At 40.1% G+C, this 260,852-nt stretch overlaps 1 protein-coding gene across 1 annotated transcript; it reads left to right on the forward strand.

Moving 5' to 3' along the window:
* The first annotated feature begins 16,769 nt into the window (after positions 1-16,769).
* LOC307137564 (transmembrane protein 132C) lies at positions 16,770-229,588 on the forward strand. The gene is made up of 9 exons (XM_079835305.1): positions 16,770-17,108; positions 78,353-79,259; positions 136,405-136,548; positions 176,987-177,173; positions 205,380-205,523; positions 215,781-215,989; positions 222,111-222,378; positions 225,085-225,276; positions 226,700-229,588. Exons 1-9 carry the CDS (start codon positions 17,060-17,062, stop codon positions 227,813-227,815), a joined length of 3,216 nt encoding a protein of 1,071 aa, XP_079691431.1. The 5' UTR covers positions 16,770-17,059; the 3' UTR covers positions 227,816-229,588.
* The last annotated feature ends 31,264 nt before the right edge of the window (positions 229,589-260,852 follow it).

Here is a 260,852-nt window from a genome sequence, read left to right on the forward strand (position 1 = left end):
GGATATATAAAGACAGCATCTGTCTGTTTAACATGTATGAGCTGAAACTACCAATTCACAGTGGAGCCGCAGGCATGGATTAATTCACATTAACTCAATAGTTTGATAGGTCTGGATGATATAAACGAGTATACGGTTAGTGAAGAGGCGAGTTTCAATCCCATATGTATTCTTTGCTTGTTTTCATTAATTGTACATTCCACAAATTCATTAAAAATAAGATTCTTATTGATCAGGCCTTGTGATCCAGACAGTTTGAGGCCAAGCTTTACTTTGCATCTTTGTTAGAACTGGCCAAATTCATAGACTTCTAATCTTCATCCTTTCTAGCAATATTTCTTGAAGATTTAAACAACTTCTTAGGGGTAACTCACAATATTAATCATTTTGCGTTTAAAAACGTGAGACGCAGGGCAGTGGAATGAAAAAATGCAAGATAGAGACACGATTTAGTTAAAATACAAAGCTGTTATACAGGCTGATAGGTCTTTAACTCCATCTGCTCGCAATCACATAATTCTCTATAGGGCACAGGCAGCTGATTGGTTCCTGCTGTATCATTAGCCAATGAGCTTGCTGCTCAACTTTCAAATACTTAGTCAGCATTTGCAGCACGCTTTCAGAAACCCTCCACCTTTCCCAGCTCCACTGCTACGGCTAATTAATGTACAGTGATCAGGCATAACATTATGACAGGTGAAGTGAATAACAATGATTATCTCTTCATCACAGCACCTGTTCGTGGGTGGGATATATTATACAGCAAGTGAACATTTTGTACTCAAAGTTGATGTGTTAGAAGCAGGAAAAATGGGCAAGCATAAGGATTTGAGCGAGTTTGACAAGGGCCAAATTGTGATGGCTAGACGACTGGGTCAGAGCATCTCCAAAACTACAGCTCTTGTGGGGTGTTCCCGGTCTGCATGGTCAGACTCGGTATCTATCAAAAGTGGTTCAAAGAAGGAACAGTGGTGAATCGGCAACAGGGTGTTGCCTGCTGCACCCGTAGTACGGCAGCAAAGTTCTTTGATTATTACGCAGGAATGAGAGTATAGTTCCTAGCCATATCGGTCTAGAAAATCGCAACTTTTCATTTTCCGTCAGCCTTAGTAAATGATGTAACTATACACATCACAACATGTAAATAGGAAAATGTTGGCGTTATTTTGTCACCGTTTACTTTCAGTCTTTGTGCTAAGCTAGGCTAGCAGTGGGTGCGTCAGACAAAGTTATGGCCCGCATGGAGATGAGAATGGTATGTATGGACTCTGGGGGATATGGTGAATAAGCTAAAGTCCCAAAAAGTCGGCGTGTTCCTTTTAAACGTTGTCATATCCATTTCCATGCAAAACACTCAGAGAGTTGTCATGATAGAACTACTTTTAACTTGATTTCCATGTTTAATGGCGAGTCATGTGAGAGATACTGTAAAAGATGCGAGCCCAAAGACGTCCATCTAGTGCATTTTTAAAACCATTAGAAAAGCAGCGGAATGCAAAAGCGCTTTCTGTGTGAACAACCCCTACTGCACAACTTTTCCATTCGCATCACCAATGATGTGTTCTATAAATGCGTCACTCAAGTAAAAATAAGTTCAACTTTTAAAAACACGTCTGGAGACCGTTTTCCAATCCACTTACAGTGGGGGGAAACCCGTGAAAATGCAGCACAGTGGAATGGACAGAATACATTTTAGTCTTTAAAAACACAAGATGCAGGGCAGTGGAATGAAAAAACACAATGTCTAGAGTAACTTGAGCATCAAAGAGTGCAAGACACGAGTGCAGTGGTCAAACAGGTCTGTCATCTTTACATAGAAAAACAACTGAAATGCAAAAATGCATTTGTATGAACACTCCTTTACTCATACTTCAATAATAAGATGAGTTCCTCTGGAAAAGATCTCGTTCCGACACTACTGCGGACTGAGACGTTAGAATAAAATAAAAATGCTTAAAAGGGCAGGCTGATGTAAAAAGGAACTGATATTGAAACAGATATTTATTACACAATTTCCATTCTGAAGTGTGCATTACCATTTTCTCTAAGGCTTTTTCTTATCTTTCGGGAGAAGGGAATTAGAGCCTTAATTACATTCATTATGAAGCAAATAAATTATAGATACACTAAATCATGCATTGAATGGACAACTGCAGACATTTGAACAATAGGAGCGATTACCTCACCATTCTAATAGCGATAAGGACATTATTGTAAACATGATGCCAGATATGGCTGGTGTATATTGCTGGTGCGCACATGTCTTGCGTGATGAATTAACAGACATTAGCTGAAATAAAAACAAAATGATAAAATAACGATTAACTATAAATTAAAGCATTAATGTGAATGGCGACTGGGACAAAAAAGCACCATCGAAAAGTGGTCCAAGTCATCCTCCAATTTTTTCTGAAGCCATATGAAAAAAAAAAAATGAAACTAAACAAACCAATCCTGCAGCTCCATGCTGTAGCTCTCAAATCAAACATGGTGCCTTCGGACAGGACAAGGGGGGTGGGTGTTTGAGAAATTTGTGTTCTACAGATGTATTTTGGTATTTTAATCCTGTCGAATCTGCTAAATCTGTGTTTTTCTCACACAATGTCACACAGTGTTTTGGGTGTTGTTTCATGTTTTTGGTTTATCATGTTCACTGTCATGTTCTTAGTTTGCTATGTTCACTCTTTGTTTCTTAGGCCCTGTCCCAAATAGCACACTTCATTTGCACTTTCGGTCTTGTGGACTTACAATGGCCGCTGTATGCGTGTGTCCGTTAAGTCCACGAGACCACGAGATTTGTCATTTTAGGTCTCAGAAGGACACGCGCACGCAGCGGCCATTGTAAGTCCACAAGACCGAAAGTGCACATGAAGTGTGCCATTTGGGACAGGGCCTATGTTTGCTTTGTTCACGGCAATGCACTTCCCGGTCTTGTCATGTGATCCCATGCCCTCATTTGTTGTGTCATGTCATTGGTTCATTGTCTAATCAGTGTTCACAGGTGTCCCTTGTCTTGTCATTAGTCTCAGAGTATTTAAGCCCTCATGTTTGTCATGGTCTTTGTCTTGTATTAATATTGTTGTAACCTGCTGTTGGTGAGGGCCATGCCATGCCATGCCATGCCATGCCATGCCATGCCATGCCATGCCATGCCATGCCATGCCATGCCATGCCATGCCATGCCATGCCATGCCATGCCATGCCATGCCATGCCATGCCATGCCATGCCATGCCATGCCATGCCATGCCATGTTTTTGTTTTGACAAGCCATGTCTTTATTCCATGTTTTGAATTTTGATTTATGTTAAGATTTAAGTTAATAAAAACTGCAACTTGCTTACAGTGGACATTCATTACACACAACCTCTGTAAAAAATACCTACTGTATTTTGGCAATCTAATCCCGTCTGAAAGCAAATGTCTGTGATTTGCTGATGTTGTATTATCCTCATGTGTTTTTTGTTTTTTTTGCTTGTGCACCAATCTTCAGAATATTTTCCTTTTATTTCAATATGGATGGTATCCAACGAAAAAAATTACATTATAAAATTAATAAATTGAGCCAAATCTCTTAAACTGCAAACACCCATTTTAATATCAGTGTCAGGTTAGAGTAAGATGCTTGTCTAGATGTCGCAGCTCATTTATGCAAGTTTATTATAAACATCCACTGCTATAAACTCATGAAGTTTTCTTAAATAGGGTTTTTATATACGTCGGGCCAGAGGTCACTCTTCCGTCAGAACTAGACTAGTGGAAGCCAGTGATTAAAGTTTATAAAGTTATAAATATGGATATTTTACTTACAAAAACGCACCGGTTTGCATCAGAAGGCCTTTATTAACACGCCAGAGTCGTATTAATTACTTTTAGGATGGATGGATGGATGTGCTTTTTTTTTGGGGCTTCAAAATCTAAGGTACCATTCACTCCCATTATAAAGCTTGGAAGAGCCAGTATATATTTTTTAATATAACACTTGTGTTCGGCTAAAAGCCCTAGGATGGTTTGAGGGTGAGTAAATTATGGTATAATTTAACATTTTGGGTGAACTAAGCCTTTAATTTTTTTTTTTTTTTTTTATTATACCTTTCATTTTCATATTGTATACAGATATTTTATTGACTGATTGAATTTTGAAAGTTGCATTTAAAATCTACTAATGTGAGGAGGCATGTGGCATGAAGCTTCTGGAATCCCATATCAACTAAATCACCAGAATGGCACACCAGGGCACTTTGAGTAATCTATTAAACTTTGCTAAATTGTTTCTGAAAATGAGCAAGAAGATGCATTCTGTAATCAGGTAAATTGTGTTGCAGCAATGACTCTCAATAAACACTGTTGAAGAAACAGAGTAAAAAACGTGGTCTCTTGAAGACTTGAATGATGGTATTTTCTTGGTGAATTTGATTAGCCAGGCAGGAGTTTATTACCTTCTGTAAAACATTCAGCCGCTTAATGTGCAATAGACTTCCTTCTTTATGCTCCGCAGCAGTTTTCTCAGCTCATTATAAACATGCAAACCCTGCAATTCAACATCCATTGGGTTCCCTGCCATTCCCACAGCTCACAGGGGTTAAGCACTTTCATATTTCACACTGACAGTGGCCAGGACCAATGGGTAAACTCTTCATCTACAAAAAAGCTTCCTATTTAGGATGCATAGTTCTAATGAAGTTTATTGTGCAGTTTGTTTGTTGTGGTTTTCAAGGATGCATTGTTATTGAGAAAATAACAAAAGAACATGCCATCCCCGGGGGGAAGAAATTGGTAATTAGGACAATATCATGCTTTGAATTAAAAAAATCCCAATGAAAACAACATTCTAATACTGCTGAAACAATGTGAATGAATTAAGAATGGAATGGCTGGTGCATTTGTATTTATTATTCAGAATCAAACTAGTTTTAGCTTATCTTTGTCATGAGCATGCCCATACTCACACTCAAAACTACAATTTCCAATATTCCTCCTGCTCATCACCTGCACATACTCAAGTTCCTGTACTCAGTTCCCTCGTCTGTTCTCGAGCTCCAGTGTCCCTCCAGTGTTCCCGCTATCCTGGGAGGACCATTTGTTAATGGACCTATTTTGGAGTAGATTAGACAACCACATTTCTCTCTGGATACAAGAACATTTCACTGCAGCAGTATTGGCCTATCTCGGAACTCCTCCCAAGTCATTCACCATCATCACTCCTCACGCAAGCTCAAGAATCCCTTTCTGCCCAGGAGTCAGCTTCAGAGTTCCCATACCCAGGTCCAATAAGGCTTTTTTTGATCGCAAGTATGGGACTGATTTCGAAGTTGATAGACCCTTCAATAAAGTGTGGCTGGCAATGAGAAGTGCATTGTTTCTCTACCCTTGACAGCTCATGTCATGACCAGTGAGACTATACCTGATCCCCTCATACGGGCCAGTGAAGTCAGTCCCGTTTCACCCTCTCCAGAGCCCGCTCAAGCCCATGAGCTCAGCCCAGAATCCTCCACTTCCGTCACTTCGGGCGCCACATTGATCCCAACAATAAAAAGGAGGCAAAGGAGGAAGAAGGGGTCCTCTCCTACATCCCCCGATGTGATTTCAAATCTGTGTTCTCTTGCTTGTCTCCCAAATAATTTTTTTCTCTCCCTCATCACTGCCACAGAGGCCGATCATCCCTCATCACTGCCACAGTGATGGCTGAGATAAGAGAGCTATGATCGGCCTATAGCGCTCTTATCTCAGCCATCATTCTTGAGTCTCTGTTTGAATTTCACTAGGTCTGCTGGCACTCCAAATGCCCGCAAGTCAGCCAGTTCTCCAGACACCCGCCTCTCAGCCGGCCCTCCAGACGTTCGCAGTTCAGGTGGCATTCCTCAAAGTCTCAAGTGACCCAGCCAGGTATATAAAACCAGAGAAATCTTCTGCTGGATACTCTCTACCTGCCCTGTCCTGGTGGTCGCCTCTGCTACCTGCCCTGTCCTGCTCGCCACCTAATCAGGGGGTCTACCCTGGCTCTGGTGGTCTTCTGTTCCACCCAGGGAATCTTCAGCTCTGCCCTGATGTGGATTCCTCCTTTCACTCCCCCATCGAATATAGTGGACTTTTGGTTAGATTGGCTACGAGTGCACTGGTCCTCCCTCATTGCTGCACTCCCTCACTCAAACTCAAAACTACAATTCCCATTATTCCTCCTGCTCATTATTGCACGTTCTCGGTCTCGTCTATTCGCTTGTTAAGGCGTGACGTAGGAACGCTGTTTCTGGGTCAAAAGCCTCAACTCGTTTCACTTGAGAATGCCATCGACGGCCGTTTATGAGCGCTATTTATTCATATTAAACATTTTAAAAAGTTACACATTTGAAATACTTACAGTCTACACAGTCTCTGTGCTCACAGTGTCGCAGATATTAATATTTTAACGATTTATAAAAGATGAATCACTGTCTGGCCATCTGGAATTTTAGTATGGAGATAAAGGTTATGATTATATATATTTTTTTGTAGTATTACACCACATTGTGTGTGTATATTAGCACTGTTTGTTGTTTTTCTTGTGGTATGAGATAGAGCACTTGGACCCGGGAGCGCTGCTGCGTGACGTCAGACTTAACAACCAGATGACTTGGGATGTGTCTCATTCAGTTTCCTAGCTCCCGAGCTCGTGAATCAGTATATCGTGTACACGAGTTCGGGCACTGGTAAGGACAGTAAGGATATTATATATATATGCAGTGAGGAAAATAAGTATTTGAACACCCTGTTATTTTGCAAGCTCTCCCATATCATGGAGGGGTCTGAAATTGTCATCATAGGTGCATGTCCACTGTGAGAGACATAATCTAAAAAAAAAAAATCCAGAATTCACAATATATGATTTTTTAACTATTTATTTGTATGATACAGCTGCAAATAAGTATTTGAACACCTGTCTATCAGCTAGAATTCTGACCCTCAAAGACCTGTTAGCCTGCCTTTAAAATGTCCACCTCCACTCCATTTATTATCCTAAATTAGATGCACCTGTTTGAGGTTGTTAGCTGCATAAAGACACCTGTCCACCCCATACAATCAGTAAGAATACTAACATTGCCAAGACCAAAGAGCTGTCCAAAGACACTAGAGACAAAATTGTACACCTACACAAGGCTGGAAAGGGCTACGGGGAAATTGCCAAGCAGCTTGGTGAAAAAAGGTCCACTGTTGGAGCAATCATTAGAAAATGGAAGAAGCTAAACATGACTGTCAATCTCCCTCGGCCTGGGGCTCCATGCAAGATCTCACCTCGTGGGGTCTCAATGATCCTAAGAAAGGTGAGAAATCAGCCCAGAACTACACGGGAGGAGCTGGTCAATGACCTGAAAAGAGCTGGGACCACCGTTTCCAAGGTTACTGTTGGTAATACACTAAGACATCATGGTTTGAAATCATGCATGGCACGGAAGTTTCCCCTGCTTAAAGCAGCACATGTCCAGGCCCGTCTTAAGTTTGCCAATGACCATTTGGATGATCCAGAGGAGTCATGGGAGAAAGTCATGTGGTCAGATGAGACCAAAATAGAACTTTTTGGTCATAATTCCACGAAACGTGTTTGGAGGAAGAAGAATGATGAGTACCATCCCAAGAACACCATCCCTACTGTGAAGCATGGGGGTGGTAGCATCATGCTTTGGGGGTGTTTTTCTGCACATGTGACAGAGCGACTGCACTGTTTTAAGGAGAGGATGACCAGGGCCATGTATTGCGAGATTTTGGGGAACAACCTCCCCTCAGTTAGAGCATTGAAGATGGGTCGAGGCTGGGTCTTCCAACATGACAATGAACCGAAGCACACAGCCAGGATAACCAACGAGTGGCTCTTTAAGAAGCATATCAAGGTTCTGGCGTGGCCTAGCCAGTCTCCAGACCTAAACCCAATAGAGAATCTTTGGAGGGAGCTCAAACTCTGTGTTTCTCAGCGACAGGCCAGAAACCTGACTGATCTAGAGAAGATCTGTGTGGAGGAGTGGGCCAAAATCCCTCCTGCAGTGTGTGCAAACCTGGTGAAAAACTACAGGAAACGTTTGACCTCTGTAATTGCAAACAAAGGCTACTGTACCAAATATTAACATTGATTTTCTCAGGTGTTCAAATACTTTTTTGCAGCTGTATCATACAAATAAATAGTTAAAAAATCATACATTGTGATTTCTGGATTTTTTTTTTTAGATTATGTCTCTCACAGTGGACATGCACCTACGATGACAATTTCAGACCCCTCCATGATTTCTAAGTGGGAGAACTTGCAAAATAGCAGGGTGTTCAAATACTTATTTTCCTCACTGTATATTTATATTTAAAAAAAAAAACATTAAAAATGTATATCTTCAAACAAAATATCTCACATAGGTTCGACAGAATATTCATTTTGGGATGGGCTACCCATTTAAAGCTTCATATTGGCAAAATTACACAATGTCCTTAGATCATGCAACAGGGTTTTTTTTCATTTGGTTTTCCAATTCCACCCCTTTAAGCACCTGACTGACATGAACTGATATAGTTTCGCAGATGTCGGCTGTCTACCCTAAATGTCACTGATTAGGTTAGAGAGGAGAGATTTAAAATGTGGGCCAGGGCTACAAGGGGCACAATGCAATCTATTTATGTCCATCTTGGTTACTTTTGAGAAGGACTGTATACTTCACGGGTGAAAAGCTTTTGTGGCTCACAGTGCAAGTAGTTCAGATAGGAGAGCCGTAATCCACTCCCATACCTTTTTAACACGGCAATAAAAAGTAAGCACTGGTGCTAACTCTGCAGTTGAAGAGAAAGGGAGACCATATTCATTCTGTCGAATGCAATATTTCCCTTTCTAGTGCGATTTGTCAAATGGGTCAGTTAAAATGTGATTCATTTAATCACTAACTTTACATGCAGGGTCTAAAATGAAACAATTGACAATGTTCAGTGACAGAACTCAGAAAAACTGCACCTGAGAAGCTTGTTTGCACCCAAACACATTTGCCCCATTTTATTTTATAACATGTTTTCATATTTATGATCCTCAAGTAATACGTGCATGTTTTACCTGCATTGGATGTCTGCGTTGTTGACATACAGCGTAATAAACGGAGAACATAAACTCCCCTGAACTATTAATTATTATGGTACGTGTCTTGTAATTTGAGTCATAAACTGTTCCCAGAGGCATCACATTAATTGGCTTGTACAACTTCTGGGACAAAAACGGGACTTTAGGCGGGCATGTATTAAACCTTGAATAAATGACCACACTAATTAGCTTCTGTCATTAAGGTTATCTATTTTTACATGACACTAATAAAATAAACAGATTTAAGTCCTAGCCAACACAGAAAACTCAATTAAGGCTTCAAGCTTCGTTCAATCAAAATTAACAGAGACTCAAGGGAAATTTGAATGATGACTGTAGCCACTAAAAACTAAAGACAAAAACAACTGTTATAATAATTAATTATATTATGATGGTTGTTTCAATCATGCCAGGATTAATGGCCATGCATTCAATAATAAAAGCTGTCTGAAAACATTGTTTAACACAATTTATACATTGTATGGCATGCTCTGCAAACAGATAAACATTTATAAAATTATTAAAAGATAAAATAAAAAATACAAGCAGTATTATTAAACACAATACACTAAAAAAGTGAATTACTTCCTTATCTAAATTCTTTCTTTCATTTTTCTTTCTTCAGTAAAGCATTCAGTTTTGTTATAAATTAGTTCATTCATTTCGCTCTTGAAAATAAATGTTCTTTATTGGCATTGGTGATCAATGAAGAATCTTCAATGGAACCTTTCCATTGCAAAAGTTTCTTTATAGTGTAAAAAGGTTCTTTGGTTTATTCAAATGTTCTTAACACTAAGAAAAACATTTTTTTTTTTTAAAGAACTGATCACTGAAAGGTTGTCTGGGAACCAATATAGTTCTTATGGCATCGCTGCGAAAAACCCTTTTTGGAACCTTTATTTTTTTAAACGTGTATTCCTGTTCTTTGACCTCTAAGTGACACTTTTTCATGCTTTTGTCTAGAAAAACTAAAATAACAAGTAAAAATATGACATTATTGATCTATGTTTAAAACATGTTCACCACTTTAAAATCAATGTGAAATGGCATTTTACTGTAACGTGATAGCATTCAAAGGTTTGGGTCAGTAAGCTTTTTTATTTATTTTTAAAGAAATTAATACATTTATTCTGCAAGAATTCATTCAATTGATCAAAAGTGAAAAACAAATCTATTTCAATAAAATGCTGTGAACTTTCTATTCTTCAAAGAATCCTTTATCACGGTTTCAAACAAATATAAGCAGCACAACTCTTTTCAACATTGATAATAATAATAAGAAATGTCACTTGAGCACCAAATCAGCATACAAGTATTACAATGTATTCTAAAGGAGCATATTATTACATGATCATAATAAGAATTACAGTTGTTTTAAATTGTAATACTATTTCATAATTATTGATATTTCTATCAAACGCTGCAAGCAATGTTACGTTTAAAGGATGTCTAATAGCCGTCCAAACACTGATGTCTAGGCTAAAACAAGGCAACATTTGGGCTGTCAGTGAAAATGTAATAGATGTCTAACCATAGCCCAAGAATAAACTAGTCATCTAGAACATTAACATGTCAAAGAAATAAAACCAAACACCTTGTAATCACTGTTGACTTTGCTTACATGATGGAATATCATACATCTCGCAAGTTATTTCGGCAAAAACGACATGTAACCAAATTCAAGGTTATTTCTTAACGGCCCTAAACCTTTGAACAGTTGTGTATTTTCAAGACCAGGAACATGTATTAAGAAAGTAATGGGTGCCAAATGTATTTTCATGTTGCCTTTAGAATCACAATAGTTGTTCCCATAGCACTTCTGCACTAGATCAGTGCACAATGTTGTGTGAAGCTCTTATTAGAGCATAGAAGAAACATGCAGCTGGCTATATGAATAATAAATTACAGCAGGCATCACAGACTAAACCCATCACTGACATGTACTTTGTGTGAATGTGTTGAAACCAGTAATGAGAGAAATGTTGTCAAAGGACGCTAAAAGAGCAGGTCAGTTGAAACGTCTCCTCAGGAGAAAGGTCTTGCCCAGAGACTGATAAATGTTAATCACCTGACATTAGCTGCATGAGACAGGTCACGGCAATCAACCTGGTGAATACACTGAAATGACAGAGAAGACATGGCACTGAGCGCAAATGGAGAGAGTGTAAATGAGGTCAATATTCACTTAATTTCTTTGCAATGGTCCTCTATATGAATGTTTTGTTAGTTTTAGCGGTTTGGTATGCTATCTACTTCACAGTTTATTACAGGTGTCTCACTGCAGCCAATTACAAAAGCCTCTTTGTTAGTGTGGTTGGAAAACTTTCAATACCCTGCCCAGAATTTGGCACAGCAATTAATGTGTTTGCTAATTGGATGCCTGTGCATGTGGGTCTTCCTAAATGCCTCTTTCTTCCAGAATCAACACACATCTTCCCTCTGTGAACTGACAGTAATTGCTGACTTGAGCAGTAGGGGAGTCATCAGCTACTCTTTCTGTCGATATCTCTATTCAGCATGGTGTGAGTGAGAACAAGGTTAAAGCAGGACCCCCACAGAGTGGGACACATTATATTTCCAACCTGTAGGAAGAAAACTGTGTCTGGTGGACTATTCGGGTTACTCCAAGATGAGAATGATTTTAATACATTTTATTTATAAGGTGAATTTAAGGATAGCACCTATAGGGTGCCAAAAATAATAAGAAAGTCAGTGGCGATTCTGAAACCTTTATGTTGGAATATTTGAATGTTTAAACATGTTTTCAATGTTCAATTTTAGTGCTAGGGAATGTTTCATTCATTCTTTATTTAACCTTCTCTCTTCTCTCTCTAGAAATCTCTTTTACATGAGTGACCTGGTCAAGAAAGCAGCTACAATAACATACAGATCAAAACAGAAATACACAATCAAGTATCACAACAGAAATTTACCAATGGATAAAACACAAAGGGCCCTATTTTAACGATCTAAAGGCCTGTACACACCGGGACGAATATCGCGCGCGCTTATCGCCAGCGTTTTTCGTGCCGTTTTTCGGCGCGTCTTGAGTGTTCACACCCAAGCGATTTTCACTGGCGCTGCGCCGAGTGAACGTGCACATTCAGTCGATGCGCTCCCGGTACACAAGGTGGTGCTGCGGCACTTTAAGCTTCTGACACTCGCTTGTCACACAGAAGGAGAAGAGAGACAGTATTTACGTGCTTGCCAAAACCATAGACATATTATGTATATGGACAAAACCATTCACACACTTTTTGCTAACTGGCAAGCAGCATTAGCAGTTCATCTTCTTCTTTGTCTACTTACTACTTCTTCGTCGTATCAATGTGTGCTCGGCAAGACCGTTTTGTGCTTGAGCGCCACCAAGTCGTGTTTTACTGTCACTTCAGCAGCTCCAGGCACGTGAACAAAAGCGCCGATCTCATTGGTCTGACAGTTTTTTACGCGCCGCGTCAAAATAAAAAAACGAACCCGAGGCGTTTTTTAAAAAATGACGCTTTTACGCCTGGCGTTTTGCGCGTCGGTGTGAACACTCACATTGGCGCCCATTGTTTAGTCCCGAGGCGTTAAACGTCGGCGATAAACGCGTACGAAAATCGTCCCGGTGTGAACAGGCCTTAAGCATGGTCTGAAGTGCATGGCGCAGGTGCACTTAGGGCTTGTCCGAATCCACTTTTGCTAGTTTAACGATGGAAAATGGTCGGCGTCCAAAGGGGTTGTACCTAGTCTCTTAATGAGTCATGGGTTTTGGGCTTAACGTGCAATAAACCAATCAGAGTCTCATCTCCCATTCCCTTTAAAAAACAGTTGCTCTTGCACTATGGTGGATTCGCTATAGCGGAAAAACTGAACGCTTCTCCAGAGAGGAATCCTTTTATTTTTTATATTTAAAAATGTTTGTGTGCTGCTGCACGTTCCTGTGTGTGTAATAAGAAGACTGTACGCACGTTGTGCACCCGCCTATAGACGCATTATTAACGCACCCTTTAAATAACACTGTGGTATTTAGTTGCCTCAAAATAGCAACGCGCCAACAATGCGCCTGAACACACCTCGTTTTCAGACCAGCATGCCCATGGGCGAACAGATGGGTGCGAGTGCATTTACTATTTAAACAACGTGGTGCTGGTCGTGAAAATGATAACAGCGTCGGGCTGAAACTAGCAAAAACCACTTGCGTCACATTGCGCCGGGTGTATGGGGCCCATAATCTGTTAAAAGTAACTTAAACTCATTTAGAGATGGAAGCATAGTCAGCTCTAAGATGTTTTGTAAATGAATACCAGTATTAACCAGTAATAAAACGTAAAGCACTATAACAAGATAATGTACTCGGGCATTCATATAAAGCAGATCTCCGTAATCCAATAGTTGCAGATACCAAATATTTCCTTGCACTAAAAGAAAACAAAGATCTGTTACTGAAATAAAACCCCAATTTAAGCTTAAGTTTAGAAAGTAGTTTATCAATATTTGGCTTAAAAGTTAATTGACTATCAAATAAAATACCCAGGTACTTATAACTCGCAACAAATTCTATTTCTGTTCCCTGGGAAGATATAATATCAAGAAGATTCCTTGGTAGAGCTTTGGAATATTTGTTCTCACAAATATTATTTATATACAAGGAAAATAAAATGTGTCCCAGAACAGACCCCTGAGGGAAACTTTAAGAGACTGACAAAACAGATGAGGTACAATCTTTTACACTGTGTTCTCGCTGAAACGTAGTTGGCAAACCATTTGATAGCATTTTCTAGAAGAAGAAGAAGAAGAAGAAGAAGAAGAAGAAGAAGAAGAAGAAGAAGAAGTTTTATTTATATAGCGCCTTGCCATAGCTCAAGGTCGATTTACATTGTGCATTACAATACATTTGCAAACCCACATACACATTGCAAACACATAAGGCCACATTATCCAAAATACATAAATAGATATGTTTTAGCTGGGTCTTGAAGTTAGACAAAGATGATATTACGAAGTGTAAGGGGTAGCGAATTCCATAATTTAGGAGCATTCACACTAAATGACCTTCCACCTACAGTGGACAAGTAGGAGACAGTAGGAGTAAAGTAGATCAGACAGATATGGAGGTGCTAGACCATTTAAAGCCTTAAATGTTAGAAGTAATATCTTAAAGTGAATATGTGATGCCACGGGAAGCCAGTAAAGAGCTTGCAGTAGAGGAGTAAGAGACCTCTTGCTGCTGAGTTTTGAACATACTGTAATCTTGAAATTAGTTTTTTGGGCAGAGCAAGAAATAGAGCTGAGCAATAATCCAGACGTGATGTAATTAACGCATGAATTAAGAATTCATCATCAGCTAGAGTGAGAGAAGATCCAAAATGTGCAATATTACAAAGATGGAAAAAGTTGTTTTTAACAACAGAAGAAATATGAAAGGCAAAAGAAAGAGTTGAGTCAAATATGACACCAAGATTACAGACAGAGGAAGAAGGCTTAACGGGAACCCCATCAGTATCAAAGGACATGTCCATCCTTTTAACTGAGGTAGCAGAGCTTGAGAGACTCAAGTCTTCTGAGAGCAAGTCTTTTTAAAAAGATGTCATGATCAACTTTGTCAAAAGCCTTCGATAAATCAAGAAAAAGAGCTGAACAAATCTGTTTACAGTCTAAGCGGTATTAATGAAATCACAAAATAGTTTCATAGCAGCAGTGGCTTTCTAAAACCAGGCTGAAAAGAAGAGAGAATATTGTTTATTTCCAAGAAAGTTGTTAATTGTTCATTCACTAATTTCTCCAAAAGCTTAGATAAAGCACAGTTTAGACATTGGTCTATAATTGTCCAACTGCAATGAACACCCGCTCCCTTAAAAAGAGGAGGAAAAAAAGCAGACTTCCAAATCTTTGGAGATAACAACTAGTCCTTTTGTAAAAGACAACCAAGCACAAGCTGCCTCAATGCTTGCCTCATTAAACATTAATGAGCTTTTGCACAGATGCAGAAACTTTTAACCGTTTGGTCTCAGGTAGCCTATCCATCCTCTCATGACTGAGGGAAACAATAAAAAATCTCGGACAGCGACGACATACGAGTTGAGTGACGAATAGAAACTATTATTTTTGTTTTACGCACAACCATCTGTCGACATTTCCGTTACAACATTACAAGACAAATAGCTAAGTATTAAGTCGTGCCACTATATTGATAGGCTAATAAATAGTTACATTAAGTAGTGATTGGGGTAATATGGGTGCATGCGAATCTGAACTGAGTAGGCCTTATTATATGTAACGAGCAAGGTAAATTTCTCTAGAGACCAATAAATTATTATTAATAATAATAACAATTAACCCCTGCTTTTCCTTAAGACGATATACGTATTCACTTACCTTAAATGCAAAATATGACATTTACATCCCAGTCAACACTTTCACACCACACCACCCCAGTTATCTTGTAAAAAGAGAGCCGTTTGCAGCACGCTTTACGTTGCAACATCAGCATATGCCACCAAAGGCATTGGAACAACATTTTAGGGACACGAGTTTCACCACTAGAGGGCACTGTCATGCTTGTTGAAGCGTCCATGGTCCAATCACTTAGAAACTACATTACCACATGCATCAGAGATTCATCACTCTTATTATAATAGTGTCATAATAACTCACTGGAATGGTATAGAATCGTTTGTAAAATATACTTTAAAACCCTCTATCTTTAGGATCAAGGCTCCTCCAAATTGCGCCTAATCGATTAATCTACTCCAGATTAACCATTCACAACAGGTCCTTGTTTGCAATGCATCCTCCGCTAGCGAACTAGCTTCATAACAATTTGAATGGAGTTATTTTATTGCAGGCTACATTATTTTTGAATTAACAATGCTGGTAGCTTAAATTATTTTATATGTTTGTGTCACTGCTTTTATCGAGTATATTAATGCTTTAACAATAGCTATTTTATGTAAAGCAGCAATCATAAATAAACTACTTTGAAGTTCAATTAAAAATCTTATGCCGCCCTCCCAATTCAGCAGCATTTGCCAGTCACACAGAGAGAGAGAGAGAGAGAGAGAGAGAGAGAGAGAGAGAGAGAGAGAGAGAGAGAGAGAGAGAGAGAGAGAGAGAGAGAGAGAGAGAGTTTCATGACTCACTGTGCTTGTCGCTGCGGAACCCAAAGAGCAGACGAAAGCACAAGGAATATTCACTCTGGACTTCATGGATGAGAGAAAGGAACATTTTCACAGAACAAATAATTTTTTATTATATTTCTTTCCTCACATTGTTGAAGTTTATGACTTGTTTTTCGGCATCAAAACTGTGACGGGCGATTCATGCGCCGACAGCTGGACTACGGTTTCATTTTTCAAAGTGTATTAGCCTAATAACTGGAAGCTCGGAGTAGCCTATATTGCGTCTTCTTTTTCTAAATGAGGACTTGTTTATATAAACGCTCCTTGTTGTTTCTTAATAACTGATATTCTCTTTAAAAGTCACTTTATTTGTTTAAGCAAGGACACCTTGCGCCTGCTGGAAATAGTTTTTTTTTTTTTGTACTTCATATGAAGCGAGTCTCTCAAGCGATGTTCAACTTTCCTTTGAGATGCTTCACACATCTGTGTGTAGCCTACTGAGGCTTATTTAGACGGATCACACATCCGATCACAGGACTGCTTTTGACAACAGACACTTGTGGCACTACAAATTTAGTACTTTTCAAGGGATGGCATTTCTATATTTTTAACCTTTAAGGTGCTTCTCAGACACTCCAGAAGACATTTAAACCCCACGAAACCGACCATGGCTGTCAAGATGACAACATTTAGTAACTGCACCGCAGGAGAGACTCGTGTCGAGATGCTTGGAGGGGGAAACATCTAACCGATACTCTGTTTCTTGCTTATAACGAGATGAAGGCTGTGTGTATCGTCCTGTAGACCTTAAGGAAGATTGTCGGTGGGAAAACACTGACCCGTCCCCTTCTCCTTCCCCGACCAACTTCAGAGGAACTGAAGATGCTGCGTCTCAGCCTAGCTGGGCTTGTATTGTTCATGCTTTGCAGAGGTGAGTCTGTCAGAGCGCATCAGCAGTAACAGGTGAAGACCTGCATGCTGGATCCGTGTCTTTTACTTTCCAAGCTAATTCCTGTCATCACCATATCATATGTATATGGGAATAAATGCACCAGCTCAGATATTCATCACATGTAGCCTAGTAGCGTAAACGGTGCTACGTATGGTGTGTGAATCAATATGATTACAGATTGCCAGAGGTGCTCTTGACATGTTATTGATGACCGGTTGTAAAGCATTGAAGGTGCGGGTTCCAAATGAGCATGGTTAAATGTGCTGAATATACAATTACCATATGGATTTTAAACTAGAAGAGGTATGAACAACTAACGATACTGTTCAGAAATTAAGAATATGCTGCATAGAAGCGCTTTGATACCTATCCATTTGTTGAACATTACAGTTTGTCATTAAGTATTCCTCAGGGATTTGAGCGTTGGAAAAATCTTGAATCACCCTCACTTCGTCCCAAAAGTATATATTTTTTTAACGATACAATGTAAATCAGCTTTCCTCAGAATAACTTCAAAAGAAAGAAACTCATGGTTTGGAATGACTCAGGGGTGAGTAGCCTAAATGACCATTTTAAGTTTTGTGTGAATTATCCCTTTAAATGTGTTCTGTCATTGTAACTAGTTTGTTCTAACTAATGATTCTTCCTGAAACTGTTACATATGTTAACCTGTTCATATAATCCTTGAGTGTAATAGTTAGATTTGTCATACTCGCCAGTCGCCAGAACTACTTACTAATGAAGTTAGTTGTAAATGAACAGAAATGAATGCATTTGATATTCCAGAATAGTCATGATAGTGAGGTAAGCATCTGTTTACATACAGCATCATAGCTTCTCGTGAACCTTTATTTAGAACTCCATTACTCTTCTAGAAGAGATGATTCAGGTCAAAAGGGCAGGGAAATGTCACATATAATCACACATAAAAATAGTTTATTGCGTTCAGTGAGAGGAAACATTAATTTCTTTAGACATCATCGTTGCTTTTCTCAAAATTAAAAGGGTGAATCATTTTTTCTCAGAGAATGAATCACTTGAATTCTCTTGAGTGTGTATTTCCTGTGTCGTGTACGCTCTGCATTGGGTTTGATTAGTCTGGCACACCAAACTGGCTTAAGATAAACGCGGCGCTGACTATGCTAACGTCATTTAAATGCTCTTTAGGTTAGACGTTCAGGTCACAAAATAAAACAGAGAAGTATATAAAACAACAAGACATTAATGCTGAAAGAACAAGAGCGTTCACATCATTAATTTAGCAAACAGCACTTTGAGCTATCATGAGAAACTTTATGAGGATCATAACATGGAGATGGAGGCCATAAACATGGAATCCTGAGAAAGTTGAAGTACATTACAGTGATTGGTCCACTTTAGATCAATGCATTGCCATTAGATCCATTGCTGGGATTAAGCAATGGTATAGACAGAGGGGAAAAAAGCAAAACAATTTACATTAACATTATCTGGCTATAGGAACCTCACAGAGGCACCTGTTGTGGTGCCAGTGGAAGACAATGAGACGATGAAACAATAGTGAGTCCCCTGTGATCCCATGCTGAAGTGCCAGCATCATTACCACACACTCACACAAACAACAAGACTATTAAGAGTGATTACAAGAGCTGTCTTTCTCGGTCTCACTGATCTTTGGCTATGGAGAGAGCGAGAGAGGGGCTTTAATCACCTTCCTCATAATTCAGGGTGGCTGCCAGCAACCGTATGGCGCTTCCTGCTCGACATCAATAAAAATAAACGCAGGGACTGTTTTGTTGAACACGGTCCAAATAAATAAGTGTCAATCTGACAACCTGGCTCGGGGATGGCAATTTAGACCTCAAAAATGATTAGATGGAGTATTATAATCATTGCAGTGAATGTCTATGTTGATATATTGTTTTAGAAAAATCTTGACAGTCTTGACAACCTCTCATTTTGTTCCTTCGTATGTGGTTGTGTTGCATGTAAAATAAGACGTTGGTTCTATTCCAAAACCTGGTGAACTTTTTAAGGTATCATGAATTCGGAATAGCATACTCATTCTATAATAAGGCAGGACTCAACGCCCCGGTCAGGCCAGTGGCCCCACCAAAAAATTGTAATTAATTAATTAATTAAAATAGGTATTATTCTCGTTGTGTTTGACCTATGCTACCTTAATGAACCAAATTTCAGCTACAATTTAAGTGAAATTTCACAATTCTTGATTCCAAATTTCATACCACAGCAAAAACTACTAGCCTAACTAATATCATTTTCAGATATTATTAAAGACAACAGTCAGTAACATTTTTAAGTTGATTTGTCTATCAGTAGACATTTCTCTTCGTCCACCATTTAGGATGGATTTTTTTTTTCACTAAGCTTGTCATCATGCAACGAACAGATATGAGGCGTCATATGTGCATACAAGTGTACATCCTTTGTGTAGAAAGCAATCCCATAATGCATTGCGAGCTCATTTTGCCAAAAATGAAGCAAAAGAAAAGTCCAACCAATACGAATTGAAAAAATGTCAACTATAAATATAAAGACGCGGTCACTTTTAATGTAGCAGGGTTGCCAACTCTCACGCATTTGGCGTGATTCTCACGCTTTCAGGCTCTGTCTCACGCTCTCACGCTGCCCAACTTAAAGGGTTAGTTCACCCAAAAATGAAAATTCTGTCATTAATTACTTACCCTCATGTCGTTCGACACCCGTCAGACCTCCGTTCATCTTCGGAACAGAAATTAAGATATTTTAGTTGAAATCTGATGGCTCTGAAAGTCCTCCATTGGCTCAATGGCACGGTTCACTCTCAAGACCCTTAAAAGGTACTAAAGACGTCGTTACAAAGTCCATCTCACTACAGTGGTTCTAAAATTACTTTATGAATCGGCGACAATAGTTTTTGTGCGCAAAAAAACCCTAAATAACGACTTACATAGTGATGACGATTTCAAAACAAAGCATCATGAAGCTTCGAAGCGTTATGAATCACTGAGCCGAATGATGATTCGGATCGCGTGTCAAACCGCCAAACTGCTGAAATTTGGCGATTAAAAACCGCTGAATCGACTCAGTGATTCATAACGCTTCGAAGCTTCATGATGCTTTGTTTTGAAATCGTCATCACTATGTAAGTCGTTATTTAGGTTTTTTTTGCGCACAAAAACTATTGTCGCCGATTCATAAAGTTATTTTAGAACCACTGTAGTCCACTACACTATTGACAATAGACCTTTCATTAATGTGCCCGCACCTTTATTCGTTCTATTCATTCAAAAATATATAATTTAATCTATATATACTATTCTGCCCAATATTTGTGTGTGCTTTGTGTTTTTATGCTTATTAGAGTATTGGGACGTTAATCAACACTATTGAAATCAGTTCTGAATCAAGTCTGTACGTTTCACATGAGGAACGCTATTGGTATGGTACTTATAAGTATCCATTTTTCTTAGGATGCTGCATTAGAAGGCAACCATCTAGGTAGTGGGAAGCAAGGCAGTTCACTCTGCCCCAATGGGGGTTGCAAAAGAGAACTATGCACTGTAATGTTTGACAGTGAACCATTTTCCTTTCACGTTGCCGGTTGGTTTTTCCTGTGGCACTAAACAAGACATTTCTATTCTAATCTCTGGAGATACAACAACAACAGACTTCAGAACACAATTTACAGTTTGCATCATATTACATCAGAGCTTAGCCGTGGTCCAAACTTCCAAATTGTTCAGTCTGTCTAAGGAGAACATTTGTGGCAACCTTGAAAAAATACCCGCTTTCCCCCCCCCAAACTCTCATGCGAATGAACAAACGATGGCTTGCATCTGGCGGCGTATAGAAAGCAGCAGAAAAATGCATACATTATCATGAGAGCCAGAGCAGACTCCTGCCAGCTTGCTGTTACCGGTGGGAGTATCGCACGCGCCTCCCCAGAATAGGGCTGAGAGTGCTGGGCTCATGCAAGTGAGCACACATCGCTACTACAAGAGAATATCAGAGCCAGACAGACGGGTGCAACTCAGTGGGTGGTCTGGACACATTAGCTAACAGAGCATTAGTCAAACAACTCACCCGCTATCTCGCTCTTCCTCCAAACTCAGCAAGAAGGAGTAAGGGATCAGATCACACCTCTTTCTCCCCCTGACAGCTTCGTTCTCTTTCTCTTCTCGCATGATTCTCGCTTCTTTTTCCAAGTCTCTTGCATGAGGGTCTTGGCGATCGTCATGCTGTTGATGGGATGACAAACATCTCAGCAGCCTTAAAGGGGACATAATTACATAAGCTCCTAGCATAGGCATTTGGAAGGGATTGAATTGTTCCCCCAAATTATGCATTCTAAAAAAGACAGGGTTCCTGTTAGAGAAGTTACGAGCTATGCAAGCGACAATAAACTTTTAATGATTGCTCATCAATGCGCAAAAGATAGATAGATAGATAGATAGATAGATAGATAGATAGATAGATAGATAGATAGATAGATAGATAGATAGATAGATAGATAGATAGATAGATAGATAGATAGATAGATAGATAGATAGATCTAAGAAGAGCAAAGTGAGAAGTCAACATATCCAGTAATGGGTCATAGTTTGAAATGTTTTGGTAGATGCAAAAGCATGTAGTTTTCTTTTGGGAACTAAGCAAAGATGTTTTTAAAAGGCAGTTCTCATCCTCAGTAAGAGGCTTATCAAAAATCTCCCCAATCAGACGATACATTTCAAAAAGAAGAAACCGCTTTTAATGTTCTGCAGCAATTATATGTCTGGCCCCAGATGTCAAAAATATTGAATATGACTAGTGCAAAGATAATAGTAAAACCAATGTTCAAAGAAAAATCTGAAAAATTCAAACCATCTAAGTTTTCTCCGGGTTCTAAGCCATTTGCCAATTTTCAGCAACGCTGCCTCTGGGAAATGAATTGTGCCGAAGGCTTCTCCATTTTCAGCTGTAGAATTGAGATTTTTCTCTCTACAATCACGCAGATATATTTTAGAAGTCATTCACCCCCAAAATGGATAATGCTCTGCAAACTGAATTCAGGAACAAAATGTTTAGACCCTTTTAGAGACATCAGTTGCTGTCAACGGTGATCATTTTGCAGTCCATTTCATATGGTAATAGCAACAGGAGTTTACAAAGCAGATTGGACACTTCCAGCTGAATTCTCATGCAATTTGTACATCCATTCAAATTTTATAAAAATACTCAAGGTCAGAGCAATTTGTTTCAATTTTTTTAATTCCAGCCCACCTTTAATTTAAGATCATCTGTCATCTCAGTACTCTTTTCAACATCTGTGAAATATAATAACAAATAATTATATATTACATTGAATCCTGCTTAAAATGAATCATATTAAATAATTAAAGGTAGGTTGGCAATTTTTTTCATTAACACTTTTTGTTTTCTGGTTTAAACCCTCTTCACATCCATGTGAAGCAATCAATAATAGAAGTGGTCTTAATTTAAAAAAATGTACATCGTCTGTGGAAGTCTCAGGACCAAAACAATTTTAGTCCAGTCAGCCCTCATCAGTGCGCTCCGTAAGGTTACGCAGAGTTGTAGACAGACGGCTACAGAGCGCTGTAAACAAACAGCAGTCATCTTTTACAGTTCCTCCTGAACCAAAACAGTGATTATGCTAGGTTCACATCATGTCGTAATGGTAATTGCAAGATGGCAACCCGTGACGTTCTACCCACGGAGGCGTTCATGTGCTCAGACTCGGATTTATGCATTTCTATGTCAACAAAATGATTCTGCAGCTGTTGGGTGGAAAAAGTGAAAGCTATGCAAGTTGTTCACATTCATTATTATTGTAATGTTATGTGCTTTGAGGCCCTGTCCACACGAAGACGGTTATTTTCAAAACCGCAGCTTTTTCTACGCGGTTTGGCTGTTCGTCCACACGCAAGCGCAGTATCCGGTTACTGAAACCGCACTTTTTTGAAAACTCCTGCTAGGGTGAACATTTTTAGAAACTCCGGTTACAACGTTGTTGTGTAGATGTGAAACCGGATTGGCTTGTTAAGTCAAAGTGTGCGCCGTTCTTTCCCTTGTTTGTCGTCAGATTGTGCGCCGTTAACGCTTTTGTTTACATGAGTGGAGTCTATGCAATGGCGGACGTAGCTTTTAATAACTCTGCTAACAGCGCTTATCACATGTATACAGATACATGCGCAGTTATCTCATTGTATTGCAGAACAGAGGCGCCAGAATGCAATAATACAACATAGTAAGGCAAGTGTGTGAGGCTTCAGTCCACTTGGGCCCTGCCCCTGTGTACAGTTACCTGTCACTGAGTCCAAAGTAAACTTGTAGAAGGGTTTCACTGAGCCAGTGCATCGGTGCCGTGGATGGGACCATGTGGAAATCAGGCAGCCAATCATAGCGTGGTTTTACGTTTTCATGTGGACAGAGATTTTTTTAAACCGTGCATGTGTGGACGTGATTGTTTTTCAAAACGGAGGAAAAACTCTGGTTATAAAAATACCCGTGTACGTGTGGACTAGGCCAGAGATATGAGGTAATTTAACGCCTTCTCTTATGACGCTTTGCTGAATCTGCTCTGTCTGTGCGTGACCAGCGTGTTCATGTGTTTTGGAGGAGGCGTGGCTTTGGAGGTAGGGTGGGATCTAATGCTTTTAAAGCTAGCTTGCTATTGCTAGCCCCTCTGAAATTGCCTACTCTACCAAGCAGGGGTACAATTTTCCAAAAACATTGTTAGCCAACTATGGTCACAAGTTTTGTTGAATTGTGTTGGTAACGAGTGAACTTGCAACCACAGGAAGGGGGAGGGAGGGGGGTAATGTTGCTATCAGACTCCAATGTTGAATGGAAAAATAACCTTATACAATTCATACACTGTTGAGTACCTAGTGCATAAGTACATAGTGTATAGTGCCTCATTTGGGACACAACTAACGACTGTATTCAACAAACTCTGCATTTAAAAAAAAAAAATAATAATTTTTTTTATAGAGCTCAAGCTCTGAATTTATGATTTGACATGGATAAGCACAGTCCAGCAATTATCTTTACACCATTATCCTCTCTCTTCCACTGTTTCCATAGTAAAGTTAACACTTGTGCCAGCAGGGGGGCTGCACTCGTTGGGAAAACTTGCTGACCTCTGCTTCATTTACATTATTCTTTGCCAAAGCATGGTCTGCACTCCTCGATAAGATCATAGTAGCTTCCCTTCCTCTCGTCTACCATCCTACTCTGACCCTCCTTTTTGCCCTTCATCTCTCTCTCAGATTTAATTAACGGCACTAAGCAGAGTTCACTTGGGTTCAGGCAGCCTAAATCTAAATGGAAGCGAATTGCTTCTTTTCTTCTGTGCTTCCTCCACCGGCTACTCCTATATTACAGTCCACAGATAAAGTAACACCCTCCATGCTCATCTCACCAACTAGGCAATTACCTTTCCCAGCTGCTCCCCTCTGGTTCCTCCTGGTTAGTGTACCATGGTTCCTTTTTCAAAGTCAATCCGTACTCTGAAATAGCCACCAGATCTGAGTGTTACTCCAATACGACCAGGAATTTGTTTCAGTGTTGGGGAATCTATTTTAGCTTTTAGCTGTTATATTTTAGCTGCTCTGTTAAACTACAGTCATGTTACAAAAAAAAAAAAAGTAGCAAAATTGATTTAAGGGGCAAAATCATTGAAAATGTACAGCTATCAGATTATATAATATGTAAGACGACAGTATTTTGTCGTCTTAAAAATTTAATTTGGCTTTTTGAATTAAACAAAATTATTAGTTGAAACGTTTCACTATTTATACACTGTCAGAAAAAAAACATGCAAAATTTCACCTTTAGGGGTACAACAGCTTGTCACTGGGGCAGTACCCTAAAAAGGACATATTTGTACCCCTTTTTACCCCTAAAAGGTTCATAGTAGTACCTTAAGGTACGTATTGCTACTCTAAAGGACTAATATGCACCTTTTAGGGGTAAAAAAATGTACAAAGATGCCCTTTTAAGGGTACTGCCCCAGTGACAGGCCGAGACATTTTTTCTGAGAGTGTATGTATGTGTGCGCGTGTGTGTGTGTGTGTGTGTGTGTGTGTGTGTGTGTGCATATATAATTAAATGGGTATTTTAACGGAGCACCATCTCTGTATTCAAACCACCTCATTAAACCCTATACACTATCACTGGAGATCCTTCAGAACCATCACTAAGCATCGGGCTGGTGCTGCCACTGGTCTGCTTTAAAGTGTACAGATAAATCAGATTTTAAAAGGCCCACATGGGGAACCGGAGACCAGGCCAAAGCCTGCAGATTAAAATTGAGCTGTAAAATCACTTTGTTTCGCTGTGGGCTGCCATGGGTTTTGGCTCCATGCAGTACATTTGCTGTAGGTAATTGGGCTCTCTCCGCCACTGTATGTAATCTCCATAAACACAGTGCTTTTGCCCCTCAGGAGGAAGGCGGGTCTTTTTGTTGTTGCTGGAGGAGAGAAGGTGCTGTGTCTCTATGCAGGCTAACTGATGTGGAGGACAGCCTGCTTTGCTTGATTGCCTCTTGTCTTTGATTGTGTGGTATGAAGTGGCTTTTTGGCTTAATTGCTATACAGTTAGCTTGTTTTTTTCCTGCGTTGGAGTCAAATGCTTTAGACCTGAAAGGTAAAGAGAAACTACTACAACATTCTTGCACAACTCAGGCTCCTGCGCAGTTCCTTACACTCATTTGCTATGACTCGTACCTTATTGAGTAACACAATTGAAAGAATGATGAGATACATTTTAAGGGTCTCAAAAGACCTCTGCTAGTTAAAAAGAAAAGTAAAACTTGTTTCAGCTTTGATAAGTAGAGCATTTAGCAGAGAAGAAAAGGCTGAACTAAATGTAAGCTTCTATCCATTTTACTACCTTTGCAAGTGAGGAAAACAGTATAATTTCCATTTGAAATAAACAAAACTATGTTGTAACGGATTTAATTAGACTGCACATGTCTAAGAATCATTACCCTCCCTTCTACTTCTATTGTTGTAGATTTCTTATCAACTTTCACATGCTAATCTGATTAAGCTGCCTCAAGTTAAATTTGTCAAATTAAATTAGCATCTAGTGCAGATTGACCATCCATGTTAAGAGCCTCTTAATATACAAGATGAATGGGATGGCGACATCTAATAAGTTTATAAATTATGGTTTTGGCATGTTAATCAAAACAAGGAGTTGTGGTTATCCTTTAATGCTTGGTATTCTCCATTGGCATTTGTTTCTGTAATTTCAAGGTGGAAAAGTAGATTAGATATTTGACTACCAGCTAGAATTTTATGACAGGATATAAAGCTAACCTCAGGTGCTGTTTAGTAATCTTTTCCCTTATTAAAAATGTTTTACGCACAACAAAATTAATAATATTTCTGACAAATATGTTTAAAATGATAACCATTCACATGAGATCGAGACTCCTGGCAAATCATTGGTCTAGAAGCAGTTTCTTCTTGTTCCGTTTCTTCATGGGCTTCATGATGCAATCCTGACCAGCTGGCATGACCTTTTGCAATCATACTAATACATTTATGTTGTTTATTACAATCTATATAAAACATGTTCAATTAAACAATATACCAACAAAAAATCTACATATTAAAGACACACCAGATTAACCTTATAGAAGGAGCTGTTGAGTTTCCAGCACAATATGAGCACAGCAATGTTCACTGCATTTAAGAAATGTTTATTTCTGATCAATCATAAATCAAGGATGAATTTTCCATCTGAATATTAGTCTTGGAAAGAAAATAGCTAACAATTTCACGTAAAAATTTGTGTGGAAACTTTTTCTCAGAATTGCGAGATATAAACTCGCAATTGCAGGTTATAAAGTTTGATTTGCGTGATATAAACTCGCAATTGCAAGAAATAAAGTCTGAAATGCTAGAAATAAAGTCAGAATTGCATGATATAAACTCGCAATAGTGAGTTATAAAGTCAGATTTGTGGGATATAAAACTCACCATTCCAACTATTTTTCTCAGAATTGCGACTTTATAACTCACAATTGCGACTTTGGGCTAGATCAATTCTGAGAAAAAAGTCAGAATTGTGAGATAAAAAGATGCAATTACCTTTTTTATTCTGTGGCGGAAACAAGCTTCCATACATTTCAGAATGCTCTTAAGAAATATATGTTTTTTGACGTTTCCCTAACGTTATTTTGATGTTGCTCTAACGTTCCCAGAAAGTTTCCCAAACTTCTTTACTCCAATAACATTACCCTGCTGTATGGCAGTAATCTAGCCTGGATGCCCACAAAATTTGAGTTCGGGAAATTCAGTCTGGACTTGATCCGTTGTGGAGCAACAATGCCTGAACAGGAGCTGTTCGGACCAATGAAATTGTCAGGGCGGGCTTTATACAATGATGGACAGATGATAAACAGTAACGTAATCATCCACGTCACTAAAGAGCGCTTGGGTTGAATTCGTTTTAATCCTAAATGGAGAACTTGTTCGTATATGCATTCACCTTCACTATTTCTCTCAAAAATGATGATCGTGTTGGTAAGTACTCCGTGTATCCTTAAATTCTTATACAACACCGGCAAAGATCATTTGCACTCATCTGCCTCTTCTACTTCTTCCAGCGTGCGTGTAGTTGAGTTCTGTTGACAACTATGCGTTGCTCCGTTTCTCTGATTGGTTGTAGGTCTATCCAATTGAGGTCTTTCCTGGTTCGGTTGAAACACGCCTCATAATCACATCCCAAAGGAGCAATATCAGACTCATATTCTGACTAGAATTGAGTATGACGACGTCAGGCCAGCAGTAATCATCCAGCACACCTGCAACCCAGTATAGTGTATAAGCGGTATGGAAGATGGCTATAATCAGTATTATACAAACCATAGGCCTATCTTGTTTTTATTTATTGTTTAATTAATAGAAATAATCCAAGCACATCAACCATCATATGGAAGCCTAAATAAGATTAAATTTGTCCATTAGAATGTAAGATTTACTATCTTTCACGGGGTACCCAGATTTTACATTTTTTTAGCATCAAGTAACAATGACTTCAACACAATCTATGGTTTTAACATATGAAATTTATTAACATACATTAAAAAAAGTACTTAGAATATCAGTACATTTATTTCTTAAATTCTTACCACTGAATTGTACAGTTTAGCAGGACGTGCTTCTTTTGGTACAACAAAAACTTATTTTGGCAACAACTTCTCGTTTAACATCATGTTTTCTTCAATAAGGGTGTCAAATCTATCTGAAATCATATTTACTCTCGTATAATTATAAGTAATTATTCAATAAAGAGTAAAGTGGTAGAGTGGTTGCCAGTAAAACGAAATTAGATCTAATCTTTAAATCTTGCTAAGTTAAGTAAATGAAGATAGAAACAAACCCACAAATTTATGATTTTTGAGCTTTTCACTATGCTTAACCCTGGCTTAATATTTTAGTTATTAAGTTGGATTTATCTGATCCTTATAACGCATTTTGATTGATCTCATTTAAAAATACAGTAAATGCTGTGCTGCTCTGTATACTGTAGGTCATTACACTCTATTGGTCAACAACTGCAACGATTTAATTGGAAGGTTATTAAATAATAACCATGCAAGAGCTTCCGGGTCCAAACGCTCTATCTCATGCCACAAGAAAAACAACAAACGGTGCTAATATACACACACAATGTGGTGTAATACTACAAAAAAATTATAATCATAACCTTTATCTCCATACCAAAATTCCAGATGGTCAGACAGTGATTCATCTTTTATAAATCGTTAAAATATTAATGTCTGTGACGCTGTGAGCACAGAGACTGTTGTGTAGACTGTAAGTATTTAAAATGTTTAACTTTTTTAAATGTTTGATGTTTAATATGAATAAAAAGCGCTCATAAACGGCCGTCGATGGCATTCTCAAGTGAAACGAGTTGAGGCTTGGACCCAGAAACGGCGTTCCTTACATCACGACTTAACAAGCGAATAAACATGCCATTGAAGATTATAAAATAGTGTGCAGTGCCTGTTTGTGGAAGAACACAGTTGCTGCATAAGCTTCCTTCAGATTCCAATATTAGGAATGCGGTTGAACTTTATGTTTAATGAAGTTCCAGCTCACGTAGGTAAGACATTGCGCGTTTATTCGCTTCATTTCACCACAGATTCTTTTGTAAACAAGAGACTGGATTTGCAGACAGAATGAGATTAATAAAAAAAATTTTGTGCCTTCTATATTGGATCCAACAGGAATGGTGCAACACACTTATGTGAGTAAATTTTTTTTTTAATATGTAATAGTATTGCATTGTTACAGATCATTTGATATCTACTGATTATGTGTACGTGTCTAACTAAACATAATTAACAATAACTTACCATGTTGTCAAAGGCTGGAGGATCCTTTGTGTTTGAGGTGTTGTTGGTTCATGATCCTGCGATTCGGGATCAGACTCTGGGTCGAACATGCATGGGCCAGGGCCGTAGACTCTAAAAAAAGATCCTGCCAGTGTTAAAATATGGCGCTGACATCTTGGGTCTCGAGTCTGCACTGTAGCAACTTGGAGCCACACACAAACAAATATACATCTGATGGTCTAAAATCGCTTCAATGTTCAAACTGGCAGGCCTTAAAACATACAAATTGTTCTTGAATAGTGCATGTGGCGAGCAGCGAGGCTGAGGGACCAGGCCTGGTTGGTCCCAGTAGCTCATAAGCCCTGCACCTCCGTGGATTTTAATGGACGCGATATAAACTAAACAATCAAATTACACTTCATATAATATTTCCCCAAAGTTAGTTTCTGTCATTTCAGTCAGTTTTTATCACGATGATTTCATTTCAAGTGTTCGTTTTTTTAAATAAGTTTAGTTTTAGTTAGTTATTTGATGCTATAAAAATGGGGGTGTGATGTCATGATTGACAGCTTAGATTGACAGCTTCTCTGAGTGAAGTTGACACTGAGGCACCAACAGACTTTTTTCGGTATTTTCGGGAGGAGATTGGAACTTTAGCTTTAATTTCTACATTTCCATAACTGTTTATTTCACACCAACATAATGAATTGTTCTGCATCTGTGAGAGTGTCGGCGGGCTTTTGATATCGCGTCTCTACTTCCTGTCCTGTTCTCTACTGCACAGATTCCGGTCCCGAGATCACTACTGCGCAGACTCGGCCCCAAATCTGCGCAAGATGTCAGCGCCATGTTCAGACCTTCGGAGGCTTCAATTACTTAAGCGGAAGCCAATGAAGTTGCGCCATCCAAATTTTTTTGCGGTCTATGGTATCAGCGCATATAAGAACGGCGATTAACTTGCCCGTATAAACTGTGTAAAACATGCAATTACCATAGTAATTCTGAAAATTCTGAAAAAGATAACTGCTCCTGCATGGCTGCATCTTTCCGTGTGCCGCCAAACTGCACTTGATATGTGACTGACGGGGCGGAGTCACGTGACTAAAAGCGAAATATCTGACATGGGAAAATTACGTCGGTTAGAAGTTCTAAATTTTCGATTACTTTAGTAAAGTTTCTATTACTTTTCGATTAATCATCCAGCCCTAATGAATATACAAAAATAAACAAAACTTAGCTATGGGTAATGGTTGAAATCATGGTACCGTCTCTTGGGTGGCGTCGCTTTGCAGACAAGAGTACAATATACTAACCTGATAACATTTCCCTCAAAATATTTTCTCACAGCGTAAAACAATGTTATTTAACGCAATGCTTTTTAACAGAGAAAAAAAGCACTGGATTATGTGGATATTTATCTACAACCATTCGGAAAAACAACGTGCAAATGCGCCCTATCGCCAACGTTGAAAAAGGTCAAATTATTTCATCGCCAGCACGTGCACCTGTCCAACAACGTAACGTTCGGTAAATTTGACAACACTAGCATTATATGAAAACACTTAATGTACCATGGCATTACAATATGTTGTTTGGAGTACTATGTAAATTAATATGTGTTTAATAACCCCATATTTCGAAGTACTATAGTTAAATTTTTGAACTTTTGAATTACTAACTAACTAATTTATAGTAATGTCATAGCTATTTATTTTTGACAGTGGATTATACTTCTGAAATGTATAACATATATAATGTACACATTTATTCAGAAGATTTTGTAGTGTTTATGTGTTCCTTCCCAATGATTCCAGCTATGATTCCTATTCCATGCACTTTGTATATTTTCCCAGGATTCATGCTAATGTAGGTTTAAATTGCTTTCTATTTTCGCACTCATACATTTTTAGAATTTGCTTAATGGGCATGACTGGTATGAATTTAAAATGCTGCAGTGTTTCTTATAAAGAAAATATTGTGTTTCCCATAGGCCTACATTGATTTATTTGTGGCAACATTGACCGCTACAAATAGATCAGTGCTACCCATTCATTAATTAGACTGTGGCGACCCGTAAATATATTTAAATTTCTCATAATAACATAAAAGGTCTTTAATGTCGTGTTTGCTCCATTCTGTCAAACAAACTAAAATTGAAAGCATCTGTTCATGTACTGAGGGTACAACGTAGTGGGCATAGTTACGCATTATTTTCACATTTGCAAAGTTGACGATTACAGCTCTTCACTTAATGGGACACGTTTGTAAACTTGTTTCCCGGAAAAATAAAAGAATTTCCCGTCAAAATAAAAGCTCACAGGTTTATGTATAGACTATAGAAATGAGGACAAAACTAATTATGAAAGTTTAATTTATTTTGTCAGCGCATTGTTTTACAATATATGTTTATTACTCTCATAGAATAATATTATAACAGTATTATTATTATTAGTAGTATTATGTAGTGTAATGTAGACTGGGACACTATATCACTATATCATATACATGCCCCCAGATGCCCCTAGAGGTCCACACACCACAGTTTCACAAAATCAATATATCAAAAAATCAACAATCTCAATCAGGGCTGGATTATCCAATGGGCATTATGGGCCACTTAGGCCCAAGCGAGAGTGAGTCTATTTTGGAGTCTATTTACACTAATTCTTGTTGGCAAAGGAAAAAAGACGCGCACCACAAGTTGTTTGCAGTGGCGTAGGCCACAGGGAGTGTTGCGCCTGGAAGTAGCTTTTGACGCATTCAACCTGAGTTCCAATCTGCATTTTGCAGAACTCGCTCTTCTCCCTTTTCCTATCACATATCAGATCGGAAAGGAATTTATTTTCAATAAAAATTAAGAAAATATTTGAAAAGTGGAAATAAAGTGCCCTAACGATTGTTTAATAATAGTGTTTTTCGGTTAGGGTCAGGTAGGTGTAGGGAGGTCTTTATTGACCCAATTAGGCGGCATCCATTTAATACATTTAAGAAATATTGTAATTGACACTCTATGCTATTACTGCATCTTGTTAATGTACAACAATACTGAGGTCCAAATAGTATCTGCCACTGTTTATTAGTAAATAGTATCTAACAACTATTTGCACTTATTGCAAACAACTGGGGCCGTTTCAATAAGGAGGTTCAACCAACTCCGAGTTTAAAGTTGAACTCCCGAGTTGACTTACCCTCAGATGGGAAACTCTGAGTTTTGGGTTTCAGAACAGAAGAATTGAGTTGGTTCAATCAACTCTTGAGTAGACTGACTCTGAGTTAAGCACATGCACCCCAACTATGAAAAGCCACGATCAATGGAGCTCCGAAATTATGATTCACCATGGCAACAGCACCCGACAAAAAGACTTTCGCATACTAACGGGTCAATACGCAAGTTTAATTCTCAATTAGTTTAATTAAGTTTAATTTTCATGGTATCCTAAAGGCAAAAAAAGATTGTGGCAGCAGTTAAAACCGAAAAATAAAAACATAATTCAATCGGGTAAAGCTTTAAGCATAAAGATTCATGGGTGTAGGTTTAATGACTTTACAAACATTTAACATATTAAATATCATTTAGTGTCCAATGTGAAGGCTGACTACAAGACATCGTGCCCAGGGGCCTCTGAATTCTTAATCCGGGCCTGATCTCAATGGTTGATTGTTTGATACACTACAGATGAATTGACAGCTATGGATAGGAGCTAAACATTGAGTAAACCATGCAGCGTCCTCTAGATGATGAATGGTGATAGCTGGCATGCTGTTGACATTTAGAATCGGTGCTGACATTGAACGTGCATCTGTTTTGTTTTGTGAAGACATCTACACTGACTCTGTTAGCAGTGAAAAGGCCACCGAAGGCACTGAAATGGATGAGACAACCTGAGAGTGGAGGATGAGGAGGGAAGAAAAACTGAAAGGTAGTCCCAGAGGGAGCAGGGCCCATTGCAGTGGCCCCCACAGTGAGAGAAGGATTGGACGGATGCAGCTCAGCAAACTGTGACTCAAAGTGGGAGGAAATGCACCATGTGTGATTGCTGTCAGAATCAGGCAGTGAATTACAGATGCATGGAGCATAACTCTAAACACAACTCAATTTTACAGAGTCCAATAGTGTGGGACTGATGTTAATAAGGCCTTAGCAAATGATTGAGCATTATTATCATTGATTACAGTTTTCACACTCTTGGGTTGGTGAGTATCGAGGCCCGCCAGTAAGTTGTTAATGTGCCGAGCAGCGGCTGTCAACACAAGAGAAAGAACAGCTGTGAGACGCCATTAGAGGTTTCTGACATGGTGACGGAGAACATCTAGTTTCCTTATTGTTGCGCAGCTTGTGTGTGTTATTCGTGCCATCGATTTTTCCCACAGAGGATTTTGTGTCAAGCTTACAATTTTACTCTGCAAGAAAAATATAAAGTATTTTGTATACTGTGAACAACCCTGTCAGCATAGTATATGATTGTTAAGGGTTAGTTTAGTTAGTCATATTTTTGATTTACTACAACAAGGACGGTTGAAACAGATGGAATTTTATATCCAACATGTGAAAAATAAGCTTGTACTTATTTGTTGACCCTGAGATCGATTGGTACGAGGGCTTTTGCTAATATCTAAATGAAAAAAACAAGCAAGCGAACAAACCAAAAACAAACAGCAGAAACAATTAAACACAATTGTAGCCAAACAAAACACAGGCATTTTTTCATCTTGCTGTAATTATATTTCAATCATGCAAATGAGTCAGTTTTGGTAGTTAGGGGGTTGTTCGTGTGTGTAATTGAAAACGGGAATATTGTCTCGCATCAAAATCTCAGCAAATGCATTTTCTGGCTCCTAATCAGAGCAACCACCATGAGCAGCTTGGGCTCAATCGCAACTCAATCTTTGCTGAATTGAATCGTTTTATCTTAATTAACTGTGTAGAATCCATCCAGGTCTCAACCGTGCCAATTTCAGCCCCCTGCATACAGCAAATTGTACCCCCCCCACCTCTTTAATAAACATGTCTCAGCCTCTCTGGGATATCGACTCGAGGCAGTGATCGACTGATGGACAGCGGCACGGTCCAGTGTATAAGCTCTATCTAAAATACATTATCTTCTCCTGTCAGCTGAAGGGATGGAAACCACAGGGCTGTTTTCCTTTACTGCATCGTGTACCTTTCAGGGAGGGTGTACACTGAGATTCCTTTCAGGCAGAACACATCGCACTGCTTTTCACTCGAGATACGGGCCTATCCAACCTGCACAGGTGAACACCGGTTTGTTTTTCAAGAATATTTATTTTTCAAGTTCTTGGAATGAATAACCACTGCAGATGTAGACGTTACAGAAGTCAGAAAGATTTGAATAGATAGAATAACCCAGATATTTCTTTTCTCGTCCCTTATTATATGAGTCTTTGTGAAAATGACGAAATATATTTTGGACTTTTTAAACCTTGTTTTGTTTGCAACTTTCATGTTGTAACGGTTGGGTGAACCAGGAACAGGCTGAAGACTCAGAAGAGCAAAATACAAACTTAAACTTTTATAATGAAGCTCAGGAACAAACAGAAAGGCAGGGAAACATACTCTAACATAACAGTGACTAGACAAAGACTGAAGGTGAGGGTGCAACTTCTGCCCGATTTTCACACTGTTCACACTGCCCGATTTTAGCCCCGATTTTGACTCACCGACAGGTTTTGCGAAATCTTTGACAAATGCCCGAAATCATAGGCAAATCGGTGCTTGTGCAGGTGAGTGACAATCACACGGTGTGAATGATCAAATACGCGATCAGAGAGACTCGCCGATGAGTTGCCGATGCCCGTGACATATTTGGCATGCTAAATATCTCGACCTGTCGGCGATTCAAACTCCTGCTGTGAGAAAAACATGTTCTGACTGAAAAATACATTGGCGATGACCGACAGCCAATGAGAGAGTGAGATACAGGGCAGCGGGAGGTCTTCCTCTCGTACAGTCATGCAATGTGAAACCCCCTGTCGCCGATCCATCGTGCAGTGTGAACACAGCAGCAACTGAATGCTACCACAGTCATGCAGTGTGAATAGAGCAGTGATCCGAATAGTTTGAAAATCGTGCAGTCTGAACTCAGCATTAAAGGGATAGTTCACCCTGAAATGAAAATAAAGCCATATTTTACTCACCCTGCTGTTGTTCTAATGCCCTGTGTCCTTCCTATAATGGCAGTGGAAAGCAACCAGGCTAAAATATTACGAAAAATTAGGGCTGTGTTGAAAAAATCGATTCACCAATTCTGAATCGATTTTCATATTAATTTCTAAAGATCGATCCGTAACTCAGAGGATCGATTTAATAATAGGCCTACATTTTCCCCGTGAATTTTAATTTGCCAGTTTGTGAAAGCAGTTGTATCAACACTCTGGAAGGGGGATTGTTCTTTGCAACCATCAATACTCCATTGCAGTTGAATGTCTATAATAATAGTATCAATATGTTGCATAACTACAGTCCTGTAATTCAGGTAACAGCTGGAAAAAATGCTTTCTTAAAAAACACTTATCTAAATCTCGAAGATCGGATCGGATCAGATCAGATCGGATCGGATCGGATCGAATTGAATAATGATAATCGATTCAAGATCTTGAGAATCGGAATCGAATCGATTCTTGAAATTTGAATCGAAACCCAGCCCTACGAAAAATATACAAAAGTATCACGCAATGATACAGGGATATACAGGGAGTGCAGAATTATTAGGCACGTTGATTTTCTGATCATATTTTTTTTTCCAGGCACATTTGACCAATTCCAAACCACAGTAATCCTAATAACTACTATTGATTTAGTATTTAATCATGTATAAGTGATATATAATTGTTCATGAAGGCTGGAAATGAAAATTACCTTATATTCAGGTGTGCAGAATTATTAGGCATGTTTTCTTTTACAGATAAATTGAGCCAAAAAAGAGATTTAACTCAGACTGAAAAGTCAAAAAGTATTAAATGCCCATGAGAAGGATGCGATACTAATGCAATACTAGACATTGCAGTTAAGGCATGACCATTGGACAGTGAAATGCTCGTTGGGTCAGCAGGATCTGACAAAAACAGGTGGTGAAGAAAAGACACCTGTTAACTGCAAAAGAATTAAGAATTAAGGTGAAGAATTAAGGGTGAAACCATCAGGAACCCTTTAGTCTCCAGCGCCACCATTTTCCAGAGCTGAACCTTAACCTGGAGTCTCCAGAAGTGCAAGGTGTCAGGATCTCAGAGACTTCAGTTAGGTAAAGAATCCTAAAAAATGACCCCCACTAGATAAGAATCACAAGCTGAAGTGTTGTAAAATAAATGAAGAAGGTTTTTTTATAGGCTTTATGGACAGATAGGTTGAGAGTGACTCTTGAAGGACCAGCACCACATCCTCTAGTACCACTGTTTGAAGAATTCATCTTCCAGAATCTGGCAGTACGTTTTGGGAGTTCATTTTAGTCCATCCTGGAGTCCGTTTTGCAGAGATGGACTAAAAATGAACTCCCAAAACGTACTGCCAGATTCTGGAAGATGAATTCTTCAAACAGTGGTACTAGAGGATGTGGTGCTGGTCCTTCAAGAGTCACTCTCAACCTATCTGTCCATAAAGCCTATAAAAAAACCTTCTTCATTTATTTTACAACACTTCAGCTTGTGATTCTTATCTAGTGGGGGTCATTTTTTAGGATTCTTTACCTAACTGAAGTCTCTGAGATCCTGACACCTTGCACTTCTGGAGACTCCAGGTTAAGGTTCAGCTCTGGAAAATGGTGGCGCTGGAGACTAAAGGGTTCCTGATGGTTTCACCCTTAATTCTTCACCTTAATTCTTAATTCTTTTGCAGTTAACAGGTGTCTTTTCTTCACCACCTGTTTTTGTCAGATCCTGCTGACCCAACAAGCATTTCACTGTCCAATGGTCATGCCTTAACTGCAATGTCTAGTATTGCATTAGTATTGCATCCTTCTCATGGGCATTTAACCCATTTAATCCCACATTTTTCCCAGACACAAAAATATCCAAATCATGTGTCATTAGTATCCCTTTGAAACAATCAATCATCATTTTTTGAAATTTTCATGGAAAAGTGTGTGAAAAAGTGTGTTTTATGATCGGTCACAATTGTGACCGGTGGGATACTGTGTTGTATCAACCATTGTATTGATTTAATATACGGTAGGACTATTTGACCTGTGCAGTGTGTTTGTGTGTGTTTTTGTGTGTGTGTGTATGTTTTTTTTTTTTTTTTTGATTTTGTGTGTCTGTGTGTGTGTGGGTGGGTGTGTGTGTGGAGATCAGACATCAGAGGAGACGTGACCGTGTGTGTGTGTGAGTTTGTGTGTTTGTGTGTGTGTGTGTGTGTGTGCGTGTGTGTGTGTGTGTGTGTGTGTGTGTGTGTGAGTGTGTGTGAGTTTCTGTCTGTCTGTGTGAGTGTGTGTGTGTGTGTGTGTGTGTGTGGGGGGAGATCAGACATCAGAGGAGACGTGACCGTGTGTGTGTGTGTGTGTGTGTGTGTGTGTGTGTGTAAAATTAGGTAGAAAGTAAGGTAGAACAGTTAGCCTATATGTATTAGTATGTAGATACAATGGGTTATCCCACCGGTCACTATTGTTGCCGATGACATGTTTGTGAGTTCTATGACCACATTAAACAAATGCATATATCAATACTAGACGCCTTAAACAAGATGTGTACCAAAAATCTATGTCCTATCTTTATGTTAACATACTTTACCAGCCTTTTCTTTGGGAGCTTTCCTGCTGCCATCCTCTTCTCTTGGCACAAACAGGAAGTAAACAGCTCTGGTCATGTGACAATTTACAGTAAACATGCGACACTGCACATATTTCATTGAGACCCTTTATTATTTCAATATCTGCTGGAAATGCATTGATAGATCATTCAGTAACATTTTTATAGCCTTAGAAATGAAACATTTTTTTACGGTCACTATTGTGACCGGTGGGATTACTTTTTGACTTTTCAGTCTGAGTTAAATCTCTTTTTTGGCTCAATTTATCTGTAAAAGAAAACATGCCTAATAATTCTGCACACCTGAATATAAGGTGATTTTCATTTCCAGCCTTCATGAACAATTATATATCACTTACACATTATTAAATACTAAATCAATAGTAGTTATTAGGATTACTGTGGTTTGGAATTGGTCAAATGTGCCTGGAAAAAAAATATGATCAGAAAATCAACGTGCCTAATAATTCTGCACTCCCTGTATATATGGAATATGTGCCATAAATGGAAAGTGTTCAGGAGGCATACTATAAGGTTTTGCGAGAAAGAAACTGCATTATTTTACCAAAACACAAACAGAACTTTGACACATGTCCTTCTTTTTCATTCGCTCTCAGTACCATCTAAAATTGGAAACCTTTAGGCCTGGAAAATACTTGATTTTGTATGTTTCTGAATTTGAAATGTGCCAGACTACAATTCATAAGACAGTGCAAGGATATGTTGCATTCTCAGCATTGTCATTGTCAGTTCAACTACTGTTATGGCAGAGCAATAGTCTGAAGAGAATCTTGCTGAGCAAGTTAGCTAAAGTTTACAGAAACTTGAATAATAACTAGAAATGCACCGAAATACCAAAACCAATTCCAGCCCATATTTTCGGTTGCAGACATTTTGGTGCATCGCTAATAATAACAAATTCGATGTATTGGCAAATGTATCTGTTGAAGTAGATTGTTTGTTGGCCATGTGCTCATGTCTGTAATTGTGTACTAGTTTCTTACTTGTCTAACCAGTAGGACAAAAAGTTACAAAATCAGGCATGAGGAGCCAAATATGATGTAACAATAATTTAATTTCATTATATTTCCCTGCATCTAGTTTTACTCCCAAGTGCCTAGGATTATTTTCTTAATAATGAAGACCAATTATAATAATCGTGTTTCTATAATGTCTCTGGTTACATATGCATGCTTGCCTTATAATTACTATTTAATAACTGTTAGATTTGTACTGTTCGAATAGAACTGGTGGGAGCATTTGTATTCTACAGTTGCTTTATTTGTTCTGTGCATTAGTTAGTTCAATTATGTAACCATTTGTTTGTTGTTTATGCAGATAAGTGACCGTAAGATCAGCCAGTATCTGCCAGATTGCTGAAACAAAACAGCATTTGTGCATTGCATATACAGTATTTGTTTTTGTGAGGCGAGGGCTGGTAAATACTTTGGCTGGTAACTGAAAGGAGGCAGGTTAAAACCCTCTAAAGGTTCATTTTAATTATCGCCATTGTACCTGTTTTAAAAAAGAAAAGAGAGAAAAAAATACATTCCATATATGAAAACTAACGGGGTTTAGTTAGTTAGTTTATTTATTGATTGATTTTTATTTATTTGCATATTCATAGATCAAGCTGGTTTTATTAATCAAGTCGAGTCATCTTTATTTTTTAGCATTTTAGTATGGGGAACACATATTCACTATTAACTACGACTTTTGCCTCAATATTCTCCTTATCTACTGCTTAATATTAATAGTTAATAAGGTAGTTTTTGTAGCGTTTAAATTTAGTTATTGGGTAAGATTAAGGGATGTAGAATAAGGTAATGCAAGGTATTAATATGTGCTTTATAAGGACTAATAAACAGCCAATATCCTAGTAATATACATACTAATAAGCAACTAGTTAAATGGGTCATGAACTGGCTTTAAAAAAAATTATTATACTGTTGTCTGAGGTCAACTTATGACGTTCGTGTCAAGGAAAAGTTGATTTCTCAATTCATGACCCCTTTAATAGCAGGAACTGAACCCTAAAATAAAGTGTTACCTCTTTATTTATATAGCACTTTATGCAATACAGAATATTATTATTATTAATAGGTGGTCTTTTTATCTTAAATTGCGTTTAAGAGACTCAAAGTGTTAGTGATAGCGATGGCCTGTGTAAACCTCCCACACAAGCTTTAAGAGTTCCGTCTTTGAGCTGAAAAGCCTTCATCAGACATCTACTCCACAATCTCTTCTTGGCTGAACCTGCGAGTTTGGTAGCATCTGAGTTAGGTGTGCGTCTGTGAGCGTGTGACGATACTTTTGAGGATCTCTGACACAGGAATCATTTAGCCCAACCCCTCCTCACTGCTGCAGGCTAGAATCTCCAGTACAGCAGCATGCTCCTTTCATTTTTAATGTTCTCAGATCAGCCAACGAGCATATGAGGAAAAAGAACTTCAGAACATCTTATGAAGCAAAAGCTGCTGGCTCTAGAGGCTTGTGCATCTCTCGATTCTGGCAAAGTAACTTCGGTTATTGAAGCTCCGTTGGGCCGGCTGGATCCATTCCTGCACTTCAATCACCCCTAAATGAAAGACGATGTACGCAATTAGCCAAGCAGACGGTAGTTGCAAATGGTTGACTTTGGCTTCTGGCTCACTACTCTGGCATCCTGTAAATAATGACTGGAGGTGATTAGGGAAATGTGTCAGTGGCTGTGGATTTAGCTGGAGTGGTTCATGCAAGTGTGTATATGTGTGTTAAGGGTTGAGCTGTTCTGTTCTACACATCCATGTTCTACACATCCAGGTAGATAACATTATGATTTGATTTAGGCACAAACTGAAGCCTGGAAAACTTGGATGTGTAGATTCTTTGTACCCAGAGGAAGATTATGCTCAAAATGCTTAGTGAATTTCTCTATTGTGTTTCTTTTAAGTACTTGTTATCAAATGTTTATCCTAAAATTCCATGGCAAGATTCAACAATAACGATAACCGGCTGACCCAGGGCTAGAGTGCGAGAATTTCGGGCCAGATATTCACTTGCCATTTTGGGTGAGTGCTGCGTTGAATCTACATTTTGATGCAAATTCTGCTGATTTGTCATATAGATAATGTTATCTACCTGACTGACATAGGTTTTACAGATAGCATAAAATTGACTTGTGATAGTCAATTAAAAGCATCGTGAAAGCATGTTGAAAACTTCAAATCATTCATGTTTTGCAATGTATGCCCACTTTTTTTTTTTATTTTAAATGTACATTCTAGCTGTAATCTGGTTGCAATTTTTTTGTACAACCCCAAATCAGAAAAAGTTGGGACAGTATGGAAAACGCAAAAAAAAAAAAAAGAAGTGATTTCTAAATTTACTTTGACTTGTATTTCATTGCAGACAATATGAACACAAAATATTTCATGTTTTGTCTGGTCAACTTCATGTCATTTGTAAATATGTATCCTTTCCTGTCATTCAGACCTGTAAAGCATTTACCACTTTGTAATGTTGCCATTCCTTTTCACAACACTTAAAAGACGTTTAGGGACTGAAGACACCAAGTGATGAAGTGTTTCAGGTGTAATTTTGTCCCATTCTTCCTGCAAACAAGTCTTAAGGTGGGCAACAGTACGGGGTCTTCGTTGTCGCATTTTGCGCTTCAAAATGCGCCACACATTCTCTATTGGAGACAGGTCGGGACTGCAGGCAGGCCAGTCAAGTACCTGTACCCTCTTCCTCCGCAGCAAGGACTTTGTAATGTGTGCAGAATGTGGTTTTGCATTGTCTTGTTGAAATATGCATGGACGTCCCTGGAAAAGATGTCTTCTTGAAGGCAGCATATTATGCTCCAAAATCTCTATGTACTTTTCAGCATTAATGGTGCCTTCACAGAAGTGCAAGTTACCTTTGCCAAGGGCACTGACACAACCCCATACCATGACAGACCCTGGCTTTTGGACTTGTTGCTGGTAACAGTCTGGATGATCCTTTTCTTCTTTGGTCCGGAGCACACGGCGTCCATTCCTCCCAAAAAATACCTCAAATACTGATTCATCTGACCACAGTACACGTTTCCACTGTGTGATGGTCCATCCCAGATGCCTCCAAGCCCAGAGAAGTCGACGGCGCTTCTGGACACTGTTAACATAGGGCTTCCTTTTGGCACAGTACAGTTTTAACTGGCATTTGTGGATGTAACTACGTATTGTGGTACTTGACAAAGGTTTGCCAAAGTAGTCCTGAGCCCATGTGGTGATATCGCTTATAAATTAATGACGATTCTTGATGGAGTGCCGCCTGAGGGATCGGAGATCACGGTTGTTCAGCTTAGGCTTGCGCCCTTGTCCTTTATGCACTGAAATTCCTCCAGATTCCTTGAATCTTTTAATTATGTTATGCACTGTTGAATGTGAAATATCCAAATCTCTTCCTATCTTTCTTTGAGGAACATTGTTTTTAAACATTTCAATAATTTTCTCACGTATTTGTTGGCAAACTGGTGATCCTCGGCCCATCTTTGCTCCTAAAGGATTAGACCTTTCTTGGATGCTGCTTTTGTACCAAATCATAATTACAATCACCTGTTGACATCACCTGTTTCAAATCACATCATTATTTAACCATTTTACCTCATTACTAGCCCTAAATTGCTCCTGTCCCAACTTTTTTTGAAATGTGTTGCAGGTCTGAATGACAGGAAAGGATGCATATTTACAAATGACATGAAGTTGACCAGACAAAACATGAAATATTTTGTGTTCATATTGTCTGCAATGAAATACAAGTCAAAGTAAATTTAGAAATCACTTCTTTTTTTTTTTTTGCGTTTTCCATACTGTCCCAACTTTTTCTGATTTGGGGTTGTAAAAAGAAAAAAATAGTCATCAAAAATGTTTGCAAATACGCCTTAACATTTAGTGAGAATATAAATTTTTCTAGCAGTTCTGAAAATACATTATAAAGCAAGATTCTTTTGTGGTTGGGCCAGTGAAAATGTTGGTAGTGCAAAAAAATTTAAATTTGCTTTCATATTGAGATCTCTAAACTTTTGAGTTTAGAGTTTGGTATCTTTGCAAATCTGATCACAGTCTGATACATTGTGAGTATCTCTTTCAAAAGTTTAGAAGACATTTTTTTTCTCGGGAGAAACACCAGAAGTCTCTATTTAATCTCATTGCTAAAATCACATTTGTGATTTTTATTTATTTTTTCTTTCTTTTCTGATGGTACATATTTAGCACATAATACCGAGACTAGATGTAAGTATTTTCATAAGAAGCCACTAAAGGTAGTGCACTGGATATGAGCTGTTTCTGGTTGATGAGTGTTAGATGTGTGGCAGGCAGCAGTATCAGCAGTATATCAGCAGATCAGCATATATTTAAGAAGCAAGCATGTGACATGCAGCTTGAGGCTTGAGCAAGGCATCTAACCTCCAATCGCTCCCTGGGCGCCACAGCAAAAATGGCTGCCCACTGCTCTAGGTGTGTGTGACCACGGATTGCAATATGAGTGTGTTCACTACTCACTACTCCTAATGTGTGTGCACTAACTTGGATGCATATGGGTTACAATACATGGCCTTCACATTCAATTTATTTCTTGCACTGGAATTGTTTAAAATCCCTTGAATGAATTGGCAAGACAAACACGTGGAAATGATAAACATACACTCTACAATGGTTAAACTTTGCAATTAATCCGCAAATCATATGTGTGCGCCGATCCACTGGGCCTGGTCCATACGGACTGTGATCAGATTTGCAAAGATACCAAACTCTAAACTCCAACAGTTTAGAGATCTCAATATGAATGCAAAATTTTTTTTGCACTACCAACATTTCAATGGCCCAACCACAAAAGAATCTTGCTGTATAATGTATTTTCAGAACTGCTAGAAATATTTATATTCTCACTAAATGTGAAATGTGGTGTATTTGCAAACATTTTTGATGACTATTTTTTTCTTTTTACAAAAAAATTGCTGCTAGAATGTACTTTTAAAATTCATAAGCACACTTTTGCCTAAAAAAAAGTGGGCATACGTTGCCAGAAATTAATGATTTGAAGTTTTCAACATGCTTTCAAGAAGCTTTCAAGACTATCAGTCAATTTCTCACTTCTCACGTATCAACTACGATCTGTTACGCCCTCAATTGTAGTTGAAAAAATTTACCTATTACTGAAAAGGCTGCAATGTTTTGAGAAGACATGAAAAATTGCATTGGTGTCAATACTAACTCCCTAACACTGCATGCTGACTGCATACACTTACACTACACCATTATTTGGTTGTGTTATTGAGGGAGAACACCCCCAACATGTCCTTAGCATTAGAACTGGGATCAGTCAGAGCTGTCATCCTTGTGCCGGGGAGGCTGATGCAGATGCATCTGCTCCCAATCCTCTGTTTTACAGGCCCTGCAGCTCACACTAGTAGGGGAGGGTTTGCACGCAGATTTGCATGCTGCTCACACTGTGTTTGAGACAACAAACCCCAGCCACAGCAACACAACACAGTCTCCTTCAAACCTATTACATCCCTCCTGAAGCTGCTGGGTGGCGGAGAAGAGCGGAGATGACAAAGTCAGTTGTTGGAGGAGGGAAAGAGAGGACCCAGCAGTTGGCCAGGATGAACTGATGGAGCTTCTTGTGGAATGGCGTGAGTGGCCACCAAGCAGAGAACAAAGGAGAAAGGGAAACTAGAAGTCCGCTGTTTGTATGAAAGGTAGTGGAGTCTCGCTGAGTTTGGGATGCAACTGCCATCAAAGTACCAGAAACTTTTGGTGAATAGACTGTGCATCGACAAAACAAAATGAGCTAAATGTTGATGTTTGTTAACCTACCCTATCAAATCAAATGCTGTCTCTGGAGTTCAGGATGCTATAAAAACTATTATCTAGGATATAAAATATTTGACACTTTTGAATGGATTTGTTGCAGCAAAACCTCTTTTTGTCAGATCGATGTAAGCATAAACACAAAGAGGTTTTTGCAAGGTGTTATTTAGAACCGCTCATTAAACTGGAGTAGAGAGATTAATTGTGTGTTGTGTTTGGGTTGAGATGATAAGAGGCTTAGGTATTGATCCAATTCTTCAGACCTTTTAAAGGATGAGTTGAGCCCAACTCCCACGTGTTGGAGCCAGGGGAATAATGCAAACTGTCCACTGAAAGCCACTGGAAGACAACAAAATCAAAATGGCTCGATACTTTATTGTTGTTACCGTTTAGTCATTTACCACTGCTGCCTTTCAACATGCACTTTTATCCAAAGCAACCTACATTAGCTTATATTGTAGCCAAGTTGGTGTTAAAGTGTCACAACCCCCTCTGTTTTAGTCTGGTTGTTCACACCTCAGAGCTGAAAAGGTCTCTAGAAATGGGTGTGTAAAGCTGTGGAAAAGTGGGAGTGTAGAGGGGGTGGGGGTGAGGAGAGACAACAACCAGTAAAACACAGACCTACGACACACTCATTATAATTATATGAGCGGAGAGAGAAAAACACAGAGTTGATGGCACCTTGATGTGTTTTGAAAATGTAGACATGATTCAATATTTGCCTATACACAGTGCTGGTTCATGTAAGAAATATGTCCATAAAAACTTAAAACACGCTTGCTCCGTTCCGTATATAATCCGCGTTGCTTGCGAGAATTGTTAAACTCATCGCAGCGTTCCGCGCAGAAACCAATGTCATGCAGCATGTTGTTTAAATTCTCCGCTGTAATGCGATCTCATACGTAATACAACGCAGTGATTGGATTAAATGAGCTCTTTGTCATAAATGCAGAGAAGCGGTCAGAAACGGTTGACGTCAGCTTGATTGTCCAGCCCCTATTGGAGCCCTGCAGCCAATCACCACTTCAGATCTTGATGTCAGAATGCGTGGCGTTGCTCCGACTTTGCTTTTCCACTTATGAATAAACATGATGAGAACCTTTAGTGTTTTCAATGATGTGCAGTCTGTACATATCTGTTCACATCTAAAAAAAAAATGTGTCTTGGGGTTTCATGGCGCTTTAAGTGGATCACCCATTGCTGAATTTGAACCTGCAATCTTTTAGGGTGCTTTCACACTAGCAGTTTTGGTGCGCACCCGGGTTCGATTGACGTCAGAGTTAGGGTTAGGGTTAGAACGCGGTCTTCCGAACTCGGGTGCGCACTCGGGTTAAATAGGGTGGTGTGGGGTACGGTTCATGTGAACTCCGGTATGGTTCGCTGCTGATGTGAATGCAAACGTACTAAATCGCAGAAGTGAACCGCTATTAATGACGTATGATTTAATAAAAATGTGTTTGTGTGTGTTTCACTCATTTTCCTGGCAAGCGTGACTGACGTACAGCAAGCAGAGAGTTATAGATCTCATTTCTGTTCGTCTTCAGCGTTCTTTAGAGCATTTGCAGTACATTCGTGGCAGATAGACGCAAGTGCCATTACGTACTGAAACTTTAGAAACAAAACCAACGGTTCAAAAACAAAATATAAAAGTGAGGTGAGCAACGCTATGCATTTCACCGCCTTCATGCTCGCTGTCGTTACTAAGCAACTGGGTAAACAGCTGCTGCTTTGATGATGCAAACGCACCCCGGTTCGGACCCAAATAATATAATATGAACACAGTTCAGCGGGGGCAGGGCGAGGGGGGAGCAAAAATCGAAATCAAACCAAGTGTGAAAGCACTCTAAATTACCACCAACCCAGATTGTTTTTACTTTGCTTTGCCTTGCCTTTTTGTTTAATTTCTTTTTCAGCTGTTTCAGCCAAAAAGTATTTCTTTTATAAATAATCAATAAAAAAAACAGTAATAAATGTTTTTCTGTTTAATAAATATTTTATTTAATAAAGAATATTAATATTATTAATAAAAATATGAATCTTATTATTTGATTGATATATCCAAGGTCTATTTAGATTTTTACACACATCAGATGTTTTTGATCCTCCTGTGCATATTAACTGAATTCACAGAGCGTTCAAAAGCATGGGTATGATGTTTTTAATGAATTTTTTTTTTTTTTTTTTTTTTTACCAAATAATTATTTGGCATCCCTAGTCAAAACCAGATGTTGTCAGCTACAGGTGAAACCAATAGGTGCGTGATGCAGGCACTCTTTAGCTGGATGAAGAGCAGTAAGCTGATCATCTGTAGTGTCTTAAATATGTAGTGGCAATTGTGCTGCACAAAATGTGGCCAAAAATGTTGTGATTACATATCAAAGTAATTTTAAATTAATATTAATTATTATTTTGTTTTAGAATAGTGGAGAAATAACAAGAAAATACAGAGAGACAAAAGGGAATAGCACTAGGTCCCCAATAGCACAATAGCTCTATATGTTCCACAGCTCCGATACCAACCCAGATCTTTAACCACTTGGTTACACCACCACCTTGAAATACCTTGAAATAAGACTGTGGTTCTGTGTATCAGCTTTTTTGTTATTTGTCTTATAAAGTCTTTTGAAGGCAGATTGAAAGGTTTGCTACCCCCTAGATTCTCACCACCTGAGCTACACAGGACTCAGTACTGGGCCCGGTGCAATTTTCCATGATCAAATCACATGGTCTATCTCATCACCGCCGTGCCATCAACACCATATCTCATACCCACTTCCTGTCTCCTGCTCTGTTCTCGCCGAAATGATCTCAACTTGTCACTTGACATTTCAACTTGATGGCTACTCATCACCTCAGGCTCAACCTCAGCAAGACTAAATTCTTCCTCCCCTTTTCCAGGACCTCCCACAGTTAATATGCCTCCATTTCGGTTGAAGGTCAAGCAGTCATCACCTTCCTATGTGTGAAAAGCCTGGGAGTTTTCCCAGATGATTTTCACAGCTCACACCGTGGTCGCTACTTCATGCTACACAACATTACGATTGTTTCTTTGACCCCGACTCCATCCATTTTCAGGCTTTAGTTATCGCTTGAGTAGATTATGACAGTTCACTCCTCACTGGTCTGCATGCACATGCCATAAAATCTGTCTGGAACAGTCAAAATCCTGCTGGCTGATTAATGTGAAAATTCAGCATTCAGTGATCTAGTTGGGTCAATAACATATAAAAGTGTCCACGATAAAGAAAAATCTAGTTTAAAGCATGCCAAGTCCTTAGAAATGTACTCTTTGTATTCATATTGGTTTCATATGGGTTTGAAAATGTAAAAAAAAGTATAATGAATTATTTATTTTAATGCTCCTAAATATGTCTAAATTAATTTTATTACAGAAATGAAAAACATGCTTATCACAGAAGAGGTCTATTCAAACATTGTATGCATGAATGAAATTTTTAATGTACTTTTGGAATCATTTCATAGCGTCATGCCATTGACCCTGTTAACTTCACACCAGGGCTGTTCGATATGGCCAAAAAAATCACATCTCTGTATTTTTTGTAATTATATTAGCCTACATTTGATTACCTCATTATAATAGTCCCTTTCATAAAAAAAAAATACACTTACTTGTAAGTTTTAAAATTCTACATGTGGCAGATTTATTGTGCAACAACAAATATTTTAGCAATATGTATATTTTAGTACTATTCTTTTGCGCTCCTATTCCATTGTGCACCGTCTATTCGGCGCTCATTTACGGAAATCTTGTCCACTCCTCACAGCAAAATGGAAATGCATGATTTTCTAACATTTACAGATGGAGAATATACCTGTGAAATGTGATGCTTTCCTCAGTGCATAACAAACGCATTAAACAGCGCAAGAATGTACAGTGTCTGTCTTTAAACTGTATGTGTTAACTATATCTTACCAGTTATTTTGAAGCCCTTAATATAAAGCTTGACTCATGTTTAGGACAAATTGGATTATGCACATCCCTGCAGCAGCTCACGATATATCGATATAAACGGTATTGCCTCACTCCATATCGTTTATAATATTGATATATATCGTACAAACTCGATATAGGCCTACCGCCCAGCCCTACTTCACACTATGTCATGTCGGTATACACCCCCCCCCCCCCCCCCCCCCCCCCCCCCCAGGAATATTAAATGCAAGTTAGAGCACTTTGTAACTCCCGGTGGCCCATTTGACCATAAGTTACCATTCTGCTCTTGACTGGTTGTACTAACTGTGGTGTTCTTCCCCCGGTATTTGTTCATGGCTCTCCTCTTTAGTTCTGTGTGGGAGGTGGAGGGTTTTAGTTCTCATGTAGCCTCCCTTCTCTCTTCTCGTGACAGAAATGGAATAAAGGCAGCCTATTCTGGGTTGAGCTATTACCTGATAACAGGCTGTCATTTTAAAACCATTTTGAAGTCATTTGCCGCTCTTTGTAGTGCCATTGTAGTACAACTTGCGTTCCCACTCAGCCCTCCCTCGGTTTCCCCTGCTGCACACAATCCTTCCCTGCTCTTCCGCCAGAAGACAACCACTTATAACTGATTAAAAAAAGTACTCTATCACCGTCAATTAGAGGTGAAACTCCATCTAGTTTTTATTTTGATTATTTAAAAACCTACAAAGAAATGACATCTGTAGAGGCTTAATCATGCTGACTTGATGGCCAGCGAAATGAGCATTGTGGAAGGCCAGTCTTAAGATGACAAAAACTGGAACTGCACAGCCCATTCAGATATGTAGAGCCTGGTTTTCTGATGTTGTTAAGCACAAATCTGCATGACCTAATGGCTGTTGAGGTGTGGACAGTGAAGTTTAACTGGTCCTCAAATACTCGGTCCATATTCCTGGCTGATTTTATTTGAATGTGTGGGGTGTTGTTGGTGAAATTAGATTTCTTATGCGTAAATAAACGGTAGAACAAGTTTTTTCCCCTGCTGAAATACCCCGCAGTGTTGCTGACATATGACTCTGTGTTGGATCTATTTAAGTTAATGAAAAACAACTGTATTTGCCAAGAGATTTTTCTGTTTTTTAAACAAACATTTAAGGGTGTAAGTCAAACAAACAAATTTCACCCCCAAGCTTTTTCATGTGGATTTTAAGGGCTGCATTTGATGCTTTCGTAAGCCTCCGCTTTCATTAAACAGATATTTGTTTGACTGTGTATGCGTTTTATGAAAGCATCTCATTAAAATAGAAAACCGCATTTTAAGTCCAATTCTTGTTGGTACCAGAAGCCCATCAGGCTCTCTGTATGACAAATAAAACTCACTGTTAGTACACCATGATGTTTTCCTAATCTTTCCCTGAGGTAAACTTCCTTGTACCAAACAGATAAATCCTCCCATAATCCGTTGAAATTGCAGTGCGCATCAACACATTCTGACAATTCTATACACGAGTGACCACAAACAGTCTTTTTCTTCCTCACCAAATTGGAGCCCACGGTAGACTCTTTTGGTCAGTTAAAATGTGTCCCACTCCCCACCCCAATTCCACGAGCCATTCAGAAACGGCAGTCTTGGAGGGAAGCCATCATGGCTAATCTCTAGGGCAAATTTATCAGCCACTGATCAGCCCATTGACCTTCGCCACAGTACCCCGGTATTTCAAGGACTGATGTCCCATGAAAAACAGGTTTTTGAAGAATGCCACAGTGATATAGAGACATTTTATGATGCGGCCCCGTACTTTTATGGCTGGCAATAAAGAAAAGGGAAACTCTGCGGAAAGCTTTTTCTCAGCAAAAACCGGAGGCAGAGAGAGGTAATTATCTGGCTCAACTTTTTTGCTGTTACTTACAATGTCTTAGGGGGTCGGGAGAGCTGATAGATAGATATCGTTATACGCTGTGTTGAGTCAAAATGACGGGGGGACATTTTACTCGGGAACTAAGGGAGCCTCATTTCACTGTGGCTGAAAGGATAGTATGTGTCTGAACTTAGAGCCATGCACACTGGGACGTGGAGTTCATCTCATTTCGGCCTCGTATTCTCCTCTCTCCCCTTCTCTTTTCTTCTTAGTGCGTTTGCTGGGCTCCTGAGGACTACCGGCGCTGTGGCTGATTGTTTCGAGCCGTTTGTCTCCTCTCTGTCAGATGCATACTTCTCGTATATGTTTGTGATGATCAGCTCTTTAATGTTGGAGAGAAGTTATATATCACAGTAGTCACAGTGCTCTTGATGTGATTTAGCATGGGAGGCATTTTATCTTGCGCCTGTTAAAGAGGACTGCTGTTGTGCTGTTGTTGTTGCTGTGTTCAGATGTTCTCAACTTGATTTGAGCAGATGCACTTAGCCTGTAGCTTTTACGGCATTTTCATTTGAAATATATTTTCTACTTTAGAAAAAAAAATCTTAATCCATAACCACCTGTCATCTACTTAAACCAGGCACTATCTGCTATGATAAGTGTATTCCAATATTCAAACAAAGTCAGTAGCTATGTTTTACATCCAACTATTTTGCTGTACATTTTGGTATGTATTGCATTAAAAAACGCTGGATGGAAATGCTGGATGGAAATCACACTCTAATGCACATTCTGAGACTCAAGTCAATTGATGTAGGACAAAAGAGCCAAAGTGAATTCATGATTGCAGCTATATAATCTATTTATTAGATATTTTGTGCCATTTTTCTAGGTAGTGATGATTTTGTTCTTTTGAACACATGGGATGAAAATGCGGAAAATGTTTTATGTGATATTCCAATTTTTGTGCATAAGTTACATTTGCAACTTTGGATGGACACATGGCTATCGTCATGGCTTTAGTCAAATGGATTAAAAAAAAATATTGGTCTGTCATTTGTCTGACTAAACACTATGGTACTCCACTTGTGGGCATTGGAACTGTGGAAGTAGCCAGCTACAGGACTGCATACAGTATTTATTAATATAGATTTCCAATTGAACACCCATGCAATTCACTGCAATCCAACCCCTTCTTAGCGAACAAGTTCTTCTGCATCTTTTTTTAAATATACTTGACAAAAGTTTTTCTTCAAGCTAAATACGATGTTTCATGCTTGTGTATACAATTTGCAGCATTGTTTGGTTGCTGCTTGTGTAACCCAAGATTGTGACCGTTACGAAAAAGAAGTTTAATCAAGTGTGCTATTAATATACTTTGTTTAAACTAAAAAATTAGAAATTATACTTTCAGTCTACTTTTTATGTACTTCTCAGAAATATACTTTACGTACATCTCAGAAATATACTTAAAATTGCACTTAAGGATACTTGACTTAAACTGACAGAAAAGTCTAAGTATATTTGAACTATACATGTAGCCTACTAAATCTTTTGATCAAGATATACGAAAAAAGTAATTAAGTATACTTGGCTTGTATTTGTTCACAAGCATACTTGCAGTTTAAAACTACTAAACTAGTAGTTTACTGAGAGTATACTTCGAGGTGTACTTTCATAACTAAAAAAGTATTACTAGTATTAAAATAGTCAACTACTAGTGTACTTAAATTTCACTTGTAGTACAGATGTCGTAGAAATGAGAAGTGTAGTTGTGAACTAGTTGTGCACTTAAAGTTACACTTACAAGTTTACTAGTTCATTGATATTAGTATACTTGCTACATAAAGTATACTTAAAAATGTAGCTGGTTCTTGGAAAAGCAGCACTATTATGAAATCAATTGTGCTTTTGTCATGCTACTGAAAAGTGTAGTTACGTTTGTTTACATGTACTAGTTACAGCCAACACTGGATTAATTTAGTATGGATTGAACTTGGCTGTCATGCTGATCATGATTAAAGCATTTTGGTTTCTTCATTGAGATCAAAAAATGTTCAATGCAATTAAATGCCATCTTGCCATGAATAAATTCAAAGTTGTGGTTTTATTGGCGCTAAATATCCACAGTGCATTCTGAATGCATCCAAAGCCCTGTCATCAGTTAAAACAGCAACAGTGTCGTTTCAGAGATTCAGTCTCTCTGCCACATGCTCATGCCCACGAACTGGAGTCTGGCCAACATGGTGGCGAGCTTTCATTATAAAAGTGTTTTTATTTATTTATATATTTTGAATTGAACACCATGTCTGATTAATTCGTTTCCAGATTTCCGTGCAATGGCTTTTAGCTTTGAAACCTCATGAAATCTAAATTGGGGTTCTGTAGCTATTAGTCCATATGTGTTAGCTGTGAGGCCATCTCTATGTTAACGTACTCTAAATTGAAATTGGAAAATCTAAATTAGTAATATCTTTTCAAAAACATATCACATTATCGAAATATAATTTTTTAGTTAACACAAAATGTCTGGTTATCCTTTTGTAGCAGCGGTAAGATAGCAGTTTAATCAGTTAGCGATAATAACAGTGATATTTTATATTTTCAGTTGTCGTTTAATTTTTTTGTTTTAGTAATTTTGTGCTTTTGCTTTTTTTTGTGGCGGTTCCTGAAGTAGTTTTCTCCATAAATTTTTCCCATAGGATCTTCGTTAAAAAGTGATAAATTATGAAACAAACTAAACCGCTACGAGGTTCATCACAACATTACAAACATTAGCTGTGTTTGAAATGGCCCCCTATACCCTTAAATATGGCACTGTTTTTAAATATTGGCACACTTACAGTGGTGTCCGAAACCCTAGAGTATGTTATGCTCTGCAATAAAGAGAGTACAACCGATGTAGCGCAATGGCTAGAAAATACCCATAATGCACTGCAGGATTGTCTGACCAGAAGATGGCACATGCAGCTGAATCATCCATCCATCCATTCATCCATCAATCCATCCATCCATCCATCGTTTTTAAAAACCACTGGTCCAATGTGGGTAGAGCATAATATCATACAGGTATAATTTTTTTTTAAATTGATTATTAAATTGTTACATGGTATACATAGTTTCCATGACAGAGTTCAAGATAAGTCATCTTTTTCATCTTACTACTGGAGCTGCCAGTTTGCTATAAGTTTCAAATAATTAAACAGCAAACTATGCAAAAGTTGCAGCCCTTCCGGCACACTCAGGGCCCTATCTTGCACCCAGCGCAATTGACTTTGTACACCGACGCATGTGTCATTCCTATTTTGCACCCGCGCAAAGCGCGCTTTTCCCTCCACAGAAGCACGTCGCTAAACTAGTGAATGAACTTGCGCTACCTGGGCGGTTCAGCGCAAAAAAGGAGGCGTGTTCCGGCGCAAACAATCCCTGGTGCTATTTTGCTGTTCCATTAAATAATTGCGCCACTGACCAGAAAAAACCTAGTCTAAAGTCAGTGGCGCGTTGCGCGTTGTTCATTATGCTATTTTAAGGGCACTTGCTTGACCATAATGTACAGCGTGCACAACGCGCATACACTGTAATCTACACAGATGCAACAGTTATTTTTGCAAATCATAAATTGTTACACTAAAAAATATTAACACATGAGATGACGGAAATCATTGTGGTGTGCAACGAAGATGTGAAAAAATAGGCATAAATCTAGCTTACAAATTATTCAGGCTAATTGTAGTCTAATAATTAAGGAGACCTGTTTGCCCAATAGTGGCAACTTCTGGCAAGACATATATGTATATAAGGACATCTAAAAAATTGGTTTGTCCGTCAAGAACCAGGAAAAAAAATCGGTGAGGGTGGACGCAGCGATGTCCTCTGCTGGCGTCAGGTCCTGAGTAGAGGCAGATCCACCTCCCGTTACACGGCGTGCCCGATTGATGCTGGCAAGCTTGGACTTTCCCCGTCTTCTGATGTCATTGTAGCGCTTGCGGCACTGGTGCGACGTCCTGGGGATGCCAGCTGATGAAACAATTGTGGCTATTTCCTCCCACGCCTGTTTAACCGACGCTATTTTGGGTGGGTTTCTCCCATCCCCATACAACACAACTTCTCTGTCTTTCACTGCTCTTACAAGCACATCAGTCTCCTCGGCTGTGAACCGCTCCTGGCGTGCGCCTGGTAAATACGGCATAATAATAGCAATCCATAATGGAACTTGCGCACCTGCTTTTACAGGGAATGTTGGATGACGCTCTGATTGGTTTATTCACGTTACGCCCAAACCACACCTATGAATAATGAAGCTACTTCAGACCAACCCATTTTAGATTTGCGCCGGGCGCAAGAGCCATTTATCCCGCCGGGAAAATAGCAACAGCGCCGAGACCCGCCCTCAAAGTTACTTGCGCTTCGCGCTTTGACACTTGCGTTTCAGATCGTTAAAATAGGGTCCTCAGTGTCCGAATTCGCTCACTCATTTTCATTCACTCCCTTAAAGCAGCACTAGGTAGTTTTTGCTCTCGGGGTCCCCCTACAGTTGGGAAACAGTATTGTCCTCTACTACTGTCGTAAACTGTCATTCTACATCAGTGGATGCATCGCACGTGCATTTGTTGACATGACAACTATGATAGCCCTGAACACTGCAGGAGGAGTTCACATGCAGGTGTTCTGCTTGCGTCGCGTGTGAAATGTCTTCATCCCAGGTACAGTGGCATATGTTTCAGCATGTCATATGAATATATGAAAAATATTTTTTTTCAAACGCCAAATGATCGCGATGCTCACGTTTACAAGCCAGCGTCATTATAGTAGCCTAGTCTATTGGTTACCGTTTTACAGAATCTATATGATACTTCAGTTCAATGTTTGAGTGGTAGGTAATAACCATATATCGTCAATATTATAATATCAAGCTACCCTAGATGAATCTGCAAATTTGAAAAATCGATTTGCATTATAGCTTGAGGCAAGACAAATAAACCGATATCACTGACATGTTAGGTATCCTAAAATATGATTTTGTACGTGTTATGTATTTACTTGCAAGAATGTAGCCCCTCCTCCTCCAGCTCACGCCAACGAGCAAACGCTGGCCCAATGTTGATCCTCGTCCTGCCTTTAATCCGATTACTTTCTCGTTTCCTCTTTTTGCTTTCCTCCGACAAAAAATTTGCTTTTTTATTTTTCTGTGCTGCTTCGGCCATGACTATAACATCCGGCAAGTAAATGATAGTTTGGCTCACACGTCCGAATTTAAGGAAGTGGGGGTGGTGGTGGAATTGACGTATATGCCGTAAAGCAGTCGAATTTTGTAGTTTTTTTTTTTCTCGGGTTACTATCCGAAACACAAAGTTTAAAAGTACGATTAAAAACGATACAGACCCCGTCAGGCTATGGCAGACGTGTCATTCAACCTATTGTAAGTCGATGTATCATCACAAGAGGTTTGAAAATATATTATAAAGGTTGAAAAGTTACCTAGTGCTGCTTTAAGTGAACTATATTTGTGGACTAATGCAGGGAATAGTGAATGAGGGTATAGGGGGCGATTTCGGACACAGCTACCTATTTGAAGGCAACCTATTTGTTTTTGGACAAAAAGATGTACAAGAATGTGTACTTAATGGCTTTAAGAAAGGGGGAAAAAATACAATCCCATGACGCATTAGGAATGTCAATCAAATTAAAAATGACAGGTACATGTCAAATTTAGTCAAATAAATTATTTTGAGAAACTGACTGTATTATGTAATTTGCAGTGTTTCACGGGAGCGGGCAGGCTGAAGTTCTTTTGGCACAATTTGTTTGTTTCGATTCTCTGATTGGTGTAGATTTCTTTGCAGAATCATGGGTGAATTCAGGAATTCCAAAAAAAAGCCTTTTGATGGCTTCAGCAAAAGCATATACCATCAATTAACAACCTCAGAGATCTCAGTAGGTCTGTTTTTAATTGTTTATAAGTTATCATGAAATTAATGTTTACTTCCGAAACCCGACTATTGCACTCTGTAAGAATTTCTTTGGAGTCCAAAGGCGACAGAATTCTGCAGGAGACTGAATCTTGCATGACAGCTGCCTTTGAGATGAATGGGAATACTAACAAAGCGTTTTCTCCAGGTATTTTAGGTCGCCTTGTCACCTGCTATACTGATATCAAGTTTCAAATCATGATTTTGCTCTGCTGTAAACTAGACTAACAAGCTCTTCAATACATTCCACCCTCAATAAGAAATATGTCAGGAAGGAAAATAGCAGTCATCAAGCCATTTCAAAGGGTCTGTATCTTTTTGAACAGCTGTTCCCAGTTGGCACAAATAGTAAAATTTTCTCTAGTAAATATGCTTTTTTTTATAGCTAGGGCTGAATTGTATTGTGTTGGGAACTATATTTATATAGAGTTTACCACCTCTGCACTCATTCACACTTATTCATATATTTAAATCAAGTGATCGTATTTAGCCGCTCCCTTTAGTGTAGCTGCTTCAGTTCATAATGTTTGCTCTTGACTTCAGCCAAACAAAATAAAGCCTTGAAACGCCACCATAACACCAGTGCAGCCAGCCTATTGCCATTGGTCAAATTGGTCATATCAAGGGATTGTTTCCCTAACACCACCGTAGGGTGAATGATAGCCAAATATGCAAATATAAAAGGAGCTCATATATTTTCATGCTGGTTTGCGGTTGTCATTTTTTATTGTTGAAGCCTTTGGATTCTAATAATCTGAGCCATCACTCATATTTTCATTTGACTTCCTCCCACCAGCCTCTGTTCTCACTTATTTTTTCATTTGTCTAGGAGATGTGATCCCCGGAGGTATGACTCTAAATGAGAGCGTACCTGCATATCATTACATCATTCTCCAAGTTGTCCTGTATGACACAGGGCCTGCTTCCCTTTTAAGCACCCTCTCCCATAATTCATCGGTGCTAGGCTCAGCATCTGACTGAATCCGTTAGTCAAGGGCTACAGAATCAAGCTGAGATTGCAAACGCTAGTGATTGGGAGAGAGTTTGAATGTATAAAAATCTCACCAAACCAATCCTCAAAGCCTGTTACCTTGAAATAAAAAAAAAAGTCCAGCCCTCTGAGAGTGCAACAGCAGCCAATGTGGTTAGTATAACAGGTACTGTAAAGTGCTCAAATCAGCAGATTTTTCTCCTCCTTCCCTCCTGCCTTGGCCAAATCCAGTTAGCCATCAGACTTACAGAGTCAATTTACTTTTTCCAGCCCTCACTGCAGCACACTCTAGCTCAACGAGCAATAGATAGCAGTAATGTAGTCATAAAAAGCCCAATCTGGACTCAAACGTGTCTTGCGCTCTGTGCTTATGTTTTTGGCCTCTTAGGTTTGTTTAGATGTCTCATCGGGGGCACAAGTTCCCTGCAAGCCTTAGTGCGCAATTACTTATGTTTTGATAAAGTGACTTTGAACAGATTATGGAAGATATTTCTGCAACCAGGCATGATGAATGCAGATCAAGAGTTTCCTGCCATAAGTGGGTCTCTGAATTTTTTAAAATTATCATTATTGAAAATGGTAATGTTTAATGCATCATGTTTGAATTGGGAAAAGGGGGAAGATAGATTTATAGAATCTCCCAGAAAGCAATAGAGCTCTTCAGTTCCTACACTGAAAACAACAAGTAAAATGTACTTAATTTACTTTTTGCACGCATATTTTTATAGAAAATAAGAAAATAACTTATTTTAACTTGGCCAGTAAAAGGTTGAGTAATTTCTAGTTTCCTTTGAAATACTTTTTACTCAAACAATATAACTGAATTTCAGACAGGTCCACTTAAGTCAAAAACACCATATAGACAAACATTTAGTCAACTTTTTATTGCATATTTTGCAAAAATGTACATTTGGCGGTATGGCTCTGTTCTAAATTCCCCATCCTTTTCATGAGCTCCATAAAAAGCCAAGACAAGGAACGGTAGCAGATTCTGGGGACAACCTCCCATTTTAAACTGGGAGGGCAGAGCAAATCCCCCATTTAGAACAGAGTATGCATCAATGACAACAGAATGACATTGATTAGGTTAAACAGTTTAAGGAGGAGCTGGGGAGGAGGTGGGTTGCAAAGCAGCGTGCAGCAGAAGCGTTCAAGCAGGCAGATTGAAGTGAAGCTATGCTTAAGTAAGGCGCCCTGTTTGAGAGATGCCAATTGAGTCTATACACAAGTAAATAACACAATAGATATTGTGTAGACACCATATCTACGTTGTAATAGTAGTAATGTGGGCACCTGAACACAGAGACCTCAATACTTGGTACACAATACACAGTGACTGTAACATTCGATGGATTGTTTTTGAGTATGAATGTTATTTTGAGTAGAAAATGAACTCCAAATGTCACAAAATGGCAATTTACTAAACCTAACAACAAAAGCAATGACAAAACAGCTGGAAAACAGCGAAAAATCTATTAAAATCAATTAAATTTGAATGAATATCAGTTACGTATAGTTTTACTTAATTTTATAACGTTGATATTTACGTTTTAATTTCTACAAGCTTGAATTGAGTACTAATATAGAATTTACTTATTATGTTTAATTCTTGCCTGAACTAACTTTTTCATGTAGAAATTACATTAGTTTTTTTCTGTAGCATTTACTTCTCCACAGAATCATTTTAATTTAAGAATTTACCAGTGTAATACTTCAAACATTCAAACATTTATGAGTAAAATAAGATCTTCAGGAGACTCACATTTTCTACACTACCAGTGTTGGATTTGTAAGATTTTTTAAAGAAATTAATACTATTATTCAGCATAAAACTGATGCATAAAATGGACAAAAGTGTAAATATTTACATTGTTACAAAAAATTATATTCCTAATAAATGCTGTTTTTTCTATTCATCAAATAATCCTGAAGAAATATATCACAGTTTCCACAAAAAATTTAAAGGGTTAGTTCACCCAAAAATTCCAAAAATTCGTTTTTTTTTGCGGACGAAAAGTATTCTTGTTGCTTCATAACATTAAGGTTGAAACACTGTAGTCACATGGACTATTTTAACATTGTTTTTTCTACCTTTCTGGGCCTTGAAAGTGGTAATTAAATTGATGTCTATGGAGGGGTCAGAAAGCTCTCGGATTTCATCAAAAATATCTTAATTTGTGTTGCGAAGATGAACAAAGGTCTTACGGGTTTGGAATGACATGAGGGTGAGTAATTAATGACAGATTACGTCATTTTTGAGTGAACTAACCACTGCTTTAAACCTTAATAATACTAAATGTTACTTGAGCAACAAATAAGCATATTAAAATGATTTCTGAAGAAATGTGTGACTCAAAATAGTTAATTTTAAAGCATATTAAAATAGGAAACATATATCTTTGGTGAGAGACTTTTTGCAAAAACAACCCCAAAGTTTTTTCAACCCCTAAGTTAGTTTAAATCACTTAAACTGTACATTTTGAAATGGTTTTGTGGATTACAATTAATTATAATTTAATTATTAATAAAAGAATGTGAGTTTGTGTAATTTATTTTGTAGAACATGAAAGTATCTTCAAGTAATGTTAGACCTTGTTTTACTCATAAATTGAAAAAATCTAAAAACCTAAAAACCTAATTGAAATTCCCAATGGGAATGCTGACCCACAATGAATCAGCCTTCCAGACAGGCCTACTAACCAACGTCATGACTGCACAGATCTATTATTTTTGGAGCTAAATCGAGGCCGAACAAGGCTTGATCGCAGTTTGATCGCAACTAGCAGTAGCACTGATGTCAACAGAAAAATTAAGGGTTCATTTACTCTGTATCTAAAATGTCAAGTAGCTTTAAAATGGTCTGTGCAATTTTGCGTAGTTCTAAAATAAAATAAAAACATGATCTTGAACCTTAAGGATGACATGGAAAGATTCTCTATTTAAATATGTGACAGGCAAATTTTTTTGCTATATGTCTGTCAGTGGCATCCTCCGTAGGCTTAATTTTCCCCTCTACTTGTTTCACAACTCCCAACATTTGAAATCAGCTTAATTTTCTCTCCTTTGCTCGACTCGTCTCCGATAAGGCTTACATGCTGATATTTCGCTTCACAATACTGATGCAATCAGTACGTGTGCTCGATGCCCAGATAGCTGGTGCCTTTTCTGTCTTCCTCTCTGTCTCTGTCTTGTTCTATCTCTCAGCATGTAATTATGTGCAGTGTTGGTTTCTGAAATCTAATCTGGTAAAGACTACAAATTGCATGACTAAAATTGTTATATTTTAGACTAAAGCAATAATCCACCATTGGCAGTGCATTACAGTGGTTTTACCATGGTTAAGTGTTGTTCCTATGATAAAAAGCTATATGAGGAAAAACACTGATGTTCATCATCGATGACTGGCAAGTACGTTTTGCGTTTTTGATTTGCATCACCAGTATCACAATAGACAATAGCCCACCTGATTCTGTTCGTAGAGGAATATTTATGCTAATGAAGTGGAATTAAAAGTCAACTTAAAAATGCTATATGTCCAATAGTATAAAGCATTATACTGTATATGGTAACATTCATAGACATACAAAGCTATTACTGTATAACAATAACAATAACATTATTATAAATATCAAATACAGTTTTTTATCAAATACAAAACATACATACATAAAATTGCATTATTACATATCCATAGGAGAATGATTCATTAAATCTATTAACTATTCTACAAACATGTCATGTAAAAAATATCATAAGAAAAACGTCTCGGTTACGTATGTAACCCTCGTTCCCTGAGGAGGGAACGGAGACGTACGTTAGTGACTAACGAATGGGGGTTTCGCTTAGAAGCCAATCATCTTCATCGTGTTCAACAGCGCCCAATGGCAGTGCCAATGCCATGGGCATGCGGAATTTGCATGCGTAACTCCGCCCCACCTCGTGGGTATATAAGGAAGTACGCTGCGAACATCGCATTATGTTACTGCTGCAGGAGCCAAGACTGAACTCCGCGTTCCAGGCAGCACAGCTGACGTGGCTAAGGAAACGTACGTCTCCGTTCCCTCCTCAGGGAACGAGGGTTACATACGTAACCGAGACGTTCCCTTTCGTTCAGTCACTACGACGTACGTTAGTGACTAACGAATGGGGGATCCTATTCAACAACGCCACTCAGCTGTCATCCAGTGCCCTGCGTAAGTGTGAGATCCCGCCACTTAAGGCCCTAGGACTCCCACTTATCACAGGATTACCAAGGTACACTGGGAAGCATATCCCAGTGAGGGAATGCCAAGATGCCTACCGTAGGGAGGACTTAGAGAATACACATATGACCCGCTGAGGGTTGCATATGGAAGATCTCTAGGGTACCAGCCGAAGGTGGATTTTTAACCCTAGGGGTGGCAGGGACTTGCCAAGGGAAAGACACCTGCTCACTGAGGAGGCTTACGGTGGGAATACTCGTGTGGGGGTCGCCGGAGGGGAACCATGCACACGGAGCACCTGGCCGGACATGAGGGTCTGGGCTCGAAAGGGCAGACTGAACTGATGTCGGCATCGACAGTGCTGGAGGAGCTCAGGGCTCTCGGGGAGCTCACCTGAGGAAAATATCGCACGTATCCAGTCATGGGAGTGGAATGGCGAGCAAGCGAAGACACCTGAGCCTGGCCCATTACCGGCCACCCGTAGGGGCGAGTACATAGTCGGACACTGGCTCCACTCGGAGATTGTAGAATCTGGCGAATGTGTTGGGTGTCGCCCAGCCTGCAGCTCTGCAGATGTCTGTTAGCGAGGCGCCATGCGCTAGAGCCCAAGAGGAGGCCACACTCCGGGTGGAGTGTGCCCTCACACCAAGGGGACATGGTCGGCCTTGCTGCTGGTATGCCAAAACAATGGTGTCCACTATCCAGTGAGACAGCCTCTGCTTTGAGAGAGCGCTTCCCTTCCGCTCTCCACCATAACAGACAAAGAGCTGGTCTGAGGTCCTGAAACACTGCGTCATGTCTACGTAGGCGCGGAGAGCGCGTACTGGACAGAGCAATGCCAAAGCTGGGTCTGCCTCCTCCAAAGGCAGCGCTTGCAGGTTCACCACCTGATCTCGGAACGGAGTGGTAGGAACCTTGGGCACATATCCGGGCCGGGGTCTCAGGATCACGTGAGAGTTAGCCGGCCCGAACTCAAGGCACGCTTCGTCAACCGAAAATGCTTGCAGGTCCCCGACCCTCTTAAGCGAGGCCAATGCGGTCAGCAGAGCCGTCTTCATAGACAAGAACTTAATCTCGGCCGACCGCAAAGGCTCAAAGGGAGGCCTCTGCAGAGCACTTAAGACTACTGAGAGGTCCCAAGAGGGAACGAGAGGAGAGCGAGGAGGATTCAGTCTCCTCGCCCCCCTCAGGAACCTGATGATCAGGTCGTGCTGACTTACCTTTTTGTCTCCCAGGAGATCGTGGTAGGCAGATATTGCGGCCACGTACACTTTCAGGGTGGAGGGAGACAGCCTTCGCTCCACCCCCTCCTGGAGAAACGATAGCACGGACCCGATCGGGCATTTCCAGGGGTCTTCTTGGCGGGAAGAGCACCATGTGACGAAGAGGTTCCACTTCAACGCGTAGAGACGTCGTGTAGACTCAGCTCTAGCGGAAGTGATGGTAGCGACCACCGCAGGTGGAAGGCTACTCAAACCTGCCGTGTCCCGTCCAGAAGCCACACGTGGAGCTTCCAGAACGCTGGACGCGGGTGCCAAAAGGTGCCCCGTCTCTGAGTCAGGAGGTCTGGTCTCAGAGGGATAGGCCAGGGAGGGGCTGTCGCAAGGAGTAAGAGTTCTGGGAACCAGGTCTGGCCGTGCCAAAGCGGGGCGACCAAGACGACCTGCTCCTTGTCCTCCCTGATCTTGCACAGTACCCGTGCAAGAAGGCTCACTGGGGGAAACGCATACTTGCGTAGCCCGGACGGCCAGCTGTGCGCCAGTGCATCCGTGCCGAGGGTGCCCTCGGTCAGGGAATAAAACAGGGAGCAATGGGAAGAGTCCTGGGAGGCAAACAGATCTACCTGTGCGTCGCCGAACCGTTCCCATATCAGCTGGATCGTCTGGGGGTGGAGTCTCCACTCTCCGGGGAGAGGCTGAAACCGTGACAGCTCGTCGGCTGCACAGTTCAGGTCTCCAGGGATGTGGACAGCACGAAGGGACCTCAGGCGCTTCTGACTCCACAAAACGAGATGGCGGGCGAGTTGAGACATACGGTGGGAGCGTAGACCGCCCTGGTGGTTGATGTACGCTACTACGGCCGTGTTGTCTGTCCTGACTAGCACATGTTGACCCTTCAGCAACGCTCGGAAGCGGTGCAGGGCGAACCGTACAGCCAGTAACTCGAGGCAATTGACATGCAGAAGGCGCTGGGGTCCTGTCCAGGAGCCCGCGGCTGCTTGTCCATTGCACATGGCACCCCAGCCCGTGGATGATGCATCTGTTGTCACAACAACATGCCGGGAAGCTCGTTCTAAGGACACTCCGGTCCGTAGAAACTTGAGGTTCGACCACGGGGTGAGTGTCTGTAAGCAGGCCCGGGTCACTGGGACCCGGAGCGTGCCAGACCGCCATGCCCATCTCGGGACTCGATCGCGTAGCCAGTGCTGAAGCGGTCTCATATGAAGCAATCCGAGCGGCGTTACCGCGGCTGCAGATGCCATATGCCCCAGGAGCCTCTGAAAGTGTTTCAGTGGAACCGCACTCTTGCCCTCGAGTTGTCGAAGGGAAGTCAGCAGAGACTGCGCGCGCTCGCTCGAAAGCTGCGCGCACATGGCGACCGAGTCGATATCCATACCGAGAAAAGAGATCCTCTGCGTGGGGCAAAGTTTGCTCTTCTCCCAGTTGACCCGAAGGCCCAGACGGGCTAGGTGATGGAGCACCAGATCTCTGTGTCCGCAAACCTGCTCTCGAGAGGGACCCAGTATGAGCCAGTCGTCGAGGTAGTTCAGGATGCGGACCCCGTGCTGCCGAAGGGGCGCAAGGGCTGCCTCGGCAATCTTCGTAAAGACGCGAGGGGACAGAGATAGCCCGAATGGTAGAACTGCGTACTGATATGCCCGCCCCTCGAAAGCAAACCGTAGGAACGATCTGTGTCGAGGCAAAATGGAGACATGGAAGTAGGCGTCCTTCAGGTCGATCGCTGCAAACCAATCGTGTGGACGAACGCATTCGAAAAGGCATTTCGCTGTCAACATCTTGAACGGAAACCGGTGAAGGTAACGGTTCAAGACGCGCAGGTCCAGGATTGGCCGTAGCCCACCGGTCTTTTTGGGTACAATGAAGTACGGGCTGTAAAACCCGCAATTCATCTCGGCTGGAGGGACAGGTTCGATCGCACCCTTCGCCAGTAGGGTGGCAATCTCCGCTCGCATGACGGGGGCGTTGGCCCCGATCATGGTGGAACGGACTCCCCGGAAGCAGGGAGGAACCTGCGCGAACTGAATCGCGTAGCCGCGCCTGACGGTCCGCTCGACCCAGCGGGACAGCCCTGGAAGCTGAAGCCAGACATCCAGAAACTGCACCAGCGGGGTCATACGGTGTACAGACGTACCCGGTGTGGGCTTGCAGCGATGCAGCGTCACCGGCCCGGACATGGGAGGCTGTGGGGCGTCCCGGTGCGGGGGCACGGTTGACAGCTGCGTCCTGACAGAGGAGACCAGGGAAGGACCAGCGTTCCACTGGGGTCTGCTCTGCCAGGAGGCTGGCGACAGAGTGGGATGCGAGTGGCGGGACCCGTGGGTGGCGCGCACCGTCATCACCGGACTCTGTGGGCTCAGGGATGGGAGTGTTAATTCTTTCTTTGACCAACATAGGGTGCTGCTGACCCGGGGGCCAGCAGCTGAACAAAGGATTCTCCCCCGGCCCTCCACCGGGGGAAGGAGTGGTCCTGCTACCATCTCCTCGAAAGAATTTCCCATCCCTGAGCCGTCCGTCTCAGGAGCGCCGCTTGGCCTGGCGTTTAGCGGGGCGCGGAGCGGCCTGAGGGGACTTGGACGCCTTCCTACGGCTTCCTCCGCGACCCGGCCCGGGTGAAGGCTGCTGCTTGGACCGGGTGGGAGGGGCGGGAGCCTTAGGAGGGCGTCCTCGGCGTGGAGCAGACTGAGTTGACTGTGCCGGCGGCGGGGTGGAGGCAGCAGCTGGCCGCCGGGGCAGTACATGCTTGATAGCCTCAGTCTGCTTCTGGGCGATTGAGAACTGTTGGGCAAAGTCCTCAACCGCCCCGCCGAAGAGGCCGGCCTGGGATATGGGGGCATCGAGGAACCGGGTTCGCTCGGTGTCCCGCATATCGGCCAGGTTCAGCCACAGGTGACGCTCCTGGACCACATTTGTGGACATCACTTGACCCAGGGAGCGTGCGGTCACCTTCGTCGCCCGGAGAGCGAGGTCGGTGGCGGCACGCAGCTCATTTAAGAGCCCCGGATCAACTCCACCCTCGTGCATGTCCTTGAGGATCCTGGCCTGGTAGACCTGGAGGATCGCCATGGCATGCAGCGAAGCGGCAGCCTGCCCCGCGGCTCTGTGCGATTTCGACACCAAGGTTGATGTGAATCGACAGGCTTTGGAGGGGTGCTTAGGATCACCACGCCAGGTTGAAGCGCTCTGAGGACACAGTTGCATCGCAACAGAACGTTCAACTGGAGGGACCCCAGTGTACCCTTTAGCTGCCGCCCCATCGAGGACGGAGAAGGCGGAGGAAGTCAGTGAACGGTCACGGGAAGACAACGGGGACTTCCAGGACCGCGTGAGTTCCTCATGCAGCTCGGGAAAGAAAGGTATTGAGGGCAAGGACTGACGGGTGTCAGCGCGAGCCCCCAAAAACCAATCATCGAGCCTTGAGCGTTCGGGACAGGGTGGAGGGTTCCACTCGATCCCTAAACTCGCGGCTGCCCGAGACAACATGGCTGTCAGCTCTGGATTTGACTCGGGCAATGCTGGCACGCCCGAGGGCGGCAGCACAGCCGAGTCATCATCTCCAGAGGACTCGAGCCCACCTTGTGATGCGGTGATCGACATCGCATCCTCCTCCGGAGCGCCAAATGAGATGCGCGGGGGGGCCGGAGCCGGCCCCGCGATCTGCATCTGAACGCTCGCGGGTTGCAATGTGCAAGACGGGGGTGTGGCCCGAGGCATGAGCGTCGGGGCTTTGTTCCACACCGTAACCGTCAAGTCACCCTGACCACCAGCCGAAGTACTGGGCCTCTGGGACTCAGTAGATCGGGGTGTGGTAGAGGGGACTCTCACTTCAGAACGAAGGTCATGGAGTCTTGACCGCAACATTGCGATGGTCATGTTCCCGCAGTGAGAACATGACTCATCCGCGAACGCTGTCTGAGCATGCTGAAAGCCCAAACATACCAGACAGTGTTCGTGCCCATCAGAGGAGGAAAGCAACCGACCACACCCAGAAGTACACGGACGAGACATCCTGAAAAGGACGCGTCACGTGTAAGCTCTTTTATGAGAGGAAAGCCTCGCAGAGAACGCCGAAGCGCCCAGGGACCACACACCAGCTGTCTAGCGGACCACTGCGCAGATCAGCAGGCATGCAGTATGATGATCACTGGAACGCGCCGTAACACCAACGCCTCTGGAAAGCTGCTCGTCTCGAAAGCTGTCGATGACTCAGATCAGGCTTGTAGGAGTGAAGAGATCCTCTTGGCTCCAAAGCAGAAACATAATGCGATGTTCGCAGCGTACTTCCTTATATACCCACGAGGTGGGGCGGAGTTACGCATGCAAATTCCGCATGCCCATGGCATTGGCACTGCCATTGGGCGCTGTTGAACACGATGAAGATGATTGGCTTCTAAGCGAAACCCCCATTCGTTAGTCACTAACGTACGTCGTAGTGACTGAACGAAAGGGAACTATATTTAAAAAATACAAAAAAGCTGTACATGGGTTCTTAACAACTTCAACCTTCAGTGGACATTTATTACAATAATTTTTATCAACGTGATGTAATAGTCTTGTTTACAAATCAGGATTCCATAAAAAAGAATATTAAGAGATCACAGAAAACAACTAAGAACCCCCCCCCCCCCCCCAAAAAAAAAAAACCCAACGTAGAAACAATGACCAGCTTCTAAAAAAAATGGTGTGCAAAATGAGATTTTTGAACTTTCCTTCTCATGCTCAAGCTTTTTGTTATTTAAAATGTCGAATTCACTTGTTATTCTCAACTGATTTGAGTTTTTGGGGGTTTTATTTTTTGTTTATTTGAAAAAATGGTATAGAAATTTCATATCAGCTACTTGTTGTATTTTTTATGCCATAACATGAAAATCATTTTCAACTTAGGCCTACTGGTATTTGCCCAAATTTTAATTTCAATATTTTCACGTGTTCTCTTTAAGTTGTTTCTGCATATGGTCAAATGAGGAATGAGGTCGCTCCATACCCTTTCCAAACCCTTGGCATTGCTTGATCTTAGTTAGGGTTATAAATAGGGTTATGATTTTTTTTTCCTTTTTTCAATACTGTCACACTGTGATATTGTGTCTTGGGCATCCATAATTACCCAGTCATAACACCTCATTTTTCAAGTGGACTAAGATATGATTTGGCTTATTGATTGTCTTTCTATTAGGTGGCTACAATTGAAAGATGTGTGCAGTCGTCCTACTTGCCTTTAAGTGTTTAACCCCAGACAATGAACGCTACCTACTCATTTAATGTATGCAGTGTGGGCACTCTGAATAATTACCATTATTAACGTTATCTATCAGCTCAGCAGTTGGCCACTATCCTGTAAAACTCCTACTTCACTTACAGTAGGATTATACACGTTTTTTTCATTGGCAGCTGAGAAAATGGCCCGAGGGCAATTCAATTACGATGTCTCAAAACCTTACTATGTAAACTTTCTCTGAAGGCCAGAATCTGAAGTTGGGACGGTTTTCCATTCTAGAGCATATCCTAAATTAGTTAACAACTCCTGAATTGCCACTTACCATGCGCTTATGTCCCGGTGTCAGCATATATTTCAGTTACTTGTTCAGAGTCTCATCTAAGCCATCTAACTCTCACTAAATTGACAAGGAAAAATCTAGTAAGTGGCGTAGAGTGACTGTAAGAGTAGCCATAAAGAAATCGTGGGAAAAAAAGGTTTTCCGGTGTATATTTGAGTGTGACTCAGTTTTTGATTCTTGTATCTTCTGCTAACCAGAGTCTGCTTTATGAAGAATAATGTAACCATAAAATAAAACCCTGGGCCTTTTATAAAATTAGATACTAACTTAAATACACACATGAATTATTATGAACAGACAAAGTTATGAACCTTTTTCATGCTGTAATATATTTTCTGGTCTGTATTCTAATGAATTACTAGCACCATATTTTTAGTCAAAATATTTAATTATAGCGCTTAACTAGTTATCTTGCAATCAATCAAAATGTGCTTTGAATAGGAATGAAACAATTGTAAAGCTGTCTGAAACTGTTGTTCACTAAAGAATGGACAAGCTTGAGTGTCAGCCCCCCCCCCCCCCCCCCCCCCCCCTTTAATGCATGATTTCACTTCATATCCCTAAACTATCACAGTCTGGTCCTTTTTTGTGAACCTGGCTGCTCTACCAATTGTTTGAGATGGATTTCAGTCTATATTTGCCAATCCATGTGCTATATGCACCTTTAGGTAAATGCTTTTCAGTGAGAGAGCAGTCTTGACATCCCTTTGACAGTTTTAAATAAAAAGTCTGAGCTGTATCCAAATTGTACACACAAAATTTGATTTTAACCCGAGCAAATTATTTTTGCTCACCTGCTAATTAGGCCTTAGGATGAACATATGTTAATTTCAGAGAAAAAGAGGAGCGCTTTAACTGATCCAGCAGAGATGAAACAGTTTAACACGTTTTCTCTTTTATGACTCAGTCATGAATGGATTTACAAGTTATTTGAGTTATTTCTGCTTAGAGCACTGAGATATTAATTTCACCACACAAAATTATTTTTGTACTTAATTTGTGCATATGTATTAGAGCCCTGCGCGGGACTGTTTTCTTCATCCCGCTCCCGCCCGCACCCGCCGAATTTCTGACCATTACGGCCCGCTCCCGCCTATGTGTTACACTCCCGCCCGCTCCCGCAATATGCATGTCCACTCCCGCCCGCACCCGCAATATGTAGGCTATGTCCACTCCCGCCCGCACCCGCAATATGTAGGCTATGTCCACTCCCGCCCGCACCCGCAAAACTCTGAGAATTTATTCCCGCACAATAATAGAGATGCATTGATTTTGTGTCTTCTCCCGTCCCGCAGGAAAAAAAAAACACGTATTTGTATTGATATTATTAAAGAGATTCATGGGGTTGTTTGTTTCGTTTCCCTGGCCTGCATGTAAAAAAAAAAAGAAAAGACAAATACATTCAAATATAATTTCGTTTTTATCAAAAACTTTGCACATAAAAATAGACTGCTTTGCAAAACAGAAAACCAGATTCAGAAAAAAAAACAGATCCCAATTCGTCGGTCAGTTCCGACGTACGTCGAACTTGACCGACTGAAAGGAAACCTGAGAAAACATGCTTCAACAGAACGTAATGTGAACACAAAATAGCAAACGGACATTTAGAAACAATCCATTTCCACTCACCAAACTTCTATGTATTGTTTGTCAAAAACACCAAACAGTCAACTTGACCTGCAGGGAGTGCTGAGCGTTTTTGGTGAGGTATGATCAAGTAGCCCATCTATGTATTTGCCAGCTGCGCAATATGTGGACATATAACTTTATACCGCATGATTTTGCCTACCAAAACAATTGAGAAACTTCTCCAAATGTCAGACTTTCCTTGCTTAGTTTTTGTGCTGTAAATACCTCGTTTGAGGTTCTTTTCTACATCATCTATTGACATCTTCTCCATCATGTCGTTAGGCAACCTCCCTATCCCGCCGATTCCCGCTGTGTTTTTTTTAACCGCCCATTCCCGCCCGCAGCAAAATTCAAACCGCCCGCTCCCGCGAGATTTGCGTTGGGTCCCGCGGGACCTGGCGGGACTCAATCCCAATGCAGCCCTCTAATATGTATGCTTAGGTCTTGTATACTGAGGTGGGGTTGAGCAATATTGCTGTGAAGTGATTACATACTGTATGCCACTTCAAGCTTGCGCTCTCACTTGTAATTGGCTCTTAGGATAAGGGGGGCATGTATGTTCAGGCACTGACTACTTATGAAACGCTTGTGTGTCTTGTGTCTTGTTAGCTCTCTTCCGTTTGCTCTTGGATAAATCTATGATTTCTGTCTGTGAAGCTTTTCAATCTTTGATGTACAATTTATAGCTACCATATATTATAGTCCCTAATATCAGCCAATACAGATACAATATTTATATTAATATTTTATTAAATAAATACATTTATTTATATTTATTTTATATAATTGTATTACTGTAATAATATATTGAATATTTGAGGAGTTTATTCACCCTCATGCCGTTTTAAACCCTTAAGACTTTCGTTCTTATTCGGAACACAAATGAAGATAATTTTGATGAAATCTGAGTGATTTCTGTCCCTCCATGGAAAGCTATGCAACTACCACTTCAAAAAGTTCAGAAAGAGATCTTAAAACTAATCCATATGAATCGAGCAGTTTAGTCCAAATTTTCTGAAGAGACATGATAACTTTATATGATGAACAGATTGAATTTAGGCTTTTATTCACATATAAACATTGATCAGCTAACATAAACGTGACACACCAGAATTGGTTCTTGCTGAAGCTCAAATGTGCTGCGTAACACACAAGAAAGAACTTCATTGGTTCTTGCTGAAGCTCAAGTGTGCTGCGTAACACACAAGAATGAACTTCATTGGTTCTTGCTGATGCTTAAACGTGCTGCGTAACACACAAGAATGAACCTCATTGGTTCTTGCTGAAGCTCAAGCCTGCTGCGTAACACACAAGAATGAACCTCATTGGTTCTTGCTGAAGCTCAAGCGTGCTGCGTAACACGAGAATGAACCTCATTGGTTCTTGCGGAAGCTCAAACGTGCTGCGTAACACTAGAATGAACTTCATTGGTTCTTGCTGAAGCTCAAGCGTGCTGTGTAACACACAAGAATGAACTTCATTGGTTCTTGCTGAAGCTCAAGCATGTTGCGTAACACACGAGAATGAACCTCATTGTTTCTTGCTTAAGCTCAAACGTGCTGCGTAACACACAAGAATGAACCTCATTGGTTATTGCTGAAGTTCAAACGTGCTGCGTAAAACGAGAATGAACCTCATTGGTTCTTGCAGAAGCTCAAATGTGCTGCGTAACACAAGAATGAACCTCATTGGTTCTTGCTTAAGCTCAGACGTGCTGCGTAACACGAGAATTAACCTCATTGTTTCTTGCTTAAGCTCAAACGTGCTGCGTAACACACAAGAATGAACCTCATTGGTTCTTGCTGAAGCTCAAACGTGCTGCGTAACACCCAAGAATGAACCTCATTGGTTATTGCTGAAGCTCAAACGTGCTGCGTAACACACAAGAATTAACCTCATTGGTTCTTGCTTAAGCTCAAACGTGCTGCGTAACACACAAGAATGAACCTCATTGGTTCTTGCTGAAGCTCAAACGTGCTGCGTAACACACAAGAATGAGCCTCATTGGTTCTTGCTGAAGCTCAAGCGTGCTGCGTAACACACAAGAATGAACCTCATTGGTTCTTGCTGAAGCTCAAACGTGCTGCGTAAAACGAAAATGAACCTCATTGGTTCTTGCTGAAGCTCAAGCGTGCTGCGTAACACACAAGAATGAACCTCATTGGTTCTTGCTGAAGCTCAAGCGTGCTGCGTAACACACAAGAATGAACCTCATTGGTTCTTGCTTAAGCTCAGACGTGCTGTGTAACACGAGAATGAACCTCATTGGTTCTTGCTTAAGCTCAAACGTGCTGCGTAACACAAGAATGAACCTCATTGGTTCTTGCTTAAGCTCAAACGTGCTGCGTAACACGAGAATGAACCTCATTGGTTCTTGCGGAAGCTCAAATGTGCTGCGTAACACAAGAATGAACCTCATTGGTTCTTGCTGAAGGTCAAGCGTGCTGCGTAACACACAAGAATGAACCTCATTGGTTCTTGCTTAAGCTCAGACGTGCTGCGTAACACGAGAATGAACTTCATTGGTTCTTGCTGATGCTTAAACGTGCTGCGTAACACACAAGAATGAACCTCATTGGTTCTTGCTGAAGCTCAAGCCTGCTGCTTAACACACAAGAATGAACCTCATTGGTTCTTGCTGAAGCTCAAGCGTGCTGCGTAACACGAGAATGAACCTCATTGGTTCTTGCGGAAGCTCAAACGTGCTGCGTAACACTAGAATGAACTTCATTGGTTCTTGCTGAAGCTCAAGCGTGCTGTGTAACACACAAGAATGAACTTCATTGGTTCTTGCTGAAGCTCAAGCATGTTGCGTAACACACGAGAATGAACCTCATTGTTTCTTGCTTAAGCTCAAACGTGCTGCGTAACACACAAGAATGAACCTCATTGGTTATTGCTGAAGTTCAAACGTGCTGCGTAAAACGAGAATGAACCTCATTGGTTCTTGCAGAAGCTCAAATGTGCTGCGTAACACAAGAATGAACCTCATTGGTTCTTGCTTAAGCTCAGACGTGCTGCGTAACACGAGAATTAACCTCATTGTTTCTTGCTTAAGCTCAAACGTGCTGCGTAACACACAAGAATGAACCTCATTGGTTCTTGCTGAAGCTCAAACGTGCTGCGTAACACACAAGAATGAACCTCATTGGTTATTGCTGAAGCTCAAACGTGCTGCGTAACACACAAGAATTAACCTCATTGGTTCTTGCTTAAGCTCAAACGTGCTGCGTAACACACAAGAATGAACCTCATTGGTTCTTGCTGAAGCTCAAACGTGCTGCGTAACACACAAGAATGAGCCTCATTGGTTCTTGCTGAAGCTCAAGCGTGCTGCGTAACACACAAGAATGAACCTCATTGGTTCTTGCTGAAGCTCAAACGTGCTGCGTAAAACGAAAATGAACCTCATTGGTTCTTGCTGAAGCTCAAGCGTGCTGCGTAACACACAAGAATGAACCTCATTGGTTCTTGCTGAAGCTCAAGCGTGCTGCGTAACACACAAGAATGAACCTCATTGGTTCTTGCTTAAGCTCAGACGTGCTGTGTAACACGAGAATGAACCTCATTGGTTCTTGCTTAAGCTCAAACGTGCTGCGTAACACAAGAATGAACCTCATTGGTTCTTGCTTAAGCTCAAACGTGCTGCGTAACACGAGAATGAACCTCATTGGTTCTTGCGGAAGCTCAAATGTGCTGCGTAACACAAGAATGAACCTCATTGGTTCTTGCTGAAGCTCAAGCGTGCTGCGTAACACACAAGAATGAACCTCATTGGTTCTTGCTTAAGCTCAGACGTGCTGCGTAACACAAGAATTAACCTCATTGGTTCTTGCTGAAGCTCAAACGTGCTGCGTAACACACTAGAATGAACCTCATTGGTTCTTGCTGAAGCTCAAACGTGCTGCGTAACACACTAGAATGAACCTCATTGGTTCTTGTGGAAGCTCAAACGTGCTGCGTAACACACAAGAATGAACCTCATTGGTTCTTGCTTAAGCTCAGACGTGCTGCGTAACACGAGAATTAACCTCATTGGTTCTTGCTGAAGCTCAAACATGCTGCGTAACACACAAGAATGAACCTCATTGGTTCTTGCTTAAGCTCAAACGTGCTGCGTAACACACAAGAATGAACCTCATTGGTTCTTGCTGAAGCTCAAACGTGCTGCGTAACAAACTAGAATAAACCTCATTGGTTCTTGCGGAAGCTCAAACGTGCTGCGTAACACTAGAATGAACTTCATTGGTTCTTGCTGAAGCTCAAACGTGCTGCGTAACAAACTAGAATAAACCTCATTGGTTCTTGCTGAAGCTCAAACATGCTGCGTAACACACAAGAATGAACCTCATTGGTTCTTGCTGAAGCTCAAGCGTGCTGCGGAACACACAAGAATGAACCTCATTGGTTCTTGCTGAAGCTCAAACGTGCTGCGTAACACACAAGAATGAACCTCATTGGTTCTTGCTGAAGCTCAAGCGTGCTGCGGAACACACAAGAATGAACCTCATTGGTTCTTGCTGAAGCTCAAGCGTGCTGCGGAACACACAAGAATGAACCTCATTGGTTCTTGCTGAAGCTCAAACGTGCTGCGTAACACACAAGAATGAACCTCATTGGTTCTTGCTGAAGCTCAAGCGTGCTGCGTAACACACAAGAATGAACCTCATTGGTTCTTGCTTAAGCTCAGACGTGCTGCGTAACACGAGAATTAACCTCATTGGTTCTTGCTGAAGCTCAAACGTGCTGCGTAACCAAGCCTGTAGTGCTCCAGTCAGAAATTGAAGCTTTCGCGCCTCGATCGCCCCCCGGTGGCCGGTCCCAGTATAGCTCCTAAACCCCGCCTCTCCATGTATTTCAATGGGCGCGAGACACACTAAACTATTTAATTACACTTCAAATAATTGTTTCCTAAAGATGGTTTCTGTCATTTTAGGCAGTTTTTATTACAATAATTTCATTTCAAGTGTTCGTTTTTTAAATAAGTTTAGTTTTAGTGAGTTATTTGATGCTATAAAAACGGGGGTGTGACGTCATGATTGACAGCTGAGATTGACGGCTTCTCTGAGTGAAGTTGTCACTGAGGCACTAACGGACTTTTTTTCTGGATTTTTGTGAGGAGATTGGAGCTTTAGCTTTCATTTCTACACTTCCATAACTGTTTATTTCACACCAACATAATTAATTATTCTGCATCTGTGAGAGTGTGGGCGGGCTTTTGATAATCGCGCCTCTACTTCCTGTTCTCTACTGCGCAACTCCGGTCCCGAGATCGCTACTGCGCAGACTCGGTCCCAAGATGTCAGCGCCGTGAACGGGCCTATGAAAGCTTCAACTTTGGTCAGCGGAAGTCAATGGAGTCGCGTCGTCCATATTTTTTTACAGTCTATGTGCGTAACACACAAGAATGAACCTCATTGGTTCTTGCTGAAGCTCAAACGTGCTGCGTAACACACAAGAATGAACCTCATTGGTTCTTGCTGAAGCTCAAGCGTGCTGCGGAACACACAAGAATGAACCTCATTGGTTCTTGCTGAAGCTCAAACGTGCTGCGTAACACACAAGAATGAACCTCATTGGTTCTTGCTGAAGCTCAAGCGTGCTGCGGAACACACAAGAATGAACCTCATTGGTTCTTGCTTAAGCTCAAACGTGCTGCGTAACACACAAGAATGAACCTCATTGGTTCTTGCTGAAGCTCAAACGTGCTGCGTAACACACAAGAATGAACCTCATTGGTTCTTGCTGAAGCTCAAGCGTGCTGCGGAACACACAAGAATGAACCTCATTGGTTCTTGCTTAAGCTCAGACGTGCTGCGTAACACGAGAATTAACCTCATTGGTTCTTGCTGAAGCTCAAACGTGCTGCGTAACACACAAGAATGAACCTCATTGGTTCTTGCTGAAGCTCAAGCATGCTGCGTAACACACAAGAATGAACCTCATTGGTTCTTGCTTAAGCTCAAATGTGCTGCGTAACACACAAGAATGAACCTCATTGGTTCTTGCTGAAGCTCAAACGTGCTGCGTAACACGAGAATTAACCTCATCGTTTCTTGCTTAAAGGGTTAGTTCACCCAAAACTGAAAATTCTGTCATTAATTACTCACCCTCATGTCGTTCGACACCCGTAAGACCTCCGTTCATATTCGGAACACAAATGAAGATATTTTTGTTGAAAGCTGATGGCTGAGAAAGGCTTCAGATAGGCCTCCATTGGCATTCAGTACATTTACACTCACAAGACCCATAAAAGGCACTTAAAACGTCGTTACAAAGTCCATCTCACCACAGTGACTCTACAATAATTTTACGATGCGACGACAATAGTTTTTGTGCGCAAAAAAAAATCAAAATAACACCTTTATCCAACTTGTTCTTGTCTTCTGTGTGTGCCTCCACGACGCATGCGCGAGAATTTCATCAGAAAGATCTTCATTAGTGTTCCGAAGATGAACGGGTTTTGAACAACATGAGGTTGAGTAATTAATGACAGAATGTTTATTTTAGGGTGAACTAACCTTTTAATATGCTGTAAACATTTTAATTTCATGCCAGATTGTTATTTTATATGTACCATTCTTTATCTTAATGATCAAAATTTGTTTATTTTTATTTATTTGCCAAAATATTTAAGTAGTGTAAATTCGTCAATATATAAATAATAGAATGTATCTATTATCATTCATAACATGCCAATAATTATCATGGTTGGCCAAAATTATTATATTGTTGCTAATATCTACTATCTAATATCTTACTTTAATCTGCTTTAATCATTGGATAGCTTCAATTCATACTATTCTGTTTAGTTATTCTACAGAATACATTTGATTTTTAGTAAGTTTGATCAAAGGTTCACTAGAAGTTTCTCAGTACATTTCCTGTACAAATGGAGCATGTCATATTTTTGCTAAATGTTTTGTTTGACAGAGCGACTGAATTGACAGAATTGCTGGTTTACTGCCATTTTTCAGCGAACATGCCCATCTGATTCTTCCAAATGGCTAGATGTGATATTCTGCTTGTTTCCAAGAGAAAGACGCTGTGTTTGCAAATTAATGCATTTGTTGTTTTTTTAATTGTTTTTTTTAGGTAGCACTTTTGAAAATAAATTTTAGGATTTTAACTTGAGTTAATCAGTCTGATGTAGCACAGCGTTCTGTGAATCTTTTATGCTTTATTTCTATGTTTTTTTTCTCCTTCTCTGTCTGACTCTTTATCTTTCTCACTTTTGCTTTCTATCTCTCCTATTTTATTGCTGCCAAAAATAATAATGTTTTAGTCCCACAGGAAAATGGTCTTTGAGTAAACTTTTACTCCCACCTTTCTTTACTGACATTTTGCAATACTCTTTTCAATATCTGGTTCCCCTGAAACAAAACAAACTGATTCCACTTTATTAACTCAATATTCAGGAGATGATTTGATTTATTATAGGTGATTACATTAAAAGAAAAATAAAACGTTATCTTTCTGTATACAAATGCAGTAGAACAAATCCCCAAACTCAATCTATATTCACTGGCAAAACCTATAAATAAACCATGAAATACTTTGTTGCACAATGGTTTATAAGCATCTTCCTGCTTTGCTGTAATGTCTGCCTTAAGCACCAATAGCATTTGTCTGCCACCAGCTGTCACAAATCTCCAGCATCTCTTTCTCTCAGACTAGCGCTGTGACGCAAAATCAATGGAGCCTCTTGGGTCCGTCCATCACTCCAAATATCTGCAGTGAACTGCTGGTTGAAGGAATTCAATAAAAGAGTCCAGTTGCCTGGAGATGGGATTGCAGAATAGGGCGTGGAGACAAATGACTCTTGCTTTAGAGCATGTAAGAGCATGCAAGTAGCTAGGTCAGGTTTAGAGGTCTTACTGTCTGATAGATGGATGAGTGATGTCTTTTCTGTCTTCTCCATTATTTGGCAGTCATCAACAGTCGGCTGCTGATGGAAGGACTGCAGAGATTTGGTGCCATCCCAACGTATCTTCCGGTTCGATATCAGGTGTTAAACGCAGAGTCTGCCTTCTTCCTGAAAGAAGCCAACCAGGACATCATGAGGAACTCCAGCCTGCAGGTTCGTACAGAACTTTTCTTTATCCAACAAGCCAGAAAGATGCCGTCGGTCAATGCCAGTTACGGACCGCTGTATGTGGAACAGCCCGTGCCCATGGAGCTTCTGGGCCCGGGACTCTTTAACAACCCTACATCCACGTCCCCATCGTCCACTTCCTCTCCTCTCTTTAGTTTTAACTGGAAAGTGCAGACTTTCATTATCAGTGAGCGAATCCATCCCAGTTGGCCAAAGGTTCAGGTTCTCTTCTACTTAGTAGGCCGGGATTGGGACGACTACAGTGCCATGAACAAGTTGCCATGTGTCAGGATGTTTGCCTTCCATGAAACCCAAGAGGTACGAGGCACCTGTCGTTTGAAAGGGGAACTCGGACTGTGTGTGGCTGAACTGGAGCCATTGCCTAGCTGGTTCAGTCCTCCTAGTGTCATACCAGGTCGACAGAGATCTCCCGACCTAGTTGAAGGCACTCCCGTGGAGCTGTATTACATGCTACAAACCACTGACACTGGGGAATGCAGCTCGGAGGACTCCCGCAAGACCAATTCCATCCGCACTGGCCAACTGGGTCCGGCCGGTTACTTCTCAGGGCCCACACCCATGCGCAGGATCGGCAGTGTAAGGCTGTTCCAGCCACTCTCTGAGCTGCGGCTGGACAGTAACTTTGTGGTGATGGTTCCCTCAAGACCCATCAGGCAGAGGGAGACGGTGTCAGGCTTCCTCGCTGTCACCACGCTTTCATCAGTAGAGATCTTCACTTTAAGGTGAGTGACCCCGCTAGTAATACTTTTGAATATTTCTTTCTTTATTTACTTACTTACTAGACTTGACAGCCATTGATCACCATGTATTTCATGACGACCATTTTTTTGCCTTCAACCGTTAACCCCTCAAAATGATTTGTTGCACTGAGAATATTTTACCTGTAAAATTTTACCTGGGATTTAATTATCAAAAGTAAAAACTTTTGGCTTAAAAACCGTTTGAGTGGGCATGCTGCTTCTGAAGCAGGATGAATAAATTGACAATTTTATTTTCTGTGTGGCTCTTGAATTTTGATGATTTCATGCTCTCAAAATTCACTGTGGTTGGCACAAACCGTGTTTATCATCACTGCATGTTAATCCGTATGTTCCTAAAGTCCTGGAAATATCAAGTCATTTCAAAGGTGCTACTTCTCGGGCCTGGAAAATCCCACAAATTAATAAAGACTTGAAAGGTCATGGAAATTTCTATAGTCTACTTAAATTTTCTGTTCTCTATAAGATGATTTAAAAAAAAAAAAAAAAATTACCAGTCATCTTCACAAAGGACATAAAAAGGTTATGGAAATTCATTGGTTGCAAAGTATGGGAATCTAAATGTAGCCTGGATTGTATTTTCTTTTACTTTGTGTAGTTTAGTCCATGGTTTTCAATGATGATGGCATGTCATTTAATTAAAAATACCCTATAGTCAACAAAATATGTGGGAACTGGCAAGTGTTTTCTCCTTCCTTTGAAAAAGTTGATACGACTATTTATGTTGCCACATTTAGCTGAATTTAATTATTTGCATTTAGCATTGTTCTTTTTTCCTGATGTTGAAAGCATTGAAAGCCACTGACTCCACCATCTAGGATAAAATATGTAAAAGTTTAACTTGTGACATTTATTAAATGACACCTAGATAGCCCAAATGTAATTGAATAGATTACCCTTCCAAAACAAGTTCTGATTAACTCTCAATGAATAGATGTAATTCCTAATTAATTTAATTAAATGCAACTGAATACAAATTAATTAATCATGGAAGAGCTGTGTAAACTACACAACATGACCTGTTTGAAATTAATTTTCCTTACGACCAAGTGTGAAAAAGTTAGGAAATTCTTTATTGATTCATTGAGTGTTGAGCTCTAATTAGAACAAGCGGATTTGATGAAGCGACTAAAGACATTCTGTGCAAGTGAGTAAATGACCGTGAGAGAAATTAATGTTCGTTCCTGTTTGTATTCTCTCACGCCTGATATCTAAATCATGCTTTGAGTTATACGCTGACAGCCTTGGCAAATTTGTCAACCTCGGTTAGCTTTAGCTTACAGCCGGCCACTATCTCATGCGTGATTAATGAACTTTAAACATTCCAGTCTCAATACAAACCAGTTTGCAGCTATCTGATTCATTTGTGAATAGTGGGTGTTTACTAGATCAATGAATGAAGCTTAGCATGCAGGAATAAAAACCTCAGAAATTAATTGCCTTTGATGTAGACAGAAATGAAGAAGCTCCTGGCAGATGCGTTGTTTTCGGAAATGTTCTCCAAGGGTGCTCTAACATTAGAAACAGCAGTTTCTAGTAGAGTTATCAGGCCAGCTTTAATTAATGCAGAAAGAAGAAGTTTAGTCCTCAATAGCAAGGAAATTTGTGATGTCTGGGGTGATGTTGTGCTGTGGGAAACTGTTCAGTGATGGTGATTCCTCTGTAGTTCCTCCTGTGCTCATACAGGGTGGTGATAAGATCCTATATAAAAGGGTTTGTTTTTTCTTTTCTTTTCTTTTTTTTTGCCTTTCCTCTACTTGATGCCTACATGTCTTTGTGACGGCTCCAAGTTCCCTCAACCCCTGGAGATAGGCACAGCTCTGTTCTCAGCTTGGGCTGCTCTCTGAGTTCCAACCAAACAGTTTTTTTAAATAGTGACCAGCTGAGCGCTGCTGATATGGCTGTTTCTCTAGGGTCCCTGGCTGTTGAAGTGTTGGGTATGTGTGTAGGTGCTTGGGGGAGGTTACGATGAGTCGCTGGTGCTGTTGGAGCCAGATCTCCTCATCTTATCATCAGCCTAGGGATAAAAATGCTCCCTGATCAGCTTTTCCCTGCCTAACACAATCAGGTTAAAACAGAATAGCTCCTGAGAATCACATCTGACTGCCAGACTTTCTCCAGTACGGCCTGCAAATGAATACACAATGTACAATGAACTAGTGGATTGATATTTAAACCATTCTTGTTTTTTGCAGCATATATGGATGAAATTGTACTTTACATGTATGGGTGAACTGCTACTGCAAATCATTGGTAAATGAAAATCAATCAATCAATCAATCAATCAATCAATCAATCAATCAATCAATCAATCAATCAATCAATCAATCAATCAATCAATCAATCAATCAATCAATCAATCAATCAATCAATCAATCAATCAATCAATCAATCAATCAATCAATCAATTACATGAAACAAGTACATTTAGGTAAATCTAGATAAATGTTCAATAATATATGACATGTAAAATATATAAAATGATGTTCCCTTTCAAAAGCTACACTAAATGCTGCATAAGCTTATGCAAATGGGGATGTCTTTGACATAACCAGCTGTGAAAATAGTGTGAAAACACGTCAATGAAATTGACCCGGGAGGTATTTATAGCCTCGGCCGGTGACGTCATAGGCGCACCTGCTGCACGAGGCTATAAATAGATGAGCTTCAGCTGGAGCAAACCAGGTCTTTTTGTTTTCAGACCAACTCTGTGTTATGGTGTGTTACAAAGTCTCTGAGAAAAAACAAAACAAAAGAAAAATCTCTCTCTCTCTTTCAAGACTCAACTTGAGATCTTTGTTAGGAGTTAGTTTTCAACATGGCAGTGTGCAGATTTTTCTCTCTCTTTCTCATCTCTGTTACAAAGAAACATTAGTGGAAAGAGTTCTAGTTAAATCTAATCAGTTGGAAACGAGTCAGCAGAGTAAAACGCTTGTATATCCATGTTCTCTTTCAAATAGAACTGGATGCGCACGTTAATGGATGCTGGATGCGCACGCTGTGTGTGTTTGGGGAAGAGCATGCGGTTCGCTGCATTGAGTCAGATGAGTGCGAGCATTGCAAGCCTTTACGGTTAGAATGCTTTATGCTCGTCTTGGCTACTTTCAGTCCGCACCCGTGTTCGGAGCTCTCGAATGGGTTTGTTGACGAGCAAGAGACGGGTCCGTCCCTTTCGCTTGCTCGCTCACCAAATACATGTTTCCCCGCGTGATCCCGAAGCGCGCTCCGGCGTTTCTTCGGCTCGCGCGGGGAATGATGATAAATCTCTGGCTCGAGCAGCCGCCTGCGATCGTTCCTCACATGATAGTGAATCCATACGAGGAATTTATCGAGGTGGTTGTTCGCGCGGTGGCCAGGGCAGTTTGTCTGGTACCGTGAATGAGAGATCCCCGAACGCAGTGAGCTTGAGGTTTCTGTCTAGAAAACATTTACTTCACGTGTTTTTGTACCCTTGACTTTTTTTTTTGACATTTTCGACTATCATGGGTGCGAAATCGCGTGGATATGTGAAAATGCCCCAGGTGGGAGACGCTCACGAGCTATCTCTCGCCTGGGTCTGCATTTTCATTAAAGAGACATACCTCCCCACGAAGCCATGTAGAAAATAAACGTCGGCTGTCGTGGGCAAAGCTTATATATATGAATTATATATTGTATATTATTTTATATGGAATATATATATAATATATTATTTTATATGGAATATATATATTGTATATATTGTATATGATTTATATAAGAATAATAAATATAAAGGGACAGGCTGGTGCTGCGGTGCACACTATGGCTGTCTTGCAGGCATATCAGGCTGACCTTCTGAAGGATTTGAGTGGTTCATTTGGTGACTCAGTTAACTCTGTAGTGGCCAGATTTAAAGGAGTGGAAGAAACATGAATTGTTCACTCAGTTTCTTCCTCAATGCACTCAAGGGGAGGGGCTATCAGCCACACAACCTCTCTTCAGTCCTTCAAGATTTAGGGGGGTAATAAGCAGAGTGTGGCGAGTCGGGCTCTCCCTCGTAAAGACTCGAGACCGGCTCGTCATCCTCAACAACCTCCCAGGGCAGACCTCGGGACTGTCATCAATATAAGAAGTCCGGTGGTCTGGTGCCCAGTCTGCCCCCACGGGACAGGGCGTGTCAAACATTTGCTCGCCCCACCCCGTTATCCTCAAAACTACTCCATCCCCGCCGCCTCTGGTGATTCGGGGGGGGGGGGCAGTGGTTTCCAGTGAAATGTTAGATGTTCAGTGTTTAAATCCTGCTATCATCCAGGACATAGAACGTCTAACATCCCCTCAACAGGAAGTGTTAAAATTGTCACTCTCAGAGTCTCAGGCAGCGTGTGAACTTCTGCCAGGCGTTTCTGCATGGGTGTTAAGCACGGTAAAAATTGGTAAACTAATTTATTTGCCATCCTCCTTGTTTGAACGGCGTGGTCTCCACTTCCGTGAAGGCGGAGTTGGCATTCGTACTGTCACAAGTGACAGCAGTTACTTCCTGGTCCCCAGTAGGGTGGGGGTGTGTGTCCAATCTCAGATCTTCGAGTCTTAAACCGTGAAGCAGTTAAAGTACTCAAGGTCAAGATGTTACAGTGAAGGCGGTCGTGTCGCATATTCAACATTGTGATTGGATTCGGCACGATTGATCCGAAGGACGCATGTATTCGCATATAAAGTCTGCCACAACGCAGGAAGTTCCTGAGGTTCGCTCTTGGGGGCAAAAGCTTACCAATTTCGGGTCTTCCATTTGGCTAGCCTTGTAACCGCACGTATACGAAATGTATGGATGTATTACCGGCTCCATTGGGATTCCGGGGCATTCAAATTTTGAATTACAGAGGCGATTGCTAAAATTAGCACAATCACATGAGATGGTGCTTCAACACAGTGTGTTAGCTCATCTAGTTTCTCTAGGGTTGAGACTCAACACCAAGAAAAGTGTTCTTTCTCCTGCCCAGAAAACGACTTATCTAGGGTTTGTTCGGTTTTTGGTCACAAGGTGGGCACAACGGTTTCCCGCTTGAATCAAGACCATTCAGTATTCCCTGAGCAAAGTCAGGCTAGACCAAGATCTTACTGATCATCAGCACCAGAGTGTTAGGTCTAATGGCATCAGCATCCACGGGTTTCCCTTTGGGGTTGTTGCACATAAGACCGTTTCAGTTGTGGCTCAAAGCCAGAAGACTTAGGGCCAATCCTCAGGCAAATAAAGTGGCGCGCCATGTGGCTTCGTACACTAACTATGTGGTTCAGACCCCGGTTTTTGCCTTGGGTCCCACTCTAGGCGTACCTTGTCGTCGCAAGTTGCTAACGACGGACGCTTCCCTGACGGGCTGGGGTGCGGCCTTAAGTGGTCGTCCAGCCCAACGGGAATGGGAGGGTCATCAACTCAGTTGGCACATTAACTGCCTCGAGTTGACGGCTGTATTTCTGGCCCTGAAATACTTTCTCCCCCAATTGAGGGGCTGTCATGTCCTAGTGCGGGTGGACAGTACAGCTAAATATCTCATATATAATCACCAGGGGGGTCTGTGCTCACGCTATCAGAATAGCGAGACAGATTTTTCTCTGGGCTCAGAACAAGTTCCTTTCACTCGAGCAGTGTACATTCAAGGGCGGTTGAATGTGGAAGCAGATTTACTGTCCAGACAGAGTTACAGATGGGGGGGTGGAAACTCCACCCAGAAGTAGTCAAGCAGATCTGGATCAGATTTTACAGAGCTGACCACAGGGAGTGGACCTCTTCGCCTCTTCTCAGACAGCGCAATGTCCCTGCCTCTCTCTGTCACCCAGCCCCGCTGGGTCTGGATGTGATGGTTCATACATGGCCCAAAATGCGTCTGTATGCCCTCCTTCCAGTCGCTCTGCTCCTGGGAGTTCTAGCCAGGGTTCGCCAACAAGGGTCTTGCTTCTTATCGATAGCGCTGCGTTGGTCGAACAGGGTTTGGTTCTCGGAGATAGTGTCTCTCCTCAACGGCTCGCCTTGGGCGATTTCGGCGAGGAGGAACCTTCTGTCTCAGGCAGAGGGCACGATATTCCAGGCCCGACCTGTGGAACCTTCATGTTTGGCCCCTGAAGGGCACCAACTGAGGGACACGGGACTTTCGCCTGCAGTTATTGAGACCATCCTAAGTGCTAGAGCTTCCTCCACTCGGAAAGTTTATGCTAATAAATGAGGTGTCTTTGAAAGGTGGTGTACGACACAATGTAGATTCAGTCAACTGCCAGGTTACTTCAGTTCTGGATTTTCTGCAAGAAAAGTTGTCATCAGGCACCTGCCCCTCCACTCTCAGGGTTCATGTGGCCGCTCTTTCAGCTTGCCACGCCTTGGTGGATGGGGTGCCGCTCGGGAGACATCCTCTACTCGCTCGCTTCATTCGTGGGGTAGGCGGTTGAGGCCACCTGTTAGAACCAAGATCCCTTCATGGGACTTAGCTTTAGTCCTCGAGGGTCTGGTTGAGACCCCCTTTGAAACATTAGCTTGCCCCTCCACTCTCAGGGTTTATGTGGCTGCTCTTTTGGCTTGCCATGCCCTGGTGGATGGGGTGCCGCTTGGGAGGCATCTTCTGCCTGCTCACTTTGTTGTGCCAGGCAGTTGTGGCCTCCATTAAGAGCCAAGATCCCTTCATGGGACTTAGTTTTAGCCCTCGAGGGTCTGGTTGAGACCCCCTTTGAACCTCTAGAATCAGCGTCTGAAAAACTTCTGACTCTAAAGATGGTTTTTCTTATGGCTATAACTTCTCTGAAAAGAATTGGGGACATGCAGGCTCTGCCAATATCGCCATCCTGCTTAGACTTTGCCCCAGGTTTGGTGAAAGTGATTTTGCATCCCCACCCTGACTACCTGCCTAAGGTTCCTTTGTCGACTGTACATCCTGTTAGGGCTGCACGATAAGGGCCAAAATGATAATCACGATTATTTTGATCAATATTGAAATCACGATTAATTATCACGATTATTTGTTGATTTTAACCAAAACAATTTTTTATTGTCACACAAGCTAATTACATTTACTGCCTTCACATCCATATTGTGCAACATTCCTGCTAATGTACAGATATGTGCATCAAAATAAAATAGGTCCTCTTATTCACCAAAATTCAGTGAATCTCCTTAAAGAATAAATTAAAATAAATTAAAACAATAAAGAAAATGTAGCAAAACTTCAACAGGGCACTATTTTACATTTTACAATGTGTAAATATATTTTAGGAAGCAAAATATAAACTTAAGTTTTACCTGCATAATGGATGTGAATAAAACTAAAAATAAAATATACAATCAATAAGAAACAAATATTCCATAACAGAATGTAACCAAATAAGAACATTTCAAGGCAGAAGAACTATGGCGAAAAGAATATTGGCAAGATCACGCTCTTTCCCCTCTGCGTTTTCTGTACATCGCAGGTAGTGCCACCTTTGAAAAATAATTACGCGAGGGGATCACGTATCGTTTATCCAGAGTGTTGACCAAGAATTTGAAGCCTTCGTTTGTCACCGTGTTTATTGAGCACATGTCTTTAGCCAAATGAAATGCGACTGTATTTATTTCACTGTGTCTTTGAGAGGTGGATGGGTATGGTGATGCGCTAAAGAGGCTCGCTTCGATGGATGTCTGAGATGTTGTGGGATGATTAGTCTTTGCAACGCATTTCTTGGCCCTCATACATTCATCGTATTGAACTTTATGGTGTTTTTTTAAGTGGTTAAAGAGGTTCGTTGTGTTGCTTTGTGGTGCCAAAACAACTTTATGGCACTCTTTGCATATGACCTGTTCTTGTTTTGTGTCACTTGTAGGGTTGCCACCTTTGGTGTGGCAAAATAAGGGACACCCATTCACGACCCCCCCCCCCCCCCCCCAAAAAAAAAAAAAACACGTCATGAAATGATTATTTCTACATTGACAACTTTACAGCTCAATAATAAACCATAAGAAAACATGAGATCAAGTATGTGAACTTGCAACAGAACACATTTTATATTATTTTACATTTGATTATTTTATTTATTTCTAAAGAACTTTTTAGTAGCCTATTTGGTGCACTTTAAAGGGATATTTCACCCAAAATGAAAATTCTGTCATCATTTACTCACCCTCATGATGTTCCAGACCTGTATGAGTTTCTTTGTTCTGCTGAACACAAAAGAAGATATTTAGAAGAATGTTTGTAACCAGGCTTCTTTGGAGGCACCATTGACTTCCATAGTAATCTTCCTATGTGTTCAACATAACAAAGAAATGTATACATGTTTGGAACAACTTGAGGGTGAGTAAATGATGACAGAATTTTCATTTTTGGGTGAACTGTCCCTTTAAGCAGTCATTCTGAACCAGTAATCACTTTTTTGAATTTCAAAAATGTAATTTTTTTAAATTAATTTACTTAAATGATGACTATATTATCATGTAATTATTTGTCCCATTTTTATCAAATTTTTTTTTTAAATGTCATAAACTTTATATGACAGGATTATTGGTTATGTATGATTATAGCGTAGCTAAATTATAAATTAATAATTACATTTATTAGGCTATAATCTATTAATTAACCTGTCTAAAAAATAATAATTTTGTCTGCAAAGCTCTGATAATATTATATTAAGATATTATCCATTAAAAAAAACTATAGGCTACCTTTAGAAGCACAGATGTGTCTGTCACCGCTGTTGCTTTAAGTCAGTCAGTCTGAGACACTGAAATGCTTCTCACAAAGTGTGCAGTTGGCCTGAGGTTCATCCTGAGTTACTGGACAGACCCATTGATACCTTTTTGATATTCAGCTCTATATCTGGAGATCCTCTTGCGTTTAAACGGTGGACGCGACACGAGCTCAACATGTTTTTAAAAAACCGGCAAGTTTACAGGCACACTGCACACGGCACAGCGCATGTTCTCGAGACTCCGCAGCTATGGCAACAAAGCCGCTAAAACGCAATCACGCACAAATGAGCTCCTGTACTACTTATTGTGAAATTGATTTGTTTATATTTGCTATAAGTATTCTCCACACTGCAAAATGCTTGTGTGTTTATTGAACTACGTGTGGACCTATGTAAAATACGGAACAAATCGCGTCCCGTATTGGTTTGATACGGAACGCGTCATTTTGCTTGTAAATACGGGACGATTCCGTATTTTACGGGACGGGTGGCAACCCTCTGAAACCCAAAATGTTTCCACACAATGGATGACGATCTCGGCCGCTCCCTCTGCTACGTTAGACATTTTTTCTTTGTTAAGATAGATTATAGCCTGCTATCTGTTGTGGTATTTTCCTCACGCTACTCTGTCTTCTGTCTGTGACTGTCTACATCTGGAAACTGACTGAGCTGCTGCGCGGTGCAGGGAACAACTCTGATTGGTGCATGGACGCACGTGATCAGACAGCGGCTTTACAGCGCGCTAGACTGGCTTTGAAAAAAAAAAAAAAAAACTTTAATACAAAGCGTGAATGAATGACGCATTTTAAATATCGCTCGATCACGCGAATTTGATCGTGGGAAGGCAAAATCGTGATCGTGATTAAAATTCGATTAATTGTGCAGCCCTACATCCTGTCACTCTTGAAACCTTCTGCCCTCTGCTGTTCACAACGCCGGATCAGGAGAAACTTCATAGACTGTGTCCAGTCCATGCTCTTCAGGCCTACGTCCACCGCACTAGCCAGTGGCGTAAGTCAGAGCAACTGTTGGTTTGCCATGGGGGCCGTAACAGAGGTTCTGCCACCATCAAACAATGTTACATTGGGTCAGGGATGCTACTGCTCTTGCCTATGAGGTGCACGGTCAAGCTTCGCCTATAGGATTAAGGGCTCACTCCACCAGGGGAGTCGCCTCTTCTATTGCGTTAGCAAGGGGTGCTCCCTTACAAAGTGTTTGTGATGCGGCAGGTTAGTCCTCTCCGCACACATTCATAAGACTTTATAGCTTGGATGCTCATGCCACTCCGGGCTCTCATGTCCTTGAGTCGATATCACAGGCTAATGCCCGAGGCTTCTTGCGTTCTTGTGCACACCTACACAACCGTAAGGGGTCCAGGCACCATCAAGCACGGCGACGTGGGTATTCTCGTTCCCATTTGCATAAGCTTATGCAGCATTGAGTGTAGCTTTTGAAAGGGAACACTTGGGGTTACTTGACTGTAACCCTGTTCCCTGATAAAGCGGAACGAGATGCTGCATTGCTGGGCCGTGCTGATGATGCTTCAGGACTGGTCTTCAAACAAAGAAGATCTGGTTTGCTCCAGCTGAAGCTCATCTATTTATAGCCTCGTGCAGCAGGTGCGCCTATGACGTCACCGGCCGAGGCTATAAATACCTCCCGGGTCAATTTCATTGACGTGTTTTCACACTATTTTCACAGCTGGTTATGTCAAAGACATCCCCATTTGCATAAGCTTATGCAGCATCTCGTTCCGCTTTATCAGGGAACAGGGTTACAGTCAAGTAACCCCAAGTGATTATTATCGCCATTATAGAAATAAAAAATAATTAATAAAAATGATATTTATTAAAAGAAAAATTAGTTAAATATTTTGCAGTACCAGTTCGCCTTTTCATTCATGTTTTCCATTTCCCACTTCCCGCTCTTTGAAAACATATGCTCTGAAAAAAAAAAAACTGCTCCAGAACTATCATTTGATTGATATCAAGATTGAGGTTTCAGCTTACATGATACAGTCGTTCTTATCTTGAATTTTTCCCTGAAAATAGAACTCCTGATTGTAAGATTGTAATGCTTATTGGTGATGAACATGCTCTTAAATTCATGCGTTTTAATTCTCAGGCCAGTGTTTTGTATTTGGAGCTTGCACTTTCTTGTTTTTTGCCTCATTAGCGGTTTGGAGAGCAGTAACACGTTGAGATGGGATTTATACCTGATTCATAATGCAATTGGAAACACGCTTCCCTCACGAACAAATTAACAACCTCTCAAAAGATAAATAGCCCCTGCTGTATTGTAATTTTGACTAAACAATCTTACACGTTTCTGCATGTCCCTGTGGAATATATGCTAATACATGCAAATGAGTAATCGTTCCTTATGGACCATTTCTTATTTTGCCGTAGCAGAGGTATTTTTCCTCATCCAATTTTAATCCAATTGCATATACACAATTCTGATAAGTACAAATGACCAAAAGTTGATTGGCTCTGTCATTTGACATTTGTCTTGAATTTGAAGGTTTGTCAAATAAATGAATGACAGTGAATATAATTATTGCATTTCACCATAATAGCCTTCTGTAGATCCATTGTCCTCTGTTTAATAATCCAATCACCGTACCTTGGCTAACTGTGAAGAACAGAAGAATATATGTATGCCTATTTTAATCAATTTTTGATTTAACACTTTTATTCCTTAATAGACGAGTTTAAATATTCTGTCATCATTTGTTCATCCTTGGGTTGTTCAATCACTTTTATAAAAAAGGTTCAATGGGATTTTGGGTTCTTGACTCAATTTTAAAGAACTCTTTATTCCAAAAAGGTATGCTTATTAGCTATTTATTTAATAAAATGTAATTAATTATGTTTTAATTCATTATTAATTTTAATTTAGACTAAATCAATAAAATGACCCCATGATGGCAACCCTTAAAAAGGTTCTATATATGAAGCACCTGACAGAACCCTTTAAGGTTCTATATAGAACCTTTTCTTGAAGCCAATATGACTTTCTTTTTTGTATAGAACACCAAATGTCTTCAACATAAAATGACAAAGCATTGCACCAAAATAAAAATTCCATCCGATATAGATCAGACAATAATTATTTTCATGTTGTGATTAAAGGGTTAGTTCACCCAAAAATTAAAATTCTGTCATTAATTACTTACCCTCATGTCGTTCGAGACCCGTCAGACCTCCGTTCATCTTCGGAACAGAAATTAAGATATTTTAGTTGAAATCTGATTGCTCTGAAAGTCCTCCATTGGCACAATGGTACTCTACACTCTCAAGACCCTTAAAAGGTACTAAAGACGTCGTTACAAAGTCCATCTCACTACAGTGGTTCTAAAATAACTTTATGAATCGGCGACAATAGTTTTTGTGCGCAAAAAAACCCTAAATAACGACTTACATAGTGATGACGATTTCAAAACAAAGCATCATGAAGCTTCGAAGCGTTATGAATCACTGAGTCGATTCAGCGGTTTGAATCGCCAAATTTCAGCAGTTTGGCGGTTTGACACTCGATCCGAATCATCATTCGGCTCAGTGATTCATAACGCTTCGAAGCTTCATGGTTCTTTGTTTTGAAATCGTCATCACTATGTAAGACGTTATTTAGGGGTTTTTTGCGCACAAAAACTATTGTCGCCGATTCATAAAGTAATTTTAGAACCACTGTAGTGAGATGGACTTTGTAACGACGTCTTTAGTACCTTTTAAGGGTCTTGAGAGTGTAGAGTACCATTGTGCCAATGGAGGACTTTCAGAGCAATCAGATTTCAACTAAAATATCTTAATTTCTGTTCCGAAGATGAACGGAGGTCTGACAGGTGTCGAACGACATGAGGGTAAGTAATTAATGACAGAATTTTCATTTTTGGGTGAACTAACCCTTTAATATTCTATTCTATTTTGTCTAAATATATTAAAAATAACACACTAAAATTAAAATATGTTGTTTTTAAATTCTACAAGTGTATTTAGGGATTACACAATTATAATGTACATAATAATGGATTTTCGTTTTGAGATTTGCTAAAGATAACATTTTACAATAATTAAATAATTTGTGTTTTTAAAGTTGTTAGATGACTGCAAAGGTAATCTAACTGTAAAAATAGGGTAAACATTCAATATCGAACAATATATTAAATGAAAAAAATTATTATAATGTCACCCAATAACCAATATGGTCCAAATATATTGTGCATCCCTAGTTTAAGGTTGTTGTTTTTTTGTACAATGAAGCTGTCCTTGGTCCCCATTGTCTTTTATTTTATGAACAAAATACAAAATGTATGAATTCCTTCATGATGTTCCTGAAATGGTGTTTCTTTCGTCCACTGTTTGCCCCTCTCTCTCTCACACAAACACAGACACACACAGAGAGATTGTTCTATGCGTTTATTTTCAGTTTCCCCTTAGGAGAAAGGGCTATGAATTGGCCTTTTCGCCGATGTATTGGAGAGTGCAACAGCCACTGAACTTGATTAGTTGCCATCACAGTTTACAGAGCAATTCCTCCCAATTTCCTTCTGCCCCTCCAGGGTCGCTGGCACGTGTTTACTTTGAAGGCACTGACTCTCTTCATCTGGCCATTAATAAGTAATTAGTGATTTGTGCACAGGGGAAACTTATTCGCTCTCAAGCTCCATTTTGATTTGCTTGCCGCACAGGCTCCCTCCACAAAGCAATCAGCGGCTGCCCGCAGCGAATAATCCTAGTGCGCACATTTCTGGGTAATGATTTTTAATGCATCCCCACCCATGAATCTCTCAACCTGCTTTCAGCACGGTGGCTGTCATTATTTGACTGAAGGCACCGGATGATTCTTTTCCTTAATTATTATTCACTTCGCCTCATCACATGTTTTGCACAGATCCTGGGGGGTCCTGGTAGGAACGGGCGCTTTTGCCTCTCTCTGATGGGCTCGTTGTGTGGTAGTTTAAGCCAAACTCTGATCAGTATGACTAACATTGAGTGCTGTGGATGGTCAGCACTGTGCTCAGAGCCTCAGACGCTTCTCGCTTTTCCTCCCTGCAGTTCACAGCAGGCCGCCAATGTTGAGTAAAGCTGTTTGTTTTCTGACTGGAAGAACCAAACTTATTCCCAGAGAGAGAAATTGTTTCTATAATAGTGGTATTGGAAGTTTGCTAACCTAAACTAAACTTTATTCTGTTGTTTACAACAGTCATCTGAAAACTACAATCACTTAAAAAAAGTTTTCTTTTATTTCTATGTTTTGCCCTCTTAAATCCCTCTCGCTTAATCACAACATTGACAATGAAAAATTTTGATTTTAGTTTTTAATGCATTTTATTTATTGGACAAAATAATGTTTTTATTTTATTTTATGTTTTTGAAATAAGTTTCTTACCAAGGCTGCTCACCAAGCATGCCTTCATTTGATCAAAAATACAGTAAAAACAGTAATATTGTGAAATATTATTACAATTTAAATTAAATGTTTTTTATTTTAACACATTTAAAGGTGTAATTTTTTCCTGTGATGGCCAAGCTAAATTTTTAGCATCATTACTCCAGTCTTCATGTTCACATGATCCTTTATAAATCATTCTAATATGATGATTTGGTGCTCAAGAGACATTTCTTATTATTACCACAGTCGTGCTGCTTCATATTTTTGTGGAAGCTGTGATAATATATTTTCAGGATTCTTTAATGAATAGAAAGTTAAAAATAACAGCATTGAATAGAAAATATATTGTAAAGTTACTGTCTTTACTGTCACGTTTTCAACTGGGTTTTCAAAGTAAAAAACAGAGTGGGAAATATTTCTAATATTTCTTATACATCGGCTATTTATTGGTTATTTGCAGTAAAGACTCACTTACTGATATCGACCAGATTTATATGAATGCAATTTGACTGTATGAGTCAATATTGAATATATATATCAGTTGATATTGGATGTTTAATTATAAATATTAATTTCAGCTGGTTCCATAGATCTAAAATTACTCTGTTTTTAAATTTTCTTATTAGTATTAGTGTTAGATTTCTAAACTAATTTGTAGTTTATAAATATGGAAACATTATATTTATTATATTATATTATATTATATTATATTATATTATATTATATTATATTATATTATATTATATTATATTATATTATATTATATTATATTATATTATATTATATTATATTAATTATATTATAAAGTTTTAGATGCATGCCTGTGCCAAAAAATTAGTTACAATACGGCCTCCATTACTCTTCTTTTTGATCACTGCTTGATGGGGAGAACAATTGGAAGACTTTAATAGTGAAAGATGTTTCCCTAGATGGGTATTGGTGAAGTATGCTTCAAGGCTTGGGAATGACCTCATTCTGGCCATCAGCTCCACTGAGCCTGGTTGGGAGGTTTGGCCTTTATCTCTTGCTTTAAGCATGCGATTTGGAGCAAAGCCCTCAGAAGCTTCTGGAAGAGTGTGTAGTGGGTGGCTAAGCCTTGATCAGCTCATGGGGGGGATCTCTTGTCAGGTCCAGTAATCCCAGAATCATCAGATAACAGGACATGCATTGATGACCACATGATGGTTTAATCTCTGTGGTTGCAAAAGTGTTAAAAAGGGCTATTTATAAGGCCTAGATACAAAGCCATAACAGATTACAGTGAGCCCTACTCACGTCTGTAGACTTTTCAAAATGTAGAATGTAGAATGTGTTGAACAATGAGAAACCCCAAATTGTCTGTGACTTCTGATCTCTGTAACCTCCGCCAGAACTTATAATTCTCTGTGAAGAATAGCCAAGAACAAAACAAGGTGTTTCATGCGCAAAAACACACACTTCTGCTTCTCACGGTCCCTGGTTTTTTTTTCTTTCTTGTGAATGTCTCCTGGGATTCTTGCGCTGTCAGCTCTATTTACTAACAGGAACTGTCAGGATTTATGGTTTTCAGAATAAGACCGAAAAATGATCATTGATATACTTGGGGCAGAATCTCTTTGGGGAATTCACTAATATAATTTTTTATTTACACACTTTGTTTGGATTGTTTTAGCACCTGATTTTGTTTTAGCACCCGAGGAACTATGCAAATCAGATGACAGTACAAGCATGGCCAGAAACTTTTGTTGAATGTGATTTGCATGACATGGTTTCAGACCTTACAGGCTGGTTCTGAGCGCTTGGTTCTGGAGAATGCAGGAAACTATACTCTGATCTGGGATACTTTAATGAGATGCATCTCTCCACCACCGAAATCCAGACAACTAAATCAGCTCTTTAAAATGCATGACTACACCTTACATTTCCGTTCAAAAATTAGGAATTTAAGATGTTTCATGTTTTTGTAAGAAGTCTCTTACGCTCACCAAGCCTACAATAATACAAAAATACCATAAAAACAGCAATATTTTAATATATTCTTTTTCCTCTGATGGCAAAGCTGAAATTTCAGCAGTGATTACTTGTGTCATGTGTCACATGATCCTACAGAAATCACACTGATATGATGATTTGGTGCTCAAGAAACATATTTATCATCAATGTTGAAAACAGCTGCTTAATTTACATTTTTTTCAGGATTCATTGATAAATAGAAAGTTAAAAGAACAGCATTTATTTTAAATAGAAATCTATTGTAACTATAAATGTCTTTACTGTAACTTTTGCTCAATTTAATGTGTCCTTTCTGAATAAAAGTACCATATTAATTTCTTTAAAAAAAATCATAATTTGATGAAATACAATTGCTATGATCTAGAGCTGCACAATTCTGGATACAATGAGAATCAATTTTTTAGTTTCAAATAGAAATCATGATTCTGATTTATTGATTTGGATGAATTATATTAAAAAAATGGTTTGAATGAATGACTTGGTTCATTAATGGATGAATCAGCGTTTTTGAATATCTTGAAGGATTCAATGACATACTCTCTTGAGTAGGAACTTATTTTGATTAAGAAATAACTGCTAAAAAAGGTATGTTCTATATAGTAAGAATGTATGAATGTTATCCGAGTGTACTACATTCACCATGTTGTTATTATCATGTGACCTACCAGCATCAGTTATGTCGCTTCACTGCCATTCACAAATCCTCCCGTGGCCTCATGGGATGGTAAAGTGCTGGAAGAATTAGGTCACCTGGTTACTTTGTACCTAATATTTTATGAGTATTGTGAATTTGATCAACTCATTTTGTCACATACTGTTTTCGCCTACTATATAGTAGGGAAGCATACGATTTCGGATGCAGCATTTTTTTAACCGTCATTTCTCGCCCCCTACTGGCAGAACAGTGTAATTGATACTATCTTTATTTGAAGCGTCAACTTACTTTTAACAAGTGATTTACTCTATTTGGTTCGCTACTAGGGCTGCACAATATATCGAAATTATCGAAATATTGCAAATGTACATATCGCAATATGCATTTCGCAAGGGCACGCAATATCTGACTGATTTTAATAGGCTACTTCAATATTGTGAAAAGTGTACGTTTTAGGTCGATGCATATAGCAGAGAATAGACTGGGCCCTCGACTGTTACTGATGTGACTTGCTTGACGTTAAAAAGAGTTATCAAACACAATAATTTGTGAAAAACAACTCCTTGCAGTCTCGTGCTGTCTGCTGTCTGACACACACACCGAAACGTGCGCACAAGCCGTTCCTATTTGTGTCGTGTTTCACACTCGAACTGTCAAATACACACACAGTTATGTCAAAATGGCTGTCTCGATGAGTTTTCATGTAAACATAGTCGGTTATGCTTTAAGTCAAAGATATCAGTTGGGGAAAGAAATAGATTTTACACACTTTAAGCAATATCGTATCGCTTATGAAATATCGCATTATTTAACAAGGATATCGCATATTGCTTTCAATATCGCACAGCCCTATTCGCTACCATGGATGTTTTGTGTTTATATCCAAACTTCTGTGATCATTTGAATTATTGTAAGAGAAATAATGATACTGGTTGAAAAGAGTGTTTGTGAAGCTGTTTCATACCTATACATGACAACTGCTCTCTCTGGATCAGCGGCAGCACCAACGCAGATCTGAATGTTTTCTGTGATCGTCCTTGTCAAAGGTTTAATAGACAGTTACAGCCGAATCATTGTCATTTATGAATAAGATCGCGTGGGTGTTTGAAACGAGGTTGCAATTTTTTAAAATTAAACTATTAATCGTGCAGCTCTACTATGATCCATAGAAAATTAACACAAACATCTTTTTTGAATGCAAAATGCAACTGTGTTGAGTGTTGCAACTGTTGAGTGATTTTGCTCCTTTGCCTTTGTTAATTGTTTGCATCTCCTCTGAATGTAGATTTTGTATACGGTAACTTACAATACAGTAGCTTTCTTTATCGTAATATTTCAGATATTACAATGAGAGAAGCGGTATCAGTTAAAGCGGTAGTGCAAAAATGGCTTCTTGCCATGCTTTTCCAATTAGGACTCGTAATGAGCTCTAAAAAATACTTATATCCCAATAGCCTGACTCACTGACTCCGCATGGAGATATAGGTGGTTTCCTGGCCATAAAATGAGCTGCAGCCGACGTAATCCTGAACAAGTGCCGTCCATGTTTAAACATAGACCCTCTACGCCTCTTGTGCGGTCATGCGTAGCTCCAGTTCACAGCTTGGCGTTAATGAGAAAGATTAATCCTGCGTGTGTGGTGTGATTCATCATGCCTTTTTACCTACGGGCTACACATTAGACTCAACTGTTTTGGACCATTGGATGTGGTCCAATTGGACTCCACTGAAATAGTCTCACTGACAATAGCGAGTAGTAGAGTATGAAAAAGTAAGAGGAGCTCTGGTTTGATGTTTCATGTAAAAGCACTTCAATATTAAGGCACTACAGAGTAAGTCCAGAAAATGTTAAAAGAAGCCATAATACATCCATGGGCAATTTAATGCTATGTGAGTATTATGTGAGACAGAAGTATATTTACATATTCCTCTTAATGTATGAAAAAATGGCAGCCAGGGACAATTTTATACGCTGAAAAATAATTTGAATAATTTCATTTTAATTGACAGTTTGAACTGATTAATGGAAATGAATCGCACTTGCCAACTCTAATGCCATTTTTTGAATCACAGTTGCTATTATATATCTCTACTGTTTATTTAGTTTGTAGCGAGTTCATGAGAAAGTATATAGCACAAATCTTCATCATACCTATGAGCTACACCTCAGACTCGTAACTGATTTTGCACCATCAGATGTGGTTTCATTGATATATTCCCAAAGACAACAGCGTATATGAAAAACTAAGAGGAGCTCCGGTGTGATGTTTCATGAAAAAGCACTTTAATATCAAGGCACTTCAGAGCGAGTCTAAAGAAATATTAAAAGTAGTAGCACATCCATGGGCGATTTTAATGCTGTGTGAGTATTATAAGTGATACCAAAGTATTTTTTGATATATTGGAGGAGCTGTTTTACCCATGTGTTTTTTGATACCAAGGGCGTGAAGTTGGGCAGAGACCTCAGGATTACAGAAAAGCTGAAGTCTACAAATATACTTTCCCACATTGCCTGTCATGCCCGTGAGGAGTTTTCAATGGCCTCTGTAAATATGCAGTAGCGGAGGGGGAAATATGTCAAACATAAGCTGTGCTGAGAGCATTTCAGCTGCGAATAAGCAACACATGCTCAAATGAAGCCAGCTACCTTGTTAAAACCCACAGCTGCCCACGGCCCTTCGTCTAATGCCTTTCTCAGCAGAGAGGTCGGCCCCTGGGGAGAGAGATCAGCCAACTGTGACCCACCAGAGAGGTGCTGTCGTCCTCCAGCACTCGCAAGTAGATCCACATAGACACCGTTCGCAAAGTTGCTTCCACACCCATAACACATGCACACTTGTCTAATGTGATAATAGGACTTTATAGATGGTCACTGTGGGAATGAGTTGTCTGGAAACATTGACTTTTAGCAGAAGGTTGTTTAGATAGCAGTTCTAATGCTTATGCTTGCATCCATTGTGACCTCCAAACATGAATTTTTCACCTCAATATAACTTTGTTGTTTGACATAAATGGACCAGTTTCTTTACAATAAGGCAGTTTTTGCTATAGAGATGTTTTGTCATGGCGTCAATTTGTAGGCCAACCTAGAAGGCTGATTCGACTTTACACTTTCTTTTTTTAATTATTATCGACTTTCACATTTTGTTCTACAACATAAAATTACATACATCCATACCCTAAATGTGAGTTTTTTTAAACTGTTGTGTGCTTTAAAAATAGAAGTTGCTGACTAGGTACTGGATAAGGACCACATCCTTAACATTCATAGTTTTTTTAAAGTATTTTTAATTTTACATTTATTTTAATTTTGTTTGCAGAAGAACATAGAAATGCTCTTCAAGTCATGTTAACCAGACCTTTTACTAAATGGAAAACCGCTATACAAAGAACCCATTACTAATTATTTTCAGGGTTTTACAAAATGAACAGCTCAATTAAGAGATTATTTTAAGGACAACCTGCCTCATTTGCATGAATTATTAATGTGCATTAATATAATTTTTCCCACAAGATTCAAATAAGATTCGCCGAATGACAACCCAAGCCAGATATAAAGATATAAATTGGATAAACACTCCTGTTATAATTTATTAAGTGCATTTTTACTGAACATTATGCTTTCCAGTAAATATATATCCAGTAAATATATATATTCTTAGAGGATTGCATCTGAATCCTAATTGGTCTGAGATTTAGATACAACAGTTGATGTTCAAATAGCAAAAGTGCAATTCGTTTTTTTTCTTCATTAGTTTAAAAAAAAAAATGTAAGGACAATTTTAACCTCATTTCTGTAAGGTGCTGTACACAAATAATAACAGAATACAATGACACATTTTGGAAGGGAATGAGGTAATTATTTAGGAATAGACATGTTGAAAATGAATGCACTTTTATCTTGTTTTTCCATATAAAAGTTTGCCTGGCAAATCATCGAGAAATCTAAAAGCATCACAACAACTCCAGATAGCAAATCCCAAAGCAATCCTCAAAGAATTGCAAGCACGCAGAAAGAACAGCACATTTCAGAAAAGCAAATATTTTTTAAATGCAGTTTTCAAGCACTCTTTTACTCTTTTAGTGCTGAAAAGAACAGTGGAACAACCGCTATAGCTCTCTGCAGACCTTTTGCATTTTCTTCTAGAAAGGCAATTATTTGTGCAACACACACACACACACACACACACACACACACACACACACACACACACACACACACACACGCGCTGTTCTACCTGCCTGGGTTCCCTCCACTCTGCTCTGCACCTGCTGATGTGATTGTTCAGCACTGCCCATCAGTGCACATAATGAAGTGCAAATCAGGCTAATGTGCTCACTGATGCGCTGGCTTTTAAAGATCAGCTCAAATTGATTTAGTCCCAGCACCACTGAGCCATTAACAAATAATAAAATGGAATATAACAAATATATGCATCCAGGGATTTACAAAAAAACCATGCCCCTCCGCCATAAGCAGGATGCACAACCAACTGCTGTGTTTATTTCATCAGATCAAGGGGAAAGGACATTTTGGCCCTGCGCCATTTAGGAACATTTACCCAGAAATCCCTGTTGTTCTCCAAGTACAAATTATGTTTATATTATGCAGCTTGAAGAATTTTTAGCAAATTATGCTTTAAAAGATGGAGTGTGCTTTGGGTTTTATTAAGCTTCACAGGTATTCCAATATAGGGGGAATAGAAAGTTGTAGCCGTTAGCAGAAGGAAATTAAACTTGTAATTTAAGCGCATGAGAAAAAGAAAAAATAAACACACTCCAGGCATTTTAGTTAAGTTTAGAAGGCATTTATTTTGAGGGTATACTGAAGTGTTTTTGGCATTGCTCCATTGTCAGGGTATGTAAGAGAATCACCCAACACTGAAACAAATGTGTCTGTCAGTGTCTCTCTTCACCCATGGCAAATTGCGTAGGTGTTGAACAAATTATCTTAAAATACCAAGCAAATTATCGTTAACAAACAGTAATGACTTAAATTGGGCTGTCTGAAAACACCTTTTCATCTTAATTTTATGACTTTTCTGCAGAATTACGGCTGCTTCATTTTTTTCCTCAAGGCACATTTTTTCACATATTGTTAGCTTTGTGTTGTGTGCCTTGGATCACCGGGTTACTTTGGTTGGTGTGCAATTTCTATGTATATATATATATATATATATATATATATATATATATATATATATATATATATATATATATATATATATATATATATATATATATATATATATATATATATATATATATATATATATATATAATGAATATTGAGTTTCTGAGTACATATTACTTAACAAACAACATTTATTCCAGAAGTTTTTGCACTTTGACTTTTATTAATCCATGAATAAAGAATTCTGCTTTACTGTTTTCTCACCAGAAATAATATGTCAAAGGCTCATGCTTGTATATCTTTACAATTTATGATCTAATTAGAGAACATAATGAATAGTCAATGAGTTGTAACCAACCTTATTGAAATATTTTGATGATTGCGGAGACTAATTGTTGTGGTAATGACTTTAGATCAACGTTATTTGCATATTTCTGTCTGTTGATTTGTCATTTGCATCTTCTTAGCGCTGATGCTCTGTAAATTGGTCTCTGCTTTGAAACGCTCTTTTTCTTTATTTCTTTTTTTTTTTTTTTTTTACATTTCTTTCCTTTCTAAAGTACTGACTGAAGTCAAGGTTAAAGACTTATTCCAAATGAAATTTTGCATAAGCAGAACAAGTAAAATAATGGTAAATCAGATTTGCCATAATCTCCTGTAATGCTTTGCTGTTTGCTCTCTGAAATGCTGAAACACTCTACAACTAAACCATGTTTAATCCTCCGTCGCAAAGTTACGTCTTAAAAGCAGTCACAAACTTTTCTTCATAAAATGAGTGCTCCGTTGCCCTAGAATGAAGGCTATGGCACACAAATAGACATTCTGTAGGCTACTTAGCTGGTTTGTTCATCTCATTGGTCATTCTGTAATCTCTCCTGTAGCTGTTGGTGATTATCAACTCTCCAAAATCCATCTAAATATCGGATCTTTATGGGATGATCCACCTTAACCCAGAATCTCGTACATGAATTGTAATTTTTGATCAGCTTGGCATTAAACCCAGGTCAGGAAAGACTTACGTTAGCAAAGGTGGCCGATATAAAAAAGGATTGGCCTGAAGTGGCACTGATTAGAGTAGAACTCACACCACTCCCTGCCTGGTTGTGACCTCATTTCTGAAATTATTTACTGGGCAGCTGTCCCACAACTCCTGTAAGAGCATGGAAAGGCTGTATGTTTGCTATTCCCCTGCCAAGGAAACATATTAGTTTGTTTGTCCTACAAAAAAGACCAACACATAAAAAATAAAAAAAATGTGTATGCCTGTTTAGCTCATTCCCACACGATTTTCCTTCTTCATCTTCATGTAACATGGACATGGTCAGGACTTTAAGACAGTCCAGACCATTAATTTAGCCAGATTTACCAAACAGGGCAAATTAGCGTGAGAAGGCCAAACTAAAAAAGCAATCTACTGACGGTGCACAAATTAGTGAACACAGACGCATAATTTCCATAATGACCAACGCAATCTACCAAGAGCAGCGTAAATTAGCCTCTGGTTTAAGACATGCTTTTTTTGGACTGTAAATAATGTAACGGAGTAACGGAGGCCAGCTAGTAGTCGCTGTGCGAGGAAACCTCACTCCTCTGATCTCAATGGGCGCTCTAGAAACTGATGCTAGAGGTTGCAGCCTTTAGCCTCGTTGTTAGAGCTTCTGACTCTCACGCATGTGAACCCGGGTTCAAGTCCAGCTTAGAGCAGGCGGTTTGAACTGGAGGGGTTATACCAGAGCAAACCTTAGTAAATCATGATTCATTTAAATATTCTTCTCCTTTAAATTTTGTGTCTGAAGGGGAAACTCAAACAAATGCATATGCAATAAGGTCAGCCACAAAAGTAACCCTGTCCACGCCTTTTCAGCGCTAATTTATCACTGCGTGTCTTTAGTAAATCCTGACAGTATTTTTTTTTTTTTATGCCAAAAGAGGGTTTGCACTGACACAAGATGTTAGTAAATCTGACCCTCAGACTTTAGAGTTGGATATGTGCTTTCACCAACATTTTAGATTCAAATGATACCTAATATTGCACAAAATCATGTTTGAATGGACTACCTGCTGCTCCACATGATTATATTTTCAATAGTCATTGAGTTTTTACTCACATCTGATGTTCTGCAGCATGCAGGTTGCAGAGAATCTAAATTATTGCATCATGGGGGTCTCACAGGTAGGTTAGACACAGGCTTTTGACACTATTTTGCCATTGCGGCCTCTGTGCACTGGTTCAGTGGTTTGTGCCTTGAAAGGCTTTCAATTGTTATTTCTTAATCTTCGTCATTGTCGTCTTTTTAAATAATCAGTTTTTTTCTATCAGTGCATAACATGGCCCCGTTCCTCTCTCTTCCCACTCTCTTTGCACTGGTTCGGTTTAATTACAGGATGACCATGAAAAAACCTTCTATTTTAAAACTGTTTACATTTCCTGTCATTTCATTCCTCGGAATGGAGTAAAAAAGGTTAAAAATGACATAAAGATGAGGCAAGTTGCCTTGGCGCATATTTAGCAAAAGTCTGTGATTCATTTTGCACAGTAATTGAAAAATCTTTTGATAACATTTTTTTCTTCTTCTCCAGCGACATTTTATTACCTTTCCACACATCTCATGCCATTTTGGTAATAGCATGATTTCATATTTACCTGAGCAGATGCTGCCCTGGCCTTTGTTCTCTCTCTGTTTGGCTTCAATTGTGGTGATGACTTCATGGTTATCTCTCTAGCAAATCTTTGTTGTGTCATACTTAATTGCAAATTTCACATGTGATGCCCACATCTGTTGCCATAATGGAGGTTTCGTGACCTGGACCGAACAGACGTTGTCATGACGATATCTGTGACCTCTTTAGCAAGTGTCGCACATTCAACGTCTGTTTGATTTCTGCTTCTAGCACTGACTGCTCTAATGCACCATTAATAAGACCATCAGACGGTTTCAATCACAACGAATCAATAATCTCTTCAGCTAAAGTTTCTTTACAAAAACATCAGCGCGTGTGTTTGCCTGTAGGAATGTATTTTTCAGTCCCTCATCCGCACACTTGTCAGAGCTGCTGCTGACACCTGTCAGCAAAGTATGAGACAGGGTCAATACAAGACTTAGAGACGGTTTTCAGATGCCTACATTGTGTATCTGCTGTTGGGTTTATGTTATTTTTATAATACATGCTCGGTTTCAAAACCTAGCGAAGTGCTGTGCTGTCTACTGCATGCATACGCACACTAAGAAAGCAGCAAGCTAACTGAAATGAAACACTAACTGAAGTGACTGTAGAACACTCCACACAGGGAGCAGAATAGCCTAAAATGTTGATATATATACAATATATATATACTATATATATATATATATATATATATATATACTAATATATATATATATATATATATATAGTGCTATCAATCTATAATTAAAAAAAAAATAATTAATCAAAAAAAAAATTCCTGTAATTAATCGCAATTGAAAAACATTTGAGTTTTTAATATTTTATATTGTAATAATTTCACAGTCAAGGCCCTTTCACACCGGAATGCGTAATGAAAAAGCGAAGCGGAAAAACGAATATTTCGTGTACGAATAATTAGCGTCAAAAGAATTCACATCAGCCGCGACGTCTGTGACGTTTCAGAGCTCCAACATTCCAAAGCTGAGAAAACACGGACACTTCCTCATCCAGTGAAGACAAGCTTTTCGTTTTATTTTAAAGACCAAAAAGAAGGTATCTTAAAAGGTCTTAAAAGAACAAAGAGTCTGAAGGGGAGTATGCTAATCTTGTACATGAGCTAAAACTTTATCATGGCCGGTTCCGCAGTTACTTTCAAATATTCGTGGGACAATTTGAGGAGCTCCTCCAGAGACAGTAGCAATGCATCTGACGAGATAAACCATACACTCCAGGAACCAATCCATCCAGAACTGCTATGTTTCCAGTTGAGTCACAATGTAAACATTTAAGTGCCACAGTCGTACTGACGGAAACACATTCACTTTCTAGTCGCGGCCACAATTAGATTAGAAAAAAATCTACTAGTTTTAACTCAAAAGGTGATATCGTTGTCTGTAGCCTACAGTGAGCAAACACAGCTGCATCTGTACAGCTGTAAACACAACTACAGCTGTAATCTCGTGAGAAATGTGATACCTGGCAAAGGTTTGTTGATTGAATGGCTCGTGACATCAACTGGACATTTCGTGACCTTTGTTTCCTTGTATGTGATTGGTTTAAAGGGGTGGTAAAACACATTCTTTTGAAGGCTTGACTGTGTTTGTGGGGTGCACTGTAACATGTGTTCATGCTTCGTTTTAAAAAAAAATGCCTTATTTTTCATATATTTGACCTTTATTCTACACTGCTCTGTCCCTCCTTGTAAAACGGTCTGATGCTTTCCGGGTTGTATGAAGCCAGTCCCTCAAAAATACGCGATGGGCTCAGATTGGTTAGCTGGCCCAGTGTGTTGTGATTCGCTAAACGCCTAGTGCACGTATGTCGGAAACGTCACGCCCCTTACCGGAGGCTGTGCTTTGGTCAGTGTTAGAAACAACGGCGTCAATAAAACCACACCAATCTGAGCCCGAATCAGACCCAGAACATTTGAGGGAAGATGATCGAGCAGAACCTGTTCAGTCCTCAAGAGTAAAGACTGCGGATCTATAATGATCGCTACTGAATGGCACTTTAACTTTTGTATTTTTAGAACGATTATAGCCAAATATCTGTCGCAAGAACTAACCCAAAACAAACACTAAGCACTGGCTTTAACTAGTAAGTTAGCCAAATCACACACAGAACCATGTTTAGCATGCCTGTAGATAAACAATACATAAAAGCTCTCATCAAAGAATCATTTACACTAATGTCAGGTTCGCTGTTGAGATTTTAACGTTAGTGTTTGTAACGTTAGGTGTTCGTCGGATAACGTTAAGTATGAATGAGCATTTAACAGACTGGTTTGCAGAACAGCGTTGTCATCTGTTTACTTCCTTGCTACAACCTATTACAGGAAAACACATCGATGAAAAATAAATCAGACTTACAGGTTGTGGCCCGTGAACAGCTTCTGTTTGTAAATCCAGCTTTCAGGACAAGCCGTTGTGCATATCCTGTATTGAACTCGCGAAGTTTGTGGAAGTTTGTGTTGTCCTCCGTGAAATGTGCAGCGCGCGCGTCATGCATCCACGCACCGGCAGTGTTTTTTTCACGCAGCTGACGTTGTGCAAATCTGGCATTGAAATCGCGAAGACGGTGGATGTTTTCCTCTGTTAGATGTGCTGCAGGGAGCCCTGCGCGCGCCTGATTCCCCGCTGACTCAAACACACGTGCATATAACATGTTTTATGTTAAACGCTCTGCAACGCACCCCCGTCCCAAGGAAGGCTGAACAGAGCAAGTACCCCAGACCTGCAATCCGGATGAAAATAACAGCGTTTCCTCGGCATCGCGGCAACAACACTCCAGCCTACTATACCACAACAGCGCCGCGATACAAAATGGCCTCACCCCCCCTTATTTAATATTCTCGGAGGAGGGGTTTATGTAAATATTGAGCCTGTTGATGTCACCAACCCTGGAGGAATGTGTGTAGTCGCCTACTGGCCGTTTGCTGTAGTTCTTAGAAACTGATTTCTTTAAAAGCAAATATCTCCCTTTGCTTTAAACTTTGAACGTTGTAACTTTGCAGATGTTGTTTATGCTCAAGCAGCAACATTACACTTTAGCTAAAGTTAGAATAGTGAAATCGTGGTTTACCACCCCTTTAAGCCTTTTCTGTCGCTGCGAATGTTAAAAAAAATTGACATCGACACGAAAAAAATAAACATCGTTTTTTTCGCCGCAGCACATTTACGTTCGGTGTGGAAGCAGTCATTACACAAACAGCTGATCAAAAAATAAAACCATCGCGCGAATTATTCAAATTATTCAAAATCGCGTCCAGTGTGAAAGGACCTTTAGTCTCCAAATTAATGTAGAAACAACTTAAAGACAGCATTTTTTAAATATTTGTTGTAATGACATCTTTTTATGAATGAAAGCCAGTATCACTGATATTAATACTGCTACTGAGGTCTCTATGAAATTGATTTTTTTAAACAAATAATGATAGACATTAAACATTCATTAGGCTTAAAAAAAAACAGCTTTTAATTGAGTGAATTTAATTTTAATTAAGTGAATTTAAAACAATCTTCACATACAAACCCATTAAAATAAATTTCATATATTACCTGTGGCCTTCCTACCTGTCTAACAGGTCGGAAATAAAGTATACAGAAATGTAATAAAGTTATAAAACAGTCTGCACTACATAATAATACATTAAATATAGATGAATCCTTTTTAAAGCTACAATTTATCTGTTACCTTTGTTCTTTGAATACCATTAATGACAGACATCACAGCAACTGCACCCTTAAGAAAAATGGTTATAAACCGTACCAAATTGGGGTTCTTTGGCTTGTAACTAGTGCAGAATTTTTTTTGGTGCCAAATGGAACCATTTTTATAAGGTTCCATAAAGAACCGTCCTTTGAAAGTCTTATATAGGACCTTAATGGTGTTATAAATAACCTTTTTATGAATAGTTTATTTTCATTAATATTAGTATATTAGTATCTTTATTTTATTAACCCTCTATGGCATAGTGTTGCCCTCAGGCAACAAACCACCTTTTTGGACCTCACACCGCCCCTTTAACTTTTTTTAATATTTTTTTTAAATACATTATATCACCTGACATGTCTGTTCAATGAAATGAGGGGCTGAAGTGGGTGTGACTTTTTGTTTGGGGGTGGAGCAGTCCTTTCATGAAGCAAAGCCACATGGGACACAGTGCCATCAATTGCTTGGATAAATATCACTTTTTAACATGTTTAAATTGAAATACATTTATTAAAAAAAATATTTGCATGTGCATCAGCATGTAACAAAGTATGTTTGATTGTTTAAATATTTATTTTGTTTTTATTTATATACTAAAACTGTGTTTTTTTGTTTGTTGCCTCAGGGCAACACTATGCAGTTAGACCACTTTTGTTCAGGCAATATCATAGTGTTAGTACCATATGGTGCATTCAAGTCTTCCTGGGAAGTTTGTTTTTACACGTTCAGAAAACTCAAAGAATGTGCATTATGAGTATCATTTATGTTTTTTATTATTATTATTAACACCGATCAGGCATAACATTATGACCCTAATATCCCTAATATTGTGTTGGTCCCCCTTTTGCTGCCAAAACAGCCCTGAGCCATCGAGGCATGGACTCCACTAGACCCCTGAAGGTGTGCTGTGGTATCTGGCACCAAGATGTTAGCAGCAGATCCTTTAAGTCCTGTAAGTTGTGAGGTGGGGCCTCCATGGATCGGACTTGTTTGTTCAGCACATCCCACAGATGCTCGATTGGATTGAGATCTGGGAAATTTGGAGGCCAAGTCAACACCTCAAACTCGTTGTGCTCCTCAAACCATTCCTGAAGCATTTGTGCTTTGTGGAAGTGTGAAAGAGTTAAAGAGGCTACAGCCACCAGGGAACACTGTTTCCATGAAAGGGTGTACATGTACTGCAACAATGCTTAGGTAGGTGGTGCATATCAAATTTACATCCACATGGATGGAGGACCCAAGGTTTCCCAGCAAAACATTGCCCAAAGCATCACTGCCTCCGCCGCCACACCTTCTTCCCATAGTGCATCCTGGTGCCATGTGTTCCCCAGGTTAGCCACACACATGCACCCGGCCATCCACGTGATGTAAAAGAAAATGTGATTCATCAGACCAGGCCACCTTCTTCCATTGCTCCGTGGTCCAGTTCTGATGCTAACGTGCCACTGTTGGTGCTTTGGGCGGGGTCAGGGGTCAGCATGGGCACCCTGATGGGTCTCAATGAGCCTCGGCCGCCCATGACCCTGTGGCCGGTTCTCCACTGTTCCTTCCTTGGAGCACTTTTGATAGAGACTGACCACTGCAGACCGGGAACACCCCACAAGAGCTGCAATCTTGGAGATGCTCTGACCCAGTCGTCTAGCCATCACAATTTGAACCTTGTCAAACTCGCTCAAATCCTTACGCTTGCCCGTTTTTCCTGCTTCTAACACATCAACTTTGAGGACAAAATGTTCACTTGCTGCCCAATATATCCCACCCACTAACAGGAGCCGTGCCCACTAACAGGAGCCGTGATGAAGAGATCATCAGTGTTATTCACTTCACCTGTCAATGGTCATAATGTTATGCCTGATTGGTGTATGAATATAATACATGAGGTGTTAGTTGTAATTAGTAGTAGTGTTTTTGTATTGTTTGATGTTTTTCAAAATATAATTTTATCTAATGCACATATTGCTTGTTTTCCCTATTGAAAATCTATGTAGAAAACCTTGGAGTTTTAGTACCCTTATGGCACAGTGTTGCCCTGAGGCAACAAACCAAAATCTGGTTCAGGGGTGGGGGGGCGACACTTTTTATGATGGATATATTATCAGGGACCCCCAAGCTCCCAAAAAATGGGGTGAAATATTTTTTTCCCCAAAAAATAAAAAGTCATGCCATAGAGGGTTAATATCAGTATTATTATTATTATACATTTTTAATATTGTTTTACCCCTATCTTGTGGCCTGGTTATACATTAAAAAACAGCATATTGTGTCAATTAGGTACTTTTTATTGGCATGGGAAATTGTAGCAAAAATGGCAGTGCCCTTACAATAGTTGGTAAAATACACAAATAACAATTGACATTGAACATGATATAGATGTAATGAAGACCTAGTTCCAGTAAAATATCTTCACAATCCTATGTCCATCATTATGTGTATTTTGAATGGCAGTTTCTTTCTGCAGATGATGAGGTTGTGGGATCTGAAATACACAATTGAGTTTAGAGTTACAGTGTGTCTCTTTCATTTGTTTATGTAAAAACAATTATGTTTACAGAGGCCAAAATGAGCAAAAATAGACAGTATGTGAGCCCTTTACAAGTCATGGAATAGCTTTAATGTTTTTTTTTTTTGTGTGTGTGTGACTTGGTATGTTTATGCATATGTAATAATTAAAAAAATCGAACAATATGGATCATAATTTATATATCTCGGTTACTTACTAGTGGAGAATTAGCCTATCCTTAACTGAACAGAGCTGCTCACACTGTTCTGTTAAACAAAAATAGAGAGAAAGACATGATTAGAAAACCAGTTACAATTTGTAAGTAAAAATGTATAGATATTTTTAGAAGGAAATCATTTACCTGTTGAGAGTGTGTTGACAGTCTGTGTAGTCGTAGCTGAGCTCCAGAAAATCAGTAAAGTGGTTGCTGTGACAGTTACAGATTTGAAAAAAGAAAAAGGCGGGGGGAAAAGAACCCTAAACTCTAACACAAAGATCCATTTCAGCATATAAATATGGTTCTAAATAGAACTGTTACTACATGTAAAGAACCTTTTAAAGAACCGTCTTTTTTATTGTGTGGTTTATTAGGATGCTGTCACTTTAAGATCTGCTGCTGCCAAACATGATGCAGATCTCATTTTCTTCTAACAACTCTCAAGTTCATTTCAGACATTATTTAACTCATTTTAGTCTGCTCTTATGAGAGAATACTCAACAAAATTTTGGGTTTTGGTTCGTTCAAGCACGAATGAGAAGTCGATTCTGGTGCGCTGTCTGTGCGCATGATACTGGCACGCATCTTTCTGTGCGTCGTGTGTGTGTTAGGACATTGACAGACAGTGTGTTCTCTTTTGACTTGGATGGTTTAAAGCATTTGCATGAATAAGAGCAGGATCCTGTAATATAACGCTAACCAAAGAATGACAGAAAAAAAACAAATGCTGCGTTAATCTGAAAAAATTAATATACATATAAAGTACACCGATCAGGCATAACATTATGACCTTCTCCTAATATTGTGTTGGTCCCCCTTTTCCTGCCAAAACAGCCCTGACCCATCGAGGCATGGACTCCACTAGACCCCTGAAGGTGTGCTGTGGTATCTGGCACCAAAATGTTAGCGGCAGATCCGTTAAAGTGATAGTTCACCCAAAAATGAAAATTAGCCCATAATTTACTCACCCTCAAGTCATCCTAGGTGTATATGACATTCTTCTTTCAGACGAATGAAATCGGAGTTATATTACAAAAGTCCAAGGCTAATCCAAGCATTAGAATTGGATTCATAGTTGCTCTGTTTTTGAAGTCCATAAAAAGTGCATCTGCCCATCAAATAACATGCTCCACACGGCTCCGGGGTGTTAATAAAGGCCTTCTGAAGCGAATCAATGTGTTTGTGTTAGAAAAAAATATTTATATTTAAAACTTTATAAAGTCAACTTTCAGCCGACCGCCTTCCCTGTTCAATTAATGGAAAAATTGCGACTAACGTGACCAGGTAGGCTCGTCATGACGTCACGTACGCATCTTGAGTTTCACTTTCAACATTCAACACTTTTCCACGGAAGGCGGTCGGCCGAAAGTTTACTTGATAAAGTTTTAAATATGGATATTTTTCTTACACAAACGCGTCGATTCGCTTCAGAAGGCCTTTATTAACACCCCGGAGCCGCGTGGAGCACATTATTTGACGGACAGATGCACTTTTTATGGACTTCAAAAACAGAGCAACTATTAATCCAATTCTAATGCTTGGATTAGCCTGGATATTTGTAATATAACTCCAATTTTATTCGTCTGAAAGAAGAATGTCATATACACCTAGGATGACTTGAGGGTGAGTAAATCATGGGCTAATTTTCATTTTTGGGTGAACTATCCTTTTAAGTCTTGTAAGTTGCGAGGTGGGGCCTCCATGGATCTGACTTTGTTCAGCACATTCCACAGATGCTCGATTGGATTGAGATCTGGGGAATTTGGAGGCCAAGTCAACACCTTAACAGTTCGTTGTTGTGCTCCTCAAACCATTCCAGAACCATTTTTGCTTTGTGGCAGGACGCATTATCCTGCTGAAACAGGCCACAACCATCAGGGAATACCGTTTCCATGAAAGGGTGTCTTCAACAATGCTTAGGTAGGTGTTGCGTGTCAAAGTAACATCCACATGGATGGCAGGACCCAAGTTTTCCCAGCAGAACATTGCCCAAAGTCTACATATACATATGATAAAAAGCAACCCTTTTGGAACTGCCTTCACGTTGAGAACGCCTCTATGATGCCGTAAAATGCTGCTTGTGTAGGTTTTGGAACAGTCACTTTGTGAGCATCTCTGAGAGACATTGTCACCTTTAGTTCTATCTTACCGTAGAAAACACTGTAAGGACAACTCTAAAGACCCATAAGTGACGGACATGTCGTATTGTAGTCCTCTTCTTTAGTGCTGTGTGCACCCTGCTCCATCCACTCTACATTCAACCCGAGTGTGTCTGCAACGGCATCACATTGCCAGGCACGATTTTGTGTACTTGCAGCCACCCTCCCCCCCTTTCAACTGTTGATTATTTTACAGACAGAAAAATTGCAATTGAAAAGGCTGAATAGGTAGCCAAGATTACTTTTGTATTGAAAGGTTAATCGAAACTCATCTCCGAGGCCACTCTCTGTAAAACCGTTGGCTGGGTTTAGAATGAACTGTAAAGAGAGGATGAGGGAAATGAGTCAGCTGTGAAGGCCATGCCACCTGCATCGCCTCTCCTTCTCTCTGGTCTTGGAGTCACTGGCAGTCTGTTTCCAGCTGACTGTGATCTCAGTATGTAGATGGATCACATCCTCCTCTCATTTGAAATCTCCAACATTTTTTGCTCACTTGACATTGTGCTGTTTTTTCCCCATCTTTGTCTTGTCCCCTGAACTCTCTGTTTGTCAATGCTGAGACTCTCAGAGGGTTTGCAGGCTTTTTTAATATCTTCAAAAGGGAAGAAGGGAAAAAAGAGAGAGATGAAACGCTTGTTAACTTCTATTTCATTACCCTGTCAAATTGCATTGTTATTCCTCTTTAATTTCTTGGAACTGAATTTCCACTTATCATAAAGAAATATAAAGAAATATTTGTATGTATATTGGATGAATAATATGATGTAATGTACAATATATATTATATTGTAATCCTATATAATATAATATAATATAATGTATATATTTTACATTACATGCATATTTTACATACGTGTTTCTTTGAGCACAAGATGACAAGCGTGATCACTAGGACCTGTCGGGATAAGATTGTACAAATTCTTAAACTTCTCCTCTTGCGAAGATTACAGCATAGGTTCGGAATGACATTAGGGGGAATAAATAATTAGATTTTTTTTTTTTTTGCATCAACTGTTAAAAATTGGTTTGAATATGATCAATTTGATGCAGTTTGTACCAGACACATAAAGACAGCTCATATAATTGACTCATCCCATCTCTGATTAGGAAGAGGGCATACAATCTGTGCAAAGATGGATCTTGCATGCTCCTAAGAAATCGGGATTTAACACAAGACGCAGAATTTACAGGGCATTTTATAGTATCTCATTATCGGCCAGTAGTGCTGGTGTGCCAAGACTGCACTGATGACTTGTGGAGTTTTATATATAGTTATGTTAATCTGATTCTGCTCCATAAGGGCCATGCGGGTAAGGTTATGATCAGAGAAGAATCATTAAGCTGCCCGAGCCGAACATTCTTGAACTGTCATTGTCAGAGAAGATTTTAATCAGCACAAGGTTCAAAGTTATATGCTCATGTCCTTACAGCCACGTTCGTTTTACTGTGTGAGGCAATCGGACAGTCACAGAGCAGCGTTTCCAAGGAATAATACATAAGCGCTTAAAGAGGAAATTAGACGTGGCTGTGAAATAATTCATATGAGGTTAAAGTGAAAATTCAATTATTCCGTTTGATATTCGTAATTAGTGTGGAAGGAAGCTCCAGCTTGCTGTCCTCCAATGATATATGTAGTCCCCCCAACACACACACACACACACACACACACACACACACACACACACACACACACACACACACTCAATAAGAGCGTTTGGAACTCTATTCAAGTTGAGATGTTTCGTAACTCTTTAGATGTTGAGGACTTGTTGGAACTATCGATCAATTATACTCTTGATAAAGTGAAATGGCATTTTATCCTCTTTATTGCAAAACCCAGTATGTCCATAAAAAAAGTATAAATATATGCTGTACATTGTGTGCAGAAATGTTTGAAATTAAAAAATATATTTAATAGCAGCAAGATGGGTTACATTTTAAGTATTAATGATAATACAGTTAAACCCTAACGCTAGGTAGGATGTTCACAAATTGAATTTTTTTTTCTTGTAATTAATTTTTTTTTGTAATCCAATTAAAGTTATAAAAATTGCTTAATTTCCCTTCTGACCTAATCTGTGAGGCCCATGGAAACTAAACATTCTGCTCCCAACTACGTCCCACCTGCCCACAGCTGAACATTGTCTGGGCTGTTCCGGCCCTAAAGTACTCCCGCACCCGACAGCAAAATGGAATTATAGAATAAAGAAATTGTACAAGGCCAGGCAAATTGAAATAAAATGAACAATATCTGCCATTTGCCTTGTCGAGATCCAGAAAGTTGGAGGCAATCAGAGCTGTGATAAGTGTACTTGGAGAGATGCAAGGATAAGGAAGCTAATTTAATTAATGAGCCTAGTTCCCCTCTTTTCATTAACACCCTCGTTAAACGTATTGGGGCATGACAACATGGCAAATGGGAAATGAGATTAACGCTGTCAGATTCATAGCCCTCACCAGACTAAGCTAATCTCTACGCGGGCGTTTAGTGTTTCCTTGTCTTACACTCAAACACAATCTTGCATGGAACACACACATGTAGGTCCCTTACCCGTACCCTCTCTGTGCTGAAATAAGTGGTGATTAGCTGGGGTCTCTGCTGGGATAGAGGTGAGGCTGATATCTGGACCTGGAGCTCTGCTCTGCCCACACTTCTGTAAAGCTCTGATAGAGACACATGCTGGGCTCAAGCCAAGCACATCCACGTTATCAGCACACAGGCCCTCCCTGAAATACAACTAAATACTAATTGAGGCTGACTGACATCGTACATCAATAAAAAGGTTTAAAACAGGACAGAATGAAGAAATGTAATGGGTCTCATTCACTAATAATTGCGTACAAAGGCGGCTACAATAGAGTTTTACGCTAAATCACAGAGTGCTGTGAATCAGAGTGTCAGAAGGATGTATTCCCACTTTTTTCAAACTCCTTATGCGTGCAGAAATGGTTCTGATGCAAATTTCCACAGAGATTCACAACAGGTGTGCACGCACATAAATGACTTCTAACCGTCGTTCTAATATTGAATTCAGATCATTTGAAATGAGGGAGCTCATACCTGCAGATAGTAATTAGCCCAAACCAGGGTGGGAAATTAATTTTGGCCCTCCAGACAAAGTGAAGTTGTTCTGCTTGGCTTCCTTAATTTGAAAAAACTAAAACAAAATAAAGAGTCTCCAAAGAAAATGTATGAGAAAATAAGAACAAATGAATAATATGCTTAAGAATTACAATTTTTTCTTAAGAAATATTATTTTTCTATTTATATTTATTTCACAATGCAGACGTATTACAATGGGAATATATTTCTTTCTTATAGATGATAGTAGTAATAATAATAATAAATACTATTGTTTGGCTTCCTAAAACACTAGTGTGAATTTAATGTAGAGTGAGACATGTTCACATCTAAAAAAAGTAGTTTCACTCCACTTTAAAGTCCAAGTAACTTTAAACAATTTTCACTCTTTATATCTGCAGCCATGCGTGTATGCATGGTTAGTGAATGAGGCGAGCTTCGCCATTAATCCTTAAGAATGAGGAACAAGGTCCTTTTGAGTATTCAAAAGGAGCCTCTTAATTACTGAGCTTAAGCGTATCACGAGTATGGAGCCTTTGAAGCAGCAGGACGGATGAGTGTACAGCTGATCGTACTCATGAAATTCGGTCTTTATCAGGCATCATGCACTAATGCTGTAATGAATGCATTGCGATACAGAACCCTAATCCACAGGTAATAAGATTTGACCTCATATCGAATCGTTCTCGGGTACCCAGCTACAAGAACAGCAGTTTGATAGCTCACATTGCTGGGATTCCCATCCATTATTACCCCGATCATGTCGATACAGATCTTGGGAATTGTACCAGCGGTTCATTTTTGCTGCATCCTCTGGTCATCATTTGCTAGAAAAGTGGAGATGTCTATAAAATGGAGTGATTGAACAACTCCCTGGTGTGACTGCTATTAGTAACAGAAGCGCTGTCACCCGCCTCACCAAGCGCATCTGTGTTTACCATCAGACTAACTCAACCCCGCCATGCCTGGGGAGCCAAGCTAATGGAGCCCATTAATGAGTCTGATGCAGCAAAGCACGCCGCTTCTTCTAATCAATGAGAGGAAAGTGCACTAGTGTTTCTCAGATTTGTCACAGAGACAGGGAGAAGGAGAGGCTCTCTGAGCACCGCTGAAGACAGATGGCAGAGCGGGAATTGAGAATAAAGCCAAAAGTGCGTGAGGTGCAAGACGCCACCAAGAACTGTGAAGATCTAACCTGATCATCAAGATAATCGTAAATGATGATTGTTGGCTTTTATAGATATTTTCGAGATATTTTAACTAATTAATAAAATTCAAATTGATCATGAATATTTATATTGATAATATTCATTATTCATGTTTATTGATAAAGAATATTTATATTGTTTATAATATTTATTTTTGGCTATTAAACTTTACATTTAGGTTGAAAATTAACCACATTTTAAATTAATAAATTTTTTATGTAATTCAACCAAATCCTTTTACCTGTTAAAATGCAACAATTTATTTTATGTATTTAGTAGGGGTGTAACGGTACACGTATTCGTATTGAACCGTTTCGGTACAGGGCTTTCGGTTCGGTGCACGCGTGTACCGAACGGTTTCCGAATGCAATCTTTAACAGTTAACAGTTGGCTTGTTTTAAGCGCGGAACACACTTCAATCCGAGTTCCCACACGAATATATTAAGTATTCAGTCCATTTTATCATGATATTCAAATGATAAATGCCGTTTTGGCGCTCTTTAATGTGACGTGACTGTATAAGCGCTGTATAGACGCGTCAGTTCAACTTCAAGCGGCGGCGCGCGAGTGAACGCGATCATCTCTTCCTAAAGAATAAACTTAAAATAACATCTCTTAAGGTATGTTGAGGATACATTACAACTTACTGAAATGTATCATATGTCGTGTAATCGCTCAATCTGTGTTTCAACGGTGGAAAGACAATAAAACAGCTTGTAAACAATGTCACGTAGCATCACATTTACCTCAGGCAGTCATTCAGTGTCCACAGCTGTTAGTTCACTAGAGAGATTAACTCATTAGCTAAATATATGCACTATATTAGCCTATATATTCATTATATTCTACTTAACCTGTTAGTGATGTCTTGATTATTTAATGTATGTTTAAATAAATCTGTCATGAAAATGACAGCCACTCTGTATAAATTATTATATTTCAACAACGAATTGGAGAAAAATATATATAATTAGATTTAGAAGTTAATACAAAAACTGCCTTATGTGAAGCTTGAGTGTTGATTATTATACCTAAAAATAAAAAGCAACTGAATTTAGGCTTATAGTTTGGGCTCTGTTGTTAATCTTTAATAGCAATGTGTAAGTAAGGGCTCCCTATATAGTTTACAGCATTGTCTTTAAGAAACTTTTAGTTATATTTGAATTAATTTAAGGACAGACACAATTTTTTTCAGTAAATCACTGTTGAATAAAAATAAATAAAAATCAATTTTGTAAAACTGCTGTACCGAACTTGTACCGAACCGTGACTTCAAAACCGAGGTGCGTACCGAAGCATCAGTTTTGTGTACTGTTACACCCCTAGTATTTAGCTATATGAATGTAAATCTTTATCTATGAATTTAATCCCTCCTATTTATTTAACAAATAAAGGCAAAGTGGAGAAGCCACATGTGACAAACTAAGTACACCCCATGATTTAATTGCTTGTAGAACCACCTTTAGATGCAATAACTTGAAGTAATCATTTTCTGTATGACTTTATCAGTCTCTCACATCGTTATGGTGGAATTTTGGCCCAATATCCTTTACAACGTTGCTTCAGTTAATTGAGGTTTACGGGCATCTATGCACAGCTCTCTAAGGTCCTGCCACAGACTTTCAGTCGGGTTGAGGTCTGGCTTTTGACCGGGCCATTGCAACATCTTGATTTTTTTCTTTTTCAGACATTCTGTTGTAGATTTGCTGGTGTGCTTGGGATCATTGTCTTGTAGCATGACCCAATTTCGGCCAAGCTTTAGCTGTCGGATAGATGGCCTCACATTTGACTCTAGAATACTTTGGTATGCAGAGGAGTTCATGGTCGAGAAAATGACTGCAGAGTGCCCAGGTCCTGTGGCTGCAAAACAAGCCCATATAATCACCCCTCCACCAGCCTGCTTGACAGTTGGTATGAGGTGTTTGTGACGATATACTGTGTTTTTGTCAAATGTGGCGCTGTGCATTATGGCCTAACATCTCCACTTTGATCTCGTCTGTCCGAAGGAAATTGTTCCAGAAGTCTTGGGGTTTGTTCAGATGCATCTTTGCAAACTTAAGCCGTGCTGCCATGTTCGTTTTAGAGAGAAGATGCTTTTTCCTGGCAACCCTTCCAAACAAGCCAGACTTGTTCAGTCTTTTTTCAAATTGTACTGTCATTAACTTTAACATGTAACATGCTAACCGAGGCTTGTAGAGTCTGAAATGTAGCTCTTGGGTTTTTTGCAGTTTCTCTGAGCAGTGCACGGTCTGACTTTGGGGTGAATTTGCTGGGACGTCCACTCCTGGGAAGATTGGTAACTGTATTCAATGTTTTCCACTTGTGAATAATCTTCCTCACTGCAGGATGGTTGACTCCAAATAGTTTGGAAATAGCCCTGTAACCCTTGTAACAATTGGTTGTCTATGATCATTGCTGATCACCTGAATGCTCTAGATCCAACGTGATCTCATGAGAATACGTGTGTATTTTTACATAAAGTGTGATTCTCTACCAGTACCACATATACATTTACTTACGTTTTCGTACACAAAAAAACGTACAATACTGACGTACTGACAGCACTAAAATGTACAATATTGATGTATTGACAGCACTAAAATGTAAATTATTTACATATCCAAGTGTGAATGTGTACCAGCTCCCATGTATGAATATTAAAATCGTGACATTATTTTTTTGTTTCTATTGTATTCAAATGTCATATCAATACATGTTTCAGTCGCATTTATTAAATGCAGTTTACTCATCTACTTAATATAAAATAACATTTTGCTCTGTTCATGACTTCTGCTGCAAACTCATTTCGGATGATTAGATAATGTTTAAGAAGACTGCATTTTAAAACCTTAAAATGAATAACATTTCTGTAATTGTTTAACCATTTTGTATTATTTAGTTTGTTTGCCGTAAGACAAAAAGGCGTTTTCTCCTATTCAGCAACTGACCACCAAAACACAACATAAATTCACAAAACACATATATTTTATTCATTCGCTGTAATCCAAATCTTTAGAATCGATATGTTTGCGAGGAACAGATCCAAATTCAGCTTTTTATCCAGTGATCTTAATCTCCATTCTCAGCAGCGACCCTAAACGTCAAATCCCATTATGATGAACTCATGAATCATTACGACATGATTTACGACAGTAGTATCGAACGCTCATTGGCTCTCACCTGCTTTGTCACAGATTGTGACATGCCGTGTTTAAGTCGATGTACATTTGAAATGGGGAAACACACGCCTTAACGGAGTGAAGCTGGATTCATATTTTCATTGATTAATAACTTATATTCTGCTCTGTACCTCATACAAAACTATTATATACCACCAGAGAGGACTGCGACTGCAACACATCGTCATTTGAACTACTTTTGGTACCGCTTCTGACATTTTCGCAATAATAAATTATTGTGATTACACGTTAATACCTGGCAAGGTCAGGACCAGATAATTTTTTTTAGTATCTCCTGATACATAAAAACATAATTTTTTCATATAATTATTTTTTACATGACTGTATATATGTATATTTCTGTCATGACAACTTTGTGTGTTTGGCATGGTAATGGATATGACCATGTTGATATGTTTGGTCTTGGCGGAATAGATTTATTACGCTGCTGATGCTGTTGTTGGTTATTGCTGCTGCAGAGCAAGTACGGGACTTGCTACTGCCAATACATACATGACACGCTGCTGTGAGCAAATAAGACATGCTGCTGCGCAATATAGCATACATGAATTACCCATAGCAGATACATACCTTAATGTACATCACATTCACTAATCAAAACAGAACAACCAGTTTATCTTTGATGATCTATGGTGTGTGCACTACTAATTTGCATCTTCTTCTGGATTTTTAAGGGGAAAAGCCTTGCTCTTTATACGAGCGTCTTGCTTCCATCATAGTAAGGCTGGTGAGATGGTATCTCTTTCAAATACCTCTCTTAAAGGTCAGCTTTGTCCAGGAGCTGATTTGACACCCTTCATTTAATCAGATTGCTGTGAGGGTTTTAAAAATGGCACATTCATTTTCCCCTTCTTTCTCCCTCTTTTTTTTCTCCCAATAAATTTTATTTCCATTATTCACTGCTTTTTTTATGTTACTGTCATGTAGCCTATACGTCATGATTTTGTCAATGTAAATTAGTTGTACTGTTTTAGCTAGTTGTCTTTTGAAGTGCAGATTAATCTAAAGTGTAAAAGTGTTTGGCTTCATTTAGAAATAAAGGGATGTGGAAATATAAATTTAAAGTCTCTTTAACTGATAATGTTCCCGAGCAACAGTTTTCTATGTAGATATAAACTGTTTGTTTCAATAACATTTTAAATTAGCAATAAAATCTGGTATCATGAATGTTGTTTTTTCAGCTCAAATCACACCAGAGCAATTTTTCTTTTCAGGCTAGTAAACCTAATTTCTCCTCCCCTTACGCTGTCTGCATCTTTGAAATGTCAAAAGATACAAAAATGTAACGCACTGATCTTCATTGAACGAGTAGTAATTTTCTTCCCAAATATTGACATTTCCTGTCTCGTTTTAGAGCAGTCTTACTGTCTTTAGCTTGTTGTTTTTTTTATTGGATTGTAAACACTGACATGAACAACGTCAGAAGACACATTGTAGGGAAAAAGCCAGTTAACTCACTCTGAACCTCTTTCAAATGCAAGGCTTGACATTTCATTCCTCTGATATCATTCTTCCTTTGACATGCGCGGATGTCTCATCATAGCTCGGGAAGATCTAAGGCTGCAGCACCTGTTGGGATTGCGTATTGGCCTTTCTTGCAAAGTACACCTGGCTCACTGGCAGGTAATGGCTCAAAGCTTGAGTGGCAGGAACCCTTTGTAATCGAACCGATGTTACATATGTAGCTGCGGGGGAAAGCCTGGTACATTGTGCCTGGTCTGGCACACTGGGACATTAGCCAGTCCCCACTGGTATTGGCAAGCACACAAGAGCCTGTCTGTAAGTCTTTGACGGGAGCTCGAGATGTGACCTCCTTCCCCTCCTTTCCTTTCAGTCAGTCCATTCACCTGCTGTCTGCAATCAGGCTGGAGATCTTTATGTAGGCCTCTTTTTTTATTTTCTTCTCTGTTGCAAGCCATGTTAATGTTCTTATGTGTTATGTAAGTCCTCTACATCCTGTCATTAACATCTCAGCAAACCGCAAAACAAAAATTCTCAATTTGCTCGCTGGAAAGTGCAAGAATTTGATATGGAATAACAACAAACTTGGTTAAATGCAGTCAAAAGAAATTCAACAAACCTACACAACTATGTCTGTTTTTTTTTATTTACTCATTTATTTATTCATTTACAATGCTTTTGTGAACTGATTAGATATATTTCTCAAAATGAAGATACTGTCAAAACAATTAACAGCAATTAAAACGCATATTAGGATTAGAAGAACATTACAAACATAATAATCACTGCAGTAATGATCCCATCATAAACTCCTAGGCAAATTACAATTATAATTTTATATCCTTGTTACGTCAATTCTAATTGATTTGAAAATCAGGAATTGAATTTCCATTTAATGAATGTATTCAATTTTGAATGGCTCTCAACCCTGGTGACAGTGCAGTTGCCTTCTTTTATACCATCATTACATTCTTCTGTCAAATAACACCAGAGCATTTCTACTAATTTAATTTGAGTAATTATCCCATCTTCCTCTCCCCTCACCCCCATTTATTTCCCTCCCTCTCTCTCTCTCTCTCTCTCTCTCTCTCTCTCTCTCTCTCTCTCTCTCTCTCTCTCTCTCTCTCTCTCTCTCTCTCTCTCTCTCTCTCTCTCTCTCCAGGTCTTTTGTGAACTACTTAACACAATGTTTGCTAATATGGCCTTTTATAGCAATTAAATGCCGATTTGGTGGTGTTGGAGTAATCGTCACCCCAGGCTATCTGCGCTGGCTTGGAATAAATGTGTGTATGTTTGTGTAATGTATCATAAATTATTCCTCTCACACATAGGGGGGTTTATATGCAGCTCAGGGGGTGAAAAGACTCATGCAGGTGCTGAATTTGAGTCAATGTTTGGCATCGTCTCTCTTTTCACCTGTCTTCCTACTATAATGCATGTCTGCTATAACTCACTATATAGTCTGCTATAACTGCTATAACCTACTATAGCTCAGTCCAGTGAGACCCTAGCCTGGCTCCGCCCTCCTACGTACTTCCGCTCAATTTTCATTTTCCTTCGGTTTTCTCCGGTCAAATTTTACCCGGTCCAACAGAGGGAGTGCCTGAGAACGATGACGTTGATGTCATGCTTTAGTTTGAGATGACATGCGTCACGACCAAACATTGGCGATTGGTTATCGCAGATCCAGAGTGGCTCTGGGAAGATCCAATAGTTTTAAACTTCAACAGAGTACCCGCCTTCAAAGAAGTCAACGCTTGTCAATGGAGAGTGGTCAGACTCTCTGTACAAATGAAATGTACGAAAGTCTGGTAGGACCAGGCTAGTGAGACCCCTGCAGGATTAAATAAATCCTGATATACTGAAAAAATATATTATATAATTGTTGGGGAGTAACTAGTTACATGTAACTTGATTATGTAATTTAATTACAAGATAAATGTATCTGTAATCAGTTACAGTTACTGAGAAAAAATGTGTCATTAAATTACAGTTTCTTATGAAAATCTTAATGATTACAAAGGGGGTTACATTGAATATTTCCTGTAAAAACTATATTAAAGGGTCATGAAACCCTAAACCAAATTTTCTGAGATTTTAACAGAGTTATGTGTGTTGAGCATCATAGAAGTCAATGTTATCATACTTTCATTTTGATCGTAGGGGAAAACTAGTTAATTTTAAACATGTTTGCGCTATATTCAACTTCCGGGTTTAAATTCATCTTTGTATCAACGTCACAGAATATGACGCTTTACTATAGTACAGCGATGACTCATAGATGTCGCATAATTATTCACTAAGTCTGCGTGTCCTTATCCTATGAGAAGAGGCTTCACTTAATTATTCATGAGACTGCATGTCCTTATCCTATGAGAAGACGTCTTGCTTAATTATTCACAAGTCTGCGTGTCCTTATCCTATGAGAAGTGCCTCGCTTAACACAGCAGCACGCATTGATTGACAGGCATTTCAAACTGTGAGATCGCATTCAGTGAGTGAGAGACGCATTATTGGATCCAAAATGAGTGATTATTTTTGCTTTGTAAGAGTTTCTGCGTCCCATAAGTTCTCTTCAGTACATCCTGAGTCTTCGAAACAAACGTGATTCATCCACACTGTGAGTGTAACCGCTTTTTACGGCCCATTAACAAACGGCTCGTAAGTTATCAATGATGCAACAGCGTGTTCGTATATATTTTCTATGCAGAGAACATGCGGATTGCTGTGCATTTATTTGTGCAATAAATGATAGCTGTCGAAATGTACTTTATGTATTTGTGTTATTTAAGGTGAGCTTACACAACCATGTATATATTGTATGCTTTGATGCTTTTAACTCTGAATCAGAAGCCGTTGCTGTGTTGTTGTCAGTCAGTCTCCCCTCGTCCCCCTCCACTCCGCTGCTTAACCACGCCCACTTTTATAGCATTTTTCATAACTGTGGTGAGAACTGACGGCTGCTAAAACAGGGGGTTTCATGACCCTTTAATTTGTTGCTTTGCCTATTTTTGATGTGCACAATGTCTCCTGCCATTTAAAGGCTGTTTAGTAAAGCGATGCTATTCTGATGCTTTTGATTAGTTCTCTTGTTTGAATTTACAGCACACCACATCTGCCAATGACATCAATCCACATTGCCGCTGAAAACTTTATGCTACAACCTGAATGTTGCCACCATGGCGAGCAATAAAAAATGTGTCCCAGTGCTAAAAAATAGAAAAGTAATAAAAAATGTATCAAATGTAATCAGTTACATTACTTTAATAAAGTAAGGAAATAGTTACACTACTTATTACATTTTAAATAGGTTACAGATTACAAATTACCCTATTACATTTCCAAAGTAACCTTCCCAGCACTGATTACATTGCATTTCTGGAATACTTGATTCTGATTGGTGTGCGGGGTATTATGTGTGTAATATGTGATATTTCATATCTGCCCACATAATATCATAACGAACCAATCAAAATCAAATATATAAGACACTCTAATGGAAAAGTATGGAAGGAAGGAAGGAAAAACCCCAAAACATCCAAAAAGACCCTATTGTGTGTGGAACTACTCACTCTGTAGTTATTGGAGTAAGGAGGCAGCATGATTATTTTATTTTACATTACATTTATACAACAGTTAAAAAAAGGAAGTTAATATTGAGTCATTTGCATTTTATGAGTCTGATTTGAGTCTGTTTTTGCTCCAACAATGGAAATAATAATGGTTAGCCACATCAGAGCCATTGTGCATATTTGTGCAACACAGTTGTTGAGTTTAATGTGCTGAATGATTCAGTGTTTTTGGAAAAGAATCGTTTGAGTGAATTATTCAGTGAAGACATTCACTTTTTTGAACAAATTGGTTGAATGAATTACTCAATGACCCGCTCTCAATGTTAGTCACTTATTGTTTTTTTGCTAATGAATGAATCTGCATTTGTGAGCAAATCGGTTAAATGATTCAAATGACAAACATAAAGATACTTTGTGGTATTATTTTGTGGTGATGACAGACTGACTGTACATTTATCCCTTACTTACTGATCTCTCTCTCTACAATCAGATATTCCATCCCTAATATCAGTGGACAACATGGAAGAAGAAAAAATGACGCTTAAACCATTTTTAATGTTGATTTAGTCAGCCCAGTCAATAAAGATCACAGACATCTGCAGGGGTTCAGGCTGGCTGAATGCAGCCTGTACACAGGAGAAACACACAAAACTGTCACGGAACGTGATTTGTGACGAATACCGGAATCATCCGAGCATGTGCATCCTTCACTTTTATAATGTCAGAGAATCTGGGGAATTTACTCATATTATTTTGGCGAGCTGCCACAGGGTTGACGGACTGTCAGGATTTCGACAGATCTCCTCTATCTGATATTACAATCCATCTCCCTCTGCTCTCCGCTCTCCGCTCCCTGCCTCTCCAGCCATCTCGCGAGCGCTGACACTTCTATCACATCGGTAAATACTACTTTAATTGATACTCAGGTTGTTTTAGAATTAATGAGCTGGCACCCATGTGCTGATGTGAGGGGGAAGAACACCTCTCTTTAAATTGCTTTGCAGCCTTTATTGCTCTCCAGAAATCATATTAGCCAAACCAATCTCATTTAAATCTTCCATTCCCTAATTAACCCTCAATGCCTTCTCATGCTGCTTGCAACAGCACTTTTTTGTAGGTTTTTAGATGAACTATTAGAGATTTGTGTCTCTGTGTTGAGTATATTGGATTTTCATTTTGATCAATCAAAAATCAATTAAACTGAGAACAAAATCATCGTCATTATGTAAATGCCAAGTATTACATGAACAGATCAGATAGGACACAAAGGGGGGAACTGACTGAACAGCCTCTTTTGCATTACGTTTCAGAACAAACACCTGCATCTTATTCATTATCCACCCACAGTTCAGATTAACCAGACACAATCTGTGCTGCGGTATGAGTATATGAATTAAGTTATTGGGCAAATTCACTTTTTAAGGGAAGGGGACATTTTTTTGAAGGGCCGTTCAACAGACAACTTGGTCCATTTCCAGTCATGCTAGTACAGCTCCTCTACAGTGCATCCGGAAAATATTCACTTGGCATAAATTCATTCTTTTCCTCAAAATTCTACAAACAATACCCCATAATGACAACGTGAAAGAAGTTTGTTTGAAATCTGTGCAAATTTATCAAAAAAAAAAAAAAAAAAATTCACATATACTTACGTATTCACAGCCATTGCCATGACACTCAAAATTTAGCTCAGGTGCATCCTGTTTCCACTGATCATCCTTGATGTTTCTTCAACTTGATTGGAGTCCACCTGTGGTAAATTCAGTTGTTTGGACATGATTTGGAGAGGCACACACCTGTCTATATAAGGTCCCACAGTTAACAGTTGTTAGATTTTGGTATATTTGGCCGAGCAGTCGTTTGGGTGGCTCGCCAATGTATTAGATTTCTCCAATACATAAAATAAGTAAGCTAGACCAGAGTTCTTGTGGGGAGAAGAATTTATTGAAGGTTTGTAGTGTAGCAGTCTTTCAGCTTCGACGTTATCATGCCGCCCTTCAACAATCTTAACCCAACGTTCTGTGTTCTGAGACAGAACTTTATACAGGGAAGACAAAGGGCTTCAGACAAAGGGAAACTGTTAGGACCTCCCACACCCATCGATACTGATCCAATCAGCATAACAGTGACATTCAAATGCATAGATGCTAATCCAATCACTCATGGGCTCCAAGGGCCATTAAAGACAAATGGTGCTCATTTTACAAACAGGAACTGGCCTAGAAGATTTACATACAAAATCTATCAATCCCTCCTTTGATCATTTTTGATCACAATATAGATATCATGTACACATGCTGTATACAGGTTCCTTCTTAAAATTACAGCATAAGAGTTCATGGTGAAACTTATCATCCTCTTGAATGCTTGAATCCTCTTGAAGCTTTTATTTTGGAGTTGTGATCTTTTGGAAATGGCAGATAGTGTTGTGTTCTGTGTTTATTCATGAGAAAACAAACAGGATCATTGCAATTTGGATGTTTTACTATTAAACTCATTGCTAAGAGGCTGCTAGCCCGCTCGCAAGTGAAGTTAATAGTTGAAGGCCTTGCATGAACAATGCAGTCAGCTCACTGAGAGATTTACCTGTAAATACGCGCTGATCTTTGCTTTTAGAAAGTAATTCCCTATTTTTCTGAAAATAAGGCGGAGGACGACCCTTTCCAAGTGACCAGCATTTTACCTCTGAATGGCCTATTTTCTGACAGGAACTGCAAAACCTGTTTTCTTTGCCATTTGGTTGTCTGCTATGTTCTCCTGGAGTTTGATTTAGAAGGGTGTGCTTTTGTTCTTCAGTATGCTGCTCAAACCTCTTGGTGAGATCATTCCCATATTTGTTTTCATCCCTCATTCTCTTTTTGCATTCACGAAACCAGTGTCCTTCTTTGTTGCAATAGTTGCACTTTCTGTGTCGTTCTTGACGTTGTGGTTTTGTGTGTGTATATCTCCAACCTCCTTTTTCTTGAACATCAATCCCCATGTTCCTTGTGCTGTGTGTTAAAGATCCAGATTGCAGAGTTCTTAGTTTGACCTCATGTGTCCTTTCAATTTTTGCTGACCACTCAACAAGCTGATTGAAAGCTGTTCCAACACTGTCCCAGTCGTCATATCGGATTTTTAGGGCTTTTGAGATTTCAGGTTTCAGTCCATTCACAAATGCAGTTTTCAGAGGCATGCTAGTATCCTTGTCTAGATCCTTACTGTCATTTACACCGGAGTGTTCCAACCAGGTTTGTGTGAAGCGTTCTTCAAACTCTGTAACAGTTTCTCCTGTTTTCTGCATGCATAAGGTAATTTTAGCCCAATTAATCTCTGCAGGTTTCAGTTCGAACAAGAAGGTTTTTACAGCTTCCCAGCCAGCCTCAATGTTCTCTTGAGACTCACCTACCCTGGATTCAACACTTCCAGTGAGGTTTTTTTGATCATTGTCTCTCATGTTGATATTAAGTATCATTGCTCCATCTAATGGGTGTAAGGAATAGATTTTCTGCAACCGCTGAAGAACTTGCCATACTTTTCGTGGTTGTTTGTACACATCTGGTAATTCCTTAGACCACTTGTCTACTTGCTCCGGTGAAGCTGGCTGGTATGTCTTACAGGGAATGTATTTCTTAATAGTTTTTTTTACGATGTGGGTTCGTCTTTCGCCTTCCTCCTCATACTCCTCATTGTCAACTTCAATTTCAGTCCTTCTGTTCTTGACAATTACAGGAGCAAGTCTAATCTTTTTGTTCTTCTTGGGGACATGAACATGTGTCTCAGGTTCAACATCACTGCCATCAGAGCTCTCAGTTTCTCCTAGCAGATGATGACGCTGTTGAACCTTCTCGAGTTCTTTAAATGGATAGAGCAACTCTTTCTCTATCTTGCTGCTAGATTTTATGGAATTTTGTTGCCCAGAAAGCAATTTTAACAGCTTGTCATTATCATTCAAGAGTCTTTCTTTTTCCTTCTTTTCATTTTGCAGTTGTTCAGCAAGTGCTCGAACTTTTGCCTTTTCCGCATTGATCTCTCGATGTAGTTTGTCAGTCTCACACTTCTGCAAATGTTGCCGAATTTGTTTGCCCAGAATAACAGATAATCCATCTCTCTTAGTGTTTGACCTTAAGTGATGTGTCTTTCCGTAAACCCTTTTAATATCCTGCAAGTCCCATAATCCATCTTCTGAATTTTTGATGCCATATTTCTTCCACATGTCATCATGGCACTTCCTCAGTCCCAGCCTTTTGTCCAAATATTCAAACAGGTTGTCTTTCATTTCAGCAATGGTTACATTTGGGGGTTCTGTTCCATGCTTTTCTGTGGTTGGCCTTTTTGTCTGGTCATTATCTTTGATTTGTGTAGACTCGGCCATGGCAGTACAGCAGATGTGTCCCCAAATTAGGATATTTGAGCTCAGGATAACCGTCAAGTGGTATCTGCACAGATTAAAAAAGAGAACAAAAGACAACAGAGCAGTATTCGTTCTAAAAGACAGCAAACATTAGGGTTGTCTCATCTGTTCAATCTGAGTCTGCTATTGTTATTCCTTCTTTCCCTATTTCTTAATTCCTGCGACACCTAAAGAACAGTGAGGTAAGGATGGACTATTGTGGGAATGCCTATGAGGGAAATCTTCACCCAAGGATTGGCCCCCGATGCCTGTTGCATTCGGTTCTTTCCTGGGCTCCTCACTGGTCCATGTGTCCGTCCTATCCTATCCCTGTTGGTGGTGGAACAACTTTGCAGTGTGACACATGAGTAAGCAGGTTGAGAAATATTTTCAATTTCCTCAAATCTCTGAGATGTTCTCTTAGCGCCACATAGTTTCACTGAATCAAATGGCACATCAGATACTGGCTACGTCTGTTTCAAAGAAAGCTTGTAAATCAGGATAAATGTTATCAGGCTGACTAACTTCATTTACATCAGTTTTCTCTGCAGCTTTGTTGAGGTTCAATTTCTTAGTCAAAGAAGCTACTCTAGCACGGAGAAGCACAAAGAAGCTACTCTAGCTACTCTTTGTTCTGTTACCACACACTCACAAACACTGACTTCTCTGATCAACAGCCTTGTTTACACAGATCAACTATTGTTAACTTTTTTAGCAAAACAGAGGACAACACGAATATTAACTAAATGTTAATCTTCCCTGCCTAAAACAGAGGCAAACCATTTATTAGCACGTGAAGCTAACCTTCTCTATGAAGAGGCAAACACAAAACAAAAAAAACAAAGGACAAACACAAAGATTTGCCTGTATGCTAATCTTACCTAAAACAACTCTTCCCTGGCAGCGCAGAGGAAAACACAGAAATGGGACTCGAACCCACCACAATAGCTCCTACAATCTCTCTGATAAACGGACTCAATTGTTTCTTTAACAATTCCTACAGACATCAAAGTGAAAGGACTAAGCCTCATACAGTTTCTACAGTCTCTGGACGAACGGACTCAATGTGTTTCTTTAACAATTCCTACAGACATCAAAGTGAAAGGGCTAAGCCTCTGCTTCTACAATCTCTCTGATGAACGGACTCAATTGTTTCTTTAACAATTCCTACAGACTTCCAGAGAAAGGACTAAACTTATACTTTATTTCAATAGCTCCTACAATCACATGAGAACGGACTCAACCGCTTCTTAAATGATTCTTATTGAGATGGGACTCGAACTCACCACAATAGCTCCTCAGAACTAAATCATTTAATGGGTTCCTACAGACTCATGAAAAAGGCCCAAGCTTAAAAGTCTCAACAATACACAGTATTGTGACTACACTACAAATCTTTACTGGTCTACTTATTTATTCTTTTCAGAAGTGGTTCTTTTAGAGAGCTGATAAGTTTCACTCACCAAATTAGGATATTTGAGAAAGATTCAGTCTGGAAATCTTTGTTCAGCTGGATGTTTCACTCTGGATTCCACAAGATGCAGTCTGGAAAGCAGATCTTTGTGCTTGAAGTTTCAATCTGGAATCAGTTTCTTGTTGCAGCTGGTGAGTTCTCTTCTTGTCAGTCTCTCCTGGCTGGCTCGCCAAATTGTTAGATTTTGGTATATTTGGCCGAGCAGTCGTTTGGGTGGCTCGCCAATGTATTAGATTTCTCCAATACATAAAATAAGTAAGCTAGACCAGAGTTCTTGTGGGGAGAAGAATTTATTGAAGGTTTGTAGTGTAGCAGTCTTTCAGCATCGACGTTATCATGCCGCCCTTCAACAATCTTAACCCAACGTTCTGTGTTCTGAGACAGAACTTTATACAGGGAAGACAAAGGGCTTCAGACAAAGGGAAACTGTTAGGACCTCCCACACCCATCGATACTGATCCAATCAGCATAACAGTGACATTCAAATGCATAGATGCTAATCCAATCACTCATGGGCTCCAAGGGCCATTAAAGACAAATGGTGCTCATTTTACAAACAGGAACTGGCCTAGAAGATTTACATACAAAATCTATCACAGTGCATGTCAGAGCACAAACCAAACCATAAAGTCCAAGGAATTGTCTGTAGACCTCCGAGACAGGATTGTATCGAGGCACAGATCTGGGGAAGGGTATAGAAAAATGTCTGCAGCATTGAAGGTCCCAATGTGCACAGTGGCCTCCATCATCCGTAAATTGAAGAAGTTTGGAACCACCAGGACTCTTCCTAGAGCCCGGCCAAACTGAGCATTTGGGGGAGAAGGGCCTTAGTCGGGGAGGTGGCCAAGAACCCAATGGTCACTCTGACAAAGCTCCAGCATTTCTCTGTGGAGAGAGGAGAACCTTCCAGAAGAACAACCATCTCTGCAGCACTCCACCAATCAGGCCTGTATGGTATGGCCAGACAGAAGCCACTCTTCAGTAAAAGGCACATGACAGTATTGTCCCTTACATTATTGGATCCAGTGGCCAGTGCTCTGTTGGCATGTAGCCAAGATGAGCAGGAGGAGGCTGAATCAGGTGAGGATGCGGAGATGGCTGAACCTGCTCAGTCCCTGGTGGAAGTAATGGAGCGTGCTACGGCAAGGCACGATTTGCCATGGCAACGTGGCATAGAGGAACCCGCTTGTTGAAGGCTCGACGGGTTTTTCCTCTCGTGCCAAAGACCACCAGCTCCGGTGAGCCTTCCATTCCTTCCCTATCTCCATTCTGAGATCGAGAAGGCATGCAAGAGCCCGTATTGGGCCAGAGAGAGAGCACTGAGCTCGAGCATCGCCACCGGCGAGGAGCAGGTCTCAGAGACGGCGTGACTCGAGGCAGAAAAAGCAGGACCTTAGAGAAGTGATAGAGTACAGACGCGACCGGCGGTCTGGGTCTGGTAGAGGCAGATAACATCACCTCCCTCTGAGGGTTATTACCACTACCCTCTTTTTCTGCCTTCCCCCCTTGTTTTAAGCATCAGGACCTGGGCTGGACCAATGATGATATCATTGTTCTGACGGTCTGGCTAAGGCTTTTTGTTTAATAAACAGAAGTCATAGAGCATGGTAGGCTGATATGTACCCATGTGTGTGTGGGGGGGGGTTAACCATGGAAGTTTCCATGAAGTTAGCCTCTTGTGCTTGTCACAGCCAATGTTGACAGTGCACCCCCTTAGCATGGTGGCGTGGGTATTCTCGTTCTCCATAGCGATTTTACCTAATGCGATTTCGAACCCTGGTTCCCTGAGAAACAGGAAACAAGACATTGCATCTTTTTGCCATGCTTCCTGCATCTTCCCTTCAGACGAAGAAGTGGATGACATGTTCTCTGGGTGCCCCTTTTATACTTCCGGGTCGCACTAGTATGACGTCATGGCTGCTGCCGGCCAATAGGATTGCCGTGATTGTACAATTGCTTTAGTCGTCAGTCTGCTGAGGGGTTCCCCATAGAGCTTTGACGCAATGTCTCAGTTACAGTCGTAACCCGAGACGTTTTCAGTATTCAACACTACAAACAGATATACACATTAAATGTTTCAGAAGTGGTGAATTTCTAAAAGTAGTCACTGTCAGTTGAGGCACAGAGTGACTAAAGACATCCCATTTTTTAAGTGTTTTATTTAGATGTGCTTATTAGAGATCCTTGATTGGTAGGTGGAAAATGTTTTATAAAAAGAACTGTATGATTGCAGCTTATAAAAGCTCACTTTAAAGTGTGCTTTAAAAGGAATTTTAAAAGGAAAGAAAGATGTTGTTTTTTCCAAAGGGATTTTTTTTTTTTTCTTGTGGTGTTTATTCAAACTATTGCATTCTTAGTAGTCCATGTAATTGTGTTGCCACCAGTGGAGCTTTATAGCACATTATAGCACATGGGGTCCTGAATTGTGTATAGGTTAGTATATTATTTCACCACTTATGTGCTATTAGGTATTTTATTTTAGATACAAATGCTGGAAGAAAATAAAAGAAAAAAAGAAAGCTAAACCAAAAGATATGGAAGGAGAAAAAATGCAATCGTCAGGACTGTTTCTAATTGCGTTTGGTCTGGGTCTTAGCGATAACATCAATTCCATTATTTTCTGCATTTGAATTGCACTGCAGGCGGTCTTCAGCATCCTGTCTTTGATTGGCTGAATGCAGGTAGTGGATGTTTAGAACAATGTGGGACATGCACAAAGATATGTTTCGCCATTTCATTACCACTTCAAACAATAGGGATAGTTCACCCAAAATAGTGGTTTTTTTTTCAGTTTTTCTTTCGTGGAACACAAAAGAAGATATTTTAAAGAATATCCTAGCCACTCTCTTCAATGTAATGTTATTGATGACTGGGGTTGTTAAGCTTTAAAGTTACAAAAGAGCACCATTTAAGTATCATAAAAGTGATCCATATACAACTATGCTACAAGTCTTCTGCATCTGTATACAGGGCTTGATTACTTTTTTTGAAAAATTAGGAGCACATTAAAAAACTTTAGGGGCTCAATGAAAATGTATCAAATAATGTGTTTTTTTCTAATAAAGGGATACAAGGAGACAAAAGCCAAATAATTGAATTTATTATAATACAAAAAGTACAGTACGTTGATATAAACACTGCAAACGCTTTTGATCGGTAAGATTTTTAATGTCTCTTATGCTCACCAAGGCTGCATTTATTTTATTAAAAATACAAAAGAAACAGTATAATATTGTGAAATATTATTAAAATGTAAAATAACTGTTTTCTATTTGAATATATTTTAAAATGTAATTTATTTCTGTAATGCAAAGCTGCATTTTCAGCACTCCAGTCTTCAGTGTCACATGATCCTTCAGAAATCATTCTAATATGATGATTTGCTGCTCAAGAAACATTTATGATTATTATGAATGTTGAAAACAGTTGTGTAAAAAATGTTCTTCAGGATTCTTTGATGGATAGAAAGTTCACAAAAAACATCATTTGTTAAAGGTGCAGTGTGTAGTATTTATGAGGGTCCATTGACAGAAATGCAATATAATATACATAACAATGTTTTCAGTGGTGTATAAAGACCTTACATAATGAACTGTTATGGGTGCGATTGCAATTCACAACCTCACCGCTAGATGCTGCTTAAATTTACACACTGCACCTTTAAATAGAATCTTTTCTAACATTATACATGTCTTTACTGTCACTTTTGATCAATTTAATGCATCCTAGCTGAATAAATGTATTAATTTCTTTAAGTCCCCCCCTAACAATTTTTTTCTTACTGACCCAAAAGTTTTGAAGGGTTGTACAATGTTGCAAAAGCTTTCTATTTCAGATAAATTCTGTTCTTTTTAACGTTCTTTTAATCAAAGATGATGAATCATGTCATCATTATGATAATAATCATTATGATAATAATCATAAATGTTTCTTGAGCAGCAAATCATCATCATATTAGAATGATTTCTGAAGGATCATGTGACAATGAAGACTGGTAGTAGTACAGTAGTGATGCTGAAAATTCAGCTTTGCATCATAGAAATAAAATACATTTAAAAGAATATTCAAATAGAAAACGGTTATTTTACATTTTAATAATATTTCACAATATTACTGTTTTTGTCATTGTTGTTGTTGTTGTTGTATTTTTTATAAAATAAATGCAGCCTTGGTGAGAAACTAGAGACTTCTTCTAAAAACATAAAAAATCTTACCAATCAAAAGCTTTTGAACAGCAGTGTGTGTATTTGTGGCCATAATTATTGATTGATTGATAATTATATGATCAATGGCTGTAGGAAAATAGCTAGAGTATTAAAATTCCAATTTCCACCATCAGGGCAATAATTAAAAAGTTAAAATCTGCTAAAGATGTTACGAATCTGCCTGAAAGAGGACATGTGTCTATATTTTTTTTTCAAGAAACTCACTGACTAAAGTCATATTAGCTGCAATTAACAGATCACTGAAGGTGAAGATTATTATTGAATATCGTCTTACATTTCAATATGTCCAACAAAGCTATCAAATGACTTCAGAAGATTTTGAATATTGTTCACAATATGTATGGACTGCAATTATGTTACTTATATAATGCTTTTGTGTCCTTTTGGGATTTTGAAATCTCCAGTCCCCATTGTAATTACAGCCAAAATAGTGACAAGTAAATTATTGAAAATTTAACCTTTTGTGTATAAATAATGACACAATTCATTTTTGGGGGTGCATGTGTCAGTGTTAATCAATGTAATAGACTTAATATATATTCCATAAAATATATAATAGACTTACTAGAAATATTTCAAACAGAGATCTTTTGTAGCACACACAATTATGATTATATGTGAAGAAAGAAGAACACAATGACTCAAACTAATTTTGAGATTATACAAGCACATCTGTACCCTACAATGTATTACATGAACTGTTAGTCAAGTCTCTCCCTGTCTGTATAATGCATAAGGCAAACAACTGCAATCTGTTCAAGAACACAAATCACTTTTTGTTCATCATCCAGTTTCCAGGAGGTGTGTATTGGAAAATGCAATATGTTATATATGTATGTTACATATATTTGTAAGTAAATCTATCAAGTATTTCACAAAAAGGAACATAAATAAAAAAGTTTATCAATCATCTTATTTTTTTCTCTTTAAAGCTACACTGTGTGATATTTTCCCCCATCTAGCGGTGAAAAGGTATATGACCATCCAGTGAATATTAGTTTCTGTTCCTCTCAATTCCGATTTCGTTTTAACTCCTACGGTGGCCGATTTAGCCCAAGATTAACATGGCTTCCAGTTCGACCTCGTCCACATTCGACACGGTGTCATCGAGTGTTAAAACGCGAAAGGCGAAGCTTGAATTTACGGATATGTCCCTCTTTGGCTAATGTACTTTCAAGATGGAGGGGCAACATGGCGACCCGCATTCGAACCCCTCACCCATATGTATTTTCAATGGCATATTATAAACTTACGAGAATACTTTATTACGTGAAAGAAGAAAATATACATTAATTAGCACATACATTTTTGAAAGAACTAAGTGTTTTTAGCTAAGAATAAACAAAAAAAGTTACACAGTGTAGCTTTAATTTAAAACATACATTACATATACTGTAAGAATCCTTTTGATGTTTCCAACAGAGTCAAGTTGAAGGATGGTGTGGCGTTTTTGGGGGCGAGGGCCAGCAACCCGGTTCAGTGGACAGTTAGTCAAGACGTCAGGAGTGAGGGACACAGAGTGGTCACTCTGCACTGTCGAAGGAAGGAAGCCAACTTCGGAAAAAGGTCAGTAACCATTCAATCTCTGTTCTATTAATGCTTTTATTAACTGAGAAGAATTTTGGATCTTGAGACGGATGGTATCAGACGTTATCATCAGAAGGTTGCTGGTTACTTGAATGACCCAGAAGTTCAAAGTTTAAGGTCAATGCTTCAGGCATTTTTTTTCTCTCACTTGCTCACAGTTTTGCTCTTTGTAAAGTTTTGGCCAAGAAAGAATCAAACGCATACTACACATGCACCATACAGCCCTTTGGCCTTTAGTTATCAAATATATGCGTCTCTGCCTAATGACTCTTCTTCTAAACTCTTATGCTCTTTTCATATACAGGCCCTCTGGTATTTGCAGCATGTTGTTCTCAGATTATTGCACCATATCGTGACGTGCTGAGAAGTTACTTGACTACATTTCTCAGAAGCGCTACAGTACTTGAAATGATTTCAAAATGCAACTTTTTCCTTAACAAGCTACTTTAGCTTTAAATTACTTTTTTTTTGTCACTGTATTGTGTTCAGAAGTCCAATTCATTTGAGTCACTTGTTTGTTTGTAGTGAAATATTTAGTTTGCTGTTGTTCATCTTAATACACATTTGACTTGGCTATATAATTTAGGTGTTTGTTTATCTGCTTAGTTCTCCCGTAAATAAAAATTCTGTCATCAATTACTCACCCTCATGTTGTTCCAAACCCAAATGAATCCTAAATTAAATCTGTTTGTCATATAAAGCGAAACTTCAGATGACTTGGATTAAACCCCTCAGTTCAAATGCAAGTTTTGGTGTAATGGACTTTAAATAGAGGCACAGAAATATCTCATTAAAATATCCTAATTTGAGTTGCAAAGATTAAAAAAAGTCTTATGGTTTTGGAACGACATGAGGGGGAGTAAATGGCTTACTGCTGTCACTTAAATTGAGGTATAAAACAGAGATGCAATACATAATCATAATTTATTCTTCCCCAGGACTGATATTAAATCTACATCCTTTCACGTGCATAGTGGTTTTATCTATTTTGTTATGCAAACTCTGTAGTTTAATGTTCCTATTCTTGGTCCAGATTGTCAACCTGTTTTTTTTGCTTTTCTACTCTCAGAGAGATTAGAAAGTCATTGACTGACAGCTGTGCTCTCAGCCCAAATAGGTCCCTCAACTCTTTCAGTACCTCTCTTTGATGGCATTTGCATATGCAAATTAGTCCCACAAACACGCCCCATTCCAACCCCTGATTAAAAAAAATCAGGTTTTGCTGCCTGAATGAGACAGGGATATAAAATATCTGTGTTATTTAAGTTTGCTTTAAGTCTGCAAATACATTACTTTCAAATGTGTCAGTTCGCATAATTGCCATATATTGTGGGGTGGTAAGAGGTATCGACAGAGCTCTGAGCTTTCGTGCACTCATTTTCAGCCTAAAGAGAGAAATGATGAACATTAACAGAATTTTCTTTCCTCGCCTGTAGAATTTTATATAAATCATATTCCAATAACGTACAGTTATTTGATTATGCTCGCTCATTGAAATTCCTATTCCACCTAATGTGTGGGTGTTTCGAGAAGATATTCTTGTTACTCTGACATGCTTTACCTAATTGTAATTTTTGTCCCAGGCAACTGAAAAAATTACATTTTGGGTTTACAGGGGCTTTTAAAGTTTCATGATTCGTGCACAAGGGAGCTGTAGTTTACAACTGCTTCAAAAGCACTTACCGAAATCCTTACCGAAAAAGCTTTCTAACTATTCTTCAGACTTAATCTATAATCAGTATGCAGCTATTATTGAAGATTTACTTCAAGAATTAAAGTTAGGGTATTTCATAGCTATAGCGAGCTAGCTTTGAAAGCATTAGATCCCACCCTCCCTTCAGTCACACCTCCTTCAAAACACAAGTCCGAGCTCTGTAAGTTGTTTACATTTGTTATTATTGTAATGTTTAAAGTTTTATGATTTGTGCACAAGGGAGCTGTAGTTTACAACTGCTTCAAAAGCACTTAACGAAATCCTTTTGACCAGTGGAAAACTGGAAAAACAGCATCTCACCTTTAAGGCTTTAAGGTAAAGTTATGCTCTTTGGCTTTCAACCCTGTCTAACTATGAGGCTTCCTTAGAGTACAGGAGGTGATGATGTTTTCCCGATTGCCGTTTCTCATCTATTCTTTTTCTTTAAAGGTCAGGAGATGATGGTGAGAGAGGTACAGGAACATGTGCTAGCTCCAGCCCACAGGGGGTAGATTGTTAATGAGTTATTCTACTACTTTGATTTCTCCAGCTCTCCGCTCTATCACTAATGAGTCTTTACACATTGTACCTTTTTCCCCTCTGACAAAAGTTGATTTTGTAATTTTTCTGCATAATAATGTCTGGCTGAAATCATATTCCCTCTACAAAGTTGTGGAGCCAGGAGCTCTGTTCCAAAAGCAAGTGAGCTACCTTGTTGTCTAACTACTTCCTACCTAGGCAGCTACCTTTTAAGACAGCTTTCTAACTGAAATGCAACCTATGTGACTGATTTGAAATCCTCTAGGCAGAAACTGTGCAAAAACACAAAACTATAATGTTCATATAGAAAAATATATTTGGGTACTATGGAGTAAAATAGTCTATATAAATATTAATGATTTTTAAGAGCTTATCAATCTGTTTGAAACATGCTAACACAGGACAGGAAACTGCTAATTCATAGGGACTATAATTTGTCTTGGCAGCTCGCTAGGTTTTGGAAAAGAGTATGTTAATTGGGCTGCCCCTGAAAAACATATTTTTCTAGTCGACTAGTAGTCATTTATTTAAGCCATTTGTGGACTAGTTGCATGTTTATGATATTAATTGAATTACTTAAATATGTACAGTGGGGTGGCATCGAAAAATGGTTTGAGTTTGAGGGCTGAGAAAGAATATGTAACATTGCTAACATTGTTCTACATTACAGAAAAATACAAAACAATAATAATGAGCCTTTGAAATAAAAGTGCTCAAGCGCACAAATAAAGTGGATGCGCCTTTAGAGAGAAATACACATTAAGTTAAATGTCATGCAGTAAGTGTTGTACTACTGTAATTTAGCTTCCGCATGAACACTTGGATATGCACCTAATAACAGCGCACATTTATCTAGTTTAACATTAGAGAGAGTGACCATGTTAGTGACTAACGTTAGGCTTCTACTTACATGTTTCAAATGATAAGCCATATTTGAGGTTGACGAATGATAGGTGAATATATATGGTCATTTTGTTGGACAGGAAATCCATGTGTTAACGTTCTGTCCGTCATGGACTGCCTGTTTTTTTTCTGCGACTCACAGACTAAATAAAATGTGGTAGACTAAGCCTCTTCTTGTCAACTAACGTTTGGTCAACTATTAGTAATAACTATTGGGACAGCCTATTGTTCATACATTTGAGCTTGAGTTTATTAAAGGTGTTTTACATTTACATTTACTTGTTTAGCAGATGCTTTTATCCAAAGCAACTTATGAGGAACATCAATAGTTTTTAAAAAAGTTTTTCAGGAATGTAAGTTACAATTAATGTTTTACAATTTCAACTTCTTGTTATGATTTAGTTAATTTGTAAGAATTTGCAATCAGTCACTGTGTAGGTGATAATTGAAGCTGTGGTAAAACATTTTTTTGGGCTGTTTAATTAAAGCACTACAGGATAAATGGAAGAATTATCCATTTTGCATTTGAACGCATTTGCGGTACAGTACATTGCATGACAAACTACCAGAGCCTCTGATGACTCATATGAGAGCAATTATACTAGAGTTTCGCACACAGATAAAGATGTGAAGTTGATAGTCGTAGATGATTAAGAAGAAGCAGAAGAAAGAAATTTCTTCATCAAGTTTCTTCAGGGAATATCACAAGTCCTCAAGCAGCATTGCACCGTTTGTGTACATTGCCAAATCAAACCAGATAAACAATAGATCTGAGCTTTTATGGCTACACTCGGTGTCTTGCTTTAAGCCTCATGTTCTGTTCTTTACATTTGGGGTGCTACATGTGTAAAAACAATATCAGTGATTTTGAAATCAACTTTTTAGGAAATTGAATGCTCTTCCCACTGAGATCAGACATGCTGACTCTTTTAGTGTTTTTAAATCGACACTTAAAACTTATTTTTTTAGGCTAGCATACAAGTGATTGATTTCAATGTATTTTATCTATATGTTTCTGTGAAGCGCTTTGAGATGTTACTTTTTATATATATATATATATATATATATATATATATATATATATATATATATATATATATATATATATATATATATATATATATACACACACACCGATCAGGCATACCATTATGACCATAATTATGTCCTAATATTGTGTTGGTCCCCCTTTTGCTGCCAAAACAGACCTAAAACTGACCCATTGAGGCATGGACTCCACTAGACCCCTGAAGGTGTGCTGTGTGTATCTGGCTGATGTTAGCAGCAGATCGTTTAAGTCCTGTAAGTTGCGAGATGGGGCCTCCATGGATCGGACTGTTCATCAGATACAACAGATGCTCGATTGGATTGATATCTGATTTGGATTTGGAGGCCAAATCAACATCTCAAACTTGTTGTTGTGCTCCTCAAACCATTACTGAACCATTTTTGCTTTGTGGCGCATTGTCCTGCTGAAAAACGCCACAGCCATCAGGGAATACCGTTTCTATGAAAGGGTGTACATGGTCTGCAAAAATGCTTAGGTAGGTGGTATGTGTCAAAGTAACATCCACATGGATGGCAGGACCTAAGGTTTCCCAGCAAGTGACGCACACACACACCCGGCCATCCACGTTATGTAAAAGAAAACGTGATTTCATCAGACCAGGCCACCTTCTTCCATTGCTCTGTGGTCCAGTTCTGATGCTCAGGTGCCCACTGTTGCCGCTTTCGGCGGTGGACATGGGTCAGCATGGGCACCCTGACTGGTCTGCGGCTGTGCAGCCCCATACACAACAAACTGCGATGCACTGTGTATTCTGACACCTTTCTATCCGAACCAGCATTAACTTCTTGGGCAATTTGAGCTACAGTAGCTCGTCTGTTTGATAGGACCACATGAGTATCCTTCGCTCCCAACATGCATCAATGAGCCTTGCCCACCCATTATCCTATCGCCAGTACACCACTTTTGATAGATACTGAGTACTGCAGACCGGGAAAACCCCACAAGAGCTGCAGATTTGTAGATGCTCTGACCCACTAACAGGTGCCGTGATGAAGAGATAATCAGTGTTATTCACTTCACCTGTCATAATGTTATGCCTGATCAGTGTATATGATCTTTTTTGTTTGTTTTTTAAACACCAAACATAAAGCATGTAACACTTTTCTTCAGAGTTAAGTATATATGTATTATTTTTAGCGTTTTTAGCAATTGGCCATAGCAGGAGAGATAAGACCGGCTTAAATTAGCTATAGGAGAAGCAAACCATGTGGTTTAAACAGTTTTTTTAATTAGATTCAGACCCCAAATAGGATATGAGGGTTAAATAACCACTCTCTCCCTCTCTCTCTCTCTCTCTCTCTCTCTCTCTCTCTCCCTCTCTCTCCCCCCCTCTCTCTCACACACACACACACACACACACACACACACACACACACACACACACACACACACACACACACACACACACACACACACACACACACACACACACACACACACACACACACACACACACACACACATCTTCTGTCTCTCTCAACCAGCTTGACTGCGGAGGATATTTTTCTTTTTCATATTCCTCTCAAACGGTGTGTGAAATGAGAGGATCAGTTACTTCTGGAAGGAGCAGATGTGCTTCTAGTGAATTCCTTATGCGGAATGCACAGCCCTGCCCCATCCCTAAAGTAACAAGCTCTACTCACCCTACTAGAACGATGTGGCAAAACTCAACAAAATGTCTTTATAAGAGGCTAGTGAAGAACGTGTCAATTTTTGTTTCTTAAACCAAAGTACCTTGTTTTTGGTCCAGAAGTTCAATTTGCTGGCTCATGTTTCCATGGGTAAAGAGGCTGTAATTGGGCCTTGAGTGCTGTATTACTGGCCGTGTTGCTTGCTGTTTTGTGCTGGTATTGATTTAGCAATGGGAATCCCACTTATTGAGGTGCTTGAAGCGGCACAGCAAGACGTCTAATCCTGGGGTTGGGACTCTGCTCAGTGGGGCAGGCTATAATCCCCCATACCGTCAGTGGCGCAGAGAGCAGAGGATGATTCCCAGCATAAAAACGAACACGATACTCTTTCATCAACTTATTTATTCTTTTCATTGGAGTGCCACAGCGGGGATTAGATTGAGCCATCTTGTCTTTTGTTTTGAGTTTGTCCTTTCTTCTCTCAGCCTGTCGCTAGATCGATGGAGAGGTGGAGTCTCAGGTGAACAGACTGATGCTCCCCGCTCTTACTCTTTCTCTGTCGGATGCACTACACACGCAATTAGAGCATGTTTGACAGGTCAGGCATGTTTTAATGTCTGATCCTGCTCAACTTTTAATGGGTTATCTTTGTTTGTTTGTTTTTGTTTTGTTTTGTTTTTTTATAAAGGCTGTAGAAGGCTATAATTCCCATTAATCTCTGCGACAGTTGCTTGGCTGACATTAGCCACGTTTACATGCATACTTTTTTGTCATTCCGATTAAAATCATTCCAATTGAAAGATTCGTTGGACTGTTTACGTTATCTAAACCGATCTGGTGTTTACATGTGCTGACTTTCAATCGGAATCATTTTGTGACATGCTCACACAGTTTGTCTGCCACATCAGATTCGTAACGTTGCCAGTTATAGTAACTGCGACGTTCGTGGATCAATAGTTCTATGTTGGTCATTTTTATATGTATTTATTTTTCTGTTTGCGGACATGCAGTAGTTTAAACTAATTTACGTCCTATACAATGGCTATTTCAACAGCTGTGAGTGATGAATGCGGAATCAAAATGAATTCAACTAATTTATTTTGAAAAACACAAAATTAACAATAAAATGCACCCAAATTATTAATAAAAACATAGGATGTACGGTGAAACATGAATGAAAGCATTTAAGACATGCTCAGCATCATTAACGTTACTAAATGCATAGATATTTCAGATGATTAAGGAAAGATACCATAATCACAGAGGTATAAATATTAACAAAAGTAATTAAAGTAGACCGTGGGTAATGTTACTTAACCAATTTGAAGCAGTCGTTGACCTTATTTTTTTATATCTAACTTGAATGTTCCCCGTTGCACTGGTAACTCTCTACGGCCACCAGGTGGTTGTGGAGGCGCATGCGCTGTATATCACGTCACAGACAGACAGACACTCAAAGTAATCGGATCAGGTCGTTTACATGGTGGAATTTTTCGTTTGATCGGTTCATGAAAAGGTTTATCCCCACCCCTCTCAAACCGATTACAATTTCATTCGGTTTGGCCATTTTTATTCCGATTGAGGTGTTTATATGGAGCATTTTCATTCGGATTGGACTTTTAAACCGATTACAGTGCTCCATGTAAACGCACCTATTGAGATCAATTAGATTATTCATACATACGGTACTGTTTAAAGGTCCTGTTCTTCGTGATCCCATTTTTCAAACTTTAGTTAGTGTGTAATGTTGCTGTTAGAGCATAAATAATACCTGTAAAATTATAAAGCTCAAAGTTCAATGCCAAGCGAGATATTTTATTTAACAGAAGTTCCCTTTCAAAGCCTACAGCGAACGGCCGGTTTGGACTACATCCCTGTACATCCTGCTTTAATGACGTCAGTAGAACAGTTTGTTGACTAACCTCTGCCCACAAGAATAAAAAAGGGGGCGTGGTCTTGTTGCTCCCGCGTGGATTAGAGGGAGTGTTGCGTTTGTATAGTTTGTGTTGTCGCCATGTCGTCGAGACGCTGTTATTTTCATCCCGGAGTCAAATCACCTTTGTTTGGCTTTCCCAGGGACGCTGTACTTAGAGATCATTGAGCGCATGCATCTCCGTTATGGTAAGAGGCGTGACCTTTCCGGGCAACGTGCGCTAAGCTGCTGTCGAATCACAACACGGGAACCGCTGGCACAATCAGAACTCGTTACGTGTTTCTGAAGGAGGGACTTCATAGAATAAGGAAATTCTCAGGCCATTTTTAGGACAGTGAAAACAGCGGTATAAAGATAAGTAAATTGTGTGAAAAATACTGTTTTTTTACACGCGAAACATGAACACATGTTATATTGCACACTGTAAACACAATCAAAGCTTAAAAAAAACACGAAAAATGGGACCTTTAAAAGTTCACGGTCGGTACGATTTGTTTTTATGTTTATGAAGAAGTTTCTTATGCTCATCAAGGCTGCATTTCTATGTTAAACAGTAAAACCAGTCATTTTTGGAAATATTAATCCAATTATAAAATATCTATATATAATTTTAAAATGAAGCATTACTTTTGTCTTTAGTGTCATATGATTTTTCAGAAATCAATCTAATATGCTGATTTGGTGTTCAAGATGTGTATTTTATGTATGTATATACTGTATATAAATAAATTGTGCACTTTCAGCTTCACAACTTTGCATTTACATTTACAGACAGCTACATTACACATTGCATGAAAGGTAATATTTGATCAAGCATAATAGGGGCACTTTAAACTACGGTAACCACCCAAACCTTGACATTTTGGGTAAAGATATTATCCCTTTCTTCTTCATTGTCATCATCATCTTTGTCTTCGTCGTTGTTTTCTATTTTTTTTAAACAACTTTCTTTCCCTCCTTGTAACAGCCAAATGCAATTGATTGCCCATGCACTTCACTCACAGAGAAGATGTTCAACACCTTAAAGACATCAGACATAGTTTGGCTTGAATGCAAACTACACCTTTTCCCCAGAGGTGTTGGATTTAAATTCGAAACATGCTTGTCAGTATCCATCTGTCAGACGCCTGCCTCTGTTTAGATAAGAAATCTCGAACCCGGTGAATTCATGATGAGGGACAGTGAAAGAAAAACGTATGCAGGAACAAACACGCGCCCATCAGCCATTCACAAGGCAAGGGTATTTTAATGAAAGAATCAGGCTTCTTCATACAAAGCCAATCACACTAAACCGTTTCTGAATAAATATAAGGCTGTGTGGTGATTTCTATAGCAGCTCCTCTGGTTGCCTCTGGCCTCTTCTCTGGTTGATTTCATTAAAGCAGTGTCGCTGGACCACTTAATCGGACTGCTGATCCAGAGTTGACCCTGACGTGACCTCGCCTCTCGCCCTCTGTCTTTCTACCTCATTAATGTGCCAAGGACACTAGTTAAGTTCCTCTCTCCTCACGCGTGCACGCACACACATGCACTTAGGTTGCTAGCTCTTTGTCAGAAGCATCACCCCACAGGTCAGTGCCCTATTGAGCTCTGTTAGTATCTGCGTGTAACAAACTTTCTCATTGTGCTGTCAGAAACCCAGTCACATAAAGGGCAACAAGGACAAGTATAAAGTGTTTCTGATATAGCAGTGTTTTGGTGGGAAACTAATCTGTTTGTTTTTTTATAATCTAGCAAATCATTCTTGTGCCTTGTACCTTTGAAGCCATGGGGGTTTATAATATCTACAGAAAGCTATTTGAGCAAAACTCTTTAAAGTCAGAAGACAGTTTAGTTTAGATGTAACCTATAGAAAATGTTACTGACTGTGAATCTGTGACTGTGAGTCTCATGAATAAAACAAAATCAGCACTAATACATTTTTGATACTCCTATGTCATGCTTGTCTTTGATACAGGGCAAAAAAATGTAGTGCATTTTTGGTATAGTTTACACCATGTCTCTGTTGTGCAGTTTGACATCCCTGATGACACAGACATGTGTTTTTCAGGATTCTTGACAGTTGTAGTCTTTTAGGGAAACTTCTAGCTCTTAGAGACAGCTTTGAACATTTCCCAGCACAGTTCTGGGTGTTACTTAATGGATGAGGCGTTTTAAAGAGGTCATATGTTGAATCACAATTTTATTGATCTCTTGAGTTAAAGAGGTCATCAAGCTGCTATGAAAACGTCTCTGGTTACGTATGTAACCTATGTTCCCTGAGAACAGGGAACGAGACGCTGCGTCAGCTGACGCTACGGGGAACGCCTCCAGCGTGACAGGTGCCTGAAATCACAATTACAAAACGTCAATCCTATTAACCGGCGACAGCCTATGACGTCATCAAGGTGCAACCAGGAAGTATAAAAGGGCGCCTTGCCAACATGACAGTATCTAAACGTCTGAAGGGACTGTTTGGCAGGCAAGCCTTGAGGCATGGCAAAGCGACGCAGCGTCTCGTTCCCTGTTCTCAGGGAACATAGGTTACATACGTAACCAGAGACGTTCCCTTTCGAAAGGGAACTCGCGCTGCGTCAGCTGACGCTACGGGGAACGATATACCAACGCCGCCATGCCGAAAGGAGTGCATGCCCACTGGCAGTGACAACTGTCAGGACAAGCAAATTCAACTGAAATGCCTGAACCACTCCCCTTCTGGTCACATTAGGCTGTCAGTGACAGCGCTCCCTACGGTCAAAGCCCAAGCTATAAACCTGAGAAGGAACCTTCGCATACCATATGAAGTCCTACCCTGGCCGCTCGAAGGCCTGGAACCAGCCCATTCGACAGAAGGGGTTCCTTTAAGGGAACGTGGCAAGGGGACACGAGGGAACCCGTGCCAGTCACTATTCGGGAAGAATTCACCGAATGCCACCAGGGAGGCCTGACCTAGCGACCTCTATGTGGGACACGTCAGTTTGGCCAACCCCTGTCTGTTTAAGTACAGAGCCTCTGGTACTTGCCTCCGGAGAGACATCCTGCTAGGGTACTGCAAAAAGGCAGTGTCCTCCACCAGCCGGACCTCAGAGACGGGTTATCCTGGAGAGCAGCGCTCAGCGAAGTGCTTTCTAACCCTTGCTAGCGAGGGGAGTTTAGCCTACAATCCAATAGCGAATCCCCCAGGGAAGCCCGTGCCGCTTGCTACCTGTTAGCAACCCATGCTACCATGTGGTACCGGAACTGGGGACCGGGGAACGATCTCAGGGAGGCTCGCCGCCTACCACCTGATAGCAGAACGTGCTAGTCCTCCAGGGAGGCCTAGTGAGGCCTACTACCTGCTAACACTCCGTGCTCACCGCCACAGAGACTGGGAACCGGGAACTCGCCCTCAGGGAGGCCGGGTGAGGCCTACTACCTACTAGCAGCTCGTGCTAGCCATCCAGTGACTGGGGCCCGGGACCAACCCCTCAGAAGAGGTCCAGTGAGCCTGCTTACCCCACAGCAGGCCCTTAGGGAGGCTTGGTAGCGCCTACTACCTACTAGCAGCTCGTGCCAGCTGTCGAGGGACTAATGCCCAGGAATACCCCCTCGGGGGAGACCGGGCAAGGCCTGCTACTCACAGCAGGCTCTCAGGGAGGCCTGATGGGGCCTACCATCTGAGCCAGGGTAACCCAAAAACGGGAGCCTACCCCTCAGGGAGGCCTGGCAGGGCCTACCTCCAAATAGGAGGTCTGCAGGTTCTATGAACCCTGTCGCGGATAGAAGAAGGCTGGCTGCTGCACCCGGGCTGACGGTAGCTGTCTGCTGCTGACGAAGAACTGGACATCCAGTCATCACCTGGGGACTCATCCCCAAGGAGGCCAAAGAGGGCCTACTAGTTGACGAGGTTTCTGCTGAAGTTGACGTCGACGGAAAAAATCCTCCGGGGCCCACCTATGGGCCACGACGTCGAGACTCTCTTGTCCTAGAGTCCGCTGCCCAGACTGCCCAAGCTGGCTACTCACAACCAGCTGGCCTTCATATGCCCGCACCTGGGGCTGGCTCCATCCCAGAGGCTAAAGGGCCTCCGCGATAGCGCAGTCTCACAGGGCAGTGCCTACAGACATGAACCTAATCACATTGCCAACAGCAGTGCACTCAGCAAACAAATGCTTAGGAACCCTCTAAAGCGAGGGGAGTACAACTTACGTCACCTGCTTCAGGGCGGCCGCCTTACTTTCTCATACAGCGGTCTGCCGTTCGTGCAAGGACGTCAGCCATTGGTAATGCTCGGGCCCCAGGGGAGCATTCGATCAAACCGCCGCTTTTTGCAGAAGGTTGCGATGTTCAGCTCGACCCGAGCCCTAAAGAAGGTGGAGCAGAGGACATAGAGCAGAGGGTAAAACACATCATACAAAAATGTAACCCACCGGCCGTACCATCCTCCAGGATGAGGCCGGGGGCCACCAGAAGGTGGTGGCCACACCAGCTCTGAAAGGCTGGGCACAGCAAAACTAAAGTCTTAGACGCACACAGCAAAAGACGCTCAGCCCGGCCCCACGACCACTGGCAAGGTCGCTATCCCTGCTGCAACACCTACACTGCATTACTAAATAACCCCAGAACGCAGAGAAGGGGGCGGGCCTTGGCCGGACTACTCTGTAATAAGAGGAGGCTGAATCAAGGATGCAGAAAAACATGCACTGTTCTTATACTTAAAGACAGGCCTAGGGCGACATACCTGCTTTTAAAGGTCCCGTTCTTCGTGTTTTTTTGAAGCTTTGATTGTGTTTACAGTGTGCAATATAACATGTGTTCATGTTTCGCGTGTAAAAAAACAGTATTTTTCACACAATTTACTTATCTGTTTACCGCTGTTTACACTGTCCTAAAAACGGCTGGTGAGTTCCTTGTGCTATGAAGTCCCTCCTTCAGAAATACGTAACGAGTTCTGATTGTGCCAGCGGTTCCTGTGTTGTGATTCGACCACAGCTTAGCGCACGTGCCAGCGGTTCCTGTGTTGTGATTCGACAGCAGCTTAGCGCACGTTGGAAAGGTCACGCCTCTTAACGGAGAGATGTATGCGTTCAATAATCTCTACAGCGTCCCTGGGAAAGCCAAACAAAGGTGATTTGACTCCTGGATGAAAATAACAGCGTCTCGATGACATGTCGATAAACACACTCAACGCAACAGTTCCTTTTCTCCACGCGACCGTCTGCTTCTCCACGTGGGACAGCAACAAGACCGCGCCCCCTTTTTCGTGTATTCTTTGTGGGCGGAGGTTAGTCTGTTCTACTGTTCTGTTGACGTCATTTATGTAGGAAGTACCAGGATGTAGTCCAAGCCAGCCTGTAGGCTTTAAAAGGGAACTTCTGTTAAATAAAATATCTCGCTTGGCATTGAACTTTGAGCTTTATAATTTTACAGGTATTATTTATGCTCTAACAGCAACATTACACACTAACTAAAGTTTGAACAATGGGATCATGCGGAATGGGACCTTTAAAGGAAGCGCCCCCCATCCTTAGCAAAGCCTAGGCCAAGTGGTGCGGTGCTAAACCTGCACTAGATCTACCCAGGGCTCGGGAAAGAAATATTATCACCCCTTACATAAACAACGGGGCCCCGAAACCCATTTAAAAGCCCAACAGGGCTGGGCGCAGATCTCACTACAGCTCACGCATTAGTGCTTAACCCGGTCGTAATGCTACTTTATACTTAAAGCTAGGAAAACAAACAACTCGCCCCCGCGCGCCACAAGCCCGCGAGCAAGAAATAAGTGAGAGAGATAACACGGAGAGGCGGTAGATCTCTACTAGCTAAAGTATAGCATTATGCACAAACATATAATGTTGCAAAGAAGATCGTTCTTAGCTTACTCACGGGGAGCTGCAGGCCCTGCGATGTCCAGCGATGTTCCATAATCCCCCAAAACAGAGTCCTGAAAACATTAGTAGAAAATGTTTCACCCTTCTCGAGGGGGACTCACCACTCACTCTTCTCGGCGCTTCAAACCAGCCACCAAGCTAGTATACGACCACCATCCTGAGGGGGGCGCTTTCACCAAACAAACCAGGCGGGCCGTCAGAATCTTACATTTTCTGCTCGTCATTGGCCTACCGGCCTGATGTAAAGCGCCCAGGGGAAAGCACAGGAGGAAGGGAAAAAGGCAGCGCTCATCTGCGCACCCTGGGAGGCGGAGTCCGCTGCCTTCGCTGGTTCCGGTTACCAGCACCGGCTTCCTTCCTCTTCCTGTTGCGGGTGTCCCGCATTCTCTGCGCACCAGTCCTCCACGGAGGGGGCGCTCGAGAGGCGATGCTGGTTCGCTGGTCCCGTCTCCAGTCCTCCGATCGTGACGGGCCAGGGACACCCGGCTGCCTGGGCGCAGTCCCGGACCTCAGCGGGATGCATGTTCTAAATGCCGCCGAGCGCGCCTTCGCCTCCCTGAACTTTCCGACCACCGCCTCCACGGAGGTGCCGAAAAGTTCAGAGGGCGAAACCGGGGCATCCAGGAGAAAGGACTTCTCTTTCTCCCCGATGTCCGCCAGGTTCAACCACAGATGTCTCTCCGTGGCTACCATCGCCGCCATCGAACGACCGATGGCAAACGCGGTTTGTTTGGCAGCCCGGAGAGCGAGATCCGTGGTGCGGCGCAACTCGGTCACCGCATCAGGGGTTAGTCCCTCACCCTGATCGAGATCCCTCAGCAGGTCCGCCTGGTAGGCTTGTAACGCCGCCATGGTGTGTAAAGCCGCCCCAGCGTGACCCGCTGACATGTAAACCCTGCCGTTCAAACGTGATGTTGTCCTAAGAGGCTTGGTCGGCAGGGTGGGAGCCCTCAGTGTCGATGGCCGCCCAGAGGCGAGATAGTTCGCAAACATCTCGTCCACGGGCGGCAACGACACATATCCAGCCTCAGCCAGTCCCTCGACATCAGCGAAGTTAGCTCGCTGATGCCGATGGATGCGGGCTGAATAAGGCTTCTTCCATCCCTTCGAGATCTGCTGATGGAGATCTGGAAGAAATGGAAGACTCCCGGGAGCTGGGCGGTCATGAGCGGAGAGAAACCGGTCATCCAAACGATTTGGATGCACAACCTCTCTCCTCGCGCGCTGCCACGGCAGCTGCAGTCTACCTGCAGCGCGCTCCATGACCTCCACCAGCTCCCCGTACATGGGACAGGATGGATGTGAGGTTTCAGCTTCAGCTGACTCACCAACCTCTTCATCCATCCTTTGCTCAGTCGGAAGAGCCGCAGACGAGGAGGAGGAGCCCAAATCCCACTCCTCCTCCGATGTCTGCCCCTCGCGATCTGGATCGTCATCTGCGAGCACCACACCAGTCTCCAGACGACGAGCCAGATCCATCTGGGAACCCCAGGACTTCAGACGCCGCTCAGCCTCAGCTCGAGCGGGGCCGTCCCCAGACGCTGAACTCTCTCCCCTCGAGAAGAGAGCCAGACGGGGAAAACGCTCGCAGTTTGCACAGGAAGCTCCCTCGAGAACTTCCCGTGCATGCTCCTCACCCAGACAGTAAACACAGAGTGTGTGTGTATCCTCAGGTGTAAGATACCTGGTACACGGATCCACACATTTGCGGAAGTGGCATTGCTTCTGAGCACCCTTCATTCTCTCGATTGTAACTTTCTGACGCTTTACGTGAAATCGGCAAACAGTCCCTGAAGACGAAAAGATACTGTCATGTTGGCAAGGCGCCCTTTTATACTTCCTGGTTGCACCTTGATGACGTCATAGGCTGTCGCCGGTCAATAGGATTGACGTTTTGTAATTGTGATTTCAGGCACCTGTCACGATGGAGGCGTTCCCCGTAGCGTCAGCTGACGCAGCGCGAGTTCCCTTTCGAAAGGGAACATACTGTAACTTTCAGAACTCAAAGCTCCCGTGCAAATATGTCTTATACACTAAGGTTCAAAAGTTTGGGGTGTAAAAACAGTACTATAAAATAACTTATTACAGTGATAGCAAAGATGTATTTTCAGCATCATTACTCCATTACCGCAGTGTCACATGATCCTTCAGAAATCATTCCAATATGCTGATTTACGGTTTAAGAAACATTAGTTATTATTATTGAGGTAAAAAAAACAGTTATACTGCTAGGTTTTGTAAAAACGTGATACTTTTTTTCAGGATTCGTTGATTAATTCAGTACATATACAGTAAATATTATTATTTGGTTACAAGCTAAATTTGTAGATTTTTTGTTGAAGGGATTTTTGTCGATTTTTTGGTTGAATGGTCTTTTTGAATGGCTGTCGATGTAGATCCAAGATAGTGTAGTTACAACATCACCAGACAAACCTTGACTACTTGTTTTGGGACTAGGCACAAAACTACCTTTTTCATATGAGCGCCAGAGCTCAACATCTGGAGTATGTGTATACCACTAAAATACGTCTCCATCTCACTATGATTCTTTACTTTCCAATTGCCACTGTGTGTTGTTATTGTTTCATGATGTAAAAGTCTTTTATTAGAGAAGGATCATCACTGTTGACATTCAATTCCTGCAGCCCCAAGTCCTCTGAGTATGTCATAAGTTGAATGCCCTTTAAGAACAGACAGGTCTTATTTTTTTCCCAATGGGGTCTTGCTGTGTATCTGTGTTTATGATAGAATACAGAGGCCGCAGCACTTCTACAGTAGTTGGTGTTAGTGATATGAAGTGCTGCAGGATGGTTCGGATTAAATTGCCACCCTGGATTTGTACACTACGTCTTATCACATGAGGCCAGCCCGGCCTCACTGACAACCCTCTTTACTGTCTCCAGGCTCTTGGCTGGCAGAGCTGCTATACCAACCCTGGTGTTTCTATGCCCGATAAAGCTAGAGAGGGGAAGACGCTCTGGAGTGAGAGAGTTGGTTTAGGAACAAGGATGGAAAGGAGATTTCAGATGTGGCCTGTGGAGAGAGGGAGAGGATACCGTTGAAATCTGCGTTATCCCCCATATCGATTAAGGTTTGGGGAGGTTGGGGGTGGGGGAGAGGAGACAATATAAATCATAGTAAGCGATTTAGGCCGTTCCATTATGTTAAGGGGTGGGAGGGCCATTTTCTGTTTTTCATTAATGATGACAGAGCCTCTAAATACATTTTTCCCCCATTTTTAATTTATTCCAAAGCCTTGTGCCCGGCAACTGTTATGGCTCGTTTAGGATTACATAACTGCTCAAGGCCAAGCAAGGCATTTAAGATTCATAAGCCACTCACACAAATTAAATAATGTGTGATCGATGCTTTAAATCCATCCAATGATTGCACGCGTGTTGCCATGCTTTACAAATCCCCCTTTTTATCGAGGATGAGTGCTTGTCATCTCAGCATTAGTGTGCATGTAGGTATGGGTATAAATAACGCAAGGATGATTACAGAAGGCAAGGGCAGAAGCCAGATTACTAAGAATTAATGTGTAAGTACATATTGGTAATTAGTTTGTTGTGTGCATGTTGGAATGTTCAGAGATGAAAAATATCATGTCGCCTGAAGATGAATTAAAGCTTGCCTTGACCAGTGATGACCTTCTGAAATGTATAGGCAATGTTCCACTCCCTGAGAACCCTCCCCAACTCCCAGTTCATTGATTGCACACTTTCACAGATTTTCAGTGAGTTAAAATTCTTAAGAAACATAATTTATCTCACTCTTAATGCACATGCAGCAGTATTAGAAATATTAGACGTTATCTTAACATGCTATTTTATAAAGCCTGGTTTCTTTGAATATCCAATCCTATTCTCAATCCTATTCTCAGTTCATATAGTAATTGAGGAACTGGATTTAAAAGACAGATTTGTGGATGATGCACAGCTCTAATGATAATGCAGTAATAAACATATACATAAATAAGGTAACACTTTAGAATACTGTTCCGTCATTAATTAATAACTACACAGGAACAAATGAGTAACGCATTATTAACTTTCTAGTAACTACTATTAATTAACAAGAAACTCTGATTAATGAATTAGTAAATAATAGTGCTCAGTTGAATGAGGTAGTTCACTATTATCTAATCATTAACTAATATTTTTTTCATATCACCCAGAGGACTAAGAACTACTTTATACAGGTTCATAATTAATGTATATATACACTCTAAAAAAAAAGGCTCGTAATCATAGGGGAACCTTTTTTAGTGCTATATAGCACCAATTTTGGTGCTTCAGTGGTTCTTCAGCGGTTCTTCAGAGGTGCTATATAGCACCTTAGTCAAAGAACCGGTGAAGAACCTCTGAAGAACCGCTGAAGAACCTCTGAAGAACCGCTGAAGAACCACTGAAGCACCAAAATTGGTGCTATATAGCACTAAAAAAGGTTCCCCTATGATTACGAGCCAAGAACCATTTTTGGTGCAATATAGAACCTTTTTTTTTTTAGAGTGTACAATATTACATATCGTATAATTCATTCTAAACTAAAGCTCATGGTAACTCACTAGTAATGACACAAGTATTACCAAATCCTTTGGCAAGAATTAGAATTGTTTGGAACAGTATTCTAAAGTGAAAAGCATGACAACTTGTAATGACTGAATTCATTGTAAGCTTTTGTGGTTTTTGTAAGGTTTTGGATAGTAGTGCCTCAAGTGTTACTACATCCTTCTGAAGGAATTACTGGCCATTTGGATCAGTATTCTAACGTGAACATCATGGTAGCCCACTAGTAATGACTCAAGTGTCAAATCCGCCAGAAGGAATCGCTATCCAATACCTTACAAAAACCTCTTACAATGACTTAGACTAGTTATCATGCTTTTTACTTTAGAAAACTGTTCCAAATAAATAGTAATTCCTTCTAAAGGGTTTGGTAAAATTTGATTCCTTACTAGTATTAATAGCAGTAAGAATTTTAATATTGCATTACTCATTTGTTCCTGTGTAGTTATTCATTAATGACGGAACAGTATTCTAAAGTGTTACCAATAATTATTCATTAAATATCATTGATAATTTCAGGTAATTTCAAATTCAGATTTGGTTGTGACCAAAAGTGATTACTTCTGAGTGATTGAGTTGTTAGCTCTGAAATTCCGTTTTGACCATTTCAGCATTCTTTCAGTATTATAGACCCCCTTGTTTAATGCAGATTTACAGATTGGTTTCCAACACAGGCATGATCCTGTAATCAACCAATCACAGCCATCTTCTCGTGTGACTTTTTGCCTATATTTTGTTGCTGCCCTAATACTGCGCTTTGGAGATTATGTGCTCTTGATTGCTGCGAATTATGGCTGCGTTCCAATCAAACATGTCTTCTCAGGATATTGCTCTGACAGTTACATTTTTTACTGACGTTCCAACTGGTGATTAAAATTCTTTCATCTGCAGGGTGGAGAAGTTGTGAAGTGGCCTGAATTGCACTTTAGGCTGTTTGATTTAAACCTAATTTACTGTCCTGTGGCCTTGTACCATAAGCCCTGTCATTGATTGAATGTCAGTACTGGTGGATTTGTGTAAATGAGAGCGGGGCTCTTCACTTAAAATGGGGAGGACACGAAGCCTCAAAGGCAAAGTCGTGGGTGTACATTTATGCAAATATCTCCACACACATGCATATTCTGATTTAAGGATGGCTTGAAAAAAGATGTTGTGTGCTATTATAGTAATGATGTTTGCAGTGAAATATGGGAAAGTTTTTTGATGTTCTGTTCTGAGAAGCTCTTAAAATAAACATGGCCTTGTGTGTTCCTCATCGCCAGCCTGAGCTCATTTCCTGTAATAAAACTTGCACACTGTAGTATATTAAAATGTCTTTCTCTCTATGCTGGAGGTGCTCTTGCTCATCCTGGATCCTCTATTGACTGTCTGTTTCCTCTCAGGGGAGAAAAAAGGAACACACCCTCCAGCCCCGTAAGCACGGGTGTTGCGTTCCATAACAATGCCTCTGGCCACTATTAGCATACCCGGAGAACAATCCATCAATTTGGGTTAAATTGTACAAGCTGTGCTATTGCTATGTACACATTCCTAATGAACTTATGAATACAGTGTTGCAGTGTGGCTGTGCTGCAGAAATCTGCATATGTAAAAAGACACATCCCCAAATTACATTTGACTTTGCATGAGTACATTAATCAAGGCAGAAACAGTCTCGCTCTGAATGTGTGAGACCTTTTTTTCCCAACAGCTGATGAATCAAGGAAGGTCACACTTCATGAGATGATAGTAAGTGTCTTTTATGGCATTTGAAAACACCCCATTGCTTGGGAAGCATTCAGCTTACAAGGCATAAAAAAATGAATATAAAATTAAAAAAAATATATATAATTGAATTCAAAATATATTTAAAAAAATATATATATTTTAAATTTAAAAATGTAAAAGAAAAGTTTGCAATGTAAATGTGTTAGCAATTAATCTGTTACGATGATTGCTCAAATTCTGTGACCTAACAAACACAGCCAGTCAGTATATATTTAATGTTGGGCTTTATGGACATTAATGTTGTGATTTTTCTTTTTTGGGTGAATAATGCAATTAAACGTACCTCTGTAAATTCCATAATAAGATATTTTACCATCTAACAGGCAACATGGCAAACCACATTTACAGAGAGCAGGCAGTGCAGGAGTAAGGAAGGCATTCACACAGGATTTGCATTAAAAAACAGCCGGATCTAGTGCAATTGAATGCAACTGTTCTGTCCTCACTAGATGTAACTTCTCTATCCAGCTAGACAGACAGTGAACAGGCGAGATGTTGGTTCATGGCTTTTAATCTTCCAATAGTTTGAATCAAATCTCGTTTAATTTTAACATTGTAAAAACTGTAAACAAACAGAAAATACAGCAATTAGATAGTACTCAACTTATATTCAAAGTGCAAAGTACATATTCACTGAGCAGTATTTATTTACTGCCAAAATAGGCATTCAAAGAAACATAAAATCCACACATTATGCACTAAACGTCACATTGTGATATGCATGTGGTAATTATATTTGTAAATTATACAAATTAAGTAATTGCTTGACATCACATACTCCAAATTAGCCTAATAATCATAACAAAAGACCGCTAGCATATGGCGCTACCTAATGCTCATACTTTGCACTTTACATTTAGTTTTTAGCAACATTAATAATCTCTAGATTGATATATTTACTGTCAAACATCTTAAAACATCTTAAACCTACTAAACGTCATGTTTATGTGACAAATAATAGTGACTTACAGCCTTATGAGGCCACGACTTCACCGCACGAGCCGCTCTTCAGCCATGACGCATACATAATAAAGTGAACACAACTCAACACGAGTCATAGGCTGCGGAAGTTACCATACACAACCTTTGCCACAAGAGGGCGCTTGAAGGTCAGCATATAACCACAATCACCTTTTTACAATTAAACTGAACCGTTACACTCCCCGCCTGGTATAAATGCTTTTATACCACTATTTAATACTAATCAGTCCTTGTACCACTACTTTGGGGAAGCAAGAGAATTAGTTGAGTCACTGGGCGCAAGTAGACACGAGAGGTTCCTTGCTTCACAACTTTAACTTCCACTTTTCTGACCCTCTTGTCTTCGCTTGGGATGCTTTTAGTAATGATTCCGATGGGCCATTCATTACGTTTAACTTGGTCATCTTTCAGCAAGACTACGTCCCCAACTTGAATGTTATCTTTCTCATGAGTCCATTTTCTTCTTGGCTGAAGCACTGACAGATATTCTTGCCTCCAGCGCTTCCAAAAGGTATCTGCAAGACCTTGAACATGTTGCCATTGCTTTTTATACATGTCTTTTATGTCAAATGTCCCTTCAGGAGCGGGAACAACCCCTGCCTTTGGAGTTAGAAGCATAGACGGTGTCAAAATAGTTGGTGAGTCTGAATCAGCACTTATGGGAACCAATGGACGAGCATTAATGATTGCCATGACTTCTGCCATTAGTGTTGTGAGGACCTCATGGGTAAGGCGAGTTGGACCTGACTGCAGTAACATGGCGTCTAGAATGCGGCGGGCGATGCCAATCATTCTTTCCCATGATCCACCCATATGTGATGAGTGAGGCGTGTTGAATGTCCATGTACAGCCTTCGTTGCTGAGGTAGTCTTGGATCTCAGGGTTATCTGTACTGATTTTCAGCTCCTTACAGGCTCCAATAAAGTTGGTGCCACGGTCTGATCTGAGAACTTTGGAAGGGCCTCTAACTGCAAAAAACCTTCTCAGTGCATTAATAAAGCATGAGGTGGACATGGATTCAATTACTTCTATGTGAACTGCACGAGTCCCTAAGCAACTAAATAAAACTGCCCAGCGTTTGCTTTCTGCAGCCCCACCCCTAGTCTTGCGAGTGACTATACTCCAGGGCCCAAAAACATCTAAGCCTACCCTAGTGAATGGGGCTTCCATGGTGAGTCGATCTTCTGGTAGGTTGGCCATTTTTTGTTCAACAGGTTTTCCTCTAAGCCTACGACAAGTGACACACTGATAGATTACACTTGAGACTAGCTTCCTGCCTCCAATTATCCAAACACCAGCAGATCTCAGCGCTCCTTCAGTGAGGTGACGACCTTGGTGAGCGACACCTTGGTGGTAATGTCTCACAAGCAGAGTTGACACATGATGTTTTTTAGGGAGAATCAGAGGGTGCTTTTCGTCATATGGGAGGTTGGCTAGAGACGTCCGACCCCCAACCCTTAACAGTCCATCTGAGTCTATGAAAGGGTTTAGAGTCCACAAGGAGCTTGTTTTTGGGATTCGTTCCCCTTTCTGCAGTTTCTTAATGTCCTCTTTGAATACATGTTGTTGGACGCTTGAGATTACTGTAAGTTTAGCTTGAGTTTGAGGATTTGTAGTGTTTTGATCTGAAGCTTTGGACTTGTTTCTAGCTAGAGAAATGAGTTTTGCCATACCTCGTATGAGATGTTTCCATGTTGAGAATCGTTCGAACCGGTGTGAACTGAGAGGTTCGATGCTGGCTTTAGTTGCATAGACATTCACGTCTGGTCGAATCTCTGAATCATGCTCTGGTTCTATTAGCTCGAATTCATTTGTATCTGCTGTAGATGAACACTGAGGCCGTTCCTTAGACAAGAATGGGGGTCCGGTGAACCAGTATGTTCGTGGCAGTAGAAGTGCTGCTATTGGGCGAGTAGCAATGTCCGCTGAGTTGTTTTCTGATGAGACATGATGCCACTGTGTTGGTACTGAAGATTTTCTGATTCTACAGACTCTGTTCGATACATAGACATAAAATCTTCTTGACGTGTTGTAGATGTAACCTAGTACAATCTTACTATCCGTGTAGTACTTCACAGCATGAAGCTCCAGGTCGATTTCTTGGCATATAAGCTCTGCCATTTCTGTAGCAAGGACAGCGGCGCATAGCTCCAGCCTTGGAATTGTGTGAGCTGGTTTTGGTGCTAGTTTGGCTTTGCCCATGACAAATCCGGTGAGGGGCTGTCCCTGCTCATTGACAACTCGCAAGTAGGCGACAGCTGCTATTGCTGTGGATGAGGCATCACTGAAGACACAAAGCTCTCTGTGTTGTGTTGAGGAAAGAGACAATGGTACGTATGGTCTGGGAATGTGTATGTGCTCCAACTCGAGAAGAGAGTCTCTCCATGCAGACCATAGTCTTTCTTTGGCTGGCGATAGGGGATCATCCCAGTCACATGGTTCAGAGGTTAGTTCTCTTATGAGTGCTTTTCCCTGTACAGTTATAGGCGCTACAAAACCTAAGGGGTCGTACAAACTATTAACAGTGGATAGCACGCCTCTTTTGGTGAATGGTTTTTGTTCTTTAGAGACTTGAAATGTGAAAGTATCCGATTCAAGACTCCAGCTGATGCCTAAGCTTCTTTGCACAGGTAATGGGTCAGTGTCTAAGTCAAGGCTTTTGATGTCTTTTGCCAAGTCATTTGCTGGGAACGCCTCCATGACCTTGCTGCTGTTTGAAGCAATTTTGTGTAAACGCAGATTTGACTCAGCTAACATTTTTTGTGTTTTTTGCAGGAGAGTAATTGCTTCAAATTCAGTCGGGAGTGAGGTTAGACCGTCGTCTACGTAAAAGTTTCTGGTGACAAAATGCTCTGCGTCCTTACCATATTCTTTCGAACTGGCTTCAGCTGCCTTGTGGAGCCCGTAGATTGCAACAGAGGGAGACGGACGATTTCCAAAAACATGGACTTTCATGCGATACTCAATGATCTCTTTTGTGACATCATTGTCTTTAAACCAGAGAAATCGCAGGAAATTGCGATGGTCTTCCCTCACTGTGAAACAGTAGAACATTTGTTCCACATCTGCTGTTATTGCGATGGGCTCTCTGCGGAATCTGATTAGAACCCCTAGCAAAGCGTTGTTGAGATCTGGGCCGCTTAACAGGACGTCGTTGAGTGCTACGCCCTCATGTTTAGCGCTTGAGTCAAAAACCACACGGATTTGCTTGGGTTTCTGCGGGTGGTACACCCCAAACATGGGGAGATACCAACACTCTTCATTCAGCTGTAAAGGGGGTGCAACTTCTGCTTGCTTGTTATCTATGACTTTTTGCATGAACTGAACAAAGTGCCCTCTCATCTCAGGTTTTTTGACGAGACTTCGTTTTAGTGTGTTGAGTCTTTTTAAAGCCTGATCTCGATTATTTGGTAGACGTTGTCTGGGTGTAACAAAGGGAAGGGGCGCAACCCAGCTGTTGGTCTCATCCTGATACATTTCGTTCTGCATTATTGTGAGAAATTGCATATCCTGTTGTGAAGATGCTAATTTTTCATCATCCTCTCTCCTGATGAAGATAGTGTCTCCGAGATTGTCTGTTTGTATAACCTGGTAAGTATCTGTGCAGATTTGAGTGTCTTTTAGTTGACTTACAGATTTCTCTTTTACTTGCAGGACATTGGTACATGGACTGAGATACGATGGACGCCCATTGAGCAATGTGTTTGTTTTGTACGTTGCGACAGACCTTGGTTTGTGTGCACCATTCAAACAGACATCTCCCACAATAACCCAGCCGAGGTCAAGGCGCTGGGCGAATGGTGCATTATGGGGACCATTGCACTGCTCTCTCACTTTATGTAAACTCAGGATGTCTCTGCCCAGGAGTAACAGGATTTGTGCATTTGGGTCTATGGCATGTATCTTGTGCGAGAGCACCTTTAAGTGTGGTTGGTATTGGGCGACTTCAGGCGAGGGGATCTCAGAGCGATCCTCTGGTATCATGTCACATTCTAACATCGGAGGCAGCGGCACCTTTATGTGACCATCTATAGACTCGACAATAAAGTCTTTAGCCTTTCTCCCGCTGACTTCCATGATACCTGAACATGTTTTTAAGGTATACACCTCTGTGCCTCCTTTAACACTAAAGATGTCGAAAAAGTCAGAGCGGGCAAGTGACTGATTACTTTGTTCGTCCATAACAGCGTAGAGGTTTATTGCCTTGTCCCTCTGACCTGCTGGATACACTTTGGCTAGGCATATTTTAGCACAAGATCTTGAGCCGCGCTGTTCGCCACATACCTCTGTGCACATTGCCGTAGCGGAGACTGATGGTGTGCTGAGCTCAGGCTCCCCGCCATGCTGTTTCACCTCTGTTGTCGGTGTGATGCTGGTAGGAGGGGGTGGGCCTGGATGTAGCACTGAGTTGTGTCTTTCACTCCCACATTCTTTACAGATGACTTTGATCTGACAGGTTTTGGCTTGATGTTTGGTTGACGCACAACACTTGAAGCATATGTTTTTGTCCTTCAGATATGTTTTTCTCTCTTCTAAGGACTTGCAGCGGAAACTGCGACACTTCCTGAGGGGATGCGGCTTTTTATGCAAAGGACATTGTTTGTCTGGATCTTCACTCACATCTGTTGTTTCATTACTCTGGGCTATTTCTGTCTTTTTCACTGAAATCATAGGGCGAGTACTGTTTTTAACAGGTCTGTCAAATTTGGACTGCGCTGCTGACAGGAAGGAGAAGCTAGGATCATTTCTTATGCGTGCTTGCTCCCGTACAAAGTTAGAAAAGGTAGAAAATGGTGGAAATGTGGCGTTGTAATCTACCTTGTATTTGGATGCATGTGAGATCCATCTTTCTTGTAGGGAGTAAGGAAGTTTTTCCACTATGGGATTAACACCACGAGCCGTATCTAGAAAGGCTAGCCCAGGTGAATAACCCTCTGCTTTAGCTAGCTGTAGTTCAAGTAAGAGGTCTCCTAGCTCCCTTAGTTTACTTGAGTCTCTAGCTGTAATCTTAGGGAAGTTATCAACCTTTTGAAAGAGTGCATGTTCAATTACCTCAGGTGCTCCGTAGGTTTCTTCCAAGCGCTGCCAGATCATGTTTAGGGCTTCAGCGACATCATTGATTTGAGCCGCACTGATTCTTTTAGCTTGTTGGTTTGACTTTGGTCCAAGCCATTTTACAAGCAGATCTAACTCTTCTTTAGGGGACAGGGACAAGTCTTTCGTGACACTCAGAAATGAGGATTTCCAGCTACGATAATTTTGTGGATCATCATCAAAAGTTTGCAAAGTGGCTGATACCAGTTCACGTCTCATTAGATATTTAGCCATGTCATTTACCGTAGATGTCTGTTGAGGATTTGGGGGTGTTGAGCTGAATGACTGGTGTTGGTGATTGAGAACTGGATGTGATATGTTAGGATGTGGTGTTGACATGTATATAGACGGCCGTTGTTTTCTATGTTGCAGGGTTTCTTGCTTGGTTACAGGAGTAACGTAGGGGGATGGTGATGGTTCTGCGCTTGTGTTATCATGTTGGTAGAAGGGGTTCGTGATTGAGATTTGAGGCTGTGATGGCACTTGGTTGCTTTGCAAGAATACTTGACTATCGATGAAATTTTGAACTTTTTCCTTGGAGTCCACGGGGTTGTCGCACAGATGTTCTTTGTTGTAAGGCTGTTCTTCAAACTGTGCGGCTGCTTCTAGTATCTCTGCTTCTGCTGCTGCAGCGGCTGCTTCTTTCTTTATCTTTAGAATATGTAGCTGAGCCTGCATTTCAGCTTGTTGTTTCATTACTTCAGCTTCCTCTTCTGCATAGACCACCTGCGCTTGTACAGCTTCAGCTTTGGCTCGCGCTTTGAGAGCTGCTACGCTTGCAGATGACCTTGTAGACCGCGTTGAAGAAGCAGAGCACCGAGATCTCGTTTCCAGTACCTCCTCTTGTGCTTTCAGCATGTGACTCTCTGGAAGTCGTTGGGGTTGCGGGTCCAATGGCTGCCACATGATGACTTGATGACTGAAGTTAACAGCTTCTGAAAGGCGTTGTATGCTGATAAGAAGGCTTTTTTACTGTTCTGTCCTCACTAGATGTAACTTCTCTATCCAGCTAGACAGACAGTGAACAGGCGAGATGTTGGTTCATGGCTTTTAATCTTCCAATAGTTTGAATCAAATCTCGTTTAATTTTAACATTGTAAAAACTGTAAACAAACAGAAAATACAGCAATTAGATAGTACTCAACTTATATTCAAAGTGCAAAGTACATATTCACTGAGCAGTATTTATTTACTGCCAAAATAGGCATTCAAAGAAACATAAAATCCACACATTATGCACTAAACGTCACATTGTGATATGCATGTGGTAATTATATTTGTAAATTATACAAATTAAGTAATTGCTTGACATCACATACTCCAAATTAGCCTAATAATCATAACAAAAGACCGCTAGCATATGGCGCTACCTAATGCTCATACTTTGCACTTTACATTTAGTTTTTAGCAACATTAATAATCTCTAGATTGATATATTTACTGTCAAACATCTTAAAACATCTTAAACCTACTAAACGTCATGTTTATGTGACAAATAATAGTGACTTACAGCCTTATGAGGCCACGACTTCACCGCACGAGCCGCTCTTCAGCCATGACGCATACATAATGAAGTGAACACAACTCAACACGAGTCATAGGCTGCGGAAGTTACCATACACAACCTTTGCCACAAGAGGGCGCTTGAAGGTCAGCATATAACCACAATCACCTTTTTACAATTAAACTGAACCGTTACAGCAACAAAATGCAAAAGTCTAATTTTTATAAGTTTAATGACTTTTAACTTGACCTTGTCCTGTGTGAGCAACAATCTATTAAGTAAACACCATATTAAAATAAAATAGATTTTATATTATACAGTAGTGTTCAAAAGTTTGGGGTCTTGTTTTGTTTTTAAAGGTGGGGTTTAATTTCATGCATTCTGACTTATTTACACTGTTACAGAGATTCTCATGCTAAACATGGCCAACATTTCAAAAAATGAGTTGGACGTAGAGTATTTCTGTGCCAAATACACTCCTTCAGGATTCAAATAAGTTTCGTAAAAAACATTTTTTGAGTATGGCCATGTATGACATCATAAAGGGCAGATTTCCTTGTATATGCACTTCTCCTGGTTTGTGTGTGCGCACATCAACCAGAGCGAGAGCAAGAGCGTGCCCATCAACGAGCTTCACTCGGAAGCCATCGGCAACGCTGTCAAAAAGAAGTGTGTTTCTGGTTGTGAGGGAAATATAACCTTGTTCAGCTTCCCAAATTACCCTGCGTTAAGGAAACAGTGGATGCAGTTTGTTTTTCCGGAGCAGCAACGGAGTTCTGCAAGTGTGTTTGTTTGTTGACGGTCATGAGTTGAAACCGCAGGCGGTGAGTGAAACTGCATCAAATGTCTGTGTTTTGTTAGCAAACGGTGCGTAAGTGCATATAATGTAAACAACACAAACGTATAGTGAATCTGAAGTTATCCAGGGATAATGCCTTGATGTGTGTGTGTGTGTGTGTGTGTGTGTGTGTGTGTGTGTGTGTGTGTGTGTGTGTGTGTGTGTGTGTGTGTGTGTGTGTGTGTGTGTGTGTGTGTGTGTGTGTGTGTGTGTGTGTGTGTGTGTGTGTGTGTGTGTGTGTGTGTGTGTGTGTGTGTGTGTGTGTGCTCGTGACACTCTAGCCCCACCCACTGCACTCCACGAGCTTGGCTGTTTTTGGAAAGAATCGGTACAGCGTTTAATCTAATACAACTAAAGACTCTTCAGAGATATGAAGGATGCAATACTACTCTATAGGTACTCATGATTAACATGTGATTGGCAGAAACTGTGTGTTATGTACCCTTTAAAATAGGTCCGCTGCATTTATTTGATCAAAACAGTAATTCAATTGTTACCATTTAAATTAACTGTTTTATATTTTAATATATTTTAAAATGTAAAAAAAATAAATTATTCTTGTAATGGCAAGGCTGAATTTTCTTCAGTGTCAAATATAATATGCTGAGTCGGTGCTCAAGTAACATTTGTTATTATCATCAAAGTTGAAAGCAGTTGTGTTGCTTCCTATTTTTGTGGAAACTGTGATACTTTTTTTCAGGGTTCTTAAATGAATGTTCAAAAGAAGAGCATTTATTTGAGATAAAAATGTGTTGTTATTTAGTCTTTACTGTCACGTTTTATCAATTTTATCTAACCTTGCTGAATATGGTTAAAATATGTGGTTAATTTTAAATGGCTGTCATTGGAGAAAGATTTCACATAGTGTTGTTACAGCATTTACCATCCGGGTCCATGCTAATTAGCCAAACCCTGACCCCTTGGATTGAACTACTGTAGTCACTGAATGAATGTTTTTGCACAGCCTTCAAGAACAGCCTTTCATGTAAATTATTTTAGAGATATAATTGGGAACATTGACACAGCTAGTTTTCTTTCGGTTCTGCGTAGCGTAGTATGCCGTGTTTAGCTCTGGTTTTTTTAATTAGTCTGAGTATGTTACGCTTGAGAGCTTCCAATTACGGATTGACGTCTTGTCCGCGCAGCATATGAGAGATGGGAAGTTCATCAGTCAGAAAATAGAACTCGGAACATTTGGATTCATCCCACATTCTGAAAGAACCGAATGATATCATGTTTCATGACTGGAAGGAGAGGGATGGGGCTTAATGGCGAAAAAATAATAGGAAACATATGGCAAGGAAGTTAATCAAGTTAAATCAAACAAAGTGCTGCGTAGGAACCCAGAGTGTTAGTGTGACTCTCGCGAGTATGCAGACATTAGCATGCCTTGTGCATGTGTGCTTAGCACTTACACAGATCCCATGTGATTGCATTTTCACACACTTAATTATATTGGCTTATGCAGAGCATGAATTAGTGGCAATAATGACTGATCTGATCCATCACTGTAGCGTAATGAAAATGATTCCTCATATGGCCATGTTTTTGGTTATTGTGTTTTCCAGGGTCGTATATGCTACTATGCCCATGAGGCAGCAGATGTGTGCTGAATGGCTTCAGTTTTTGTATTAATCTAGGAGGCCGTTGAGAAAGAAATGTACCTGCATAGAAACAGCAGCAGACGCCGTTCTTCAAAAGTTTCATAATTTCTTTAGGTAGTTTAGCCACCATTTGTTAATCTTGGTTATCAATCAGTATGTCTCAGCACTTTATTGACTCTTTACTGCAAGGTTTTTTGTTTGTTTCTTTTTTTTTCTTTTTCTTTTTTTTGAGCAGAACTCTCCTAAACCCAGCTGCATCTAGCAAATATATATACGATCATTTGTACTTCAAAGTTGAGCCTGGGACACGTGACACTGCTTGGTGAGGAGGCTTTGTGAGCCGTCCATCTACCCAGGCTTGGTTCAGGTAATTCAGTGTGAAGTACCGCCGTCTTGGGCATCCATTTCACTCTGTGCTTCCCATTCCACTTCATGTCTGCTGTGGTGATAACGTAGCTACTAAGTGAGTGGGTAAGTCTGATGATATCTGGCTAATGGATTTAAATGATGTTCCCAGCTGGATGTCTCACCCAAGGGCAGCCATTTTCCTCAGCTTCCATCCGGTCCAACAGCTTCACATTCTTCTTAAACCTCTTGCGTTCCTGCGGAAGCAACACCTAGCAAGTCAACTTGCAGAGTGCAATGAATATTACATCACTCCCTCAAGGTTCATGAGATTGTGGGTCGCAGACAGTCAAGGATGGGCTGTTTTTTTCTGCCACTTGTCAGTGGTATTTTGCATTAGACGCTGCTCGTCCATAATTTCAAGCAAGGCCTTTTAGAGGCATAGGCATACTATGCAGTTGCCTAGGGCTCCATTAGTTGGAGAGGGCGCGTTAAGTTAACGTGTTTACACCCATCTAAACACATTAACATAACGACACTGCATTTTAGCAAAGATTCACCATATATATTTAAGCAACTGAATATTAGCATAAGAAATAATAAAATAATATAAATATTTAAGATAAGATAAGATAAATATATATAAGATATATAAGAACAAGGGCGATCAGAAATTTTGAAAACATGAAACATGAAAGTGTTTCATTCACATGAGAAAATAAAATGTAAAGGTCAGTAATATACCAACATCTATCACATATGTAGTATTTTAAATAGTCATATAATTATCCTTATTAAATGCATCAATTGCCATCTTAGCTGTAGTGTATCCCGTAAATTGAATTTAACTCTAAGTTTAAACATACTGGGAATGTCATTAAAGACTTTTGTTTTGTTCACAGAATTATAGGGCAAGGTTTACTAAATTCACATTTGTTTAAGGAAAAGGTGTTAAAATGTTTTTTTTTTTTTTTTTCATTTAAAAAAAATAATTAAGTAATAAAAACATTAATAAGAAGCAAGGTTTTTTTTTGTAATTTTTATTTATTTAAAAAAAAAAATTATACCAGCGAGTGGTGGAAACAGAAATGGTCAACTAGAATATTTGGATACCGTGTACCTGCAAAACTTTTATTGCTACTAACTTCTCGAAATGACAGAATGAATGTTAAGTGTCATTACTATGTCAACCAATATAGACACATCTGCAGTGTGAACAGAAAACAAATATTCATAAGTTGGGGAATAATTTCAAAGTTTATTAAGAAGAGTGAACCTACTTTTTACAAATTATATCGGGTCAGAGGTCACTCTTCCGCCTAAACTATAGACTCATGTACGGCCGTTACCGGAAGCCAGTGATTATAGTTTATAGTTATAAATATGGATATTTTTTCTTACACAAACGCATAGCTTCGCTTCAGAAGGCCTTTAATAACCCCCTGGAGTCGTATGGACGTATTTGCTTTTTTGGCCTTCAAAATTTAGGGTACCATTCACTCCCATTATAAAGCTTGGAAGAGTCAGGATATGTTTTAATATAACTCTGATTGTGTTAGTCTGAAAGAAGAAAGAAATATACACCTAGGATGGTTTGAGGGTGAGTAAATTATGAGTAAATTATCTTTTTTGAGTGAACTAACCCTTTAAAGTTAATCTTTAAAACACTATTAATTTTAAAAACACTTTCAAATGCAATCTTTAACAAATCTCAAAATTTTATATCCATTTCTCATGCTGTAAGTTATAATGTGATACCTAAATTCACTTTTAGTTTTAGTGCTATATTTTTTCTAAATCAGTGTAAAAGATTATGTCACATTATGACAGATAGCTGTACATGGTAGATACTATTTAAAATGTTTTATTTTTATTTATCGTTTACTGGACATAATTTGAAACAAATGATCAACTTATCATAATTTTAAAGGGTTTTTTTGAATTGAGAAATCAACTTTCCTTTGAGCCTTTGGTATGTAAAAGAATCTATTGTAAACAAGATAGAGGTCAGGATTGGATTTGCAGACATATTGAGATTAAAACACAATACTGTAGAAGCAGGCTGGAGAAGGTGATATTGGTTCATTCGTGATCAGACTTGGACTTGTAACGGCAGCTTGCAAAGCCCAAAGCCTGGGGCTATGTGTTTTTCAGACGGGCTATCACTGGCGGGCTATAGTGAAATAACATTCCTTTCTTGCGCGCGTGCGTGTGTATATTCACTGATGATCGGGCGAAATGATACAGAAATAATATTCCAATCAATCATGTGGATGAGAGATAAATCATTGTGTTTGTTTGATAAAGATATTTTGTGAGTCCTGTGAACGTTTCTCCAGACGCTTTCAAAACAATTCCTCACGTGTTCTGACAGGGGAGCGGAAACTCATTAAATATGCACATCTTATCCAATCCTAGCTGTGGATGTTTACGGCCAAGTCTTCAGTGCGGCACGCCCATCAAAACCAACCGTTTTTCAGAGAGCCTCAAAACCAAGGCAGAAAATAGCCTATTACTTATTCATTATGATGTTTCTGAGTGTAAAAACCCCACGGACGTCATAAGTTGACCTCAGACAACAGTATAAATATTTTTTAAAAGCCAGTTCATGACACCGTTAATATTGGATCATCACTAGTTAGCGCCTTTGGAACCTACTGTACAAGCAACCCCAAATTTATCTCTTAAACACTTTGTATCCTACTGTGCAACTTTTCAGTTCTATACCACAATTAGATTATTCATCAGCCTCCTCAGTGGTTGCAGAATGGATATTTTTTTCTAAATCTTGCAGACACTGCACATATAAATTACCTACAAATATTCATGTTTAATTACTTTTTTATTCCAAGAGAAACGTTCACACTTACATTCCCATCACTTCTACTTTTTTAGCCTTTTTGTGGTGTAAGTATATTTATTTTGTATGTGAATCCTCCTGATAACTTTCCTAAAGAATAGTTTAAAACTAAAAGGGAGAGGTGAACTGTCTGCACTCTGCACTTGTCTGCTAGGCAGAGTTTTCTGTTGCTCTTGTGATGTTTGTTGAGAATTGCTTTTCTGGGTTACAGCAGAAGTATATACTGTAAGTAAGATGCCCTCTTAAGGTCCTAAAGACAATGCTATGGTACTTGTCGTCTATTATTGACAAACCCATGTGCTTCCACACACACATCACCTACAACAACATTGAGCTATGGGTCATTTATGGGTCATATATGATTCAGCCGTATGCAATAATACTAGCAATTTCTAGGGTGAAATATCAACTTAGGCCAACCTAAATGAATTATGGTTCCCTTTCAAAGGGAAAAACTGATGCAGCATCTCGTTCCTTTCTCAGGAAACCAGGGTTACATATGTAACACAAGATAATCTCTTTCGTAGGAAAATAAATGCTGCAGGGTTACATATGTAACCCGAGACGTTTTCACTCAAATACTATTTCTTCATTTTCTAATCAGTCTTCAAATGGAGGTAAAATCAATCAAATCAGTTATGATTTTTATAAGTGATTAAAAAAAGTTTTGTTCAATTAAAAGACTAATTTGCTTAAAATATTTGTCCACTATAGATTAATTCGTTTGAAAGATCTGGGCTGCGTTTCCAGAAGCATTGATTGTAAAGTTGATTGTTAAGATCATTAGATGGTTTCTACAAAATAGTGTACTTTGGGTGCTTTTGGGGGAAACAGCCCTGTTCAATTAGAGGATTTGTTCACTTAAAAGACCTGTTTAATTAAAATATCTTTCTTATCTTAAGTTATTTGTTTAATTAAACAATTAATTCACTTAAAAGATCTGAGCTGCATTTTCCAGAAGCATTGCAAGCCTAGTTAGGACCATTGGTGTCAGTGGTTTCTACAATCTACCTAGGCTTACAATGCTTTTGGGAAACACAGCGCTGTTCACTTAGTTGTTTTTTTTTTCACTTATTTGTTCTTGTAAGAGTTGTTAAAAAACAATGATTTGTTTATGACCAAAATCAGTGATTATTTATTTATAACGACAGCTCACATCAACTGATGTTACTCTCTTCTGTTTGCTTGTAACTACTTCTTTACACTTTATGCTTTTATGTGATGTGTTTGGAGTGGATAGATCAGCATTCATCAAAAGCAATCATTTTGTCAGAGATTTTGGGATATCTCAATTACCTGCATTTATATACAGAATTATTGAATATCTTTACAAGAGTTGACACAAACCTTGTAAACCTTAGCAACTGATTCATCACAATAATTTTTTTTGTAGCAGCCTAATGCTTTATAAATGCACCACTGTTTCCCTTCACACACACAAATATAGGCTCCATATTAACTATTTTTTTGTAGGCTGATCCTCTCTCTCTCTCACTCATTCTCTTCTCTTATGTTCTGACCATGTGAACTCCGTCTTTAGACCATAAACTTCTTTAGTGAGCATGATGCAGGTCATGGCCCCCATGCCAGCACTGTGATTGAGTTTCATGCTTAGCCTGTTGGGGGTACTGAGTGCCCAGCGTTGCCTTTGAGAAGGAAAAAAGTGGAAGAGGCGACTGGCAAATCCTCCAGCAGGAGGGCTAGGGCTCACCTTCGGTGCGGCTCTTTCACTCAGCCTCTTCTGCAACCTATGAAATGAAATTCCACCACAGCTTTACTCAAAGCTGACGCGCCAACTGCCATTACTTCCCCGGCTTTGACTTTTATTTCCCCGAGCCGTGAGGTGCCAACCACAGCGTCTTTGTAGTCAAATTGATTCCATTCGTTTGATGTATCATTGTTGTCAGTGCTAAGCAGATCACCACTGTGCATGAATATATCCACCCTAGAGTCTCCACAATGAAAGCCATTTCCATTTTCTACCCTTTTTCCCTTCTCTTTTTCTCTCTCACGCCATTTTTACATGGTTGTGTAAAATGAGGGAGGTGCGCGGTCTCTTTGAAGAGTAACTGTTACGGAAAATTCAGTCAAAGAGCCTTTTTGAAAGATTGGGATTTCACCCAAAAGAATTAAATATTAATTCTCCACCTCCTGTAGCCGAGCCCTTTGTCATCAGACCTATACATTCCGGCAAAATTTCAGTCCCTCTTGACGGTTACGTGCGAGTCTATCTCGATGAATAGCGCTCCTTTGGCTTTCTCTGCATTTTGATATGTTTTGACATAACAATCCATTCATCCTCGCAATGAGCACTTGAGCACCTGTCGAGACTTCACAGAGAAACTCTCGCTGAGACGTTCCACTTTACATTCCTGTTTTCACAAAGTACTCTTTTTCTGGTTTGAAAATATGTATTCAGGCTTCATTTTTTTTCACTCTCTGTGTCTGAGATGATTTTCCTTTGCTGCCCTTATAACCTCTACTACATAGCATAAAATTGTCCAGGTGGGCTCTCGAGAGCAGAAACTAAAGTCTATAAAGGGGTAGAATGCACTCTAAACTAAGTCATACTCTAGAGACCTGCACTCCCGCGGGACTCACGGGAACCAATGCAATAGATTGCGGCGCGGGAACTAGATTTGATGGCCGAGTGCGGCCGTGGGCGGTAAGGTACTCGTGTCGGTGCAGGTTGCGGGAGAATAAAACGATTCGCGGGACTCCTGCAAAATAGAAATATCTAAAAATAAAACATCTAAAAACAAATAAATTGTTAATCATCTATTGTACAAAAGCGTCAAGAACAACTAAAACAAAATAAAAACAAGCATGGGCAGAGTTTCTATTTATAACATGTTTTTGCAGCGTTGTGCAGTGTAGCCAATCACAGACATATGTGTTGATTTCTTGAACACAATGGCCAATCAGATGCATTTAAGATAGAATCCACTCACCGCTCAAAGTGAGTTTTTGTTCAGTGCTGAATTCTGCATGCTGGCAAATCCTGAGATTATAACAAAGAAAATGTGTAGACATTAAGAAAGATTCATTGTGCAGTCAGCTTCATTGATAACGGAGCTTTGTGAGATCGCGCTGAACTGAGATATCAGTTTTTAGTAATTATTAAAGGAACACTCCACTTTTTTTGAAAATAGGCTCATTTTACAAGTCCCCTATAGTTAAATAGTTGAGTTTTACCGTTTTTGAATCCATTCAGCCGATCTTTGTATCTGGCGGTAGCACTTTTAGCATAGCTTAGCATACATCATTGATTCTGATCAGTCCATTAGCATCTCATTCAAAAAATGACCAAAGACACTTTCAATATTTTTCTCATTTAAAACTTGACTCTTTTACAGTTACATAGTGTGCTAAGACCAACTGAAAATTAAAAGTTGCGATTTTCTACACCTATATGGCTAGGCACTACTTTCTCATTCCTGCGTAATTGTCGCGGATCTTCGCGGCAGTACCATGGCTGCTGCAGCGCAATGATATTACGCAGCGCCTGAAAGTAGCCCCCAGCTAGGTAACTTTCAATGTGACCGGCACTAAGTTCGTGTAGTTGCAGAGAAAGTTTCAGGCTTGCAGCCGACAAGTTGTGTTGTGGATTTACCTGTGTGATTAGCCATGGTTCTGTGTGTTGTAAAGAGCTGTGATAGTAAATCGAAGGTGTATACTACCACAATGTTTCACAGAATACCAACGAATCATTGCGCCGCTGCAGCCATGGTACGGCCGCGAAGATCCGCGACTATTACGCAGGAATGAGAAAGTAGTTCCTAGCCATATAGGTGTAGAAAATCGCAACTTTTCATTTTCAGTTTGTCTTAGCACACGATGTAACTGTAGAAGAGTTTTAAATAGGAAAAATATTGAAAGTGTCTTTGGTCATTTTTTGAATGAGATGCTAATGGACTGTTTAGAATCAATGATGTATGCTAAGCTGTGCTAAAAGTGCTACCGCCAGATACAAAGATCGGCTGAATGGATTCAAAAACGGTAAAACTCAACTATTTAACTCTAGGGGACTTGTAAAAATGAGCCTATTTTCAAAAAAAGTGGAGTGTTCCTTTAAGGGAGCACATTTTGCGCCTAAACCATGCACGCTCTTGCTTTTATGTTAAATTACTTGAAACTATTTAATGGACGTTCAGAAAAAAAAATCTATTTATACTTTTATGCAGGCTTTTGCGGGCAGGAACGGGAAAAAACATGAATTTTGCAGGCGGGAGAAGGTAACGTATATTTTTGCAAGAGCGGACGGGAGCAGGACAGAATCCTGCTGCACAGGTCTCTATCATACACTCAGAATTCCACCGTAAGTTCTGCAGTTTCCACAGGAACACCAGTCATTCATAAAATTCCCTGTCCCTTATCTTTGTTTCTTGAACATCTTGGCTACATCTGCTACCAATATGCTTGGTTTAACACACCATTTTAAACCCATTTAGCAAATTATCTCACAAAATCAGCTGCAAACATACAGAGAAATTCCCAGATTCCATCTACTAGCAAAAAGATTTGAATCAATTAGCATTAGCTTTTGATGTTGTGGAAAGGTGAAGAGATACTGCATTTCGCCCTCTACTGGACACATCTTGACCTTACATTTGAGCCGTAATGGCAGTGTTAATTCTGTGCTGGTTTGATTCTCTTAGCGTCAATTGGGAAAACTGACAATGACCCATTACACTGTTTGAACTAACAGGGCTCTTCAGAGCATTCATTGAGGTCATGGAAACCAGTGTTTGCAAGGTTTATTTTTAAGTGCAACAAAGCTGTCAGCTGTGTTTCTCACAAAATGCCTCTCTAACACCAGAGCCTTTTAGCTGCCCCTCTTCATTCAGCAACACCACATTAGCACAAAAAAATGCCACTTACTTTAAATTGCCTTTTTGTGTGATCATGACAAGTGCTTAACCAAGTGCCTGCTGGTAAGCATCATTTATTGGCATTGCAAGACCTTTTGTTTTTTGCAGTAGTTGCAGACAGCATTTTCTTAGGGTCAGTCATTATGTATCTGTAGTTGTAAAAAGAATAGTCCACCCAAAAATTTACATTGGTATAATTTATTCATCCGCATGTTGCCCATGTGACGTTCTTTCTTCGTGGAACATAAAAGCAAAAGCAGGATGTTTACACTGCTGTTTTCCATGCAATGAAAGTGAATGGTGACCAAATTTCATATTTCAAAATATGACCTGTGCACTACACTCCAACTACATTGTTTTAGAATATATGTGAGCATATACAGAGTTAAGATATCCACAGCAATATGAATATTTTCTGTGAACAGGGACTTCATTTTGATCTGTTTCTCACACAAAGCTAATGCCTGACTTCAGAAGATTTTGAATATAGTGCATACATGTGACCAATGCTATAATACTTTTATGAGACATTTTTGTCATTTACACTGTCATTGTATGTAAAACAACATGAACTTCCTTCCTAACAACTCCTTTTGTGGTCTACGGAAGAATAAAGTAATACAGGTTTGGAGCAAAATGATTCCTTTAAGGATTTATAACAAGACTTCAAGTCTTGTACAAAAGCCTTTTCTAGTTCACTTTTCTGCTCCTTACAGATAATGTCTCTATAAGAATCTAGAAATCAAATTAACTTACACCCTGTGCGATGTGGTAGAAACTGGCAGTGTGCGGTCCCTCTATTATGTAAAGTCACAGATTAGAACGTGTGAAAACTGATATGATCGTCCAGATTTGCTTATTAAAGATATTGGGCCGTCTCTGTTTCCATGACATCGAAATCAGAGAATCCACGGCTTTTTGGAATTAAACATATTAGAACTGCTTGTGATATGAGAGGAGGAAGATGTTTTGTTTGGTTTCCCAGAAGATTCAGTTGAGGGAGACTGTATTTATGATATATTTTTGTTAATGAAAAAAGATAACCATATCTCTCTACCTCTAAAGGAGATATTCTCACTCATTACTCCTGTATTCAGTGTTACATGATCTGTCAGAAATCATTCTAATATGATGATTTGGTGCTCAATAAAAAAAATGTTTTATTCAAAACCAATGTTCAAAATGGCTGTGCTGCTTACTGTTTTTGTGGAAATATTGTGGAATATTCTTTGATGAACAGAACAGCATTTATTTGAAATAGCTCAACATTATAAATCTTTTAACTGTCACATTTGATTCACATTCTATAAATGTACTACATTGTAATCATAACCACAGTTGACCCGTCTGCTTCCATAAAAAGTAGCATCCATCTTACCTGTTTTGATTAGCAATAGATTGGCTGTTGGTTGGTCAGAAATTCTGGCATTCAAATCTAATTTGTGTGATATGTCAAACTTCAAACTGCAGGACAAAAATTCTCTCATGGGAACAGTTTAAAAGTAGCCAAATTCAGCGGGGAACGCTGCAACCCTGACCAAAGTCTGTGTTAGAGAGAAACCAAAATTATTTCAGAAATTTGTGTTTAATTTGTTTGAGGCCACTCACAGTGGCCATAAAGAGAATACATTATAATTTGCTTTCCCTTGTGTTTAAATGACAGCATTCAGAATAGCGCAGTGACCTTTTTTTGTGAATGGGTGAGTTATTTGAAAAGGGACCTTGTATCGTACTGTTCTGATTCTGAGAAAGAAAGAAAATCTGAGAAAAAGAATATAGGTTTTTTTTTTGTGTTCCTGTCATGCTACCAGGTGCAAATTCAATTGCAGTTCCATATTCCACATTTGTATTTTGATATTAGGAATTTTTCATATGCCTTTTTGTTTTAACTAAGTACTGTGAGGTCGGAGCAGCCAGGCTGATCAAACCCAGGCCTGGGCAAATCAAATAGCTTTGGTTTTATTCATTGTTTTCCAGCTTTGTTTGCATCGCAATCAGTGGAGACAATGTTATGCTCTGCTTTGGAAATCTTTTTGGAAAATGCTGTGGCACTGGACCAAAAGTAAATTGCTTTTTTGCTGTCTTTTTTTTCCAGTTGCTGCTGGGATGCATTTTTATTGAACTAAAATAATGAGAGTAAACCGCCACACACTCACACCCACATACGTCGCATCCTACATCCTACACACACCAGGTGTACAAAAACAAAAAGGTTGATAAATGGCCGCTTGTCTGCCCCATCATCCGTTGGCAGCATGCATGGGCCAGTAGCCGCATAACATCAAATAAACAAGACGGCCATGAGTTTTACATGCATATTCTTTTGCATTCAAACATTTTGATTTGACACTTTAACGTTACTTTTAGGGTGGAAGCCGGTTTCCAGAAAGTTCTACAGGTGGATCTGGAGGTCAACGGGTTGTTGGATCCTCTGGGAAGTCGTTCAGTGACATGGCAGATTGAGTACCCCATCTCCCGGACCCTTTCAGACGAGATCCAAACCCTCATCCGTCTGGCACCACATGACCTTGGCGGCATCGTGCCATTGGCTATGGTGAGTTTAGTACTGATCAACTTCTTTTTATTGTTAGCATTTGCATATAATAAAAATTAATGCTGCTTTCAAGAATAATATAAGATGTATCACACAGGAAAGACAGGAAATGTTGATGTGTCTTCTGAAGCAACATTATGACTAGCACTTTAATTAGCTCTAATTTGGTTAATTGAGCATACAGTTTGCTTTAAAACGGGCAATTGGGTCAGAGCCAAAAGTATTTAATTTAAAATTAGAGGAAACTGAGTGGCCTCAAACAAATAAGGTTAACTAGAAGATTATACGGATTATTTCAGGCTATACGGTACCTGGGCAGTCACAGCTGGTGCTGTGTGTGTGTATTATCCACTGTAGCCAAGTTGATTGAACCCAAGTGCAGTTTATTATCCCATAGTAGAACATATACAAAAATAAACAAACACTTGACAAACAAGAGACTCACTGACAGCAGGTTGACACAAACAAAGCTAGACAATGAGGTAATGGAAACATTAGGTGTATTCGACATCGACTGTGGCTGGATGCAATCGATCGGCAAGACTAGCCGCCTGCAGGCGGGGAGGAGCTGCAAACGGAGACGTGAAGTTGGACACTTTCTGCTTCCCATAGATATGCTCGCGCTGTGTTTGCATACTTTATCACAGATTAAGTGAAATAAATGCAATATTTGTCAAATACACAGATGTTTCAGAGATATTTTCATTCAATACTTTATGCACTGCTTAATACAGCGTCTGTTTGTACAAGAATAAAGTTCAACATATAAGCCTACAATATCAATGAAGTGGGGTCTACGTTTTTTTATCAGTTTTATTTTGATGAACATGACACAACATAACATTGCGACTACATGAAAAGAGGTTTTACCATTATAAAAAAAGTGATTTGTGATCATTAATGACTAAACAAGACACACCTGAAAGCAATCAAATCAATGAACCAAGAAACCACATGAAAAGATCACATGACAGGATCACATGAGTGGAACAGTGAAAGCTTGTTCTACTTCATGCAGCGATGCACAGACCGATCGGCGGCTGACTTGAAGTCATGACAGCGATCGAGTGTTTTTTGTTTATTCTAAAACCTTCAGTTCAACTAATGCTCACAAATCAGTTTTTTATAACAGTAAAACCACTTTTCATGTAGTTGCAATGTTATATTGTTTCATGTTTATAAAAAAAACTGATAAAAAATGTATTCAAATAATTACTCAAATAATAATTACTATTCAAATAATTACAAATAATTGCTATTCTTTTGAACTTTCAAATGATCAAATAATCTTGAAAAGAAATATGAAGCAGCGCTGTTTTCAATAATCAACATATTAAAATGATTTCTGAAAGATCATGTGGCACTGAAGACTGGAATAATGGCTACTTTGCCATCACAAGAATAAATTACATTTTAAAATATATTCAAGTAGAAAACGGGTGAATTCAGGTTTTCTGAGACACTTTTCCAAGTCATCTCTATGGCAAAAAGTGTCCCTAAATTCATCCCTATTTTAAATATTTCACAATATTACTGTATTTTTGATCAAATAAATGCAGCCTTGGTGAGCTTAAGAGACTTCTTTTAAAAACATAAAAAAAAAACTTAATATCCCAACCTTTGAGTAGTTAAAAAATTCCCATATGCAAGTCACTACATTATGCAAATTAAAGGTTAGTTTTAGGTTTAAATATTTTTTGCTCCAACACTTGAAAAAGTGATAGTGGCCTAGACTGTCAATGCAAGGACAGAAATTTCTCAGATTTAATCAAAAAGATCTTCATTTGTGTTCTTATGAGTTTGGAACGATATGAGGGTGCCAATTGTTTTTTGCCAACAATCTCCAATTTTTTTAACTTGGACAAACAAACAGACTCACATTTTTTTCCATACTGTTTATTGACTCTTAAAGAAACACGGCACAAAATGAGTCTCTTGTCCAATGGACATTAATCTTTGCTCCATTAAAACCAGTAGTACATGTACCTATCTACCATAGACATAGTCATTCGTCAGTTAGATGGCCGGGTATCCATTAAATCCTAAATGATTGGTTGATGTAGCTTAAAGTAGAACATGAACAGCATAATACTGCTGGGCGGAGGTTTGAATTTGACATTAGTATGGACATGAAAGCAGTCCGCAGAGCACCCCCACCCCCTGTAATTTTGACTGCAATTTCATGTCATCTAAAGCCGTTATTTATAGATATAGTAGCCAACAGACTCATAAAGGGAATTTTTATGTCCGTATGTATGTTCCTGAGACAATAATGACACAATTGATAATGACAGGGGCATTTTTATATGCAGTTTTTTTTTTTTTACCATATTCAATGAATCTGTGAGATCGGGGTGAGTGAATTATCAGAAAATTTTCATTTTGAAGTGAACTAAACCTTTAACCTGAAAAACAAAATGGTTATTCAAATTGGGAATAAATTATGTACAGAAAGCGAGTGAAGAACATTCCCCATCACTGAAATCATTAATGACTTGTCTTGCAAAAAACGCCGTTATGATCAATGAAGCTGACTACACTGCACAATGGATCTCTTACAGTACATCATATCTGCACCTGTTTATGATGAGAGCAGTCGTGAACGTGCAGAACTGAGTTCAGAATGTCAGTGAGTGCACGCTGATTTCCAGTGCTGGGAGTAACGCGTTACAAAAGTAATGCATTACAGTAACATATTACGTTTTAGTGTCACGCAGTAGTGTAAGGCATTAATCAATTTTCAGTAATATTTTACTCGGTACATGTTCAGTAACGCTTGTGTTAAAACACACTTTTAGCCCAAAATTGAATTGTTAAAAAAACCCTGAGAAAAACAAAACAAACAAAAAACAGCAAGACCGAGAGACATTAATGAATGAAAAATGCAAGTAAGTTATAACCTGTTCGTGGTCAGTCAATAGCCACGTGTTGTTTCCAAGTTTGTTAATAAAAATAGCACAACGCTGACGAGCGCATCGAGTAAACACCTCCTCAAACGGACGAGATGCGCGTGCAGTCAGCGGAGGCTCGCGCCGCAGAGCCAAACGAAAGTATAAACAAGGCTTAATGAATGAAGATGGCAGAAGAAGACTGTACATTCGCGAGATGGACGAATGCGCATTACTTCGAGTTTGTCAGATATAAGGACAAGAAGAACGTAATAGTCAAATGCAAATGCAGTCAATTGCAACCTTTGTCTAAAACCGAAAGAACTATCGACGTCGCGAAATACCACTAGCAATTAAAAAAAACATCTCTTGCACTTTGTGCATGACGGTTTTGTGTTGTGCAGTGAACCTCTTGAATTCAAAGAGAATAAAATAATGACAACAATAAGAAAAGAACAAATGTGCATCTTGTCATGGAATTAGAGTTTGCATATAGCCTACAGTTCTGTTGTGTCTAATATGAATAGACCCAAGCTATTCCCAGAAATTGCCATTTGCCAGATAATCACCTCTACCATACTACAGACTTGGATTCTTTGTAATTCTGTCTGTCATCCTTTCTTGCATTGTCTTGAGCCTTCACTTTGCCAATGATATGCTATATTGTTATTAGCCTGGATAGCCCACGGTCATTATGCTACATCATATCACCTTCTACTGGATGTAAAACGCTCTGTAGTACATAGAACGTTAAGTTCTACTTCTGTAGTTATTTTGGTGAAAGTAACTCAAAAGTAATACAGGAGTAATGTCATGCATTACAATTCTGAGACAGTAATATTGTAAGGTAAAGAATTACTTTTAAATAACAGTAACAAGTAATCTATAATGTATTACAGTTTGGAAGTAACTTGCACAACACTGCTGATTTCTAGCCTTTTCTTCTGCACCAGTGACTAATTTAAACGCCTTTGGCCATTGCATTCATGCACTCAACAGACACATCTGTGATTAAAAAAAAACGAACAAAAAATCTAAATGTAATGCTGTAATAGACACTTTTCATTCATTTTTACATTTCACTTTAGTAGCTGGGTATTGGTAGGGACCAGTGATGCGCGGGTTGATCCAAAATGAGCGGGTGCCTGCGGTCACCCGCGGTTACCCGCGGTAACGAGTCATCCAAAATAATTTTTAATGATATTCGGGTCGCGGTCGGTCGGGTCATACTTATTTTCCTTTTGAATGTTGAGCGTTATTAACTTTTTAATAAATACTGACGCGGGACAAAATGCCCGCTTTCCCAACACGTTGAACTGAGCAATGCCATTGTGCCATTTTAATAGGCTACTTTTAAACGCATATAGCTCAGAAAAGTCAGTTTTATGTATTTTCTGAGAGGGGGCGGGATTTTTGTTGTCAGGGGAGAGACGCACACATCGATTAGACTGGATAAACACATGCAGCATCTTAATTGTTAAGAAAATGAAACAAAATAAATAAATAAATCAATCCATTAGGAGCGCAAACTGTTCTTTTTCTGAATGCTGTATGATATAGGCCTAGTCTAGTGTTATGTAATAAACATGTAGGCTAATTTAGTTGAAGCTTCTATTCAAAAGCAACTACATCACTCAGCTGGCATAAGAAAGTGAAAACTAGCTCTTAAGGGCTTTCTCGCAGTTGACCTGCTGATGACCTTCAAGCCGGGTCGAAACATAAACATCGCGTTCATCAATAATATGCATCTGGAGCTGAAATGGAAAATGATGGGCCGCCTCAAGAACTTCCTGCTCTCGCTGCTGCACCTCTGAGCACCGCCAGGGCCTGAAACATTTTCTCAATGGCCCAATGAGCTACGATGAGCATTTATTACTTTAAAAAATGCGGGTCAGGAAGCGGGTCGGGTACAATATTTTCTTCTTTTTTTTTTGCGGTCCGAGTTGCGGGCGGGTTAGTTGAAAACGTCGGTCGGGTGCGGGTTGTTTATACATTGACCCGCGCATCACTGGTAGGGACATATCCTAAATATGAAGCCCCTATTGCTGTATGATATTATGTACACTTTTATTCGATAAACTATTGAATTGCACTAGTATATAGCATACAGTATATAGATGATGAATACATTTGCTGCATTTTTGTTCAAATTTTAGGGGACTTTGTGCTTTGCAGACAGTCTTTATACCACAGATGAGACATTTTTTTTTGTGCGAGTTTCGTCTTTTTGAATAAAGTGATAGGCTGAGGAAAGGAGAAAAATAGTGTTTGATTAGAGATGGGCTACACGTCTGCTCTTCATCGGCTTCTTTTCAATAGGGCGGTATGGGGAAGATGATTTCATTTTGATGTGAAAAGGTTGGTCTATTTTCTGTTACCACACAAACAGATGTAATCCGAATGCTCCCTCTCATTAACTAAAGCTTTCACCTTTCTTTCTCCCAACTTTCACTTAGTTTCTTTTTTTTTTTGCATAACAGCTTGAATTATATCAACCTGCCTATTTTGCAACCCATTTTAATTGCGTCTTACAGTGCAACGTTCTCACACACACACCCCAGGGCGGCTTTTCACCTTGTCCATAACGATGACATTGCCATCACCACACCTTGTTAAACTTAATCAAGACTTCGTTAAGCCGGCAGCAGAGTCAGCGGTCAGCTTTAATCAACCCGAGCGCAGCGATCCGCTCCCCCCCTCTCTACCTGTCTAATGTAGAGGAACTACGCAGATTGGTGTGACGGGAACAATGGCATACTATAACAAAGGCAAGAGACTCCAATCTGTCCCATCGGAGGCTTCTGCTCCATTAGAATTAGCTTTTTCCCCTCTCGCGGACACCGGCTAATTCTGGCCTGCCAGCTGTCTCTTCGGCCTCATTAGAGAGGACAGCCGCAGTGGCCCTGTTCCCTGCTCAATGGCTAAACAAGCGCCATCAGCCTTCGCGTTTGAGAGCTGTGCTGTCTCAGCCCATTACGGTAAACATAGCCCTGCCGTACAGTAGTGGCGAAGGCGGAGAATGATGTAATAACGTTGTGAAAATTAGTTCGGATGCCCTTACAGCCTGAGCTCGACACCCCTGGCTCGAGCCTGTTCAGCCCACCAGTGCATTTCACACAACAATCACGGCCGCAGACAGCGAAGACAGCAGCCACCAATCACTTGTGTTGTCTGGCCCTCTGACGGAGCGCATTTGTCTTGAGCTCTCTCAGAATGCTGGGAGAGCAGATTGTTGTGTTACACAGCAGGAGGGGATCAATGTAATCACATCACTTTCAACTTTTTGAATGAGGAGATGCCCTAATAGGATTTGGCAGTGCATGATACCCTCAAAATGCAGGAAATCTGTTCTGGCTCATTAGGATGCACCAGCGTGTGTGCTCTCTCTCTCTCTCTCTCTCTCTCTCTCTCTCTCTCTCTCTCTCTCTCTCTCTCTCTCTCTCTCTCTCTCTCTCTCTCTCTCTCTCTCTCTCTCTCTCTCTTTCTCTTTCTCCCTTTATGATGTGTGTGTTTGTCTGTCTTCCTCCCTCTCTGATTCTATACCTCACAACTTTTGAATCAAGTTTGCTTAAGCTCCTTGTAATTGGCCGTTCAGCCCTCTCGAAGGCAAATTTTGGGTCCCTGCTGAGCTTGTTTTCTGTTGACTTTTGAAAGCGCTCTCATTCTCGTTTGCCACCCTGTCTTCTCTCAGTGCTCTGAGACTTTGTTCAGAGAAAAGGAAAATCAAACAAATTGCCAAGTCAGAAGCATCTCCCTTCAAACCCCTCTTCAGATATTTTTTTTTCCCTTCCAGGATTTGTTTTGTTTGGTTCTTCGTAGCCTCTTGGCCTTAGTCTTGAGTTTCGGTGTGTGTCAGGCTTTACTTCAGAGCTCATGGGTTTCTCTGTTCTCTGAGACTCGGTAGCCTGCTGTTTGTCTTCCTTCAAGTCTGTTTGAACAGTGTCCTCTGTAAACCTCCTACAGGACAAGGTAATTCCTTTTCCTTTGTGTTCTCCACAGGCTGCAGGCCATATATCATGCAACATTTTTGAACGACTCATCAAATTTACATGCAGAGTGCAAGTAATTTTTCTGCTAGTGCTAGTTCATTTTTCTGCTAGTGTACTTTTAAACATTGATAATTGTACAGTTTTTCTCTTCCAGAAAAATTGACAAAAGATATTGATGTCCTTTATTAGTAGCAAGAAGCAAATCATGGTACAACGCTGTGTCAATTGCTTGTGTATTATTTACTTTCTTCCCATCAATTAGTTCCAAAGTAATCAGCTGGAATTTATTTTTGTCCAAAGTACAAACTGTAAAGTAATTCACTGTTATGTAGTGTTGGGTTCGAGGCACCTAGTTAAACAGCTTTTCAAATGTAAATAGCTATAGGGCAGGACTTGTCTTATCCATCGATATAAATTTATGAATTCAAGGCAGGGGGTGGTAATCGGAGTATCTTGGTGAATGGGAACAGCCTATTGGGATCTGAAGAGTCGAAAATGCAGTGGTGCTAAGAGGACAGACCTACAGTCTTTACAATGGCATGCACTGTGTATAAAGGTCCAACATGTAATTTCCATAACTCAGGGCCAACTCAACACTTTTTGATTTATGATTTATGACAGTTTATGATTAACAAATTACAATATTGGAAATTGACTTTGCCCTGCCAGCCTATATGCACAAGTTACACTCTAAAAAATGCTGTGTTAAAAATAATCCATGTTGGGTTGAAAAGAGACTAACCCAGCAATTGGGTTGTTTTAACCCAGCGATTGGGTTAAATGTTTGCTTAAAACAACCAAATTGCTGGGTTAGTCCATTTTCAACCCAACTTATTTTTAACACAGCATTTTTTAGAGTGTACCATAGCTTTTTACAACGGTAAATATGTAAATATGCAGTAATGATATGCAGGTGTGTTATAGTAAAAAGCGATAGTAATAATTAGTAAATAAAACACTAAGGATTTTTTGATGTTGTTGTTTTTGAATTTTGACCCATCTAAACAATTGCTTCAAAGATTATTTTTCTTTAAGAAGCTGCCATCATGTTTTTTTTTTATTTTTTTTATTTAATTACAACAGCAAAAACTCTAGCCTAACTAATGTAAGTAAAAGGTTCTCAAGCTTACTGGACACAGGTAAAATACAATAATCAAAAATACAAATTAAATAAACCGTTGGTTTATAAAATCATTCAACCAAATCATGTAGGTCTATAGTACACTCACCTAAAGGATTATTAGGAACACCTGTTCATTTTCTCATTAATGCAATTAATCAACCTAATCAACCAATCACATGGCAGTTGCTTCAATGCATTTAGGGGTGTGGTCCTGGTCAAGACAATCTCCTGAACTCCAAACTGAATGTCAGAATGGGAAAGAAAGGTGATTTAAGCAATTGTGAGCGTGGCATGGTTGTTGGTGCCAGACGGGCCGGTCTGAGTATTTCACAATCTGCTCAGTTACTGGGATTTTCACGCACAAGCATTTATAGGGTTTACAAAGAATGGTGTGAAAAGGGAAAAACATCCAGTATGCGGCAGTCCTGTGGGCGGAAATGCCTTGTTGATGCTAGAGGTCAGAGGAGAATGGGCCGACTGATTCAAGCTGATAGAAGAGCAACTTTGACTGAAATAACCACTCGTTACAACCGAGGTATGCAGCAAAGCATTTGTGAAGCCACAACACGCACAACCTTGAGGCGAATGGGCTACAACAGCAGAAGACCCCACCGGGTACCACTCATCTCCACTACAAATAGGAAAAAGAAGCTACTATTTGCACAAGCTCACCAAAATTGGACAATTGAAGACTGGAAAAATGTTGCCTGGTCTGATGAGTCTCGATTTCTGTTGAGACATTCAGATGGTAGAGTCAGACTTTGGCGTAAACAGAATGAGAACATGAATCCATCATGCCTTGTTACCACTGTGCAGGCTGGTGGTGGTGGTGTAATGGTGTGGAGGATGTTTTCTTGGCACACTTTAGGCCCCTTAGTGCCAATTGACATCGTTTAAATGGCACGGCCTACCTGAGCATTGTTTCTGACCATGTCCATCCCTTTATGACCACCATGTACCCATCCTCTGATGGCTACTTCCAGCAGGATAATGCACCATGTCACAAAGCTCGAATCATTTCAAATTGGTTTCTTGAACATGACAACGAGTTCACTGTACTAAAAGGGCCCCCACAGTCACCAGATCTCAACGCAATAGAGCATCTTTGGGATGTGGTGGAATGGGAGCTTCGTGCCCTGGATGTGCATCCCACAAATCTCCATCAACTGCAAGATGCTATCCTATCAATATGGGCCAACATTTCTAAAGAATGCTTTCAGCACCTTGTTGAATCAATGCCACGTAGAATTAAGGCAGTTCTGAAGGCGAAAGGGGGTCAAACACAGTATTAGTATGGTGTTCCTAATAATCCTTTAGGTGAGTGTATACTTAAAGTAGGCTAATATATGTAAAAAAAAATGTTACTGCATAATCTTCACTGTATGCATTAAACCTAAATAATAATTATTAAAGTTACTCAGTCAAGAGCAGATAATCATTCTCTCTTTTTCTTTTGTTATTTGATTATCATTAAGTACACAGACAGCTGAATGTTTATTAGGTTGCTGGTACACAGTACACAGGTTGCTTTATTAGGTATACTGACACATCCAATTTCCAAACTGTTTACGTTCACTTAAGATATAACTGTCTGTGTTTATTTGAATACTCACTGAGATGGGCATTTTAACTTTGTGTGTATTCGCAATGTGTAGAAGCAAGTGCCGATCCTAGACTTCTGGGGACCCTTAGTAAAACTTTGTCTGGGGGACCCTGTCAGTGCGTTCAGAACCTCAAAATGACCTCCAACCCTTTAATCTGTTCTTTTAGAGCAGTGTAGTCAACAAACAACAGTGAGTTAAAAATGCCAAAAATAAAAGCAATAGGACAAATACAACAGAAAAAACAATGATTGAAATGAACCATTTAGCCTACTGCTGATAATAGCCTACTATACGGAAATAGAATAAAGTAATGAAATGTAAAAAAAATAAAAATAAAACGTGTATTTTTCACTGTATGAATTAAATAGACACATTGATTATTATTAAATTAAAGTTACTAATGTTATTAATGGAAGAGCAGTGAATGATTCTCTTGGGTTTATCAGCTGCGGTCACTTTAAGACCAAATGCACAGACCTTATACACTGACAAGCATTCGATTACTTTCCCAGCTCACCGAATAATCCTCCTGTTCACCAAAGACATAACTGAATTTTATTTGTATATTATTGTGCGTATTTGTCCGTTTAAGCGTACACCAGAAGCCCAAAGTAGCCTGTACTTGTCTGTGTTTCTCTCTGTCTCGGATCGCGCGGACAGAAAGCCATCTGTTGAACAGCATCTTTTTTTCTCAGCTCAATACGCTTTTACACGTGACGTTACATGATTCGACTAATTTGGATCTTACGTATGATGACAGCGCACTGCTTTAAAGGAAAGGAACGGAGAGCGGCATCATGTTTTCATAATCCTTGGAAACCAAAATCAAAAAACGAAACTAAAACACAGCTCTAAATAGCTCATTCTTGAGAGCAAGAGGTCCCTCTGGTGGTTTGAGGGCCCTACGCAGCTTACGTACTCTGCGTATAGGGAGGATTGTCTCTGGTAGAAGCACAATAAGATGCGAAAGAGAGCTTAATTTGACATGCGCGTGCTGACTGATCGGTGAACGCTTTCTGTGAGCGTCAGTGTGCAAGTATCGAATTGATTTAATAAACAAGCAAGACTTAAAAACACATGCAAATGATTGACTTTCGTGACAATGCAGTACTGACCCGATCTGGCCAGTGACAATAACATCAACTGTCCCGTGCATTTTTCACCAAATCCCTGGATTAATTTGGACTCTGGAACATTTTTCAAGTCCCAAACGCCAAGTCCAAGTATGCAAAAAGTTGTAAAAGTTGTGTTCGATTACCCCAAATCTACTGTAATGTAAACTAAAGACTATTGAATATCTTCAAATTAGATACTGTATATCCCGCCCCATATTGTCAAAAGAAAATACCACAACACAGAAAGAAAACCTGTCCATTGAGACTGGTCTACCAAGTAAACCAGCATTAACCAGCTTAAAGTGATAGTTTACCAAAAAATGAAAATTAGTCCATAATTTACTCACCCTCAAGCCAACCTAGGTGTATATGACATTCTTTTTTCAGACAAATACAGTCAGAGTTATATTAAAACGTCATACCCTGGAACACCAGTCTCTCATGACCGCGCGTACGACAGTTTGTAAACGACAGTTTACAGCTTGTAAAGTTTTATATATGGATATTGTTCTTACACAAACGGTTCGCATCAGAAGACCTTTATCAAGCCGTGTGTAGCAGTTTTATGATGGATAGATGCACTTTTATGGACTTCAAAACAGAAAAAGTCCTTCACTGCCATTATAAAGCTTGGAAGAGCCAGGACACTTTTTTATATAACTCCGATTGCATTCGTCATATACACCTAGGATGACTTGAGGGTGAGTAAATCATGGGCTAATTTTAATTTTTTGGGTGAACTATCCCTCTAAACTAGCTTAGCTGTTGTTTTCAGCAGGATTGTGATCTTTAGAATGCATTTTGACATTTCTGATCTTTATCTGAGACCAACGACCTTTTATCTGAGCACAAAACAAGGAATTTATCCTTTTACACTGTGATCCAAACAATTTATTATGAGAATTTCTTCGAGAAAACTCGCAGCTGGACAGCGTGTTCACTGTGCCCCGGTATTTAAGCTTCCTCTGTATAATTGCTTTATTTATGGTTGATGCAAATGTTTCTCTAGAACAGAAAGAGAAAAAGAAAAAAGGGGGCGAGATAGAAAAAATGAGTGCAGTTGTCTGAAAGAACTGCAGTTTGATTTGTGACTGCTGAGAGATTAAGATGCAGACAGAAGCATGTTTTTGTGTATGGCGGCTGGCCTCGGTAAACCTGCGCCCTGCCACTGAGCCGTGGGGATCGATGGTCCTCGCCGCACGCTACCTCATTACTATCAGCATCTCTCTCTATCCTTCCCTCTCTCTTCACCGCCGCTGGGCACACGACCGCTGCCACCTTATCACACTCATCTGAAACTGCCTATGTATTCATTATCCCTCACCTAGAGGCCTGCACACCACGCAGGGCATATGGAATCTGTACTTCCACATTTAACTGCCCCAGAGATGGAGGAAATGAGAGAGGCAATGTTAGATGGCGATTGTATCTAAGTTGTGTAGTTTTTTTTACAGTTATTAAAAGGTGGTGGAGTTTTTTAGCAAGTGTTCATTTGAGTGGTGAGAGAGTTCCTGTATGGCAGGTATTTTAATATTAAAGGTGTCATGAACTGGCTTTTTAAAAAAAAATTACACTGTTGTCTGAGGTCAACTTATGACGTTCGCATGGTTTTTACATTCAAAAACATCATAAGTAATAGGCTATTTTCTGCCTTGGTTTTGAGGCTCTCTGAAGAAACGGTTGGTTTTGATGTGCGTGCCACACTGAAGACTTGGAAGTAAACGCCCATGGCTAGGATTGGATAAGATTTGCATATTTAATGAGCATCAGCTCCCCTCAGTCCATGTGGGAATTGTTTTGAAAGCGTCTGGGGAATCGCTCACAGGTCTCACAAAATATCTTTATCAAACAAACACAAAGATTAATCTCTCATCCACCCGCGATTGTTTGGAATGTAATTTTTTATTACTTGGCTCGCCCGATCAGTGAATATAACCACAAACCGTACATACACACACACATGCACACACACACGCGCAAGAAAGGAATGTTATTTCACTATTTAAGATACCGTTGGCAGGCCGGGCTTACGTTTTGGTAGCCCGTCTGAAAAACACATAGGCCCGGGACGTTGGGCTTTTAGAAAAGTAAAGTCCGAGCCCTGGCCCATAAATTCCGAGTATGATCACGAATAAAGCAATAACACTTCAAACAGAGGATTCTCCAGCCTGTGACCACGTGCTAAGATGTAATCAATAGATTTCAAACGATCTGTAACAATGCAATACTAACACATATAAAAAACATGTTTTACTCACATAAGTGTGTGTTGCACCATTCCTGTCGGATCCAATATAGAAGGCACAGCATTGTGTTTTAATCTCAATATGTCTGCAAATCCAGTCTCGACCTGTGTCTTGTTTACAATCGATTCTGTGGTGAAATGAAGCGAACAAAGGCGCGATATCTTACGCACATGAGCTGGAACTGGCATGTTTATTGCTCTGTAGCGACCCGTTTAGCTCCACGAGTCGGTGCTTCTGCATCCTATGACGTCAGTGGTCGACATATTCTGAGAGCTCTCGTTTTCTGGTTCTGGTGTCCATACAAGCTTTTCTTTGACTAACAAGGAAGTTTTCAGCTCTGAAACTTACAGGATATTCTTATATCACAATGAACTTTTATATTTCAAAGGCTCAAGGGAAAGTTGATTTCTCAATTTATCACCCCTTTAACTTTATCGAAAATCTATTAACTCTATTTCTATAATTATATTAACTCTATTTCGATATGAGCTGCATGTTGCAATAGAAATAGACAGATAATTGGTTTGATCAATTATTTATTTAAAAAAAAAAACAGTTTTTGGTTCTTCAGTCTCTCAATATTGAATTATCTCCCGTCAATGGTAAAGTACTTTTTTATTATTTGCCTGAATTAGCTTTTTATATACTATAGCATTCATTCATTCATTCATTCTTAAGCGAGGAATACATAGCATGATCAGTTTTGCATATGCTTAAATTTACATTTTTTTAATTTTTTATTGGTCATAAAAAATAATATTCTTTGTAATATATTGGTCTCTAGTTACCAAGCAGTAGAGGTTGTCTTGTTGGTGCAGTGGAAAGGTATTATAAATGAGATGCAATATTGCTTCCTATGTGCTTGGCATGACTCAAGGAGGACATGTTCCTGGAACAAGCTTCCTGTCATCTTGTCATCAAAATTTTATCTTAGGGGCCAAGGTTAGAGGTAGAACAGCGTTTATATGAATGATTTCTACTAGGTTTTGAGGGTAGCTAAGGGATAGGGAATGTGTTTGGCCTATGATTGTTTGATAAGAGTGTTGTTCTAGGACCAAGAATCTTGATCCAGGAACAATTACTACTTGGCTAAATCATGCTTTTTTATGAACATATGGATGTAATGTCATGAATAATGCAGCAATTTTTAATTCTTAAAGACCCATGTGATGAAAATCAAGTTGTTTATATGTCTACGTTGTGTTTTTAATATGCTTTAAGACAAACCATGTGCAAATTCAAGTCAACAACATTGCTGAGTATTTTCTCCTTAAAACTGCAGTGAACCAAAGATAGTTTGTGACATAAGAAACACTGGCGATTTCAAACCGCTTTTTTAAGACTATCTTGTAACCAATCACGTCAACATATGGGTGGGTTTTAGCATATCATCATTACTATGCTGCGAAGCCAGGTTATCCCGGCATGTTTTTCTGTTGATATGAAAAATCAGGTACATTTTAGCAATATTGTGGGTGAATATGTATGACGTATATTACAATGTTGTGAGGAACTATATGCCTTTCTCTACTGATGCCCATTAGTTGTATAACATCAGCAACACATTATTAGCTGTTTGATAAAGTAGTCAAGCAAAAGGCTAATCATATTAATTATCGTTATGTGTCCAACGTTGTAGAGAGCGATACATAAAACGCATTACCATTCTGGTACATTGACTTGTAGACGACCCTGTATAATTCACTATTCCATTTCTTCTTCTGAATCAGTTCTTATATGGCTAAATTAAACCAGTATTTCCATTTTCAGTACAGTATTGCCATTGTGCAGCGGTTGGTTTACCTCAGTAAAGTTGACCGAGTGGATCTCTGTGCTGGTGTGAGTGAGTGGCTAATTTGCATATTAATGGATCCATGTATACTAAATGAAGCAAGGGTGTAGAGTTACATTCAAGCTATATTAAGGCATGAATAAAAAAAATCACAGAAAAAAACAAAAACATTTTAAATAGTTAATTTTGATGATCAAAGATGTGTTTTAAGGGATACATTTATTGACTAAAGAGGGACTTTAAGTAAAAGTACAGGAGATATCCAGTTTATGCTCTTTTCTGGTTCATCTTCTGATCATAATGGGTCTCGTAATTCGTGGTATGAGTGCTTTTTTAACCAAGCAGTGAGGTGGAGAGGCCTTGGATTATGGGTTGATGCGGAAATGGTAACACAAAACTGTGATTATCCTCATGCTAGCGGCCGCTGAGAGGTGCTTGGCTGACCCAGTGACTGTAATGTGTTCAACGGTAGCTAAGCGTTCACTTCATCTCTTTGCGCAATTACTGAAATCAATAGCCATCTTCCTCTTTGCTCTCTGTTTGTCTGCACTGTTGTGCCATTTTATCAGAGGCTCTGTCAGCAAGACTCTCAGAGGCAAAAAGGTTTCACCCATTGCTGCTGAAGAGCTGGGAGGACCTGTGGTCTTGAAAAGAAATACAGCTGTCGATCGATGGCTCTTTAATAGCATGTCTGCGGCATCAGCCCGGGAGGATCCTCACAGGGTGCCGATGCATTCAGCGAATCCTGTCCTTGAGCGTTAGACTCTGTGTGAGCCGGCATAGGTCCACCACGAACTGAACCAATCACCTGTGCTGATATTAACCCTCCATTCCCCGACCTCCAATACCTCTTTAGACCCTACAAATGCCGCCAAAAAGTGTAATGGCCTTTTATCGATTTACATCCGTCTCTTTTCTCTCACTCTTTCTCAAGATAGTGTGAAAGCCATTTAAGATTAAGTGTGTGTAGAAGCACTGCCCTCCCGTAGAAACGGTCTCTGGGAGAGCGTACATCAGCCCAGTTCTTGAAACCCAGCATGCACGCATAGCTAACACTAATCAGTCAGCGGTCCAGGGAGCGATGTTTACTGACCGCTAGGCAGCAGCGGATGACAAGACTGCATGAATAACACATTGTGCTTGGATTCAACGCCCTCCCTCTGGAACAGCGGCTCATAGGATTTCCAGAGATGGGGTTGGGGGAAGGAGAAGGATGGTGTGCTTCAACAACTGGAGCATCATGATTGGGGGAGGACTGGGGAGTGTAGGTGGACGTGAACTAGTGGCATATTAGTTCTGCTGGTTCTCATGCCACCCACATCAGTCCTGCTGTCAGAGTAAATTTTCCTTGATTTTCGAGCCAATGCCAGAAGCGTGAGAAGACTGTACTTTGTATTGTGCTGCTTTCTAATGTAGCAATCCCAACCTTCATGCACAAAACATCACGCCCTTTCAGATTCACATTTTTATTTCATTTGTATTATTGTTTTTTTATACATTTTTATATGATTTTTTTAGTATTACACATATAAAATTCTACATGTACAGTTACAGTATATAATTAAAATAATGCATTAACCGTTTAGGTTGCCATATAGCAAGAATTAATTTCTACTAATTTCCTTGTTAATCAGAAAAAAAATACAATATATTGCACTATGGGAATTAAAAGGGCAGGCCTTAAGGTTGCCAGTGATGTGCTGTTTTTTTTTTTTTTTAAACTCTCTCCCTTATCACCCTCACACGGAAGACACCTATTGAAGTGCTCAAGAAATTGCCCTATTAACTTAATTTCTAAACATCCCTTCTCAAGGGGATTTTTTTTTTTTGCAGAATCTTTGGTAAGTAAATGAGATATTTTTATTCATAGATCAACTTTGTCTAACATAGAGTTTTACTGTAAATGAAGAAAATCGTCTCCGGTTACGTATGTAACCTAGGTTCCCTGAGAACAGGGAACGAGACGCTGCGTCAGCTTGACGCTACGGGGGAACGCCTCCAGCGTGACAGGTGTCTGAGCTACAATCGAATCACATCAGTCCTACTGACCGGCGACAGCCGATGATGTCATCAGGGTGCGACCAGGAAGTATATAAGGGCGCCTCTGCCAACATGACACCGCCCTTCGTCTTCAGGGACTGTCCGGCAGGCAAACCCTGAGGCATGGCAAAGCGACGCAGCGTCTCGTTCCCTGTTCTCAGGGAACCTAGGTTACATACGTAACCGGAGACGTTCCCTTTCGAAAGGGAACTCGCGCTGCGTCAGCTTGACGCTACGGGGAACGAAATACCAACACCGCCATGCCGAGGGGAGTGCATGCCTACTGGCAGTGACCACTGTCAGAACAAACAAATTCAACTGAAATGCCTGAACCACTCCCCCTCTGGTCACATAAGGCTGTCAGTGACAGCATTCCCTACGGTCATAGCCCAAGCTATAAGCCCGAGTAGGAAGCTTCGAACACTTAGAGAAGCTCTACCCAGGCCGCTCAAAGGCCCGGATCCAACCCATTCGAAAGAAGGGGGCTCCTTTAAGGGAATGTGGCTAGGGGGCCCTAGGGCGCCCCAGCCAGCCACTACCGCCACCAAGGAGGCCTAGCTTGATGCCTTTTTCAACGGGCACTTCAGCCGGGCCATCCCTGTCTGTTCGATAACAGAGCCTCTGGACACTCGCCTCCTGAAGAGGCATCCAGTCCCAGGGACTGCAGAATGGCAGTGGCCTCCTCGGACCGGATCTCAGAGACGGGAATCCCGGAGAGCAGCACTCAGCACAGCGCTTTCTACCCTTGCCAGCGAGGGGAGTAATCTGCTCAATCCTAGGATCTACTGAGCTATTATCAGATAGAAACACTCAGGAGGCCAGACTGGCCTAAAAACTGATCTAATTGGGAGGCCACCCTAGGGGCCTACGACCACCCGATCAGGCCCAGGCAGCTTTGGCTCACATATGACCCTTCCGAAAGGAGGGGAGCTTAAAGGGGGCTGCCCGGTAGGTAAACCAGGTTGCAGGCTGAAATCCCCTCCTTGGGGACCAAGTAGCAGAAGCGACACCAGTCGCGCTAGGGTGACCACTAGCTGTCAGCATCATGCCAGTCAAAAGTCTTTGAACTGAGATCCAAAGCCCCATTAGGGAGGCCTAGTGAGGCCCAGTGTATGCCAGAGAAGCCTGAGAGGTCATGCTCAGGAACTCGCTTAGAGGGAGGCCTGGCGAGGCCTGCTACCTGATAGCAGTTGAAGCCGACTGTCAAAGTAGCTGGAAAACGGAGACTCGTTTTCTCAGGGAGGCCTAGTGAAGGCCTACTACCTGAAGGTCAAGCTACACCAGCTAGCCGAGTATCCTGACTCGGGAACTCGCCCTCATGGAGGCCTAGTGAGGCCTACTACCTGATAGCAAGCCTCAGGGAGGCCTAGTGAGGCCTACTACCTGATAGCGACCCGTGCTAGCTGTTTCTCAGGTGACTGGAGCCCAGGAACATGCCGTTAGGGAGGCCCGGTGAGGCCTACTACCTTACGACCAGTCTTAGGGAGGCCTGATGCGGCCTACCACCCAACAACAGCTTAGCAGCCCATGCTAGCTGACACAGCGACTGGCGAATGGGAGCCTGCTTCCAGGGAGGTCTAATGGGGCCTACCACCTCACAGCAGGCCTGCAGGGACAGCTTCCTGGTGACAGGAGTGAAAAACTGCAATGTTATAACCTTGGGCTGACAGTAGCTTCTCTGCTGGCTGACAAAAATAAACATCCAACTGCTGACAAGGGTTATAGTTGGGAACTGCTACTTGAAACCGACATCGTTGGGGAGTAATATATATAGTGTACACAAGGGGCCGAACTTTGCAGAGGCCTACCAAGGCTGACTACCTATGTTCAAGGTTGCAGCTAGTAATTTGCCAACCTCCCCAAACGTCGGGACTCACTCGCAAGGAGGCCTAACTCTGAGGCCTACCACCTGACCTGGAGTCTACTGCCAAGACTGCCCCAGCTGGCTACTCACAGCCAGCTGGCCTAAAAATCATCCCAGCCTAGCTGGGTGACCCATCCCGAAGGCCTCCAATTCCTTCTGGAGCCAACTGTACAATGGTGCAATCTTATCGGCAGCGCCTACAAACACTGGAACCTAATCACATTGTCCATAGCAGGGTACTCGGCAAACCAAATGCCCTGTACCCCCTAAACGGGGGGAGTACCACATACGCCACCCACCTCATGAAGGTCCTAGCTTTAATAGCGCCTATCATACCATGTGAGGGCGTCAGCCATGGAAATGCTCTGGCTACAAGGGAGCTCACAACCAAACCTACATAAACAAAAAGGCTGTGAAGTGCTGCTCAACCCGAGCCATGGGTGAGGCAGAATGATACAGAGCTGGATGTGGAGGTACTCAAATCTACCCTGCTTTGTCAGGGGAGTACGACCAACTGGCCATGAAAATTTATATTAAAAAGGCCAGCGCCTGCCAAAAAACTGGCGGCCTCTAAACACTAGCTCTGGAGGGCCGGGTTGAATATGCATACGGAATTTTCATACTTGCATGAAAAAACGCCTTAACCCTGCCCCACGACTACTGGCTAAGTCGCTATCAATTCTGCACAGCACCAACCTGCATTACTAGCAAAGCCCCCAGAACGCAGGCAAGGGGGCGGGCCTTGGCCGGACTACTCTGCGTAAGAGGAGGCTGCATTAGGGACAAATAATAAAGCTAAGTTCAAAAAAGGAACAGCTACCCGGAGCGCTAGCGCTTCTCTGCGCGCGACTCCGTAATCCCTAGAAAGCCTAGGCCAATCTAGATCTATACCCGAGATCCCGAACAGGGCCACTATTATTGCATTATAGCAAAAAGGGCACTTGAGTAAAGTGCCAGTCATTACATAGATCTGGCCCTAGATCTAACTGTAGTTCTAGCATAGTCTGATCCTGCATTCTCCAGAAATTTATACTGAGAGAAAAAACAGACCGCCTTACCCTGAGACCGCTACCAGTTAGTAGTTTAATACTAGGAGAAAAAATGCCTAGCCTTTCCTCAGAAAAACAAGCCCCTCTTTTTTTTTTTTTTTTTTTTTTTTTTTTTCGCTACAAACCCTCAGGAAAAAGCAGCAAACCCAGCGTTAATCTAACGCATTTTTAGAACTGGGAAAAATAAAGAGGTGTACAGCACACACAGCGTGTAGCATATATAGTATTTGCTGGCCTCCACTAGCACTACTAGCTCAATTATACCAAGCTTAAGCAACTGGTAATCGTTCTAGCCAACCTAACAGGGGAACTACAGGCCCTTTTAGAAATATCCAGCGATCCCCGAAGCCCTCAGCAGGGAGCATAAGTCAGAAATATATGAAATAATTTCCCATTTATAGGGGACTTACCCACTCTCCTGCGGCACACCATGATATCGACCCACAAGCTTTATTCCCATATGAATGCTTAGGTGTAATACTACCACGGGGCTGAGGGAGGCGCACTCACGCACCAAGCCAGGCAGGCCGTCAGAGTCTGACGGATTCTCCGCTCATCATGGGCCCGCCCGGCCTGGTGTAAAAGCGCCTGGGGAGAAAGAACTAGGAGAAGGACGCCTCCCTAGTCTCAGCGCGCCCTAGGGGGAGGAGACCTGTCCCAGCGTGGTCTTCTTCGCTGGAACCGACCTCGCTCTCCAGCGTCCTTCCGACTCCTAGTGCGGGAGTCCCGCCTCTTTTGCGCCCTACTCCGCCACTGAGGGGGCGCACGAGAGGCGACACTGGCTCGCTGGTCCTGTCGCTGGTCCTCGGGCCATGACGGACCAGGGCCTCCCGCCTGCCAGGGTGCGGCCCCGGATCTCCGCGGAATGCATGATTTAAATGCAGCTGAGCGCGCCTTCGCCTCTCTGAATCTTTCCACCACCGCCTCGACGGAGGTGCCAAAGAGTTCAGAGGGCGAAACCGGGGCATCGAGGAGAAAGGCCTTCTCTTTCACCCCGATGTCCGCAAGGTTCAGCCACAGATGCCTCTCCGTAGCTACCATAGCCGCCATTGAGCGCCCAATGGCGACCGCCGTTTGTTTGGAAGCACGGAGAGCCAGATCTGTGGTGAGGCGGAGCTCAGCCATCGCGTCAGGGGGTAGGCCCTCCCCCTGATCAAGATCCTTCAGCAGGTCGGCCTGGTATGCCTGCAGCACCGCAGTGGTGTGCAGTGCTGCAGCGGCCTGACCCGCTGACGTGTACGCCCTGCCATTCAAGCGCGAGGTGTTTCTCATCGCTTTAGACGGCAGGGTGGGAGCTCTAAGTGTCGATGGCCTCCCCGATGCGAGATAGTTCGCAAACGTCTCATCGATAGGAGGCATCGACACGTACCCAGACTCGGTCAATCCTTCGACATCAGCGAAGCTTCCACGCTGATGCCGAATTATCCTGGCCGAGTATGGGTTCTTCCATGCCCCCACGATCTGCACGTGCAGATCGGGGAGGAATGGAAGGCTCCCCAGAGGTGATGAGTTATGGCCAGAGAGAAAGCGATCATCCAGTCGACCTGGACGCTCGGGTTCTCTCCTAGCACGCCGCCAATGTAACTCCAGCCTGTTGGTGGCGCGCTCCATAACATCCATCAACTCCGCATACACGGGGCAAGATGGCTGAGAGGGTTCGGCCTCAACCGATTCATCACCACCCTGCCCAGCCATCCTCTGCTCGATTGGAAGAGCATCAGCTGACGAGGAGGAGAGATCCGACTCCTCCTCCGCCAGCCGCCCCTCGCGACCTGGCTGATCGTCTGTGAGGACCACACCCTCCTCCAGGCGACGAGCCAGGTCCGTCTGGGAACCCCAGGACCTACGTCGCCGCTCAGCCTCAGCGTGAGCAGGACCGTCCCCAGACGCTGGCCCCTCTTCCCTCGAGAAGAGGGCCAGGCGAGAGCGGAGCGTTCGGATGGGAAAACGCTCGCAATTCGCGCAAGAGGCTCCCTCGAGAACCTCCCGCGCGTGCTCTTCCCCCAGACAGTACACACAGAGATTATGCGTGTCTTCAGGCGTCAGATACCTCGGACACGGATCCGCGCACTTTCTAAAGTGCCGCGTCTTCTGTGCGCACTTCATCCTTCAACTAACGTGATTCTTTTCTATGTAGTACACCAGACAAGACAGTCACTGAAGACGAAGAAGCGGTGTCATGTTGGCAGAGGCGCCCTTATATACTTCCTGGTCGCACCCTGATGACATCATCGGCTGTCGCCGGTCAGTAGGACTGATGTGATTCGATTGTAGCTCAGACACCTGTCACGCTGGAGGCGTTCCCCCGTAGCGTCAAGCTGACGCAGCGCGAGTTCCCTTTCGAAAGGGAAATCAATGTTTCCATATTGGCAAGGCTGTACCTACGAAAAAAATAGCTATGTTGCCATATGGCAACACTGTCCCACAGTGGAATTGCAGTAATGTATTTACCCATTGGGATTTTTTTATAGATAGTAGCATCAATAATATGATTGCAGTTATTTATTTATTTGAAGTGTTTATTGTAGTATAGTTGTATTTATGTATAAAAAAACAAAATAATTTCTTCTTTTCAAAAAATTAATACAGCAGTATTTTATGGAAAGGGCAATAGAATGAGTGCAGATTTAGGTCTTCTATGTGATGGAAGTGAGGATGAGTTTTGCCATTTTGAAGGTTAAATGATAGGGATCTATTTATTTTGGTTTGCATAAGTTCCAAATATATAAATCTATCAATTTCTAAAAGAAATGTGCATTTAAATAGAAAAGAAAATCATAGTTCCCTTTCAGGAAATGGGATCACTTCTGAGAGCCCTATCAGCTTCGAGTGTATACAGAACGGCCCAATGGCCATTGGCGTGCAAAATTTGCATCTCGCGCTCTGCCCCGCAGCATGGGTATAAATACGGAAGCGGATGCAGTGCACATTTGTCATTCACTTCGGAGCCGATCTTGGTGTTGATGAAGAGTGTTCCTGCAAGAAAGCAGAGAGAAATGAGAGAGAATGAGAAAGAGGAGAAGCTTGGAGTGCTGGGAGTGAAGGCATGATGACAGCGAGGGCCGCAATCTCACGGTGTGAGAAGAAACTGTTTTCACAGCATTATTTAAGTGGGTTCGGTGAGGGTTTCCTGGCACACTAAGTGCAAACACAAGGCTGCCCTGTGTTTTGCCGTGGCCATCTCCCTGTATGCTTCAGCACATTACATTTAAATAAAATTTCCCCTAAAAGAGTTCACGGGTGTGACACTGCATCTTTTTCAAGATGTCAATCCCCCCGTGAGTTTCTGGATGCGGTCGCTCCCTGTCACCGGCTGAGAGTTACAATCGTTGTCTAACATGTCTGGGCATTCATGTGGGGTAGTTCATGTACCCACTTTAGATGTTGAGGTCGAGACTCACCTACCTTCGGGAAGGCGGAGTCCCCTTACCTATACCCCAATCTAGTTCTATTCCTGCTGGCCAGCAGAATAGGGCTATTTCGGAGACTAGCCAGGGTGACCTGAGGATCACGGTTAGGGCTAAGCCAAGGCAAACTTTGTGGCCCCCTAATCTCCGAGAGGGCACGCTGGCCCGTCCCATGGGCATCCAGTGGTGACTTTCGGGACTCCAGCCGATGACAGGATGTCGATGGCTGCATCGCAGGGGGAGCTTCAGTCCTCTGGGGATGAAGACTCGGCTGCGTCGCCTCCCTCTGGGAGTGTAGTGTTGCCCTAGACAGACCCAGAGTTGACGGCTATGCTTGCCCGGGCCGCCGAAAAGGTTGGGCTCATGTGGAACCCTCCACCGTGTCCCGAGCCTTCTAGGTTGGATGATTGGTTTCTCGGGGAGTATCTCAGAAACCGGCCCAGTGGCTCCTCCCTCCTCACTTCCCTCAATGGCGGGCCAGCCAAGGGGTACGTGGAGATCCCGCCAGTGGAGTGTAATCCGCGTCTCCCATCCAAGGCCTGTAAGTTTACGTCCACTCTAACGGGCAAAGCTTACAGAGCCTGTGGACAGACTGCGTCCGCCCTGCATGCCATGGCATTGCTCCAGGTGCATCAAGCCCAGGCACTCATGGACATGCACAAGGGTACACCTGACCCCGAGCTACTCCGGGAGCTCCGGGTGGCTACGGACCTTGCCCTCCGGGCGGCGAAAGTCACCGCTCATTCAGACGGTCAGGCAATGTCTACCATGGTGGTCCAGGAGCGCCATCTCTAGCTCAACCTGGTGTCGCGGTCGAGAGCTTCGCCCAGCAGTTCTCGGCTGCAGACGGAGGCCATCAAACACACCCTGCCCCGGCGGGCCACTGCTGCCTCCAACCCACCCATCCGCCAAGGGGCGTCCCCCTGCCGCCGCTCCTACTCACGCTAAAGCCCAGCAGGATCAGCCCAGCCTACGAGGCTCCTCTATTAAGTGGAACCTATTCATTGAGTGGTGCTCTTCTCGACGAGAAGACCCCCGAAGATGTTCGTCAGTTCTGTGCTTTCCTTCCTGCAAGATGGGTTGGAGTGAAGGCTGTCTCCCTCCACCCTCAAAGTGTATGTTGCCGCTATCGCTGCACATCATTATGTAGTTGATGGTAAGTCCTTGGGGAAGCATGATCTGATCCTCAGGTTCCTGAGGGGAGCGAGGAGACTAAATCCGCCTCACTCTAACTCTATACCCTCTTGGAACTTGTCTCTGGTGCTAACGGCACTGCAGAGAGCGCCCTTTGAACCATTGCAGTCAGCAGAGTGGAAAATCTTGTCTTGGAAGACTCCTGACAGTGCTCCTTATTGCAATGGCTTCCGTTAAGAGGGTAGGGGACCTGCAGGCATTTTTGGTCGATGAATCGTGCCTAGAGTTCGGGCTGGCCAACTCTCACGTGATTCTGAGACCCCAGCCCAGATATATGCCCAAGGTTACCATCACACCCTTCCGGGACCAGATGGTGAACCTGCAAGAGCTGCCCTCGGAGGAGGCAGACCCAGCCCTGACTATACCAGGACAGAATACAAAGCTTCAGGACCTCAGAACAGCTCTTCATCTGTTATGGAGGCCAGAAGAAGGGAAAGGCTGTGTCCAAGCAGAGGACGGCCTACTGGATAGTGGATGCCATCGCCTTGGCATACCATACCCAAGGCGTGCCTTGCCCGCTCAGGTTGAGAGCCCACTCCACTAGGAGTGTTGCCTCTTTCTGGGCGCTGGCGCATGGCACCTTGCGGACAGATATATGTAGAGCTGCAGGCTGCGCTTCCGTATTTATACCCGTGCTGCAGGGCAGAGCGCAAAATGCAAATCTCGCACGCCAATGGCCATTGGCCCGTTCTGTATACACATTTGAAGCTAGGGATGCACGATATTGGATGTTTGCCGATATGCCGATATTTTTCAACTCATTTTGGCCGATACCGATATACAATATCATTTTGAGCAAAAACTTTTTTTTCTTCATACTGGTTTCAGATGTCTGAGGTCTCCTTACCAAAAGGATACTTTTTAAAGATAAATAAATGTTAATAAAGTTCTTTTTATAATAAGAGAATATTAAAAGCTCTGAAAATAACAATAATAAAGTCAGTAATCCCCCCAACAGATTTTATTACAGATTATTAAACTGTATATAAAAATATTTAATTTACATGTGTCATGCTTGTGATTTATGACATCATTACTGCTTTATTAATTCAGAAAAAGAAGCAACTTCAAGTTATTTGTGTTTTCTACTTTTCATTTTATTACTATAACAACAGCGCCCCCACTAAATATATATAACATTTTACCGGGCGTGCACTAGGATCTGGTGGAGGCTTCAGCTGCTGTGGAGGCTGCCGCACGCGCTAGAGAGTGGGGAGTCACTGTTGACAGTCGCGTCCTTATGTACATTCACAAAATCAAGCAATTAAAAACTGTCAATATAAATCACCATACATGCAATGTCAACACGTTATCATATCGGCAAGGCATATCGCCATAATTTTTTCATATCGGCCAAATGACGATTTTTCTATTTTAAGCGTTTATCTGCTGATTCTGATGTTGTACCGATAATATAGTGCATCTCTACTTGAAGCTGATAGGGCTCTCAGAAGCCTTTTTTTTTTCAACATTCAACATTCATTTAGAGAGAATTTGGCACAGACTTATGGGACTTTCGTGTGACTGAACTGGATTAAGGTTGGCTTCTTACTGTATGTGGATTTATGAATTTGGAGAGACTGGTCTATATTACTTTTTAGAATATTGGAAGGGTAGAGTACTATAATCCTTCTATTCCTGTGCAAACATTCACATACCCATCATTTTGATGGTGGAAAAATAGTTACTTTTATCTTTGTTTTGTTTTTTTGTTTGTTTGTTTAAGCAAAGCATTAGAATCTGTGGGTATAATTTTCAAATATTAAATTTTTTTGTTGATATTTCCTTGAGTAAAATGTTTTTTGTATGCTTTTTCCATGCGAGTGAGAGAGTTGAGGCATGTATGTATTTTTCAAGGGTCAATGCATTTGACTTGTGTGGTTTAAAATCGTCCTCCCTCACTGAACTGAACTCACCTCACCTCACCTCACCTCAGTTTTGTTTTGTTTTTTTATTTCTGAGTCTGTGGCATCACAATGAGAGGCTTTCCACCGCTTTGCCTGTTTTACTCTGGAATTCTGTTTTTAATTCACTCTGTAATCTTCAGGCTTGACTGAAAATTACATTGTTCGGTTTTAACAGCCGGTGAATGGACACACTGAAAGACATTTGAAAGCACCTTGTCTGCCGAACACTGAAGCTGAGTTCTTTGAATTCATCTGAGCGGGGAGTGAGTGAAAGGGGGAGAGCAAATTGTAAACACTTCACCCATCCCATCCCGTGGAATATTTATCAGAGTCATTTTCCTGGTCTTGATAAATTAATGTTTTGACAGCAAATCAAACACAGGCGATAACTTCCTGTCAAAATGTCTGAGCGTAAGGTTTGAATACCAAGCTCGTGCTGCTCAGACTACATTCCTATTGCACATTTACATAATTTTGAAATCAAGGGAAACGGCGTATTCAAATTCTACCTCAGAAGTAGACAGCGCAGCCCATGTTAGATAGAAAATAATGATCAGCTTAAATGCATAAAGGGAAAAAAAGAAAGTGGCTCGTTTATCCTCACGATTGTGGTGCATTAAAGTGAAATGATTGAAATAAGAATCAGCTGCCAAGTGAAGCCTGAAGTGGGATCAGCCTGAAGGAAAAAAAAGGAACAGAAGACCTCAGTCTTATTAACAAGCTTGAAATTTTATTATCCACAGTTCAGGATTAAATAATGTTATCTGTTTTCTCTAAAGGAGAATGGCGAGAGCTGTGACATAAAGAGAAGAAAAGACCCTATGATGAAGAACACAACCTTGGCAGAGGGCTTCTTTATTTTGGTTTATCCATCTCAAAGTGCCATCTCACCCATAGCTCCAGCCAGCAGGAAAAACACAAATCAACACAAACTTTTAATTACCCATCCTTTTGGTTTGTTTGAACTGTAGATTGAACACATGGACGTGTTTTAGATAAGATTATACACAGAGAATGGATTCTGAGAAACGTTACCGTAGCTGTCATTTCTCCATAATTTCAGGATATTTCTGTGAAAATACTGTGAAAATTTCCCCTCTGACACTGTTCTCTATATAAAGCATATTTCAAGAACTTCTGACAGTGATGTTGTTGTTTACTCAAATGCCTTCTTCAGGCAATTATCACTACTTCTATTGCCCATACTTAGGGTTAAGGTTAATGCTATTATGTTAAGTTATTAATTATTAATCTTTTAGCTTTTTTAATGCTAAAATTATCTTGTTCTTATTAATTTATTTTATATTTTATTTAATATGTATATAAATAATTTGTTTTTGTTTTTTTAATGAAAAAATATATTTAGCTAAAATAAAAATTTATTTTATTTTACTTAATATATAAATATAACATATTAAATATAAATGTGTGGGTTTTTTTTTTTTTATTACTCAGAAATACTATTTTGCTTCTTAATGATAAAACAGCCCAAACAAGTCCTGAAGACCATCCTGAACATTCCTAGCAACCCCAAAAACAAACTACTAAAAAAACTACTCAGAACATTCTAGCAACAAACTGGCAGTCGCCCGCAGCACATGGCAGTCATAGCAGAGAGTTTTGCATGGGCGAACACTCATATTTTCTTCTGAATATGTGTGAAAATATTTATTTTTTCTTTCTTTTTGTAGTGGCTTGATAGTGAACTTTTTTCCTGGGTGTGCTTTTCATGTTAATATTATCTAAGAGTAGATCAGTTTCATAAAAAACAGGATGTGTTGTTTGGCTCTAAACAGACCTCTCCATCTCACTCCGAGACTCTCCAGAGCTGATGACTCTAATTGAATGATATGACTCACTGGGTTAATAGCACGAGTCAGTGTTGGCGCTGAAGAGCTGGAGCTGACAGAATGACGAATTATCGTGAATAATGACGGGTGAATTATCCTGAGTTAACGCAGTCTGATTGATCTGCCCTCTGTGTGCAGGAGACAGAGATCCTTAACACCGCAGTGCTCACCGGGAAGACTGTTGCCATGCCAGTGAAGGTGGTCACCGTTGGAACCGAAGGTGCTGTGACCGATGTGACTGAGTCGGTCGAATGTCGCTCGACGGACGAGGACGTGGTTAAGGTGGGAAGGGACATGCACAGGTCACTAACATCAACAAACCACACACATGTGGATGTATGTTTCTTCAGCTACTGTATGAACACTTTTGGCCCTGTGGATTGTTTTAAAAACTCTTCACACTCTCCTTAGTTATTTAATTTTGTTAAAACATTTTATACACCACATCACAAGGTCTCACTAATTACTAATTTCTAAAACCATTTATATATATATATATATATATATATATCATTTTTTATATATATACACACAATAGTGACCAAAAGAAAAATTGACCTCTTCACCCCTTATTTAAATATTATTAAAATTGTGTTAAAGATTTTGTAATCATATTACCTAGTGGTGTTTGGAGTCAAATGTTTTATTTGTGAAAATGCAATGAAACATACCAAATTGTGCAGACATAATATTTGGCCATGCTCTCATACAGAGAAACATGCAAAAATATTTAAATTAAATATTAATAACTGATTATGTTGTAGTCAAAGTATGGTTCTTCATGGGTTTTTTCCCCCTGGTTTTTGCATAGTAAATTAAAACATTTAGCTGTAGTTTTTTGCCAAATAATTTTGGCAGATAAATACCCTAACCAAGTTTAGTGTTTTGTTTCCTTCATATTTTTTCTTCTAGTGTTTTTCTTCATAATTAAAAATATTTATAAAAAAAATATAAAATATTTTCCTCATATTTTGATTGTGTAATCATCCAGCCTAGACAAATTGACATCTTCACCCTTCATGTATGGTTCTACTTGTGTGGGGCTTTTTTGCATAGTAAAATAAAACCGTTAGCTGTAGTTTTTTGCCAAATAATTTTAGCAGATAAATACGCCAAGTTTAGTGTTTGGTTTACTTCATATTTAAAATATTAAAAAATAAATATAAAATATTTCCCTCATATTTTGATTGTGTAATCAAACTTGTAAGGTCATAAAAATGCATATGATTAGTACTTACACCGATCAGGCATAACATTATAACACTGATTATCTCTTCATCACGGCACCTGTTAGTGGGTGGGATATATTAGGCAGCAAGTGAACATTTTGTCCTCAAAGTTGATGTGTTAGAAGCAGGAAAAATGAGCAAGCGTGAGGATTTGAGCGAGTTTGACAAGGGATAAATTGTGATGGCTAGACGACTGGGTCAGAGCATCTCCAAAACTGCAGCTCTTGTGGGGTGTTCCCGGTCTGCAGTTGTCAGTATCCAATGGTCCAAGGAAGGAACAGTGGTGAACCAGCAACAGGGTCATGGGCGGCCAAGGCTCATTGACTCACGTGGAGCGAAACCATGGACCAATGGAAGAAGGTGGCCTTGTCTGATGAATCATGTTTTCTTTTACATCACATGGATGGCCGGGCATGTGTCGCTTACCTGGGGAACACATGGCACCAGGATGCACTATGGGAAAAAGGCAAGCTGGCGGAGGCAGTGTGATGCTATGGGCAATGTTCTGCTGGAAACTTTGGGTCCTGCCATCCATGTGGATGTTATTTTGACACGTACCACCTACCTAAGCATTTTTGCAGACCATGTACACCCTTTCATGAAAACGGTATTCGCTGGTGTCTGTGGCCTCTTTTAGCAGGATAATGCGCCTTGCCACAGGAAAAATGGTTCAGGAATGGTTTGAGGAGCACAACAATGAGTTTGAGGTGTTGACTTGGCCTCCGAATTCTCCAGATCTTAATCCAATCGAGCATCTGTGGGATGTGCTGAACAAACAAGTCTGATCCATGGAGGCCACCTCGCAACTTAACGGACTTAAAGGATCTGCTGCTAACATCTTGGTGCCAGATACCACAGCACACCTTCAGGGGTCTAGTGAAGTCCATGCCTCGACGGGTCAGGGCTGTTTTGGCAGCAATACAATATTAGGAAGGTGGTCATCATGTTATGCCTGATCGGTGTGTATATATATATATATATATATAATTAGTAATTTATGTGATGTGTTGTGTGTGGTGTGATTTACTGTAAGCACTCCTGTAGTTTAGATGGTTTTCATCAAAAAGACACAAGCTGAAAGAACCTGCAGACACACATGAGTACAATTTTGTAACCAAGATAACAAAAGAACTGTTGGAGGGCACACATAGTGTATTAAGGCAACTATTAGATTTGATTTAAAGCACTATACATTGCACCACGCTGAAGGAATGTCTATTTTCAGTTGTCAAGCCAGAGGCGAAAAATCAAAGGGATGTTAAATGCAAGCTTTTCAGAACAAACTTGTGCCTTCCACTTTCTGCCATTTGGGAACAAATATGAGAGCATTTTATGAGGGAGAAAATGACAATGCGTGTGTGTGTATTTACTCCCTTTGGGTTTAATTATCTGATGAGCACCCTACACTGAAACACTGACCTCTGGAGTGTAATCCCTCTCCTTCCCCACCAAAGCTGACACGCGTACGCATACACACACAGGCACTGGTGCCCTGGATTCAGAGCATCTGGAGACACTTTGCCATTGTATGTTTTGTCTACGTTTTGTCACTGATACGAACACCATGAATTGTAAAGGTCAAGTCGTCACCTTTATTTATATAGCGCTTTATACAATACAGAGTGTTTCAAAGCAGCTTTAAAGTGAGCACGTTTACATGGACAACAATACTCCAATATTAACCTGATTAAGACAATACTCTGATTAAGAAGCTACCATGTAAACAGCGATTTCTAATTATCTTAATCCGGTTAAAGTCATACTCGAAGTAAACGCAAATCGAATTATGACGTGGAGTTTTAGTCGCATTATCGGAGAGCATTACAGACATGTACACACCTTAATATAACTATTAACGTTGTGTAGGAGTATGCACACCAGGCAAGTGCAGAGGGGAGGGCTTTGGGGGCTCGAGCCCCTACCCTTTTTAAAAATTTATCAAAAGTGCCTGTCTCAACAAATATCAATAATATTGTGGCCAACAAAACAGAAATTGAATTATAATTAATATAACCAAAGTCGCGCTATGATTGGACGTCGGACAGTGTAGCATGGCATGGGGACGTAACGACGTGCCATTAATCGAGCTATGTTCTATAACATGTAAAACGGGAACATGAACAGAATATTCTAAAAGCAACTCATGTAAACTCCTTAATCAGAATATTGTCTTATTCAGAATAAGGTCACTAATTAGATTACTGCAGTCCATGTAAACGTAGTCAGTGATAACAGGAAACTGATTCAATGATGCAAACAGAGTTCATACAGTGTATACAGTTTGAAACAATACAGTGCCTGTACATTACAGTGAGTTGTTTAGTAATCATAAACTAAAAAAACCTTGGCATTGTTGAATGGAGTTGGCAAATGGCAACCACACATTTTTATTAAAGGCACAGACTTTAAAATAGTATGTATTGTATTAGACAGGCGAGCAACTGTTTGGATATACGTTTATCAACAGAAAACAAATTATTGTTATACAGCGCAAACACGGTTAGTCTGATTGTTTGAATTGCTTGTTTTCTTGATTCACCACGAGTAACGTTTTTACCATGCCTCAGAGACAACACTATTTTTTGGCTAACATAGCATAATCAGAGAGAGCTTTCTCCAGCACACAATATATTTTAAAATGAATTGTGGAGGTAAAGAGTCAAGACTACAACTCCCATGATTCCAAGCTCATTTACGACATCATTAAGCTACGCCTTTGTTTTGAATAAGCGACCTCTACTGGCGAAACTTACATACTCTGCCTTTCACTTTTGTTGCATGCACAGTGTGTTTGGGATCGTTATCATGTTGGAAAATACACATTTGATCTCCAAACAGATCCTTCATACTTGCCTACATTGTGTTCTGTAGAATTCGCAACATAAAGGCCCTTTCACACTGAAAATGATATTCGGTGCAAATGTTCATGCTTTTCAATCGAAACAATAGATTCCTATAGGGCTATTCACACACGTTGCGAACATTCACGACTCAAAAAAGCGATGAATTTTTTCCGACCTGTGTGTCAAAAATGTTTTCCCCCATCGCTCCGCGATGAAACGCCCTTTCAATTAGATTTGCGCCTTAGATCACATGCCCGTAGCAGCTGCTGTTGGTGTCAGATTCAGATAGGTGATAGCACAGAGAGCTGTTTTGGAAACCAGTGTAAAAAAACGTAGAAGAAAAGTATTCCCTAAGGGGAGAAGAGAATGGATACAGAGTTCTTGTTATCGTGTTCTCTGAGAACAGAGAACTTTTTAAAAAAAGTCACAATGACTATAAAAACATGAAAAAAAAATAATTTAATTTAATATATGTTGTGCAGCGGACAAGGCCAAATGTAATAATCTTAGAGACACATACACGAGGAAAAAAAGAGAAGAGCATAATATATATTAAATGCATATAATGAATTAGCAGAAGGTGATCAGTCATTTCGCGTTCGGTGTGAAAGATTCATTCCTCTGCGATTCGCCTCGCTTTTTCGTGCTCTGTGTGAAAGGGCCTTAAGTTTTGGTCCATTTTCCCAACATAAGTATTGGTCCATTTTCAAAGTGCCTGCAATTTTGTAGATCCTTTTAACACCTTCTGAAGACATGCATCCCCAATACCATTAAGTTTCCTCTGCCATGTTTAATGGCTCCACGCATGCATTTGGTATTAAAACACTCCAGTCGAGGTCTCCTACAAACATGCCTGACACCATTCAATTTGGACTTGTCGGGCTGCAGAACATGGCTCCAATCTTCCATACTCTAGTCCTTATTTTCTTTGTCAAATGCCAGACGTTTTTTTTTGCTGTAGATAAAACTAATAAGTGGTTTCTTTACTGGTACACAACCTTTCAATCAAGCCTCAGCCAGGTCTTTAGAAGCTGTTTGGAGGTATAGCCCCACATTCATGTTTCATCCTTCTGTCAAAATGCTCACTAGACTACCTTGAGCCACATCACTTTACATTCTGCATGGTTGTGGTCTTACTGTGCTTTGAAATAATTCTGTGGACATGCTGTGCCATTCACTTCCTGCACATGAGCAATATCCAAAATCAATTGACCAGATTTAGCCATTTTAAAAAATATACTCCTTGGTTACACAGGGTTTTTTTTGGTGTGTTTTCACGAAAACCCACAAAATAGCATCTAATAATATAAGTAATAACTGCCACGTTGTGATTTATTGAAATATGGGCTGGGAATAATGAGTACAAGGTTGGTATGACCACTTGGCCAAAAAATTACTTCTGCACAATTTGGTATGCTTCACTGCGTCATGACAAATGATACGATTGAAACGTGGAATGCATACATTAGTATTACACTCTAGGCACAACTTCACAACATGCATACAAAATATTTAATAAATATTTAATAAAAAGTGCGAAAAAGCCAATTTTTCTAGGTCGGACATCATTTCTGGGGTGCGTTTCCCAAAACCATAGTTGCTAACTAAGTTAGCAACTTTGGTGGTTGCAATGCAATTTCCCATTGCCAACGACCTAAGTTGCAAACAGGTTAGCAACTATGGTTTTGGGAAACGCACCCCTGGTCGGACTCATAAATGATATTATCATTTACTCACCATGTTGTTCTAAACCTGTATGCATTTCTTTAAGTGGAACACAAAAGGAAATGTTTAGATGAATGTTCAAGCTTTTCTTCTCCATACAATTGATTCCAGACCAGACCAACAATTGCAAATATAAAACAAAAGAACCCAGAACTACATTTACCCAATATTTAAAAAGACTCTATAGGTTAACAATTTATAAATGTATTTAAACCCTTATCTGTTGCTATTTTACTGCCACAGTTCCCAGACCAATTTAATGTTTGAATTTGCTTCTTTCTTTCTTAAGGGGCGTTTCCGTTATCAGCTGTTGATATTGTATTTGTCAGATGCGATTATGAAACCCGGAAACACGGTTAGCTGTTAATGTGTTTGATGTGCAATATTTCTTTGTGATGTCTTTCGATTTTGAGCTGTCTAGACAATCCAGCAAATGAGACAGATAGACAGATAGATGGACAGAGGGAGAGAGTAATGAGAGAGGAAAATCCAGAGACAGAAGTCAGGATAGTTATGGAAATGTACAGGTTGTAGAGATAGAGCAGATTAGTTTAGATGACACACTATCAATAGGATTGTTTATGTGTGTTCATGCAAATGCGTGTGTTAAGCGAAGTGCATTTCACTCAGTTTTTGAGAACCTACTTTGAAGTTTGTGGTTTTACAAACTATTCATATTAAAGGTAGTTCAACTATACTACAAAGGCGAAATGTAGTTAACTACACATTTATTCAAAATTGAGTTGAATCTCTTATTTGTCCTTTCAGAGATAGGTTTGGCTCAACTACGCTCAGATTCAGAGAAAACCGTGTGTGGAAATTCATATCAACTCAATTCAGATTCAACCAAAAAAAGCCATCAACTGTTGAAGTTTATGAATTTTGCCTTTCTTCTGAAAACATATATAAATAAGCAAACTACATTGAAGCAATATGACTGTGACTGTTGATGGAGTGATGCACATCAGTGTTATATATATTTAGTAAAATGCAATATTTTAAATGTAAACCATTTCTCAAATTAATCACTGTTGTTTTTGTACCTGTTCAGTTAAAGTAATACAGATTAATTTGAATCCGACATTCATTTGATACAATATAACATGATATTATTATATATTTTATTTTGTATTTGTATTTTAATATATATTTTATTTTCCATTTTTCTTTCTTTACTTTCTTTCTTTGAATCAGACTTCATATGAATGCATTTGATTATTATCTATATCTATATAGTTTGCTTAGCGGTAAAGTTACTGTGAAAAGCGTTACTGTGAAAAGCATTACTGTGTGCAACATAAAACAGCTATGTACCTTGTCGCAATTGGAAAAGCTACTCTGTTTTGTGCCAACACATAAGTTTGTAGCATATCTAGTTTTTGCTATTTAATCCCAAACATTGTGTTCACCTTGCGGTGAATGTCTAGAGATGGTCAAGATGCGCTCTACTAATTACCTCAGACATGGACGAGCAGAAAGGGACAGTGCTTGCGTCAGGCAGCAAAGTCCAATCTCTCTGTGTGCCTGTCTGAATGGGTCATTATGTACCCAACTCGGTTCCCTGCGGGGATCTTGACGTCCTCTGTAAGTGTCCCTCTCCTCAGCAGTCTTAATGTTTCTGATTAATGCCCTGCCAGACCTGCTAGTTATGATGCGTACAGACACTCATGGGAAGGGCATGTTGCAGTGAAGTTAGATTGACCCCATGTACTCCCCACACAGTCACCCTGTACACCCAAAGCAATACCCTTCATGGGCCACCAGAGCATATCTAAGGATCTCTGGCTCTCATACTGTTGTGGGAGATTTACAATATGTAAATGAGGAAGAAAAGAATACAATGGTCGATGTAAAAAATAAATTGTTCCATTATGTCATTTATATGGGCAGATCCAGGCAGTTTAACAGGTGTTTAACAGATATAATTGCTGTGGGGAGTTATATTTAAGTTCATTGCAGTTGTTCATTATTACAAGCCTAGACGTCATTTACTTTGTTACTTTTTACCACAGTGGATTTTGTCCCCCCACAGCTCACAGCAGGGATATATTTAACAATGACAGATGTTGTCCATGATCCATGTGTTTACCTAATTTTCTCCAAATTCCAGTGACAGATTAAGTTTACACATTGAATATGCAAGTTCATTTGAGAACTTAAATTGGTCAGCAAGAATAATTGGCCCCTCAAATCACTGTTCAACTCTGTGCTATTGAAATATATATACACACTACATTTTAATATTATAATTTTGACTTGATTCTCTACTGCTGACCAAGTTAAATGCAAAGAATATATATATATATATATTTTTAGTATAGTGAAAGATAATTTGTGCACAACCTAATTATTATACACTACATGTCAGGACTCTTCAAGGGATAGGACCCAGACGCAAATGAGCAACAAGGGTTTAATAACAAGACTGAAGACTAGAGACAGCAGGAGAGTGTGGCGTGAAGCAGATCAAACAGTAGGGCAGATGACACACGAGGACTGACAGGAATGATGACCACGGAGGACCGTGTTGGATGGACCGTGTGCCTGAGAAGCAGCACCAAGCAGGAGCACACAGGACTCAAAGCTGGTAGTAGATCTCAGATGTGGCCGCAGTCTTACCAGGTAGAAACTCACAGAACCAGAGGCTTGTTAGACTGCTGCCAGGCAGTGAGAGTCTGTGGCCAGGGAACTCTGGATACAGAGTCAAAGACATGAGATAAACAAGACGAGACTCAGGACAAGACAACAACACCTAACAAAACAAAAGTGAAATTAAATATAACTGGAACTAGCAAACAAAGGAAATAAAAGAGTAGTTAACAATAAAAGTAAAACAAGAGAACCCCAAAAAATAAAGCTTTGGAAAACTAGAGCAAAATAAAGACTGAAAACTTGACTACACTAAAAAATTTAATAAAAAACATCAGGAATAAAGAAAACCAATAGAAAATAAATTCAAAGCTAGAACTGACAGAGACACTAGATTTACCACTGACTGACAAGATACACAAGAGACGCACGCACACACTGAGTGAATACAACAAACCAGCAAAGACAAGAGGGAAAGGAGCTCAATATAAAAGGGATCAGCACATGAGGATCAGGTGAGCACAATAGTGAAACGAGGACTAGACAAGGACTAAACAATGGGGCGTGGTAAAGGGAAACAAGGAGGTGGGACTAGAGGAACACATGGCCAACACAAACAAAGACAGAGCCATGTGGTCAGACACAAGACAAACAAAGAAACATTGAACAGAGATGAGACAGACAAGATTGTCAGGGCAGGACCCTGACACTACAGTTCAAAATTTTGAGTTTTTTATGTGATTCGAATGAAATATTATTAGAATTTAAAATAACTGTATTCTATTTTAGTATATTTTTCAAATGGAATTTATTCTTGTGATGGGAACGCTGAATTTATAGCGGCCGTTACTCCAGTCTTCAGAGTCACATGATCCTTCAGAAATAATTTGAATATGCTGATTTGGTGCTCATTTGTCATCCTACATCTGCATTCTATGGGATTTTGAAACCTGTTTAATTCTAAGTGTAGTCCACAACAGAAAAACTGTTAGAAAATTAGAACTTTAGTGGTGTAACTGGAGCCATCCTAAACAACCTTGTCATTTAAGTAATTTATGTATTTGGCATTTGTTATTTAAATCCACCTTTCCACAATTCTGTCATGAAAGTCAATGTGATTTTGAGTTCAGACATATAATTATGCTGTAGCCATTATCACAACATGACTTATTAATTTCACAGGGTTCGATGCGCACTGTGTAATGGTTACTGAAAACTAAAGTTAATCACAGCTCAAATAAATGCACCATTGATTTGATGTCACAAATAGAAAAGTAGTCTAAAACTTTATTAGGAAGTGGTGTTTCTTTGAGTTCAGATTTTCTGTTTTTCTTTTCAAATGGTTAATGTAAAAAAAAAAAGCTGGAGTTGATTTTATGAGATACTCTGAGCAGTCACCAAATAATTTGATGAAAGCTTGGCTACTGATTGCAGATACTAAATAGCAGTCTGGTATTGAGATGTAACAAGTATGATGCTCGTCTAGAAAATGGCACAACATTAGGGAAATCTCACAAACTACTGCCACTCTTGTCATCTTGGATTTTGAGCTGATGGGCAGCTGCTCAGAAACCAAGCCATGCCATTGGTCCACTTGCCCATCTGTTGTTATTAAAGAAGCCCTCAGGTTGATTGGATGAGATAAGATGTTATCTGCCAGGTATCATATGCATTAGTTAAGAGCGGTATAGATATTTTGCAAATGAATTACTTTGCTGCTGTAGAAAGACTTGACCAATCAGCTTTTTTTTGTCTTCCTCCATCCCTCCATCTGCTTAGCTCCTTTCAAACCCAAAGCCTGAGAAATATAGACATCCAAACACTCTCATTATCAACGACAACTACTCTCCCACTGACTGCAGTCAGAAATAAATACTTGGACAGGCCAGTCAAAGCCTGTCCAATCTCTCATCTTCCTCATTAAAGTGCAGAATGAAAGCGAATAACAGCGGCACAAAACACACAAAGGCCAGACTGTTTTTCACATATTGCGCTGATTAGCACAAGAAGAGGCCTCATTTTTTTGCGCTTTCAAAATTCGAAATGGTTGCCAGGAAATTGGAGCTATTTTCTTTCATTTAGTGCTGCTTTGAATACAGTGTTGCTTGAATGCTTTGTTTGTCTGCTGTCTGATTTGTGTTCCTGCGTCTTAGGTGTCCGAAAGGTGCGATTATGTATACGTCAACGGCAAGGAGACACGTGGGAGAGTGCGGATGATGGTGAACTTCACCTACAGTTACCTCAGCGCTCAGCTGGAGGTGAGCGTGTGGATGCCTCGACTCCCCCTGCAGATCGAGATGTCTGATCCAGAGCTCAGCCAAATCAGGGGCTGGAGAGTTCCTGCTGATGCTGCCAACCAGAGGTTAGCGATGTTTGTTTATGGCCGCATTTACACTACAGGTCCTGATGCCCAATTCCGATTTGCTGACTATATCCGATTTTCTTGACGACCAGCTTATATCATCTTTTAAAAGTGACTCATATCCGATATCTGCTTTTACACTGTACACTTGGCGAAACAACCCAAGGTAGACATACTGACTTGGAAAAGCTTAGGCCTAAAAGGAAGTAAAAACTACACGATTTGCAATATACGCAGACAAAATAATACTACAAGCTTTGACCTTTTCCAAGGTCAGCAAAACATTAGTCTCTTAAGGAGGAAAAAAAAGGAGCGCCCTTGTTGCAGCCTGGGCATTGAAAAGAGTCATGTGATCGCACTTGGAGTCCCCCTTGGATCTGTCCTCTAAAGAAATAGCACTGATGAAATCCGACTGTGTTGTCACCTGCGTCAGGGGGAAAATATCTACATGTTGAATTGACCAAAAAAAAACAAACAACAAAGTTGGCCGATGCACAAAACCAGCCTGACTTGCCCAACTGTATCCCTTGTGTCCCTGGCTTGAAACCGATCTGAGAATATCGCAATCCAAGTTCTTTTTTTCCTGTTTACACATTCATGGGTCATATCCGATCTGTGCCTCTTGGGATGAAAAAAACACAGTTGGGTCTCTTGAACCATGTAACGTAAATGCGGCCTTTGTTCCAAGTAATCACATTTTCCTTTTATCTTTTGAGATAAGAGTTTCTTATACTATTGAAGCATATTGTAACTTTCAAAACCCTCTCCAGAACTTTCTGATTGATTCAACAGTTGAATTCATTTGAACACATGAATGTAGGGCTGCCTACATTTAATGAATAGCCATCAGTGACAGTCAATACTAATATTTCTAATACTATACTAATCCTAATACTATACTATAGCCTAAAGTTGACAGTAAAGTGTGGAAAAGTATTTAAAACCATGCATTATTCCTTGTGTGTAGCACCTGCAGCTCTGCATTTCTATCCTGAAGTGTATTTTTAAATGCCTCTTTTAATTGAGAGAGGACAAAGAATGGTCAGTAAAGACTAACACATTTACAAATAATGGTTCTTTATTGGCATAGTTCCATGAAGAACTAAACATCCATAAAACCTTTCCATTGCACAAAAGAAATAAAATGTACATATACTGTATGCAGTATATTTATAAAAATCATGTCATATATTTCACCTTAAACGGTTCTTCAATGGCATTACAGTGAAAACCCCTTTTTACTTCTTACTGGCATCTTTTTAAGAGCATAACTTATGACTAAATGTGGTGCCAAAATGCACTAACATTAAAAGTGGAAGTTGGGTAAAAATAAAATATGAAAAAAATTATATTTTTAAAAATAAAGCAAATTATGGTGCTGGGGGGGGGGGGGGGGGATTAGTTCCCAAAGAACTTTCAGTGAAAACTTGAGTATCAGCCCACATGCAATATGGTTCTGCAGGTAATTTGAAAACCCAACCATTACTGTAACAAGTCTCAGTACCGCACATCACCAATAATGCTCCAGCTCACCTGCCCTGTCTCTATCAACCCTCCCCTCAGCTGTTTTAATGCTCTGTTGTTTCTTGGTAGCGTAGCTCCCTCCGGAACGCATGATGGAGGTGAGGGGAGGATGCGGACGCTGACTTTTTAATTACCGCTGGGTCGTCTTCAGGCACACCTGCCTCTGACGCACTAGCACCAAACAATGTGCAGGTTAATGTTGTCGTACGCTGCAGATATCCACAAGATAATTTTTAATTACTCTTCCACCAGAAACAATTCTGCCGGATTGACTCATGCATGATAAGTGAGAAGAGGATGACGGAAGACTGATTGAGCAGTAGAAAAATTGCGAGGCATTGATTGAGTCTGAGGAATAAGTGTGGCTATAAGTTGTTTGGTTGTCATCAGTAATGTGTGGTTGACAGGAATCAAATCTGTGGATTGCAAACTGATCGATTTGTCCTTGTTCTCAAAACGAAGATACAAATGTATTCTCTGACCAAATCTCTCTTGTCTCAGTCTACCAGGAAATTCAGCATCTCTGAGCTTCTTCTATAAAAAAAGAAATGACTTTTTGAGTGAACTGAGAAAGTTTAGCACTCATAAATATGCCTTACTGGCAATGAAACTGTATTTTACATAATTTTTTATTTAAGATATACATTTTTGCCCTTGTGACAGTTTAATTATTTAGCCATTTTTCTTGCAAATTAGCAAAGTCCTTTAAGGCAAGTTCACTTGGCGGCCATCTTCGTAACGCCCCCTGGCAGCTCTTTCCTATGCAAGAAAAATAAACATGCAAGTACAGCTCCTATCTACTTGAATGAGGAAAGATTGACTCTCAATGTGGTTTGTCACTCGCAGCATAATTGATATATAAATTGATAATAAAAGTCTCTATTATTTGTTATGACATTTTGTTCCTAATATATTAATTTGATGGCTTATTGTGATTTTGTGAAGATTTCATATTATGTGTTGCAACATGCAGGGAAAAAAACTCAAGACATAACATTTATGTTAGAAGATGCACAAATGTTTTTTCTTAGTGGTTTTTGTGTCGGTTTAAATAATGTATGTTGCAGTATTTAAAAGGATAGTCCACCCAAAAATGCTCACCCTCATGTCACTCCAAACCAATTCTCAATTCTTTGGCCACGGATCATTTGCTTAACGTCTGATCCATAAGGCACACAGAAATGGGGAACACATTGGGAGTTCTGAAGCCGTCATGTGATTGAATTCTCTAGGATTTCCGGGAGATGTCTGTGTCACTTTCTTTAATGGTCCGCCTGGAAACAAAGCCGTCGTGATGCCAAACCCTCTCATGGAAGAAGAAAGCTGTCATGTTTACAACAGTGACAATGAGCGCTTATCAGGATCAACTAAACACTGCATTTTCAAAAGTATGTGACGTTTGACATGCCATTGTGGCAGTAAACTTGCACAACGCTCTTGAATAAATAATTTATTAAATGCACGTCTGTCTGTTATATCGTATAGGGACTAGAGGTCTGCACAGGCTTTAAACTGAAGGCCGAACCTGATCATTTGACCCGACCCGACCATTACATTTAAGCCCGAACCCGACCCGGTTCTCACAGCATTTTTGCAATATGTTGTATTTAAAGATTGCTTGCAACAGTAAACAAATACATGAACAAACACAGACACAGGGGCCCCATCAGCACAGCAGTAAAAGAAAAGGCACGGACCTACCAATTACGTAACTTTGCTGTGGTCGAACAGGTGTAACAGTCACAAATTTCTCTGGAACTCAAACTTTAAACTTCAAAAAGTTTACACAGTGTTGCTAAACTATTTACACAAATATATCCTTCTCAGTAGCCTACGAGTTATGAAGGAAGAGAACGACATAATTCTTCCAGAGTGCAGCTTTTCCTGCATCATTTAGAACTGTGATAAGTTTTCCCTCAGTAATTTCTTGCGTTATCGCAATCACTGTCGCCTGCTGTGTTGTGACTGAAATAGTGCGCCAGAGCGGTAGCACATGTGCAAAACAGTTTTAGTGATATAAATGATATAGTCTATTATAATGATGAAATAAAAATTATATATATATATATATATATATATATATATATATATATATATATATATATAGCCTATGCCTATGTTTGTGTGTGTGTGTTTGTATGCATGTATTAATCTGCGCATGTGCTTTCTCTCTCTCGCGTGCTCTTTCGGTCACAACACAGCAAGCAGGCAAAGCACATGGCACGCAAACTATTATGTATATAGCTGATTTAGTTTTTCTTAGTTACAAAACCGAACCCGAGGCTGTTCATTAAACATTAGCCCGAACCCGACCCAAAACCCGCAAGTTTTTCGAGACCCGTCGGGCTCGGGTCGGGTGGGAACATCGACTTTACATTTTCACACCATGACGCAAACAAAACACACTGTGATTGGTTGCTTTACATGTCAGTCAGATGGCTTCTTAGGTGCTTTTTGGCCAATGGAAGCTGTGATATCCAGACCTTCTGTCGTCAGTCTGAAATCTGGCTGGGTGAGCCTACTCCAAATCAATGACTTTTTTTCTTCTGCTGAACACAGATGATATTTTAAAGAAAATGTCTGTGTTTTTTACAATCAAAGTCAATGGGATCAGGTGTTTTTGTTTTTGACTTTCAAAATAACTTCCTTTATGTTCCACAGAATAAAACAAGTAATTCAGGTTTGGAACGACATAAAGGAATAAATTATGAAGAATTTTCGTTAATGTTGTGTTAAGATAATGGCCAGCTGGTGTGTTGTATTCATCAAAAAGCCCATATTTACTCACATTTGTCTTAGTTTTGCACCCTGGCTTTATCATATGTACCCTTGGTTCGAGGTCATATCTGTCTCGGGTAGCATTTTGATTACCTCTCTGAGAGCGTTAGACACGCAGTTTTGTTGTAAGACTGGAGCTTATTACTCCTGAGACCTCATGTGACCTGACATTCCTCAGCTGAATGCCGCCTGCCCTGTTTATACACCTGTGTTCTGTAAATGTCATACTGTTTCTGCCGTTGGTCAGGCGTCGCTGCGTAAATGTCTAAAGGAGCGTGGCCTCCACACCGGTCAGAGCCAACATGTTAACCTGCCACTGCTGTTTTTTTTGTTGTTTTTTTTGGAATGTCTTTGACTCATTAAAAATAATGGAACAGTCAGAGCTGCCCGCCATTCACCTAGTCTGGACTGTTTGTGTGAGGAGAGGAAATGCATTCATGTAATGTGAATAGGGTTCATGTTTACAGCCTTTTGAAGCAACTCGCCCATTACAAGAGGTTTCCATAGAAATGCACTGAAATTAAATTCTGGGCCGGAAATCGAAAATTCAGGATGCACCAAAATTAAATAAAAAATGTATAATCAATCTATTAATCAAAAATATTTAAAAATCAACACTCAAATAGCTAACACTGAGTTGAACAAAGATTTAAATTACACATATTGCAGTTTTTGTATCAACTTTTTAATAACAGAATTGTTTTTATTACAGTTTGTTGGTGAAATATAAATACTTAAATGGCAACAAAAAGTAATTCATTGTTTTCATGACAGATTTAGGCTATTCAAACAGATTAAATAATGAAGACATCACTAACAGGTTAAAATATAATTAATATGTAATACATTGCATATATTTAGCAAAATCCTCTTCTCTAGAGTTAATTTTTCTAGCTAACTAATGTGTTTGTGGACATAAATGGAGGTAAATGTAAGGGTAAGGGATTGTATAGCCTACAAGCTGTTTTATTGATTTATCATTACCGTTTAAAATCAAGAAATTACTATTTTGTTCTGGATTATTTACCAGAACCACACACACACACACACACACACACACACACACACCATGTTTCCATGTTTTATGGGGATTTTCCATAGACTTAATGGTACAAACTGTGTATTCTGTCCCCCTTACACTAACCCTACCCCTAAACCCCCTTCCCATCACAAAAAAAAAAAAATCCTGCGTTCTTACATTTTCAAAATACTTAGTTTAGTATGATTTATTAGCTATTTTCCTCATGGGGACAAAAAAAATTCCCCAAAAGGTCCAAATGTATTACTACGGAATAGCAGGACACATACAAATACATACATACACACACACACAGACAGAAGATTTTTAATGTACAGCATCTTTGTTTTTGAACCATATTATTTTTCTCATTTTGTTTAGTTCTAGTGGGTGGATTTAAAAAAAAAACAAGAATATAATAGTATTTTATGTTTGAAACTTATCTTTTTTTTAAACATATACATGTTCCCACTGATTAAGAATTGAACAGAAAATCAGTACCAAAAAATGGTGTCTTTCCTATTTGATTTTAAACTGTATATATTTTAAATTGAGTGTCAACACGATTTTTTATAGAAACTGCATGTTTATTTTAGTGGGTGGATTTTTGTTTATAGAATATTATATATTTCATTATTTGTTTTCAATCATAATATTGTTCACACTGATTTTGTTGTTTATTTTTATATATGAACATTTCTTACTTAAAATGTTTTAATTTGAATGGGTTGATTGTACTAGAATAGAATTGAATTGAGAATGGGATGTAACACTTAATATTGGTTGCTTTCTTTACGACAGGTCTGGAGAGGATGATGGGGTTGAAGGAGCCAAGAAGGACCGGAGCTGTGGTCCACAGTACCAGAGCACCACCGTCCGTGTCCTCACACACTTTGAGGCCGAGCCAGAGGAGTGGCAGGGCCAGCCAGACTTCCTCTTAGGCAGTGATTGGCAGGTGGACGTGACAGAGCTGGTGAGGGACTCGTTAAGGGTGGGAGATGAACGCATAGCCAAGCTATCAGAGGAACAGGTTCTGATCGGTCTGAACACTGGCACCACAAAAGTTCAGGTGAGAAACACGCCAACTTTGGGGCACAATTTTCTTTTTGTACCTACAATATTCTAAGATTAGTGAACACCATGTGGGGAATATCGAATGTCAATCAAACACGTTGTCAAAATAATTTGAAAAGATGATTGCCGCTTCTATAGTCATCAGTCATGTATAGTCATCTATTCATGTTTGTTGCTAGTGTTTATCTGTATTTAAAGGGTAACTTCAGTGATTTAGCATTAAGCTTTGTATCATTAGAAACCTGGTAGTATATTCGAATTATTGTACTTTTCCCTCTCATATCCCCCTGAGATGAGATAATTATGCATTTTATTTCTGGAAAAAATCCTCCTATGATCGGTTATCGGAGGATTTTTGGCCCGAGCCTAGAGACTACAGGAGCTAGTTCCGCATGTTTTCAACCCGCCCATAGGGGTGGGATCTCACTCACAGAATGTAAATGCACACGGCCGCTGCCGCTCTGCTCGGGCATTAATAACGGAGCGGTACAGAGCAAAGTGAGTGTTTCAACTTTTCAATGAATTCCTATGAAAGTAAAGCTTCCATAGGCATGATCTGATAATGCGCCAGACTGGACACGCGCCGAGAATGACAGCCGCGCTTACCTCAGCTCTGCTCAGCTCTTCTCGCGATGAATGAAATCTGACTCCTGCTGCTGCTTCTGTGACGTGACATTCGTTCGGCTCACTCACACTTTATTGAAAAGACACGTTCAGTTTTTAATTGTAGTGTCTGTTCTCTAACTGAACGAAATTATTTTATTACTATGAATATCAAAATGACAGTGGGGCGGTGCCGGTGGGCAAGTGATAACCAATAGCCGTGGCTTTGGGAGTGGCCTTGTAGGGCAGCGAAGCAAGTGCATTCTGGGACTTGTTGTCTTTCATCCACATGAGACAAAAATACATTTTCTATCTTTTCTAAGTCTAGAAGGCACCAAATTCAAAAATAATTTCTCATTTCTACTACATAAAGGACACAGTTTAAATACATATTCATCCAGCGCTGAAGTGCCCCTTTAAATGTCAGAAACATAAAATAAATATTATATGGTTGAAAACAGAATTGAATTTAGCAGTTGATAACGTGATGCACTGAACGTTCTAATCACACCGGTGCGATCGTACACTTCAAATGGTTAAATATCAAAGGTAAAAAATATGATTTTTTTGCCTTTTGGAAGCTGCATTCAAATCCATTTAGCTCAAAAATTAAAATTTGATCCATGATTAATTTGTTATAGCATATTATGCAATTTCCTCAACACACCATGACCAGAGCTGCCAATGTTGGAGGAACAAAACTGACAGTTACAGCTGACTAAGCCACAGTTCCCTTGTGTTTATACTGCATGAATAAAATCTGAGGACGTCCTTGTTTTCATTGGAAAAGCCAGGCTGTCATTTGTCAATCTCTCCATGCGGATGAAAGGTGAATCAGTCCAAGTTGTGATGTGACACGTGTACGCTGTCAGACAATAAATGGACAGCATCTCTCACTCTCCTCTGTCACAGCTTGTGTGCTGTCTATCTGCACATCTCACAGCTCCTATCACAAACTATAATCTTTTTTATTAAGACAGACTAATTAAGTGTTGAAAACCTCACATTTTTTCTTATAGATGTCACCTATGCTTTCACACATAAATACACCTGCTTGACGAGCGTAAAGTGCCATTAAAGTGCTATCTGACAGCAAAAGAAATACGCCAGAGCCATAGGTGGAGAGTGCTTCGATCTGATCCATTTGCTGAAAATTAAAATCAGATAAAAAGCCCAGTAATGGTGGAATGGAATACGTGGAGTCTGAAAACCAGTGCTGCTTTATAGATCGTGATTCCTGAAATCAAAAACCCACCACTTAACCACGGCCAAATTACTAGTTGTCCACCTTGCTATTAGACCAAACTCCCGGTTACAATTCAAAAGGGGCCCACCTGTTTTTGCAGTTCATTAAAACCAAATCGAATGACTAATTAATTGCAATTAGAAGAGGGAAAATACGTGTGGTTTCAAAAAATTGGTTTCAAAGTAGACTATTTGGAAGAAAAGGTTTGTTGAAGTAGCGTAGCAAGCACTAACTTTTATTTTATAGATCTATTTATAAAAAGTGGAGCACTGGGGCAGCATCTTACGCAATATTGGGTAAGGCCCGACGCTCCCCTTGCTTATTCTTATTTTATGTCTAATTAATAAATCTCTCAATTCAAATGGAAATTAGGAATGCGCTCGGAATAAGAGCGGAATATAAAAACAGAATAAGAATCCTTTCTCCACCTAAGCATGGCTGTATTTTAGAGTGAAAAACGGTTTCCTTTGGACTTGCAGACAGTGTGCAAATGATGATTAGAAGCAAGTGCGGGCCATGCGTGCACGCGGGTGACAGTGGAAGTCCCACTTACAGATCGGAAGTAAATTACTTCTGACACTTCATTATAACATAATGAATGTGGAAATATGGAGGTGGCTGCTTTGCTATTAATTGATCCAGATTAGAAGTCTTCTCATCACCTTTCATATCGAAGTCATGTGCATCAGATATTGCCATATGGCCGAGGGCGGACAGCTGCCACTTAGATTTTTGAAATTGTACATAGCCTACTAATTTTGTCATGTCACAAATTTGTATGAGAAACTAGGAGAGAATTTTCAGTTGTTTTAAAATGTTATCAGAAGCATTTCTGTCTACGTTTTTTAACAGGTGATGTCCCCATTATCGGACTCAGTTCTGGCTGAGAGGATGATCCGGGTTCTGGATGATAAAGTCAGTATAACAGAGCTGGGTGTGCAGCTGGTCTCTGGCCTTTCCCTGAACCTCCAGCTCAGCCCAGGAAGCAACAGGGCCATTGTTGCCACAGCTACCACACAGGAGACCATGCACAATGCTAATCAGGTAGTTTAATTAAACTCTATTATATTATATTTATGTTTATTGATTATTATTGTTATTATTAGCGATTAATTATCAACAATAGATTAAACAATGCATTTATTGATTATTTCTTGATATTTTATTCATTCAGCTGATCCAATCGTTTCTATTTCTTAAAGGTCCTGTTCTTCGTGATCCCATTGTTCAAACTTTAGTTAGTGTGTAATGTTGCTGCTAGAGCATAAATAATACCTGTAAAATGATAAAGCTCAAAGTTCAATGCCAAGCGAGATATTTTATTTAACAGAAGTTCCCTTTCAAAGCCTACAGCGAACGGCTGGTTAGGACTACATCCTGGTATTTCCTGCTTTAATTACGTCAGTAGAGCAGTAGAACAGACTAACCTCCGCCCACAAGAAAACGCGAAAAAAGGGGGCGTGGTCTTGTTGCTGTCCCACGTGGAGAAGAAGAGGACGTCGCGTGGAGAAAAGGAAGTGCTGCGTTTCAGTGTGTTTGTCGCCATGTCGTCGAGACGCTGTTATTTTCATCCCGGAGTCAAATCACCTTTGTTTGGCTTTCCCAGGGACGCTGTAGAGATTATTAAGCGCGTATATTTCTCCCGTTAAGAGGCGTGACCTTTCCACGTGCGCTAAGCTGCTGTCGAATCACAACACAGGACCGTGCTACGTTCGCTAAGCTGCTGTCAAATCGCAACACGGGAACCGCTGACACAATCAGAACTCGTTACGTGTTTCTGAAGGAGGGACTTCATAGAATAAAGGAAGTCTTCAGTCGTTTGTAGGACAGTGAAAACAGCGGTGTACAGATAAGTAAATTGTGTTAAAAATACAGTTTTTTTTTACACGCGAAACATGAACACATGTTATATTGCACACTGTAAACACAATCAAAGCTTCAAAAAAACACGAAGAACGGGACCTTTAATACTGTGTAACTCCATGCAGTTAAATTGTATTCTGGTTTTCAGGTCACAATATTGCATACTTCTATGTCCATTTCTCAGAAATGCAGGGTTGTTTTATCCATGAGCAGGTGCAGCACTGTAATTACTGTCATTATGGACAAAGTTGTTTGACACGGGCCGCATGTTGATGAGGAGCTGTGGTTTGTTAGTGGATCATGCTGATCGGGGCTGCCCACTTATTCTGAGTCATCTCACATATAAAACCCTTTCTGATTAGGCTGATTTCGCTAATCCTTTGCATCGGCAGGGGTTTACTCTTTCCTCACATTGATAGACATAAAACGGGCAAATTGGTTGAATCTCCCGCTGATCAGTGCATCTGTTCACTTTGAAATGTAGTTTAGGGGACTTTTTAAGCATTTGAACCTTCCTGCATTGGAGTAAAAAATCATGCATACTCGATACAAGAAAATTAGCATTACCCAAGAGCATTTATTTCATGTTGTGTTTCTCTTTCAGGAGTCCCTTGTCAGCGCGTGGCTTCAGTTCAGTGATGGCTCCATGACCCCGCTTGACCTCTATGACCCTGCACATTTTATCCTAACAGCCACCTCGCTGGATGACAATGTGGTGTTGGTGAGAAAAAGCACCACCTGGAGGTGGCCAGTGTTGGTGGCTAAAGGTGAAGGGCAAGGCATGTTGGTCCGCCTGGAGATGTATGGACCCGAATCGTGCCTAAAAACCAAGCGCCGCACACTTCTGGCCGCAGGCAATGCGAATGTCCATGTGAAGTTCGGCCGTGCTGATGAAACAGGAAACAGTGCAAGTGACAGGAGATACAGGCCCAATGCCCCATACTACGGAGGTTCGATCTCAGACATGGAGGCTGGAATCATGAACCGAGGTGCTACAACCATTAAAACCTCCCAGGGGAAAGCAAGTGGTGACAGGCTCTCAGCTGGTGATATTCCGGTTGATTTCTCCGAATTCCCAGCTCAAGCAGACCTTCCACCTGGACATAACACAGAGGACGACCTGCTGCAGACTCGCCGCGGGCTCACAGATCTGGAAATAGGCATGTACGCCCTGCTTGGTGTCTTCTGCCTGGCCATCTTGGTATTCCTAATCAATTGCGTCTCCTATGCCCTCAAGTATCGCAACAAGCAGCTCCCATTGGAGGGCCAGGAGACCATGTCTCACGCCCACGATTGGGTTTGGTTGGGCCATGATGCGGAGCTGTTGGAAAGCCAAGCGGGCTTGTGTCTTGATCAAGAGGAGCTGGGTGGGACCATGGACTCCGGGCTGGGCCTGGAGGAAGGTAGCCAGCTCCTCAATGGCCTTTCCTCTCAGAAGAGCGTGCAAGGCCAGGTCCACAGGTCGGCCTCTGACTCAGGGTGCACTGGGAGAGATCACAAGGGCGAGTCCATAAACTCACCCACTACCAAAAGGAAACGAGTCAAGTTCACCACTTTCAGCCATAGCAAGCCCAGCAATGGCTGCCCATCCATAAGCCCACTTCTCATTGGTCAGAACGACATCAAATGGGTTTGCCCAGACATCGAGCTCGGGGACTCCAAAGAGCTCCGAAATTACATGGAAAGGTTAAACGAAAACGCTACTAAGAACATCGCATAGTGGGCTGGAAGTTATTTATGTATTTTCAGATAAAAGCGTAGCTCACCCATATGCCTTCTGGATAAGGTGGTGGTAGTGTTGGTTGGGTGGGGGGGGGGGGGTATTGGCCTGACTCTACAGCACTCAGACAAACTCACATCTCACCATGAAAAGGCAAGCCATTCATCTGGTCTTGTTTCCATGGCAACTGTCATGAAGGTTCATCATCAGGAAGAAAGGAAAACAGAGATGGTTGTGAAACCGCTGAGAATGTGAGAACATTGGATTATGAGAAACGTTTCAATTGAGATGTCTATATTTTCTTCTTTTTTTTCGAAGAAGAAGAGGATATTCCATTCTATTTTGAAATATATATTTGTTTGTTTTTCTGTTTGTTTTGTTTTTTAAATGTATCACACTAAAGCCTGGTTGGTGGTGGTACCTTTCTGTGAGTGAATATCTTAAAAAAACACACAAAGAGCTGACATTTAAACATATCAGTGGCGCGCTGGAAACCGAAGCATTTCCATGAGTTAAACATTGACTGGCTCTGACAATGAGTGAGAACACATTTTGTAGGTTTTACATATTTTTATACATCTCTATTCCTGTCCGTGTTAGTGCGTCTACTGTATTTCTCAAAAGACTGACTCCCATATGTAAAAGCATGTGAATTCAAAGTATGGATGAAAAAATGTCTATTTTGGAACTTTTTTCCACCAACAGTTTGAATGAACATGTATATACAGAGGAAGACTTCTGGGAAAACAGCAGATAAATGACCATCCACGTCTCTTTGAGAGCTGTTGAGCAAATTGTATTGTTGTTGGTAGTGTTATCAATATTGTATAATATGTTGTTTACAGTATTAGAATGATAGATGGTATGCACTCCAATTGCTTATGTATGTGTGCTATTGCATTGTTTTCTTTTTTGTTTGTTTGTTTGCTATGTTCCATTCTGCTTAGTTTTTCCCCATACAGCGATTGCAGTATAGAACAAGAAATATCTAACCTACCTAAATGAATGTTCCACTGATAAGCCTAATAATTAGGATAAAGTTAACTGGATCTGATGAGTTTGGGGGTGCAATCCTGAGGTAATGTGATCGATGCAGCGGAGAGACTTCGGTAAGAAACCCACAGACCGGTTATATGTGAATAAATTGATTAGTCAAACACTCAATTTATACTTGCGAACCATTTCTAACCATCATAAAGGACTTAATCAATACTCAATTACCCTTAACACAATTTATTTCATAAACCATTCTCTAAGATAGTGTGTACCGACAGATTCCTCATCCAGGTGTGTTGGCATGATCATGGCAAAATCAGTCCATCTGGATCATGCAAATGTCTCATTTAATTAGAATAAAGTTTAATTAATGCTATACATTGTATTAATTCATTCCCTCCGCTGTTCCCTGCTTGTCTTGTATTTTATGAAACGCAAACATATTCTTGAAGACCACCGAGGAATAATTGTACATGAGGAAGTTCTTCCAGTGTTCAAGATGGTCTTGCATTGACTTGGAATACACAATGTCGGCAGTCATCGATCCTATCAAGTCAGTACTCTTGAAAAAATGTCCCCCTTATATATGTGGTCAGCCTCTGTTTGTTATGTAGCATTTGAATCACTTTTTAGATGCAAAGTGTCTTTTGTTTCTTTCTTATTTAATTGTAGTCTGTTTTATGAGCTGTAAAGCACTGCCTATAACCATAAATGACATGAAAACCATTTTTAATTTATGCATTACACCACTATTTTCTATTTGCATATTAAATAAAACACCACATCCTGCTTTTCCACTTTCTTCCAGTTGATGGCGCTGATTTCTAACCCCAGCTGCCTCAAAGGGGTCATGCAGGTTTTGATGGTCATTCTCCTTGACAAGCGCATGATCCGAGTCTCCAAATAAAGGTTGCGTGTTGCAAACTGCTGAAACATACTGTAAGTGTGCAAATACAATGTCGCGACTCAACCATGCTGCATATAATAAATGTTCTCAGTGCAGACTATAATTTTACCAGATTGCACAGCAGTAAACCACAGGCTTTAACGAGAAGTGTGTTGTTGCAGAGTCTGAGCACCATGTATTAAATTCAAAGGTTATTGCAGACACAATAGCTCTGGATGTGAGATATAGGCTACTCCATTTCTTCGGTCCTGCACATTAAAGGCTCATTAGTGCTAAACTATACAGGCAAGATCCCAATGCTGGATGGTGCTGCTCCCTCCCCTCTGAGACAGGCCAGACTAATTAATGATCAGTGCGGCGAGGCTTTGCTCCATGTTAATGTGACATTACCATGCATCCCTTCGAGCTAAATGATTGTACTCATTTAACTGACAGTGATATGACAATTAACACCTTCTTTATAACATGTGACAAAGAAGCGTGGCTCCACCCCATCCATCACCACGAACGTTTGACCTGCCACACTTTGACGCATTTTCAGAGTTTTATAGCTTATTGATATTCCCGGACAAGTCCTTCTCATTTATCTTTCATTATTATAACTAGGACGTAAACAAATTAATGGACGACAGTGTCAACAGAGCAAAGAGCCATGGATTCTTCTCCTTTTTTCAAAGGCACGACATTCAGCACACAACTTTATCCAATGTGGCGACTGAAACAATACAACAAGCTCATTAGCGGAAATCACGCATGCGTACATGTACGCGTTTAAAGTCGTTCCCGGCGGGACAAGCCTTTTTGAGATCCAAATTGAGAGGCTGCACACTTAACCCCCAGAGGGATGCTTCTGGAATTGGGTCTGTTTTCTCCTTTTATCTCAGCTGATATTTTGGTATTTGGGTCTCTGTTCTCTGCGTCTCGGAGGAATTACACTCTAAATTAAATCATGACATTAGCTGGTGTCTGTCAGGAGTCTATATTAATACGGCTAATGTCATAAGCTGGTTATTATCTGCATGAAATGTTTCTTTCTTTCCTTTCTTGAGCTCTCCAGATTTTATGAAACAAAGGGTGAGGAACTAGACCTCTCAAACTCTGATTAGCAGTGTTCACGAAGAACATATTGCTGTAGTCTTTCCTTCTGCTAGTTAACGTTGGCGTTGCTGTAAATGTCAACAGAGTTGTCAGTTGCAATGTGTCAGCACTGCAACAGATGAAGACGGCCAAACAAATAAACTATGTGCTTTCTAAAAAAATAAAAAATAAAAATACAGTAACATAAAATACCATTTAGGCCTACTTAATTTTCGACAAACCGGTTTGCTCAGGTCTATAAATGTACAATAAACCTTTAGAGACTATCGTAAATGTCTGTCAATGGCGATTTATGAACTACCGTGCTGTGGACGTTGTCATACTGGCCACAGATAAGAGTCCATGACATTAACTTCAACTTTTCTACAAGAATTGGCATAGCAGCACATGCTCCATATAGGATGTTTTGCCTAATTTAGTTTATATAGTAGTGTTGTAGTACTCGAGACCGGTCTTGGTCTCGACACCGGTCTTAAGACCATTTTTTGAAGGTCTTGGTCTTGTCTCAGTCTCGACTGCATTTCTCCTCGGTCTTGTCTTGGTCTCGGACTTAGAGGACTCTGGATTTGATCTCAAGACCAGTCAAGACCACAACTGCAAGGATATCACTAAATTGCCGGTGCATTGTCTGATTTAACATCATTAATGTGATTTGATGTAAAATGTACAGCTTAAAATGCAATAAATAACTTCTTTGAAATATGATTTCTTTTGTTACTGTGCTGCCGGGTTAAAAATCAATGCAGCATTGTCTCAAAAATGCCCAAAATTAGATTGCGATTTAGTTTTTTTATATAACATAGAATATAATTAAGCAATATCGCAAGAGCAAGAGAGCTATTTTCGTGAATATAAGCGTGATTGCAAATTATATTGATTTATAACAACTGCTTTGAACAAATCGGTTGAATAAAGGATTCTGTGACTGTTAAATACTGTTAATGTTTTAATGTTAAATTAATCAACATTATTTATGCAGGTGTAATTGTACCAATTCAGATGCAGCTTCTGTGCCATGATTTTTATTGTTAGTGATTTGATTGGTAACAGCGCTATAGTGTCTTACTATTGTAATTGTATTTATTCATTAAATATAAGTAATTTCTCAAACAGTAGATATGGATCTTTTAGATTCATTTAAGGAGTGCTGGTCTGGTCTTGACTCGGTCTCGCCCTGTCTTGGTCTTGGTCTTGTCTTGGTCTCAACCCCACAAAGTCTTGGTCTCGGCACACGCTGGTCTTGGTCTCGAATTGGTCTCGGTTTAGTTGGTCTTGACTACAACACTACTATAAAGCAACAACAAACCATCTCTAGCCTGCTTTTATCTGCTGTTCAAAGAGGAGCTTCTCACTGTTTGACTAGTAACAGCGTGACTGACCATAGTAAAGGATTTGATAGAAGCAAGCATACTGGAGACGAGAGAATAGGCTATACGCCAACATGTTGCTCCATTTCACTATTAGGGCCTATGCCTTCACACGCTATCGGAAATTTTATAATTCCCACTTCTGAAGTCGTGATTACGAGCTTGTTGCATTCAAGTGCTCTGTGGTCGGAATGAACAGTAATCATGGACACCATGCAGGTTTATTCTTGCCTATTTATTGGGAAATTTGGGGGGTAATTGCACGTGAAGGTAGCATTAAAGCTGAACCAAAACGACAAGCCATCACTGTCTGTCAGCAATATCCTACCAAGATGATAGAACATGGCCTTTATCAGGTTTTTTTTCTTTTCTGGATAGTTCTTCCAATGTGTTAGATTGCACAGTGCAATTCCTTGATATCTGTTCAACCGAAGACATCATTGAAAATGAGCTTGAAAATGTGTGAATGCTGAAAAACGATTAATCGGAGCTGTGCAGTAGTAGGCCTATACCATTTCAGTCATTAAGGTGAATAGGGTAAAAAAAATAACTAATCAACACCATACTTCCCTAGTTGGTTGAATAAATAAAAAATGCAAACATTTTTTGTATCATACGTTTTCTGAAATGTTATGTTTGAATATGCAAATGTGGTGTTATCTAATTAAATATGCATTCACATTTCTAGAACAAAAATCTGAACATTGGATTGAGTCAGGTTCATTATATATTTATAATGGGTTTTTTTTTTGACATATTACAGTCAAAGGTTTTTACAGTGGGAATCCCTTTGGATCTCTTTTTATCATTCCGTCACTCAGAAAATAATGTCAATAGCCAGAAAAGAGCTAATCTAAATGTTTTAGGAATATATTTAAAAACCTTCAGAATATAGATATGAATAAAGATGTAGATATTATTAAAACTATTGAATTTAATAAAAGTCTGGTGTATGTAAGTGCTGCTGAAGTAGAGATTTCTGGCTCTAAAAAAACTAATTTTGAGAAAACGGCCTTTAGAGATATGTACTGTAGCCTAATTGAAATTTACAGGCGCAAATAGATAAAGTGCTATTAGCAGTGTATTTTGGATGTTTTCTTTCCACTAGTCTGAAAAAAACACTATGAAAATCCCCAAATCCCAAAATTGACAGATGCATGAAAAAACAGGGTTTTTGCCTGTAGTGTCTCGCCTTAAGTTGTATCATCTGCTAAGACACTATCATGCAGAAGTATTTGTACACTTAAGTCGCACTTAAAAATGTATTAATTTTATTGAAAATGTCTTAATGAGTAAATCATTGAATCAATTGATTCATTCAATAACCCTGATTTGTTCAGAAACAAAAAATGTCTTGCTGCATCCCAATTCGCCTACTTATACTACGCCCTAAAAGTTTGTAGCCTACTCTTTTTGTGAAGAAAAAGTACATACTTTTGAGTGTGTAGCAGGAAAGTAGACAAGCTTTGGGACATACTATCACGTCATAAAATAGCGTATTTAATGGTTGCGCTCTGTCGCTTAGTTACACGCATCATGTCACCGTAAACTGGCCTATCAATCATCTTGTCAGAGTTAAAGGGGTCATGAATTGAGAAATCAACTTTCCCTTGAGCTTTTGATATATAAAAGGTCATGGTAATAGGATGGATAGTATGGACATTGGGACACAGGGTCTGTCTGTTTGAGTGAGCCATTTGAATTATTCACTCAACCGATTTGTTGAGATGTGATTGGTGATTCTGCTGTAAGTTTGAAATTATTTTTGTTGGTGGAGCAAAAATACACAAAGTAAACAGAAATAATGTGTCTAAATATTATGTTTATATAATATTATTATTATATAACATTAATATTATTGTAATACTCTCCATCATGCTGTTTGTCCAACGAAAACACAATAGACATGAAAAACTTAGCTACAGCTACCATACCTTGATAAATAGCAAATGCAGACAAAATTAATGAAAAGGATATACAGTACGCAGCAAAACAGGTATGAGATGCGAGGGAAGCTCCCTGCCAGGGTGGTATGGACTATTAAATCAATGATGTCTCTATTCAATGCCTACCATACATATTTATATTGAGTGTGGGAGGATTGTTTGAATGCACGGTGCATCTGCAATCGAATTATCCGACCATGGAACAAGTCTCCAGTACACACTGTCTGCAGAGCAATTATTTTGAAGGAACATAAATTGTTAGCGCACCTATACGCAGAGGCCTGTGGCAGAAGATGGTGGCTCGGTATTTAATGGACCACACTAACAAATCCGATTATCTGTGTCACTGTTACTCTGCTCCATAACCGTACCTCAGGGCTGGCCAATAAATCACATCACCGTCTTCTGGCAACACAAAGGAGTTCACTTTGAGGAGCTGGAAAAACTGAAGCCATTAGCACTTGACTCGAAACGCTCTCTTATTTCTTTCTGTCTGCCTCTCGTGCAGCGCTGGGGTCTATATGAAAGCGGCTTTTCGGGAAATGGAGTTTGTTGGTAAGGGTTGAGAGGTTGCCATCAGGAACACATGGGAAAAGGCTGGCAGGTCCATTACTCTGCCAAAGTCAACCTGTCCCGCTGTTAGACGCACTGCTCGTGATAGGCGCTCTCAAATAAAAACATTTATTTGTTTCCATGTCAGTGCTCTTCAAAGTGCCTCAGCTTGTCAGCTTGGGAGCGGATACTGAGGTAAATAGCAAGGGTCACTTCCCTGCTGTCTCTTCCTGTGGCTTTGTACAAGTGTAGATGACAAGCAAGCAGCTGTAGCCAGGATTAAAGCATGGATATACACCAAAGAGTGTATAAATATAGGGGAGTCTCACTTTTCACTGCAGTGAATTGTTCTCACAGTGGGTTTATTTTTCAAAGTCAATTTATGTATAGACAGATACCTTGAAGACTCAGCTACCAGCTATTGCCCATGAACTTCTGTGACAACATGACCCAAATAGTTTCCCATGTAGATATGAATTACTAGTCCAGGCCTTTGAGAAATACCGTCTTGTTGTTTTCACACATGAGCATGACTCGTGTTTCAAAATCTACAGATGAAGGAATTTTTTCACATGCACTCAATCAAAACGGTATAATTCTGCACAGCATGTCTTTGCCTTTAAATATGCTGTGTAACACTGTTTTATGAATGCAGATAATGAGAGAGATCATGGCTCTGATTTGCACTGGCAGCTCTGAATTAATCAGTTCTCAAGATATCTCACCTCAGTCAAAAAACTTTTTCTCCTCAACCCTTCAGTCTCACTCTAAATCTAAGTCGTTTTCTTTTTTATTGTAAAGCCAAGCAAGTCTGAAACTGAGGTATCAAGAGAATCTTAATTCAGCATTAATGCTCCCAAAACCACAAACCTTCAGGTTCTCTTTAGGGAAAATCAAACCTTGCATGCAAACCATCCCTACACAATCCTTCTGTTTTGCATGTCAAAAATAGTGCTATAATATGTAATATTGTTATATTAGTATGAGATAAGTATTGAAATGGCACAGAAACATCTACATGCTGCAGCTGAACTAATGTAAAATGATGTAAAACTGCTGTCCTAATCATATAAGCCACCTAGCAACCACACAGAACACCTTGGCAACACCCTGGCAGCCACCAAAAGCACTTAACTATTTTAATAGTTAGTTTTACATGGGTAAGCACCACTCACATTTTATTCAGAAAATGTGAAAGTCTAGTTTGTTGGCTTGTGCATTAGTTCTTGAAAGAGTTTTTTGATCCCAGAGAAAGAGAGTTGTTGAAAAACATCTTAAGTCCTCACATTCTCCAAGAATATCAGAACATTAGCCAAGGTTTTGTTGTCACTCATGTCAAGTTGTGCAATCGATAATTGCTGTTATTCAGGAAGACACTTCTAAAGGCGCTTTAAGAGAAATCACATGTAAAATGGCATGTGCTCACAGATAAAAAATGTTCAGTAAGCTCTCTCTCTCTCTCTCACAAATACTTGGCTTGTGTCTTTCTGTAAGGGTTTTGGATGTGTGTGTGTGTGTGTGTGTGTGTGTGTGTGTGTGTGTGTGTGTGTGTGTGTGTGTGTGTGTGTGTGTGTGTGTGTGTGTGTGTGTGTGTGTGTGTGTGTGTGTGTGTGTGTGTGTGTGTGTGTGTGTGTGTGTGTGTGTGTGTGTGTGTGTGTGTGTGTGTGTGTGTGTGTGTGTGTGTGTGTGTGTGTGTGTGTGTGTGTTTCATATGCTCTTATTTTGACATTCTGTTCCCCATGTTCTTAGCTGAGTCCAAAATCGCCCCCTTTTTCTCTATGGAACACTATGTGGTAGTGTCCATTTTGTTGTTTTGTCCAAATTGTAGGACTTATACGCTTATATAATGAGATATATGACAATTTAAAAGACATTAATCATCATTAATCTAATTTGCATAGTTGATAAGACATAAATCATAAAAGTATTTTGGGAGACAATTCTCCTGGGAATGTATTATTTTATATGGTATAAATGTAGCCTATACCATTAAAACATTTGTGGTCAGTAAAAAAATCTAAATGTAAAAGTTAGAAACCTTTCTGCTTAATTTAGAATTCATCAAAAAAATACAGTATTTTTATTATTGTATTAAAAACAGTAATATTGGACAATATTATTGTGTTTTCTGTATTAATAATTTAAAAAAATGTAATTTATTCCTGTGATATAAAGCTGAATTTTCAGTGTCATCACTCCAGTCTTCAGTGTCACATGATCCTTCAGAAATCATTCTAATATGATTGAATGCTCAAGAAACATTTCTTCTTATAATATCAATGTTGAAAACAGTTGTGCTGCTTAATTTTTTTGTGGAAACAGTGATCGGGAAGTCGCAGTTGTGAGTTATAAAGTCAGAATTGAGTGATAAAGTCACAATTGCGATCTGACTTTATAACTCACAATTGTGAATTTATATCTCACAATTCTGAGAAAAGAAGTCAGAAATGTGAGTTATAAAGTCAGAATTGCGTGTTACAAAGTCAGAATTGTGTGATATAAAGTCAGAATTGCGTGTTACAAAGTCAGAATTGTGTGATATAAAGTCAGAATTGTGAGATATAAAGTCAAAATTGCGTGATATAAAGTCAGAATTGATGAGATATAAAGTCAGAATTGTGTGATATAAAGTCAGAATTGTGAGATATAAAGTCAGAATTGATGAGATATAAAGTCAGAATTGTGAGATTTAAAGTCAGAACTGCATGATATAAAGTCAAAATTGCGTGATATAAAGCCAGAATTGTGAGATATAAAGTCAGAATTGTTATATATTAAGTCAGAATTGCGAGATATAAAGTCAAAATTGCGTGATATAAAGCCAGAATTGTGACATATAAAGTCAGAATTGCGTGATATAAAGTCAGGATTGTGAGATATAAAGTCAGAATTGTGATATATAAAGTCAGAATTGCGAGATATAAAGTCAAAATTGCGTGATATAAAGCCAGAATTGTGTGATATAAAGTCAGAATTTTGATATATAAAGTCAGAATTGCGTGATATAAAGTCAGGATTGTGAGATATAAAGTCAGAATTGTGATATATAAAGTCAGAATTGCGAGATATAAAGTCAGGATTGTGAGATATAAAGTCAGAATTGCGAGGAAAAAAAAGTCAGAATTGCAAGTTTCTATATGACTTTATAAAAGTCGCAATTATCTTTTAAAATGTTTTATTTCAGCGGAAACAAGCTTCCATAATATAATGCATCCTTGCTGGAAAAAAGCAATAATTTCTTCTTTTTTTTTAAAATAAAAAAAAACACTGACACCAAACTTTTGAATGGATGAATATTATGATTAATTATATATTTCTATGGATAATATGACTACTATACTATTATGAGAATTTGTATGCAGCTATTTATTTTCAATCAATGCACCCTGTGAAATTCATTATGATTATTGGGAGAAATGAAAAAATTAGAGATTTTGAATGCAGAATTTGTCCCTTGATCATACCCAGTCATGTCTAACTGCTCCGTGTGTGTGTGTGTGTGTGTGTGTGTGTGTGTGTGTGTGTGTGTGTGTGTGTGTGTGTGTGTGTGTGTGTGTGTGTGTGTGTGTGTGTGTGTGTGTGTGTGTGTGTGTGTGTATGTGTGTGTACCGTCCTGTATGTTAGTTAGATCTCTTCCTTTTGTAGGCTATTTTCTTTCCAAGATTTCATGCCTATTGTCTCCTTTTCATATTCTTGTTACACTCTAAAAAAAAAGGTTCTATATGGCACCAAAAATGGTTCTTCGTCGTAATCATAGAGGAACCACTTTTGGTGCTATATAGCACCATATCTTAACATGCTCTGTATATGGTAGCGGTGCTATATAGCACCTTAGTCAAAGAACTGGTGAAGAACCTCTGAAGAACCACTGAAGTACCAAAATATATAGCACTTAAAACGGTTCCCCTATGATTACGAGCCAAGAACCATTTTTGGTGCCATATAGAACCTTTTTTTTTAGAGTGTATAAGCTACATTTAGATCCACTTTTTCTCACCATCCATATGCTACACTTAATTGTCACACATATTCACGCACAGCACAGCAGAGTGTTCTTATGTCGTTCTGTCACTCATACGCACACAAACTTTTCTGGTCATACCAGCAATGTTAACTTCTACAACAAACTCTCCGACATTCATCACCCTCACACATTTCTCCATCTCCCTCTCACAAACACATACACGCAGTGTGGAGCAATATGACATCCATAAAGAGATCAAGATGCCAGCAGCACATGAAAAGTCCAAGCAGCCCTGGAGACGAAAGAGACCACAGTGACAGCTGTGTGCGCTTTATTCGTCGTCCTCCTCCTCCTCTCTTCCCACCATTAACTCTGAGCTACAGCAGCCTTGCTACAAGTCCCTCTATCATTTCAGAAGGTCTCTCAGTGCATTCTCACGCATTCTGCCCCCTAATCCTCTACAGTGAGAATCCAGCATCCGCACGAGAGTGAGGAAGTCCCGGCTTAACCCCCGACAAAGTTTTATCTTTTTAAATCTCGCAGAGGATTTGTGCGTCAATCCCTATATCCTGGGATTTTTCTACTCTCTCCTTTTATATACTGTATGTATTCTGTGGTGCTCAGGAGGAAAAGTGTAAAGCAACAAAAGTTTTGAGTGCATCGGAAGGAGTGTGTGGACTTTTTTCGTCCGTCTGAACTGAGTTGTTATTTTAGTATAATTTACATTATACAATATAGTTTTTATTCATGCTTTAAATGAGCTCTTATTTTTTAGTTTTGTGCTTTTGTCATCTGTATTAGTTGATAAATATATCTATATAGCTTTATAGTCATTTTAGTTTAGTTCAAGTTGGCATGAAACGATAGTCTTTTCTTCCCTTTTGTGAAACGGCTTCTCGAATGAGGAAAAAAAATGTTCAGCCCCTATATATATATATTTTTTTTTCAATTACCAAAAAACTTTTTGAATAGTTTTTGTTTTAGTTAACTATGACAACACTATTAGGCGTGATCAGCCTTTCAGGGTGGAGGAGGAGAATAAGGTATGAGAGGAGAGCAGGGCACAGCTGTTGACAACGTGAGCATGCGCAGATGTTCACACGGTTTAATCACAGGGGAGTGGGTCATCATCATCATCATCATTGCAAACGCAGGACCGTCCAGGCTGTGCTTACGGTGGGGGCTGGGGTCACCAGCAGTGCAGCGACAGAAATCAGTAAACAGCATGCAATTACCAATCGACTCAGACAAGGTAAAAAAAATGGCAGATGGTCCCTTAAGTGAGACCAAGCGCTGTTGCGTGAGTGGATTTTTAACTAAAGCTGGATGAGTGAAATTAGTTATTTGTATTTTTGCACCTTTTGAGTCGTTTGCGTTTGCAGCCTCGGTCCTCAACTGTCTGCATAAAGCCTCTGTTGTCTAGAAAGCCGAGTAGGACTCAATTAGAAACGCAATTTGCAGGCTTCAGGCATAATAGGCAAAGCGAGGGAGCCAAACGTACTGGATGAGGACAAATGATCAAAAACGATGAGCTCGCAGGGTGATTTTTAAAATGATTATCCTCTCATAAACCAGCAGAAGACCGTTCGTCTTGTCACCTCGAATTAACAAATAAACCATTTGACCCTTCTCTTTATTACAATGAGAGACGAGCAGACACTCGTGATCAATATAGTGCCGAACAAGTCACTCATTTGTTTCTCAGGCAGTTTCAGGACATCGGGCGGCTCCGTCATTCACAACCCAGTCACGTCCTTGCTCCGTGTCCCAAGTAAATGCTGCACTGAAATGTGTGGGAGAAGAGGAGATGGATATTTTTTGAGGATGTTTGTGTGTGCGGTGGAGCAGAGAGCTGATGGGTAGTGCGCTCCAGACTGTATCGGACAGAGGGCGAGGCAGGGGGTGACCCGGCCTCAGCCCGTATCCTGCCGCGGCATTCGAAACAGAGTACCACTGGTCTTTTAAAACAATGTGATGGCTTCACTGCAGGTTGGCTCTGTTTCCATACGAAGAATATTAATGTATTTTGTGCCCCAGCAAAGCATTGTTGCACGTCGAGGGTTACAAAAGGTCAACTCTGCTGAGGACTAAACGCTCTCTCTCCTCTTGGTGGCATCAAGTGCTGGCTTGCATTTTGAAATTTACCACACACAAAAAACTTGTATATCAAAAACACGACTCTTTGGTATTCATATCCTATGAGATGCAAATGCTGATATCATAAGTATTACGCCTCTAATGCTACATTCCTCCGAGGGATTATTTTAAAACTTTGTCTTTAGCCTTTTGTGCTCGAACAGTATCACTGCGGAGGAAAGCAAATTTAGTAAATGTCACACATTTTCAGTGGCATTTTCCATAATAGCCTGGCAGAAATAAACAAAGGCCGGGAATATAATGAGGTATACAGGTATTCAAGCTGTGTTTGAGAGCCTAACGCTGCCGTCGGGTTCTGCTTACTGGGCCAGTTGCAGCGGCGCTCCCTTGGCTGTGGATTAGAGGAGCAGACGGGAGCTCTCTGGCCTGCACAACTCATTAGGTCAGAGCTAATCCGGCTTTTGCGGTAGGAGACCCTCAGAGTCTGAATGACCCTTTGGAAAGCTGGATGCTGCTGTTCCAGGCACTGCATAAATGGAAGAGAGACAAAAAAAATCCTGACATGAGCTTGGCCGTATCTACCTGCACAGAATGCCTCTCAATTAGTGGTCCTTAATATGGGTTTTTATAATGACTAATAATATCTTCAGAGCGTAGTATACACAGTTGGGTCCAAATGCCTGAAATTATGTATTTTGCATTTTTATCAAAAGTTTTTAATGTAATTATTTCTCATTGTTTTAATTCATTTAAAAAGCAGCACTCGAGCTACATGAACACATTAAAGTTTGTGTAAAACCAAATTTTTATAATTTGATGAGTGAGAAATAGTGTAGAATTCTAAATAGTTCTTTTTTTATTTTAAATATATTTAGCTAAATCCTGTTATTGAAGCCAATTTCTCCCCAAAGGTAATTATGACTTTTTATATCTTGTAAATGTGATGTAATATCTCACATTGGGACTTTAATTACTCATTTGTTATTTTATCTTACAATTATCTTTCTCTCTGTTAGGTGGAAGTGGATTTGCATAGCTTATTGTCTAGTTAAAATGAAAAGAAAACCCTACATGTTCAATGTTCTCTCAGATTGTTGAACCCCACTGCACTCTATAAGGCAGTGAAATAAATACAATACAATTTTAATTTAATCAATCAATCAACATTTATTTATACAGCCCTTTACAACACACAGGGTGAACCAAAGTGCTTTCCATTAATAAAAATAATCAAACAACTAAAAAAAAATACATTTTAAAGAAAAACCAACAGCAATATAATACACGGAATGCCACAGCAATTGCTAAACATTGAAAGCCAGTCTAAATAAATGAGTTTTAAGCTTAGCCTTAAAGAGGCCCAGGTCAGTGATTGTACGTATATAAGCAGGGAGCTTTTTCCAGAGTCTGGGCCCAGCTACGTAAAAAGCCCGGTCACCCCATTTTACATAATATTTACTCAAAATTCTATCAAATATATATGAATACAGTAAGTGTGCATACTGAGACTCGTGTATGATATCAGTATGGTAAATATAACTCAATGTTGTACATCAATGTCAGAGAAGAGAAACATAGGACAGGACTTTTACTCATTTATTCAATTAAGGCCAAAAGTATATGAAAATATTCCGAAGGATGCTTTTTTTTCCCATCTTGGAGCTAATTTGCAACCCTAACTTCCTCTTATACAAAAAGACTCCTCAGACACAACTCAATTCTCTCAAGCACCCGGTGAGGTTCTCAAAAGTATTTACCTCTGAAATGCAACTAATTTGTAAGCATACCTTTGAGGTTTGACAGCCTATGTGTGCGAGTGTGCCTGTTTGTTTGTTTTTTTGCCTTTATGCTCCCTGTCAGCCACTCTCATGTTTGACAGTGGAGAAAATAACCTAATTACCATGCATCCAGATCATTTAAGCTGCTGCTCCCCTGTGGGACACCTGCATGCATGAGCTGGTGGAGGTTCCTACTACAAAGGTGGGTGGTAATGAAGCCAGGGCAGATGCACACAGGGGGAGGTGGCTGTCGTACTGGGTACTAATGCTAATCATCAGCAAGCCTAGCCTGCAGGTAAGACCTTTAGGCCTTTGGGAAGGTCTCAGAGTGAGTCGACAAGAATGACATACAGTGCAGTTCCTATCTGCACTTGCTTCAGGATAGGCTAGCTTACGCCCACCAAAGTTTGACTGTGGCATATATGCTGTAACATTTAATGGAGCAAATGCCATATTGCTCATGAGTGAACTGAAGGTGTTATTGCCTGACAGTGTGTAAGCAATACCCGTGGCTTTTAGATTTACATTTATTCATTTAGCATACTGTTTTGTTTTTTGTTTTTTTCAAAGCAATTTACAAATTAATGGTATAAAATGTACATGTAATGAATTTATTAAAGATTACATCATAACTTTGTGACGATAAACATTATGAATCCGGAGTATAAAGGCAGTTCAGCAGTACCATCAGGGATAATTTAAGCAACTGACCTTTATATGCTGCTGTACTAATGTCATCTAAAGCAGCAATGGGATTGGCTGGCAGCATATAGTCAAACCCTCTAGATATTTGCCACCATTACACCAATACGATGTATATATAAAGGTCAAATTTTGGAATAATTATGTTTTTTATATATTTTATTTGATTGAAAAAACAGTAATATATGGATATATTACACATACACACACATATTGTGCGCTAGCACGTGGAGGTCTGGGCGACCCTCCAAGGATATTACTTCACAGACCATTACTGACCCACCCCCAAACCGGTCATGCTGGATGATGTTGCATGCAGCATAACATTCCCCACGGCATCTCCAGACTCTTTCACTGCTCAGTGTGAACCTGCTCTCATCCGTGAAGAGAACAGGGCACCAATGGCGGACTTGAATTCTGATGTTCTCTGGCAAATGCCAATCAAGCTGCACGGTGCGGAGCTGTCAACACAGGTCCCACCAGAGGACGTCAGGCCCTCATGCCACCCACATGAAGTCTGTTTCTGACAGTTTGGTCAGAAACATGCACCCCAGTAGCCTACTGGAGTTCATTTTGTTGGGCTCTGGCAGTGCTCCTCCTGTTACTCCTTGCACAAAGGAGCAGATAACGGTCCTACTGCTGGGTTGTTACCCTTCTACGTCCCTGTCCAGCTCTCTTTCATGTAACGGCCTGTCTCCTGGTATCTCCTCTATACTCTTGAAACTGTGCTGGGAGACACACCACAACCTCCTTGTGATGGCATGTCTGGATGTGCGATCCTTGAGGAGCAGGACTGCCTGTGCATCCTGATGGGATTGCAGGTACTGCCTCATACTACAGACAGTGACAAGAACCCTAACAAAACTAAAGACAAATCAGTCAGGAAGAATAAGTAAATAACAATTGTCTATGGCCACCACCTGCAAAATCATTCCCTTTTTGGGGGTTGTCTTCTTGTTGCCTCTCCAATGCACCTATTGTTGCTTTCATTTGCACCAAAGCGAGTGAAACTGATTCACAATCACTTGGGCTTCCTAATTGGACAGATTGACATCTCTGAAGTTTAATTGACTTGGTGTTATACACTCTAAAAAATGCTGGGTTAAAATAACCCAATTTGGGTTGAAAATGGACTAACCCGGCAATTGGGTTGTTTTAACCCAGCGGTTGGATTAAATGTTTGCTTAAAACAACCCAATTGCTGGGTTAAAACAACCTAATCGCTGGGTTAAAACAACCCAATCGCTGGGTTAAAACAACTAATTTGCTGGGTTAGTCCATTTTCAACCCAACTTGGGTAATTTTTAACTCTAAATTTTTTTAGAGTGTACAGTGATAATTAAGTGTTCCCTTCATTTTTTGAGCTGTGTGTGTGTATGTGTGTGTGTGTATATATATATATATATATATATATATATATATATATATATATATATATATATATATATATATATATATATATATATATATATATATATATATATATATATATATATACACACACACACACCTAAAGGATTCAAGATTCAAGATTCAAGATTCAAGAGTTTTATTTGTCACATACACAGTTATATACACAATATACAACTGGCAGTGAAATGTAAACAGGTCCGCTCCATGGACAGTGCAAATAACAGTTACAAGAAATTAAAATAGAAATAGAATAAAATTAGAATAAAAAGTATTAACATAAGTAGAATTATAAATAAATCAAGTAAAGATAAAAATAGGAAATAAGATAAAATAAAAATATGAAAAATATGTGGATATGATAAGTGAGATAAACTGTAGACTTAAAAATAAGTGGTTAACATAAAATATATATATATGTATATATAAAGAAGTATAATGTGCAAGGTTTATTACAGGTTGTTACACAGTAACAATAGGAAAGTAAAGTGCAGTGCAATTGCAGTATGTGGATGTTAATGTTAAAAAACCGTATGTTTATGCGTGTGCGGGGTGAAGTGAAGTCACGTGACTGAGTTCAGGAGTCTGATGGCCTGGGGGAAGAAACTCCTCCTGAGTCTTTCAGTCTTTGCCATCAGGCTACGGAAGCGCTTACCAGATGGCAGCAGGGTGAAGTGAGAGTTTGCAGGGTGATTAATGTCTCTGATGATTTTGGTAGCTCTACCTCTGCAGCGTTTGGTGTAGATGTCCTGCAGAGGCGGGAGAGCTGAGCCTGAGATGCGCTCGGATAAGCGCACCACTCTTTGCAGGGCTTTGCCATCGTGACTGGTGCTGTACCCGTACCACGCTGTGATGCACTGAGTCAGGACACTTTCTATCGCCCCTCGATAGAAAGTTTTCAGGATGGCTGGTGAAACCCTGAATTTCCTCAGCTGGCGCAGGTGGTACAGTCTTTGCCTGGCTTTTTTCACCTGTGTCTGGATGTGTGTAGTCCAGGTCAGATCCTCGGAGATGTTCACACCCAGGTATTTGAAGCTGCTCACTCTCTCTACCGGTGTCCCGCTGATCATGAGAGGGGAGTATGACCGATGCTGTCTCTTCCTGAAGTCCACAATCAGTTCTTTGGTCTTGTTAACATTCAGAGAGAGACAGTTGTCCTGGCACCATGATGTCAGTTGCTCCACTTCGTCCAAGTATGCCGTCTCATTGTTGTTGGAGATGAGACCCAGGACAACAGTATCATCAGCAAACTTGATGATAGAGGTGGAGCTGTGAGTGGACAAACAGTCATGGGTGTAGAGAGAGTAGAGCAGGGGACTCAGCACACAGCCCTGTGGAGCTCCAACACTCAGGGTGATGGAGGTGGAGGTGAACTGGCCTACTCTCACCGCCTGGGGTCTGCCAGTGAGGAAATCTTCAATCCAGAGGCAGAGAGAAGAATTCAGGCCTAGATCCAGGAGTTTGTGTGTTAGCTTAATGGGAACTATGGTGTTAAAGGCTGAGCTATAGTCAATAAATAGCAACCTGACATAGTTCCCACTTTTGCTGTCGATGTGAGTGAGGCAGGAGTGAAGGACGTGAGAAATGGCATCTTCAGTCGATCTATTGGGACGATAGGCAAACTGAAGAGGGTCCAAAGTGTCAGGAATGGAGGAGCAAATGTTGTTTTTAATGAGTCTCTCAAAGACCTTCATGACTAAAGATGTGAGAGCCACTGGACGATAGTCATTTAGGCAAGAGGGTTTACTGATCTTAGGTACAGGGATGATGGAGGATCGTTTGAAGGAGGTGGGGACAACAGATGTAGCAAGGGACTCGTTGAATATGGATGTAAAGAGCCCTGCGAGCTGATCAGCACAGGACCGCAGAACACGACCTGAAATACCATCCGGCCCAGCAGCTTTCCTGACATCCACACGTTTGAGTGCCCTCCGAACCTCGTCCTCCGAGACAGAGATCACGTGACCGTTGCTGCTCTGAGGGACTCTCTCTGACGCGTCACTCGCCGGAGTCGCGCTGCCGCGATTACCATCAAAGCGAGCATAGAAAGAGTTTAACTCGTTCACCAGTAACGGATCAGCTCTCACCTCTGCAGAGGATTTAGTTCCAAAAGCACAGATGGTTCTCAGTCCCTGCCACATCCGCCGGGAGTCATTGAGTTGGAAATGAGATTCCACTCTGTCTTTATAGCGGAGTTTTGCGGCTTTAACGGCGCGCCGGAGGGCGTAACATGAAGCTTTGTACTCCCTCATATCCCCCGTTAGGAGACCGGCATTGTAAGCGGTGGTGCGCGAGTTTACTGCAGTGCGAATTGAACTGTCCACCCACGGTTTCTGATTAGGGAAGGACGTTATAGTTAATGTTTGTGTGGCTTGCTCTGTCAGTGTGTTAATAAAGCAGAGCGCCACTTCTGTGAACTCGCTGACGTCTTCAGAACTCGCGCGGAACATGTCCCAGTCGACGTCATCAAGAGCTGCCTGTAGCGTGATCTCTGAATGGGATGACCAGCGTTTGACTTCCCTCCTCACCGGGGGCTCTTGAACGAGCCTTTGTTTATATTCCGGTGTGAGGAAAATGGCGGCATGGTCCGATTTGCCAAAAGCTGGCTGTGAACGAGCTTTGTAGGCGTTCTTAAACGGAGAGTAGCAATGATCCAGTGTGTTTGCTCCTCGTGTGGGACAGGAGACATGCTGGTGAAAGTTTGGCAATACTTTCTTTAGGTTAGCTTTGTTAAAATCACCCGCGACGATGAAAGCAGCGTCGGGGTGTTTGTTTATGAAGCCGCTGGTCACATCATGGAGAGCAGATAAAGCCAGCCCCGTGTCTGCTTGTGGTGGAATATAAACGGCAGTGGCGATGACCGAGGAAAACTCCCTCGGCAGGTAGAAAGGCCGGCACATGAGAGTTAAATGTTCCAAGTGAGGCGAGCAGGATCGCGAAAGAATGGAGATGTTCCTAGGATCGCACCATTTCTTGTTTATCATGAAACACACTCCACCGCCTTTAGATTTCCCGGCCTCGGCTGTTCTGTCCATCCGAAAAACAGAGAAGTTCTCGGACGGCGTCACAGCTGTATCCGGGACCGCTGGCGTGAGCCATGTTTCGGACAGACAATAGATGTTGCAGTCTCTCATGTCCCGTTGAAAACTTATCCTGGCTCTAAGATCGTCCATCTTATTCTCCAAGGATTGGACATTTGCGAGCAAAATGCTCGGGAGAGGAGGACTGAATGCTCTTTTTCTCAGGATTATTAGGAACAACTGTTCAATTTCTCATTGATGCAATTATCTAATCAACCAATCACATGGCAGTTGCTTCAATGCATTTAGGGGTGTGGTCCTGGTCAAGACAATCTCTTGAACTCCAAACTGAATGTCAGAATGGGAAAGAAAGGTGATTTAAGCAATTTTGAGCGTGGCATGGTTGTTGGTGCCAGGCGGGCCGGTCTGAGTATTTCACAATCTGCTCAGTTACTGGGATTTTAATTTCCATTTCTAGGGTTTACAAACAATGGTGTGAAAAGGGAAAAACATCCAGTATGCGGCAGTCCTGTGGGCGAAAATGCCTTGTTGATGCTAGAGGTCAGAGGAGAATGGACCGACTGATTCAAGCTGCTTTGACTGAAATAACCACTTGTTACAACCGAGGTATGCAGCAAAGCATTTGTGAAGCCACAACACGCACAACCTTGAGACGGATGGGCTACAACAGCAGAAGACCCCACCAGGTACCACTCATCCCCACTACAAATAGGAAAAAGAAGCTACAATTTGCACAAGCTCACCAAAATTGGACAGTTGAAGACTGGAAAAATGTTGCTTGGTCTGATGAGTCTCGATATCTGTTGAGACATTCAGATGGTCCGAATAGAGTCCGAATTTGGCGTAAACAGAATGAGAACATGGATCCATCATGCCTTGTTACCACTGTGCAGGCTGGTGGTGGTGGTGTAATGGTGTGGAGGATGTTTTCTTGGCACACTTTAGGCCCTTTAGTGCCAATTAGGCATCGTTTAAATGGCACGGCCTACCTGAGCATTGTTTCTGACCATGTCCATCCCTTTATGACCACCATATACCCATCCTCTGATGGCTACTTCCAGCAGGATAATGCACCATGTTACAAAGCTTGAATCATTTCAAATTGGTTTCTTGAACATGACAATGAGTTCACTGTACTAAAATGGCCCCCACAGTCACAAGATCTCAACGCAATAGAGCATCTTTGGGATGTGGTGGAACGGGAGCTTCGTGCCCTGGATGTGCATCCCACAAATCTCCATCAAATGCAAGATGCTATCCTATCAATATGGGCCAACATTTCTAAAGAATGCTTTCAGCACCTTGTTGAATCAATGCCACATAGAATTAAGGCAGTTCTGAAGGCGAAAGGGGGGTCAAACTCAGTATTAGTATGGTGTTCCTAATAATCCTTTAGGTGAGTGTATATATACATACAGTATATATATATATAGCTTTAAGGATTCTAGTCCAATGCTTTAAACCTGATTGAGACACTGTCCATTTTTACTAGACACTTGGGTTAAATAATACCAAAACTTGGCGTAATAACTAAAGCTTTTAGTCATGTACAGTACATGTTTTTTTGGACAAAATTAATCTTAGCACTTTATTTTACAGTCCTATTCCCTTACAAACTTAACAATAATTACAACAACTGGGTAATGACTAGGTACTAACCCTGTACCTACCCCTAAACCTAACCTTAACCCTTGTAGTTACCTTATATTACCCAGTATTTTCTCTGGTAGATGTAAGTGCACGTACTGTAAAATAAAGTGCAACCAAAATGATAAAAATCGATTTATACTGGCATAAAATAACATTTACCTATATATATATTTGGTTACATTTTATATTAGATGTTCTTTATTATGTACTTACATAAAAAAAAAGATGTACAATGTACTTGTGTTGATGTTAGTATTATAAAACACTTGTGCTGCTATTGATGGGACACGGGTAAGAATAGGTTTGGTGGTATGGATCTTTTAAATATGTCTGCCATAATACACAGCATCACTAATATTTTAAACATTCCAACTGCTCCATCCACTTTGCTGCTGCATTCATCTAAATGCCTTTTCACAACAGCAGAAGACTGATTGTTGAAGCCATTTTTGCCTGTTGCATCTGAGTATATAATTTTGCATTCATGGTAATTTGTTAGTGTGAAAGGGAAAGAGGATGAATTTCAAATGAGTTAATGGTCTGAACTACTTCAGAACAAATCATGATTGTACGTCCATAAAGAGAGAGGGAGGCACAGAGACACACAAGATGGCGAAAGGGACGTAAAAGGATAAAAAGAGGGAGAGAAATGGAAAAAGACAGCGTGAGACCCATTATAGCGTTTGAAATGTAGAAATCAGCCTATTCGTTCAAAGAATCCAAAGATGTGCATGGCCAAATAGGTGAAAAACACATTCTGTCGTTTAGTAAAAACATATGATGGTTCTCATATGAAGCACCACTGGGTTCCATTAGGATTGCTGTGATATTTGATTGACCATCATGTGACATATTAAGAGTTGAGTCATTTCATCTTCCATCCAGTTACTGTGTCATATTCAATGCATTTAAATGGTTTATGCATAACTATGTAGGAATCTTAAGTGGATCTTGTGCATGACTCCTGATAAAGATGCAAAGGCCTCCAGTAGGCATGATGCATTCATTCACCGTGACATTTTTACATTTCAATTATGCTCAGTCATTAAAACTTCTTCAAAAGGCCTAGAACTGTCTTAAAGACAAACAGATTTTACCCACAGCATCACAATGCTTTCATTATTCACACACCGCCACTGGTTCCTCAAGTGCAAAACCATCCCCATCCTCCACTGCTGTCGCAGAAACTTCCTGCGACAGTTAGACACCTGTCTGTGTGTCCCCAGCGGGTGTCACAACTTCAGATGCCTCAGTAGACAGACCCCCCGCTGCGGCCAACACAGCACACGGCCTCCTTGATCAGCCAACACAATCCTGTATGATTCCTGACGTCTCCTGGCTCTGCCGCACTGCAGCCTTGTAATGAGAGCCAAGTGTGTGAGACTCCAGCCCTGGTGCCTCATTGATTCTCGTCGCCTTTCCACCATTGCCCATGCATCCATCTCGTCAACCCCGCTGTCCAGCTTATTTTTCACCAAACACTTCAGACTGATTGCCATCAAGATGCCTTATTTTCACATTTCACATATGCCTGCCAAAGAAGGCAACCCAACTTCTTCACTTGGAGTGCAAGAGAATAACTAGGAATGAAATGGATGATTTTCAAGGCACTGTAAAAAAAAAAAAAAAAAAAAAAAAAGGATATGCAGCAAACATATGGCATGCGCACTTGATGTATAGCTTCCCAAAAAGGGACACCGGTCTTATAGCGGCATGCTAATGAATTGGTTGTATCCTTGATGCATTGATCAAATATGCAAAACAGGCAATTCTAATTTAGCTTGATCCTTGAGTGTACTTTTTGAACATCCTCCCAATCAGCACCGAAAATGCCAATAATTACCTCAGCAAAGAGCACAAAGGTCAAGCGATTGTGTTTTGAGGGAGCATGTGAGAGTCCTAGAATAGATGGTAATGTACCAACAATATTTAATCTTGTCAATGAAATTACTGACAAAAATGTTAACATACTAATGTGTTTTTTTATGAGAATGTGTATTGCATGTGATGCACTCTCTCAATTTTGAGTCTGAAGTCCGAGCCGTTTGTGGAGAAACACATTAAGCAAAACAAAACCGTAATGTAGGATTTTTGTGTTTTGTTATTTTTGATAAAAACAACGTCTCAAATTTAGTTCATTTTCTGAATACAGTGAGATGCTGTAGCTGTCTGTTTAAATGTCAGGACGGAACAAGCATGAACCGCTTCCTCTTTTCTACCAATTATAGTACAATGTTTTAGCATGAATGAACATCAAAATATATGTTGAAAGTAACAGTAATACTTACCAAAATGTATCATCTCTAGTATACTTAACATATTAAATTATTTAAAGGGATAGTTCACCCAAAAATGACAATGATCCCATAATTTACTCACCCTCAAGCCATCCTAGGTGTATATGACATTCTTCGAAGAAAGTGTAACGCCTCTCACAGTTCAAAATGCGCACGCTGTGTCCAACATCATAGTAGTGCCAGTTACGCTTTTTCCGTAAGTTGAATATGGATGGCGGTCCGCCGGAAGCTAGATATTTTACTTTATAATGTGTTAAATATGGATATTTTTTCTTACAATAACCCATCGATTCGCTTCAGAAGGCCTTTATTAACCCCCGAGAGCCGTATGGATTACTTTTATAATGGATGAATGCAATTTTTTGGTCTTCAAATTTTGGGCTGTCATTCACTGCCATTATATGCTTGGAAGAGCCAGGATTGTATTTGTCTAAAAGAAGAATGTCATATACACCTAGAATGGCTTGAGGGTAATTTTCATTTTTGGGTGAAATATCCCTTTAATGTATGTTTGAATCTAATGCTTTCATTAAAAATGTCTGAAAATCTTTTGAGGTCATTTTCTCAACAAAAATTTTTTTTTCACAGCCATTATTTAAATCATGCAGTATCTTGACAACTCTTGGGGGTAGAAACAATAATTCTATTTTTCATTCAGTGCATAATCAAAATGTGTTTCTGGGTCACAACGACAATGATTGAGCATGCCAAATATGGGAAAAAATGGCAAAAGACATTACCAATGCACTAACAATGTTTTTTGAATAAGGGACTTTTGGGGACTTGAGCTGAAGCTGAGAAGTGAATTAACTTTACTAGCAGGTTAATTAACTGTCCCAAACACAATATATACATTTGAGATATATTAACTACTTGCATCTGCACAAAATGACACAAATCCACAAATGAAGTAAGTGACGTGCTAGGAAGAATGTGAAAGTCGCATTCTGTAACAATACTATTTACTACTAAAACACAGACCATGAATATCATCGGAGAGACCAGGGTGCCAACTGTGTCACCAGCATTTAAGTGGCACCTCATTGATCAGCGGCTGACACAGAGCTGCAGTGCAGCAGAACGAATGTGTTCTCTGTAAAGTAGCTGGGAGGAATGATAACTGAAAGGCAGTCAGTGATCGAGCGCCGCGCTCGAGGCGAAACCCACCAAACCTTTGACATGGGGGAGAGATGGCGATGGGGTTTCAAAGACAAAGGAAGTGACGGCCATCGATTTAGCCATTATGGGATTGGACCATTCTTAATGTTGTGAAAACGAGGGAATCTTAAGCATTAAGAGGAGATGCGCTTTTTATGTGGTACTGGAAACAGCTCTAATGGGAAAATCGGTGAACGGATGCATTGCAATAGATGGGGCATAAATCATCTGCTCAGCTTCACAGACAGATAAGTGGCCTCGGGTGTACGGGGCACCAATAGCATTGACAGAGAATGCTTGTGTCATGCTATCTAGAAGTTTAAAGCAGGAGAGCGGTCATCCACACTGACCCTGAGCTAAAGCTGCATATCAGTGGGCATTCGCACCGTCATCACCAGCACTCGCTCACCCCCAAAAACAAGAACTTACTATATTCGGTTGTGCACCACAAGGAATTCATTGGCTTAGGTGGGCCAGGGGTATTATTCTTACTCATACATATGATTCTGGGTTAAAATAGCACTTTGTCCTTTTGTTGTCGCTTGATGTATCACAGGAGTCTCGTTTCACTGATTTGATTAACCACTGTAGACCTCAAACCAGTGAACACTTAAACCTAATATTTCTATCAAATTATTTCGGCAGTTAATGTTTTGGCCAATTTTTCTTGGAGTGGGCCGGTTTTGGTAAGCTTTTTGGCTGGAAATCGTCAATCCAATTTGGCAACACTAAATAATGTTCTTGGTAACACTTTATTTCTAGACTGGGTAAACCCAGCCTGATTTGCTGGCGATTTGATTTCGCCCTGCAGCAGTCTGGAAACCTGTACACTGTGGGTAGAGAAGCGATGTATTGATGCCTGTTGATCACGCCTATTGTGGTCTGATTGGTTGAAGGACTATCCAATTGCGTACAGAGTAATTTGAATTATGCTTGTTTATCACGCCTCTTGTGTAGTAGAAAATACAGAGCAGACTTCCCAGACCAATGTTCAATCTTAAATTGAGCTTGGTCTGGTGATAGCCAGACAACTTTATTTCGATAGTCCACTTTAGAGAGGCTATTCTACCTAAAGTAACTTCATACTAAGGAAGACCTTAGTTCATCTTCAGAACACAAATCAAGAGAGAGCTCTCTGACCCCTCCATAGACAGCAATGTAAATACCACTTTCAAGGTCCAGAAAGGTAGTAAAGACATGGGTAAAATAGTCCATGTGACTACAGTGTCTCAACCTTAATGTTATGAAGCGACAAGAATTTTGAATTACATTTTGTGCGCAAAAACAAAACAAAAATAACAACTTTATTCAACAATTTCTTCTCATCCGTGTCAGTCCAAAAACTTCTGTGATTGTATTTTTCCTTCCAATATCAAGTCAAGACGGTGAACAACGCGCATCAAGAAAGGAATGTTATTTCACTATTTAAGATGATACGTATTGGTAGCCTGTCTGGAAAACACATAGCCCCGGGACGTTGGGCTTTGCGAGCCCTGTGACAGTGGTAAGTTGTGTTTAGTTAGACATGTACACAATGTAACATTGTATTTGATCTGTAACAATGCAATACTATCACATGGATAGCTGGATATTCATTAAAAATAAATTCAACCACACATTTCCAATATTAGAATCCGAAGAAGCTTATGCAGCGTCTGTGTTTTTCCACAACCAGGCACAGCGCAATATCTTGCTATCTTTGGCATGTTTTTTTGCTCTGTGGCGCGATCAGTTTAGCTCCACGAGTCGGTGGGCGGGGCTACAGAATCAGGCGTACATATTTATATGTTGAGGCGGCGTTTCAGCATACGATGACGTCAAGGGGTCGACATATTGTGAGAGCTCTCGTTTTCTGGGCCTGGTGTCAATAAAAGCTTTTCTTTGACTAACAAGGACGTTTTCAGCTCCGAAACGTACAGGATATTCTTATATCACGATGAACTTTTATATATCAAAGGCTCAAGAGAAAGTTGATTTCTCAATTCATCTTCATCACCCCTTCAATAACAAATAAATAAATAAAACAAAACCTACGATTTCAAAATAAAAGTCATGACATTAGGGAATATATTCAAAATCATGTTACAACTTAATTCTTTAAACTTTATGATTTTTAATTCTCGTAAAAGGCCTATTACTTTGAAATCTTGTTGTTGTTGTTTTTTACGCTGTCGTACATTTAAGAACTCTATAATGACAACAACAACAACAAAACATTTAACAATTAGATAAACAAAAAAGGCATGTTGTGTCAGGACAATAACTGTACTTTTTTCTAATAAAGGCTACTACAATGCTTTTGAAATTAGAAGAGTCTCCGACAATAACCTCCCTCATTTGTAACAGTGAGATTCAGGACTGTGCACCAAAGAAGGTGAAATCATTTGTGTGATCGATTTGCTGCCACGGAACATTTAGCAGGATACAGGAGATGTTTTGCAACCACCACCGAAAGATTGCACAACGCGAGTTGAAAGAGTTGAATTCTTTATAAGTGTTTGTGTCAACACTGGATCCTGTCAACACCTAACTCCCCCCCCCCCACCCCCGTCTCTTTTCTGCGGGCCTCCTGTTGTCACAAACATCCTCTCGCAGCAGGCGCTCCCGTTTCATGTGACAGCTCTTTAATACCTGGTTTGATCTGCGTAGTCATATCATTATTTCTTCTCCCTGCACGCTTCAAACTACTCACTTCTGAAGCCAGATGAATTATACACATGACACACAGTATATTTAATAATCATTAACAAAAGGGAGGCGTATGAAAACTGATGGAAGAGATGGAATTTTCCTGTGATTTATATTACATACAAGATCAACAAGATAATTTTTTCATCTTGAATTTGAAATCCTTTTGAGACAACAAGCAAATTCATTCTGAGCGAAATGTTGCTAAGCACCTTTAAAGTCAACATGACCTTATTTACTTTATTAATGCATGTTCCTGGGCTTTTTGTAAAAAAAAAAAAATCATTTGTGCATGTTATTCCAAAGAGAGAGAAAAAACAGCTGACTTCATAATCTTTAATCAAAATGTACTTTGCTCTTTTTCTGAAATGGTTTTCCCTTTTCGACAACGTCACTTAGGTCATGGGCTTCTGAATAATGGCAGCCAATAGCTATTTAGACATTGTTTTAACCACTCGTTTCAATATAGATTTACAGTCAATATACAATACCAGTCAAAAGTTTGGAATAATTCAGTTTTTTTTAAGTCTCTTTTGCTCACTAAGGCTGCATTTTTTTGATAAAAATACAATAAAAAATAGTAATATTTTGACTGTCTATTATTAAATATATTTTAAAATGTAGTTTATTCCTGTGATTGTAAAGCTGAATTTTCAGCATCATTAATCCAGTTTTCAGTGTCACATGATCCTTCAGAAATCATTCTAATGTCCAATGATATCTTTGGTGCTCAATTGTTATTATAATCCATGTTGAAAATGACTATGATACTTTTTTCAGGCTTCTGAAAACAATAATGCACCAAATCATATAAGAATTATTTCTCAAGTATCATCATTTGACTGGTGTGTATACGCCGTTCAGGTATAACAATATGACCTATTATTGTGTTGGTCCCCCTTTTGCTGCTAAAACAGCAATGACCCATCAAGGCCAGGACTCCACTAGACCCCTGAAGGTGTGCTGTGGTATCTGTTACCAAGATGTTAGCAGCAGATCCTTTAAGTCCTGTAAGTTGCGAGGTGGCCTCCATGGATCGGACTTGTTTGTTCAGCACATCCCACAGATGCTCGATTGGATTGAGATCTGGGGAATTTGGTGGCCAAGTCAACACCTCAAACTCATTGTTGTGCTCCTCAAACCATTCCTGAACCATTTTTGCTTTGTGGTTTCCATGACAGGGTGTACATGGTCTGCAACAAAACCTTTACGTGTCAAAGTAACATCCACATGGCAGGACCCAAGGTTTCCCAGCAGAACATTGACCAAAGCATTACACTGCCTTCTTGCCTCTTGCTTCTTGGCTTGCTTTCTTCCCATAGTGCATCCTGGTGCCATGTGCTCCCCAGGTAAGCAACGCACACGGCCATCCAGGTGATGTAAAAGAAAACGTGATTTAGCAGACCAGGCCACCTTCTTCCATTGTTCTATGGTCCATTTCTGATGCTCACGTGCCCCCTGTTGGCTCTTTTGGCGGTGGACAGGGGTCAGCATGGGCACCCTGACTGGTCTGCGGCTAAGCAGCCCCATATGCAACAAACTGCGATGCACTGTGTATTCTGACACCTTTCTATCAGAACCAGCATTAACTTCTTGAGCAATTTGAGCTACAGTAGCTCGTCTATTTGATCAGACCACACGGGCCAGCCTTCGCTCCCCACGTGTATCAATGAGCCTGGGCCGCCCATGACCTTGTCGGCGGTTCACCACTGTTGCTTCAAGAGCTGCAGTTTTGGAGATGCTCTGACCCAGTCGTCTAGCCATCACAATTTGGCCCTTGACAAACTCGCTCAAATCCTGCCCATTTTTCCTGCTTCTAACACATCAACTTTGACGACAAAATATTTACTTGCTGCCTAATATATCCCACCCACTAACAGGTGCCGTGATGAAGAGATAATCAGTGTTAATCACTTCAGCTGTCACTTTACTATTTTTTTCTTTACTTAGATTGCACAAAAATAAGTGATATAAATGCAAATGCAGATCCCACTGTTTTGATTAAATAATCGTTTTTTGCTCAGGTTGTATGCATATGGTAGTGTGTTCTTCATAAAAAAAATTTAACTAGATCTTCCTAAAAAAATATTTTATCTTTCTTACAGAATAACAATATATTGTGATACAGGTGTCGTGATGAAAAGATAATCAGAGTTATTCACTTCACCTGTCAGTGGTCATAATGTTATGCCTGATTGGTGTATACTGTATATCACATTACAGTAGTAAAATGGTCTTTAAAAAAAAAAAGCTGCATTAGAGAAAAAAAAAGAATGCAAAAAGTGTGAAGTTCTGTGTCAGAGAGACTAAAAGAGAGCGGGAAGGAGAGGGAACTGTGTGTTTACAACTGGCCTAATGTTTGTTCGAGACAGCATGTGTAGGTCCGCAGTCTGACTCCGGGTGACAGCGCTCAGAAACAGAACAGAAATAACTGGCTGTCACAGATCAAAGCGATAAGCAGCAGCACTTTCCAGACACAATACAAGAGACCAAACAAACCATTCAAGCTGCTACAGAAAATGTGTCCAAAATATAGCAACTATTCCGGCTTTTTGATAGTCTTTCACCTTGTCCATTCATTTTCTTAAGGCTTCCGTCTTTTCACATTCCCCTGAGCTCTTAACCCCTCGACCTCCCCGCTTCTCTTATGTCAAATCAAATTAAAACAGCCGAAGACACAAGCTAATTCCACGTTTGCGACCTTGCCTCAAATCAGGCAATTGCAGAAATGAGTTCAACCAAGTCAGAATAAAGGAAAAAGAAGTGCTTTAATGAATGCATGACATTCTGACACAACCCTTATTTTTCTAATTGTATCTAAAGTGCAGCTTTTCATACTGAATTTGACGTTACTACCTCTTATTGATTCACTTGACTACTAGAGCGAAACAGTGTTCCTCAACAAATTAGATAATATAAAACTTTGCAGCATTTTTCACAGGGCTGAAAGTGTATTCTGGCAATTACAGAGAAATGGCACCATCAGGCCTCCCGTGGCGTTACTGTAAAAGCTGTATATCCAGCCCTTTGCTTTTAATCTTTTCAAGATTTGCAAATACTGTTTTGAAATCGCTTCTGCTTAAAATTTGTAGCTCCTAAAAACACAAAGTACAATCTTAAAGAACCAATGACTCAGCAAAAAGAATTAGATTAAATACGTGTGGGGCTAAGTGAATACTGGCTGACTTCATATTCTTTTCAAAAAGCACATTAATGCTTCAACTGTACTTTCAAGTGAGATTTATTGAACTTTCAATGCTCTTCTCAGAGTTTATCTGTAGCTCTGGGGAATACATTTCAAGCCCAACCAGTTCAACAGCCTCTAAATAGCTTAAACTGGAGCAGAGAGCAGATTTCTTTTCAAATATTCTAATACTTCAGATAAATCTAATATATCGTACAGCCAATCGTACAGACCACTTCCAGATCTTTTTCTCACCTTAAAACTTCACACAAACCAACAGGTTTCTTTGAGCAAAGTCAGCTTACACGAGGCCTCAATTATTCTATTCTCCCCAAATAAACATAATGCACAAAACAATCAGGCTAAGAAGAACAATTAAACAGTGTTATAGTAATATTAATACTTAAGTCCTCTGAGGTCATTTTCACTACAATTGATAACTGAGACTCAATATGGCTCCAGTTCCGTTTGTATGAAAAGTCAAAGTTTTTTTCGCCATGGAATAAATCATTTAAAAAGGTAATTACGACTTTTTTCTTACAGTTCTGACTTTTACTCACAAGTTTATATCACAGTTGTGAGAGAAAAAAAAGTGAGAAAAATTGAAAGATATTTAAACTTGCAACTCTGACTTTTTTTCCTCACAATTACAAGATTATATCTTTATTTCTTGCAATTCCAAGTTTATAACTCACAATTCAGATTCACCCTCAGAAATGTGACAAACTCACAAAAATTGTTTTATTTTTTTTTACTTTTTTTATTTCACAATTCTGACGTTTTCTTGCAATTGCGAAAAAACATATAAACTCACAATTGCAAGGGAAAAAAGCATTGCGATAAAAAAAAAGTCACAATTACCTTCTTTTTTTTTAAGGTGGAAACAATCTTCAATACAAGTCTGCTGTCTGATACGAGTGAGTGGCTTGATATACAGCATTGCCATGGACAACAGCGAATATAAGGAAATTAATATACCACTGGATAGATAGAGCACTTGAACAATCAGAATCAAACGAGTATTTCTAATTTTGTTTAGAGGTCTTGGTTCTGGATGTGTTTTTCCCGTAAGGATTTATAAAAAAGTCTTTGCTTAAAAGTTAGCCTACCAGCTGAACCAACCAGCTACAAGGTGAATCACAACAATACAAATTTTGATATGAAGCCGAAAATATTTAAAAATCAAAAAGACAAAGGTACAAAACTGTACTTCTTTAATGAGGGAAAGAACTAAAATCTCATGAAGCATTGCAAACGACATAAACTAATTACAAAAGGTTATATATATATAAATCTATTGATGATATTGAGTAAATATGTGTAGAAACAATATTTATTGTTTATAAAAAAAATGCATAGAGTACATACAAATAAGTAGGCTAGTTTGAGAGTTAAGAGAAACTGACTCTATTGTGTCATCCTCAAGCTGCATCCGAAATCACATATACTTCCCTATTGTAGGTGAAAATCAGTATATGTGAAGTAGTACGTCCGAATTCCGTTTTCAGAAAGCAGTAGGCAAAAAGCACCTGGATGAAGGCTTTCCTATAGCTCAAACAGTAGAGCATGGCGCTAGCAACGCCAAGGTCATGGGTTCGATTCCCAGGGAAAGCAAGAATTGACAAAATGTAAAATGTGTACCTTGAATGCAATGTAAGTCGCTTTGGATAAAAGCGTCTGCCAAATGCATAAATGTAAATGTAAATGTAAATGAAATACTACTTTGAGATTCTGAAATGTGCATCCAATGGACGTTTTACTACCCCATGGGGTCACAGGAGAGGAGCTGTGTATAGCAGTGAAGGGACACAACTGACACTGGTAGGTCACAATTAAACTTGTCATTGGACAGCATGACAAATTATTCAACATGGCGTATTGTATACGTCCAGATTACATTCATACTATAAAGAAATATACTTATTCAAAAGAAGCAGCCTACCTATTTGGGAAGGCGAAGCCTTTGTGGAAGTGGGCGGGCACTTCACATGCCATGATTTGCATGTTTTGATTCTCTGATTGGTGGAGATATCTTTTCAGAATCATGGGTAATATAGTTTTCACAGGGAATTCCTTTTGTAGTAAAAAATTAATTAATATAATGTAGGCTCATGGCTTCAAAACCATAAACCATATAGCCTACCCTTGATTTAACAACCAGAGTTGTTTCTGTCACAGTAGGCCTGTCTTTAAAGGTTTATA

This window comes from Gobio gobio (assembly GCF_949357685.1).
Source record: "Gobio gobio genome assembly, chromosome: 14".
Taxonomy (NCBI): domain Eukaryota; kingdom Metazoa; phylum Chordata; class Actinopteri; order Cypriniformes; family Gobionidae; genus Gobio; species Gobio gobio.

Bases quoted from the DNA above. Each gene is read 5' to 3' on its own strand.
- LOC307137564 (XM_079835305.1), top strand. From the start codon at position 17,060: ATGCTGCGTCTCAGCCTAGCTGGGCTTGTATTGTTCATGCTTTGCAGA. The intron at 136,549-176,986 runs GTCAGTAACCAT...CGTTACTTTTAG, and splicing joins GAAGCCAACTTCGGAAAAAG to GGTGGAAGCCGGTTTCCAGA. The intron at 177,174-205,379 runs GTGAGTTTAGTA...CTCTGTGTGCAG, and splicing joins GCATCGTGCCATTGGCTATG to GAGACAGAGATCCTTAACAC.